Source organism: Magnolia sinica, chromosome 13 (genome assembly GCF_029962835.1).
Source record: "Magnolia sinica isolate HGM2019 chromosome 13, MsV1, whole genome shotgun sequence".
NCBI lineage: Eukaryota > Viridiplantae > Streptophyta > Magnoliopsida > Magnoliales > Magnoliaceae > Magnolia > Magnolia sinica.
The window spans coordinates 37,521,016-37,784,371 of record NC_080585.1 but is presented as its reverse complement, the minus strand read 5'-3'; the positions used below and the strand labels follow the sequence as shown (position 1 = coordinate 37,784,371).

The 263,356-nt window shown below is 40.3% G+C and overlaps 3 protein-coding genes and 1 long non-coding RNA gene across 11 annotated transcripts; all 4 read left to right on the top strand.

Moving 5' to 3' along the window:
* The first annotated feature begins 107,109 nt into the window (after window positions 1–107,109).
* On the top strand, window positions 107,110–108,889 carry LOC131223606 (protein RNA-directed DNA methylation 3-like). The gene is made up of 5 exons (XM_058219049.1): window positions 107,110–107,650; window positions 107,738–107,893; window positions 107,990–108,148; window positions 108,235–108,317; window positions 108,708–108,889. Exons 1-4 carry the CDS (start codon window positions 107,477–107,479, stop codon window positions 108,271–108,273), a joined length of 528 nt encoding a protein of 175 aa, XP_058075032.1. The 5' UTR covers window positions 107,110–107,476; the 3' UTR covers window positions 108,274–108,317; window positions 108,708–108,889.
* Window positions 108,890–129,800: 20,911 nt separating this feature from the next.
* On the top strand, window positions 129,801–223,470 carry LOC131223604 (phosphoinositide phosphatase SAC8). 6 transcript variants are annotated; one of them, XR_009160578.1, is made up of 20 exons: window positions 129,801–130,059; window positions 145,028–145,102; window positions 168,495–168,622; window positions 168,765–168,856; window positions 169,931–169,988; window positions 172,974–173,030; window positions 173,144–173,177; window positions 177,300–177,380; window positions 177,484–177,590; window positions 192,592–192,678; window positions 192,776–192,853; window positions 193,367–193,431; window positions 213,345–213,443; window positions 213,576–213,675; window positions 219,404–219,572; window positions 219,686–219,758; window positions 219,866–219,922; window positions 221,493–221,579; window positions 222,771–222,837; window positions 222,950–223,019. XR_009160578.1 is itself a non-coding variant. In XM_058219044.1 (20 exons), exons 1-20 carry the CDS (start codon window positions 129,876–129,878, stop codon window positions 223,075–223,077), a joined length of 1,863 nt encoding a protein of 620 aa, XP_058075027.1. In that variant the 5' UTR covers window positions 129,808–129,875; the 3' UTR covers window positions 223,078–223,470. The 6 variants fall into 6 exon arrangements, 5 of the variants coding, with proteins under 5 accessions (XP_058075030.1, XP_058075029.1, XP_058075027.1 ...); XM_058219044.1 differs by having other exon boundaries at window positions 129,808–130,059; window positions 219,866–219,959; window positions 222,950–223,470; XM_058219045.1 differs by having other exon boundaries at window positions 129,809–130,059; window positions 219,464–219,572; window positions 219,866–219,959; window positions 222,950–223,470.
* On the top strand, window positions 215,860–218,008 carry LOC131223607 (uncharacterized). Its single transcript, XR_009160580.1, has 2 exons — window positions 215,860–217,130; window positions 217,809–218,008. It is a non-coding gene; the product is annotated as an uncharacterized LOC131223607 (long non-coding RNA).
* A 9,534-nt stretch (window positions 223,471–233,004) lies between the features above and the next one.
* On the top strand, window positions 233,005–249,780 carry LOC131223603 (PHD finger-like domain-containing protein 5A). Of its 3 annotated transcripts, none has more exons than XM_058219042.1 (3): window positions 233,108–233,163; window positions 244,590–244,652; window positions 249,208–249,780. In XM_058219042.1, the coding sequence occupies exon 3, from the start codon at window positions 249,237–249,239 to the stop codon at window positions 249,567–249,569; it is 333 nt and encodes a 110-aa protein (XP_058075025.1). In that variant the 5' UTR covers window positions 233,108–233,163; window positions 244,590–244,652; window positions 249,208–249,236; the 3' UTR covers window positions 249,570–249,780. The 3 variants fall into 3 exon arrangements, with proteins under 3 accessions (XP_058075024.1, XP_058075025.1, XP_058075026.1); XM_058219043.1 differs by lacking the exon at window positions 244,590–244,652 and adding an exon at window positions 233,242–233,322 and having other exon boundaries at window positions 233,126–233,163; XM_058219041.1 differs by lacking the exon at window positions 244,590–244,652 and having other exon boundaries at window positions 233,005–233,163.
* Window positions 249,781–263,356: the final 13,576 nt, after the last annotated feature.

The window sequence follows — 263,356 nt, the reverse complement described above, 5'->3', positions numbered from 1 at the left end:
CTGAAGGTCGGGCGGGTTCAACCCGACCGACCCGTGACCGACTGGACATTGGGTTGGGCTTGGGCAGGATGTATCAGGTTCGGTCTCAGGCCTGGGCAATACAAACACCAACCCGATAAAACTTAGGTCAGGCTCGGGTTTCCTGACCTAACTCGAACCCAATCGATATATAAGTTCCTTATAAATTATAATTTAAGGGCGGATCGTCTGTGTTGAAGGCACGAGAAATTCCAATGCCACCAAGTTTCATTGGTCCATGTCATTTCCGATGACTCAAGCTAACAAGATACGTCAAAATTTTCTCTCCCAAATAGATTGGGTGCTACACAACACGACTTTTAAAAGAGTAGTTGCCCTATATCTTAGCTTATTTGTTTAGAAAAATGAACTTCTTTACGATAAATAACTACCTATATAATTAATAAAATCATAAATATAAAAACTAAGAAATATATTTAAAATATAATAAACTAATGTAATAACAAAATTATTAGAATATATTCACCCGATCAAGCCCCCTTGGGTTGGGCTTGAGTTGAGAATTCCCAAACCAAGGTTGGGTTAGGTTGGGTTAGGATTAAGGTATAGGAACCTTGGGTTGGACTAAGGTTGAGCACCAACCCAACCCAACCCAACCCAACCCAACCGACTTTCAGCCCTATATTGCAATGCCCATTTAGCTCCGTAGCTTCTCAGCGGAGCAACTTTCAATTGTAGGTGATAAGTTATCGAAATCGGATTTCGTACTGAGTTACTCAGTACGCTCTTATCGTACTGAGTAAACTCAATTGGGCCCACCTTGAATGTATGTGGTCTATCCACACCATCCATCCGTTTTCCCATCAAATTTAAGGGGTTGATCCCAAAATTGAAGCAGATCCAAAGATCAAGTGGATCATACCACAGGAAACAATGGGGATAATGATTTCCACCATTGAAACCTTTTAGGCCCCACAATGATGTTTATTTGTCATCCAACTTGTTAATAAGATTATACAAACATGGATGAAGGGAAAACACAAATATAAGATTGATCCAAAACTTCTGTGGCCTCCAAGAAATTTTCAACTGTAGACGTCCAATTCAGCTGTTTCCTATAGTGTGGTCCATTTGAAAATTGTATATGATTCATTTTTTGGCTGAAACCCTAAAATTATTTAAAATGAATGTTCGGAGCAGATAAGATACATGAATCATGGTGGTTTTCCAAATTACGGGTATTTGGTGGAAAAAAGTCACCATTACCGGTGGCCATGGGTTTAAAAAAGAGTGGATTCGGACGCAGTTCTAACAACGTCCAAATCGCCTGTAAATACACCTTTTTCACAGAGACGGGATTTTACTTCACCCTGCAGAAGCCAAAGACGGTAGGTCACTGTTTATGAAACTGACACCGTTAGTTCGGTGGTCCTCATGAGCACCGATCGTGCTTCACACCCTGATTTCAGGGTTTTAAAATTCGAAACAAGAGGCCTTTTCTTCCAAAGTCACCAACGCACTCGACCAGGAACACCAACCGACCTCAGGCCAAGTAAACGACGCAAAACCCTTCTACCAGAGATCCTTTCACCTATCATCTGTTCTTTCTTCCTTATGTTTACTGTCCAAACCTCTTGATGATTGTTCATTGCTTGAAGGTTATTTGGTGGTAAGGTTCTCATCTTGGCGGTCAGCGGTAGATTGCGCATCCACCACCATACTATCTCAGGTATTAAAACAGGGTAAAATCAGATTTAATCCGGTCGTATTGCTCCTGTTCATCTTCATCCCGATTGCATGCCTTGTTTGATGTCCGTCTGTTCGGTAGCTTGCATGTTACTGCATGTCTACTATCATCCAACATTTTACAATTTCCATTATCTAACTTGTGTTGCATATTGTTGGAATGTCATGTATTCCACTTGTCCTCTTCATCACCCCACTGTGATGTTCATTGCAATCTCCAGGGCTTTTTCGTTTGCTGCTTCTATTGACATCTTCTTCAATACCCCACTCAGGTATTATATGTGTTACGATTCTGTTGAAAACTCCTTTATTCCACCTTCTTTTTTGTTTACCATTTACGGTAATAAGTGTTACTCTATCGTACAGAAATTTCCTCTACCGTCTGTAAATGACATCCACCCCCCGCCATCAGCTACGACAATGTCAGAATAGGTAAGTCATTTGGCTCTGTTGAATGTCTGGATATAGTAACTAAGTTAGTAATTCGTTTATGAAAGAGAAGCCGATGTCCTGTTCTGGCTTGTTTTGGGCACTTGTGACCCACATGTTTAACATTGATCCCGCAAAACAAAAAATGGTGGCCCACCGTATAGGTGCTGATAGCCGAATAGGCCTTATGTTCTCCTTCTTCTACTTTCACAATAAATGTGCTCATTACATGTCTCTTTCCTTGCTACATTTCCAATCCAATAGGCCCATGGGACCCCTGTTTAGCTGTGTGTGTTGCTATCAGAAGTTATATCATCTCTGTCATAATTAACTGAACATGCTGAGACTGATTTCAGCTGTGTCTAGCTATCATTTGTTATTCCTACAATGTCATGGTTAACTGAACATGCTAAGACTGATTTTAGCTGTGTGTGTAGCTCTCATTTGTTATTCCAACAGAGCCATGGTGAGACTGAACATGCTCAGACTAATTTTTGTTGTGTGTGTAGCTATGATTTCTTACATCATCTCATGCTCAGGTTAACTGAACATGCTGAGACTGATTTCAGATGTCTCTGTAACTAATTAATCTTTTACATCATCTCATGCTCAGGTTAACTGAACATGGCTGAGACTGATTTCAGCTATGTGTGTAGCTATAATTTCTTACATCATCCTATGCTCAGGTTAACTGAACATGCTGAGACTGATTTCAGTTGTGTGTGTAGCTATGATTTGTTATATTATTTATATCATAGTTAACTGAACATTCTGAGACAACTATCAACCATGACAGATATTTGTTCTACTATCTGAACATGGTTACCTATCATTTGTTATATTATCTTTACCATGGTTAACTGAACATGCTGAGACAACTATCAACCATGACAGATATTTGTTCTACTATCTGAACGTGGTTACCTATCTTTTGTTATATTATCTTTTGCATGGTTAGTTAAACATACTAAGACAACTATTAACCATGACAGATATTTGTTCTATTATCTAAACATGGTTACCTATCATTTATTATATTATCTTTGTCATGGTTAACTGAACATGTTGAGACAACTATCAACCATGACTAATATTTATTCTACTATCTGAACATGGTTACCTATTATTAGTTATATTATCTTTTCCATGGTTAACTGAACATGTTGAGATAGCTATTGTAACGCCCTGAAATTCGGGGGTCAAGCATAACTCAGCTCCCGAGTTCCAAAACATCACTTATGCAACATATTTAATGATGGATGTATGTTGTCTGTATTAGTGCATAAAACATGGAATAAATTAAGCCAAATTGCAGATATAATTCAGGGATAAGAAAAGAAAGCAAGCGGAAGACTTAAAGAAATATATGTGTGTACATGTGCGAATCCCTGAAATACATACACATACCAGGTCATAATGTAAGTGTTGCTATCAAAATTATAAGTATCAAATTACATCATTTAATTCCCAAAAGAAATCCCAGAATCCCGCGCATCAGAACAAGGTTCACTAGAACCCGTCTGAAAACTACATAAAAGAGAAAGCAGCCTCATCATCCTCAATCTCCGGCTCTTCCTCAGAGGTCTCATCAACATCTGCAGGTAAGACAGAGTCTGGTAGGTGTTTAACACCGCCCCAGAACGTGGGAGTGAGTGATCAACTCAATGGAACAATAAAGCAAAGGTTAACATGTTATCAGTTCAATCAAGCAGTAATGATAAAGCAGAACAGTCGAATATGTCCTAAGTACTCTTGTTAATGCAAGGATGTATGCAGAATGATGCGTGCCCTCGCGCGTATACCCTCAGCATCTTCGTCTTACGTTACGCATGACATCGCCTCAAAGTGCGCCACATCTACAAAGCACATGCAAATGCGGTGCATGAACATTATTACCAAGTTGTTATTAGTCCTTTTCATATAGCAGGGTTGGGAAGTTAAAGTACCTTCCTCATATCACCATCCAAATAGTGATCCATACTAGGGTCGTCAGTCCTAGGCATCTCATACGATCATATGGTTTCAGGTCGTTGCAAAGGGCTCGTCACCAATCAATGCACGCCTATCATACCATCGTTACTACACTAAGGCTCGTCACCTCAATGCGGTATCCAGGTATGCTCGAGGTTACTACAAGGGGCTCGTCACCAATCAATGTAGGCCGACAACACGAATATAGTGTCCCATACCACCATAATTGGCTCATGAGTTTGGTTGCTCACTGGTCATTACAGGGAGGCTCGTCACCCCAGCATAGGCCGACAGCTTGACCACGGTGTCCCATACCACCATGCCCGGCTCATGAGTCTTAGCGGATCAAGGTACCATGGTTAACAGGATTTTCTCGGTAAGTTTGGTACCCTAGATTCAAACAGTAGCGTCCATACATGGTGAACATACATCGGACAATCGGGTTACTTGACGAACTCGACTAGCACGAGTGCACGTTGAGTTGATCGACATAGAGTGCGCAAACACTCCGCGTGGCCAAACCACTGCCGACAACTCTAATACGACTCGAGTTCGTCTAATCACGTCCTACGTGGCGAAAGCAACCTCAGCCACGAACTTAAGGCCGATTACCGATTTCCTGAACTATTCATAGTCCCAAATACGTTCCACTATAATAGATATTGATATCAACAATTTGGAATAGTAATGGAACAACAACTCAAATCATATGGTATGTAAGCATTTGAAGAATATCAACTTAACATGGATGTAAGCATAAGTAATGCTTAAACTTAAACAACAAGGAATATAACTAGCATGTAGTAAATCATACATATCGCTAGGAGTGTTGAGAATCGCTTCTCAACGCCCTCTATTAGTATAAGATTTTACACTTTAAACCATTCAGACATTTCTACAAATAGTTAGAATACATAATACAACATACATGACGTATGTTTAAATACACGCATTTGGACAATTTCTTTTGTCAAGGAGTTGACACACATACATCTAGCATACATACACGACAATTAATCATGGCAATCACATGTTCATATTTTATACGCATATGGTACTTTATACATATACATAGAATACACAAATCTTAAAGTAACACATGCATATTAGGAACGCAAAATAAACGTAACATTTGGCATGTGAAATTTCATCCATAGCAAGAATAAACCATTCACTGGCATTGAAAGCCTTGAAAACCATAACTTATACGATTAAAGTCCGCACCTTAAACCAGAAAAGAACACCGAACTGATTTTAGACGATTTGTCTTCGTCAACGACGACAAGATAACCTAAAGCAAGAATAGAAATGAGCTACAACAACACAAAGACTAATCTAAGCTCTAACACAGATTAGGGTTAGGTTAACTTACCCAAGGATGAACTCAAAATCGTCGGAATAACGATTCAAAAGTGAAGGTTTAAGGATGAAGAAGAACAAGAAAGAATCTAAGATGATTCACCAACTTCTCTCTCACTTTCTCTCTCTTTTCCTCTCTCTTTCTTAGCTAGGGTTAAGAAATTCGTATAGAAAAGAGAGCTAGGGTTTTAAGGTCTATAAATAGGCCTAACATTGATGAAAATAACCCTAGGGCCAAGGTATACTTAGGGTATAACCAAAACAGGCCTTTCTCGATCTAACAGAGCACTTCCGGTGGACCTATTACCACGAAAGGTCGGACTTAAGCTCACTGACCATGGATCTAAGTCAAGCTGAGTTTTCGTACCGACCGGATCTTCAGATCAGCCGTGGCGGACCACACTCAATTCAACGGTCACCGAATCTCGATCAGGTCCATAAGCACAAGAACATGCCTGGGCCACCTTTCCTGATCAAAAGGTGAAATTGGGTCAGAATCTAACAGTCAGATTGCTTAAAATCGTCGCGCAAACGACACGACTCAGATTTCATGAAATCTTATTTAATTTCCAACCGTTCCCACACTCTTCACTCCGGACTCAATCAAATTGACCCAGAACATTATCTGGACTTGATTTTTGAGGTGATAGCCAAGTCCAACCTGGTGACCAACACAGCCTAAGATCATCGCTATCGGACTTACGACGCGCGGTCCAGGTCCGATCCAGAACTTCCAAAAATTCTCAAGAACAACTGGATTTAGCGATGGATCCCAGATTTCAGAGTAACATAGCGCTAACCATTTTACAGATTTCGAGTCATACAGATCAAATTTAAAGTGATTGATGCAAATTTCACAAGCAATCGAGTATAGCGCTAATTACCCCAATAAGCTACTAAAGAAAGAATAAAGGTAGTACCCGGGTCTTGGCACAAAATTTCCTGGGTCATTATAGCTATCAACCATGACAGATGTTTGTTCTACTATCCGAACATGGTTACCTATCATTTATTATATTATCTCATGCTCAAGTTAATTGAACATGCTAAGACTGATTTCACACAATTCAAATGCACTTTATGTGTCTCCTAGCAACCCCAACATTTTCGTCTGAATGGCTAATTGTCTCTCTAAGCCAGTCAATGAGCCTATATAGAAGAAAACTAGGAATCATTTCCTAGTGCGGAGTTGACAACAACTTCAACCTCACCCTGAATGGTTGGTGGGTAGTCTCTCGATTAACAGCTTAGAAATACGCATGATTTTCGTTAAAACTGAAGCACCAATATAATAATATACATAACAGAAGATATAGGATACCAAATATGGAGTGAACATTTTGAAATTTCCTAGACTAGATATATGGAACTGGTGCTGAATATTGATGTGTTTGATGCTGCTAAATCAGCCGAACAGTCGGTGTGTTATGCAAGAAAACAACAAAACATGGATGCACATGGATGGACGGAGAAGGAAATAACTGCCTTTGCAACTACACTTGCTGTAGCAATTATGGCAATTGCACTCGGTGAATATTGCAATAATATTTTATTTAAATCACCCTACAGATTCGGAGACTTTGAAAGAAGGAAGCTAATAAATGGGATTATTAGAGCGGGTGACAATGAGTGTGTAGCACAACTCAGAATGAACAAGGCCATATTCTTCAACCTATACTCGTTTCTGAGGGATAGGAATCTACTTCCAGATGAGAAACATGTATCTATGGAGGAACAACTTGTCATGTTCCTTCACACGGTAGGCCATAATGTTAGAAACCGTGTCATCGGGCATCGGTTTATAAGATCTGGAGAAATGGTGAGCCGCTATTTTAGTAAAGCAGTGGATGCTATTGTCGGATTGTATTCGGAGTTCGTAAAATTCTTAGGTGCGGATACACCAGTCGAGATCCTAGCCAATCCTAAGTGGAGTGATTACTTTCAGGTATGTTAAAATCAGATTATGCAATATTGTGCAATGGAATATACTATATCTGTTTTCCTGATTATTCATGGTGAAAATAGGATTGTATTAGTGCAATTGATGGGACTCATTTACCTGCCTATGTACCGGCATTGGAAAGTGCAACTTACCGTAACAGGAAAGGGGTACTTTCTCAGAATATGCTGGGTGCATGTACATTTGACATGAATTTCATTTATGTGTTCGCCAGATGAGAGGGATCAGCTTCTGACACACGCGTCTTACAAAGTGCTTTGACACATTCCATCGATCGGTTTACTATCCCTGCGGGTACTGAGTCTATAACTGTCTGACAACTAATTGATAATATGATTTGTCACAAAATTAGATTGATAATTCATCATAATTAATTGTAGGTAAGTATTACGTAGTTGATGCTGGTTATGCTCATTCTCCAGAATTTATGACTCCTTAGTGCGGTGTACGGTACCACCTCAATGAGTACCGCACGGGCCACAACCCTTCCAACAAGAAAGAACTATTTAACTATCGGTATGCTCAACTAAGAAACATTATAGAGAGAATTTTTGAATTATTCAAATCCCGCTTTCCAATCCTCAAATCAGCTCCACCATACAACATTTTAACAAAGGTGAAGATAGTCATCGCATGTTGTGTTTCACATAACTTTATCCGTATATCTGGAGGAGATGGTTTGGTAGAAGATGAACTCGCATCTACAAATGTATTGGAGAGTATATATTTATCTTCATGTGATATTAATGTGACACAACGTGAGAAGGACGAATGGGCGACATATCGAGACAATATTACAACTAGGATGTGGAACGAATCTCATCCTCTGAGTCATATGGTTTGAAATTTGAATTGTAATTTGATTTTTGCAGTAGGTAATATCATCACATGATTGTACTGCCTTGCCTAGAGGGACTGTGTTAGAAGATCCCCATTTACTTTTGGATGATTATAATGATGAAAATCCTCATTTCTATATATTATCTTAAATTTTTGTATATTATATTTCAGCTATTGTAAATTATTGCATCCTCATGACCTAGATGCTTTGGTTGTACATGTTAGACTAAATATGCTTGTTATACTATTTGTAAATTATCGAAGTATATAGTGACGACGATATAGATCCAAATAGGTAGGACAACCAGACTACACCAACGAAACAATCTGGGCAAGGTCGGTGTGACACACTCCGAAGGACACCACGCAAATACAAATCAAAATCACTTTATGAGAACGTTATGTCCGGTAGTGTTATGCGTTGGATCGACTAAATGGATGACTGTCTCATCGATACGTTGATGGATGTGGTTGCCAACGGCCGCAAGAGTGCGAACGGATTTAAAAAGGAGACCTATAAAACGGTTGTGGAAAGTGTCAAAAGTGCACTAGGGATATCAGTTCTGGAGAAGTATGTTCATAATCGCCTGCGAACACTAAAGATGTTGTATTTTGAGGTTCGGGATACCCTGAACGCGAGTGGGTTTGGTTGGGATGACGACAAGAAGTTAGTAACTTTGCCAAATGACGTCTGGGATGATTACATATGGGTGAGATTGGTAATTTTATTTATTATTTATATTGTCCAAAACTACTCGATTGAGGTTTACTAATTAATATATTTCTATGTTTTTTTCAATAGTCACATCCCTATGCCCAACATGTTCGGGGGAAACCGGTGAGAAGGTATGATGACCTCACGTTCTTATTTGGAAGTGACCGAGCTACTGGACTTCATACTTCGATTGGAAATATGCATACACAGAGGGGTACGAGAAAGTCCCGCAATGACGATGTTACATCAACAGCGTCTGTTGATCTTAATGACGATACACTTGTTCTGTCAAGTGACGATGTGGAAGATAGCGGACATAACATCCAATGGTCATTTCAAAGTCATGACGGTGTGCATGTTGTAAACCGTAGTCTGAATCTCAATGGCAAGAACTCCGTCAACACGGGCAGCACAACCAGTTCTAAGAAAAGAGCCAGATTGGAATGCCCTTGCGACATAATTGGTAAAAGGATGAGTGAGGTGGCAGAAGCTGTTAAGTTCCTGGTAATAAAAATACACAAAGGGAAAGACGTCATATGTATGGAGCAGATTGTACCTACACTCGAGCAGATTGATGGCCTCACAAGTAACGAGGTCGTACACGTAACTAGGATCCTGTTCAAAGATGAACAACAATTTGCGTTGTTCATTTTGCTTCCTGAGTCCATGAGGCTCGACTTTGTGCTGATGATGCTTGCACCAGATCAGTCTTTTGACTGATCTCTTCTAACTGATCTTTTATCCACTAATCTTTTCTTTTGGGATATTATCTTGATATGACTGGTCAGCCATTTGATTTTTTGGACAAACTTTTTAGTTTTCTGAATGACCTAGTGAAGTATACTAGCTATTGAAATGTTAGACAAACTTTTTTTTTTCTGCTATACTGTTTTACTGCTAGTTGTGTTGAGACGCAGCTAGATGACTGTATATTTTTTGGATGATAACTGTTTCTTTTTTGGATTCAGGCTTGTAGTTAATTCTTATTCCTCGCTGCCTTTCAACCCGTATTACCTGCTCTTACTTTAGACGTAACTTTCATATTATGTCGAACTATGCTCCTTATATCTGCATAAGGTACGTACTAACTATGCAGGTCTATTTACTCACAAGATCAGGTATGATGTAATCTTCATGGTTATCTTAGGTATTATCTACTCTAAATGCAAACAAGCTGTCCTACAATATTTAAGACACATTCCACTGATATTTCCCAATATGTGTAGATGCCCAAAAAGGTTTACGTTGTCTTCAATGGAAGTTATCCTGGGATTTACTATACCTGGGAGGAATGCCGTGAACAGGTGGAGGGAAACTCGATGGCCCGCTTCCGTGGATACAAATCCATATCAGACGCATTTTTTCAATGGACAAAATTTTGCGACGGTATGGATATGACAAATGCATCCATACGGGAAATGCAGGAGGATTGTGACAATCGCGGGTCCACGTTTGGACGGCGTTCTGTGACCGCTCCCATGAATCCTCTACTAACTTCCCATGGACCATCCTTCTACTGTCCATCTACTAGTGGGAATTGCATGCGGGAGGAAGTTGATGAAGAATCAGTGAATGCACTTTCGACACTGATCAGGATTATCTTCACTTGCCTGGTTCTAATCCTCACCATTCACCTCATGTCTTGGCGCTACTGATGGCTGGACACAGTGGTCGTTTAAGTAGGTTGATGTATCGGTTTTTTTTTTTTTTTAGAGAACTGTTTTGGACAATATTTTGGACTTTGGATTGTCTGGTTGACACTCCTTTTCTTTTGGACTTTAATATTTTGGAATTTAACATTCTTGGAATACATAATGTATGAATCTTTCAGGTAAATCAAGATACCAAATATTACAGTATCTACTATCAGGGGTATATGATCTATCAATACCCTTCTACTTGATAGTGTGCAGATCTCCATGTTCATCTATGTTCATCACAGGTCAACTCTATATAGATAAAATGCACAGGTATGGAGAATAGGTAGATTCTACGCTGCTGCATTGTCCACTGTTAGCAGATGGACGTGAGGATGGTCGATTTAGGTCCTGGTCGTAAAAGACCCTGAGTGGTCCAATGTGCATGTTTGTAACCTCCCAAACATATTCAACAATTTTGAAAAGAACAAACAAGCATTTTGAGTTGTTGTATAACTGGAATGGTGGACACCATAAGCCCAATAACAGACTGACGTGACTACTACAATGTATTTCCAAACAACCGGTCACAAAGTTACTGTCTATTACACTCCAAAAAATTAAAAAAACAAGCGTGGGAAAGCAAAATTCCAGTAATGCTCCAATGATTAGTAATACATGTAAAAAAGTTATTATGATGTCTTTACAACCAATTACAGTGTAATTTGGAAAACCAAACAGGCCCCAAGAGTAGTGAGTTACTCACTACGCAATCCGCTTCCTAAGTTATACCTTAACTTGGAGACAGATGCTTTACATAGCGATGCTGAGGAGGCAATTCTATACAAACCTGCACCTTGAGTAAGAGATCCTGACCGTTCATCATGTGAGGCCGTTTGTGTAAATTCTCACTGGTCAAGAATGTTCGGAGATACTTATCAGACAGGAAAAACATGTAAATTGAGTATACATTGTTTTTAAAGTGTTCGTTTTACAAAACGTCACTGGCCTGAGTGAAGTGAACTGGACGAATTTTGTTTCACGCCACGTTTGCAGAGGACCCCACCTGACAAACGGCCGAATTCGTCACTGTCTTACTAGACTGGCACGTATGCACTGCGGATAACGTTTTGATATCGTTGTCCTCGAATGACCAAATTAGCATTTTCTCCTATATAGTGGAATCATATGATGCTCTGGCTGCCCATGACGCTTGATACACAGGCACTTCAGAAATAGTACACTTGGCAAATATTGGAAAGCAGGGTTGGTAAGGAGGCGTTTAGATCTTAAGTTACTTATGCCTCAAGCAATTTATCTTAGTTTGTACTTATTAAGAAAATAAGTATATTTGATAGAAAACTTACTTATCAGCTTCTCGTCTGCCTCAGTGACTTATCAAAAGTAAAAGAGTTAAAAATTTTAATTGAAGTGATCAAATAATTTTAATTAAAATAATTAATTATAATTAATCATAAATCAAATGTGCTTGTTTGAAATAAGTTACTTATCTACTGCTGTAAGTAGAAAAAGTATCTTATTAGGTGGTATCCAACCGACCCTAAGTTACATTCCAAAAGATAGATTGGTTGAATATTCCAGACCATTGATTCATAGAATTGTTTTAGGAAATTAGACCATTGGATATCTTTCATCTCTAACCGTCCAATAAATATCAACAAACCTGATGGTCAAATAATCAAGTAAGCCTGATTTAAGTTTATGATCCATCTAAAATTTATACATAGTTTAGAAGTATTAATTTGAAATACTTGAATGTCACATGTGCGTTTTCTAAGTAATTTCCAAGTGCCTGCGTATCATTAGTGACACTATTCCAGAGTATCAAAGTCTATTTTAAATATATAGTTTTTCATTTTCAGGCAACTGCCGACATGGCAAGTGGTGCAAGATACAAAAAGGAAGTTTCTCCTGATTGGCGAATAATCTCAGCTGCTGACAGTATTTTCGGTAATGCTAACTGCACACGCGCTAGTGGACCGTCCTCACACGTGGAAGCAAGGGAAATGCGTGCACGATCAGAACCGTTCGTCAGGTGATATGTAGTGGGTGGATGCAGTTTCTCAAAAATCAAGCTCATATGGTTAGCAGGTGGGCCACTCTTGTGTAAAATAATCTGATGATCAAGAGAAATTGACCAGCGGTTAGAATTTTGTTCATGGCCCACCTGATGATTAGGTGAGGCCAGCTTTTCTAGTCATGTCACCTTAACACTGTGGATTGCCTGATGAGCGGTTACGATCTTGGGACACCTCTCTCTCACGAACTGCCACTTGAAGGTGGATTGTGTAGTGGGCAGCTCACCAAGCTATAGTGCGGTGTGGATTCTCTGTGGGCCCACCGGTTATTATATGAGCCCGAAATTGGATCATATCCACCGATTAAGTCGATAACATCATCCAAAACAGTCCTGGGGCCCACAGTTAGGGCTGAAAGTCAGGCGGGGCGGGGCGGGGCGGGTTGGTGCTCAACCTTAACCCACCCCGAGGTTCCTATACTTCAACCCCAACCCAAACCAGCCCAACCCAACTCAACCTCAGGTTGGGGATTCTCAACCTATGCCCAGCTCAAGCGGGCTCGGTCTGGTTAATCGGGTTGGTCTGGTGTATACGTGCTAATATTTTCATTATTATATTAGTTTATTATATTTCAACATAGGACTTATTTTTTATATCTAAAATTTTATTAATTATATATGTGATTATTCATTATAAAGAGCTTTATTTTTTTCTTAAAAAAAACAAACTAAAAAACAGGACACTGCTCATTTAAAAGTCATGTAGTATAGCACGCAATCTATTTGGGAGAGAGAGATCCAGCATATCTTGTTAGCTTGAGTTATTAAAAATGACGTGGACAAATGAGACCCAACATCACTGGTGTGCCTTCGACTCAAACGATCCACATACAATTATAATTTATAAGTAACTTATGTATTAATCGGGTTTAGGTTGGGTCGGGCAACCCGAGACCTCGACCCGAGCCCAACCCAAGTATTATTGTGTTGGTGTTTGTATAGCCCAAACTTGAGATTGGAGCTGATACATCTTGCCCGAGCCCATCCCAATGTCGTCAGGGGCCGTAGGGGTTGAACCCGCTCAACTTTCAGCCTTGCCCACAGTGATGTTTATTAGTAAAATATCAGTTTGCTCCAGAACTTGTTAGGTGTACGGGATGATGATATCCACCGTTCAAAACCTTCTTAAGGCCGACAGTGATGTTTGTTTGTCATCCAAACTGTTCATATGTTCACATAGGCGTGGATTAAGGGAAAGAGAAATATCAGCTCCATACAATACTACTGTGGTCCCGGAAGTTTTCAATGGTAAGCATTCAATTTCCACTGATTCGTGTGGTGTGATCCTCTTGAGCTTCGAATATGCTTTAATTTTAGGAAAAGGCAATAAAATGAGCTAGAAAAATGAATGGACGGCGTGGATAAAACATATACATTACGGTTGGGCCTATGGTGATTCTACACCACTATCGCGTGGTGAGCTACTCAGTATCCGGTCCGCGTACCTCCCGCAAATGAACGGGGATTGCATCCTGCCCTCGCCTGCACAGATTACCGTCCAGGCAAATCTGGAGGGGGCCACCGCGATGTATCTATTTATCCACGCCGTCTATCATTTTTCTCGAGTGATTTTAAAGTATGAATAAAAGAATAAGTTATATCCAACTCTTAATTGTGGGGGCGCGGATTGGATACTGACAAGGTCAGTAGCCAAATTGCTACTGAAGTGTCGTCACCAAGCTCTGTAGACCCCACCGTGATGCATCTGTTGTATCCATACCGTCCAACCATTTGTAGATATCGTTTTATAGCATTACAAAGAGAATAAGATAGATCTAAATTTCAAGTGGACCTACCACAGAAAACTGTGGGAGCTGTCATCACACCCACCGTTGAAACATTTATAGGGCCCACAGTGATGTATTTTTGAGATCCATCCTATTCATAAGTTAACATAGAGATAGATGAAGTGAAAACAAAAATATCAGCTTCATTGGAAACTACTGTGGCCCTTAAGAAGTTTTGAACGGTGGATGTCACTGTCCCCACTATTTTCTATGGTGGGGTCCACTTGAACTTTAGATCTATCTCATTCTCTTTGTAATGCCATAAAACGATCTCTTAAAATGGTTGGACGGTATGGATAAAACACATGCATTATGGTGGGGTCCACAGAGCTTGGTGACGTCACTTCCGTAGCAATTTGGCTACTGACCTTGTCAGTATCCAATCTGCGCCCTAATTGTGGACCGAGAAATTTATGACTGTGGACCCCACCTTTTATCCATTGGATATTCCTGAAGCAATACAAACTTAACATACGCACTTAGACCTCCTTGTACGGACGACAAATTCCAGGACAAAAATACCCCTCCTTTTCACAGAAACGGACTGGGTACTCCGCCAGCCACCAGCCAATGGCAGATCGTTGGTGGTCTGTGGGCCCCACCATGATTTATGCTTTTCATCCATGCCGTGCATATGTTTTTCCGGATCATTTTATGGTATGAGACAAAAAATGAGGTATATCCAAATCTTAAGTGCACCACATTATAGGAAACAGTGTTCAATGAGCATCAACCATTAGAAATCCTCCCCCGTCTAAGTTGGGGCCCACTGTGATGTTTGTGAGAAATCCTCCCTGTATAAGTCCATTCATAAGGTCACAAAGACCTAGATGAAGAGGAAAAACAAATTTCATAATGATCTAAAACTTCTGTAACCCCTAAAAGGGTTTCAATGGTAAACATTCAATTCCCCACTGCCTTTTACAGTGTGGTCCACTTGATAGCTAGATTTGTCTTATTTTTCACCTCAAGCCTTAATACGAGTTCGCCAAATAGATGGACGGTTTGGATATAACACATACCTCATAATGGGACCCACAAAAATCGATGGGGATTACAATAGAAAAAAAAAAAAAAAAAACGAAAATGAAGCCAATGAGTTGGGGTTGACTTAGAGAACAAAAAAAAAAAAAAAAAAAAAAAAACGCAGCCAACGAGTTGGGGTCGACCGGGCTGGGACCCGGTCGACCGGGTCAAAGCTTGGCCTATCGCTACGGATTATAACCGTAGTCATAACTGTAGTGTTATGCACTTTTTTCTCTTTTTTTTTTTATTTTTTTATTTTTATTTTTAACATGGAGAACATTTTCCCCCTTACATTTTTCTATAATACATAATTATGTAAATATGTATATATAAGTATATAAAAATATTTTTTATCTTTTAATTCATTTCTTTGTCTATTTAGTTAACAAGCATATCTCCTAAACTAGAATGATTTACTTAACTTACCACATATGATTTTGGGGTAGGAGAAGCTAATTTACCCAACCAACCTATTTATTTTCCAAGATTCCATCGGGTCGATGGTCGAAAATCTATTTCATTCAGTTTGTAGTCAATTTCAATCACTTCGCGGTTGGGTTGGTTCGGGTTGAAAGTTGGGTGGGTTGGTTCGGGTTGGTGCTCAACCCTAACCCAACCCGAGGTTCCTATACCTAAACCTTGACCCAACCCAACCCAATCTTTGGTTGGGAATTCTCAACCCAAGCCCAACCCAAGAGGGCTCGACAGGTTGATTGGGTTGGTCGGGTGTATACATGCTAATATTTTTGTTATTACATTAGTTTATTATATTTCAATATAGGACTTATTTTTTGTACCTATGATTTTATTAATTATATATGTGATTATTTATCATAAAGAACTTCATTTTTTTCTTTTAAAAACCAAGCTAAAATATAGGACTACTCCTTTAAAAAGTCATATAGCATAGCACGCAATCTATTTGGGAGAGAGAAATCCGGCATATCTTGTTAGCGTGAGTCCTTGGAAATGACGTGGACAAATGAGACCTGACATCACTAGTGTACCTTCTACACAAACAATCCACACTCAATTATAATTTATAAGTAACTAATATATTGATAGGGTTCGAGTTGGGTCGGGCAACCTGAGACCTCAACCCAAGCCCAACCTAAGTTATATTGGGTTGGTATTTGTATAGCCTAAGCTTGAGATCGGACCCGATATATCCTGCCCGAGCCCAACCCAATGTCGGGTCGGTCACAGGTCGGTCGGGTTGAACCCGCCCAACTTTCAGCCGTACATGAAATTGAGTGGAGGAAATTAGAAAATTAGCGGGGCAAACTAGAAAATTAGCGGGGCAAATTAGGAAATCAGCGGGGTAAACTAAAAAATCAGCGGGGTAAACTAGAAAATCAGTGGGGCAAACTAGAAAATCAGTGAGGCAAACTAAGAAATTAGTGGGGAAAACTAGAAAATCAGCCGGGCAAACTAGGAAATCAGCGAGGGAAACTAGAAAATCAGCGGGGAAAACATGAAATTGAGCGGGGGAAACTAGAAAATCAGCGGGGCAAACTAGAAAATCAGCGGGGCAAACTAGAAAATCGACAGGGTGAACATGAAATTGAGCAGGGCAAACATGACATTCAACGGGGCAAACTAGATAATCAGTGGGGCAAACTTAACAGAAATTTCATGGCTTGAGCTGATAAATCTAAACGTATCCAATGTTCAAATGGACCACACTCAATTTCATGCTTGCCCCGCTCATTTTCATGTTTGTCCTGCTCATTTCATATTTGCCCCGCTCATTTTTATGTTTGCCCCACTCTTTTTCATGCTTGCCCCGCTCTTTTTCATGTTTGCCCCGCTTATTTTCATGTTGTGGGCAATTTGCATCCCTTTGAATTATAGGGAATTCATATAATCCTAGGTTACAGGCAAGTTGCATAACTTTTAGACAATTTAGTTTGCATATGGCTCAATTGAGTTTCAAAACTCCCTATTTGAGTAACTTAGTTAGAGTCAAACAACTTCTAAAAGAGGTTTTTGGCAAGTTGTGCTTAAGCCCCACCAATTCATGTAGATACCCTTGTTGAACAATTAACAAAGCTCATGAGGAAAAAAAATGCTAACGAGTTCGGTGACCTTTTCTTCATGACAAACGTTAAATCAAAATAAATAAGGTTTATTTTTCATAAATGGAAATGCAAAATGTCCGGAGATACGGGCCCTATCCAACAGTGTAGGCTATTCTCATTGTCAAGAAACTTTTAGATGCCACACCCCTCGCACATGTAGGTAGCCCTTCACGTGTCATTAAGGGCCCTTTTTACAATGTAGAGCATCCGAATTGCGGGCCCTTTAATATGTATATATAAGTATATAAAAATATTTTTCTATCTTTTAATTCATTTCTTTGTCTATTTATTTAACAAGCATATCTCCTAAACTATAATGATTTACTTAACTTACCACATATGATTTTGAGGGAGGAGAAGCTAATTTAGCCAACCAACCTAGTTATTTTTCAATATTCCATCAGATTGGAAAACCTCTTTTGACTCTTCTTTTCAACTATAAACAATGGAATTCTCCATTGCGATATATAAAAAACGATCGCTTTGAGAAAACATTGAGTGGGGCAAATTAGAAAATTGATCAAGGGAAACATGAAATTTAGCAGGGGAAACATGAACACACACCCCCACACACTCACACTAGTGGAATTTCACCACCTACGGATACTCGAATGCTTGACCGGGTGTTGAAACTCCTAAGAGTCTACCACGCGAGCGGGGCAAACTGAAATATGAGCGAGGCAAACTGAATTATGAGTGGGGCAAACTAGAAAAACAGCAGGGCAAACTAAAATATGAGCGGGGCAAACTAAAAAAATAGTGGGGCAAACTAAAATATGAGCGGGGTAAACTAGAAAAACAGCGGGGCAAACTTAAGTATGAGTGGGGCAAACAAAAAAACAGTGGGGCAAACTGAATTATGAGCGGGGCAAACTAGAAAAACAGCATGACAAACTGAAATATGAGCGGGACAAACTAAAAAACAGTGGGGCAAACTGAAATATGAGCGGTGCAAACTTAAGTATGAGCGAGGCAAACTAGAAAAACAGCGGGGCAAACTGAATTATGAGCGGGGCAAACTAGAAAAATAGCGGGGCAAACTGAAATTTTTAAATACCCAGACCCACTGTTTTGACTCGGAGAGCACGCATAACGTCCCCAAATTTTCAAATACCTAGACCGCCTTCATGAAATGGTACACAGATTTTTTTCCAACTGATCCAGTGTCTCTTGTTTCCTTGCTCAAAAGCACCCAAAAAAATTATAAACGCACTGTTTATAGATTTGACAACTGCTTTCGAAATGTTCATTGCTGATAGGATGTGAATAGGAATACTTGAAAGAATGTGTCTAATTAATACCAATCTGGCAGCTAGATTGAGGAGTTTAGCTTTCCATCCATCAATCTTGGTAGTAATCTTCTGAACCAGTTGCTGCAGCATCGGCCTCTTGATTTTACCCTTAGGGAGGGGACTACTCAGATATGACGTGGGGAAGAAGCCTTGGGAGAAGCCTGATATATAGGCAAGACGCTGAGCTTTTCTTCTAGATATTTTCTTTGGAGCAATGAAGGTAGTTTTGGCTGCGTTGACCCTCTGGCCTGAAGAGCTTTCATAGTCGCGAATGAAGCTATGAAGGATTTTCACGTTAGCTATCTTGCCATTAAGGAAAATATTGCATCATCAGCGAAAAAAAGATGCGTAATGATGGGGCAATGATTGGGGAGGTGGAAAGGTTGACAGCTCCCTGATGCAAACAGAGATGCGACGCCTCTACTGAAAGCCTCAGCTGCAAGAATGAAAATGGACGGAGAGAGAGGGTCTCCCTGACGGAGACCTCTTGTGCTTTGGAAGAAATCGATACTCCTTCCGTTGATGCAGTTTGCCCTGTTGTTTTTCTAGTTTGCCCCGCTCATAATGCAGTTTGCCCCGCTGTTTTTCTAGTTTGTCCCGCTGTTTTTCTAGTTTGCCTTGCTCATATGCAGTTTGCCCCGCTCATAATTCAGTTTGCCCCGATATTTTTCTAGTTTGCCCCGCTCATATTTCAGTTTGCCCCGCTGTTTTTCTAGTTTGCCCCGCTCATACTTAAGTTTGCCCCGCTGTTTTTCTAGTTTACCCCGCTCATAATTTAGTTTACCCCACTTTTTTTCTAGTTTGCCCCGCTCATATTTCAGTTTGCCCCATTATTTTTCTAGTTTACCCCGCTCATAATTCAGTTTGCCCCACTATTTTTCTAGTTTGCCCCGCTGTTTTTCCAGTTTGCCCCACTCATACTTAAGTTTACTCCGCTGTTTTTCTAGTTTGCCCCGCTCATATTTCAGTTTGCCCCGCTATTTTTTTAGTTTGCCCCGCTCATATTTCAATTTGCCCCACTGTTTTTTTAGTTTGCCCCGCTCATAATTCAGTTTGCCCCGCTGTTTTTCTAGTTTGCCCTGCTCATATTTCAGTTTGCCCAGCTGTTTTTCTAGTTTGCCCCGCTCATATTTTAGTTTGCCCCGCTCGGGTGGTAGACTCTTAAGAGTTTTAACACCCGGTCAAGCATTCGAGTATCCGTAGGTGGTGAAATTCCACTAGTGTGAGTGTGTGTTCATGTTTTCCCTGCTAAATTTCATGTTTTCTCGATCAATTTTCTAATTTGCCCCACTCAATGTTTTCTCAAAGCGATCGTTTTTTATATATCGTAATGGAGAATTCCATCGTTTATAGTTGAAAAGGAGAGTCAAAAGAGATTTTTCAATCCGATGGAATATTGGAAAATAACTAGGTTGGTTGGCTAAATTAGCTTCTCCTACCCCAAAATCATATGTAGTAAGTTAAGTAAATTATTCTAGTTTAGGAGATATGCTTGTTAAATAAATAGACAAAGAAATGAATTAAAAGATAGAAAAATATTTTTATATACTTATATATACATATTTATATAATTATGTATTAGAGAAAAATGTAAGGAGGAAAAAGTTATCCATGTAAAAAATAAAAAATAAATAAAAAAAGAAAAAAAAAAAAAGAGAAAAAAGTGCATAGCATTACAGCTATGGCTACGGTTATAATCCGTAGCCATAGGCCCAGCTATGACCCGGTCAACCGGCTCCCAAGCCGGTCGACCCCAACTCACTGCATCCTTCTTTCCTTTTTTTTTTTTCCCTTCCCTGTTGTGTTCCCCACCGATTTTTGTAGGTCGCATTATGAGGTATGTGTTATATCCAAACCGTTTATCTATTTGGTGAACTCATATTAAGACTTGAGATGAAAAATAAGACAGATCTAACTATCAAGTGGACCACACTGTAAATGGCGGAAGGTAATTGAATGTCTACCATTGAAACCCTTTCAGGGGTTACAGAAGTTTTGAATCATTATGAAATTTATTTTTCCTCTTCATCCAGGTCTTTGTGACCCTATGAATGAACTTAGATGGGGAGGATTTCTCACAAACATCACAATAGGCCCCACCTGAGTTCCCCATCGCCGGACCATCCGTCAGCGCTCGTCTCTGCACACCAGCCAGAGGAAGGCAGGGATATTTTCGTCCTCAAATTCGGTGGCCGTGCGTATGTTAAGTTTGTATTGTTTCGTAAAAACCATTGGATAAAAGGTGGGGTCCACAGTCGTAAATTTCTCTTGTGGACCACACCAAATCGGGCAATTGGTTCCATTAAATGCGAAAAACATTAAATACAAGAGTAAACTGTAGTGTGGTCCAATGGAGCGTTGGATCTACCGCATTATTTAGATAATTTGTTAAAATGATAAGAGAAAATGGATGGACGGGATGGATATACAGATAAATCACTTTAGGCCCCTTCACAGATCTGCTGGACTGTAATTCTTCATGGGGGGGGGGGGGGGGGGGGGACCCAAACCACGTTCGCCTGCCACTTAGCTTTTCGCTGTTGTCGGTGGATGAAAATTTTCACGTCAAAAGGCTTTCGCAGTAAGTGCTGGAACCTAGGTGGGCCCCATATTTATTTTTGTGATAAATCCACCCCGTTCATCCATTTTGAAAGATGATTTAAGGACATGTGATTAAAATTGAGCTGGATCCGAGAGTCAAGTGGACCACACAAGAGGAAAAACTGGGAAAAGAAATTCCTACCGTTGAAACATTCTTGGGCTCCACCTTGATGTTTATATGACATCCAAACCGTTTATAAGTTCATCCCCACCAGATGAACTGAAAAAACAAAAAACTTAGCCCGGTACAAAAATTTTGTGGCCATAGTAATGTTTCAACGGTGGTTGCTCATTCCCCACGATGCAGATTATTTTTGTCCCATTGGGTGACAAGATTCTGTTGAGTAGCCTGTACAATGCAAGCTAAAATCCAAGTGGGATCCTCTATTATGTTTTTAATTATTGGGAATGATCCCATGTGAAAGATGCTTATTATTGGTCAACACATCGTCACCGTCCCTTTAAGATCGGACAGTGATTGAGTAAACCCAAAAAAAAAAAAAAAGAGGGATCCGATGGTCCAGAACATTGATATGATTCCACCCATGGTGGATGGCGCATGTGCCAAAACCACTCTCCTTAAAAAACAGATGTGAAATATGCCTCGAGAAAATAGACGGCTAAGAAAAACAAAGATGAAAAAGGTTCAACGCCTAGAATCTTCCACAATGAGATATTTTGGACCCGTGGACCATCCTGGGACCAATCACTTGAATGGCCCAAATTCAGACTCGACTCGGTCATAAGCAGACTGGTACTACCCCCACTAGGAACTAGCTAGAGATGGACGGTACTGTTGGGTGATTTGTGGAGCCCACCATGGTGTATATGTTTGATCGATGCCATTCAACTATTTTGAAGATTATTTTAGTCCATGATACTATAAAAGGTATTTAAATGTGGATCACACCACATGAAGCAGTGGGGATTGAAGTCCTACGGTTGAAAACTTTATATGGCCCACCATGATGTTGAGTTTGTAAGAATTTTATAAGGTGAGTCTTATTAATCAACGGTTTAGATTGTCCTAAGGATTGGATGATGCGATCGGGTGCACGAGTAGATCCTGTTAAGTTATAATACATCCAAATATTTATGCAATGGGTGGTGTGATATATGTGTTGTGTTTTAAGAATAAAAAATAAATTTCAAAAACAAAAGTTATTTTTAGAAAGTAAATAAATATATTAATTATTTAAACTTTCCATAAATAGTGTGTATAGCCGGTCGGTAAGAGAAAGGGTTTTTGCTTATGCAACCAGGGTTCAAATCTCCGCGCGCGTGGCGTGGGCTGTAGGGCTGCTTAGGCCCTTTATTAGGGACACTTAGCACTTAGCACGTTCGCATCGTCGTAAGGAGCAATAAGAGCCTTAGTCTTTTTGGCACACGGTTCAATTTTTTTGGGCCATAGTACCCTGATGTTTTATTGCCTTTTTTGGCTAATTGAGAGTAAGTGTGACTTGATTGTACATGTGGCACCTATGCCATGTGTCGCTTATGTGGATACAGTTTTTCCTGTTGAATAACTGCTCTTGTCTGAATGGGTATAGAAATAACTGCCATATGACATAGAGTCATGTCTTTTCATGGAAAGGCAATTATTTGCAGTAAATGGGTATGGATTTCTTGAAGAGGCACTTTAGCACCTCTTCAGGAAGAAATCCATGACCCTTCAGTTGATATAAATCCTGGATACTATAATCCAGAAGGAGAGACTCTTAATCCTTGAGTTTATATCATCTCCTGTGCAATTACTCTCGATCTAATCTCTTGCTGAGTATTTCTGAACGTTTTAAGACATATCGGTGTCAAAACTAGAGATCTGTTCAACACTTAAATGTGCAAATTTTCGTGTTGAAAATCGGATTGATAGTTTATTGTATCCTGAAGACAATTTGCAGATTTCCTTCATTTGCTCTTGTTGGAACTTCCAGAAAAAGGGCAGCAAATCTATCTTGAGAAATTGACTATTCAAGTCGAGCCTTGAACTTGATAGATCTGATCATTTTGTTATCATTTTCTTCTATCCTCCGTTGTGTACGAGAAACTCTTATAATTCTAACATTCAAGACAGATTTATTTATCTTTTCACAATGGAGGCAATTCATTTCATTCAAGTTATGAACCAAGACTTTGTATGACTGGATCGTTTCGACGGTCAATTCTTCTCAAGATGGCAGCAGAAGATGCTTTTCTTTCTGACAACTCTGAAGTTATCTTACATCCTAGATGATGATCTGCCTTCTCTGACCGAGCCAAAAGACGATGACTCAGAACAAGTGAAGGCAGAACGGAAGAAAAGGAATGATGACGATTTTCAATGCAAAGGTCATATCTTAAACGCCCTCTCTAATTCTATCTATAACTCATACCGTAAAATATCCTCTGCTAAAGAACTGTGGACAAAATTAGATGAAAAATATAAAACTGAAGAGATCAGTACTCAGAAATTTTTGATCAACAATTATGTCCACTTAAAGTTTAAAAATGATTAGCCAATTCTCTCCCAAGTAATCGAACTACAGAACTTGGTTGATGAATTGAAGATTGGTGGAATAGATCTTCCTGAAGAATTCTTAGTCAGTGTAGAAATTGCAAAATTACCCTCATCATGGTTTGATTATAAAAAGAAACCGAAACCTGATGAAAGGAAGTACACTCTTGAAGGGCTTCAACGACATCTTCGTATAGAAGAAGAGTCCAGAAACTGAGACAAGAAAGAAAGTGCTTCGAAAAATCATTCCAAAGCAAATATAGTAGAAGATGACAAGCCAAAATCTCAAAACTCTAAATCTATTCCCCCAAAGAAAGATACAGAGTTTAAGAAAAAAGGAAAGAAAAATGGCAAGTGTCACTTCTGCAATAAGCCTGGACACTACATAAAGGAATGTCGACACAGGAAGAAACAACTGAAAGTTCAGGCTAACATGGCAGAAGTCCAACTTGTAGCAATGGTCACTGAAGCTAATACAGTAATATCCGATGGTGGATGGTGGCTAGATACTGGTGCAACCATTCATATATCGAAGGACCGAAACATCTTCAAGACCTATGAAGGTATAACAACTGGACAAGAAGTGAAGATGGGTAATAACGTTCGTGAGAACGTTGTTGGAAAAGGAACAGTAGAGCTTCAGTTTACATCAGGCAAAAGACTGACACTAACAAATGTATTGCATGTACCTGACATGTCTAAAAATCTAGTGTCAGGCGATCTTCTCAATAAGAGAGGATTCAAAATAATGATTGAGTCTGATAAGTTGGTTATCACCAAGAATGGTATGTTTGTTGGCAAAGGATATTCGTGCAATGGTATGATTAAACTAAATATTAATAATAATAATGATGTTTCCGTTTATATAGTGGATTCAGTATCTTTATGGCATGCTAGACTAGGTCATGTTAATTATCATTCAATGAAAAGAATGATAATTCTGGGACTTATACCAAAATATGAAATACAACAAGAAGGAAAATGTGATGTGTGTGCCCATTCTAAAATAACCAGAAAACCATTTGGGATTGGCATGAGAAAATCACAACCCTTGGAGTTAATTCATTCCGATATCTGTGATTTAAATAATACCTTAACTCGTGGAGGAAAAAGGTATTTTATCACATTTATCGATAACTATACTAGATTTTCCTATGTATACTTGATAAAACCTAAAGATGAAGCCTTTGAAAAGTTTAAGCTTTATAAGGCCGAAGTGGAAAATCAGTTGAATGTAAAGATTAAAGTCCTCAGAAGTGATAGAGGGGGTGAGTACTCTTCTAATGAATTCAATGAATTTTATGAATCAAATGGTATAATCCATGAATTTACGGCACCTTATACACCTCAGCAAAATGGCCTAGCGGAACGCAAAAATAGGACATTAGTTGAGATGATCAACTGTATGATATTAAATTCTGGATTACCACTGAATTTGTAGGGGGAAGCATTGTTGACAGCAAACCGTATTCTAAATGCTATCCCACACAAGAAATTAGATATCTCCCCATATGAATTATGGAAAAAGAAGAAACCATATCTTCATTACTTCAAAGTGTGGGGAAGTATAGCAGAAGTCAGGATTATTGATTCTAAGAGAGTAAAGTTAGGTCCTAGAGGAACCAGGTGTGCTTTTGTGGGCTATGGGATTCATAGTCCTGTATATAGATTCCTGGTTCTAGAACAAACTTCTTTTGCTGACAAAAACATGATTATAGAGTCTAGGGATGCTATATTTTTTGAAAATACAGTATACAAAAACTATATGAATAATCATACAAAAAGACATGTTGATGAAAATATAATAGAACCAATAAACGAAGAGCCTAACAACTTTCATGATAAATCTAATGCTCATCCAGAAGGAAATGAACCAAGGAGATCGAAACGGGCAAGAAAAGAAACATCTTTTGGCCTAGATTTCTATATGTTCCTTATAGAAGGCAATAGAAATGAAATACGCAAGGAGATTACTCTACCACTAAGTATTGAAAGTGATCCATCAACGCTTAGTGAAGCTCTCTCATCTCCTGATGCACAGTTTTGGAGGGAAGCCATAGACGATGAAATGGATTCCATAGTCTCAAATAACACTTGGTGTTTGGCCGATCTTCCTCCAGGTTCAAAGCCTATAGGATGTAAGTGGATTTTTAAAAGAAAGTTTAATCCTGATGGAACAATAAATAAGTTTAAAGCTCGATTGGTAGACAAAGGATTTAGACAAAAGGAAGGTATCGATTTTTTCGATACATATGCTCCTGTTGCTCGAATATCTACCATTAGGACTTTAATTGCTCTTGCAGCAATTCACCACCTAGTAATTGTTCACTCCCCAAGTATAGGGTTGTGATGTAGTAATAAACTCGGTAAGACCGAGGTCGAATCCACAGGAACTGAAACTTGTACGTGATCTGGAACTAACTAGATCTAAAACTAGCAAAAGATGTAATCTCAATCAAATAGAATTTAGGAAATAATTGTGGAATAATTATCTAAAACTTAAGTAATTCAGAGGAAGGAAACTAGGGATTCAGAGGATCCACTTGTAGAGATCAGAGAGATCTTATGCCATCATCATGTAAACTAGACTGAACTTCTGTTAATATAGTTTTTAAAGAGATGAAAGGTATATGAATTAGAATGGATTCCATCATCAATTCATGCCCAGGAGGCAAAGCAAACAACAGAATTAAACTAATTACCAACCAATCAACAATGCATGAAAGTTAGGAAGGGTATTATTATCCGACCATGCCCAGGAGGCGATGGTGAACAACAGGGCTTCCTGACATCATATACATTAAAAGGGAAAAAGAGATATTCAAGGCCATTGCAGATCCATTGTAATTTCAGTCACAACAAACCATTAAAGACAAGAAACATTCCTTTAATTAAACTAAAAGCAACATCAGTTCAGTTTAAACAAAAAAAAGGGCATACGAAAAAACTCCCATCAGGCTACAAGCTTCACCTCTTAGCCCCAGCTAAGAGGTTTAGCCCCACATGATTAGGCTAATAAACTTCTGCATCATAAGAGAAAGAAGAGAAGGAAAAAAAAAAACAACAGCCAGCAAGAAAATATCAGAAAAAGAACATTCCTTTTTCTTCTCCGTTTCCCTTTCTCTCCCTTTCCAAAGACGAGCCTAACAGACTCCCACGGCTGCCTCTGCCCCCGTCTAGCAGCCAACTTCCTTCTTCCCTTTCCTTCACGTTTCGGCCTCCAGCCGTCTCCTCTTGGTATTCCCGTTCCCCTCTTGCTTCAGTCACGTCCAGCAGAAAAAAAAACCACCTTTGTCTTCCCGTTTTTCTCCTAAAACTTCACGTCTCGGCCCAAAAAAACTCCCTATCCATGCTTTCTCTTCCCTGTTTTATAGAAGACCCTCCTGCAAACTTCGGTCGAAGTTTCCCTTCCGCATCAGGAGAGCTTTCGCACTTTGTTTCCGCAACTGAGTTCGTCTGCGCAGTAAAAACGCAAAACGACTTGCGTTTGGAGTGTTTTTGCGGCGTGATATCGACCTACCTGACAATTCTGAAATCTTGGCTAGGGTATTGGACTCCCTGTGGACACATTGGACGGTCTGGATCACTCAAAGTATTGATGACCGTGGCCCACTATCTCCCGCAAATTCCGGTTTTCCCGAACGCGCGTAAGGCGTACGCAGAGGCGCTGACGTGTTTGGTGGGCCCCACAGAGGTATTTTCAGAGAAATCCACCCCGTCCATTAGATTCAGGACGAAATTTCAGTCAAGAATGGGTGGTTTTGAACGTCCATTGACGTGACCCAGAGAAGAAATCACCTCAAAAATTATTTTGAACGTCGCAGGACTGCCTGTTTGTGGCCTCTGTATCGCGCACGTGTGCTTGCATGGGTCCAAAAGTTTAGCAAGGTTTTGTAGTAGTCGAGGCCCTCTACACGATGGACGGATTGGATCATCCGTACAGGCCATGGGTGGGGCCCACTAGCGTCCGTAAAAACGGACAGCGTCCGTCCGTGTTGCCGCGTGAAACGGCAGTTGCCGTGTTTGGGAAGGAGACGCGGGTCAGCGCTGCTGACCCGCGTTTGTTGGCTCGGTGCGGCTCGGGTCTACTTGTGTTGTGCACACACACATCACATACGGGCCCCACTGTGATGTGTTTCAACAATCTGATCCATCCATTCATTTTCCCATCTTATTTAAACCGTCGAGACCAGAGTTGGATAGTTCTAGATATCAGGTGGGCCCAGAATCAACGGTTTATGGGCTGATCTGTCAGTTGGGGCACTTCCATAGTGATCCGAGGGCTGAAATTTGATATGTACGGTTAATTTATGGCCCTCAGGCCATGTATGAAGTTTTGAGCCAATCAGATGGCAACAACTATGTGATCTTGCATTTTTCACAAATTTCGGGCCTCTTTAACGTGAATGGCCTGATTTTCTCAGATCCTTGATGCATAATTCCATCGATCTTCGTCCCCTGGAGTCCGTCCCTTGCCTTGGGTGTCATCAGAGCGTTAAATCTATGGTTTAAGCACCCTTTTTCAGTTCATACTTGTAAATACACTCTGCATCACAAATACAATTAAATCAGGCTATTAAACGGTATCATGCTTGTAAATCCATGCAATAAATGGGTCTGATATGCAATATTTGACTCTCAACACAACCCCTAATCAGCATTTTGCTAGTCCCGAGCAAAATATGCGAAAAGTAAGTTGAGAATTACAGAACAATTTCTATAAACTCGCGTGATTTTTTGTAGAATAATCCAGATGTGAGAATTCCTAGATTCATGAATGTTGGATATTACTTCCTCCTAGACTCAAGCGCACGGTAAACTTCATAGTCAAGTTTAAAGTATTATTCCATTAATTAGAAAAATTCTAATCATTGAGATCTATGAGCGTACAGTGTAATCTCAGCTTATCATCATTAAAATTCACTTCTCTATTTCAGGATATCACTGGTAACCAATAAGAATATTCATGATAACCAAAACTTGCCTCACAGATCATCTTTTCATTCCTTCAGCTTTTGATTTTTTCATTAAAAGTAACGCCAAGAAGGGGAATCAAATCCTCACCTACAGGGAGCAAACCTATGATGAAGACTGTACACCTAAAATTTTCACATATCATTCATAGGGAATTAAATCTACACCTATAGGGAGCAAACCTATGGTGTAGACCATTCGCCCAATCCTTTCAATTTCTCAGGTTTGTTCCCTTCAAGCTTAGTGAGTACCAAGTAAATCCTTCAATATCAAACTGAAACCTTAATGTGAAAGCGAGATGTGACATGTGAGATCATAACTCAATCAATGTTTACAACTTCTAATCAGAGATTAACACTTCAAACTTAACTGTGAAATCTAATATAATAAATAACTGAGTCTAAGAGTCATAAATTACCAACACCACTCATCTTGTAATTCCAAGTCCAAGATGGCCGTCAAAATCGCTTCGAATTCATACGAAATTCTAGAAAAATTTAAAAATTTTCACAATTTCTGCTCAAGACTAAGAAAACACTGATTAGGAAACCTAATCTCCCACCCCCAACCAAAAATCTACATTGTCCTCAATGTAAAAGAAATAAGCATGCAATGCACATGGGACAAAATAAGTAAATGAGAAGTGATGGGAAGATAATACCTGAAAAATCAAGAGGCTTTCCATAGCTATTTACGTAAAAGGGGGTCAGTACAAGAGAGAAACCAACAAAAGTAAAGACAAAATCCTACCTATACCACTTTCGCAGGTGCTCTCGATTGCATTTAGCATATGCAACAAGCCTTTAAACCCCTAGGTTGCCCCTAGTGGACGAGTTGTAGTCTCGTGAGGGTTTACAGTAATGTTACCCACAAACATTGAACTAACTAACGAAATGAAATAAAGAGCTGGGTTGCCTCCCAGGAGCGCTAAGTTTACAGTCTATCCTAAAACAGCATAAAGGAAACTACCCTAGTCCAAAGAAAGCAAGGAAAAACTACTGAGTCAAGCCGCAAGATTCCTCTTTCGGCCAGTATCTTGATAAGTTTCTCAGTAAGTTCCTCAACAGGATCATCCAAAAGCCCTTTTTGCAATAGGCTTGGACGCCTTGGAGCATGACCTTCCATAGAAACTTATGTACCTCATAAGAAATTTTTCGTTGAAGTGCTTGAGGTATCCATAGTATATACGATTCACCTGTGACAGAAGAAGTTTCATCGTTAGTATCCCATAGTGAATCAGAAACTACAGGTAGATAAAGTTTAGAAAACTTCACAAGAAGTAATGTAGTCTCAACACATTCCGAAGTGTCAGACTTCGGTTCAATTTTCAGCTTCTCTTCCCTTAATGGTAAACATTCAGGATCTGTGGAAGAAGGGGCTTCAAAGTAAGGGTTCTCTCGGTCAGTGATGACTACCGAGATGTTGTCTTGTAAGGCATCCACTATGTCTCTTATCATGGGATCATTTGAATCTGCAAAGTGTGCCAAACAATCATCAAAAGAGTTGGGACGTTCAGCTGAGGGTGACTCATTTTCCACATTAAAGCTTGTGATGATCTGCCCAAGGAATCCATTGTCTTTAAAGGTAAACGGAGGTGTGCTCTCTTGCTTCAGCCCTACACAGATAGATTGAAAATCAATAGGGGAAGCATCGATGTGATCACTTTGTTCATTGAAACTACTCAATCGAGGTGTTGAATTGTCAAATGTGTACAGCTCAGATGGCGGCCTCAACTTAGTGGTTTCAATTTCCAAGGTCGTAGCGAGCAACTCGTCCTTCTCCCGAATCACATCATCATTTAATTCAAAGGAGTGGTCCAAACATGTTTCACAAGAGTTAGAAGGGTCGATTGTAAGGAGCTCATCCTCTACCTTAAAATCAGACATGTCAGGTGAGGGGAGTGGCTCATTATGACCGACCACTTCATGTACATCTTGATCATTGACCTGGACCAAACTTGAGATTGATTCTAGGGGACTTTGGGCTGTATATTCATGATCATCATCCCAATAAGCATCATCGTCTAATTCCGTACAGTACACACTTGGGATGGGGTCGCTCTCCTCACATTCTACACCTAAGTTCGGTTGAGGTTTGAAAAAACTAACCTCTACATCATCATTGAGATCCTGTGTGTCATGTGAGAAAAGTGTGTCATCATCACTGTATTTGAAAGATACCCACGCATCTTGACCATTCCTTTGAACAGTCATTGAGATCAACTCATCGGGAAATTGAACCATATGCTCATTGATAGAATCCAACTCCTCATTTGTAATTCCAGAGTTCTTCCAAAGCGAGTTAGGATCACTTTTCTCGCATTGTATTTCTGGAATGAATTGTGGTTGAGATAACCGAGCCCCCTCTATCTTATCAAGGCGCGAATTAAGCGCTTCCAACGATTTTCTCATTTCCGTGAGATAGGCCAGGCTACGCTAGGCTAAATCCTCTTGGATTGTTTCTGGTTGGATATCAATGGTAGGGTATCCAAGAGGGTAATCATTATAACATATAGTTGGTTCATCTTCCAAATTTTGATGTTTTCCCTGGTAATAGTTATACTGATCATACATGGGAGAATATGATGGTTGATAATAATCCTCGTTTCCATAATTACGATCATATACGGCCCTATTAACAGATGGAACATAACGTTTTAGTCGGTTCTCAATGTCTGTTCTTGATGGAGAAAAATCTTGAGGTATACGTTGAATTCCATAACCCTCAGGCATTCCCCAATATCTCTTATCCATCTCGGCATATGCACGTACCCACGCTTCCATGGTAGAACCCTAACTCTGAGTCTAATCCTAGAAAAAAGAAGAATCCTACAGCAATACATAAAGTAAGAGGAGAAGTTAGAAAGATGTTACCAGACTAGAGATTCTTATATTAAGATCCTGCAAAAGAAAACAACAGAAATTAGTTTCTAAATCTAAAAATTCTAAAATAATGTTAGTTTTTAAACAAAAAGTTTACAAGTAAAAATTTCTAAAAATAAATTAGGAAACAAAGTTAGATTCTAAAAGAGTTAGAATTAGAAAGTTAATTTCTAAGAAGGAAAGTTCCAGAATTAGAAAATTTCTAAAAATAGAAAATCTAACCCTAAAATTAAAAAGTTTCTAAAAATAAACTAGTTCCTACAAATAGAAAAATACTAGAATTAAAAAATTTCCAAAACTCAACCCTAATTCTAAAAATAGAAAAAGTAGAGGAATTAGAAAGGGATTACCAATTTAGAAGTCATTTCAGGATCCTACAAAACAGGAAAACAGGTTAGTTCTAAAAATCAAATAGAAATAAAAATCTAAAACTAAAGTTAATAAAATCCTAATCTCAAACTAATTCTAAAACTAATTAATTTCAAAGAATCGTAACCGTCAGTCCCCGGCAACGGCGCCAAAAACTTGTTCACTCCCCAAGTATAGGGTTGTGATGTAGTAATAAACTCGGTAAGACCGAGGTCGAATCCACAGGGACTGAAACTTGTACGTGATCTGGAACTAACTAGATCTAGAACTAGCAAAAGATGTAATCTCAATCAAATAGAATTTAGGGAATAATTGTGAAATAATTATCTAAAACTTAAGTAATTCAGAGGAAGGAAACTAGGAATTCAGAGGATCCACTTGTAGAGATCAGGGAGATCTTATGCCATCATCATGTAAACTAGACTGAACTTCTGTTAATATAGTTTTTAAAGAGATGAAAGGTATATGAATTAGAATGGATTCCATCATCAATCCATGCCCAGGAGGCAAAGCAAACAACAGAATTAAACTAATTACCAACCAATCAACAATGCATGAAAGTTAGGAAGGGTATCATCATCCGACCATGCCCAGGAGGCGATGGTGAACAACAGGGCTTCCTGACGTCATATACATCAAAAGGGAAAAAGAGATATTCAAGGCCATTGCAGATCCATTGTAATTTCAGTCACAACAAACCATTAAAGATAAGAAACATTCCTTTAATTAAACTAAAAGCAACATCAGTTCAGTTTAAACAAAAAAAAAAAGGCATACGAAAAAACTCCCATCAGGCTACAAGCTTCACCTCTTAGCCCCAGCTAAGAGGTTTAACCCCACATGATTAGGCTAATAAACTTCGGCATCGTAAGAGAAAGAAGAGAAGGAAAAAAAACAACAGCCAGCTAGAAAATATCAGAAAAAGAACATTCCTTTTTCTTCTCCGTTTCCCTTTCTCTCCCTTTCCAAAGACGAGCCTAACAGACTCCCACGGCTGCCTCTGCCCCCGTCCAGCAGCCAACTTCCTTCTTCCCTTTCCTTCACGTTTCGGCCTCCAGCCGTCTCCTCTTGGTATTCCCATTCCCTTCTTGCTTCAGTCACGTCCAGCAGAAAAACAACCACCCTTGTCTTCCCGTTTTTCTCCTAAAACTTCACATCTCGGCCCAAAAAAACTCCCTATCCATGCTTTCTCTTCCCTGTTTTATAGAAGACCCTCCTGCAAACTTCGGTCGAAGTTTTCCTTCCGCATCAGGAGAGCTTTCGCACTTTGTTTCCGCAACTGAGTTCGTCTGCGCAGTAAAAACGCAAAACGACTTGCGTTTGGAGTGTCTTTGCGGCATGATATCGACCTACCTGACAATTCTGAAATCTTGGCTAGGGTATTGGACTCCCTGTGGACACATTGGACGGTCTGAATCACTCAAAGTATTGATGACCGTGGCCCACTATCTCCCGCAAATTCTGGTTTTCCCGAACGCGCGTAAGGCGTACGCAGAGGCGCTGACGTGTTCGGTGGGCCCCACAGAGGTATTTTCGGAGAAATTCACCCCGCCCATTAGATTCAGGACGAAATTTCAGTCAAGAATGGGTGGTTTTGAACGTCCATTGACGTGACCCAGAGAAGAAATCACCTCAAAAATTATTTTGAACGTCGCAGGACCGCCTGTTTGTGGCATCTGTATCGCGCACGTGTGCTTGCATGGGTCCAAAAGTTTAGTAAGTTTTTGTAGTAGTCGAGGCCCTCTACACGATGGACGGATTGGATCATCCGTACAGGCCATGGGTGGGGCCCACTAGCGTCCGTAAAAACGGACAGCGTCCGTCCGTGTTGCCGCGTGAAACGGCAGTTGCCGTGTTTGGGAAGGAGATGCGGGTCAGCGCTGCTGACCCGCATTTGTTGGCTCGATGCGGCTCGGGTCTACGTGTGCTGTGCACACACACATCACATACGGGCCCCACTGTGATGTGTTTCAACAATCTGATCCATCCATTCATTTTCCCATCTTATTTAAACCGTCGAGACCAGAGTTGGATAGTTCTAGATATCAGGTGGGCCCAGAATCAACGGTTTATGGGCTGATCTGTCAGTTGGGGCACTTCCATAGTGATCCGAGGGCTGAAATTTGATATGTACGGTTAATTTATGGCCCTCAGGCCATGTATGAAGTTTTGAGCCAATCAGATGGCAACAACTATGTGATCTTGCATTTTTCACAAATTCCGGGCCTCTTTAACGTGAATGGCCTGATTTCCTCAGATCCTTGATACATAATTCCATCGATCTTCGTCCCCTGGAGTCCGTCCCTTGCCTTGGGTGTCATCAGAGCGTTAAATCTATGGTTTAAACACCCTTTTTCAGTTCATGCTTGTAAATACACTCTGCATCACAAATACAATTAAATCAGGCTATTAAACGGTATCATGCTTGTAAATCCATGCAATAAATGGGTCTGATATGCAATATTTGACCCTCAACAATAATCCATCAAATGGATGTCAAAACGGCATTCTTAAATGGTGATCTAGATGAGGAAGTCTACATGCAACAACCTGAAGGGTTTGTTCAACCCGGGCAAGAGAAGAAAGTGTGTAAACTTGTCAAATCTCTTTATGGGCTCAAGCAAGCTCCTAAACAATGGCATGAGAAGTTTGATCAGGTAGTACAATCTAATGGTTTTAGAGTAAACCAAGCAAATAAGTGCATATATATGAAAGGTCAAATCATTATCTGCCTATACGTAGATGATATGCTAATATTTGGACCAAATGAGGACTGTGTAAAAGAAACTAAAAAGTTTCTAAGTACCAACTTTGACATGAAGGATATGGGCAAAGTCGATGTAATATTAGGTATTAAGATTTATAATCTTAATGATGAAATAGCCTTAACACAATCTCATTACCTAGAGAAAGTGTTAAAGAAGTTTAATCATTATGATAATAATCTGATTTCAACCCCATTTGATCCAAGTATTAAATTGGTTAAAAATACTGGTAGATGTAAAGTACAATAAGAATATGCGAGTGCTATTGGGAGTTTAATATATGTAATGAATTGCACTAGACCCGATATAGCATTCACAGTAGGAATGCTAAGCAGGTATACTAGTAATCCAGGACAAGTACACTGGAATGCGATTTCGAGAGTTTTAAAGTATCTAAAAGGAACCATAAACTATGGACTGCATTATAAATCATATCCCGCTGTACTTGAAGGCTACAGCGATGTAAGCTGCAATGCAGATAGCATAGAATCTAAATCTACAAGTGGCTGGATATTCACTCTTGGAGGAGGAGCAATATCATGGGCATCTAAGAAACAAACGTGCATATCTCACTCTACAATAGAAAGTGAGTTTATTGCACTTGGTGCTGCTTGTAAAGAAGGTGAATGGCTAAGATACCTACTGTTGGAAATCCCGTATTGGCCAAAACCTACTCCTGCCATTTCTATCTTTTGTGATAGTCAGGCTACTCTTTACCGTGCAATGAGTAAGACTTATAATGGTAAGTCTAGAAATGTAGGTCTAAGGCATAACTTTGTTAAAGGATTGCTCAGAGATGGAGTAATCACAGTGGAATATGTTAAATCCATCCTGAACTTAGCAAATCCCTTAACAAAAGGTTTATCAAGAGATCAAATAAGAAGAACCACTAAAGGAATGGGACTAAGATCCATAAAGATGTAACTTTCACTCTTGATGGCAACCCTACGTATGTTTTGAAATACAGGCTAGGTTCAAAGGGACAAACAAGTCAAGTAAGTGACTGATATATACACTAGAAAAAGAAAATTTGAGCCTCATTCCTAAAAGTCTAGTGTTTGGTTTCTGCATTTCATTAGAGGTTGAGTATTAACTGTTAATAGATCTATAAGCAGACTTTGCTGAGATGAAGCAGAATCATCTTTGATAGATCTACATATATAAGTAGAGAAGTGAGGCCGCTTTTGAAGAGATTGGGATCGTCTCTAGAATACTCATGAAATAAGGATACGCACAAGGTCAGAAATATGCGAACTTTTAGATCTCCAGTTATATATGAATAGATGTGTGTTATGTATCCGGTGAGTCATATAAGGTCCTTAGTTCAAGACTAATGGGTCACTAAGTACCTGACATAACTTTGATACATATACACTAAATTAAAGGTTCAAATCCAAAAGATACCTTTACTTATGCACCTATTTATACTGATATGCCATTCGTTATAGAATCTGATTTTAATTTTGAAATTATGGGGGATTGTTGTGTTTTTAGAATAAAAAATAAATTTCAAAAATAAAAGTTATTTTTAGAAAGTTAATAAATATATTAATTATTTAAACTTTTCATAAATAGTGTGTATAGCCAGTCGGTAAGAGAAGGGATTTTTGCTTATGCAACCAGGGTTCAAATCTCCTCGAGGACGGTGCACACGCGCGCGTGGCGTGGGCTGTAGGGTTGCTTGGGCGCTTTATTAGGCGCACTTAGCACTTCGCACGTTCGCATCATCGCAAGGAGCAATAAGAGCCTTAGTCTTTTTGGCACACGGTTCAATTTTTTTGGGCCATAGTACCCTGATGTTTTATTACTTTTTTTGGCTAATTGAGAGTAAGTGTGACATGATTGTACATCTGGCACCTATGCCATGTGTCACTTATGTGGATACAGTTTTTCCTATTAAATAACTGTTCCTGTCTGAATGGGTACAGAAATAACTGCCATATGACATTGAGTCATGTCCTTTCATGGAAAGGCAATTATTTGCAGTAAATGGGTATGGATTTCTTGAAGAGGCACTTTAGCACCTCTTCAAGAAGAAATCCATGACCCTTCAGTTGATATAAATCCTGGATACTATAATCCAGAAGGAGAGACTCTTAATCCTTGAGTTTATATCATCTCCTGTGCAATTACTCTCGATCTAATCTCTTGCTGAGTATTTCTGAATGTTTTAAGGCATATCGGTGTCAAAACTAGAGATCTGTTCAACACTTAAATGTGCAAATTTTCGTGTTGAAAATCGAATTGAGAGTTCATTGTATCCTGAAGACAATTTGCAGATTTCCTTCGTTTGCACTTGCTGGAACTTCCAGAAAAAGGGCAGCAAATCTGTCTTAAGAAATTGACTATTCAAGTCGAGCCTTGAACTTGATAAATCCGAACATTTTGTTATCGTTTTCTTCTATCCTCCGTTGTGTACGAGAAACTCTTATAATTCTAACATTCAAGACAGATTTATTTATCTTTTCACAATGGAGGCAATTCATTCCATTCAAGTTATGAACCAAGACTTTGTACGACTGGATCGTTTCGACGGTCAATTCTTCTCAAGATGGTAGCAGAAGATGCTTTTCTTTCTGACAACTCTGAAGTTATCTTACATCCTAGATGATGATCTGCCTTCTCTGACCGAGCCAAAAGACGATGACTCAGAACAAGTGAAGGCAGAACGAAAGAAAAGGAAGGAGGACGATTTTCAATGCAAAGGTCATATCTTAAACGCCCTCTCTAATTCTATCTATAACGCATACCGTAAAATATCCTCTGCTAAAGAACTGTGGACAAAATTAGATGAAAAATATAAAACTGAAGAGATCAGTACTCAAAAATTTTTGATCGACAATTATGTCCACTTCAAGTTTAAAAATGATCAGCCAATTCTCTCCCAAGTAACCGAACTACAGAACTTGATTGATGAATTTAAGATTGGTGGAATAGATCTTCCTGAAGAATTCCTAGTCGGTGTAGTAATTACAAAATTACCCTCATCATGGTTTGATTATAAAAAGAAACTGAAACATGATGAAAGGAAGTACACTCTTGAAGGGCTTCAACGACATCTTCGTATAGAAGAAGAGTCCAGAAACCGAGACAAGAAAGAAAGTGTTTTGGAAAATCATTCCAAAGCAAATATAGTAGAAGATGATAAGCCAAAATCTCAAAACTCTAAATCTATTCCTCCAAAGAAAGATACAGAGTTTAAGAAAAAGGGAAAGAAAAAGGACAAGCGTCACATCTGCAATAAGCCTGGACACTACATAAAGGAATGTCGACACAGGAAGAAACAACTGAAAGCTCAGGCTAACATGGTAGAAGACCAACTTGTAGCAATGGTCACTGAAGCTAATACAGTAATATCCGATGGTGGATGGTGGCTAGATACTGGTGTAACCATTCATATATCGAAGGACCGAAACATCTTCAAGACCTATGAAGGTATAACAACTGGACAAGAAGTGAAGATGGGTAATAACATTCGTGCGAACGTTGTTGGAAAAGGAACAGTAGAGCTTCAGTTTACATCAGGCAAAAGACTGACACTAACAAATGTATTGCATGTACCTGACATGTCTAAAAATCTAATGTCAGGCGATCTTCTCAATAAGAGAGGATTCAAAATAATGATTGAGTCTGATAAGTTGGTTATCACCAAGAATGGTATGTTTGTTGGCAAAAGATATTCGTGTAATGGTATGATTAAACTAAATATTAATAATAATAATGATGTTTTCATTTATATAGTGGATTCAGTATCTTTATGGCATACTAGACTAGGTCATGTTAATTATCATTCAATGAAAAGAATGATGATCCTGGGACCTTATACCAAAATATGAAATACAACAAGAAGGGAAATGTGATGTGTGTGCCCATTCTAAAATAACCAGAAAACTATTTGGAATTGGCATGAGAAAATCACAACCCTTGGAGTTAATTCATTCCGATATCTGTGATTTAAATAATACCTTAACTCGTGGAGAAAAAAGGTATTTTATCACATTTATCGATGACTATACTAGATTTTCCTATGTATACTTGATAAAATCTAAAGATGAAGCCTTTGAAAAGTTTAAGCTTTATAAGGCCGAAGTGAAAAATCAGTTGAATATAAAGATTAAAGTCCTCAGAAGTGATAGAGGGGGTGAGTACTCTTCTAATGAATTCAATGAATTCTGTGAATCAAATGGTATAATCCATAAATTTACGGCACCTTATACACCTCAGCAAAATGGCTTAGCGGAACGCAAAAATAGGACATTAGTTGAGATGATCAACTGTATAATATTAAATTCTGGATTACCACTGAATTTGTGGGGGGAAGCATTGTTGACAGCAAACCGTATTCTAAATGCTATCTCACACAAGAAATTAGATATCTCCCCATATGAATTATGGAAAAAGAAGAAACCATATCTTCATTACTTCAAAATGTGGGGAAGTATAGCAGAAGTCAGGATTATTGATTCTAAGTTAGTAAAGTTAGGTCCTAGAGGAATCAGGTGTGCTTTTATGGGTTATGGGATTCATAGTCCTGTATATAGATTCCTGGTTCTAGAACAAACTTCTTTTGCTGACAAAAACATGATTATAGAGTCTAGGGATGCTATATTTTTTGAAAATACAGTATACAAAAACTATATGAATAATCATACAAAAAGACATGTTGATGAAAATATAATAGAACCAATAAACGAAGAGCCTAACAACTTTCATGATAAATCTAATGCTCATCCAGAAGGAAATGAACCAAGGAGATCGAAACGGGCAAGAAAAGAAACATCTTTTGGCCTAGATTTCTATATGTTCCTTATAGAAGGCAATAGAAATGAAATACGCAAGGAGATTACTCTACCACTAAGTATTGAAAGTGATCCATCAACGCTTAGTGAAGCTCTCTCATCTCCTGATGCACAGTTTTGGAGGGAAGCCATAGACGATGAAATGGATTCCATAGTCTCAAATAACACTTGGTGTTTGGCCGATCTTCCTCCAGGTTCAAAGCCTATAGGATGTAAGTGGATTTTTAAAAGAAAGTTCAATCCTGATGGAACAATAAATAAGTTTAAAGCTCGATTGGTAAATAAAGGATTTAGACAAAAGGAATGTATCGATTTTTTCGATACATATGCTCCTGTTGCTCAAATATCTACCATTAGGACTTTAATTGCTCTTACAGCAATTCACCACCTAGTAATCCATCAAATGGATGTCAAAACGGCATTCTTAAATGGTGATCTAGATGAGGAAGTCTATATGCAACAACCTAAAGGGTTTGTTCAACCCGGGCAAGAGAAGAAATGTGTAAACTGGTCAAATCTCTTTATGGGCTCAAGCAAGCTCCTAAACAATGGCATGAGAAGTTTGATCAAGTAGTACAATCTAATGGTTTTAGAGTAAACCAAGCAGATAAGTGCATATATATGAAAGGTCAAATCATTATCTGCCTATACGTAGATGATATGCTAATATTTGGACCAAATGAGGACTGTGTGAAAGAAACTAAAAAGTTTCTAAGTACCAACTTTGACATGAAGAATATGGGCAAAGTCGATGTAATATTAGGTATTAAGATTTATAATCTTAATGATGAAATAGCCTTAACACAATCTCATTACCTAGAGAAAGTGTTAAAGAAGTTTAATCATTATGATAATAATCCGATTTCAACCCCATTTGATCCAAGTATTAAATTGGTTAAAAATACTGGTAGATGTAAAGTACAACAAGAATATGCAAGTGCTATTGGGAGTTTAATGTATGCAATGAATTGCACTAGACCCGATATAGCATTCACAGTAGGAATGCTAAGCAGGTATACCAGTAATCCAGGACAAGTACACTGGAATGCGATTTCGAGAGTTTTAAAGTATCTAAAAGGAACCATAGACTATGGACTGCATTATAAATCATATCCCGCTGTACTTGAAGGCTACAGCGATGCAAGCTGGAATGCAAATAACATAGAATCTAAATCTACAAGTGGCTGGATATTCACTCTTGGAGGAGGAGCAATATCATGGGCATCTAAGAAACAAACGTGCATATCTCACTCTATAATAGAAAGTGAGTTTATTGCACTTGGTGCTGCTTGTAAAGAAGGTGAATGGATAAGATACATACTGTTGAAAATCCCGTATTGGCCAAAACCTACTCCTGCCATTTCTATCTTTTGTGATAGTCAGGCTACTCTTTGCCGTGCAATGAGTAAGACTTATAATGGTAAGTCTAGAAATGTAGGTCTAAGGCATAACTTTGTTAAATGATTGCTCAGAGATGGAGTAATCACAGTGGAATATGTTAAATCCATCCTGAACTTAGCAAATCCCTTAACAAAAGGTTTATCAAGAGATCAAATAAGAAGAACCACTAAAGGAATGGGACTAAGATCCATAAAGATGTAACTTTCACTCTTGATGGCAACCCTACCTATGTTTTGAAATACAGACTAGGTTCAAAGGGACAAACAAGTCAAGTAAGTGACTGATATATACACTAGAAAAAGAAAATTTGAGCCTCATTCCTAAAAGTCTAGTGTTTGGTTTCTGCATTTCATTAGAGGCTGAGTATTAACTGTTAATAGATCTATAAGCAGACTTTGCTGAGATGAAGAAGAATCATCTTTGATAGATCTACATATATAAGTAGAGAAGTGAGGCCGCTTTTGAAGAGATTGGGATCGTCTTTAGAATACTCATGAAATAAGGATACGCACAAGGTCAGAAATGTGCGAACTTTTAGATCTCCAGTTATATATGAATAGATGTGTGTTATGTATCCGGTGAGTCATATAAGGTCCTTAGTTCAAGACTAATGGGTCACTAAGTACCTGACATAACTTTGATACATATACACTAAAGTAAAGGTTCAAATCCAAAAAATACCTTTACTTATGCACCTGTTTATACTGATATGCTATTCGTTATAGAATCTGATTTTAATTTTGAAATTATGGGGCATTGTTGTGTTTTTAGAATAAAAAATAAATTTCAAAAATAAAAGTTATTTTTAGAAAGTTAATAAATATATTAATTATTTAAACTTTCCATAAATAGTGTGTATAGCCAGTCGGTAAGAGAAGGGGTTTTTGCTTATGCAACCAGGGTTCAAATCTCCTCGAGGACGGTGCACGCGCGCGCGTGGCATGGGCTGTAGGGCTGCTTGGGCGCTTTATTAGGCGCACTTAGCACTTCGCACGTTCGCATCGTCGCAAGGAGCAATAAGAGCCTTAGTCTTTTTGGCACACGGTTCAATTTTTTTGGGCCATAGTACCCTGATGTTTTATTACCTTTTTTGGCTAATTGAGAGTAAGTGTGACATGATTGTACATGTGGCACCTATGCCATGTGTCGCTTATGTGGATACAGTTTTTCCTGTTGAATAACTGCTCCTGTCTGAATGGGTACAGAAATAACTGCAATATGACATTGAGTCATGTCCTTTCATGGAAAGGCAATTATTTGCAGTAAATGGGTATGGATTTCTTAAAGAGGCACTTTAGCACCTCTTCAGGAAGAAATCCATGATCCTTCAGTTGATATAAATCCTGGATACTATAATCCAGAAGGAGAAACTCTTAATCCTTGAGTTTATATCATCTCCTGTGCAATTACTCTCGATCTAATCTCTTGCTGAGTATTTCTGAACGTTTTAAGGCATATCGGTGTCAAAACTAGAGATTTGTTTAACACTTAAATGTGCAAATTTTCGTGTTGAAAATCGGATTGAGAGTTCATTGTATCCTGAAGACAATTTGCAGATTTCCTTTGTTTGCACTTGCTGAAACTTCCAGAAAAAGGGTAGCAAATCTGTCTTGCGAAATTGACTATTCAAGTCGAGCCTTGAACTTGATAGATCTGATCATTTTGTTATCGTTTTCTTCTATCTTCCGTTGTGTACGAGAAACTCTTATAATTCTAACAATATGCACAAAATATCATACTAGCAACAGAAGTTGTGGCCTTATCACAACTTCTCTAAAGGATACAAGGAGGGGAAGATCTAGCAATTCCATTTAATCGGCTCAACAAAGTGAGTTTCTTTGTTCATCTGATTCTCATACTCACGGTTCCATCTTTCGGTAACTCCGCATAAAACTAACATAGTTTCCATCCAACCTCTAAGCAATTCCACATAAAACTAACAGTTTCCATCCAACCTCTTATGACATAGACGTGGATGAAGTAAAAAAAACATAAATATCAGCTTGAGCCTTCTGTTACCCTCATGAAGTTTTCAATTTAGACCATTCATCCCTACTGTTGTTTCTTGAGGTATTACTTAATCCATTATCTGCCTCTGTTTTTAGTTCTTGTCTTGAAATGATTTTTCAAAATGCATGGATCATATGGATAAAACTCATACATTATGGTTAACTTACAGAGCTCCTAATAAGATTGTTTGTCTCTAAGTGACTTGACTACTTGGACTTGAGAGTGCAGCTGATTTGAGTCGGCTCGAACCAACTATGTGGATGCGAACTGACCATAGGGCCCACCTCAATATAAGAATTTTATATCCACATCATTCAGCTGTTTTTACATCTTATTTTAAGACGTTGTCCAAATCATGAAGCAATAAGAATTTGCGGTAAACTACACCACAGGAAACAGTTGTTATTGACCATTAGAACTCTTTTCATTGGTCACAAAAGTTTGGATCAAGCTGATATTTGGCTTGCCTTTATCAACATTTGGATGATTTGAATGTCGTTCACAACTACTTCCTATGGTGTGGTCCACTTAAAATTTATATCTTTTTATTTTTAGAGCCGCTCCATAAAATGACAAGGGCTTTTACGCAAAGAGCCGTGAAAACACAACTTGTGCCAAAAATGATAAATAATAAGAAGAGTAATATAAGATAGAATCTTACAAATCTCAAAAATTTGATTCCACCAAAAGACATTGTAAAAACATATGCAAGGCATGAATATTCGATGAATGCATCGAGGTGAATCCTACTGTGAGGATCGCACCCACGTAGCTGGTCTGGTCAAAAAAGTTTTGTATAAATCTGGTATTTGTTTTTCCCTTTCATACTGGGTGGTTTAACCTGATGGTCCCCAAACATTATGATGGTTACTATGGACCGTAGGAAGTTTTTAATGGTGTGCATTCAACTACCACTGTTTACTATAGTGTGGTCCACCTGAAATTTGTATCTTCTTTATTTTTGGGACAACTTACAATGAATGCATTGAGGTGGGCCCTACGGTTAGGGTCGCGCTGGTTTCGGGGTCGCAGCCAAGTCGCGCTCAGTACTAGATTCCTCTTGATATTTGATTATTAAATTAATAATATTTATTGTTAAAAAATTATATATTTAAATATGAGTATTTAATTATTAAATTAATAATATTTATTGTTAAAAAATTATATATTTAAATATGAGTTTTACTGACGTCCCCATTAGCAACGGATGCGGATTGGTACTAACCTCGTCTGTCCCGAGCTCCGCCCAGGCTGGGGCTCTGAGGAGTCCACCATAATTTATGGGTTTATCAACACCGTCCATTCATTCTTTCCATATCATTTTAGGATATAAGTTCAAAACATGAGGTAGATCCAAGGCTCAGGTGGACCACACAGTGGGTATTGAACGGTCACCATTAAAACTTCTTGGAACCGCAAAAGTTTTGGATAAGCCGGTATTTTTGTTTTCCCTTCATCCAGGTGTACGTGACTTTATTAACAGGTTGGATGGTAAGGAAACATTACGATGGGCCCTAGGAAGGTTTCAACGGTTATCACCACTGCTTCCTGTGGTGTTTTGTACTTGAGCTGTGGATTAGCCTCATTTTTGGACTTCTACCCTAATATGATATGAAAAAATGGATGGATGGTGTGGATAAATCCATACATCATGGTGGGCCCCTCAGAGCCCGAGCCCGATCTTGGAACATTTAAGGTAGTACCCAATCCGTGTCCATTAGCAACGCTTCCAAAGCGATTAATTGACACATGAATCAAATGGTTGGAGTCATTAAACTAAAGTTCTAATCTGGAATCGTAAACAATACAAAGTGCGATCTATCAGATAAATGGTTTAAGATGATGATTTAATCTATTTAATTTCTTTGTTCAATCTTAACTATTCATTTTATAAGCCATTAATCCGGCACCGTGATTTTTGCATCATAGCTTTGTTATTAGTTTTATGAATGAACGTAAAGTCCAAATTAATGATCGAGAATCCTAAGTGTGTGTGTGTGTGTATATATATATATATATATACATATACATATACATATACATATACATATACATATACATACAGCTTCTGTGAGTTCAGACTTCCCTGTTAGCCACCCCCACTAGGGAATCGATGCTAAGACCTCAACGTTGAAAGGAGGTATCTTTCACCTAGTCTACCACTTGAGCAATGGATCTACGTGTGTTTATATTTTATACACACATATATATGGTCTCTACTTTTGAAAACGGATAAGTGATCTGGATCACTGGAGCATTGGGTCCACTTTTACAAGCCATACCTGTGGGTGGAGACGGATTGGCTACTCCCCTAACACCAGCCTGGTGGCAGTGGTTGGTGCTCTGTGGATCCCATAATGATGTATGTGTTTAATCCATTCCTTTCATCCATTTTAAAAGATCATTTTAGGGCTTCATACAAAAAATTAGAGGGATATAAATCTCAGGTGAACTACACCACTGGAAAACAATAATGATTGGATATCCACCATTAAAATCCTCCTAAGGTCCATTGTACTGTTTATTTGACATCCAATATGTTGATTAGGTCATGAAGAACCAGATGAAGGGAAATATAAATATCAGCTTGATCCAAAACTTGTATGGCCCCCAAACGTGTTTAATGGTCGACGTTCATTCAACACTATTTCTGGTATTGTGGTCCACTTGAGATTTTGATACATCTAATTTTTTTCTCTAATACCATTAAATGACATATAAAAATAGATGGACGGAATGGATGAAACACATACATCATGGTGGGGCCCACAGAGCACCGACCACCAGTCATTGGCTGGTGGTAGGGGGAGTAGCCAATCCGTTTCACCTGTGGGTGCCCTGTGGGCCCCACCATAATGCATGTGTGTTTTATCCACGTCATCTGTCTATTTTGCTAATTATTTTAGGGCATGAGATAAATAAAATAAAATAAAAATTGAGACAAATTCAAATATCAGGTGGGCTATACCCTACAAGAAATAGTGATGATTGAATGCCCACCGTTAAAAACATTTGAGGGGCCACAAAAGTTTTGGATTAAGATGATATTTGTTTTTTCCTTGGTCCAAAGTATGCATAACGTAATCGACAGGTTGGATGGCAAATAAACAATACAGTGTGCTGTGAAGTTTTTAATGGTGCAAGTTCAATCACTACTATTTCTTGTGGTGTGGTCCACTTGGGACTTGGATGTACTTTTTAATGGTGCACGTTCAATCGCTCGCCTTTCCTGTGGTGTGGCCTACCGTGTTGTGTATCTGAAATCCACTCCGTCTATCAAGTGCGTTCCTTGGTTCTAGATATAAATCCAGAAAAATCAGCCTGATCCACAACTCAGGTGGACCACACCATAAAGAACAATAAACATAGGATGCCAACCCTAGGTTTGTGCACGGACCACCAAGAATTAGCTTAATCCAGAAATCAGGCCAGCCATACTACATAAACTTAAAAATTTTAGGCACCATCTTACGTTATTCCATTTTTGTTACCCATCCAATGTTTTTTTTTTATATGGCCGATCTTTTGTATTTGAGGTTTATCACCAGATGGACGGAGTGGATTAGAAATCACAGATAATTATGGTCCATGAACAGAGAAGATTTTTGCACTGCTTCTCTCTTCTAAGATTCATAAACCATATCTACCGAGATGATTTGGATTTCTTCACCCGCTCTCAAGCACGCATGGAAGTGGGCTAGTTTTGGACCTGATCTAACCCAACCCTATAAAATCCAACCCACAATCTTAGCATAACAGGCTCAGTCCTGAGCTTGAAAGCCTATGTTGGGCCAGATCTGACCCGACCAAGCATCCCTTCCTATTTCTCATTTGGAGCTTTCCACCCACACCATTTTTTTAAAATAGACATTCCTTTTCTTTGGAGGCTTGTATTTGCACTCATCTTTAAATATAAAACCTTTTTTCCCCAAGTCTCAAGCCAAAGAGAGAGATGGCACTCAGAAAAGCAGTAAGGAAAGCGCCGAGAAAGGAAAGCACTTAGCTAAAAGCATAACACCTACTTCACAATAGCGGGAAAAGCAGTCTAAGCACTAGCGCAAAAAGCAGTACTTCCACCCCAAATTAGGCCTGAAACCTCCAAAAGAGAAAAGGAAAGTGCTATTGGCAACAAGAAAAGCAGTCCGTACTGCTTGGATTACCACAATCCATATGTTTAGAGATTATTATATGCAAAAGGATGATGATGCAAGAACTAGTTTGAATAATGAGGAATGAATATAGTCCTTAAAGATAAGAAAATGTCTCTAAAGATTACTTTCTTTATAAAAGATTTTGCTAGCACAATATTGTATTGGCCAAAGGGCATCCACGCCTTTGTGATTGAGAGGAATAAACCCATCACATCACTCATCAGCTTTTATAAAAACCTCTCACATTTATAAGGGTCCAAGCTCGCCAAGATGAGAAAAGAAAATACAGAAACAAAGAGTAGCTTTCAAGCTTTCTTCCATTTAAGAACGAGATGAGTTTGATTTCATCCAAGTGAACTGAAATGGGTTAGGAAAACCTTTATCTAACCAAATTTCCCGGTCAGGAGTTTGCACCTTCTTCAATAAAGAATTCTATACATAGTTTTTGTCTTGAATTTTTTTTCCATAGTCAAAACCCGTGTCCCCCACTCTCTTAGGGACTTATCAACTATAGATGGAGAGAGGCATCACATATAGTCTATCCCTCTTTTCCAAAAGTGTGGATGGAATGGATAATCAAAGCTTCATTACTCGTTATATATATCTCCCCCTCTTAGGGACTTATCACCTATAGATTCAGAGAGGCATCACATATAGTCTATCCCTCTTTTCCAAAAGTATGGATGGAATGGATAATTAAAGCTTCATTACTCATTATATATAGAGCAATTATCAGGAGCCGAGCAAATGGGAAAGGAATGAGAGTCCTTTCCTTCTAATCTTTTCCTTCACCATGAATCCGGTTAGAAATTGAGTCAATTTCCCAAGAATACTCTTGGGATCATATTTATATCTTTTGAGCCCTTCTAAAAAGAAATAGTAGTCGATTGTAGCCAAAAAGAGATATGGAATGAAATATATTTGATCCATATGAATCCATATACCTTTTGAATTTAATTAGGAATGCTTGTAGAATGAAGCCTTAGTCCATGAAAATTGGTCTCCACTTGCCATCTCAAAAATAATCTCTACTCTACTTGCGGACTCCCGATATAGAACCTTTGACTCTTTCTAGCACCGCTTATATGAGGATAGACCTGGTCCATGAAGTTAATTGCAGTGTAGTAATTAATTGGGTCCTTATAAGGTTGCAAAGCGCAAGATAACTAACCATTTAGATGACTAAATCTATTGGCAATCTAAGGGAGACCACATAGTAAAGGTTATCACTTTTCGCAATCTATGTGCAATAATCGGATCCCTGTAAGGCCGCACAATGCAATGGAAATTATTTCACTGAAATCCAAACTCGCAAAATATTCCAAATCAAATATTGGTCACAGTTGGGAAGCCATGGTCGAATCCCCTTGTAAGGCCATAAAGCAAAAAGGCAATCACTACCCTTCAGTCACCTTCAGCTACAACCAAGTTCTCTTTCATCGAATGATCTACTGACACCGACACTTGGGTCAAAATAGACCTGACCACTTCTATGCCGACTATAATAGCAGTTATTTATCGCTTTCAAATTTGGTTGTCCGCAACCTTACTAAAGAGGGGAATCTGTAAACACCCCACCAGAAATGAGGTGATCAACCACATAAGATTCAAATCGCTAACCAAAACCGTAGCCTAAAACCTAGAACTGTGGAACTTGGAAAGTCAGAACCTGAGAACCTAGAAACCCTAACCCTGAAATCCAGATTCGAGAACCAAGACCCTAACCTAGAACTAGAAAACCCCTTCAACCCAATCCAAACTGGCCCTTGACCTTGACCCCGATTGCATATGAAGCGCCAAATCGACTTCCTTGCATTGGTGGTAATCAAATTACTGTTGGAATCTTATCTACAAATCAGAACCCCTTGCATCAAAATGTCAACAAAACCTCAAAATTCAAGTATGATTTAATTACTGCCTATCCTACGCGAATCCTGAGACACTTGACTCCTACAACACCAAGGGGAGCTTTGGGGTTCATGTTCAACTAACTGAGCAGCTTGTGATCATCCAATTGTCATCAGCACCTTTATAAAAGAAACCCGCTCATATTCAAAGGGAGAGGAGGAATGAGGCTATCCGGTGAAAATTTTTGGAGTATATATGTCCAACCCCGGTCCTTAATTAGTATCACCTCACCGTCACACACGTGTGCCAACTGTCCTAACCCATAGACAATAGAACCCAAGCGTACACATAGGTATCCCGACGATTAACGCACGTTGCACCCGAGACCTATGCCATATTGACATTACCACTGCCATGAGTGCGAAGGTCTCACTCGTGTATCAATCCCACACTCCATTAATGAGATACAACTTGTTGAATCCATGCCCAAATCACGTGCCTTATTAAACAAGTAACCCTAGTATGTCTGGGCCAAAAAAGACCAAAGCCCAAGCCCATGATTTGAGGCCAGTTAAGCCCATAAACCAAGAACAGTAGCTACAAGACTAAATAAGGCTCTAATTAATACACACTAAAAGACAAGGGAAGCTCTCTTCTCTAACCATCATCATTACCCATCATGAGAGGAGGCCTATGCTTGTTGCCACATCATCTCACATGCAACAATGCACGCCCTTTGGAATGGCCATGTCACCATTTTCCACCAATCATAACCCATTTGCATTCACATGCCATCTCACCATCCGCCCCTTTAATGACTAATGCATGTCATGGCAACATCCTACTTAGCCAATTCATGTTCTAGGCCCTTTCACATTATCAATCCACCTCAAAACCCCAAATACCAATAGAAATTTGTAGAATTGCCACCTAGACTTTCCACTATCCAAGTCACCCCATCAATCCACTTCATTTTAATTTGCACCAATGGCATTTGCACAAAATGCCACATCATATGTCACATTATACCCTTTTTCTCTATATAAGAAAGGGTTATCTATAACATTTCTCCCCTCACAACGTTTATCAAATTTCAGAAATTTTGAGAGAAAAGAGTAGGTTGTGGGACCAAGGAGGTGGGCCAATCATCAAGCTTAGTAAGGATCCAAGCCATCTAACTAAAGTGGGTCTCTGTGGGGCCCAACGAGGATAGACACAATGTCCACTGGATGCATGTGGGGCCCACTAATCATGGGACCCCACCCTTCCTTTCATAAGTTCAAATTTTTATACTCGGTTAAATTTTTAGCAACCTGTATTTTTTAGAATTTCAAATTTGCGACCTTGTGGTGAGCCCCATTGACTTCAAAATTGGGCGGTGCTACTTGGGTCTTATACATCTCACACCAGGATCCAAGATTGGCTTCTTGAATGGCCCATGACGGTCTCCATATTAACCGGGTGCAATGTACAAAAGTGAACAAAAACCAATTATGCAGATTTCTCTGAACAGTGTTTGCAATTACTCTACTTTGGGCCATTACCATTAATTACACACACATGATCACTAGGCTCTGCCATAGGACTTATGAAGACTATATATAGGAATCCCAGGGTACTTGACGGTACACCGAAAAGTGACCCTACATGGTCGTGGAAAACGCCCAAAAATGGGTCAAACCCATTTCTGCACTGTGCATTCTGCATAGTTTTTCCAGGATCCCATGTTTGGGCCCTTTCCATAATTTGTGTAGACACTTTCAACAGGCTTCACCTTGTGGGTTTTGTAGCCCATACATAGAGCTACCAGAGGGCCATACCCCTTCGCCAAATGCGGGCCTCACATTATCACAACTCGGACAAAAAAAATGGCCCAAACCCAATTCTGCAACAAAAATCTGTTTGAATTAAAATTTGTGGGGTCCATCACCTATGCAAGTCTTTTATTGTTCCATATAAGCCATGTACATGATCCACTGATCATGGTGGACCCAAAAAAATAAGTGGCTCACCTTTGGAGAGGAGATCCACGCCATCAAAAGTTGTTAGATCTATCCCCATATTTTCTTCCTTCTTTTCTTTTTGTATGTTAAAGCGGGCCCCACCATGAGATTATGGTAGTGTTTGGGTGGCCCCAAATCACATATAAGTGGGCCACCCCTTCGAGGATTTATGGGGGTGAAATCCCTTTGAGGAAGCATGGAAATACAATCCACCATTGAATCATATGATGTCCACTTTTATGTATGTGGTTCTATATTATTCTTTGTTAATTAGATTATGTTTGTATGGCCCAAATTTTGTATGATGATATTATACTTGATGAAGAACGTATGTACTAAATTTGGGATCAGCCCAATCTATCTAACCTATTCATTTGATTTATGCAATTTGGGCAATGTTTGTTATCTAGTGCAGTTGTCGACACTGACACCCTTCAAAACATACCAGATTTTGAGGCCCTCAAATATCTGATAGATCCCAAATTTTGTGGGATGATAGTAGGCTTGATATAAAATGTGTACCAAATTTGGGGTCAATCCAATATGTTTAACCTCCTTAAATTTGAGATCTCAAATTGGGCCACACCATGGAACCTATTTAATATGTATACATTGTATTATTACAATAGTTAGTCTCACTGCGGGCCCACCTTGATTATTATGCTTAGGCAGTGAGGCTACATTCATGTATGTGATTATACTTGCACGGCCATAACCGCGGGCCCCTTCTTAGGGATTGTTGGGCGTTTGAACATTCTAGCCTTTTAATGGAACTATCAATGTGGACCATACCATGGGATGTGAGTCAACAGCTGAATTGGCCCATTCAAATAGGCATGTAAATGCCAATTTTTGGACCATACTTAACATTTGGACTGGCTGTGTAGTTAGCTACTCGATGAGATAATAATGATGTGTGGTTATGATGATGATGATGGTTGTGATTTTATTTATTCGGCCCATTGGCAATAATGTAATAAGTCCGTAAGGGCGTGTAATGTATATGTGATGTAGATAGCATGTGATGCGTATATGATCGATGTAGATAGCATTAGATGTATGTGATGTAGATGGCATGGGATATGCACATGATAGAGGTGGCATAAGATATATTTATGATGTAGGGACCGAGGTTATCAGACCTTGGTTAGGCCCATGTTGAGACCCATTGTTTATTGGTATTAATGCCAAGATCTAGCCCATGTTTGGGTGAGATAAAGGGTCCAGAGGGACTTCCTGATGAGACCCAAATATTGTATATTTATGCTCTCAATTGCACTAGTTTTTTGTGTATTCAAAGGCTTAATTAATCTAATTATACACAATTTCTGCATGCGAGGTACTTGGGGGAAATGATGAATATGTGCTTAAAGAGGAAGAATTAAATCTCAAAAGAGTTGATGATGAAGGATTGAAGATTTTGAGCTTAACAATGAAGATTCAAAGTATTAAGGATCAAAGGAAAAGAAGTGAAGAGTGACCAGAAATGAAGCTACAAAGGAATCAAAGAAATCTGTAAAGATTTGACCGATCAACAACAGGGTTTGACCGATCAAATATGTGTCGACCTGTCGAGGAGAGTGATGTAGCAGTGTCGAAATACAATAGCAACTCTCTGAATTTTTTTTGAAACTTTCAACCGATCGACGAAAATTCAAATTTATGTGAAAACTTGCTGGACACTTTTTGCTAGTTTTGATCAGTCGACAAATGGGGTTGACAGGTTGATACGAGGAGGAAATTCAAAAGTTAGTTATTGGACAGTTTTGTGAACTTTTGATTGATGTCTTCGACCGGTCGACACGACAGGTCAACGACATGAGCAATTGCCTAATTTAAGTCAGTTTGCGAAATTTCTATATGGGTGCAAAAGTTGAAATTCCAAATCTATTTAAAGGGGTCTTTTATATGTTCCTAAATATATTCTAGGGTTTCGGAGAAAGACCAAGGAGTAGTGAAGCTTCTTCATAATCATCCTTCCTTTTCAATCCTTTGATTTTAGTTTGTTTCTATTTTATTTTTTTTTATTTAAGATGTTAGTTATGTTTGGTTAATCTCTTAGCTAAGGATAAGGGATGAACCTTTTGATGGATATTTGATATTTAATTCATTTTCAATGAAAACTTTAGATTATTTATGTTGAATTGTGATTGGATGTGATTGAATTCTAAGATTGAAGAAGGAATCGGTTGTAAATGTGATTGATCTATTGTTGCATTCGGGTACATTGGATGATTTCAAATCCCTGCGATGTGATTACATAGATCTTCATGAGAGATCGATCCTATCGTGATTCTAATATTTGTTGGATGTTTATAATTGATATGTCCGCGTTATCTTCCGATCAGAATGGATTGAAATCCAATTCTAGTTGAGTTATCAACTCAAGAAGACGAATTAAGTTCAAATTATATTGATTAGAGATTCTTGGATTCTTAGTTGTTTTTATTAATTATTTAAAAAATCCTTTTACTTCGCTGGATTAAAAACTCAGACAATTCGATTAGTTCTAAGTGTATTCTCATTAAAATCCATATGGATCGACCTCAGTCTTACCGAATTTTTACTGCATCGTAGCCTTACACTTGGGGTTATCAACCCTTAGGTTCGATCACTTCCTGTGAACAATGGGCTATGAGGTGAGGGTCTAAGGACCTTGGTACACTTGGTATGAGTTGCATAGTGTCATAACATATATGGTTTATATGATGACTTGCTTAATAGATTTGATTTCGTGAGCATCCATGGCCTGGATACATGAGCATATCATGATGGTTGGGCCCTCGTGTTGGTCCATATGCCTGGACAAGTTCCCGATGAGTTGGAGTATTGCCATGGATATTGTTTATGGGTCATGAGACCACGTCTGGCAGGCCATGGTCTGTGAGATTGCGAAAGCGTGCCCTGAACCCAATATGTTCTATTAGGGATTTTAAACCCATTAAGTCAATACCGACAGGTCCCTTCTGACAGGTCGAGTAGTAAGAGCAACACAATTACGGGGTGCCAAGACTCTCTACTTCTGAGACTGGGAAGGAAAAGGTATAATGAGCCTACCTACTGTTTGGACTAGGTGAGGGTATTAGTTAGAGACGGTGGCCTCACTGTTGATGGTCAAGTATGAAAAACAAATGTGATCCTTATTAACAAACCGGGTGGTCGAGTACACTTTCGTGTGTCGGATGGAAAGGGGTGTGATGAGCCCAACGTTTGCCTCATTGGAAAAATAGTGTTACCCACGCTATCGCACGGGGGTTTAGTCTCGATACTAGGTGTGGCAAACATGTATACATATGGGCCATTATGAGAGAATAGCGTCGAAGTTATGATTTTGATTACAAGTATGGTTTTCACTATGATGGTTTAGATGCGACATTCAAACAGGTACAATATTCATGTATTTATGCATTCAGAATTGTAGATGTGTAAATATAGTTTATGTGCACATATTCGTGGGCCACGATATCCAATAGGTAGAGGTGTACACGAACCCAACTAGCTCGGTTAGCTCGCTTGACTCGAATTGAAAAAGCTCTATTCAACTCGGTTCGAAGCTGAGTTCAAGCTGAGTCGAGCTGATTTTTTTAGCTCGAAAATGAGTTCGAGTTGAGTTCGAGCTGACCCCTGCTCGACTCGACTCGGATCGAACCCAGCTCAAATCGAACTTGGATCGAACCAGTTCGGTGACTCGATTACTTTGATATTGATGTTGCTCACCAAGTGTTTGATGAAATGACTTAACAAAGTGTTGCTGGTGGCAAGGAAGGTATGTATATGAAAGCAATACCCTTTTTTTTAAATTTTTATGTTACTTAGAAGGTGTTTGATAAAATACCTATAAAATCATTGCTGTTGTCTCAGATACAGTGAAACTTTGAAGGTGCAGTCCAGGTGTTTGTGAAAATGCTGTACAGGCGAACTCGGCTCGATCTTGGCTCGAACTCGATCCGAACTGGCTCGAACTGCTCACCGAACCGAGCCAAGCTGGCCAGTTAGGCTCGAGGACCGAGTGAAGCTGAGGTCAGCTAATGGCCAAGCCGAGTCGAGCTGAGGCCAGCTCAACTCGGTTCGACTGGATGTACACCCCCACCAATAGGTATGGACTATTCGAGATCAGGAGTCTATCATCTTAGAATCACTTCGCACATTAGGTATGTGACTAATCTGCATTGTGGCCCTTGGTGCAAGACCCCTACCGGCCCACGATACTACGCATTATGACTCAACCATTTATTAAGTAATCCTTTTTAACATGCCTAAGTAATCCTTTTTAACATGCCTACTTATAATATCTTGCCTGTGATAACCTGCTTAACATGCTTAGTGGTAGTTTATTATGCCTATGTTCGTGATATCTCTCACGATTGAGGAAGGTCCATGATAAGTCGTGCTCACCTTTCGGCACGCAATATGATCCACAAGTGCTCATACCCATGTTTCCTTATATGCTTTTAGGACATTACCAGGCTCGATGTGTCTATAGGCGTTGATGGACGTCTTTATCATAGCCTCCTTCTATTTAAGAATTTTGATATTTTAAACATGATGTATTTTGTACTTGTTTGGTGATGTAGTCATTATGGAATACTGGTGTTTTATATTTCCATTATAGATATAACTCGCTTAACACGCGCGCGCGCACACACACACTCCTCTGCCACAAGCCAAATTTGGAGCTTGGGAATCTGGTGAGACAGTTCACCAAGTTTGGTACATGGCGAGCTAGTTGGAGCAACCTGGGAACGACACTTAGGAAATCGGGGAGCTTGACCATCGATTTCGGGACACGACAATATACCCTAGAAATCAACGTGAACTCTAATCCACTAGCCATGTAGATGTAACAGATTTGATCTTAGTCATAAATCATGATGACTATGGGTTTTTGTGGACATACTATTATACCTTAGTGTGTGGTGTTATGGGTAGATCCGAACCGAGTCGCATCGAGGTTAACTTTGGCACCAATGAGCAAGGCCTCGAACCGATACGCATCCAACCCGAGGTGAATGTCCGACCCGAGTACTCTAGTAGAACTACGACGCTGACCTGGGACATTGAAGAAGTCTTCACACCTTCTACGAGCAGAGCCTTGGAGTGGTGACAATACGTCCAAGCCGATTTGTCCTTTGCAAGAGCTCTCATAGCTCGGAAAGCAGTAGTCATCGCACACCCATTTACCCTACCTTCAACCCGAATGTCTCTACTTGGCGTGTCAATGATCCACTTATCCGTGAGCGCGGGTTGTCAAGCAAGATCCGAGCCATGAGGTCGGCTCGGACGGGAACCTAGTCAACAACAACATTAATAGAACCCAGTAATGCACGACAGGAGTAATGCTCTGTGCACGATCTCCGGATAACTGCCAACAACTGCGCATGCGTAGCTCTGCATAGTGGCAATAACCATACCGAGATTATCAAACACGTTCAAGATGACCCTCGGATATAAATACAGATCATTTCTACAAGAATAGGTACGCAACATCTTGCACCCTCACTCTACTCTACACTACTTAGACCCAGTTTTCCTAGCCTGACTTTGGCATCAGAGGGTCCCCTGCTTGAGCCAAGGTCTCCTTTATTTGCAGGACAAGGGTTAGCGTCGAGCATGCACAGTTCAGCAGAGGGTGATCCATATTTTTGCATCAACATTTTGGCACCGTCTGTGGGAAATTCGATACGAAAAAATTATAAAGCTTTACCAAAAATAGCAAGAGGAAAGAAGAAAACACTCCCGATAATGACCGCAGAGCCTGAGCTAAGTGGGCAACATCACTCGTCTTCACTACTACATACCGAGTCAGCTCTAACCAAGTCATCTCAACGGACTCAAAGTTGAGGAGGTAAATACCAAGTTTTGCAAAACAAAGTGTAAATGCTGAGGGACGAGATCAATCGGATGAAGGAACAAAGAGTGCCTCTTAATCCAGAAGAGATGGCTGTTCACTCCCCAAGTATAGGGTTGTGATGTAGTAATAAACTTGGTAAGACCGAGGTCGAATCCACAGGGACTGAAACTTGTACGTGATCTGGAACTAACTAGATCTAGAGCTAGCAAAAGATGTATTCTCAATCAAATAGAGTTTAATGAATAATTGTGGAATAATTATTGAAAACTTAAGGAATTCAGAGGAAGAAAACTAGGGATTCAGAGGAAGAAAACTAGGGATTCAGAGGATCCACTTGTAGAGATTAGGGAGATTTTATGCCTGCATCAATTATGGAATTTAAACTGAACTTAGTTGATCTAGTTTTCATGAGATCAGACGGGTGTAAATTAGAGTGGATTCCATCACAAAACCATGCCCATGAGACAAAGCAAACAACAAAATCAAACCAATTCACAACCAGTCTGAGTGATGTATGAATGTCAGGAAGGGTACCATCATCCTACCATGCCCAGGAGACGATGACGAACAACAGGACTTCCTGCCGTCACAATCACAATAAGGAAAAAGAAATATTCAAAGCCATTGCAGACCCATTGTAATTTCAGTCACAACAGATCATTTAAAAACTAAAAGTATTCCCTTAATTATCAAACTAAAATCAAAGTTAGTTTAGAAATTTAAATTAAATTACCAGCATACAATGGAGTCTCCCATCTCACTACAAGCTTCACCTCTTAGCCCTAGCTAAGAGGTTTAGCCCAACATGATTGGGCTTGATCTCTCAAATAAATAAATAAAAATAAATAAATAATTAAAACTTTCAATGGCTAACCCTCTATCTTCTCTCTTGCAATCGTCCAAGCCCGCAACCCTGCTCGTCCCAAGCCTTGAATGCTCCCTGTCCACGTTCTAGCCGACCTCTCTTTTTTTCCTCTTCTCTTTCCAAAACTCCTCCTTTTATCTTGCTTCTCACGTCCCTGCCCAAAGAAAACTCCTCACGAAACTGCTGTGGAGTCCTGAAAGGATTAGGCTGCGGAAGCTGGAGACTCCATGCACGCCCTCTGCTGCGAGATACCTCACGCAGTCAGGAGTTCGGCGTCTCCACTCTTCTTCTTCTTTGCTTTCTTTCCAAAAGGACAGCATCCTCTGGGGGTGTTTTGACAGAACTACATGATGAACGGCTCGGATCAGCCATCTGATCGCCCCCACGAGCGCACAACTCGCCGCGAAAACCGGACGGCGTCCGGTTGCGAAACAGAGTGCGTTACGCACTTACGCTGGCTGATGGTGGGGCCCACATAGCTTTCGTTTTGAGAAATCCACGCCGTCCACTGGTTTCCCCTCGAAATTTTAGTCAGGAAGGTATGGTTTTTGCCGTCCGTTGGTGCGGCCCACGTGATCAATCTCAAGCCGTTCAACCTGCGTTGAAATGGTTGAGACGCCATTGTCGCTGGTATTTTGAAACTCTTCCACCTAGGCCTTGGTAATATGGACCATGGGAATATGATGAATGGTCCAGATTTGCCATCTGGAGAGCTAGTGGGACCCACTGCTGAAAAATGGACGGACGCTGTCCGTCCGCTGTTGCTGCGAGAGAAGAAGACAGGTCAGCCCGTCTTTGACTGGGCTGACCATCCGGTGCACGGCTGATTGCCATTGATGTTGTGCACATTCATCGCAGGTGGGGCCCCACAGAGATGTTAATGAGAAATCCACTTCGTCCATCAGCTTTTTCACCTCATATAATGGGTTGAGAAAAACTTGAAGCATATCCAGATCTCAAGTGGGCCCAGAATTAACTGTTTATGGGCTGATCTGACAGTTGTGCCACTTCTAGAGGCACTGAACAGATGAAATTCGACGTGTACGGTTAATTTATGGTCCTCAGGCCACGTATGGAGTTTCGAACTGATCAGATGGTGGGAACCCTATGATTTTGCATTCTGGACACTTTTTGGGCCACTTGAGCTTCAATTTCTCGATTTTCTTAGATCTCTGGCGTGCAAATCTGTCGATCTTGGTCTCCTAGGGTCCGTCACTTGCCTTGGTGACTTCAGACCGTTGAATCCATGCTTTTAGTACCCTTTCCCAGTCCAGGCTCGTGAATACGCCCTGCATCACAAACACGATTAAATCAGGCCGTTAAACAGTTCTATGTTTGTAAATCCTGGCAACGACTGGGGTCTGATATGCAGTATTTGACCCTCAACAATGGCCTCGGTAGCCGAAGAGAAGCTGCTGTTCATAAGCTCCCGTCCCAGAGCATCCCAGAACTTGTCTGCTCGAGCTCCGGATCCTACGCGGCATGTAGAGCCAACCTACATATCTGCGACCTTGGCGCTAGCCCCAACTGACCTCCACCACGAGTTGGAGAGGAGAAGAAGAGGCAAAATGCCAGAGGTTGAAATTCCTCAAGAAATCATGGTAGAGAATCGAAACCCGTGGGAAGCTCAACTAGACGAGCTCCGGGATCAAATTAAAACTCTGCTACGAAACCAGCAGACTCCGGCTTTGACTGCAGTGCAAACAATAATAGAAAAGACCGAACCTCCGTTCACTATTGACATCATGAGCGAGATGATGCCTCCGAGGTTCAGGATGCCTCCCGTCATTCAGTACTCGAGGTCCGGAGACTCCACAGAGCACGTGGAGTCCTACCAATTTGGATGCAGATTCAATCCACCTCAGAAGCGATGATGTGTCGAGCCTTCTCAATAACTCTGACTGGGGCCGCAAGGAATTAGTATCGACAGTTCAAGCCAAGGTCGATCAGCACCTTTGCTGAGCTCAGCAGGTCATTCCTGACCCAATTTATCATTAGCAAGGAGTCGAAAGCCATCAACCCACTTGCTTACCCTCAAACAGAAGAGCGGAGAGTTGTTGAAAGACTACATCTCCCGCTTCAATGAGGAGGTCCTGCAGGTGGACGACTACTCCGACAAGATGGCACTGTCTGTAATGATCAGCGGACTGAAGGATGGGACATTCCTGTTCTCCATCGGAAAGAACCCACCGTCAACCCTTGGTGAGCTTATCAGTCGTGCACAGAAGTACATCAATGCTGAAGAATTCTTCAGCTCACGCAAGAGCAATCAGACCTCGAGTCCTCATCCAAAGGGAAGAGGCAGAGGGACGAAGCGCCGCAACACGTGGATAAAAGGAGGTCAGACGACAATGCCTCTCGGGACAAGAGACCGAGTAGGAGGCCCGAGAGCAAGTTCAGCTCATACACTCCTCTTAATATGTCTCCAGAGCAAATCCTTCTAGACATTCGGGATTAGAGGTTACTGCATTAGCTAAGTTGCATGAAGACCGAGGCAAACCAGCAGGACAAACGCAAGTACTGCTGCTTTCATTGTGATTACGGCCATAACACTAGTGACTACCTCAACTTAAAAGAGGAGATCGAGACCCTCATCTGCAAGGACCATCTGCACCAGTACGTGAAAGAAGAGAGGCAGACCCGAAAGGATAACCAGGCCCGCAAAGCTACAGATAAGGCCACGGAGATCTGAACGATTTATGGTGGCCCGTTCGGAGGCGGAGATTCGAATCGGGCTCGTAAGGCCCATTCCAGGAGCACCGACCCTGAGCACTATGTCTACTAGGTCGAAAGACTAAGGAAAGAGCTCAGATAAGCCCCTGCAGCCTTACATTTACAGAGGATGACATGCAGGGCATTCAGCATCCCCATGATGATGCCTTGGTGGTTACGATGACAATAGCCAATCACAAGGTCTACCGTATCCTAATCGACACTGGGAGCTCGGCTGATATACTTTATTCTAAGGCATTCGATAAGATGGGGATAGACAGGTCGTGCCTCCGACCCATGAAGACTCCTCTGCACAGATTTATCGGAGATAAGGTGATCTCCGAGGGCATTATTTCCCTCCCAGTCATAGCGGGAGAAGGGCAGAATCAGGTGACTCTGCTAGTGAACTTCCTGGTAGTGAATGTACTACAACCCACAACGCCATCTTAGGCTGGTCGTCCCTTAATGCCATGAGGGCGGTCGTATCTACTTATCATCTGATGATGAAATTTCCTTCCGAAAGAGGGGTCGGATATGTTCGAGGAGACCAACATGAGGCACGAAGGTGTTACTTGGTGGCAGTAAGAAATGGCTCTGTAAAGTAGGCCCTCATAATAAATACACTCAACCCCATAGAAAATGACCCTGCAGAGGACTCCTATGAGGAACTTGTGACTGTCCCGCTCGAGGAAGCCGATCCAAGCAGAATAGTTCAGCTCGAGTCGACACTGAATTCAGAGCAGCGAGCCCAGATGCTGACCTTCTTATGACAGCACAAGGACGTCTTCACTTGGACACACCAGGACATGCCAGGAATCCCTCCAGAGATCATGGTTCATAAGTTGAACGTGGATCTAGAGCACAAGCTGGTGAAACAGAAGAGGAGAACATTCGAGCCCGAGAGATACGAAGCTATAGCAGACGAGGTGTCGAAACTCCTCAATGTGGGCTTCATTGAGGAAGTTCATGTAGACTGGATCGCAAATGTAGTCCTCGTGAAGAAGACCAATGGGAAGTGGCGAGTTTGTGTGGATTACTCAGATCTGAACAAAGCCTGCCCCAAGGGCAGCTTTCCTCTACCTCGGATCGACCAGCGGTTAACAGCACGGCCGAGCACGAGTTGCTCACCTTCTTGGATGTATACTCTAGGTATAATCAAATCGTGATGCACCCCCCAGACAAGCAAAAGACAACCTTCGTCATGAACAAAGGTCTCTACTATTACCGGGTCATGCCCTTTGGCCTGAAGAACGCTGGGGTGACATACCAAAGGTTGGTGAATCAGATGTTTACCTGATTGATCGGTCGGACCATGAAAGTCTATGTCGATGACATGTTTGTCAAAAGTATCAGAGCATCCAACCACGTCACAGATCTTAGAAGACCTTTTCGATCCTCCGAGAATATCGCATGAAGCTGAACCCCGCTAAGTGTGCCTTCGGTGTGGGCTCATGCAAATTTCTTGGATTCCAAGTCAGCCAAAGGGGCGTTTAGGTGAACCCCAACAAGATTAAAGCCTTGCTCGACATGAGCTCACTTCGGACGATGAAGGAAATTCAGTGCCTCACAGGACGAGTCGCCGCGCTCAGGCGGTTCATATCCAGAGCCACTAACAGATGTCTCCCCTTCTTCCAGCAGTTGAAGGATCACAAGAAAGCAAAGTGGGCCTCGGACTGCGACCAAGATTTTCAACAGTTGAAGCAGTACCTGGGGTCACCGCCACTATTGTCCAAGCCCGAGGAGAGCGAACCTCTATTTCTACACTTAGCAGTCTCAGCCTCGGCTATCAGCTCGGTGCTTATTCGAGAAGTAGAAGGTAAACAGGGACCCGTCTACTACACCAGCAAGGGAATAGTCCCAGCCGAGACCAGCTACCCGAGCATGGAGAGGCTAGCTCTAAGTCTAGTCATCTCTGCTCGGAGGTTGCACCCATACTTCCAAGCACATTCCATCATCGTCCTCACAGATTCACCTCTCCGACAGGTCCTTCAGAAGTCAGAAGTATCCAGGCGTCTGACCAAGTGGGTGGTAGAGCTCGGAGAGTTCGATATTCAATATCGACCGAGGACCGCGATCAAGGGTCAGGCCGTCACTAACTTTATACCAGAGTTCACAACTCCGAGTTGCGAGATCGGAGATACTGGTTAGGAGATCATGATCAGTCCCGAGGTAGCCCCGAGCTGACCATGAGATGATCAACCCAGTACAAGCAACTCAGAGCTGGATGGATCCAATCATTAGGTACCTCACCAACGGTGAAGTCCCCCAAGACAAGTTGGCTCGGCGTTTGAAAATCAGAGCAGCACGGTACGTGATCCTGGACAATACTCTGTACAAAAAAGGGTACTCCTAGCCATACCTTAGGTGTCTCCAACCCAACGAGGCAGACTATGTGATCTAAGAAATCTACGAAGGAATCTGTGGAAATCATTCCGGAGCCGCGCCTTAGCTAAGAAGATACTTCGTTAAGGGTACTTCTGGCCGACAATCCAAGAAGATTCTAAGAACTTTGTCGAGTGGTGCGACAAGTGTTAAAGATTTGCTGTCGTGCCAAGGCAGCCCGCAGAAGAGCTGACCCCTATGCGCAGGCCATGGTCGTTCACCCAGTGGGGGATCGACATCATTGGGCCTCTGCCTCCTGGAAAGGAGCAGACCAAGTTTGCAATCGTGGCAGTCGATTACTTTACCAAGTGGGTCGAGGCTGAGCCAGTGGTGAAGGTTACCAAGCAAAAGGTGACAGATTTCGTGTGAAAGAACATCATCTGTCGGTTCGAAATCCTGTGCAATATTATGACTGATAATGAGAAACAATTTAACAATGACAAGTTCCGAGGTATGTGCCGGGGGCTCGACATTACCAACGCCTACTCTTCGCCTCGTCACCCACAGTCCAATGGATAGGTGGAAGTTATGAACAAGGTTATCAAGCATCATCTCAAGACGAAGTTGGAGAAAGCTAAGGGCAACTGGGCTGATGAGCTCCCATTTGTTCTCTAGGCCTATAGGTCCACAACTCAGTCATCCACGGGGGAAACCCCCTTTTCATTGTCTTACGGCTCGGAGGTCGTCATCCCAGTCGAGATAGGACTCCCTACTGTGTGAGTAAGGAGCTATCAAGAAGAGCAGAATGCCGATCAGATCGCGGCAAGCCTTGATCTACTTGAGGAGGTGCGAGACACCGTCAAACTCCGAGTTGCGGCTTGGCATTAACAGGTCGCTCGGTTCTACAACTCCAAAGTCAAGACGAGGCGGTTTCGACGAGGAGATCTAGTCCTTCACCGCGTCTTCCCAAACACTATAGAGCCCGGAGTAAGGTCCCTTGGGCCAAACTAGGAGGGACCTTGCCACGTGGTCAGCTCGGCGAAGCCCGGGTCCTACCGTTTGGAAGACCTCGAGGGACGTCCGTTGCCTCACCCATGAAATGTGGAGCACTTAAAAATCTATTATCCCTGAGGGGGAAAACTATGTATGGCTCGGATCTACTAGTTGATTCGGCTCTTAATAAAAGCATCACCTCTTCCTCTTCTACTTGGTCTATTATACGGTTACTTCGTTATCCAAGTATGCTACGAAGGGTTGTCTCTCATGCACAGAGATGAACTCCAACGAATCGATCCCTTAAAGAAGGGGTCAGCTCATCATTCGACAACGGTCTACTAAACGAGCAATCGCGCTACGAGGGGTCATTTCTCAAGTGCAGAAATGGAATCCTTCGATGAACCGACTCCTTAAAGAAGAGGTCAGCTCGTCATTCAACAAATTCTACTACCAACAACTTAAAGAGCAAACATTCACACACTGAGGCAAAAAATAGATTTCATTAACGCTTGAAACTTCTGATTACAAAATTTTCAGTACAAGAGATAAGAGAATAAGAGAGGTCAGCCCGAGGTTTGGTCCACTGGTGGCTCGGCTTCAGGGGCCTTCTCCGCTTCGGCTATTGCTGGGGGGTCTGGAGAGTCCTAAGCAACCTCCATCGCCAAGACATCAAAGTCCAGCTCGGGATAAGCACCTCGAACGTCGCTCAAGCATGCTTTATAAGTAGCATGGTAGGTAAAGTTATAAATCTTGTCCAGCTCGTCGGCCCGCTCCTTAGAAGATTTGAACTCCTCTACAACCGTGGTAGCCTGGAGGCAACCAGGGCCTCTAGTTCGAAGGGTTGCTTGGCGAGACTTTCAGCAGCCTCGTGCCTGACAACCTTAAGTTCGATAGCCAACCGAGCATTGTTCACCCTCGAGTTGTTCAGGTCAGACTCTGTCGAATCAGCGTGAGCCTGCAGCTCGTTGATCTCCCCTTGGAGCCCTAGCTCCCTCAGGTGGCCCTCTCCCAGTTGGACCTTCAGCTTCTCACCTCCTCGGCCGAGGCCTTCAGGCTCCCCTCCAGTTCGGCCCTCTCTCTTTCCAGCCGAGTTATCATCCTCAGCCTCTCTCGGATGTGGACGAGCATTGACAGCACCTGAAAGAATAAAAGTCTAGAAGGTTAGATCGACAATTGGAAATTGGCAAGTAAAAAATAAATGAATGAGGCTGAGAAGTTTACTGTGTAATAACACGACGCGAAGTCATTGATTGCCAACTTGAGGAGCCGAGTCATGGTGCGGGCAATGGACGCCTCTATTACATGCTTAGCCACCCAATCGTTTAACAACGACATATGGTAGCCGGGCAAGAGCAGCTCTTGTCCCTCGAAAGGGACCGGACCGGCAGCGTGCCCAACGCCGCTAACAGCCGAAGCCTAATCCTCGACCTCGGACGCAGTAGGATTGATCAATGCGTCGACCCCGTGGGCCAAAATTGTGTTTGCCTCCGCAGCGGTGAACACAAGGTTGGGGTTCTCGGCATCAGCGACCGAGTCGTGAGAGAAATCTGCTACGGCAGTCTCTCCCACGACCTCCCTCCGAATCCCGGGAGGCGGTGATAAGTTGGCCTGGGAGGCCAGGGTTGGTGTTGCTGCTGGCACTAGTGCTAGTGCTTGTGCTGCAACCACCTCGACCACAAACGGCTCAGTCATAGGGGTCTTCTTCTTCCGGGCTGTTATCTTGACCCAAGACTCTGGTGCCGACGTCATGATAATGTCGAGAGAAGGACGCACCACCACCCTCCTTTTCCTCTTCGAACCCTACGCCTCAGCCATTCCATATATATATACACACGTCTACTCAAGAAATTCAAGCGCAGAACGTGAAGTTGCAAGGCTTACCTAAGGCGATGGGGAGGGGTCTGAATCTACAGAAACCGGATGACATGAGGTAGTCCGGACTAATGAGGTAATTTCAGGTACGACCCTACTCGTTGAGCAGTCGAGCCCTGGCTATCTAAGCTCGGAGGGGGAGGATAGTTCTGGCGAGCCACTCAGATAATCTACAAGTAAGAACAGATGTTAGAATATAAAATGAGCAGAGAGCAAAGAAGGGTCAAATCTACACAAGTCTACCTGGGGTGGAAATTTTGGTGAGAACTCTGACCCGCAGGCGTTCAAGCTCGGATGCTAGAGCCTCCCACTATCCCGAAGCCCAGAACCGTTTCCCCTTCCAATCTTTGTTGGAAGAGGGGAGCTTGGCGATGAAGCCCGTGGTATACTAGGCCTTGGCCGAGAAGTAGTATGAGCATGGCTCGGCTCTGTCGTGCTTGGCCTAATACATGGCCGGGAACTCGTCCGGCGACAACTCCTAGCTCTTAAGTTTTTACCAAATAGTGAAGGATGACACCAGAATGCGCCATCCGTTCGGGATGAGCTGACCAGGAGCTAACCTCAGCCACACTATCAACGTACGCACAAAGGGATGGATCGAGAACTGAAGTCCGCATTGGAGGGCACAGACAAAGACTGCTACTTCCCCGTCAGAAGGGTTTCCAGGTGCATCAAGGGCAGAGGGGGCCCTGATGTGCACAGAGTCCGGGATCTTGAACTCTGTGTGGAGACTGGTCATCTGGGATTCAACTAGAACCAGCCCCCCAACACTTCAGCTTCAGATCGGCCTCTCGAAGGCTTGGCCAACACCCTCTCAGCAGATCTCGGGATACCCTCCTCAACCCCTTGGCTTAACCCTTGGACTTTGCGCCAGTGCTCTTCTTAGGCGGAGGGTAAAGCGGGATGGCTTCAAGAGGACCCTTCAAGCTCTTAAGCTCAGAGTTTGTACTCTCAGGTTTGGACCCGTTTACGACCTTGCGAACCTTATCTAAGTTATTTGACATAATGAAAGGAAATGTAGTGAAATGGTGGAGGACTCATAGAGCTCTAGGCGATTTCCTCCAGTGAAGATCTTCCTTTTCCAGCAAATTTCTCCAAGCAGAATTCCCTTCCTGGCTAATGGAATCCCTTTTCCGACAAAAAAAAAAACCCTTTTCCATTAGCAAGACGTCTCAGGCAGGAAAGCAAAGATCAGGAAAAATCAGGGAGAATGGAATGCAAGAGAGGCCGAATGGAAGAACCCCTGGATTTTTATAGCTTGAACCCGCCGTTTGCAATCATGGCAGACAACTCTTCGAAGCTGAAATGACTCGGACCCGAGCCTATCTATATACATGGCAACTCACAATACTCTAAATCAAACGTCACTCCGACTCGTGCGCAGTCAACATTCAATGCGCTGATGTCTCTTCACCTTTCAAAATCCACGTGGCATCACCCGATTCATTCATCCGAAACTTCTCGACATCTCTGGCCACGTGTACGATGCCCAGTGGCCAGAGCAGAGGAAACGGCTACCTCCGTGCAGGGCACGAGTCTCAAAGGTCATCATGGCGCTGCTTCATCCAAGCCCATCAATACAGAGAGAGCGGCGATTCGCTTCCCCCAAGCCTCAGTTCGCTTCCCCAAGTCTATTACTCTTTGACTTCGAGCTCGGACTTAGAGAGTAGGGGACTTCTGTTATGGGTAAATCCAAACCGAGCCGCATCGAGGTTAACTTTGGCACCAATGAGCAAGGCCGCGAACTGATACACATCCGACCTGAGGTGAATGTCTGACCCGAGTACTCTAGTAGAACTACGATGCCGACCTGGGACTGGGAGGAAGTCTTCACACCTTCTACGAGCAGAGCCTCGGAGCGGTGACAATACGTTCGAGCTGATCTGTCCTTTGCAAGAGCTCTCATAGCTTGGAAAGCAGTAGCCATCACGCACCCGTTTACCCTACCTTCGACCCGAACGTCTCTACTTGGCATGTCAACGATCCGCTTATCCATGAGCTCGGGTCGTCGAGCAAGATCCGAGCCATGAGGTCGGCTCGGATGGAAACTTGGTCAACGATAGCATTAATAGAACCTAGTAATGCACGACAAGACTAATGCTCTGTGCACGATCTCCGAATAACTGCCAACGACCATGCACGCGTAGCTCTCGCGTAGTGGCGATAACCGTGCCGAGATTATCAAACACATTCAAGATAACCCTCAGTTATAAATACAGACATTTCTACAGGAATAGGTACGCAACATCTTACACCCTCACTCTACTCTACACTACTTAGACCCAGTTTTCCTAGCCTGACTTTGGCGTCGGAGGGTGCCCTGCTTGAGCCAGGGTCTCCTTTATTTACTATTCTGTGCAGGACCAGGGTTAGCGCCGAGCACGCATGGCTCAGCAGAGGGTGATCCAGATTTTTGCATCAACATGTAGTATCACCATGAACTACATACATATATAGGTTAGTTGAGGAGTGAGTCCTGTGGTGGTTATTGGGAATTAGATATTAAACACTAAGGTCATTGATTGAGGAGAGTCGTAATCCATGGATCTTAATACCTTGCATAGACCATGAAATGTACGACATCTTGTGTGGGGGAACTGACTTGGGTCCGGATGGATAGTCCTTGGTGTTGGTATGCCTTCGCCCTTTAAGCCACATAGGAGTGTAGGTGTGCCATAAATGCAGGATCCAGGTCATGGCCTTTGTTCTCTTAGATTGTTTAGATTGAGTTCAAGTTACTAGTCTAAAGACATGTTAGCCTAGACTAGATTATCAATATAATCACGGAGACTTAAGTATGGAATTAATTAATTCTTAGACTTGAAGACATATAAGGATCATGACCTTGATTGGTAGGCTTTTGGCTATTCTTATAAGGTTAACTAGAGATCATTAAAAGTGGATGTGCAAGGATCACATTTCCCTCTTCCTTAGAAGTTTGCGGCTTCTTTAAAAGTAGTCGTGGCCTTTGATTCTGAGATCACCTTTCCCCCTTCCTTTTTGTTATAGATATGAAAATATTTTTCACTCTTTTAACTACTTGTTGTATTAATGGTTTAATTGTTTTCCACTTTTGGCGGGTCCATTTACCATTTTTCACCTCCTTTATGGATGATCTTACGGTCTTTACTGGTGTTGACCACAAATGGCAATGAACATTAAATCCTTGTTCTCCAATTTTAACACTCATTAAGACCTTCGAATCATCTTCAGAAGAGTGCCATCATTTTTTCTAGCCCTTGCTAGTCAAAAGCAATTCTCAAATCCATCCTCAAGATAGAAGAAAGACATTTTCCATTTAGGTATTTTGGCTTCAGCTAGGCTACATATTCACGATTTCCAACCCCCGTTGGACAAAATTAATGCGAAGTTATGAGGGTGAAAAGCTAATCTCTTCTTTTTTTCGACAGACTGGAATAAATTGAATCAACTCTATCTACTCTTCACGTCTTCTGATATCATGCTTTTCTCCTTTTTAAGGGATATTTTGAGCTTATAAAAAGAAGAATGAGAAATTTTATTTTTAAAAAGTTTTATGGCCCATTCAGTCTGCTAGGATCAAATTTGTAAGCCAAAAAATGATTGGAGTCTTAAGATTTACCCTCATAAAATCACTACCAAAGCATACCTTATAAAACAATTGTGAAAAATTATTTGTAAGGAAGATAGCATTTACATCAAATGAGTTCGTGAAAAATATATTTAAAGTGATTCTGTATGGTACGTTAGGCCCTCTTCTAGTGCATCTTAGGCCTAGCATAGCGTCCTTAGTATTCGTAGTGTAGTTAAATGTCATGTTAGATTCCTCTTTGGTATGGAAAATTGCACTTAATTTTGGAATGAATATTGGCTTGGAGAGGGTAACCTTGTGGGCCAATATGATGAGTGTAGTATAGCTAAGTTGGGGATGGGGCAGCACATAAAAGTGAGCATGTTTATTGAGAATAATGAGTGGCAATCTCCTTATCTGCTAAACCCTGAGTTTAGTGGCATTGTTGCCCATATGAGGCAAATTTCCCTTATGCCTACTGATGATGAAATCACATGCATGGACCCTTTTTTTCCCTTTTCTAAATGGCTTTATTTCCTTCAACTTGGCAGTGAAGTTTGTCTAACCAGGGGAGATTTTCTCTCATGGACTGAGTTAGTCTGGTCAAGGGAACGTCCCCAAGTACTCCATTATGACTTTGATATATATATATATATATATATATATATCAAAAGTCGTAAGACCAAGGATATGCTGATAAGATTGAATATCATTTCTGATAGTCATTGTCATTTTTGTCCTTCTTAAAAACCATTGATCGTGTCTTCTTTGAATACCCATATGTATCATAGGTTAGTGAGAAGATCCACCAAAAGTTCTCCATCCCTATGATCTCCTCTTCCACTATTATTGAGGATGTTACCCATCTTGTTGTAAACTCTATAGATCTTGTTTCCAATCTTTTGAGCAAGCTCTTCCTCCCAAACCTTGCCTGGCACATTTGGAGGGGAAAAAATAACCACATTTTCAATAAAGGTTCTCTCCCAAAGGAGATCATCTTAAGATATATTTGGATGAGGTGAGATCATGTGCACTGTTTATTTTTTGGGCCTTCTATTGTTGATAATACTCCCACGCATTTTTTGGCTGGCTGGAATCTTTCAACATCATTTTGTCACATTCCTAGACGATATTCGTTCCCCCAACTGAGGGCTCTACGTAATTGCCATGGGCGTTCTTGAACACTCTCATACATTGAGATTAGCTCCTCAAATATCGGTCTCCTGTACTTTTCTCCTTCCTCCAAGGTTGTCTGGGGTGCTATCACTGATTTTAACAATCAAGGGTCGAGGGATCGGAGCCTGCCTATTATTTTTTCTGCCCGAGTAAATTGATTTATGTTATTCAGGTATTCTTATTAAAGTGCATAATGAAGTCTACTTTCACATGATTTTAAAGTCTTACTCTTCCTTCTAAAGCATTAGACTTTTCGCTTGTTTTTTAAGATCCCTGATTATTGGGCATCAGGGCGAGGTGATGGTTATTAGTAAGCAAAAGAAAGCACTTACCTCTAAGCTTGTTAGTGTCCAGTCCAATTCCTCCGTATACATTATCTTTGAGATTGAGTTAGCCTTGCTTCTTTAAGCTTGGTTCTCTTACTTCGCTATCTAGTCTAGGGTATTGGTTTTTTCCTAGCTCGGGGCGTGGGCTTCTTCCCTTACACGGGGTGTGGGTGTCTCCTTTTTTTTTTTTACACACACACACACCCCCACACACTCACCCGTAGTGGGATTTCACCACCTATGGATACTCAAACCCTCGGGCCGGTGTTGAAACTCCTGAGAGTCTACCACTGGAGCAAGAGGTGTGGGTCTCTTCTTCTTCATTTTTTTTTTTTTACTTTGTTTCTTTGTTCTCTTCTTGTCTCTTCCCCTTCTTTGGCTAGGGTGTGAGGCTCCTTTTATATTTTTTGGGTTGTGTGCCCTTTTAGAGGAAATAAAGAGTTCTTATCTTCTAAAAAAAAGTGAATGTGGTTGGGTACTTCCATTAGAAATCCCTGATTCATAAGTCAATAAAGAATCCACTGGGTTTTTCGTAGAAACTATTATGTTGCTAGATTGTTAGATGAGGGACTCATCAAATGGTCTTTTTACTAGGTCCAATACTTGAAATGTTTTAATTGACCATTCAAATATTTTCAATCGTTGAAGTTTTATTTTAACCATTAAAACTGTTTAGATTACACTTGATGGCAATTTGATGATCCAAATTGGATGATACATTATTTGATCAACATGGGATATAAATTTTTAGTGGATAGCTATAACGGTGAAAGGATTAGATCATAGTTACGTACATGGATGAGACGAATTGGAGGACTTTCTTCATAATAAGTTACACTAAAGTCTATAGGGTGATGGAACACCATACTGGATGCACCCCTAAACCCTAGCCCCTCCTTATTAATAAGATCTTATCCTAGAGGAGAGACTTCAGAGAAGCTTGAACATCTACTCTCCCTTGGATGTGTGAAGTTGTGTCAGAGAGAGAGAGAGAGAGAGAGAGAGAGAGAGAGAGAGTTCAAAGAAAGAAAAAGATATCTTCTCCATCTCCTTGCACTTCTTCTTCTTCTTCTTCACGAATGGTTTGCCTTGTTGATGGAGTACATTTCTCTTGGCACCTACCAAAGAGAAAAATGTCTGATGATAACTGGATTGCGTGATGAATGGGTGTATTTTGTAAGTAGATGGGCAGCTATGATTTAGATGGTTTGGACTTACAAAATACCATATAGATGGGCCATGATGATGTATAGCTTAATACGTGGGGATTAGTGAATGGATAGTCTAGATTGATGTTCTATAAGCTCTAATGCTCCTCACATGTTGTGCATGTGTGTGGGTATAAACCCCCTCATTTATAAACTCATGCATAGACTTCACTATAGAAATGTCCCTACAGTCCCCTCTTTGCCCACATTTCTTTCTCACTTCTTTCTTTATTATTCTTATATATATATATATATATATATATATATATATATATATAATATATATATATATAATAGTTTAATCCATACAAACATGTCGAAACAGTCTTCCTTCCAGTTCTTTCTCTCACGCACACACATGCGGGACTTAAAACGAGAGTATCTCTAATTCAGTCCATTCGATTGAAATGAAACCTGACACCTAACCTCAGTTTGACGTGTTGCACTGCACGCCAACAACGCTAGTGAACCAAGATCCAATCTCTAGTCTCACTCACAAACAATAAAAAGAAAGAAATATAGTCTAGAGATAGAATCAAAGCATACTAAATAAACCACAAGATAGAATATACGTGGAAAAACCCCAACAAGGGTAAAAAACCACGGGTGCAAACTTCCACTATGAAGAAAATGAGATCACAAGCAATATACTAACCTCTTGATGCTCCCATGCATAGAGATAACCCTTAACCTATCTTATAAAATCCTTTTCCATGCCTTAGAATAACCCTAGGACCCCTATTTATAGTTTAGACAATTTCCCTTCTGCACTCTTGCGAAACCGCTTCAAATTTATGCAGTCCGCATCAAATCCGCAAACGAATCTACATAACCTCGACTGGTTGAGTAGGCTCCTCGACTAGTCGAGCAAACCCTCGACCAGTCGAGCATGGGCCTCGACTAGTCGAGCACCTCGAATACCAAAAAATTGTAGCTCGCTGGACTTTGAGTCAAGCAAACCCTCGACTAGTCAAGCAGCCCTGTCCAGATGTGGCTCCACATCTCAACAATCTCTCACTTGGAGACACATTGCTATAATACTTCGTCTTCTACATCTGAAGTGCACCACATCCCCATCTTCAAGCCTGAAGACGAATCAAAACTGAATAGAATTTCAACTTCTCCCGTGTGACCACCTTGGTCAGCATATCCACAGGATTCTCACTTGTATGGATCTTCTCCAGAGAAATCGATCCATCTTCCAGTAACAAATGTATGAAGTGATATCTGATGTCAATATGCTTGGTCCTTGAATGAAAGGCTAAATTCTTAGCCAAGTGTATTGCACTGATTGTCACTGTACAGCTTGCAATCTGCTTGCTTCTTTTCCAAATCTTCCATGAAACCTTGCATCCACACCATCTCCTTGTACGCTTCTGTATCGGCAACATATTCTGATTCCATTGTACTGATAGATACTATCTTCTGTAACTGAGAGACCCAACTGACTGCAGCACTACCCAGAGTAAAGACATAACCTGTAGTGTTTCTTCTATTGTCGATATCTCCTGCCAAATCTGAATCTACGTAGCCTTGTAGCTTGATTTTCGATCCTCCATAATACAGTCCTACATCCGTAGTACCTACCAGGTATCTAAGGATTCACTTCACAGCTTCCCAATGTTCCTTCCCGGGGTTGTTTATGGACCTGCTAACAACTCTCACTCCTTGAGCAATATCTGGCCTCGTGCTCACCATAGCATACATGAGACTCTCAATGGCTGACACATATGGGACTTTGGCCATATAGTCCCGTTCCTCCTGCGTTTTTGCACCTTGCTCTTTAGAAAGCTTGAAGTGGTTGGCTAATGGAGTACTAACCGGCTTAGCACCTCCCATACTTAATCGATCAAGTACCTTGGCTATGTACTCTGCTTATGACAAAATCAGTTTCTTATTTATTTTTCCTGTCACACTTTATCCTCATGCTTAGGATTTGTTTTGCAGCTCCTAAATCCTTCATGGTAAATTCTCTCGACAGTTGTCTTTTAAGAAATGAGATGTCCTTCATACTTGATCTGACCACAAGTATATCATTAACGTACAGAAGAAGGATGATGTACGACGTATCAAACTTCTTCAAATAGCAACAGTGGTCTACATGACATCTCCTAAAACTGTTTCCCGACATGAAACTGTCGAACTTCTTGTACCACTACCTCGAGGCCTGCTTCAGGCCATATAGACTCTTCTTCAATCTACACACCTTGTTCTCCTTTCCTGGTGCCACGTATCCTATCAGCTGATACATATATATCTCTTCTTTAAGGTCTCCATGAAGAAAGGCTGTCTTAACATCTAGCTACTCTAGATATAAGTCCTCTGTAGCCACTATACTTAAAACTATGCGAATCGTAGACATTTTCACCACTGGTGAAAATATTTCAGTGAAGTCGATACCTGCCTTTTGTTGGAACCCTTTCACAACCAATCTAGCCTTGTACTATTTCGAACCATCATACTCCTCCTTTAGTCTGTAAACTCACTTGTTATGAAGAGTTTTTTTACCCTTAGGTAGAGTGACTAGCTCCCACGTACGATTTGACTCAAAAGAGTCCATCTCATCATCCATGGCCTGCTCCCACTTAAACCGTGTATCTGACTGTAATGCCTCTTCAAAACACTCTAGTTCACCATTATCTATCAGCAGTAGATAATGTAAGGAGGGTGAGTATCGGACTTTGGGTCTCCTCTCCCGATTAGTGTTCACTCCCCAAGTATAGGGTTGTTATGTAGTAATAAACTCGGTGAGACCGAGGTCGAATCCCAAGGGACTGAAACCTGTATGTAATCTGAAACTCACTAGAACTAGAACTAGATTAAGATGAGATCTAAATCGAATGATTTTGAGGAATAATAGTGAAATACTAATCTAAAACTTAAGGAATTCAGAGGAAGGAAACTAGGGATTCAGAGGATCCACTTGTAGAGATCAGGGAGATCTTATGCCTGCGTCAAGAACTCAACTGGACTTAGAGTTCCATCTTCATCCAATTGAAGAATGTAACCATGAAAATCAAAACTGAACTTCCTTTGATATAGTTTTCAAGAGATGCAAGGTATATGAATTAGAATGGATTCCATCACCAAACCATGCCCAGGAGACACAGTAAACAACAAAATTAAACAATTACCAACCAATCAACAATATATGCAGGTTAGGAAGGGTACCGTCATCCGACCATGCCCAGGAGATGATGGTGAACAACAGGGCTTCCTAATATCATAAACATAAAAAGGAAAGGAACATGCTCAAGCTATCGCAGACCCATTGTAATTTTAGTTACAATAGACCATTAAAAACTAAAAATATTCCCTTAATAATCAAACTAATATCAAATTCAGTTCATAAATTAAATTAAAGGCATAAAATAGAGTCTCCCATCTCCTACAAGCTTCACCTCTTAGCCCTAGCTAAGAGGTCTAGCCTAACATGATTGGACCAGATCTCTGGAAAACCATGATAAAAAGAACTACAAATAAAACAAATAAACAAAACTACTCCCTGTCTCTCTTGACGTTCTCAGCCGACTGATCCCCTTGGAATTGAATGTCTCCCACGTTCTCTCCTTTTCTCTCTTATAAGCAACAGGCATGGTCGAGTGCCAGAGGCGGTGGCTGGAATTTCCGCACTCCATGCGGAAGTTTTATGCAGCAGAACCTTCTTACGCAAGTCGTTCTTGCCCTGAACCTTGGTGGGGCCAATTCTTGAGCTCAGACAGGAGATCCACTCCATTCACCTGCTTCCCCTTGAAATTTCGACCGGAGATGGTTGGTTTTGTAATGTTATTGACGCAGGGAAAGGTAGTAATCATGCTACAATTGGTGCAGGGCTGTCCGTTTGTGACCGTTGAAACTAGCACGTGTGCATGCATGAATGCACAAGATCAACATACATTTGACTGAGATCGAGACCCTATGCAGGATGGACGGCTCTGATTAACTAAACGGATGATGAGCGGGGCCCACAGCGCTCACCTGCAGCCTCTGCCATGAAAACAGAGGTTCCACGTCCGCCCTGTAATATTTGGTGGACCCCAGGAAAACATTTCATGGAAAATCCATGCTGTCCATTATCTTTAGGACAAAAAACCCTCTAGACAGGCCAAGACCTAAAAGATTTCAGTGTGGCCCATGAGGTTTTCTACGTTGTCGTCCGTCTTACGTTTGGACAGTTGAAATTCGATCCACGCTATTTTCTAAAATTCTGTCACTTAGGATTGAATCATATGGATTTTATAAATCTAATGGACGTTTCAGATCTTCACTTTACATGATGAGTGGGGCCCACTGGGCAGACCTGACGTCGGACAACGTAAACGCTGTTGCATTTTCTAATTTGGAAGAAGGAGTCGGTCAGCGTGCGCTGACCGACTATGGCTGTAATGGTGCACGGCTAGTGCACGTGTACACCTTGCACACGCACTGTACATGTGGATCCCATGAAGATGTTTGTGAGACATCTGCTCTGTCCATCCGCTTTCCCATTGAATATAAGGGGTTGAGACCAACTTTGTGGCATATCCAGATATCAGGTGGGCCCCAATTCAGGATTTTAGGGGCTGATCTGTCCGTTGGGCCATTTATGCAAGGATCCAATGGCTGAAATTTGACATTTACAGTTAATTTATGGTCCTCAGGCCATATATGAAGTCTTGAGTCGAACGGATGGTGAGAACCCTATGATCTTACATTCAGGACACTTTTCAGGCCTCTTTAACGTGAACAGCTTGACTTTCTTGGATTCCTGGCGTGTAAACTCTTCAATCTTGGTCCCTGGAGTCCGGTCCATTGCCTTAGTGATGCTTGAGCATTAAGTCCATGCTTTTTGCATCCCTTTTCGGTCCAAGCTTGCAAATGTACCTTGCATCACAAACACGATTAAATCGGACCGTTAAACAGTACCATGTTCATAAAATCCAACAATAACTGGGGTCTGATATGCAATATTTGACCCTCAACAATTAGACCTCCTCACAACCAGTGTCTGCGGCTCTGCCTCATAATGCTCTTGTGCATGATCATCCTGTGGCACTATAACACCCATATCCGGTAACTCTTCTAAATCTACGAATTTTTTCTCATTGGCTTTATTTTAATGCTCATTGTCCTTATGCATCACCTTTTCATTGAAGACTACGTCTTTGCTTCTGATGATTTTCTATTTTTTTGTATCCCAAAACCTATAGCCAAAATCATGTTGCCTGTAGCCTATAAACGTACACTTCCTGGACTTCGCATCAAGCTTGTTTCTATGCTCTACATCAATGTGAACATATGAAGTGCAACCAAAGACTTTGAGATGTGCAAGGTTCACTTCTTTCCCAGTTTACGTTTCTTCTGATAGCCCACTATCCAATGGTGCTGAGGGACTTCTATTGATGAGATATGCGGCAGTATTCACAACATCTGCCCAAAACGTCTTGGGCAACCCTTCATGTAACCTCATACTCTTGGCGCGCTCAAGGATGGTCCTGTTAATGCGCTTAACCACACCGTTCTACTGCGGTGTCCCTGGAATCGTTTTCTGATATTTGATTCCATTTACTGCACAATACTCCTCAAACCTCTTATCATAGTACTCTCCCCCATTATCTAATATGAGACATTTTACTGTTTTACCTATCTCATTTTCTACCATTACTTTCTATTTCTTAAATACATCAAATACATCAGTTTTATATTTTAAGAAATAAACCCGCGGTTTTTTACTAACATCATCAATAAAAGAAACAATATAATGTGAGCCACCAAGAGATGATACCTATGTCAGTCCCCACACATCAGTGTGTATAAGCTCCAACAGATGCGTCTTTGGAAAGTGTCTGTTTTCTTAAAATTTACCCTCTTCTGCTTGTCATACACGCAGTCCTCGTAGAATTCCAAGTCAATAGACTTTAGCCCTGGTAGCTTCCCTTTTGACAATAGCACTTTCATCCCCTTCTCACTCATGTCCCAACCTCTAATGTCATAACTATCCATTCACTCCAATTGATGCGATTACGAATGAACTATACGATCTTGAAGTCACGTACAAAGTACCTTCATTCTTGCCTCGAGATATCACCAAGGCACCTTTTGTGATCTTCCATGAATCACTTGTGAATGTCGTCACGTACCCGGTATTGGCCAACTGCCTTACTGAGATCAAGTTCCGTTTCAAACTCAATACATGTCTGACATCCTTCAATTTCAAAGTCGTTACGTCTTTCTAATTTATATGAACATCTCCCTTTCTAACAATACTGCATGGCTCATCATCACCTAAGTAGACTCTTCCGAAGTCACCTGACACATAATCACGCAGAACTTCCTTACACGAAGTGGCATGAAACGAAGTACCCGAGTATATGACCCAAGACTCATTCCTCGTATTAAGAGACAAGATCAACGCCTCTATGTCACTCTCCCCAAATAGATTCATTAAATATTTCCTGACTTGAGAGCTTCCTTCTTGTTTCTTAATCGCCCTGCAATCACATTTCACATGCCCATTCTTCCTGCAATGCCAACACCCGCCTTTGTCTTTCGATCCCTTGGACTTATTCCTCAAATTAAAACGTTTGTGTTTATTGTCTCCTTTGTTCAGCAATTTTCCTCTTCCTTCAACGTTTAGAGAACTCCCTGAATCTCCTGAAACTCCCGATGTCTTTCTTCTAGATTCTTCGCTGAGAATTAGACCGGCCACATCATCGAATTTCAGTTTTATTGACCCTAAAGAATTGCTCAAAGCAATTACCAAACCATCCCAACTGTCTGACAAACTGGACAAGATTAATAACGCCTTGACCTTGTCCTCAAAAATAATGTTAACGGATTCCAACTGGCACGTGACTATATTGAACTCGTTTAGATGTTTAGCCACGCTCCCACCATCTGACATCTTCATGTTGAATAGCCATTTCATAAAATGAACCTTCTTGGATAATGAGGGTTTCTCATACATCGTAGTTAGGGCATGCATTAATTCTTTTATGGTTTTTACCTTGGATATATTGAAGGCGACACTCTTAGATAAAGAGAGTTGGATCATTCCTAAAGCCTTCTGACCCAATAAAAACCATTCATCATCTGTCATCTTCTCTAGTTTCTTCTCTTTTCCTTCTAGAGGAGTATAGAGGTTCTTCTGATACAGATAATCCTCCATCTGCATCTTCCAAAAGGTAAAGTTTGAACCATCAAACTTCTCAATTCTAGTCTTCCCTTCTTCCGTCATCACTCCCACTTAAATTAAACCTGACTCTGATACTAGTTGTTGCGCAGCACACCAACAATGCTAGTGAACTGAGATCTAATCTCCGATCTTACCCACAAACGATAAATAGAAAGAAATAGAATCAAAGCATACCAAACAAACTACAAGACAGAATATACGTGGAAAAACCCTAATAAGGGTAAAAAAACCACGGGTGCAAACTTCCACTATGAAGAAAATGACATTATAAACAATATACTAACCTCTTGATGCTCCCATGCACAGAGATAACCCTTAGCCTAGCTTAGAAAACCCTTTTCCATGCCCTAAAATAACCCTAGGACCCCTATTTATAGTTTAGGCAACTTTCCTTTCGCACTCTTGGGAAACTGCCTTAAATTTACACAATCCGCATCAAATCCACAAACGAATCTGCGTAACCTCGACTGGTCGAGCAGGCTCCTCGACTGGTCTAGTGGACCCTCGACCGGTCGAGCACCTCGGACACCAAAAAATTACAGCTTGCTAAACTTTGAGTCAAGCGAACCCTCAACTAGTCGAATGGGCCACTCGATCGGTCGAGCAGCCCACTCGACTAGTCGAGCGGCCCTGTCCAGATGTGGCTCCACATCTCAACATGATGTGCTCTATCCAATGAGCCCAATGTTGACCTATGATCTTCTATTGTGACCAAAGTGAAATTTTAATAGTTTTCCTCATTCGTAAACCCTTTTAACCTGTGCAAGTGTTGTATAAAAACTAAACTTATAGATTTCTATTATATCACAAGGGTTCGTAATGAACTTCTCACTTTGGTGATTGGGTGGGCCAGTTAGAGAATATAAGTACGATATACCATTGGATGATGGGATACATATAAAATAATAAAATGGTTAAGAGTCTAATATGATACATAATTTAACGCAAGATTACTTTTATGCCTAGATGTTCACACCCCAAGTATAGGGTTGTGATGTAGTAATAAACTCGGTAAGACGGAGGTTGAATCCACAGGGACTGAAACCTGTACATAATCTGAAAATAACTAGAACTATAACTAGAATAAGATGAAATCTAAATCAAGTGAATATGACGGAATAATGGTGAAATAGTAAATTAAAATTCGTAAAATTCAAAGGTGGGAAACTAGGGATTTAGAGGATCCACTTGTAGAGATCAGGGAGATCTACGCTTGATTCATGAACTCAACTAGACTTTGAGTCCCATCTTCATCCAGTTGGAAGATATAACCATGAAAATCAAATCTGAACTTCTTTTGATCTAGTTTTCAAGAGATAAGAAGGATGTAAATTAGAATGGGTTCCATCACAAAACCATGCCCATGGGACAAGGCAAACAACAGAATTAAACCAATCCACAACCATTCAAAGAAATATATGAATGTTAGGAAGGATTCCATCATCTAACCATGTCCAAGGGGCGATGGTGAACAACAGGGCTTCCTAATTCCATAATCACAATAATGAAAAGAACATGCTGAAAGATATCGCAAATCCATTGTAATTTAAGTGACAACAAGCTATTGAAAACTAAAGGCATTCCTTATAATCAAACTAGAATCAAAATAGTTCCTTAAACATGAATCAAAGCATGAAAAAACACCCTATCACGTTACAAGCTTCACCTCTTAGCCCTAGTTAAGAGGCTTAGCTCATCACATACATGATGACGCTTATCACGCCCCAAACCCGGAAATCGGGCTCACGAAATTTTCGATCGCCGAATCCGATGATGACAGCCTCCGTAGTACCCCATTGTCGGCTTCCAGCACGCACACGCCAGATTCCGATCCTGGGATCCTACAAGGAGGATTTTTCAACGTACATTTGTCTCATAAGAAGTATAACCACGAGTTTACCTAAATCACAAAGACAACATCATCATCACATATCCACTAATATAAACTTTGAATATAATGCTGAAAGGGAAATACATATGTTAAATAAAATCAAAGCTCCAGAAGACAGCTACACACTCCAAGCTCAACGCTGCTGTAACCTAATGCCACCTGTACGCATCTATCATGCATAAACTTATAGAAAGCTTAGTGGGTGATGAAATTGTGTGTACAAGGTAAGTGTCAAATAAGCAATATCAGAATAATTAGAGTAAGTGGAAATACTGACAAGCCTATAAATCATACAATATCAGAAATACTGGCAAGTTCATAAATCATATGATATCAGAGTAATGCGAAAACATGCTAATATGCCCATAAATACCATCAACCTTATCCAGGCTATGCGATGCAAAAATATAATAAACCAATATCATATACTGATGAAGTAATGTAGATCAGCTATGCAACGCGAAGACAGTAAGTCAAATACTATGTGTTGAGGATGCAATGCAATATGCGATGCGAATGAAATGATTAAGCTGGAGTGTGAAGTCGGGATGATAGTACGTATTATCGCAAGTTATGGGGTCTATCACAAAGGACTTCTATCGAAACAATCACATACCTAAATTTGGATAGTCAGACCCAATGTGATAAACTCCTGATCTCAGGTTAGTTGTACACCCTAACCGAAATCCTTGCCATTGCGAAGGTACACGTAACAAATAGTTGCGCACCACCAGCCCGAGTGGATAGTGAATGAATAAATAAATGAGTATACAACTGCTGCTCAATAAGGCCACATATCAGTATGGTTCCTCTCTAGAAAATCACCGGGGTCTATTACACTCCAAATCAGATTGTCACCCCATCGTGTGCGATAAGGTGAGTGGAAGAGACCTCACTATCCGCCTGCAAATATCGAGCCCGGCTCATCAATAGCGAACCCATTCCTTGAGCTGGTCAAACTCAGCTTAGCTTTTTCCCCTCCTCTCGGGCAGGTAAGGCCGCACCCCCTTCCAACCAACCACGACACAGTAGGAGATGCGGCCTAACGGTATACGGCCCTCACGCACTCATGCATCCACTCGGTCTAGACATTGTAGCAACCTCTGAAACCAAGAGGGTTTAGAAAATTTCACCCAGGGATATCTATAGCACCCCATGTAGAACAGATTTCTGGTGTCCCATCTGGTCATCCACAATATACATGTGGAGTTTAAGGCCTTGATGTCACTAGGGCGTTCGGTGGTCATATCACAAAAATGTAAGATACATGAGTCATACCATCCAGTCATGCATCAAACCTGTGTGTACTGCTTGCTCATATGGGGCAATCTCCGTCTATCAGGGAGTCTCATGAACAACCTGCCTCATGGCATATGCAATGGTCAACCACATCTCATAACAAATATGCAGATGATGCATATGGGCATGTATCATGATGATATACTGTTACATACTCATAATTGGTACCGACAACTGGCACCGATAATCGGCATCAATAATCAGCAAATACAATCAGCCTCGACAATCAAAATTGACCTCGCTAATTGGAATCGGCCTCAACAATCGGAATCAGCCTCGACAATCAGAATCGACCTTAATAATTGGAATCAGCCTCGACAATCAGAATTAGCCTCGACAATCGAAATCAGCCTAACAAAGGGCCTAAGGGAAGGTCACGATATGGACATTCAACCATCATTGCCCATCAATGTGGACATTTAACCAACATTGCTCCCAAGAAATGACCTTCATAGTGCCAAATATATATAATGGGCCCATGGTCTCACACAATGGCCAAATATACATCACTATGGGCCTCGACACATGGGCCATAAATACATCACATTGGGCCTCATATATGGGCCTCAAATATACATCAAGTGGGCCACATCAATGGGCTGCACCATGGGCCTCATATACAATAAGTGGGTCGCATCAATTGAGCCATAAATACATTACATTGGGTCATACCACCTGGGCCTCAAATATGGGCCACAATTATATCACAATGGGCCTCATACAAATGGACCACAAATACATCAATGTGGGCCATAAAAATATCATATTGGGCCTCGTCAAAGGCCACAAATACATAACAGGTGGGCCCTGCATATGGGCTCTCAAATACACCATATGGGCCTCATCCATGGACAGCTCGGATCAACACGTACGTCACGTGAGGGCCACATGGACGGTGTGAATAACATATATATTGCGGTGGGTCCCACTATAATGTGGATGAGGGCTTGGAATACATCTAAAATCATTTCAATAGTGGCAGGTGTAACATATGTATCACTGTACACTATCATTCTATTGGGCACATGGCTCACTAATGATAATCAGCACTGCCTAAACATGGTCCATGTAAATCAGCACTGTCCAAACATTGTCCAACACCGTCCAGCACAATCTGGACGGTGTGGATGAAATAAATATATCATGGCAGTCCCATGCTGGCAAAACAGATGGACGGCTTGTATAACAAATACATCATATGTGGGTCCCACCGTATGGACCGTCCATCAAAATGGACAAACGGCGTGGATTTGAAGCCCATATATCATGGTGGTGCCACGTCCAGTGGCTGGGATAAAACACATATCACATGGTGGGTACCCACCGTCCAGACCTGCTGGACAGTGCAAGTAAGACCCATACATCATGGCTAGCCTCACAACAGCACCAGAGATGGACGGCTGGTATAAAACACATACCTGATCAGACCCTCAGAATTTACTGATGTCAGCCAACAGCTTTGAGCTGCGTGGGACCCACCGTCTAGGGTCTGGATGGTGTGGATCCACCACATCATCAGGTGGACCCTACGTGTTAGAGGCAGCACAAATGGCGTGGTTACATATACATCAGGGCCCCACAGGACCTGTTGATGTCAATACTGCAGTTGAAATGCTACGTGGAAGGAACACCAGCCAATTTATCTCCATCCACTATCCACAGATGGACAATTAGGATTAAATACATATATAAAGGTGGGTCCACTGTCCAAATGGACGGACGGCTGGATGAAACACACACGAGTGGGCCCCACGCCCAAATAAATGTTTTGGATATAACACATCCAGTATGTGGCTCCACCGTCCACACATCTTCAAAGTGGGGTCCACGTCCCATGTGCTGGACCGGACGGTGTGGATACAAAAACACATACATCTGGTGGGTCCACATGTGTGGCCCACCAGCTGGCCGATCGAGCTGATGATTGTATTTCCCTTCATCCAGGTGGTCCGATCATGGATAGGCAGTAAGGGTTGCTACTGGACGGTCAGCAGGGTGGCCTTGCTGAATGGGCAGCGTGGATAAAATCATCACTGTGGGTCGCTGCCCTGGACGTCAATGAGGTGGGCCCCACAAATAGGACAGTGCGGATAAAATCATGGTGGGCCACACATCAAAAGAGAAAGAGAGAGAGAGAGATCAGAGTAGCGGAGGGACCCTGCCACTATGGGTCCTTCATACAACACATACATCAAGATGGGTCCCACCACAAGTGGGCCCTAAATAAAAACCGAGATGATGAACACCCACCGTTGGATCTCCTCTTCCTTCTTCCGCCAATGCATACTAGAGCTCCAATGGATGAATTTCAACGGTTGAGATGGACTTTGGATGGTGAGATTGGGTGGTAGGAAGGTAGGCCACACATGGCTTCTCTCTTGAGAAGCTTGGACATCCATGGCTAGTAATGGGAATGAACAAGAAGAAGAAGAAGAAGAAGAAGAAGAAGAGAGAGAGAGAGAGAGAGAGAGAGAGAGAGAGAGAGGTTGTAAGGGAGAGGGATGGGTGTGATGGGTGATGTGTACTTTGACATGTAAGGGATGGATTGTTTTGACTTTGGGGTTGCTTGGGGATGGGGTGTTGTACTTAACATGTGAGGTGATTGATGGGTATTTCTCTTAGGCTTTGCAACGCGCAGCGTTTTCTTCCAACTAAACGCGGGCCCACATCTCCTGGCCCAGGTATCGCCTCAACGCGCGAGACGTGGCGTCGAAACCGCAGCGACAGGGCAGTCACAAGCATACAAGTCTCAAGTCGAGCCAACTCAGAATCACTGGATGCGATATAGGATTGCGTGTAAATACTGATTTCAGGTCGAGGGTTGCCGGAATTCTATCGGGAGGACCACGGAAGCCTACAGAATGGTATGGGTCTACGAGGTGGAGCGAAAACACCCTGCTTTTGAACTCAATTTGCTCGACTGACTGTCCAATTATTTCAAAACTGACATCGTGAATAAAGTTAAGACCACCCTTTCAAGAGGTTGAATGGTCTAGATCATCGATCCGATCATCGTTGAGATCACATAACAGCCCATAAAAGTCGGGCTATGTCCGGATGCGAAAACAAGGGACTGCGTACATCGGCTTGCACTGATTGCTTGGTGGGGTCCATGATTAAGGTCGGTTGGGAAATCCACATCATCTATTGCACTCGTGGCGAGAATTCAGTGCAGGATGGTTGGTTTTACCTATCCTTTGATGCAGCCCACTGAAGTAAGCAGGCTGTAATTGCTTTGGATGTTGCAAAATGATCTTCTTGTGACCACTGTAGCAAGTATGTGCGCGTGCCTGGGTCTACGAGGTCCACATGGTTTTGACCTTCTCGAGTTCCTCGAAAAGACGGATGGCTCGGATTGCCCCCGTGAGCCATGATGGTGGCCCATCGTCCTCCACAAACGGATGCGGTTTGTCCATTATGCGGTAGCAACACGGCAGTTGCCGTTTTTAGAGAAGAGGTGGGTCCAAGACGGTTTGACCGTCTTGGACTTGACGTGCACTTCCAATGCACATGTGCACCATGCACATACGATCTCCAATGGGGTCCACCATGATGGTTTTAAGAAATCTACTCCGACCATCTATTTTCTCACCTCATAAAATGAGATGAAACCAAATTTGAAGCATATCCAGATCTCAGGTGGGCCCCAGATTGATAATTCATAGGATGATCTGACCGTTGGACCACTTCCTCAGGGATCCGAGGGCTGAAATTTGACATGTACGATTAATTTATGGTCCTTAGGCCATATCTAAAGTTTTGAGCCGAATGGATAGTGGAAACCTTGTGATCTTGCATTCTAGACGAATTTCGGGCCTCTTTAGCGTGAAATACTTGATTTTCTCAGATCTCTGGCGTGTAAATTCTTTGATCTTAGTCTCCTAGGGTCCATCCCTTGCTTTGATAATTTTAGAGTATTAAATCCATGCTTTTAATATCCTTTTTTAGTCCAGGCTCTTAAATTCACCTTGCAACACAAACACGATTAAAATAGGGCATTAAATAGTATCATGTTCGTAAATCTAGATAGTAACTGGGGTCTAATATGCAACATTTGACCTTCAACACTAAATAGGTGTAAGATGGGTTTTAATTGAATTGGATAGATGGATCGTAATAAATGACTTACATTAATAATATGATAAATTAAACTACAATCCCAAGGGTCCTTACTCTTGCTCCGATGGTAGACTCTCAAGAGTTTTAACACTTAGTCAAGGGTTCGACTCTAGAAATTGTCTCCTTAATTGTAAATCAATATGTATAGGAACACTTAAAATATATGAATTAAAATTTAATTCAATTGCAGACAATATAATGTATGCAATACTATATATTACCCCTGATATTTTCACCTTAGGAGGTGGAGTTGTATCTTAGTGTAATAAAAAGTAAAGTTATATACCTAAATACACAATAAAAGCATAATATACTACATGTAACATAACAACTACTAAAATTGTTTGAATTAAATGGTTCATAACTGAAATTCTCGAACAATTGATATATATTTATTATAATAATCATGCAGCAATAACTAATATAAAGAACAAAATAATAACCTAAAAAAGCATATGGAAATGTAATATTCTATATAGAGGAATGCTCACATGCACACCAGTTCTTATGAGAACTCGTGAGAACTTTTTTAGAACTCATCACATGTGATGTGTGCCCAAAATCTGAACCTTCCATGTGATGCAACACCCCATGAAACCCTCGGGGCCTGACTTTTACCCTTATCCAAAACTTTGGTGGGCCATGACAAAAAAGAGAGACAAATCAAGAGAGGAAACTATTTCCTTTTTTACATGGCCAACCAAAGTTTTCGATCAGAGTGAAAGTTGGGTCCTAGAGGTTTCATGGGGTGCTGCATCACATGGATGGTTCAGATTTTGGGCTCACATCACATGTGATGAGTTTTGAAAAAGCTCTCACGAGTTCTCTTGAGAACAGGTGTGCAAAGCACTCCTCATTATATATGTGTGTGTGTGTGTGTGTGTGTGTGTTGGGGAGGGTGGGGGGGAGGGGGGTTGGGGTTCATGAGGTGCTGCATCACATGGATGGTTCAGATTTTGGGCTCACATCACATGTGATGAGTTTTAAAAAAGCTCTCATGAGTTCTCTTGAGAACAGGCGTGCAGAGCATTCCTCATTATATGTGTGTGTATGTCGAACATCAACACCGTGCATTTGATGCAACATTCCATAGTGAGCCTAGGGCTTAAAAATCAAGTCAATCCGTGACTTGTGTGGGCCACACCACATACAAAAGTTGAGAGGGGTTACCCTCCATTAAAACATTCATAGTCATTTTTTGGGCTCATCGAGATGTGGTTCACAAATCCAGCCCATCCATTATGTGTGTCCCACTTGGATGAGGGGTTAGACCAAGTTTCAGATGCATCCAATTTTCACGTGGGCCCCACCAAGTGCTTTTATATATTTTAGGCATGTCTTCATATGATTTTATATGGTATGGCCTGCCGGAGTTCTGTGTATGGCTGATTTTTTGGATATCCCATAATTTATAGGGGACTCGTCAAATGCACGGTGTTGATGTTCGACATACATCATGGTGGGGCCCACACAGCTTGACCTCATGGGGAGTTCCCATGAGCTCGACCATATAGAACCTTATATATATATATATATTATGTTCTACAAAAGAATAAGATATTGGTAAAAAATTTTAACTATTCGAAGAAATGACAACATACCTATTAACAAAATTAGTGATCAATGGAGATAAAACAACGCCCATGCTCGATATATGGCCGAGAATTAAATGGTGATGAGCTAAATCAAATAGTCATTAAATACTTGAATAATGGAAAAATGGATTCCCATATCGTAGGATATGTCGAATATGGAAGCTATTATAACCGTGGATGATGGAAGAAGGGATCTTCATATTGTAGGATAAAACAAAAAAATATCAGTAATTGAGATAAGTTACCCTTATCTTAAGTACATTATAATCGTTATCAGAAAATGTTGTATTGTTACATCTGGATAAATGAATTGACGGGTTGAACTACGTATTAATTGAAGAAAAAACATTACAAAATTTTTATCGTCCATGATGGCCAAGTGAGAGATGTTGGCATGTTTGTGTACACATATAACCACTAGGCTTTTTCTCACATGCCTGTTGCAAAAGTATTCTTTCCCGGAACAAGAGGAAGAGGACTTGATCACACATAAGATCGATTAAAGAGGAAGAATTTTTCTCCGGATAAAGTTGTAAAACTCAAACCACTAAGGGCCTGATTGGCCGGCTGGATTAGATGGGCTTAGGTGGGATGGAATTGCATCTGGTCCTGTGCCAATTCCACTCCATGTTTGGGAAGAGTGGAAAAGCCTGAAAGTAGGTTAGATGGAATCGTGTTGGGTCCCGTGCCAATTTCACTCAATGTTAGCAAGTTGTGTAGGTCCCACCATGATGTGTGGGCTATATCCACACCGTCCACCCATTTTTCGAGATCATTTTAGAGAATGGGCCAAAAAATCAGGTAGATCTAAAGGTCAAGTGTACCCCACCATAGAAAGCAACAGGGATTGAATACTTACCGTCGAAAACTTCTTTGGGGCCACATAAGTTTTGGATCTCCCTCATTTTTAGGCCCATGATATAAAATGAGGTTACAAAACAAATGAACGGTTTAGATATAACATGTGTGTTATTCTCAGTAATTTCTAATGATGGTGAGTATATCCATTCAATGTACCACCGTATTATCGACAAAGCATGAAATTAATCTTGTCCCATTGCAACAGGGAACAATCCCCTGCCATGGGTAATAATTATATTTTTTGAATCCCATCCCACCTAATCCTTTCCAATGCAACTGGCCAAACAGGCCAGAAAATCGAAGGCTATATAAAGTAATAGACATAATTGGATCAAGTTATAATAACAAATAAATATTCATACAAGAACAAATATTGTTTAAAACCTAATGGCAACTACATCCTATTCAAGTTGCATTTTGTTGGAAGATAAAAAAGAGAGGGGTAGAAAGCATACAGAAAAGTCAAAAAAATGTATTAAGAGTGTGTTGTGCCTTGTGAATAGCTGAGGGTACAGGTTGTTGTATGCACCATGTAAATAGTTGAATGAATAGGCCGTTGTAACGGTAAAATAGTAGAAAGTGCAAGTGATTATTTTTAGACAGGAAGGTGTGGTCAGTGCGAGACAGTTGCCACCTAAGTGTTCCATCGCCCGTCGCCACTACCTATAAATACTCCATCAGGAGTTCATTTTCGGAATCCAAACCTTGATTTTCAAATTCCCTTTGAGAGTATCTTTTAAAAAATTTTAAAAGACTGAACCCTTGTAAGAAAAAAGTGTAATCATGCCTTCATGAAAATGAAAAGTTCTCATTGTGCCACTCACCCCATACCTATAGAAAATCGATTAGATGGTGCCTCCAGCACATTTAGCCTCTATTGTCGGCTAGTGGATTATCTCACTAGAAGCGAATGGTGCAGTTCAAATGTCAGTCATGCTTAGAGGGTAGTCCTCAAGGCACTAAATGACCATGTCTCAACAAACAAGGATATAAAGCAAACAATGTGAGAAGTGGGCTTCTTTGCCTTCAAGTCTGATCCTCACCCATTGTCTAATGAGCCTTGAAGTCCGGTCTGCTCCCAATGCTGCATGACCCTGTTAAGTTTGGTCTGTGCCCAGTGCCTTATGAGCCTCCAAGTATGGTCCGTGCACCGTGCTTTATAACTCTTTAACTCTGGTTTGCACCTAATGCTCTATGACCCTGCCAAGTCTTATCTATGCTCAGTACTCAATGTAAGTCTGGCTTATGCCTAGTGCTTCTTTTGGGAATCACTTGATCAACACGCTTTTCATATGGTGAGACATCTAAGCTCCATGTCTTCTATATAATCATATGCTTACAACATAGTATAGGCACTGTTTTTATCATATTCCACTTCCCTATTGTCATGAATTATGCCATCATATTGTACATCTTTTCAACACCGTCTTAAGTTGAGTTGATCAATTTCTCTACTGGATTGAGCAACTATTGTTAAACTAATCCAATCTACCATGCCTAACAATGAATAATGTGGCAACCCTAGCAAGTTATGAAGATCTCGGCAATATGCTTAGTGCTATCAAGACTATCTTGATTAAGTTTATAATATACATAAATAGCACTTACGATATAACTTAAGCTCATACTAGCTCACATGGGGATCAAGCCATTGTGACTTTCATGAGTGCAAAAAAACACAAAAACACAATTTGGTACTCTCTCTCTCTCTCTCTCTCTCTCTCTCTCTCTCTCTCTCTCTCTCTCTCTCTCTCTCATAGCATCTGTGATGCCTTGGGGTACATTATTGGTGTTGTTGATGCAAAAATCTGGTTCGTCCTCTTAGACCTTCGTATACCTGCACGGAAAGAGGACAAAGGAGACCCTGGCTTGAGCAGGGGATCCTCCGATGCCAAAGTCAGGCCTGGATTCTGGGTCTAAATGTATTGAGGGGTTTGAGAAAGAATTTTTTGCCTACCTCACAAGACGATGGAGGTTTTATAGCTGCTGGAGCATTTAATCGTACGAGGATTCTTCTCCTGATATCGTGTGCGGGATCCTCTCCTGGTATCACGGAGATAGGATCGTGCCCATCTTCATCCGATCCCGTTAGCTTCGGGGTCGGGGATCTTATCCCAAGATATTCGGGATGAGACTTTCTCTTGCGCTGGCCGATCTGATAAGAAGATCGGCCCGATGCATGCCCGGATTGCTGATGTGTCGTCCGAACCGACTTAACTTCTGTCTCGGTTTAGTGAACCATGCCTCGGATCTGACACATCCTTTGGGCATTAAGTCCGAGTCTCCGAACTCTGTATCTTTTGTCCCCAACAGTAAGCCCCCTTACTCCGTGTGTTTCATATGACACTTAGGAGTAGCGAGTTTTGAGTCGGTTCATAACTTAGTCCGAGACAATAAGTAGTCATTTAATGCATTCTGTGTCGCCTTTGATGGGAGACGGTTCAGTTTCTGACATCGCATGCGCCGACAGCCGTCAAATCGCTCGCCCCGCCAATGAGGGTTGGACACGTAGCAAGGGCATTATTGTCGTCAGTCGACGTGCGCCACGTGTCGAGTGGGGGAGTCGATGTAGGCGTCGAATCATTTCCCCATTAATTGCTTCCTCCACATGGCAATCTTATAAAATGGTGGGGGTCCCGCATTTCGAACTCTACTGCCATTCCCGCTTTGCATTTCCTTTAGAGCTTTTTCGGTCTTTCGTCTTCTTCCTTTCCTCTTTCTTAACTGTCAGCGGCTCCTTTCGCCATTTCCGTTTTCCTTCCTCCCTCCGGTGAGTCTCCCCTTCCTCTTTATATAGTGATAATAGCGGCTAGAGGTTCTCGAAGTCCCCAAGAGGGAGTTTCCGGAGATTAAGGCGAAGCGCAACATTTTTGGAATGTTGCGGAATCGCCTTCCTTACTGACAGAGATAGCAGTTGATGCGAACGCTGCTTTTCTTTCTGAGAGGGTCACTGAAGCTCCGGCGGAGCGCCCTGCTTCCGTTGATCCTTCTCGTGGTGGGTCGTCTTTAATAACCCGCCCGAGAAGGCCTAATCTTCCAAGGGGCATGGAGGAAGAAGAGGAGGAGGAAGAGGAAATATTGATTGCCGAGGGAACCTCTGGGCCGGTTCCTGTTGATAAGTCGGCACACGCCGAGTCTGAAGGAGAAGGATCGGGGGATGATCTAAGCGGCCCGGTTCCTTCAGTTTTAACTGAGGCGGATTTAGACAGAATCCGAATCGGGTATCACATCCCTGAATCGGTTATCACTTATCTCCCCGTCCGAATGACTTGCCGGATCATCCTCCTGCTGGGGCGGTCGCGATCTACCAAGTCTCGATGCAATGCGGCTTGCGTCTGCCCCTTCAGGCCATTGTCCGGTTTCTATCCCGGCTCAGAATTGCCCCGGGGCAAATAGTTCCGAATGGGTGGAGGAACTTATTTGGGTGTGCGGTGTTGTGGGCTGAGATGGAACAGCCACCGCTAACAGTCGACTGAATTTCTCCACTTATACCAAGTGCGCGTGAACCCAAACTACCCCGGCTTTTATGTCTTCGCTGCTTGGCGGGGCGGAGGCGGCTCCCTAATAACTGACCTCCCACTTCCAACAAACATTGGAGAGAACGTTGGTTTTGGGCCTGCGGTCACTGGGAGACGGCTGAGTCCGGGTCCTACGAGGCTCGTGTTCCTCGGGCGTTCCAGAGAGCAGGTGACATGGGTCTTCTCTCTTGCCCTTCTTTATTTTTGTAATATTCTGAGTCTGACGGGCTTGTGTCTGGCAGATATTCCGAAGAAGCGGCAAAAGCTCGGCTCCAGTGCTTCAGCTCCGATCAAAGAGTTGAGGACGTTGGATCCGGCAGATAGGTCCTGGAAGGTGCTCTTACAGCCGGAACGTCTTCATCTCGCAGGTCTAGACTCGGCCGTCATAGGTAATTGAAAATGTATCTTCATATATCTTCTGAATTTTTCCTGACTTACTTCGTTTTTTTTTTTATTATTTTTAGATTTGCCCGAAGCTCGACCCCATCTCAGGATTGTTCCCGAATCGGCCCCCTCAGAAATGACTGGAGCTCGTCCTCCTCTTAGGGCGGTTTCGAAGTTAAAGGCTCCTCCGCGATCAGTTCTTCTGTCGGAGCCTCGGCCGCCGAAGAGACAAAGAGTGGTGCGGAAGGAGAAGGAGCCTGCGAGTTCTTCTGCCCCTACTGTCGTCGTAATTTCTGACCCGGAAGAAATGGTGGAAGTCACGGTGGCCGCAGCCTTGGAACCTCAGGCGGCACCCGACTCGGGACAAGTTGCGACGGATGTTCCGAGACAAGAGGAAGAGACTAGGGCTGCGTCTTCCAGAGGGGAAGAAGAGACGAGGACTGCATCCTCCAAAGGGGAGGAAACGAACCAAGAAGGGCCGTTCGCCCTGCAGAAGGTGGTGTCGGGGATGGTTCCCTGGGCCTTAGCCCATGGGGGCGAAAAAGAGTTCATCAGTCTCTACAACGCTCCTTCATCGCAAACCATCGGCCATGCAGCAAGGGTGCTTTTTGAACTCGCTCCCTGCTTGGTTAAGGCCAGCAAAGAGTTATCTTTGACTCATCGGCTGCAGACTCTTCTGTCGGAAGCCGAAGGGCGACGCGAGGATGCCGAAACTCGTGTCGGCGTTCTGATAGGCGAGGCGGCCCTTGCCCGGAAAGCTGCCGAAGATGCAAAAGCAGAGGCGGCTTTCTCCAGGAGAGCCCTTAATGAAGCGCAAGCCGAGGTTACTCGGGTATTGGCTCTCCTTTCCAGAGCTGAAGAAGAGAACCGACGAGTTCTCGCAATCCATGCTTCTTGTGCAGATGACTTAGCTCGGGCTAAGCTTGAGGCGGCGGGGCATATTCAGTAGGCCAACGAGAAGACTCGGGAGGCTGAGAAGGCTAGGGACCAAGCTGTCCAAGCTTTCCTTGAGTCAGCGGAGTTCGAGGATGAGAGGGATCGCTTGTTCCAAAGGGGATTTCTGGAATGTGTCAAAGACATAAAGAAATATTTTCCTGACCTTGATCTCTCAAAAATCGAGGATGGAGGAGCCTCGGAATCCGAGAATCCGGACGCCGCTGCTGAAGTCACTGCTGGGGATGAGGCCGGTACATGCGAGAATGCTTCGGGTACCGTTCCTACCGGAGGACAGTAACCAGGGCCCCTTGTGTTTTTTTTTTTAAATCGATGTATTCACATGTTGTACTCGCATGTGGTTGATGAATGAAAGAAAACGCTTAGTTTTATTCATTTGACTTGGCTTTAATCTTTCTTAGTTCAGAGTCTTTAAACATTGAGTACCGAGCTAAGGATAGTAAATCTTGAGGTGCTCAGCGTTCTAAGGATGAGGCAATGATTGTCCGTTTAGATCTTCTAGCCGATACGTTCCTGGTCGGATGGTGCCCGAGACGATATAGGGTCCTTCCTAATTGGGTCCCAACGTACCCGATCCAAATTCCTTGATATTGGAAAATACTTTTCGGAGAACCATATCTCCCATTCGAAACCTCCTGATCTTAACTCGGGTATTGTAGAACCGAGCCACTTGTAGTTGCCGTGCCTCCGTGCGCAGCCGCGCCACTTCCCTTTGTTCGTCCAGAAGGTCGAGCCCGAGTGTAAGGAGCTCTTCATTTTCTTCCGCATTGAACGAAGTGATTCGAGCCGAAGGTAATCTGATTTCAACGGGAGTGACGGCCTCCGAGCCATACGCGAGTGAAAAGGGAGTTTCTCCTGTGGCGGTTCGAGCTGTAGTTCGGTAAGCCCAAAGAATTTTCGGGAGCTCTTCGGCCCATGCTCCTTTGGTCCGGTCAAGCTTGGTCCGAAGATGTTGCTTGATAATCTTGTTAACCGCCTCAACTTGTCCGTTAGTTTGAGGATGATGAGGTGAAGAATAGACGTTTCTGATTCCGAGGTTGTCGCACATCTCGCGAAAGCTCCTATTATCAAATTGCCTTCCATTGTCTGTAATAATGGTACGGGGTACTCCAAATCGGCAGATAATATTTTTCCATACAAACTCGGTGATCTTCTGCTCGGTTATTTTAGCTAATGGCTCTGCCTCGGCCCACTTCGTGAAATAATCCACTGCTACCACAGCAAACTTGGTCTGACCTTTTCCCATAAGGAGTTGACCTATGATGTCGACACCCCACTATGCGAAGGGCCAGGGACCAGTCATCGGCGTCAGTGCCTCGGGGGCTTGCCTCGGAATTGCCGCGAACCGTTGACATTTGTCACATTTTTGGACGAGCTTGCGAGCGTCGTGTTGGATAGTGGGTCAGTAATATCCCTGTCGTAGGACCTTGTGGGCGAGAGATCGCCCTCCAGAGTGGTTTCCGCAGATTCCTTCATGGATTTCACGTAATACATAGTTCGCCTCACTGGGTTTGAGGCACCGCAGCAACGGAGCGTAGTAACCTTTCTTATAGAGGGTTCCGTTGAGTATGGTGTAACGGGAGGCTCGGATCTTAACTCGTCGAGCCTCGGCACGATCTTCAGGCAGCTTTCCCTTGTCAAGGTATTGGCGGATTGGATCGATCCAGGATGGTTCCGAGTCGATTGTATTGACGGCCTCGCTAATTGGTTCATTTATACTAGGCTTATCGACGTATTCGACAGGGACGGACCTGGGTATATCGTCTTCATCAGCGGAGGCGAGCTTTGCTAATAAATCGGCTTTGCCGTTTTCTGTACGAGGGATCCGAGTGACACGACAGAGTTGAAATCCATTGATAAGTTCTTTCGCTTTCTCCATGTATGCTCTTAATTGGTCTTTCCGTGTCTGGTATACACCGGTAACTTGATTAACAACTAACTGAGAATCGCTGAAAACACTTGGGTGCGTGACTCCCATGCTAGCGGCGAGTCGGAGGCCGAGTAACAATGCTTCATATTCTGCTGTATTGTTCGACGCTTGGAATCCAAGTCGTAAGGCATACTGTATATAGGTATGATCGGGGGTTTCCAGCACAACCCCAGCCCCACTTGCCTTCGAGTTGGAAGAACCGTCGACAAACAGTTTCCAGGGAATAGGGCAGGGTAGGGTCGGGGGAGCGGTTGTTGTTGGAACTGCAACATCCTTTGGCAAATCGTTGACCGGGAGTTCGGTTGGTGGTGTTCCCTCGGCAATAAAATCAGCTACGGCTTGCCCTTTGATTGCTACCTTCGGTCTGTATTGAATGTCAAACTCACTCAGTTCGATAGCCCACTTCGTGAGTCGGCCGGAAGCTTCTGGTTTCTGCAATACCTGGCGAAGCGGAAGATCGGTCATCACGATGATGGTATGGGCATGGAAATACGGCCTGAGTCGGCGAGAGGAAGTTATTAAAGCCAAGGCCACTTTTTCCAAGCTTGGGTATCTCGTTTCTCCTGGCAATAACGCTTTGCTGACGTAATAAACCGGCAGTTGCTTTCCTTCGGATTCTCGTATCAAAGCCGAGCTAACCGCTACCTCGGATACTGCTAGGTAAAGGAGCAGTGACTCCCCTGATTCGGGTTTTGATAAGAGAGGTGGAGAACCGAGATATGATTTTAATTGTTGGAATGCCGCTTCACATTCTTCCGTCCAACCCATTGTTTGTCTTCCTTTCAACTGTTTGAAGAAAGGGAGACATTTATCCGTGGCTCTGGACAGGAACCGGTTAAGTGCTGCGACTCGTCCAGTCAACCTTTGGATGTCCTTAATGGTTTTAGGGGATTCCATATCAATCAAAGCCTTTATCTTCTCAGGGTTTGCCTCTATTCCTCGCTGACTAACCAAGAAACCGAGGAACTTTCCAGAGCCCACCCCAAAAGCACATTTACTCGGATTCAGCTTCATCCGAAACTTTCGTAGGATGAGAAACATTTCTTCCAAATCATTCACATGATCTGCCGCGTGTATACTTTTGACGAGCATGTCGTCAATGTATACTTCCATGGTTCGGCTTATAAGCCGAGCAAAGATTTTGTTAACTAATCTTTGATAAGTTGCGCCGGCATTCTTCAGACCAAATGGCATCACTCGGTAACAATAAAGGCCTTTGTCGGTGACAAAGGTAGTTTTTGATTTATCTGTTTGATGCATTGCAATTTGATTATACCCTGAATATGCATCCATGAAGCTAAGGAGCTCATGTCCGGCGGTACTATCTACTAGCTGGTCTATCCTAGGAAGCGGAAAGCTATCCTTCGGGCTGGCTTTATTTAAGTCAGTATAGTCAATACAGACTTGCCACTTCCCGTTGGATTTCTTTACAAGCACAACATTCGCGACCCATTCTGGATAGTGTATTTCTTCTATGAAATTAGTCTGGAGGAGTTTGTTGACTTCTTCTTCAATGATGGCGTATCGTTCAGGGCCGAGCGGTCGTCGCTTCTGTCGGATCGGTCGATATGACGGATCGATGTTGAGTCGGTGAGTCATCACAGAGGGGTCGATCTTGGGTATATCTTCATGACGCCAGGCAAATACGTCGGTGTACCTACGGAGCAGGGCTATCAGCTTTTCTTTCAAGGGGGACTGTAAAGACGAGCCAATTCGTACCGTCTTGGATCCATCTGTTTTGACCAAGGAGACTGAGATAAGATCTTCGACCAGCTGCCCTCGTTCATGACTCTCGCCCCGAGGGTCCAATGATTCGATCGTTGATATGTTGATCGGACTTTTGTCGGCGGTTCCCTTTACAGCTATCATATAACAACGCCTCGCATCTTGCTGGTCTCCTTTGACAATTCCTACTCCCGACTCAGTCGGGAATTTCAGTGAGAGATGGTATGTGGATACCACGGCTTGGAGGAGACTCAATGAAGGTCGGCCGAGTATTGCGTTGTATAATGAGGGTTGATCGACGACCAAGAATTCGACCATCATCGTCGTTTGATGTGGGGCACTACCAGCAGTGAGTGGTAACGAGACAATCCCTTCGGGCAGTACTTGTCCTCCGGAAAAACCGATTAACGGGGTCCGAACTGGGCGTAGCATGGATCGTTCGATCCCCATTTTGTCGAACGCCTGGGTAAACAACACGTCTGCAGATGACCCCGTATCGACGAGTATCCGGAACACTTTTCGGTTAGCGATAGTCAGTGTGACAATCAATGCGTCATCGTGGGGGTGATAGATACCTCGGGCATCTTCCTCTGTGAACGAAATGCAATATCTTTCCCTTTTCTTCTCTTTTGGTGGCCGATCTATAATCATAAGCTCGGACTTAGGCTGACTAAGTTTTCTCGCATGATTCCTTCGAGCATTGTTTGAGTCGCCCCCACCTCGCGGACCGCCGATAATTGTCCGGATTTCTTCCATAGACTGACTCTCGGTCGGACGTCCCTCAGCTACCCCAGCTTTAACAACATGTTCTTTGAGTCAGCCGTCCTTTATGAGTCGTTCGATCTCTTCCTTTAGGTGACGGCAATCACTTGTGTTATGCCCGTGATCACGGTAATAATGGCAGTATTTATCCTTGTCCCGCCGATTAGGATTACTCCTGAGCTTACTGGGCCAGTTGACAAAGCCTTCGCTTTTGATTTCCATCAATACCTGTTCTTTCAGGGGGGTATATGTGGAATATCTTCGATCTGGTCGTTTGCCTGACCTTCGCTCATCATGCGCTTGATCATCCTTGCGTTTCCTTCCTCCTGCCGAGTCGGCTTCCTTTTTGGCCAACTCTTTGACCAAAGTTTTAGTTTCACGCAGAATTCGCGTTTCTTCGGCGTTTGCATACTTATCCGACCGTGCCATAAATTCTGCCAGAGTATCGGGCGGAGTTTTGTCTAGAGATGCCAGGAATGGCTTATCTCTAACTCCTTGCATGAGCGCATTGAGAGCCGTTTCTTCTGAATGTTTTCGAACCTGAAGGGATTCGAAATTGAAACGCTTGATATAATCTTTCAATAGCTCTCCCTGCTTTTGAACTATGTTGTTCAGATGTGCAGGGGGCTTCAATTTCTTTTTTCTACCGATGAAGTTGGTGAGGAAGGCGTCGCTCAGCTCAACGAATGAGCTGATGGACTTTGGTTTCAACTGTTTGAATCACAGTCGAGCTACATCGGTCAATGTAAGAGAAAAGGCCCGACACATTACCACATCCTAGGCATCGTGGAGCTCCATATAGGTTCTGAAGCATTCGATATGCTCCGTCGGGTCGGTCTTGCCGGTGAAAGGAGTGATTTGAGGTAATCGAAACCTCTCGGGCAACCGAGCCTTCATTACCGAGTCCACAAAGGGGGACGCCTTTGCTTCGGATCTGGTCGAATACATATTCCGGCCATGCTTCATGTCCGCCATCTCTTTCGCCATTTCTTCCCGCACTTCTCTTTTAAAATTTTGAATATCGGCTTTCCAAGGTTTACTGCTCTCTGTCGTGCCTTCCATGGAAGGGCGGTTGCGCCTTCTTACTCTATCTCGTGTCGAAGATCGGTCGGGGGCAGGAAAGCGTTGGCCGACTGCGCCGGAGATGGTTCTGATTCGCCTTGGGGTTGACTCGGCCGGAAAGACTGCGGCGCGGAAGGTTGAGGATCAACCGCCGCAGTCGGTACATGCGCTGTCTCCCCTTGAGGATGCGGGAGTGGCTGCATTTGCTGCTGATACATTCGTTCCAGCATCTGCTTCATCATATTCATATCAGACCGGATTTCTTGAACCTCCTGGTCCAACCGCCCATTGTTGCGACCCCGCTGATTGTTGCTTGTTCTGGTCGCTCCTCGTTGGCGGTTGTTAGGTGGGTTCTGGGCTGCGGGGACCGCGACTGGACCCGCTGGCCCTGTAATCGCAATCTCATTCAAATCTTCTTCTGAGACCGTCCTTCTAGTCATCACCATGGAATTCAATATAGAAATATGAGATGGCTTTTTTGTACGGTTCCCACAGACGGCGCCAAACTGTTGATGCAAAAATCTGGTTCGTCCTCTTAGACCTTCGTATACCTGCACGGAAAGAGGACAAAGGAGACCCTGGCTTGAGCAGGGGACCCTCCGATGCCAAAGTCAGGCCTGGATTCTGGGTCTAAATGTATTGAGGGGTTTTGAGAAAGAATTTTTTGCCTACCTCACAAGACGATGGAGGTTCCTCTTTTATAGCTGCTGGAGCATTTAATCGTACGAGGATTCTTCTCCTGATATCGTGTGCGGGATCCTCTCCTGGTATCACGGAGATAGGATCGTGCCTATCTTCATCCGATCCCGTGAGCTTCGGGGTCGGGGATCTTATCCCAAGATATTCGGGATGAGACTTTCTCTTGCGCTGGCCGATCTGATAAGAAGATCGGCCCGATGCATGCCCGGATTGCTGATGTGTCGTCCGAACCGACTTAACTTCTGTTTCGGTTTAGTGAACCATGCCTCGGATCTGACACATCCTTTGGCGACCCGAGGCATTAAGTCTGAGTCTCCGAACTCTGTATCTTTTGTCCCCAACAGGTGTTATGCACTAATATTACATTTTCTTATGCACAATATGTATTATGCTATAGACACGGCTCAATATTTCTTGTCTCAAAGATATATGTGTAAGACCATGCACAGTTTTATAACCATTTTCTTAGTCTGTCTTGTATTTATGATATCACAAATTCTATGTTTGAGAGAGAACATTATCAATATAGTGTTCTTGTACTAATCACCTCACTGTGTAAGAGGGCACGAAGCCCATATCTATTGGTTATAGCTGTCCTATGAACCATTCGAACTACGCCTTAGGCATGAGGGTCATGCACACATTTACATTCACTACAAGAAACTGCTGCATTACCGACACTTTTTTACTGGTGGCCAACATGCACCACCGGCGAGCATCCCGAAAATCTATTCTATCGGGTTGGAGTAACCTTTGAAGACAGTAACCGAAACCCGCTACTGAAGAAGGTCCATTAAAAAAGAAAACCCTACCTCCCCCTTTCTCATTCTCTCTCTCCGTCCCTCCCTCCCTCACTTCCAAAACCAACGGCCTCTCTCTCTCTCTCTCTCTCTCTCTCTCTCTCCCCGCCCCTGATTCCATCCTCCCAAAACCGACAACCTATCTCTCTCACTTTAAATGCTAGAGGAGAGAGCTCCCCTTTGGATTTGCAGATCTCAACAAGCTCATGTAATTTCAATGGCAGACCTGTTCGATTCTCGCGGTCGCATCGGATTTAAGGTTTCTTCTAATTTCTTGTTCCCCGTTTTATCGATTTAGGGTAAGAGAGAATGTGATCCTTTCAATCTCCTCCTCCTGCATTGTAACGTTAGGCTTTCATCGAAGTCTATTCTGTTTTCTAGGGTTTCTTAAGTCGCATGTGTTATCCAACGAATTTTGGGGGTTTCTAGAGTTGCATTTTGATGTCAAGATTGTTTCATGGGATTTTTATTTTTTTATCAATTTTTTGGTTGTTTGATGATTTAGATCTTTTGCATATTAATTTTTTTTTAATTATAAAGATCTTTTTTGGTGTAGTTCTTTGATTAGGAGGAAAAAACAGAGAACTATGTGGATTTGTAGGGAGTATCTGTTGAGCATCTGTTGCTTCGCTTTCTCTCATGCAGATGCTGTACGAAAGCATGAAAAAGAAGGTAGAGAGGGGCTGCTTGATAGACGGTGAGATCGATGATAGTGAGGCTTTCAAGAAATGGACAGATGGATTTACTCGTCATGATCATCCTGCAGTTGTTTAGGTTTTTTCTCTATCCCTCTACTGGCGTGCGGCTCGTAAACGGAACTTTATCGAAGTTTTCAATGGTGGGTGTCATTATCCCCGCTATTTCCCATGGTGTGGTCCACTTGAGCTTTGATCTGCTTCGTTTTTAGGCTTATGCCTTAAAAATGGATGGACACAGGAGACATGAAACACATACATGAGCTGAAAAAATGGATGGACAGCATTGATAGAAAACACATACATCACAGTGGATCCCTCCTAATGATGTATGATAATATCAGTTTGAAAATCATTTGGGCATTTCCTACTTACCCTTCCTAATGATGTATGATAATACATACAGGACTTGATCAAAACAGAGCAATTACAGGATCCGACCCAGCAGCATCCAAAACTGCCTGCAGGTTGGCTGGAACACAGCTTTGAGAAGATCCAAAGTCAGCCCTACTTTGACCTGGCCACTCTGAGCACAGCCTAAGTGTAATTCAGCAACTAAAAAACTTCATCATCCAGTCCCTTCGAAACATTGGCTTGCCATCTTCTGACCAAAATCCACTTGGAAATGTGGCTGCAGATGCAAATGACCAAAAAACTCTGGCCCACGACCAACAATCTTAGCATAGGCCTCCAAGAAGATCACTCAAAACCACTTCATCGCCTTGCCTAAGAAGATCCCCAAGCTGCAAACATGCAAACAAACAAAACAAACATAGACCACTCCTCAACCTGAAAAACCAAAAACTGTCCTAGGATACCAAACCAAGGACTTCCATCACTTGCTAGATCTAATACTCTCAATAATTTAAATTCTGAAACCATTCTACACAAAGAAGAAGAGGACAACTCCTTGTCTTATATGGTCTTTGGTCAACCTTTTTGCATGGCTCAAATATCCTGCATTGAAACTAATGACAACATCATGGTTTTTGGTCATTAGGCTCATTGACTGAATGCAAGTTGTTCTCTTGGTTTGTCACTTTTGTGCTTGTTTTGTGGCTATTCTCAATGTCCATGATCTCCCAAGTATAGTTGCTCATTGAGATCATGGATAAGGCTTAGATGATGGCATTGCTCAACAATTTGGCTTAGGTACATTTTTGGGTTTCAATTATCGTTCTTTTTTCACTTGATATGATAAATTCTCTTCCTTGTGGTTCTTTCGCTGGATTTAGATAATATTTATAAATTCTAATTTTTTTTAATGGGATTCTAATTCAGGGAAGCCTTTGCTCTTTATAATTTTGTTGAATGACAGTTTGCTCTTTATAATTCTAGTTCTGATGGTAAAATAAAATAATTTTATTATAGATTTAGTTCAGTTTTCCTTTTATAAACTGGAATTAGTTTGTGTTTCAAAATACTAAATCTCTAGCAAATTTGAAGTGGCACTGGCAAAATCATGTACAAATCCATGTGTTTTATTTATCTGTTACTTTTTCAGTAGAACAAGTAATTCTGGAAGAGAAACATATTCTACATGGTCAATGCATTTATTTTTCTTTTTATCATACATTTTAAAACTGTGCTGCTTGTGTTACCCAATCGTTTTGACTTAAATAACCTATACAATCTCCTAGTTGATGTATAGAAAGGCTGAAAATTGCATTGCACATGCATCATTGCGTAGGATAATCCTTGTACCAGTTCTTTTGCTTACATGCTTTGTTTTATGCTAAAGGAGTGTCTATTTGACGATAGCAACAGCACACCCAGAGACATTATTTGCTGATTCCGCTATCGCGGTGCATCCCGAGGTATTATTGTGCTGTTTGACTGGTCATTTTAGAACTGGACAGTCCTTTTAACTAGCAGGGGATTCCAATTGGATTTGTGCTTTAAAATTTTTATTATTATTTATCATTAGCATTTTTCTTCAATATTCTATTGTCTAGTTTAGCGTCTATGTTCTGTCTGCCTTCTTCTTTTCCTAAACTTATAACTGGATATTGTGATACATTGGCATTAAGGCTTTAGATGACGACGACAATGAAGGACTGGATTTTGTGACAACTTGAGAATCTACTTGTAGAGATTATTGAACGATGATGCTGTCACAAGATAGAATTAGGAGGGGCCTTAGATCTTGGAAAGTTGGAAAGGCATATGTATTATCATACATCATTAGGAAGGGTAAGTAGGAAATGCCCAAATGATTTTCAAACTGATATGTATGGCTTCTAATAGAGCTTTGAATCAGGTTTTGATCAGAATCTTCTTCTTCTTCTTTTTTGGTCTTTTTTTCCTTGTTTTTTACCCTTTGTTTCAGGTTGAGAAGTTTCTATCGATTTTAGAGGATAATGCTAGTTGATGCTTCAGTTGTTTTAGTATTTCCAAAACAACTAAAAGAGATAGGTAAAGTAATCATCAGTCTTAATTTCCAACTTGTATTGCTGTGTCTGCATAAGATTCGAGTATTTCCGTGTTTGCACCCAACATGAAGCTTGTAGTTGGCTGTAAAATATCGATTATGAATAGAGTAATAGATGCTTGTCCACCTCTATACATGAATCTGCTCCGCTTCCTGTCATATTTTGTGCAACCATATCTCAGATTTTTCGTCAGGTGGAAATTAATTTAGATGGTTCTCTTGAAAGCACCTTTATTTCTTTCTTTGTTTTAGAATGCATCCTAGAGACATTTGTATCAAACTGAATTGATGGAAGCATTGAATGTCATTAAAACATCTCAATAGGCCCTGCACGTCAATTTGTAGGTTCAGCTTATCCTAGAGACATTTGTATCAGACTATGAATTGAATTGGCTCTAATGATCCTAGCTTTCTTTCACTGTTTGGATTTTTAGAATTTAATGCTAGATGGCTTGTATTTTAGATTTGATGGGTTCCGTATTAATGAAGATTATAGATGCAAAAACTGGAAAGGAGAAACATGTTGCCAATAAAAACTTAATGATGCATGGAGAGTTTCAAATTGCTGGGCCTGAACAAGAGGTTTGCGTTCTGCCTCTCTCACATTGCTTGGACTTTTTCGTTGTCTGAATTTAGATTTCATTCATATCGCAGGCACACACAGTTAGGCTTGAGAGTGTTGTCAAGTAGGCAGGTTGGTTATATTTACTCTGGAGCTTTTCTATTCAGTCCATTTGACATGAGATCCTCATTTCTACAATCCAATGATCTTCTAATCATAGTATTGTTTGTCAGCTGAAGTTATGGATGAGGTGCCTACAGATGAAATTGATTTGTCATGGTTTTCTGGCAATTTATGACGGGATGACTATGATAATGGTCGTTACCGTTGGAGTATATCCGATGGCAACAACTTCAGAGACAGTAGCCAACATTATTTATCTGATAAAAGCAAGGTCGTTTGATGCTTTCTTTAATACTAGTGAATATTTTTTTTGTCCAGATTTCCATCATTATTTAACTGCACAAATGCGGTCAATGGGAAGCTTGTATGGGGCAATTCCTTGGCAAGAAGTGAGAGTCCCTGGATCCAATTCATCTTTATAGACAATCATCTCTTAGATGTAGATTTTTTTGGTGCATGGTTCAGTGTCATCATCTCGAACCTGAAATTGAGTTTTGGAACTTGTAACCAGGGTCTTTTAGCTCCTCTGCATTTTGTTTGCTGATTCTCACTATATTTTAGCTTCTCTTCTTCTTCTTCTTCTTTTTTTTCCACTTTCGTGAGGCAGATTTCCAGATCTTGCAGACCTTAAACATGTCAGCTTACTTGAATTTCACTGTTTTGTTCTTTACATAGTTTCCTGTGGCTTCACATATCCAGGTCTCATCTTTTTGTGTAGGGCAAGAATCTGATATTTTCTTTTCTTTTTGTGCAGGGTGAGAATCTGATATTTTCTGTTTTTACTCTGTATAGGGGAGTAATTGCTGATCTACTAATGGCTAGATAGATAAATGTTGGAGTATCTTGGATTCATCAGCTGAGTATTATTGCCTGGATGACTTATGGAAGCAACAGTTAAGAGTTAAGTGGTTCATGTTTACAGGTGGTTGATTTGTTACATGTCTTTCGTTTCATTCTTGTTTTGTTTGTTGAATAGACTTTTTATCGGTCTTGTTCATATGTATTAGAGATTAAGGAGTTTTATCTATTTTTCTCTTATGCATTCATGCAAATTTGATTAATTTACAGTTTATAGCTAATCCAACAGTTCCTTCCATGTCAAGTGAAAGGAAGTGACAAACCATAGCCTATGCAAATTTTCTTTTCTTCACTTTTGTATTCGTCCGAATTTGGTTTGACTTCTAAAGTTTATAGCTAATCTGCACCATTGGACGTTGAGTGCTTTATGCTAGTTCCCTATGAGTTATGCTCAATCGTTGTTATTAGGTTTCTTGATTAAAATCAAGGAGTTTTATTTCCCTATGAATGTAAGTACATGTGTAGCTATAATCTTGGGCCTTGGATTAAATGTTGTGTTTTACCTTTTGAACAGGTTTCATTTGATTTGATAGAGTATATGGAACAGCATCCAGAAGCATCTAACTGGGGGATTGGGATCTCTAGTTTTAGAAAAAATGCCTCGTTAGTCGTTTCAAAATTACCATGGACTCAAAACTTTCAGACAGGTGTTTTTTTTTTTTTTAATATGTTCCACACTTTGAATTTATTTCTATAAAAGCACCCATCTCTGATGTCCCTTTTTTCTTTTGATGTTCATTCTTTTTAAATAAGCCACAGTTGTTTGTACAATTCAGGACCTGACTCTCATATGAATGGTTCAGTGCATTCCCCACCAACATCAAGGAGCTCATCCTTCATTTTGTTTATAATATTTGATATTGCCTAAAAAGTCATATATTTAATCTAGAAGTATTTGCTCAGTGCATGCCCAACCAACATCAAGTATTTGCTCAAACCTCTTTTTCTTGATGGTATTAGACCTATCACCATGCACAGATGATAAACAATAAGTTGAGATTCACTAACATAGAATGCATTCATTTCTAATTGTATCTTTCCTTGCCTTGCCACTCATTCATTTCTAATTGTATCCTTCCTTGTCTTGCCACTCATCCATCTCAACATCCTCATTTCAACTACACTATCCTATGACTACTCATTCACTGAAACGTTTTTATTCCTTCCATTGAAAAGCAAAAAAAAAAATCATATTGTTTCCTTTCTTCTATGTTGCCTGCAGAAAACTGTTTTCGCTGGATAGCCTACTAAAGCTGACTACAATCATATACCTTGTGCTGTATTCTGGTAACAAAAATATTCCACCTAAATTTCAAAGTTATTTTACATGACACTGCTGTATTCTGTGTGAAGTAAATTACAAGAAAAAAGTACTGCTGCATAATTGATTATTTGGAATAAACTAATTCAAATATCGATTGATAAATGTGTCAATGTTGTGTATCCTCTGCTAAACCAGACACCAGCAACTCCCTGAAAATTCCAATAAATATCATCTGCATGCCTTTTTTCAAGATTTTTACTATGCGTTTTTTCCTTCCCCAAAGGTTTTTTTGTCAGTTTCTCTTTTAGAACCCCTTTCAATATATGATCTTGGTAGATGTATGTTATATATTCTAGTCCACTAAGGTGGAGCTCAGCCATATGCTTCGTGAAGCTAATGAATTATCTTGCAGTATCCTGAGAGGAAGGAATGTGCAAAATTCTTACAGAGGGAATCAAACAACAATCACATTTCTTTATTATTCCCGGAAAGTACCAAGGGAGCTAATGTGCTTCTTGCACTGAAAACAGGGGAACCTTGCTTCTTCTTTTTTTGGCATAAATATAACAAATGACTGAACAACTTCTTGTTAGTTTTTGGTTTAATAGGTAAATGTTCTCTGTTGAGTAGTTTTCTCTCTGCTGACAATGGCTTGGACTTTTAAGTAGGATTTGAATGCTTGATTTCCGAATGGATGCACCTTATCCACCCAAAAAAAAAAGAGAAAAGATAATTAGTTGTGCTTATTCCTGCATGATCTGTGGATATGTCATATGTATAGTCACTTTGTTCATGGGACCCCAGCAAGAGGCCAACGGCTGTAGAGGCCCTCCAACATTCAAATGCGCGGTATGCTATTAAGTCATCAGCTGTCAAATATTGGCAGAGTGGTTCTCTTTCTATTTGTATGTTTTCTTGAAAAAATCTTGGCTGCAGGTTGGACATGAGATGCAGGTAGCATTCTGCCTCATCCAGAAGTATGTTGATATGCATTCTATTGGAACTAAATTACAGATAATATCTGCATTTTCTGTTGAGCATGTGAAAGGTTATATTTATATTGAAGCTGATAGGGAACGTGATGTCGTTGAGGTATTTTCTTGCAGATGTAGAGCACTTTCATTTCTTCTTTTTCCCTTTTAACATGCTTTCCAAACTAATTAGGAATGGAACCAATTTTCAAAACAGGTATGTAAAGGGCTTTGTAGTATATATTCTAGTAGAGTGGTGTTGGTTCCCAAAAATGAAGTTCTCTATCTGCTTTCTCTTCAAATCAAATCAAGTGAAGTTTCTAAGGGCACATGGGTCAGCATGAAGTATGGGAAATACAAAGGGGACCTTGCACAGGTATGAGGTGTCTTTTCTTGAGATGAGAATTAGCTGGCTTTCTGCTGGTTTTAAAAGTTCTCTTTTATCTATACATCTTTCTGTAGGTTGTGGCTGTTCATGATGCACGGAAGAGGCCACCGTAAAGCTGATTCCAAGGATCGATCTCCAAGCCATGGCACAAAAATATGTATGTAATTTCTTTCTTCCAGAAAATTTATGTGGCAGTGATTTTGGAATTGTGAAGCAACTACTGTTGGTTGCATGCTATTATTTTCTAACCAACATTCTGTTTTGACTTTTGTTTAGCTCTGATCATTTTTTTTTCTGGTGTGAATAAATATTCATATTTCCAACTACCATTATCAGTGTGTATGCTTCCTTTAGCCATTTGATTTGTTTCTGCTTATGACATTATTGCTTGTTTTGTGGAATGATTTATATATTTCTAAAATGGAGAACTTGGTGTTTTCGCCATTCATTTGCACAAGCTTTATCACTATTTATGGTAGGCTTGATTCTCTGTTACAATTCTGTATTTCTGTATGTGAAATTTTATTTATTTGTCTTTGGTATTTAGGGAATTTGGAGTGGAATGATTACTGGGATTGCTTTACAGACCCTCATCCTTGTAGTAATCACATGGCGTACTGACCGGGAGAAAGAGGCAAGTGTATATTGCAACACATTTCTATATGCTTTGTTAGTCATCTTTCTTCTTAATGATTTAATTTTCCTTAAGCTTTACTTTATCAGCATAGCTAGACGACTTGAGGAAATGCATTCCCATGCGGCAGGGAGATTCAGTTTTTGAACCTTGTTTCTTTATCTATGCAGAGAAATAAGGCGTGGGTTTTCATTTACCCCAAAAATATATGAGGTAATGCTTTGATATTTTGGAATGGTTTTCTTTGATTTTTTCTTTTTTTAATATTAGAGTGTAATTAAATTGAGAGTTGTTGTAGATGCTAATAGATTCTCAATTTTCTAAATCTGTTCCTTTACTACTATTATTGTGATCATTATGTAGAAGATTCTTGCTTAGATTCTCAACACATCTTAGATACCATCCAGTTTCATCCATGTCACCTAAAGCAGATCATAGAAATGTAATTAATGAACCAGATTCACCACTGATATTGGTCACGTGTACACTTGAATGTCACGTGTGAAGGGTGCATATGGATGGACGGGCGTGGATAAAACACATGCATCAATGTAAGGCTAATAGATGTAATGGAATTCAAGTTACAACATTTTGTTGCCTTGATAGTTTTTTGACTTTTTAAGGATAGGATCAAATGATTAATTATTTTCCATGCATCAATTTGTTGAATGCTACTTTTTGACTCTCTTTTTTTTTTCTTGTGTGCAGGATCTTAATCAATTATGCCTGAATTTAGGCTTACAAGCACTTCTGCCTTTTGATGCCACTCGTGCTACGAATAGACCATATAGAGGATTTGTTTTTATTTATTCGAGGCCATTTTTAATTTATTGTAATAAATATTATATTTTTTTATTATGAAGTAATATAAATTTTATTTAATATTCAGTTTTAATTGTATTGCATCATTTTTTATGTTTCAAATATCAAAAAATGCAGGTTTTTCAATTGAATTATATATAATAAAAAATTATCATTGGCCTTTCAAATCTATACAAAGACATCTAGCGGCGCTTTTATGTGGAAAAAGTGTCCAGAAGCACTACCGGCGCTTGACGCGGCGCTCATGTCAGATACGGTAGCGGCCACCAAAAGCGTCGCTAAAGGAAAACGAGCGCCGGAAAAGATCCAACAATTACCGGCGCTCAGACAAGCGCCGCTGTTAGCGCCGCGAAATGTTTGCTGATTCCCCATTATTGGAAAAGAAAACATCGGGAAAGGTCTTTCATCTTGTAGTGATTGCACACATCATACATTACATTCGTTGCATATATCGCATTGCATTCTTTTCTTCTTCTTTTTTCTCTATTGTATTTTATTTATTACTAGTCTTAAAATAAATAGTTACTCTATGTAGTATAATTAAGGACCTATGTTATAATTAAAATATAATAAGAACCCAGCTTAATAAAAGATTTAACAAAAGCCTTCTAAATATACGTGCTCATGTCTCTCTTATGTAGATGTGGTAATATGTAGGAATGGATACATAATATCCAATCGAAATTGATTTTAACACATTTTCATTGTGTACTATCTGATTGTTGATCTTCATTAATCCACTATCCAATCGTGGATCTTCAATATTTTCATACTCGAGTAAAGTTTGGTGGATGATACATAGGCAGTTAGAAATATATTGAGAAATTACATGCATGATATACAATGATCTGCGAATAATTAGTTGGGCCTATTTAAACAATATGATTTTTAGAGTCTTAATGATAATGGATTCTATAATTTAGTCAATTTAATTTAAGTTAAGATAATCCACTGTACAATTTCAAATGCCAGTGTATCAAGCGTCATACACAACCCAAGTATCATATAACTCCACCTTTCTCTCCCTCAACTTGAAGATAGACCCTCCCTCTTACTAACTTTTTTCCTCTACCCCTTTTTCATGGTGCAACCCCTCTCCCTAACTTCTTTTCTCTACCCTATCTTCACGTGATAACACCTTTACAGTAAATGGTTCGCAAAAACCGTGATTTTCCAATAGGTATTGATGTTATTTTATAGCCACACTTTAATGTAGTGGTAGAGTGTGATGGAAGTGGATTAAGTCTCCTAGACGATAATTCGTCTAGTTAGGGCTTTGTTAGGCCCACCATGATGTATGGATTTTATCCATGCCATCCATCCATTTTGCCTGATCATTTTAGGGGATGGGCCCAAAAATGAGGTAAATATAGGCTCAAGTATACTACACAGTGGGGATTGAATGCCCACCATTAAAAACTTCTTGGGAGCCACAAAATTTTTGGATCAAGCTGATATTTGTGTTTTCCTCTCATCTAGGTCCATTTGACCTTATGAACAAGTTGGATGGCGAGTAAACATTTAGGTAGCCCCTAGGAAGTTTTCAACTGTAGGAGTTATTATCACCACTGCTTCTTATGGTGTGCTCCAATCATATTTAGGCTCTTAAAATGGTTTGGAAAAATGGATGGACAACATGGATAAAACTCAGACATCACGGTGGTCCCCACAGAGATAGGACACAATTCGCATCCAAGTGCGATGATATGTATGCATGTACTTAGAGATGGCGCATGTAAGCATGCAAAAGACTTTAATTACCCCATTCAAATTGTGGTGTCCACTTCAGTTGGGTCAATTCAATAATAGTTACATTATATAATATTGTGAATTGGCTATTGATAGACATAATGGATAGTCAAACCGGAAAATAATCATTTATTTTAACTTGAGAAAAAAGTTTTGGATGTTCAATCATCCAATTAGGATTATAATTTATGTAAAGTGGAGTCCATGATTTAAATTGTTAATCTTTGTTATATGTGCGCCACTTGTTGAGTCAATGCCATATAATTTTTGTAAATATTAAAAATGCTTTGTATTGGGATCTTAAATTGTTGAATCCCTTGATCTAGGTTGTTTGTTAGGTCCAAAGCACATTTCATGAGTTACTACCCAAACATAACACTGATGTAACAAATATCAACTATTTTATTAATAGTATTTAATATGGATGTTAGAGATCCTTCACACCAAAATAGGTCCAGTTAACAATTTGACCCATCTAATTGTTAGGGATCATCACGGACTGCTCATGATTCCACATAATCACTTTTGTTAGGCAATCAGAGCCATCCCATCCATGGTAGGAAAAAAGGATGGCTATAGAAAATATGGAAAAATCAAGGATGGACTAGATCATCCAATCAGGGTAATTTTACATAGTAGCTTGTGAAATTTATTCTGAACTTGTTGGATGGTTCAAATCAATTGATTGTATTGTATAAGTGAACCAATGGGTTTGGGAACCATATCACTTACAGTGAATACACCAGAGAATTGCACTATAGTCATGGAGGGCATTATGGTAAATTTGTTAATTTGGCATGGTCTCAAAACCCAAGAGAGGATTGTGTCCTGCCCCCCAGATGGAATCAGTCTAAGTAGGAGCTTTGCAGGGTCCATTGTGATGTATGGGTTTTATTCACGCCATCCATCCATTTCTCCATATCATCGTAGGATATGATCTTAAAAATGAGATGGATCCAAGGTTCAAGCAGACTACACCTAAGGAAGCACAAGTGATAATGATAGTCAATGTTGAAACATTCATATGCCCAACCGTGATGTTTATGTGCTATCCAACCTATTCATATGATAACATAGAACTGGATGAAGGGAAAACAAAATATCAACTTAATCAAAATTTATTCGTCTACCGAGGCATACTTAATAGTGAGCATTTAGTCCCCGGTGTGTGTTTAACTTGAGCCTTTTATCTGACTAATTTTTAGGTTTATAGTATAAAATGATCTTAAAAAGTATATGGAAGGAGTGGATAAAACATATACATCAAGGAAGATCCCACATAACCCCAGCCTGGACCGAATCAGTCCAAGTGAGAACAGGACACAATCCGCTTCCCACTTATGAGATTAATTCGAATAATCCCCAATTATGATGTCATAAAGGCGCTGATATTAGAATATAAAACTATTATTTTTTTTAGCCCCCAGCCACTCTTTACATTTTTTAAGGATGAAAATGCCCATTTGCTAGTCGTCGCCTCATACGACGTCAGTGTGTCGTGGAAGTCGAGAATGCCTTATAAGTATGGGGGTATGTGCCCAACTAAATCTATGATTGGGGCCACCCCTAGGTTGATCTAATCCGTTCACTTTAATTTGGTAGTCGTTAACCCACAGTAGGATCATTTCAATTTTATTTTATTTTTGGAGTTGTCCATGGCCACAACTGCATGAGTGATGTGCGATAATTTCGGACTATTTCCACCAATGTGGTCCACCCATCATGAATACTTCACTAAAACTTCGTCATATGGCATTAAATTAAAACCCCTTTTTTATGTGGACGGCTTGGATTTATTTCAAGACAAGCCAGTGGGCCCCACATAAGACATGCAATGGGTTCATTAGGTGGGGCCCTTGGGCAAGAAAAAGCCATTTTGGCCTTTTCTTCTCTCTCTCTCTCTCTCTCTCTCTCTCTCTCTCTCATTCTTCAGAGCAATTGACCACACAAAGAGGAGGGGCCCATCACGAAGAGTCGAATCACCATTGACAGTTGGTAGTTATGTTGACGGATAACCCACCCCTGGCAACAACAACAAACTCCAGCCAATCTCCACGAAACGACGTGGAAGTTCCGGGCAAAAAAGAAGGGTTTTTTTATTTTTCTTCTTTTGAAGTTATCCAGCCACATTCTCTTGAAGCTATGACGCCTAAAGGTTTTTTTGTTTATTGTTTTTGTTATTGTTGGTGGCTATCAATAATAGGAGTTTGTGAAAGGGAGGAGGGCGTGTTGATCCCATTGTAGTTGTTTTTTGTGTTTTTACTTGTTTGTTTGTTTTTTTTTTTTTTTACATGTTTGAATGGTTGGAGTTTGTGGGAGAGAGGAGAATATGGTGTCTATATGTATGGTGCATGTATAGTGGAGAGTTTGACAGTCACCAATAAGGATGTGGATTGCCAATATTATATGAGGTTCACCGATATGATTTGTGGATCGCCAATTTACAATGACTATTAGCGATCCACATTTAATATCAACAATCCAAACTTATTATTGGCGATCCATAGTCCTATCTTCAATACAGTGTACTATCAGCTATCGACATTGTACTATCGATGATACGGCGTACTATTGGCAATATTCACTGCGGTTTGCTAATACAATGTACTATCGATGATCCATAATGAGTATTGGCAATCCGCATTGTGTATCGGCAAACCATGGTGAGTAGCAGTGAGCCGCAAAGTGTATGGGTCATCCAATGTATCGCTCATACATAGTGAATATCGATGATTCACAATATGTAATGCAATACAAATAGTATCTTGAATCGACAATGTGAATTGGAATGATTACATATAAATCAAACACTTAGGCCCTGTTTGTTAACGCTGAATTTTTGCACTTAACGCGGAATGGGGAAAATATTCCATGTGTAGTGGTGTTTGTTAATGCATCATTAACGCCGAAGAAGGAAAGCGCTAAGAGGTTTTTCACTGAATTCTTTCCGTGATATTAGTCTGGCTTAATGGTGAATGCGGAATGGGTTGAGTGATTTTTTCATTAAACAAAAAAATTTGCTTCCAAAATTACCCCTTCCCAAGTTACTACGGCAATTTTTTCTCTTTAAATTGTCTGTGCAATACAAAATCAACTTTTAACCAATGAAACTTCACTATGCCCCCACCATTATGCATGTGTTTCATCCATTCCATTCATCTATTTTTAAAGATCATTTTAGAGATTGATACCAAAAATGAGAGGAATATAAATCTCCAGTGGACCATACCACGGGAAAATAATAGTGATTGGATATCCACCATTAAAATTCTCCTAAGGCCCAGTGTACTGTTTATTTGACATCCAATCTGTTGATTAGGTCATATAGACCTAGATGAATGGAAAAAACAAAGATCAGCTTAATCCAAAATTTTTATGGCTCCCAAAAAGTTTTTAATGGCCGACGTTCATTCAAGACTGTTTTCATGTAATGTGGTCCACTTGAGATTGGGATATACCTCATTTTTGGTCTCATACCATAAAATGATCTATAAATATAGATGGGCGGCATGGATGAAACACACATCATGGTGGGGCCCACATAGCACCGACCATCAGCCATTGGCTGATGGCAGGGGATTAGCCAATCTGTTTCCGCGGATGCGGATTGGATACTGACAGGTTGAGTAGCGACTTGCCACCGAAGTTACATCACCAAGTTATGTGGGGCCCATCATGATGTATGTTTTGTATCCATGTTATCCATCCATTTGGAAATATAATTTTGGGTAAAGATCCAAAGAATGAGTAAAATCCAAAGCTCCAGTGGACCTCACCACAGAAAACAGTGGGGAGAGTGTACCTCACACCAGCTATATAGTTGTTGTATTGACGTCAGCAAGTTCTATGGGTCCCATCATGAGGTATGTGTTATATTCAAACCATCCTCCATTTGGCAAGCTCATATTACAGCTTGAGAGCGACGGAAGATTGAATATCTACCATTAAAACCCTTTTTGGGGTCACAGAAGTTTTAGATCAATATGATTATTTTTTTCGGTTTGGATAGCATATAAATATAAGATGGCCTTATTTGAAGGTTTTGTTGTTACTGGTGTTCAATCCTATAAAATCTTCCCGCTAAGAGGAATTGAGGACCTTATGATGATTTTTAGTTTTTTATTAAGTATTTTAGTTTATTTCAATTAAATATAATGATTTTATTTTCATTTCATAAAAAATAATTTCTTTATAATGTAAAACATTTCCAAATGAGAGATAGGGACAAATGTGTCAAATTAACATATTTTAGACATTTAAAATGTTTGTTAACAAACAGTTTGTTTAAGATTCAGTACTTAATTTTTAGACTTCAGCCATAATTATCAAACAAGTTTTTTTTTTTTTTTTACTTCAGATTTCAGATTCAGGCTTCAGATTTCAGATTTGGTCTTTAGACTTCAGATTTAACAAACGGGGCTTTAGTCTTTCATAGAATCCTACTATGAGTCGAGAAAACATGGTCCCTGTTTAGAGAACGAATGTGCAAAGGTCTCTCCCAAGTTCTTAATAGGATTTTTACGGGTATTGAAGGAAAATTCAGCAATTGCCCTGTCAGGGTAAAGATGTTTAGGAATACCTAATTCGAATATTTGCATGATTTCGATGAAAGCGGATGGAGGGCAAATGAAACGGTGATACATTGCTTGATACAAAGGCACCTCAATGACCTTCAATATGACTTTCATGACATCATTCTCAGATTTAAGGACATGAACTTCACCTTAATTATGGACTCAAGTGGTAAAGAGAAAGAATTGAAGTAGATTGTATTGGGAGCATGAAGAAAGACTATTAGAAAACGACATTTTAAGGATAAGTTTATAATTTTGAAAAAGGATTTGGAAGATGCATTTAAACATATCCGAAGGACAAACCTTCACATGGATGCCATGAAGTTGCCTATGTTGATGTGTGTATAGAGAATTTAGTTGTTGGATCGCCTGAGAAGAATGTGTGTATTTATGAATATATAGATTTTGTAAATGATAAAGATGCATTCAATAAGTACCATTGGGAGGCTATGGGGTACATGATACTAAAGGAAGAAGCAAATATTATAATTAAGTCACGGTTTTCGAATATGTAAAACTTCTGTGGATGTGCATTTTTCCTACATGTAAATCATTTTTCCTATAAAGTTTCTATATTCTTTGCCACTATGCCCTATTTGAATTTTTGTAACTCATTCATTCAATAGATTTAACATATGAGGTTTTACTTGAATTGTCTGGCCTGAAGGGCTATGCTGCAGGATGTAGTTCTATTAGAATTCCACATCTTTTGAATTGGACTACGACCAATGTTGCAAAATACAAAGGTACATCAAAAGTATTTAAGAATGAGCGGGTAAATTATAATATTAGTAATTTATTTATTCATTTTGTAATACCATGATCAATGTTTCTAACATTACATGCATGTAATTACAGCTTAAGATTAGTGGCAAACTCATGCCCCAGCAGATGGGGAAAATATTGTCATCATTGTTCAAGTTTGTGAAATTTTAAAGGGGGTGAAATAGAGGAGAACTAAGAGGAAGATGGAGTTGGAGAGGGTTTGGAGGGGGAGGGGAGTAGTGCGAAGAAGAAGAAGAAGAAGATTGAGGAGACGGATAATGAATAAGAAAGTGGGAGGAGAGGGGCGGGGGAGGAGAGCACAGACCAATATAGTGATAGAAAAGAGACGGCGGAGGGTTCCAATGGAATAGAGGCTATGTGAGAAGATTGATCACAAACTAGAAGAGATTATCAGAAAGGTTAGCGCAATATACAGTAGAATTTGATAAAGTGAAAATGAAGAGTAAGATACTGCACATGGAAATGAACCATCTACGGGCCGTGACGGAGTCGAATGAGGTATTTAAATGTCCAACGACTGTTATCCTGTACAATTCTAGTTTATTGTGAAGTATCTTATGTATATGATGCTCTTGTAGGGTGCACATCCCACGTCACCAGTGGCCGAGGCGTAGGGGCAGCTTGCACAATTTGATGAGTCGAAGACTTGCTTCACATCATCAAATCAGGAAGGGGATGATGCTTATGACATGGATGATCTCAAGGACCTGCTTCGCATCATTAGATTAGGTGAGGAATGATATTCATGACATGGACAAGTTGGGGACCCGCTTCGCATCATCGAATCAAGCGGGGGACACATTGGCTATTGTGGATGAGGTGGGGGCCATTCCCGATGACATTCATGAGTTGGGAGGCCACGTCGAGGCGGTGTCATCATTTGCGATACCTCATTAAGTTGCATGTGGGGTGGTATATGAAAAGGATGAAAATGTCGTACGTGGCAGACATACTTCAATATGTGTAACCATTTTATATATCACACATCGCATCGAGGAAGAAGACATTTTTCCCGATAAGTCTATAATTATGAACCTGTTGTAAATGCTTAGCATAAAGGAATTCACTTGGGTTAAAGGCAGTCTACAATGAGGGTGTTCATTCTTGGCTGAAATGTCTATGGGATGATGCACGAGACAATAACCACGTAAGATTTATGCACAAAAGTATTTTTAAGTACTTTTTATACATGATTTTTGATAATTCGGGGATTGTACAAGGAATCAACCTGTACATATAATTTTTGACCAATTGTCATATAGAATATCCCGATGCGTGTCCTCGGGACTGCATATTGGTGTTGGCAGTTTTCTGGGTAATGTCTATTTACTAATGTGCACATTTAACTTATATTATAGTCATCTAACTTTCGATATTTTGATTCATTTATGACAAGAACTTTTCAAGAACTTTGTTGAGGTTCTATGGCATTCTGGTGTTGGTGACCATAAAAAAAGAAATGAAATTTTAAAAATTATTAGCAATTATATTCTACGTTTTGCTAAAGGACATCACTTACAAAAAGTAGATGTGGAGTTTTGAATGTGTAAGTTTGTCATTATACTTATACGTGATGTTATAAGTCGTGTTTGATGTAGATGTGAAACCTTGACTTGATGTTATAAATTGTGTTTGCTATAGATATACTCATACTACTTATGTATTTTGTAGATATATTTTCCTATAAATGTCAAAAGTTAACATTGGGCTTTGATCGTCATACATTCCTATGGAAGATAGGTTAGGTTGCTTGATAGCATCCAAATTGAATGGAATGATTGTTACAATAAGGAATATATTGGCTTTACAAAGGGTTTGAGATGGTTGTTCCATTAATGCGATGAGGGAAAGCTTACTGAGAAGTCGATTGGCAATTAGAAAGAATGAAAGAACAAAAGGTAAACTAGCTAATGCTGAAGAGGTGGAAGACAAGGTACAAGTTGCTCAAGAGGTGGGAGACGAGGTTCAGGTGCTAGATGCAGTACGACTGGTTAGGAAACCAACCTCAAAAAGATTCTACTTCCGAAAGAGGGTAGCAGAAATAAGACCCATAAAGCCAAAAATCCCATATGTGAATCCAAAATGTGAACCTGTCAAGAAAAAAACATAAATTTAACAAGTCAAAACACGACGATGTATAGTTATTTTACTATCTGTTTTATTATTTTTTGAATTTGAGTGACAAATATTTGCACGAGTGTTGTAATAATTGATTCATAAATATTTAATACTTCATTTTTTAATTTGAGTGACAAATGTATGTATGAATGTTGTGTAAATGACGAATGTTGGAATGAAGGAATATTTTGATTGCCGATATAGATTTCGGATCGTCATTAAATATTGTGGTTCGCCGATACATGCTAGGGATCACTGATAGTGACCGTGGTTCGTTAATACACACTGGAGATCGTCGATACTGACTGTGGATTGCCAATAGTGATTTTAGTTTGCCAATACACACTGTGGATCATCGATAGTATCCGCAATCGGTGATCGATAGTGACTATCGGTGATCCACTCCATATATTGGTGATCCATAGTGAATATCTCTGAACTTTATGGTTTGTATCTGCATTACATATTCACATTCATTCGATCAAATTTCAACATTCACATGCACGTTTTCAATCATTCAACTCATCTTTTACATTTTTTCAAAAACTAGAACATACATATATAAGAAATATATAGAAGTGATGAGCATTACTTTACAAAAATTATTAGAATAAACATATACATGAATATTAATTTTCACTGACGACGGGGAGGAAGGTGCATGTCGTCCAATTGTGACATGTTCGCTTGCACTCAAAGCATATAACATTTGACCTATCTTCTCATTGACTTCTAATTCTATTCTTTTTTCATCTTTTCCTTTTTCTCTTCTGACTTGAGAAACAAATTGTATCCCATTGACTAACATCATGGACTGGAGAAAGGGATTCCCGGTATATACATTGGTAAACTGATGTTAGGTAGAAGGGAGAACAATAATTGTAATGATCTTTTTCATACTTATCACAAGCTGCAATTGTATGCACGTAAGGCAACATCATCACATCGAACTCACCACATCCACATTTCGCTTTGCTCAATTTTACGACATTAGTATACTCCCTCGTTGTTACTTGATATTTGTCCGCAAATATTATTATACATGATGTCCTCCTCGCCTTGATTGATAGTTCCATCACATAGGCCTCCGCCCACGAAGTTGCTTTTCCAAAAAAGCATTGGCATCTTCTAACCATGAAGAACCCACTTATGTTGTATCTCACATCATCTAGAAGTTACACAATCGGGTGTTCTCTGGAGTGTTTCCACAACGTATTGCTACTCTTAACTATTTTGTTGTTATGATGTATCTTCTGGCCAGAAAGAATACAAATGCCCATCTTTTTCAGTCTATATTATTGAGTCAGTCATATACGGCAGGGTTGGGCAATGCTAGAAGTGCATGAGATTCTCAAATTTGCTTCTCCATCACGTCCTATCAACTGCCCAATAGTACTTCCATAGTGTTCGATCATTTCATACGTGCATCATATTTGTCCATATATAGTGTGCACAATATTCATGTATTGTCGAAGGGAATACAGATTTCACTCAGTTGATCAAACTTGCATGACGATCTGATATAATAATGAGATCGTTGACTGGTTCAACAGCTTGCCGTAAAGTTTCAAGGAACCAATTCCAACATTGTTATTTTTCGCATCACCAATCCTGTGAGCTACCGTTAGGATGTGATTATTCCCGTCTACTGCCTTAGTAGTGAACAATACACCTTTACACATCCCCTTTAGATGGGCCCCGTCCACACACAATACTTTTTAAATATAGAGCCAAAAGCTTCGAACGCATTGTTCGAGTGCGATGAAGCATCTCTCGAAGCAATTGGTTTTGTTGTTTATTTGTAATTCTGTTACCGTCCCTTGTTTTTCCTTCAATAACTCGTGCAGATAGGCCGATAATACGATGTACAAATATTCGAATGAACCCATAACCTTAGCAGTTACGATTCCCTTGCTAATATACACCTTCATATAATTGACATCAACCATCAACTCATTTCACATTTCGTTTGTTTATCGCTTAACTTGCATGCTAAGCTATTCCTTATTTGAGTAATGACAATCTCATTGCATATCTTACTGGTTGCCTATTGATGATGTATTCTTGTTCCTTTATAAGTTGTTTTATGTTTACCATTCTCATTCTCATTCTCATTATTTGCCAACTATGCCCGACGATAAGCTATTGTCTCGAAGACTGGCTATATATGTGTTTGGATCAGTACATCTTTATTTTGAATTCACCAGCATCATCCACCATTGATGCATGCAACCTCTAACTACAACTTTCAATTAGACATTTAATTGTGCATCGCCATTTTTAAAAAAAAATAATAATAATAAATTTCGATACCTTACATTAGAAGTTGTTTCACATTGCAAACTTGCAAAGTGCCAACTTTAGCAGACCCTCGTCCTTATACATTTGTCCAATGGGTATTTCATTAGCGTCGTTAACAAAAGCCGTATAACTAGGAAATTTCACGTTAACGAATGCAACGTCGACTTCATGTATGTTAAGCGACGACATTCTAGATGGCGCGAAGATGACATCCATTATAATATGACTCCATGGAGCTAATGGATGCTTTCAATTGTTGAACCACAGATCTTGAATATGTGAATTAGTTGATGGGTCAAGTATATCTGCATGATCCTGACAAGGAGAGTCTGTGTAGTCTTGACCATCAATCCATTGAAAAGTTGACGCATCAAAACCATGAAACCTTAGATCTAGAATACGAGAATTAGTTGATGGGCTAGAGATGTTTGCATGATTCTGTGATGTAGTCTCGGCTATCAATTCTTTGAAAAGTTGGCACATCAAAACTGTCAAATCTGGATCTGGAATATGTGGATCAGTTAATGGGCGAGAGATATCTGCACGATCTTGTGAAGGGAAGTCCAAACAATCTTGGCTATCAATCAATTGAAAATTTTGAGCATCAAAACTATCGAACTTTAAATCCTGAATAGGTGAATTGGTTGATGAGCCATAAATGTCTGCACAATCCTGAAAATAGAAGTCCATGATGTCTTCTCTATGTATAGAGGTATCCACAGTTGCTACCGATGCATTCAAATCTACCGCCACAAGCTCTTTTGTACGTATGACATTCTCTACAAAAACAATTGTCTGAATTTTAAGGTCCTGGTTGGAGATAATCATATACGCCGTGACATCGTCGTCGTCTATCATAATTTGTGGACCAACTGAGACGGTGCCATGCGTAGGGTAAATATCCTTCACTTTAACATCGTATATTTCGGGTGTTGTGTTCATAATCTTGCACACTATACATGTAGCTCCTCATATCTAATTTCATTGCTCACAAGGACCATCTTATTCTTGCTATTCTTTTAATCCCATTTTTGTTGTTCATATACTAGTGCCTCATCATAATGGCATCGTATGGGTCGGATAGGCATGATGTTCAAATTTTATTGTACTTGAAAGAAAATTGCTTTGCTTATTAACATTGGAATTACTATCCCCATATTCAGTGTGCATCTTCGTTTTGCATTTAAAATAGGATCATCATTGGTTAAGATCTATGTATATTAAAAAATATAAAATACATGTTATCTCAATCCCGCGAAAAAGTATTGAAATAGTCGCCGAAAACTCGTCGAAATGGAAGTAATGACGCCGAAATGGAAGTAATGATGTTGGATGCATGCCATCAGCTGGAGTGGATTACAAGGAGGTGGCACCAATGGTCCTAACTACCTTATAGGGTAGTGGTCTCAACTCTCTAAAATAACTTCTGCAATAATTGAAATTGGGCCTTCTTGTCTTACATGCACCTTTTGAGATCATTTTTGTGGGGTCCACTGTGCATCTCCATTTAAATCCACAAAAACCATTATCTCATCCAAAAAGTTTCAAGGCATGGCCTAAAGATTAAGGGAAGAAGACATAAGGGGTGTATTATATTAGATGAAACAACTTTGATCGAAAGTCCACTGATATCTCTATTACAATGTCAAAAATGGCTTGGATGAAGATGAAATTAACACCCATCGATGTCCCACAATTTCCCAAAACAAGTTCACATATCAGATCAAGTAAGGAGCAAGACCCACAACCACCTCTTTCATTCAATTTCTGAGGCAAGCCACTGCATTAGTGAAGAATGAGAGAGAGAGAGAGAGAGAGAGAGAGAGAGAGAGAGAGAGAGAGAGAGGAGCCCAAGGGCACCACCTAAAGAACCCATCCCACGTCTTATGTGGGGCCCACTCATGGCTTGTGTTGGAACACATCCAAGCCGTCCACATGAAATAAGTTTTAATTTTATAATAGGACAAAGTTTGAGTACAGAATTCATGACATGTGGAAACAATCCAAGATAAACGCACAACTCTTATGTAGTTGTGGGCCACAAACAACTTAATTTTTTTTTTTTTTTAAATAACCCTACTATGGGTTAACGGCTATTAGATTAAAGTGAAAGGAACAGATCGGCCAAGGGGTGGCCTCACTCATTGATTTAGTAGGACCCAAACCTCCATTTTCACGAGGCTCTCTCAACTTCTGTGACACGCTAGCGATATACGAGGGGATGATGAGCAGACGACAATTTTCATCCAGGAAAAAACTAAATAATGCCCTTAAAACGAAAATAATAATGACTTCAAGATGCTAAGATCATCACCTTTGTTACATAGTAATTGAGAATTATTTTAATCAATATACCCCTACTAATCCCTCTCCAGGTAAGAGATCCATGCAAATACAAATTGACATCACAAACGTTGAACGAATGTTCCCTACTGAAAACCATCCAAATTTGTTCAATTCCAAGTCTAAAGCCTGAATCTGAAATCTGAAGTCAAAAAACTTGTTTGGTAACTATGGCTGAAGTCTGAAAATTAAGTACTGAATTTGAAACAATCTGTTCGTTAACAAACATCTGAAATGTCTGAAATATGTTAATTTGACACATTTGCCCCTATCTATCTCCTGTTTGGAAATGCTTTACATTATAAAGATATTATTTTTTATTAAATGAAAATAAAATTATTCTATTTAATTCAAATAAACTATAAAGTACTTAATAGAAAATTAAAATATCATTATTCATAAAAACAGATAAAAAAATTAATGACTTGCATGTATAAATTTACTTGCAATTTTAATAAATTTACTTTATTAAAATAAATAGAAAAGACAAAAAATCAAGAAAATCAAGTCAATCTTCAAAGATAGAGAGACTGTAATACTGTTGAAGAGAAATATTTATAATCTTTTGTAACACCCTGACTCCTCCAATAGGATATTGTCTGCTTTGGCTGACACTTACTGTCCACCTCACGGTTTTGTTCTCGCAGGCTGAAGCGGTTAGCGAACTACCGGTAGGACGCGTCCTACCGGTAGTTCGCTAACCGCTTCAGCCTGCGAGAACAAAACCGTGAGGGTGGCATGCCTGGTGTGCCTGTCCCACATCGGAAAGGGAAAGCCTGAAGATCTGGGCTATATGTGGGGCTTCGACCTTAAGGGTACGATGCGTTTTGCGGGAGGTTCGCTAACCGCTTCCACCTGCGAGAACAAAGCCGTGAAGGTGGACATTGTGCCAGCTAAAGCGGACAATATCTTATCGGAGGGGTCGGGGTATTACAAATGGCATCAGAGCGAGGGCGCTCTGTCTCCCGAGGGGGGGTGGGTGCCTGGTGCGCTTTTTCCACATCGAAAAGGGAGAGCCCGAAGATCTGGGCTATATGTGGGGCTTCGACCTTAAGGGTATGATGCGTTTTGCAGGAGGTTCGCTAACCGCTTCCACCTGCGAGAACAAAGCCGTGAAGGTGGACATTGTGTCAGCCAAAGCGGACAATATCTTACCGGAGGGGTCGGGGTATTACATCTTTTATAAAGAAGATGAAAAAATAATTGATGATGATCCTCCTAAGGCCCACTGTACTGTTTATTTGACATCCAATCTTTTTATTAGGTCATACAAGCCCAGATGAAGGGAAAAAACAAAGATCGGCTTGATCCAAAACTTTTATTGTCACGCCCCAAAATTTGGGTACCCGAATAAGGTCTTCAGGACCTGAATCCCAAGGTTCGTGAGTTATAATAGAATTATATTTATTACAATCCACGTGATTCAATCAAATTCAATAAATATTCAACATCATCTAAAAGAAAATACAGTTGAAATATTTATTAAATTCAACTCTCTTGATAGTTTTCCCTTTCTACATCGAAATTTAAACATAAACTAAACCTAAATAACAAAAAAGCTGAATTGAATTAAAACTAAACCTAATTTTCTAGAAAATAAAACTAATAGTAGAGGCCCGCCTACTCGTAATATTCCATCTCTACACCTATGTATTTTTTTATAGTAGGATGAGCATAACAACCCAGTAGGGTCATTTCTTACTCAAAATTTAACATGTTCAGATAATATCAAATTTTTATAACAATGGAGGAAAATAGAATACAGAAAATGAATTTAAGTAACAGAATTGTGAAAATGCGATGCATGTGATATTTTCGATGAATTCTCATAACAATTATATCATTTCTTACAACACAGTACCCAAGTGGATGGTCACATTGCATTAACGCCTACACACTGGTACCTCATGGTGATGGACCCATTTATACGTTAGCTGGTCAGACTACTGCTCCAGTTGTACCTCTGACGTATGTCCGCGTACACAATTATACTCATACGCCATACACAAAGGAGACTCCAAAGGATTCAGTGGGTTCTAGGGTCTTTCACCCAAGAGACACGACTGCCTACTTGCTGGCTTTAGGATCTCTCACCCAAGGGACACAATCGCCCTACTTGCTTATACAACTATATATTTTTTTCTCACAATTAAATAATCAATAGAGAAGCATGAATAACATGAACAATTATAAAATCAACAAAAATAAATAAATAATAATTTAATAAATCAAATTTCTACACTATAATGCAGGTTCTATACGGTGTGCATAAATTTGATATTATTAAAATTTAGTTTCTGAAATTGTTAAAATATCAAGTTGATTTCTGTAATAGTGCTGGAAAATTTACAAGAACTCCTGAAAATGCTGAAATACCAATTTTGTCTCAAAATTTGAATTTTAAATTTATTTACTTATTTGCAATGTAAATAATTTAAATTCCTATTTATTAATTTATAAAAGTTTAGTTGTACCTTATATTTAAATTATTATTATTACTATTATTATTTTATTTTTATAACTTAAACTAGAGTTTAAATTAGAATAATAATTAGAAGTTTGAATTAATATCATATTAAATTTCGACTTAATTAATTTAAGAAATCATACAAGTCAGAGTTCATAATACTTACCAAATAACTAAAAATTTGAATTATAATTAATTATTTTTAAAGCCTTCAAAGTCACCTTAAATTTAAATTTACATTAATTTAATTCTTACAACAAAATAATAATAATAATAATAATAATAATTTTTAATTCCTAATTAGTATAATTAATATAATACTCAAACTCTAAAAATTAAAATTTTAATTTAACTGCTTGTTAATAATTTAATTGTAACCACTTTACTTAAATTAAATTAACAAATCATTTTAATATTTGAAATTTCACTCGATCTAGATTAATTTAATTAAATTAAATATTACTTATGAAATTAAATACATATATTAAACAATGCTTAAAATTTATAAATTAATTTAAGTTATTAATTCTATATTTTTACTTAGAATGGCGAGGATGCGGGATCCGTTGCCTCGGATGCTCGCATTGGGATCCTTTATACCAATATATATATATATATATATATATATATATATATATATATATATATATATATATATATATATATATATATATTACATCTTATTTTTTTTCTAGGTTTTTCTTTATAATAATTTACCTTTATATAAATGAATTTTAAAATTTAGGAATAACTCATTTTAATTTTAATATTAACAAATAATTTTATATATATATATAGAATTTCTAAATTAAAATATAAACTTAGATAAATTGTTTATTTTATTCCGTAAATTTATTTTATTTTATTTATATATAAATATATATATATATATATATATATATATATATATATATATATATAATTTCAACATTAAATATTAGAAATATATAAAATTGAAATTCATAAATGAGTAGGATTCCCTACATAATAATCAATCGACAATAATATTCCTATCAAAATTTTGGATTAAATAAGTATAATAATTAACTGAAAATGATAAACCTTAATATAAGATCACCTACCTTAAAAGTCTGATGATCCGGCCCCACTTTAATCTCTCTCTCTCTTGATATGCAGAGCTCTCTCTCTTAATCTACCGGGTTTTCTCTCTCCTTTTTCGATATGATTGAGTCTTTGTTTATATTTTTTCTTTCTTTTTAATGGATGTGAGGAACAAGGCGGAAAATGGGGAATGTGGGTAGTTTTGTTTCGTGGGAGGGTTTGGTGCTCATTACTGTACGAAAAGGTAGGAATAATGGAGATGATGAGTTAAGCGGCGGAGACGTGTGGAAGATAAAATTTTTATTTTTATTTTATTATTATTTTTTAAATATATGGTGGGTCCCACTAACGATGATATAAATCTACTCCGTCCATCATCTTGGCCTGGCCATGAGAGGATACAAGGCCAAAAATGAGGTTGATCCAAAACTCAGGTGGGCCACACACAAGTGGACAGTGGGGTTGGTTCCTAAAAAAAATAGGTTGTTACATTTATGGCCCCCAAAAGGTTTTTAATAGTCAATGCTCATTCAACACTGTTTCTTGTAATGTGGCCCACTTGAGATTTTGATATACCTAATTTTTTGTCCCATACCATGAAATGATCTGAAAAAATAGATGGATGGCATAGATGAAACAAATACATCATGGTAGGGCCCATAGAGCACCGACCACCAGTCATTGGCCAGTGGCAGGGGGAGTATCCAATCCGTTCCCATCCAAGACGAGCGCGGACGCTCCTCGAGGTCCGAGTTAAACGAACGGGTCAGAGAGATCAAAGTTACATGGGCCCTACAATAATGTATTTATTATATCCACACCGCTCATCAAATTTTCGAGATAATTTTAGAGCATTATCCAAAAAATGAATCATATCCAAAACTCAAATGGACCACACCAAAAATAGCAGTGGGATAATGATTTTCACCGTTAAAAAATTCACAGGTCCCACTGTAATGTTTATTTTCCATCTAATCTATTCATAAGGTCAAAAATATCTGGATGAAGAGAAAAAACAAATTTCATATTGATCCGAAACTTCTGCGACCCCAAAAGGGTTTCAATGGTAGACGTTCAATCCCCCACTGTTTTTTGCAGTGTGGTCCAGTTTTTCTTTAGATCTATCTTATTTTTCGGCTCAAGCCTTATGATGAGCTCGAAAAATGGATGGACGGTTTGGATATAACAAATATGTCATGATAGGACCCACAGAACTTGCTGACATCAATACACTAGCCAATCCGCTTCCCAATTCGTCCCATGCACCCAGAGCCTATCCGCTTCGAACGTGGATCGCATCCTACCCCCGCCCGGACGGTCCGGGCAGAGATCTATAGGGCTCATTGTGATGTAAGTGTTTTATCTAAGCCGTTCATTGTTTTTTTTATATTATTTTAATATATGATATGAAAGATGAAGCAGGTCCACAGCTTCAGTGAGCCACACCAAAGGATGCTGCAGTGATAATGGCATCCATCGTTGAAACCTTTCTAAGGGCCACTATGATGTTTTTTTACCATCCAACCTATTCATTAGGTCATGAAGATGTGGATGAAGTGAAAATACAAATATCAGCTTGATCTGAAACTTCTCCAACTCTCAAGAAGTTTTTAACGGTGGACGTTCAATCCCCACCTTGTGGTCCCATTAATCATTGGACCGGCTTCTTTTATTGGCTCACACCTTAAATTATCTGAAAAAGTTGATGGATGATTTGGATCAAACATATAAATCTTGGTGGGGCATAAAGAAGTTTCACAGGTTAAAGGTTGATTTTGTATTGCGCAAACAATTTAAAAGAAAAAATTGCCATAATAACTTGAAAAGGGGTACTTTTGAAAGCAAAAATTTTTGTTTAATGAAAAATCACAGAGCGCATTCCACGTTTACCATTAAGCCAGAGTCCTATCACGGAGAGAATTCAGTGAAAAACCACTTAGCACTTTCTGTCTTCCGCGTTAACAACGCATTAACAAACACCACTAAATATGGAAAATTTTCCCAATTCCGTGTTAAGTGCAAAAATTCAGCGTTAACAAACATGGCCTTAGACTATACATTAGATGAATCAGAACAACAAATTCCAATTTCGTTAGAGCCCATGAATACTTAAAAATTTCAATAGCCCAAATTCAACCAAAATATTTAGTAATTGAAATTGAAGATTGTTTAATCATTGTGAAATTCTTCCAGCATCCCTGCCATCTAAAATTCCACGATTTTCCCGGATAGGCTAGGATTAAGTTAGATATATGCCAATGTACATATGGATTACTCCAGCATCAAAGAGAGTTGCCCGCACATTTTCTCTAGAATCAAAATCGTAAGCCATGTAGGGATCAAATAGATGCCTGTGAAAAAATCCACTCCGTCCGTTAGTTTTTCAAGATTACAGTAGGAGCCCATAAAAAGTAGGAAGATAAAACCTCAGGTGGGCCATATCAAATGAAACAGTAGGAACGAAAAATAGCCATTAAACAAGCTGTCCCAACTACGGTCCCAATTCAAATATTTCGACGTAAATGATGATTGATGGACATTTACTGGACGGGCAAAGTAAAACGTAGTCAATGGTCCGAATTCAACAAAAAATAGCCATTAATCAGAAGCTAAGACGGAATAATCAAATCTAAACCATGAAGATAAAAATATCTACAGTTTTGGACGGTTCGATTTGAGTTGGTGCATGCCACTTGTATAATTTCAGAGTGATTGAGTATCAACGACCATAGTCTGCCAGAGTACCAAATAACTCCCTTGCCGCTGGCGAGTCGTCAACGCCAACCCAGCTGGTTTGCTTGTAACAAAATACTCTTCTTCTTCTCTCTCTTCATTTCATCATCGTCGTCGTCGTCGTCGATGTCGTCGTCGATGGAGGAAGGAAATCAGAGCAGTTCATCTCATTTATTCAATCTCCACAGGAAGATGGAGTTGCAGGAGTTTCCAGACAAGTTCGTGATCCGATCCGTTGATTCCGAATCCCAGCGGCTCCAGGCCCTCTCCATTGACCGCTCTGATGGGATTATAACTCCATACCAGTTCGGTCAGTTCCTCCAATTCAATCCTTTCTCCTTCTGAGCTTCCTTTGACTGCATCTGATAGTCGATTTTTCGGTGGATAGATTGACTTTTAAAAAAAATAAATAAATAAATAAATTAATTAATTTTAATTTTCTCTTTTCAATTTTGGTTGCGTTTGGTTGCACCAAAATGTCATGAATTTTATGACATTTTGGTGCAACCAAACGCACCCTAATTGCTTTTTTTAAAAAATAAAAATAAAATTTGGTCATATAGAATGTGTTGTTTTGTGTAGAATTAGAAATTTGTATGTATAGAGGAGGATTTATTGTACGGTGGCAAGTGGAGCCCACACGGGTTGGCTGATGGCCATCCTGACTGTTGAGCCAATGTGCCATAAAGTGGACAGACCATCCCCAAAATGCATCCGCCCAATACTTGTGTGTATGGTTTTTACCTGTGGAATGTGGACCGTTACTATGTTTTCTTAATGACTGTCGATTCGCGGATCACTGATGGATGGGTTGGGATTGTTTTTGGGGATTCCCCCCATCAACATTGGGCCCGTTAGGCCAACAGTCTGGATCATCGTTGACCCGCCCATGTTAATATTATTCCTCTGTACATGGTGAAGGTGAGGAGTTCATGCTTTGGCGGCTCTCTTTCTGAATGGGTGGATGGGGAATTTTAAGAAGATGACCTATACGATGGTGGAGGACATTTTTAGTATTGTAATCTTAGTCATCTAATTCTTGTTTAAGCTCAAGCAAACTTCCTAGACTTATAGTAAGAAGAAAACAATGAGGAAGGAGCACATTGGCTGCTAGAGTAATAGACCATCATGTGGGGCCCACTAACTGATTTCATGGACACAATCCACTGATTGGATATCTTGATTGTGGCCACTCTTGGGCTGCATCATTGCCTGTTAGGTTTTTTCAAAATAAAAAACGAAAAATGTTGGTTTTTTTTTTCATACTTGTAAAAGAAAATGAAGGAAAAGAGTTGTGACTTTCGGCGATTGTTGGTGACCATTCATTTGTGAATAGTGATGCCTCTTGGTAAATGGAGCATCCTTAGAATTCGAAATGGTGGTAAAAGGATGTCATTAATGGTGAAGGGATGCCATTGCTGAAAAGACACCATTGAAGAAGATGTCTTTCCATGAAAAGGATCTTAAAGCAACTCTTATAACTCTATATAAACCCATTTTTGGGTCAATCCAAAGAACAATTCCAACAATTTCCTCTCCTCCATTTTTATTTTTGGGTGTTTTTGAAAAGTTGCAGTTTTTCAAGCGCTTAAACTGCAAACAGTTTTTTCAGGCAGTAAATTGCAAACAATTTTTAGGGGGTAAGCTGTAACAACATAGAAGTCAGGGGTGTTTGCTGTAAGAGTGTGTTCGGGGTGTTGTTTTTCAGTCCCACATTTCTCTAGTTTTGGAGAAGATGCTTATTGCATCCCGGAGGCGGATTTGCTGTAACCCACTTGCAAACTGGCTTAATCACCAGTAGGGTGCGAATATCGCCTTAAAGATAGCGACACCGTAACGTGCCTTAAGCCTATCTTTAAGTGATTGTTTTTTCTATCTTTACACCTCAACCCTTACAATTTTAAGGTGATATTATGGTCTCTTCTATGGGTTATCCCGACTTTATGCAAATAACACCGTTCGACGGCTCAAATTTTCTTCGATGGCAATCGAGGGTACATCTCTTCTTTACATCACTAAAGTTGGATCACGTGCTCACTCAAGATCCTCATTCACCACCATCTAATAATAATACGACAGAACAAATTCAAAAGCGACAAGATTTGGAGCGTCACGACTACCTATGCAAATGTCATATTTTCAACGCACTTTCTAACTCGTTATACACTATTTACAGTAAAAAGAATACAGTAAAAAGAAGACCTCCAAGGATTTGTGGCATGTGCTGCTCTCCAAATACACATCAGAGGATGAAGGCAACAAAAAATTCATTGTAAGTCGGTTTTTAGAATTCAAAATGTTGGATGAAAAACTTGTCCTTGATCAAGTACATAAGTTACAGGTCATCATCCAACAAATTATTGCCAATGACATTAATCTTGACGAATCCTTCTAAGTATCCACCATTATAGCTAAACGTCCACCTAAATGAAAGGATACTAGAAAATCTTTGAAACATAAAAAAAAGAATGCCTTCAGAGGATTTCCTAATGTTTCTTTGAATAGAAGAAAAGTCTAGGCTCCGTGACAAAGAGGAATAACAACAAGAGGCCCTAGGTAACACTAATATAGTTGAGAATAGTGTGAGTCGGGAATCGGAGAAGTCACATTTTAAGAAAGATGATCAGCTCAAACCTAATAACCAAGGGTTAAAAAAGAACACATCCAAGAAGGGTCCATGCTTCTTTTGCAAAATCCCCGGTCACTTTAAGAAAGACTGTCGAAAATACAAAAAGAAAATGCAAGAAAAGAAACGGCAAGTCAATATGATAGAAGACGTGAATCTGGTAGTTGTCATCTCTGAAGTTAACATTGGTGAATGAGGATGTTGAATGGTGGGTAGATTCTAGTGATACTAAACATGTTTGCAGAAATCACAACATGTTTAATTCCTATGAAATAGTGGGGAATAAGTAAGAACTATATATGAGAAATGCCTCCACATCCAAGGTTGTAGGAAAAGGAAAGGTACAACTTAAGCTAACTTCCGGAAAAGTCCTTACTCTGAACAATGTGTTGCATGTACCGGATATTAGGTGGAATCTTATATCAACTAGTTTACTGACTAAGTTTGGCTTCAGATTCCTATTTCAATTCGATAAATTGATTATGTTTAAAAATGGGGCATATGTGGGGAAGATCCATGTATCCAATGAAATGTTTAAGTTGAACCTTATGAATGAAAATTCTTCTTCCGTTTATATGCTTGATTCATATGATGTTTGACATGCTAGATTAAGACATATTAGTTACCGTAGTATGGATAATATGTCTAATCTTAATCTAATTTATAAGTATACAAAATCTAATGACAAATGCAATATTTGTTTGCAATCCAAAATAACTAGAAAACCATTTCCTAGGGTGGAAAGAGAATCACAACTCCTAGACCTAGTTCATAGTGACATATGTGAAATGAGCGGTCTAATTACAAGAAGGGGAAATGGGTATTTCATAACTTTTATAGATTATTCTCCCGGTATAACCTAGTATACCTATTGAAGAATAAAGATGAGGCATTACAAAATTGAAGATATATAAGGCAGAAGTAGAGAATCAATTAGACCGAAAGATTAAAATCCTAAGGTCAGACAAGGGAGGAGAATATCTATCCTTAGAATTCTCAGAGTTTTGCAAAACTCATCGTGTAATTTACCAAATTATGGCTCCCTATTCACCCCAACAAAATGGGGTAGCAGAACGGAAAAACAGGTTTTTTATAGACATGGTAAACTCTATGCCTAATAATGCAGGTTTAAGTTCAGGGTTTTGGGGAGAAGCCTTATTGATTGTCTGTCATATCTTAAATAGGATACCTCACTCTAAGACTCATAAGAATCCATATGAACTCTGGAAGAATAAGATTCTAAACATCTCATACTTCAAGGTATGGGGTTGTAGAGCCTTATTTAGGCTTACCGAGCCTAAAAAATCCAAGATAGGGTTGGGATCTCTTGAGTGTATTTTCATAGGATATGCACAAAATAGTAAGGCCTATAGGTTTCTAGTTGTATAATTTAATCACGCGATCCAGGTAAACACCACAATAGAATCTAAAGATGCCGAGTTTTATGAAAACTTATTCTCTTCTATAGTTATAAAAGAGACAAGATCTCAAGATCCCAGTACAAGTAGTAGTTCTTAGATATCTCAAGATATCAGTAGTCTCGATAAAGAGGACATAGAATATATAAGGACCAAGAGGATTAGAACAGGTACATCTTTCGGACTCGGACTTCTACTTTATGCTAATAAAATGAGATAAAGAAAACATTATAGAGGAAACCATGATGGTATGTAACATAGAAAATTATCCGGTAACAATATATGATGCCCTTAGATATTAGGATGCTTCTTTTTGGAAGGAAGCTATAAACGATGAGATAGATTCTATATTGCAAAATGGAACATGGAAACTTGTGGATATGCTCCTATGATCAAAACCAATAACCTGTAAATGAATTTTCAAAAGAAAATTAAGACCGAATGTAACCACATAAAGGTTTAAGGCCAGATTAGTGGCTAGAGGATTTACACAAAAAGAATGTATTGACTTTTTCGATACCTATGCTCCAGTAGTAAGGATATCAACCATCTGAGTTTTAGTTTCTCTAGCATCCATTTATAAGTTAGAAATCCATCAGATGGATGTAAATATAGCTTTTCTAAATGGTGACCTCGATGAAGAGGTTTAGATGGAGCAACTAGAAGGTTTTATAGTTTCAAGACATGAAAATAAAGTGTGTAAATTGATCAAGTCACTATATGGACTTAAACAGGCACCTAAGCAATGACATGAAAAGTTCGATAAAGTAGTAACCTCATATGGCTTCAATAATGAATCTGATAAATGCATATATTCGAAATTCTCTGATCATAAAAGAGTAATCATATGTCTATATATAGATGATATGTTAATCTTTTGTACATGTTTAGAAGTTATAAATAACACTAAAAGATTCTTATCATCTAATTTTGACATAAATGATATGGGTGAAGCTAATGTGATTTTAGGTATCAAGCTATTGAGAAACAATGATGGTATAACTCTATCTTAATCACATTATATTGAAAAGATACTTAAAAAGTTTGATCATTATGATAAGAATCCAGTTTCTACTCCTTTTTTATTCTAATATCAGATAAATAAAAAATGAAGGCTGTAGTGTATCTCAGTTAGAGTATTCCAAGGTGATTGACGGTCTTATGTTTGTTATGATTTCTACCTGACCTAATATTGCTTTTGCAGTAGGTAAATTGAGTAGGTTTACAAGTAATCCAAATTTAGATCATTAGAATGTTGTTTCTAGAGTACTCAGATACTTGAGGAAAATAATTAACTATGGTCTACATTTTTTTGTTTACCTTAGTATGCTTAAAGGGCATAGTGATGCAAGTTGGGTTTCTGATTTTAATGAATCCAAATTTACCAGTGGATGATTTTTTACACTTGGAGGAGCTACCATTTCTTGGGAATCTAAGAAGCAAACTTGCATATCTTACTCTACCATGGAATCTGAATTCATAGCTTTGGTGGCTAGTAGTAAAGAGACGGAATGGTTGTGAAACATGTTTATTAGAAATACCATTATTGGTATGGCCTTTACCATTAGTCTCTATTTGCCATGATAGTGAAGCGACACTATCAAAGGCATATAACAAGACTTATAATGGAAAATCTAGATATATCGGTATAAGGCATAGTTTTGTGCGACAACTACTTGATGACGTTATAACAATATAGTATGTGCAATCCATCCAGAATCTAGTTGACTTGTTCACCAAGAGACTGACAAGGGATGTTGTCAGTAGAACATCAAGAGGAATGAGACTTAAGCCAATTTCACAGATACCAGATGAGGGAAACTCAACCTAAGTTAATAAGTTCAATGGGCAAAGTACCTCGTAGGAAATAGTTGAAGGCAATGTTTTAAATATCGACAATATCGGCCGATATATCCCACAATATATCTTGTATCCCACCAGTGCGATACGAAATGCACAAGTAGTGCGATATATCCCACATGTTCGATCTAGTAAGCATATTCGAATTTTGATGCTCTTATTTTCTGTAATTCATGTTAAATTAGTGTCAAACTATTACAAATTCATGATTTTTCATGTTTCGCATGACAAATCATGGATTGGGAGCTTCAATTTCGAGATTTGGAGGAGATGGGCCGAGTTGCGAAAAATTGAAAAAAAATTAAAATTTTCCAATTTCTCGTAAATCGTTTGCATTCTTTATGTTCAAACATCACATAAAAAATGTTTGTAACCTAATCTAGTGTTTCTTCTTTTGCTTTTGAATGTATTATTTGTGTTTCTATACGTTTTCTTACATTTATAAATTATATGAATAGACATTGAATATACTTGCATCAATTCAGTTATACAATGCATAAATTAGGACCCCATACAAAGAAAACCTATTATGTGTACTTGTTTTTGTTATGTTTTGATTTATAAATGTGTATTGATGTCTTTTTTAACAATCACCGAAGTTTCATCGAAAAATCCAACCAATTTCCCAATGTTTCCCCATGTTTCCAACAACAGCGATACATTACACGATACAACCAATATATCCCATGCGATAACCGATACGTATCCGTATCCTAAGAATGCGATATGTGATGTGATACCGATATTTCGAACACTAGCTGAAGCAGCATAGTACGTTTTCTGTCTCATTTTTGGATGTATGTATAGTGCTGGGTACCTATAATGATTAAAAGTAGGATGAGCCTCTACTCTTAATGAGTCATTTCAAGGGTGCTATTGTTAAAGAGACATTCATAAGGACTCACCTACATGAGTATTGGAAGTGGGGCCGCTACCTGATATTTGAGAGTTTTGGCTACTCTCATGAACTCATGAATCCAGGACAGAGCACAAGGCTGTTAATGTGCTACAATTTTAGAACACATGACAATTGAAATGTGTGTATGTGACATGCCTGGTTGTGTCATGTAGAATACTTACTTCAAGACCATGGTTATTAAGGATTTTGATACAATTTTGATTTGTCTACACTAAGTGAAGGTTCAAGTTCATAAGACATCTCCTATGCATGTATCTTTCTTACATACCCTGACCTCTTTATTTTGGAAAATAGTGGGGGATTGTTGGGTTTTTTTCAAAATAAAAAAAGAAAATTGTTGGGTGTTTTTTTTTTTTTTTTTCCCTTTCAAACTTATAAAAGAAAATGTAGGAAATAGTTGTGACTTTTGGTGATTGTTGGTGACCATTCATTTGTGAATGGTGATGACTCTTGCTAAATGGAGCATCCTTTGAATTCAAAATGATGGTGAAAGGATTTCACTAATGGTGAAGGGATGCCATTGTTGAAAAGATAACCATGGAAGAAGATGCCTTCATGAAAAGGATCTTAAAACAACTCTTATGACTCTATATAAACCCATTTTTGGGTCAATCCGAAGAACAACAATTCCAACAATGTCCTCTCCTTCTTCTCCATTTTCATTTTTGGGTGCCTTCGAAAAGTTGTGGTTTTCCAGGCGCTAAACTGCAATCAGTTTTTTCAGGCATTAAACTGCAAACAATTTTTTCAGGCAATAAATTGCAAACAGTTTTCAGGGGGTAAGCTGTAACATCATAGAAGTCAGGGGCGTATGCAGTAAAAGTGTGTTCGAGGTGTGGTTTTTTGGTTTTGCAAGCTGAAGCCCACATTTCTCCAGTTTTGGAGAAGAGGCTTATTGTATCCTGGAGGCGGATTTGTTGTAACCCCCTTGCAAACTAATGTAATCACTAGTAGGGTACGAATATCACCTTAACGATAGCGACATCGTAACGTGCCTTAATCTTATCTTTAAGTGATTGTTTTTTCTATCTTTCCGCCTCAACCCTTACATTGCCTCTAGCCGGGGAAGAAGTCATTCTCAAGTTATTGTTGTACAAATCCATTGGTTTGGGTTGCCTAATCGTATCACCTTCGACTTCAGTGGCAATTGATGATAAAGTCTGCTTGTTTGATTGGCCTGAATGTCACCAAACTCCATGATAGGTTCCATCTAGCCGTGGACCATAGTTGTTGTCGTTGTTCCTGTCTCACCCTTAGACCTTAAACCCTGGCTAAGGTTATTGGGGCTTGATCAGTAGAACCATCGACAATTCATCCATTGATTCTTCCTTTGGGTCATTTGTCGATTTCTCTTATAGTTCTTCCTGAGGCTTCCTGGGACCAATGATCTTTTTGTGAATTTCCTTATGGAAAGGCAAACTCCTATCCATAGGGGGAATGATAACACTTATCAAATCAGTGCTATCCTCTTATCCGATGGGGTTACATCCCTTGCTAATGATCTGACCGATGGGGTTCATATTAGAGCCGCAGCTCTTCAGAGAATATGGGTTACTGACCGCACTCGACTTCTTCCTTTGCAAGATTATCAGCCTTGGAATTTGTTGACCAGGCACATACACACACACACACACTATGAGGTCAAGCTCATGGGAACTTCTCATGAGGTCGAGCTGTGTGGGCCCCACCATGATGTGTGTCGAACATCAACATCGTGCATTGGATGGGTCCCATTTAGGTAATGGGATTGGGATATTCCAAAAATCAACCATATATGGAACTCAGGAGGGCCATACCATCTAAAACCATGTGAAGACATTCCTAAAACTTATGAAAGTACTTGGTGGGGCCCACATGAGTTTTGGATGCAATTGAAACTTGGTCTGACCCCTCATCCAAGTGGGACACACACAATGAATGGTCTGGATTTGTGAACCACATCTCGATGGGCCCAGTAAATGATTATGAATGTTTTAATGGGAGGGTAACCCCTCTTAACTTTTGTATGTCGATATATATATATATATATATATATATATATATATATATATATATATATATATATATATATATATATATATATATATATATAAAGGAAATTGGGACCTCTTGTTAGCGTATTCCCATGAGATCGAGCTGTGTGGGCCCACTGTGATGCGTGTCGAACATCTAACCCATCAGTCAGATGCATCATTCCATGGTGGGCCTCGGGCTTAAAAATCAAGTCAATCCATGACTTATGTGGGCCACACCACATACAAAAGTTGAGAGGGGTTACCCTCTAATTAAAACATTCATAATCATTTGTTGGGCTCACTAAGATGTGGTTCACACATCCAGCCCATCCATCATGTGTCCCACTTGGATGAGGGGTCAAACAAAGTTTCAGATGCATCCAAGTTTCAAGTGGACTCCACCAAGTGCTTTTATATGTTTTAGGAATGTCTTTACATGATTTTAGATGGTATGGCCCACCTGAGTTCTGTATATGGCTGATTTTTGAGATATCCCATAATTTAAAGGGGACCCATCAAATGCATGGTGTTGATGTTCGACAAACATCATGGTGGGGTCCACACAGCTCCACTTCCCATGAGGTTGACCGCATGGAACCATTTCCCACACACACACACACACACACATATATATATGCCGCAAAAAGGTGAAAAACAACAGCCACAGCCTGCCATCACGGACCCCTCACTGTGATAAGAGACATTAATGCAAGTAACCTGAGATATGGCATCTTGCCCTCTCGAATACATCCACTTCCAACCCACTCTTATTTTGAAAAGAACAATTATTTCCTTTCCCCAACAAAGCCTAGATAACCGCCAACAAGACTAACCTCTATGTCACCCTTTAATACCAACTCCTCCATTCCGCGCGAGGAAGAGCCTATCAATGGACCTTGGCATCACCCAAGAGAACTTGAAAAGGGCGACGAACCTCTCGTACATGCCTACATTGGAGCAAACACAGTGGATGAACAAGTGGTTCAACTCCTCGTCTTTCATACACATGATACAAGAATTGGGAATTGCCAACGATCTCTTTTGCAAGTTGTCTATTGTGAGCACCTTGTTCCTTACCACTAACTGAGCAAATGTCACTACTTTGGGAGGGGCCCAATAGGACCAGACATGATTTGTATGATCACATGTCACATTCGAAGAGTATTCGATCAACCAGCTGTAGAAGGAATGAACTGAGAAGTGAGAACTGGCCAAACTTGACCTTGGACCACACCATCGAATCACGCATGCCCAAATACGGCTTGACATGATGGAACCACTCCAAGAGCCGAATGAACTCCTCTGCTTCCTCATTTGTCAAGTTCCTCCTTGCTGTTGGAGGCTGAGAAGCACCGCGCTACGGAAATGTCCTGATCTGGAGCAAGGTTAGCAATCATCGGAAACTCCTCCTGAAGTGGGCACAGATTCCACTCTTTGCTGATCCACATATTGCATTATTTGAGTCACCTTCTATGATGATGGGATCGAAGCTGTAGCTGATGGCAATTTTTATGCCTTGAAGTAATGCAGCAGCTTTAATGAAGCTCGAGTCTCTAATGCCCACTGACCTAGAGAATCCAGAAGCACTTTGCCATTTTTGTGGAAACCAATCCCGTGATGCTTATTGGACCTGGGTTCCCTGCCGAACTCCCATTGAAATAAGCTTATACCATCCAATACTTGTTTCTCTTGGAGTGGAATCGGAAGAATATTTCACCTTAGTTGTCTTTGGATTGTCACAAGTTAGTAAACACAGTCGGATTCAGAGATTCAAAGTCTCAGGGAATACAAAGGATTGAGGAAGGTGGTCTATTAGAATGTCTTGATGGGACATGTTCATTTTATGTAATGAAAGGTTTAGAGTGCAATGAGATTAAGTGGCCACAATTGGACTTTTGTCTTTGGTGACCACATCTGGATGAAATTGTCCTCTCAATGGGATAGGATGTAATGTAAATGTTGTGTTTAGGATACAATCATCCTTTATGATCAGACTCTTGCTTTTTAATGATCACGGTTGGAAAACTATAATCTTTTCTGGAATCACGACAGGATTGTTGTCGTCTTTTGTGATAATTGCAAAGACTGATAATTGTTATGTGGCCCAAGATACTCATATAGTATTTTGATCACAAAAACGAACACCTCGATGTTAATTAATTGAAGGGCTTAAGAATGCACAAGGCTCTAGGGATCACATTAGATAGATGGACTTGATGCTCTATGTACAAGATAGGGCTTGATGAGGCATGTGAATGAACTATCTCGATATGATGCTGCTATGCTGGGACAATGGTTTGGGATATCGATGGCTATGTCTCGGGTTATTAGTGGTGGGTAATTTGATTCTTCAAAATCATAAAATGGTAGGACTATTATCCTTTCCTGGATCACTTATTATGATTTTTGTGGGTAGTGAGTGTTTTTTAATCACTGTGGGAGTTGGACTATATGGTCTTTTGCAGGCCATATAGTGAATGGGTCATGTAATGAATGCTTGTGTGCATTCATCAGTGCATCATATTATTGTACTCCCTCCGGGAGCCATGACTTTGTTTATGGTTAAGTTACTATAAATAATAAGTTTATAATGGTGAGACAAATCTCAGAGAACTCTTTCTTCTCTACACTTATTTTTTTCTTCTCTTTTCTCTCTTTAGAATGCTATAGATTTGAACATGGTATTAGAGTCAGGCATAACCTAGATCCAAGGCTTTCCCCTCTCCTTATTTACATCTGAATTCCTTTTCTCCCTTTCCTTTTCCTTTTCCCTTTCTCGGGCAAGCCGACAACCCATCCAGGGCCCACTATTCACGCTGGCAACCATTTTGGGCAACCAGTAACAATTCGGGGCAACTTGTAGCGACTGACAGCCCCTCCAGGCCTACCAGCAGGTTCTGACAGACCCTCTAGGCCATCAACAACCTCCGGCAGCCTCTCTAGGGCCCCAACGGCTACTAACAAGTCTTCTCTGGGTTAATATGACGTCCCACTCACCCATCTGAGACCTAATGGCCTAGATATGGATTTTTGTGTCTTGGCATATATAAAGGTAGTGTTTGAAATATTAGTATCACGTTACGTATTGCATCCTTGGGATATAGATACGTATCGGTTATCACACAGGATATATCATTTGAATTGGGTAATTTATTGCACTTTTTTGGAAACATGGAGAAATATTGAGAAAATGGTTGGATTTTTCAATGAAACTTTAGGGATTGCTAAAAATGACCTTAATACACACTTTTAAATCATAACATCTCGAAAAGAAATGCACATAATATGTTTCCTTTGTATAGGGTCCTAAGTTATGCGTTGTCTAACTGAACTAATGCAACTAAATTCAAATTAAATGCATAACATTGAAAGTGCATCTAATGATCATTTCATCAAGCACTCCTAACTACTTTGAAATTAGTCTCAATTGACAGCTGGTTGAAGGGAAATTTTGAAAAATATAAATGATATTTTAATAATATTTAATTAAAAATGATTTTTATTTTTCAAAAATTGACAAAGACTTAATGATCAGCCCTCATACATGCTTGATTTCATTTTTGGAGTGCAACATTGCAAGTAATTTGGGAAAAATTGGGAAACTTTTGAATTTTCCTCAAATGGGACCACCTACACTCAAATTTCGAAATTAGAGTACATGTGATGATCATTTCATCACATACTACTAAATACTTAGAAATTAGTCTCAATCGATAGCTAGTTGACGGAAAATTTCGAAAAAAAACATGGAGAACATGAATAACCAATGGATATCGAAAACAAAGCTCCAACTCTATGATTTTTCATGCAAAACATGAAGAACTAATGAATTTGTAACCATTTAATACTGATTTAGCATAATTTCAACAAAAAAAGGAGATCGGAAATTGAAAATGCTCACCAGATCGAACATCTGGGATATATCGGCACTACCTGTGTGTTTTGCATTGCACATGTGGGATACAAGATATATCGGCTGATATCGTCGATATTTAAAACATAGTATAAGGGTACATATTTATAGTTAAAATATGTTGATACTTATATGTTATAACCACTCAAGAATAAATGTTTATTAGCTTTACAAGTGGTGATAAAAATGTCCAGGGATCGTTTTGAACTAGTCAACATTATTATACTGGATATCATTGTGTCTCATGAGGGAAGTACTTTCCATAGCAGTATGTTTCTATTGATTCAAATGTTCTTTTGAAACTTTGGTATGTGGTTAAACATCTGTAGGAAGTAAATTAAAGCCAAGGTAGTTGAATAGGTTGATAAATTCCATACACAATTAGATAGTTCGGATCTAGAGCATCTCTGAGGTATCATAATCGGTGGGGCTTGTACAACTTAACACTGTATCTTACCGAATCTTTTGTCTACAAGGACATTGCTCGTTGACGCTTCGGGAGGTCTATGATGTCTTGGGACTTGGATCTTTCAAAACGAAAGAAAATAAAGTTTTTCTTTCTCTGAGAAATTACTAGAAATCAATTAAGAAAGAAAAAAAAAAAAAGGAGACCAGGGGAGTGGAGATAGTTACATGAAGGTTGGTAGCCTTGTTGTTGGTCTCACTGTGGGAGTAGGGTACCCTTGGTGCTTGTCTTCTGCTTCTTGATGGGACAGTCTTTTGGCTCCAAGCGAATAATCCAATCGCTCTGTTTCTTCTTCTTCTTCTTTTTGTTTATTTATTATTATTTTTTTCCATGTTCTGGTTTTCATTTTTTGAGGAGAATCTAAGCAATTATTTGTGAATCTTTGGTCCAGTTCGGGTTTCTTTTACTTTGCATATTTGAGGAAGTCTGAAGATGAGCCATTTTAGATAGTGATGATACTTTAAAATTGGGTTTACCTTGCCCGAGGTGATCTACCTCTTTTTGAAAACTGTTTAATCCAGATTGTTAGACACTTCTTACATAGCAATCTAGTCTTAGGACTTTCGGAGAGACACACTGAGTCTTAGGACTTTCGGAGAGACACACTGATCTTGTTGAAGAATTCATGCCTTAGATTGCATATATAGATTTTCTGCTCCTCTACCTTCTTTCTTAAGATCAAACTGCTTAGCATAACTTAATCATAGGGTTATAATAGTATTGACTTGCTGACCAATTTACTGAATGCTAACCATTAACCAAAATAGGATACTACTACTCGTCTGGCTATTAAGTTGCTCAAAGAACTGCCAAATATTGAAAACTTGCAAGCTGTCTATTCAATGTGCTATTTTTTGGCCAACTTTCTTGTCTATTCTAGGCGTTATTTTTTTAGAAACAGCCAATCGTATGACCATTTGGGCCACGAATTGACCAAACAGTTCAAGAGTACGATCATATGGGGTCCACAGGCTGATTGGTCTCACATATGGGCATAACAACTAACAAGAGACTCATTGCAGGACCCAATTCATATGTCAGGTGGGCCAATGGGGCCAGTGGGGCCAATGTTGTGTCTATGATGGTAGGTTATGAGATAGAGGGGCCTGACTGCATCGATTCCCCTGGGCTTGAAAGAAGTTGATGTCTCTGTCTTTTTTCTCGCGTTCACTTTGGCTTCAGCAGGGGTTGATGATGTAAGGCCCATCCATAGTATGATCATTGCTAGGCTTCACTGAGGTTCATGCTGTTTCTTCTTGTTTTGCTGAATCTTCTGCAGAATCTTTAATTTCCTCCTGTATTTTTGGAACATTCACTCTTATCTGTGTCATGATTGATATATCTGCATTTACCTTGATGCAATCTTGTCATCAATCTGTCTGTCAATTTTTTGCAGATCTGGTTTTGGATTTATCTGTTGCTTCTCCATCAACTCATCAGTGGACCACTCAGTCAATCCATTGATGGATCTAAGAGCCAATCCTTCAATTGTATATATGAATTGCCAGACACTAACAAAACTTGCCCCCTCCAGTTAATTAAATTAGATTCAAACTAGGACTGTTACTTTCTCTTTTCTTTTTGATTGGTGAACTAGGACTGTTACTTCCTAAACTGGAACCCTCTTACGCGAGGAAACTTAAACAAGTATCTCATTTATACTAAACTATGACTGCTATCATTTGGTATTCTCCAAAATTAACTATGCTACTTCTAAAACTACTGACTAACTGCTTACAACGGAAAAATAGTCCAATCATATGGACATATGGCCAACATACCAATCGGGCCACACGTGGTGCCTATTAATTGGCCAGATAGATCGTGGGGGCTGATTTCTAAGATCGGTGGGGTCCACTGGATGTAAATAACATTCCATTGTTTGTCTGTGGCCCACTTTTGGGTTGCGTTGAAACACATTTCAAGCCTTGCGATATATGGGTAAAAGATAGAATCCCATCTTTCAAAATGGAGATCTTGACTACACTGATTTGGAGAAATTTTTTAATGCTAAACTATGATGGGAACTGTGCTGATTGTTACTTTTTCCATTTTATGCAGGTAATTCTTGTTTTGGAACTCCTAACAAGGTTTCTACAATTTTTGGGGTGGTTGGAACTATTAGATTATTGGCTGGTAATTGTTTGGATTTGTCTGAAATCAATTAAAGTGCATTGTGGTTTCCATATTTGTGAAAAGATTGATGCCAACATTTTATTTACTAAGGCATAAAAGAACCATTATGGGTCTTAAGGAAAATATATGCTTTGCAAATTTGAATGGTATTAGGATTGCTGCAACTTGCAAAACGCATAAATGTGTAGACTGAGGCTGTTTTTGGAGCTTGAAAGATCAATCCACCTTTCGTTATCAAGTATTAGTGTTTAAGATCATATCATTCACCTGCGATAATCGAGCGCGACACTTTTTGTTTGGTCAGGGTTATTATTTTTTTATTTTTATTTTTTAAAATAATTATTTTACTATTCCCTCTGACTCATTGCATAGTTCCATATTGCATGTAATGTTTCTTGTTTCCCAACTCAATGCATTATTGTTTTTTTTTTTTTTTTTTTGAACAATGATGTTATATTAAAAAAGGCTGAAGCCAAAGCAACCAAATATGCAAAAATACAAATACAAATACACCCCACGAAAGTCCCCCAAAGGACAGAAGAAAGATTGAAAAACAAAACTTCCACCCACTCCTTCATATTAAGAATTGCCCTATTGAATACTTGCACCGGCTCACTCATTTTGTCATTGAAGCACCACTAGTTTCTTTCCCACCATAAAGCCCAAAGACTCACCAATAAACTTAAACGCCACAATCTCTTCCCTTCTTTACCTATCCCCACGCCGTGCCAAGCAATGAGGAATTCCTCTATGGTCTTCGGAAACACCCAAAGCACCCCGAAAAATTGGAGAAGAAAATCTCAAACCTCCCTAGAAAATACACAATGAATGAACAAGTGATCCGTAGATTCCGCATCTTTGAAGCACATCAAGCAAACGTTTGGGAGGTACATGCTTCACTTACAAAGATTGTCTATTGTAAGCACTTTGTACCTGTCCACTAGCTAACCAAAAGCCTCCACCTTCAATGGAACACCATAATGCCAGAGGAAAGTCGTTGCCACCATCTAAGAATTTTCCTGACTCCTGCTCAAGAGCCGATAAAATGATGTTACTGAGAAAGATCCTGACTTGGACATGAACCATCTCAGGGAATCCGCTTTTAATAATATTGGGGAAATCTTTGGTAACAATTGAACCAACTCTTCAAACTCCTTGTCTGATAGATTCCTTCTAAAATTAGGGGTTCATGTAATCTCCTCCCCTCTTTTCGAATAACAATTTCTCACCAACTCTCCCTCTTCCCTAGCTTGCCTTGCTAATGATGGAAACTTCTCACCCAACCTGCCCTGTCCCACCCACCCATCCTCCCAACATCTAATTCTCTCACCATCCCCCAAATGAAACCAATTCCCTCCCACACTCTCTTTTAAGGACACAATCGATTTCCACAAGTAAAAACATCGATACAAGGATGAGGCCTTAGTCCACTACCCCCCTTCCTCTACCCTATCATTTTTTGATATTACCACCCTCCATCTAGCCCCTCCCTCCGACCCAAACCACCAAACCCATTTCTCCAATAGCGCTAGATTGATCTCTTCTAACTTTAAGATACCCGCTCCTCCCTGAGGCATTGATTTACACACTTCATCCCATTTCATAAGATGAAACTTGTGTTTCTCCCCCGACCCTTCCCATAAAAAATCCCTTCTTTGTCTCTCTAGTGCATTTAGAATGGACTTTGGGCATTTAAAAAAACATAAAATAGATAGGAAGATTCGACATTGAAGATTTAATCATAACCATTCTCCCACCCAAAGATAAGTACCTTGACTGCCATTTTGATATATTTCTTTCACACCTCCCAATAACTCTATCCCACATGCTTCGCCAGTCTCCCTATACATAATAGTAGCCCGAAGTACATTGTAGGGTAAAAAGCTTCCCTGCACCCAAATACTTCCGCAAAAGCCCATACTTTATCTTTGGAAATGCATACCCCTAATATCTCATTTTTGCACATATTGACTTTCAAACCAAAAACCACCTCAAAACTTACTATAATATAGCGAAGGTTTTCCACAAAGAAATCATCCGCCTTACCAAATAGGCTTGTATAATCTGCATACTGAATGTGAGAAATCTGAAAATTTGTATTATCCACCCCAAATCCTTTAACCAGACCCACTTGAACCCTTCTGTCTAACATTTTACTAAGGGCTTCCATAATTGTGACGAAAAGGAAATGGGATAAAGTATCAACCTTGACGAAGCCCACAAATAGCTGGAAAAAAAACCTTTTGGTGAACCATTCACCAATATAGAAAATTCTGCCAATTTGATACAAGCTCGAATCCAGAATCACCATTTTGGTCCAAATCCCAATATGCCCAATCTATAATCTAGGAATGCCCAATCCACATGGTCATATGCTTTATCCACATCAAGCTTGCAAACCATACCTTCCTCTCCTCTTCTATGACAAGAATCAATGCATTCATTGGCCAGGAGCGAGCAATTGATGATTTGTCTTCCATCCACAAAGGCCTCTTGAGATTTTGAGATAACATTGCCCAACACTTTCTTGAATCTTAAAGCCAACACCTTTGTTGGGATCTTTTATGGACCCCCAACAGGCTGATAGGATGAAAGTCTTTCAAACATTCTGCTCCTTCCTTTTTGGGGATTAGAGTTATAAAAGTAGCACCTAATTGCATTGCGATTAAGCCATTCTTGAAGAACTCTTGCATGATGCCGATCTCATCACCTTTCACACTCCTAGAATTTCTGATAAAATGCTATCGAAAAATCATCTGGCCGAGGAGTCTTATCACTGCCCAAATTTGCCACTGTTTGCTTGATTTCATCTTTTGGAAACACTTGTTCCAACAAGTTCACCTCTTTGGATGAAATTGCTTCAAAATGCAAATTGTTGAGCAATGGCCTAACTCCCCTGTCCTTAGACAATTAGTCTTTATAAAATTGAACTATGGCTTCATAAATTTTTGACTTCCCTTCAATCGTTTGGCCATCCACCACTAACGAAGAGATCTTATTTACATGCGCACTCCCACTAGCTGTCACATGAAAAAACTTAGTATTCTTATCTCTTGCTTTCAACCATGTTCCCTAGACCTTTGACGTCATTTGATCTCCTCCTTTCTCAACCTAGCATTGTATTTCGCTCTGAAGACTTCCCTCCACACCTTTTCCTCCTCCGATAGATCCTCTCTCTCTCTGCTTTGGAGTTTACCCTTTGAATTTGTAGAAAGATATCCTTTTCCTCCTCGCGGCCAAAAAGAACCTCTTTTTTCCAATCCCCTATCTTCTGTTTTAATTGCTTTAATTTTTGGAAGAGAGACACTGACGCCCCCTACCATTGAGAAATATGACCACAACTTCACAATCTTAGACCCAAAGCCTTCAATTTCTAACCATACTAGCTCAAAACGGAAGGGCCTTGGCCCCCAATCTTCCTCATCCACTTCTAGGAGAACCGGATAGTGATCCGATAAAGGTTTAGGTAAACTCCTTTGATTAATTAGTGGAAATTTCTTTGCCCACTCTGGGGAGATAAGGAACCTATCTAACCTACTCATTATTGGAGACACTTGTCCATTTGACCAATTGTACTTAACACCTCCTAATGGGAGGTCTATCATCTCATTCTTGAATATCCATTTAGAAAGGTTCTTCATACTTCTAGAGATCCGAACGCTATTTGACTTTTCATGAAGCTCTCTAATAACATTGAAGTCTCCTCCCAAGCACCATGGTAGATCCCATCTATTACGACAAGCATCCAGCTCAACCCACAATTCGTTGCGAAGTTTTGATTTACATGGCCCGTAAACCGAAGAGAAACACCATATGAAAGCAGACCCCTTTTCCTTCAACATCACGGATATCGAGTATTTACCTAACCAACTATCCTCTTTGCTCCATATCACCGAATTCCATATCACCGGAATACCACCAGGCGCTCCAACCGCATCCGCCACCAACCATTGACATTCCTTGTCCCACCAAATTGAGTTAATCAATCTTTGATATGTTTCCGGCCACTTTGTTTCCTGTAATGCTACCAACTGAATTTTATATCTTTTGCATGTATCTTTCATTTGCCTTCTTTTTTGCGCGCACCCCAACCCCCAAACATTCCAAATCATGATCTTCATTTACCTAATTTTGTCCCCAGTCGACTCTTGATTGCTGCAACATCTAAATCACTTCCTTCCATGCACATTATTTGTCTATCGTAATCTTGGACCTGTTTTGGAATGAGCAGTCTACCCCTTTCCTCTACCCATTTGAAACACGATATGTAATCCTCTGGTCTATCCCCAAAAGTCACTCCCACTAGCTGCACAACCTCCATCGTAACCAGCTTAATCTTCATACCTTGGGCCATAGTAATTCTTGCTTGATTCTATAATGAAATCGACATGCCTCCCTGTCAACTGAAAGCTGCCTGACTGCCAAAGGGGTTACCGTTGGTAGATTATCACAGTCACCAACCCATATACGTCTCTACTAAGCTGACTTTGAACAACTTCTTTGTTGCATTGGGAAGACCTTCCTTGGTTTGGATTGCAAATGCTGCTGCTGCAAATAAGCATTTGCCTGGAGGATGCCTCTTTTTCTTTTTAATTGGGGTATCTCTTTGCCATGTGTCCAGCAAGAAATGGCTCTCAAATGAAGGACCCACATCGTGACAACTTTGAGCCGCGCCATTCAAAAGATAGACGATCATGGTGTTGACTTGATGCGGACATCAGTGGTGCACCCTTTAGAGTGTACCAGAGGAGGAGGCGTTGCTGACAGAGTATCGGAGTGGAGGAGTTGATGTGGATAGACGCCGGGTCTATTAGACCTATTTTCTGATGCACTATGAGTGCAGGAGTGGCATAACCGCATGTCCATGGGGCGGATTTCATACTCTGTCATGTGGATGTTTTACTTTTAGGCGTCTTTTTGTTCTTTTCCTTGTTTTCAGGGGCTTTAGTACACTTTTTGTTTTTCCCGTGGCTTATATATACACTCTAAGAGATCCTATTTTATTATTGAATGAATGAGAATTTGTATGCTTTCTTTCTCTTTTACCAGTGAGATTAGGGTTTCAGGATTGGCCCTTGGGTGTTGAGGATTCCACTCCGGTTTTATATTTTTATTCTTTCTAGATCTTAGAAGTGTAGGAAAAGGTAAGAATCAACCGTCTTCTTTTCTTTAATGCCCTACAATCTGTACTCTCTTTCATCTCGAACCCATCTCTTCTTCATCTCTTTCGTTCCTCTTTGGATATTCCTTTTTGGTTTGAACAGAAAACAGGGATGACTAGTCATGAGAATCAGGTCTAAACTTGACTTTGGACTGGCTTATGCTAGATATGGGATATCCTCATATCCCTAGGTTCTCCCCTTTTTCCTTTTAAAATTTTTTTTTTTAAAATTTTTATTTATATAAATACTGTTTACGTGATTTTATGGTAAGGGGCATGATCTTGACGGAATGATTTCATTTCTGTGTTGAGATTTGCTTAATCCCCTTAATTGAAAACAGTTAGTTGATTAATTTTATTATCTTAATCTCTTCAACATGATTATACATGCCTCTAGGGTTAGGCCATCACATGTTTCTGCATCATGACCGCTCCCAGTGTGCTATCGCTACCCTCATCAGACCTGCCCGTAGAAGATCTTCACAATTCTGCATTGAAACTTGGCTCGTTTCTAGAAGAAACTGTCTGACGAAGGGGACTCCGCTGTTCTGTTAAAGACGGGCGGACGTTCGGGTCCGAACTTCTCTTGGCGGAAGTGGCTTGCAGTGTTCGCTTTCGGAAATCGGACTAGAAAGGTCGGCACACATGCCATGACTAAAAAACTCTCCCACCTATGTGACATCTAGCTGGATACCGTCACATGCTTTATCTCCTTCACACATGCCAGAAATTTCTACAATTCTCTGATTTAAAGAAATCAGTGAGCTATCAATGCAAGTTATGTGTCTCCATGTCTCTTAACACCAAATTAGAGGGAGAGGAGACTTTTGTTCCCCCTCCATAAATGTTGCCACCACGCGTCTGCGAGTCAGCGTTAATATCGCCACACATCCGCCTCTCTGACGGCGCTCTAGCCCCCTCTTTTCTGAGATGAATAGCATCGCTCCACCGATTCTCCATTGGGAAACGTAGTCCGCTGGAATATAGAAGTGGTACTCCTTGATCTTTCTGTCAAACAATCTCCAGCAGTGAACTGGGCCCTTCTTCTCCGACCTCTTTCTGAGATTCATTCTGCTCTTGGACCACCGCAATTTTTAACTTTGTAGCGCTGACCTTCAAACCTATACAAATCGGGTACTACGACCATTTTTTCTTTCTAACTCTGATTCTCACAAATCTTAGTTCTTCACTATTATTTGTGCAACTATCCATGACCACCACCGACCCGATGCAAGATCTGATCTCTCTGATGATATCGTCTATCCGGAATTCGAGGGGGATGTATAAGATTTGGTATCAATGTGTTCCTAACATCCGAGAGAAATCAACATAGTGTTGTCCCGAAGCAATTTATTCAGTACATCTTCATCAATACCTTCACAGTTGTCAAAAAGCCATTGTAGCAGATCTGTGTCTCTAGATCCTGGTCTTACAACTGCTACGAGGTAGAACTCAAAGGATTTCATCGACTCATTTGGGATTTTTTTATGGATTCTCACTTCAGGGCCCTCATCTGTATCTACCTTCCAAACCAGCCTCTTCTCTATGTCCTCTTGAGATTCAGATAGAAGTGTTCAAAACTGCATCTTTAAAAGATCTTCTTGATATCATACCCCCATCTTCCTTTGAAGAATCCAAACTACCCGATGCACTCTGCCTCTGTCTCCTTCATTTTTCCTTTTGAAAAATCCAGTCCACGTTTCTTTCCTTTACCCTCAGGTCTGTTTTACCTCTCTGGTCCAAAACTTGCCTTCCGTACTCTCAATTTGTTTCCCCCGAAATTCTCACCATTCAGTTTGTAGATTGCTTTTGCTAGTTCCTCTTCCGAACTCATCTGTGAAGAATGAAAGAACTAAAGAGGAGAGAGATTTTGTGGGGGGGGGGGGTGGATGTGGGAGAGGTTTGGAGAGAGAGAGAGAGAGAGAGTGTGGGATCTCTCTATTATCTTATTCAATATATACGTAGGGTTTTTTTTTTTTTTTTTTCCTTTATTACATCATAACAACCCACTTTATACAATTTTGAAATATGCCCACTAATATCATATTTACAAAAATGACCCTACTAACTTGATATTCCAACATTCCCCCTCAAGTTGGTGTATGAATATCCATCATACCCAACTTGCTAGAGATTTCTTGTAACATGGGAGAGCTGAGAGCCTTTGTAAACATGTCTGTCAATTGCTCTTTAAATTTGACAAATGGAGTAGCCAGTAATCTAGAGGATATCTTCTCTCGAATGAAATGTATATCAACCTCAATGTGTTTAGTCCGCTCATGAAAGACTAAGTTAGACGCAATTTGGATGGAAGCCTGATTGTCACAATAGAGAGGAATAGTTGAGGTGATAGGGAAACCCAATTCCATCATAATGGATCTCAACCACAAGAGTTCACAAGCCCCATGAGCCATAGCTCTATACTCTGCTTCTGCACTTGACCGAGATACAACTACTTATTTTTTACTTCTCTTTGTAACCAAGTTGCCACCAACGAATGTGCAATAGTCAGAAGTATACTTTTTGTCAATTGAGCATCCTGCCCAGTCAGCATTAGAATAGCTAGCAACATTAACATGCCCATGATTCATATAAAGAATACCACATCCTGGACATGACTTCAGGTATCTCAATATGCGATGTACAACATCCTGATGAGGCACATTTGGGTAGTGCACGAATCGACTGATAGTACTTACGGCTTGAGCAATACCCGGTCTTGCGATCGTCAAGTAGATAAGTTTTCCATCTAATCTTTGATACATACTTAGATCTATCAAATTCTCACCTTTAGATGCATGTAACGAGTGCTTCTAGTCCATAGGAGATAAAGGTAGACGAGCACCTAATTTTCTAGCCTCACTCAACAGATCAAGAGTATACTTTCTTTGGGATATGAAGATGGCTTTAGATGAACGGGCAACTTCAATCCTAGAAAGTACCGCAATGGACTCAGATCTCTGATCTCAAATTCTTTTCTCAACTTTATCAATAAACTCCAAGTCATCCCATGTCACAAGAATGTCATCCACATAGACAAGTATAATAGTTCTTCCTTCTTGTCGGGTATGAATGAAGAATGTATGATCTGCTTGACATCTTCTGAAGCCGAAGGAGAGAATAGCGGCACTAAATCTAGCAAACCAAGCTTTGCAAGATTGCTTAAGGCCATAAAGAGCATTTTTCAACTTACACACCTTCCCAGACTCCCCTTTAAGCTAAAAACCAAGGGCGATCCATATACACTTTTTCTGCCAAATCGCCATGAAGGAAGGCATTTTTAACATCTACTTGGAAGAGAGGCCAATCAAGATTGGCAGCCAAGTAAATAATCAAGCGGACCGAATTCAACTTTGGCACATGTGAGAAGGTTTCATTATAATCAACCCCAAAATGCCGTGTGTAGCCTTTAGTCACCAAATGAGCTTTGTAGCGCTCAATAGATCCATAAGCTCAATATTTTATGTAGAACACCCACTTCCACCCAACTATACTTGGAGGAGGCATGAAGTACAGTACTTGTCATAGCAATAAAGGAAGAGGCAGATGACTATGATGGGACAAATGTAGGTGTGGCTGACTGAGGCTAAAGGGATCTAAGATGCTGAATCTCCATCACATCTGCCCTAATCATGGTAACAGACTCCATATGAGAGGAGCCGGTAGGGGGAGTGTTATAAATATTAGAAGTATGTCCAATATCATCAGAAGTTGTGACGTGGGCAGTAGGGCGGCCATGTAATTTGAAACACTGTTCATGGGAATGTCCTGAACGATTGCGATACATACAGAAAAATCTCCCCCCTACCTCTACCACGCCTCTAGATAAGAATCCACCTCGAGTATCTGAACCACCACTCCTATCGCCAGGTGGAACAGTAGTAGATGTAACGACAATCCTCTCCTCTGTCAAGACAGGAGCTAACATAACTCGTCGGTGGACTTCCTCTTAATGGACTACAGAATATGTTGTTTGGAGCATAGGAAAAGGAGTTGTGGTGACAAGCTGAGTCCTTAATGCCTCATACCCATTATTTAATCCCGCTAAGAATTTGTATGTCTTGGCTTCATCCTCCCGATTCTTCACAATTTCAGCACTGTGAGTATTGGGGAGTTTAATGAGGAGCTGCAAATGATTCAGTTCTTCCCAACGACTCTTCGAGGCCCCAAAATACTTAGTAACAGAAATGTTATCCCGTGTGAGAGAATACAACTCTGTATTTAGTTGGAAGATGTGAAGCTTATTGGAGACCGTTCCATAAGTGTCATTGAGTGATTTCCATAAATCAATGGTAGTCTCATAAAAGAAATATCCAGAAGCAATACTGGGTTCTATTGAATTGAGTAACCAACCCATAACAATGGCATTGGAGGAATTCCATGTGTCCATTGAGGATGAGGGCTGCTTTGTCGTGCTAGTAAGATACCCAAGCTTCTCCTTGCCAACAATATACATCCGAACAGTCTGAGACCAAAGAAGAAAGTTACTTCCGTTAAGTTTCGTAGAAGTAATTGAAGTGGTCCATTGAGGCCATGTCCGAGAGACTCGGAATCCATAAATATGAACAAAAAAGAAGAAACAAGGAGAAGGAATACAAAGAATAGCAGTAGATGGAGATCAATCAACACATAGCGGAGGAATATACACCGTGCAGTTGGTGTATGCGCTGGACCTCAAAAACTCCAAGAATGGTGCACCCGGTGATGCAGGGACATGTGATGACCTAATCTTAGATGCATATATAATCAGGTTAAAGAATGTTCAAATAAATACACGAATCATCTAACCCTTTCCAATCAAAGGGATTAGGTAAATTTCAACACAAAGATGAGGTCATTTCGTCAGGATTATGCCTCTTAGCATAAAATCGCGTAAACAGTAAAAAAGGACCTAGGGATATTAGGATATCTCAGATCTAGCATAAGTCAGTCCACGGTCAAATTTAGATCTGATTCTATTGACTAACCATCCATCTTTTCCGTTCAAACTAGGAAGGGGATATTCAGAGAGGAACAAAAGGGGTGAAGAATGAAGGGTTCAAGATGAAGAAAGTACAGGTTCTTTTGTCATCAAAAGAAAAGGAGGATGATTCTTACCTTTTCCTGCACCTCGAAGATCTAGAAAGAAGGAAACCTGAGATTGGGGTGGAATCCTCAACATCCTAGGGCCAATCCTGAAATCCTAATCTCTTGAATAAAGAGGAAGAAAAGATACGAATTTCTATTCATTCAATAATAATGAAAATGGGGTTTCTCACAACGTATATATAAGTTATGGAAAAAGTAAAGGTGCACTAAAGCCCCTGAAAATAAGAAAAATAACAAAAAGATGAAAAAAAAGAAAAAAAAGTGCAATAAAGCCCCTAAAACAAGAAAAAAGAACAAAAACGCATAAAATTAAAACACCTGTGTGGTAGGGTGTGAAATCTGACCCATAGATCTATGATCAGGGTGCGGTCATGCCGCTCTTTCACTCGTAGCGCGTCAGAAAATAGATCTAATGGACCCAACGTCCATCCACATCAACTCCTTCACTCCAGTACTCTGTCAGTGACGCCTCCTGCTCTGGTACAATTTAAAGGGTGCGCCACTGATGTCCGCATCACCCGGTCACCCATTTTGGCCCAAAAATGCATCCATGTTGTTCAGATCTCCAAGAAACTGGTCCCTCTATGTAGGGTAGAAAAAAAGGCTCATACGCAGTTGGTTTGGTGGATCAAAAACCACAGATTCGAGAGAGATTTGAAATATGGTCCGATTTTTTCATTTTTCTAGAAAATACTATAAAATTAATAAAAATATATTAATCTTCTTTAAAAAATTCCAGAAAAATAGTCATAAATCCTCTTACATGATTCCGCACTAGGCGGTAGAGATTTTGGAAAAAACTGATCCTTACAAATGGTGAATTGCTAACGTGAGCCGTACGGACATTGACATAAGCACGTGGCTCCCTTGATTTTTGTGTAGAATTTCCCCCTTTTACCTAGATTTGGTGTCTTGATGAGGAGGATCCGATGTATGTTGGTCTTGCACAGGTTGGATCGATCAAGTCTTTGATACCATGAAGAATGAAAGAACCAAAGTGGAGGAATGTGAGAGAGATGGGAGAAAAATGTGAGAGAGAAGGTTTGGAGTAAGAGAGAGAATGTGGGATCTCTCTATTATCTTATTCAATATATATGTAGGGTTTTTTCCTTTATTACATCATAGCAGCCCATTTATACAATATTTTTAAATAAGCCCACTAATATCATATTTACAGAAATGACCCTACTAACTTAATATTCCAACAATCCAGACGAAGGCAAAACCTCTACTCTCATTAGAGTTTCTATGTCGAGGCAGCACTACCTCCATCACTAACCCTGCAACCGAGAAAACCCTCTTGAAATTAACTGGTTTCCACGAATCTGGAAACCCTTCGACAAACAATGTTGGATATGCCGAAAGAACATGTTTCTTGTTTCCGATTTTCTCTTTTCCTTTCTGAGAGACTGTTTCCCACTTTTCCACATTGTGTGGTTTCTGCTGGTGTATGTCGTCTTCCCCCATGTTCATCTAATTTAATTCCTTTGTAATCACCCAATGGTTTGGAAAAGGAGTTTGACTAGTTTTGATTGTCACAAAGTAAACAATCCTACCTTTTGCTCCTCTCATCACCAGCTTTAGAAAGATTGCCCTTCGCATCAGGTGTTATTTCGCCCTTTGCCCAATTTATTGTCTAGTTACCAACTGTGATGCATAAATTTATGTTTGAGTATGAAATGGAAAATGAAACAGTATTCATTTTTAATCATTCTTCGTGCAGAAATGAATTTTATATTCTTGAAGTTTTCAATTATTAGAGCCATGGTTTGTTTATTTTCATTCAGAATCACATTCCAGAACTTGATAATACCGAAACATGTTTCCTCAATAATGAGATATCTTCTTAGTATGATCTTGTGGATTGGGATATCATGGAGGATGTCATGAATTTCTTCTCTAGGTTTGGTGAAAGAGCTAAAATGAGTATAAGGCCTGAACGCAACATTCACTATTCTGATCCTGGAAACAGGCGAGGCGAAGGTTCTTTTGGTCAGATTTTGTTATTGGGTTCTGTTATTTTCCCATTTCCAGGAACATTTAGGGCTTGTTTGATTTTTCAATTCATTGGTAAATACCCTGTAAATGGGTAATAATTATTTCCTTAGGCATTTACAACAGTTTCCCCCCTGCTTGATTTGACTACCTACTTTTTGGACACAAAAACTGAGAACATTGCAAAATATTTGTGGGTCCCACCGTGATGCATTTCGCTTATCCACACCGTTCATCCATTATGTCAGCTGAATTTATGGCATGAGCCAAAAAATGAGGCATATCCAAAACTCAAGTGGACCATGCCATACAAAAAAGGGAATCGAACACTTACTGTTAAAAACTTCTTGGGGCCACTGTTTCTTTTGGTGTGGGCCACTTGAGTGTTGGATCTGCTTCATTTTTCATCTCATGCCCAATAATATTGTGGTAAAACGGATGGATGGAATGGATATATCATATACCTCACCCTTGGGTTAAAAAATATAAATTAAACTAGCTCTTTTGAACCATTTCCAAGGCAGAAATTGGGATGAATTTTCAAACGGAGCGAAAGGGTAATAATTATCAATTTACAGGGTATTTACACCTGCTTTGAAAAATCAAACAGGCCCTTATGAAAGAATGACAGATTTTGCATGGCATCTTCATGCCTAATGAGTTAATTGATTGTGGATCAAAAGTGGGAGAGGCGGGAATTATTTGCAAGATTGATTTTTAGAAAGCATTTGATCATGGATTGGTATTTCCTTACATATTCCCTTAGAAGAATGGTTTGGTGGATAACAGAATATTATCTCTACAGCGTCTTTCTCAATACTGGTGAATGAATCTCTGGAAGGCAGTTTCGCAGTTCTATAGGGCCCCACCAGGGAGACCAACCCCCCTACTTTTCTCTGTTGTGGCAGAGAGAATGATAGATTAAGCATGCTTATGGAAAGAGCTTCATCCATTGGTCTCTATACTGGCTCTCAGATTGGAAGTCTGGATGTGACAATCACTCATCTTCATTTGCGGATGATACACTTCCATTAGTGAGGCAACATTAAAGCAGGTTGTTGACTCGAATTGCATTCCCAACATCTTGAAGCTATCTTGGGTCTTCATGTAAACTTATATGTAAGAGGACCACGGCAGGATTTGCAACTTATGAGGAATCGATTTTACTTCGGCTATAAGCTTCTGGGGTGCAAAAAGGTCAAAATTTCCTTGCATTTATTTGGGCTTTCCTCTAGTCATCAAAGCCAAGTGTTGCTTCTTTTTGGGATCCAGTTATTGAACTGATTGATAAGAAATTATCTAGATGGAAAGGGTGTTATCAATCTGTGAGGGGTATAATCACTCTTGTGAAAGTGGCCCTCTGATCATCTGATCTACTTCCTCTCATTATTTAATATTCCAGCAACGGTGTCATTGAAAATTGAGTGCATTCAAGAAAGATTCTGTGAGAAGTAAAAGATTCAGGGCATAAATTCCATCATATAAATTTGAAGTGCAAATTTCGGTCACACACACACACACACACTCCCCTGAGTCCCCTCCGTAAATGGTGGTGGGAGTTTGCACAGGAACCTATTTCATTGGGAGGAATTTGATTGCTAGGAAATATAGCGAATCTGAGGATGGGTGTTTCCCAGCTATATTTGGAGATGGGGACTGTGGAAAGCACTTATTAGCCAGTTGGGGAGGCAATTCGAAGGGGTTAATAACAATTTATTCAGTAATGGTAGCGGTGACCATAATGGCCACCAGTTGGGGAGGCAATTTGAAGGGGGTTAATAACAAGGTATTTAGTAATGGTATTGGTGACCGTAATGTCCACCGTAATTACCGTTACGATATGGGTCATTTTTTTAAAATAAAGATTGTATCGGCCCTGAAAAAGACTGTTATGGGCCTGTAATGGTCATTATAGGCCATTTTTTCCATAATGGCCTTTACGGCCCCATAACCATTACTGTTATGTAATGGCTTTACATAACTGTTTTTGAATACCTCAGTTAATAGAGACATCCCATGTAGAGGTGGTTTATTTTTCAAGAAGGGCATTTGCCTGTTAGTAGGGAAGTGTGGCAAAATTTGCTTCTTGTCCTACTGCCTAAGAAGGTCTACACCATGACCATACTATTTCATATACATTTTGAGACTATTTACCTTTTCTCATTCCACCCATGATTACCTTAAATGTTGAGACAATGAGGTATTGAGCAGATCACCATTGCCATACCTGATGCCCGCCTCTAAAATACAACACTCCCGAGCAAGCTTTATTGGGAGCAAGGTGTTCCGTATCTGTTATGATACGCTCGTAAAGGCCGATACGTATAGGTAACAGCCATGACCGTTACGCGATACGGGGGTGAAAAGGAGCAGTTAGTTTTTTGAGACTGTATCAGCCGTTACGGTGGCCATAAAGGCCGTTACGGGGCATAACGACCGTTACTCCCGTAACGGTCGAAAAACGATCACTTTTTTTTTTCTATTTAAATTCATTTTTCTCCTCTTCTTCACTTTCCTCATTCCAAAAACTCTCTTATATCATTTTACAACATATTTCGACCACTCTTACTATAGCTTTTAAGATTGAAATTGTGGATTGAAGTGATTTGAGCGAATAGAATCTTCGAGGGCCTTTTTTTTCAAAAAATTAAAAAAGCAGTATTTATGCCTTTTTCTGATTTCTAGTTCTAATGATTGATTGTGATGTGTAAACATTAGAGACATAATCATATTAAACAATTCACTAGACAGCTCGATACAACACTCTCACCAAAGAGTGGACCGTTACACTACCATAGAGGAGATGGTGGTGGTCAGGGTCCTCGTCCGCAGGAAGAAGGGAGATCTAATTCCTCCCTACATTCGGATTCTTGTGGAAGACAGGGAGATTGATCTCCCAATCCAGAAGGAAATGAAGCACTTTCCCATCCCCAGATGGGGCGACATCTGGCGTTTGAACGAAGTTCCCTCTTCTTCAAGCAGACTTGCCGAAGGAGTGCATGAAGGAGCACAGTTTCAGTACTCTCAAGGAGCTCCAGACGTTGATGTGGACTCCTCTCCTATTGTAGTTAACGATGGTGGCAAGGCAGCGTCTTCTCTCTTTTCCAATCCTACCGACGATACAACACGTGGCAATGAATGTCTTATTTGAATAGTCGATCGCTCTTTTCGAAACAGTCTCGAGCCACTCGCTTGCAGGAGGTTTTGATGGCAAAGGGGACCTGCTTCAGACGCGCGGTGGACCCGATGAAGCTATAACGAGACCTAATTTCGAGCCATTTATCTCGGATACCCTGGTTAAGGTTGGACCCGAATCTCGGGTAGACTTATATTTTTCAGGTCCTGCCCCTTTTCATCTTACTCCAACGTTGGAGTTAAGAGTCTATCGCTGACCATAGACTCGGTTCTCATCTCATCGGCTCGCCGGTTCCTCACGAAGGCGATTCCGCCTCCCTAGTGAGATCCCCTCCGATAGATTCACACTCTATGCTGCCGTATAACACCTTTCCGGCGCGTATTCTCTCCTGGGCGACTCAAGCGTCGACGCATATCTGCTCCAACCTCGGGCTTACCTCGGTCTCAACCTCACGGCCAGGTTCAGATATCGAAAGCAAAGAATTTGACCAAAGCTATTGCCAGTTGGATAATCAGCCTTCTCCATTGTCATTACTGTCTTCCCCTCCTCCCTCTGATAGGTCAGATCTTAACCTCCTTGCGCTCTTTCAGGAGGATCTGATAACTGATGTTATTGAAGCAGAACCTTTGCAGATTCGTGTTGGTTTTGATGCGACTCATGCAAAATATGGGAGCAAACAGGACACCGAAGACATCTCTAGGGCGAACCTGTTACAAACTATTTAGAGGAAGAAGTGGAGAAGGGATGCTAAGGGTCACGTTGGCAGAACGTTAGGTCTATCCTTCGGAGATTCCCCAGAGGACTTCAATGCCCTATTCCACTGTGTCGAGTCTCGAGGCAGACCCATCTCAACATCGAAATCTCCTAGAAGTCGCCGATCCAGATCCTGTAGCAGTTCAGAAGTGCATCGTCTTGTGGTTTGCCCGGGTATTTCAGATGAGTCGAATGGAAGGTTGAAGAGTCGGGGACATCGGGGAAGCTCAGTTCCCCAATGAAGATTATTTCATTGGGGAAGGCTTTGATGAGTCTCCTTTTCTGCTTTGACCACACTCCCCTGGGTCAAAGCAGAAAAGGAGACTCATCAAAGCCACCTGTGACCGGAAAAATCCAGACGTCATTTGGTTGTAGGAAACTAAAGCTAACAGGTTCGATGATAGGCTGATGGGCACCCTCTGGAAGGCCAGAGATGCAAAATGGGTTGTTCTCAACGCGGTCGGCAGTGCTGGGGGCATCTTGGTTGCTTGGAACTCCTCTCAATGGACGCTTCAAAACAACTGGGTTGGATCCTATTCGGTTCGGTTGTCTTACAGCAGAATTCTTCAGGGTTCACATGTCTCATCTCTTTGGTCTACGGTCCTACCCAAGATGCTAACAGAAACCAATTCTGGAATGAAATCTCAGATTCAAAGCATCTGTTCACCGGGCCTTGCTGCATTGTGGGGGACTTCAATATGATTAGGTATGCAGAGGAAAAATCTCATAGTACGTCATTGTCTCCAGTGATGGCCTCCTTCTCTCATTGGATCGATGAACTGGAGCTGGTGGATCTTCCCCTTCTTGGTTCTAGGTTTACGTGGTCTAATGGGAGATTAAACCCCACCTTATGCAGATTTTAGACAAATTCCTCCTATCCCCTGATTGGTTGGAATCTTTCCCTCTTACCTATCAATCAGTTCTCCCCAGAACTACGTCTGATCATGGCCCCCTCATTCTCGATGTAGAGGAGCAGAACCGGGGCCCTAAACCTTTCAGATTTGACCTTGCTTGGCTGAAAATTGACGGCTTTAGACAGATGGTCTCGAATTGGTGGGCTGGTTTTCAGGTGGATGGCTATGTGGGATTCAGGCTGAGTTCAAAACTGAAACAGCTGAAAGATAAGCTGAAGCAATGGCACCGGATAGAATTCCAAATCAGGGAGCAGGAAATGGATTCCATGTTAGCCGAGCTACTCAAAATCGACGCCCCAGCCGAAGAGTCGCTGATGACTTTGGATACTCAGGTCAGAGGAATTCAGTTAATCCAATCCATTTCAGTCAGGATTCTTGAAAAAGAAATCTCCTGGAAGCAAAAATCTCGGGAGAAGTGGATTAAAGAAGGGGACAGGAATACGAGCTACTTTCATAGCAATGCCAGTATGCACGCCAGGCACAATAAAATCAGCAGCACTGTTGTAAATGGAGTCCGAATAGAAGACAAAGACAAAATATCTGAAGAGGTGGTGTCTTACTTCAGGTCCTTGCTTATGAGAGATGACTGGCGCAGACCTACGCTGGATTCGCTTCAAGTCGATAGCATCTCCTCAGCCGAGGCAGACTCGCTGGAGTCCCCTTTCTCAGTGGAAGAAACTAAGAAGGTGATTGACTCCCTTGGTGGTGACAAGGCTCCAGGTCCAGATGGCTACCCCATCATATTCTTTCAGTTCTTTTGGGATTTAATCCAAATAGACGTGATGGATTTTATCCATGAATTCCACGGTCGAGGCAGGTTGTTGAAAAGTCTTGGGGCTTCATTTATAGCCCTTATTCCTAAAATCCAGGGGGCAGCCACTCTTAAGGATTTCAGGCCTATCAGTTTGTTGGTAGCCCCCCACAAAATCCTTGCTAAAATTCTGACTGCTCGTTTATCCAAGATTATGGGGAAGATTATATCAGGGAATCAAAGTGCATTCATCTCAGGCAGGTAGATCGTGGACGCAGCCCTTTTTGCAAATGAATGTTTGGATTCCAGTTTCAGATCTGGATGTTGGATGTTGAAAAGGCCTACGACCACTTCGATTGGGGATTCCTGCAATACATGCTGAATCGGATGGGATTTGGGGAAAGATGGAGACGCTAGATGCGTGAATGTATCCGGTCCACACATTTCTCCATCCTTCTCAATGGCTCCCCAAAAGGCTTTTTTCAAGAGCTCGGGGGGCCTCAGACAAGGTGATCCTCTTTCTCCTTTCTTATTCCTCATCGTGGGGGAGGAGTTGTCAAAAATGTTGCACAAAGGTCAGTTGAAAGGTATCCTTCATGGAATCAAAATCAAAGGCATGCCCAGCCCAATTTCTCACATCCAGTACGTCGACGACTCGCTGATTTTCTCCGAAGCTAGTACTGAAAAGGTGAATAATCTTCGCATTGCTATTCTCTATTTTGAGGTTGTCTCAGGTCTGAAAATTAATATGGCGAAATCGAAGCTGATTGGGATTAACATGGAAAGCGAGGAGACCCAAGCCCTTGCGGCAGTTTTTGGGTGTGTAGTGGCTGCCCTTCCGTCTTCGTTCGTGGGGCTTCCGTTGTGCGCTGGCTCTCCCCCCAAGCAGCTTTGGGTGAAAGTTATCTCCAGGTTTGAGCAATACCTCACTAAATGGAAATGTCGCTACCTCTCTCTAGGCGGTTGTCTCACTCTAATCAAGGCTGCCCTCTCCAATCTCCCGACATATTTCATGTCCCTGTTCAAGTGCCCAAGCTCGGTGTTGGCAACCCTCGAGAAATTAAGGCATGACTTCTTGTGGCATGGCAAGGAGGAGAAGAAATTCCATCTCCTTAACTGGAAGGAGGTATGCATTAACATACTAACGGGTGGAGCTGGGGTAAAAGATCTTAAGACTATGAATAAAGCCCTTCTTGGTAAGTGGATTTGGAGACTGGGGGCTGAAGAAGGCAGTATGTGGAACACAATTATAAAGCAAAAATATGGGAGGTCAGCCGGCGGGTGGTGGACCAATGACGCTTCCCTATACAAGGCATTGACGATATGGAGGGATATTTCAAAGTTGAAAAAGGAGGTGCTCGATAGTATTGGTTTTGTCCTTGGCAATGGGGCAAACATTCGCTTTTGGGAAGACATTTGGGTTGGGGATAGGCCTCTTAGAGTCAAATTCCTGAACATATTCCTTCTCACGCTTAACAAAGACATTTCGGTGGCTGATTGTTATGATGCAACTGATGGCAAGATTGTGTGAAACATAACTTGTAGGAGAAACCTGCAAGACTGGGAGATTCCTGAATTCGTAGATCTGTTGAAGTGCATCTATGTGACGTATCCTTCTCAAGCATCCTTAGACACTATTATATGGAAGCTGGAAAAATCTAGCAGGTTTTTTGTTAAGTCTCTCTACAATTGTTTCCACAACAATCTCACTGGGTCAGACCCTCTTCAGTTCTCCAAATTCTGGAAATATTCTATCCCTCCAAAGATTCTGGTGTTTGGCTGGTTAGCGGGCAAAAGGAAAATCCCGACTGTGGATAACTTTCGGAAAAAAGGGATGATTCTTCCGAATATTTGCCTATGTTGTATGCGGGAGGAAGAAACTGTCGACCACCTATTGTTGCCTTGCTCTTTCATTTATTCGATTTGGGCGGATCTCTTTGGTCGTTTCAATATCAATTGGTGCGTCCTGGCTACAGCAAACGCTTTTATGCAAGCGTGGCACGGTGTCCATACCAGTAAAGAAAGAACGAAGATATGGAGAATGACGATTTTCGCCATCTGGTGGTCAGTTTGGGAAGAAAGGAACAACAGGTGTTTCAAGGACATTTCTAATTCAATAGGGGTAGTCTTGCCCAGGGCTAAGTGGCGTTTGATTGAGTGGGCTACTCATGTAGACTCCCTGAAGGATTGTGATTTGCTGTTTTAGGGCTGTGGCTTTCTTGTCTGCTACCTCAGCAGACCTTTCCCTTTGTACCCTTTTTTTTTCTAATATAATCGCTGCCTTTCCAAAAAAAAAAAAAAAAAACATGTTCAAAACAAAAATGAATACATATTTGAAATATTTACATTAATCTTGATTTTCTAGATATTTTTTTCAAAATTTTTGGGGCAAAAGAAAATTTTCAACCGTTTCGGGGGTCGTAACGGTCGTTACGCCCCCGTATCGGCCGTTATGGCTGATACCCGTATCGGTAATGGTGGTGACCGTTACAGCCACCGTTACTGATACAGAATACCTTGATTGGGAGCACACAATGAACTGTTATTGAGAGGATATTCCAATATCCACCACATCATCATCCCCACAATCACCTTTGCTGCCTTGGTGTATCTTCTTGTCCTGTTTTTATACAACAACCATAACCCCTTGCTTTTTCCTCAGAGAAGCCAATCTATGCCCTTAAGTTCCATTTCAAGTTAACTTTGTACAAGCTTTGGAAAACAGTTTCCTTCCAAGTAATGTTACACTTGTGCCTCTTGTAGTGTAGTCATGAAGAGTAAGCTTCAGAAGACAACTCATTTGGAAGTAACTTTACATTTGTGCTCCTGGTAGGCCTGAAACATTCTTCAAGTACGAGAGAATATCTTATATGACCTTGTAACTCGGAGCATAGACATATTTACTGGCATGTTGTCACAAACATAATTATAATGATCAATGTAATATGTAAATGAGCAAGTATCTATAGTTTCTGGGTAGAAGTAATTTCAACTCAGGTTTATTGATCTCTCTCAGTGATCGCGAGTGGATATGTTTTTGGGGATTTTTTGGTGTGGCGGTAGATCTCTATTGGTGGAATTCCCATCTTTGGCACGTCTATCTCCTTTGGAGAATATGACAATGGCTAGCTGTTTTTCATCCATTGGTGGGAGAGGCGTGTGGTGAACTCCGTATCACTGGGACTTAATCAATGAGGAGTTGGGGGACTATGCCAAGTTATTGGTCCATCTTCAATATTTCCATCCTTCTCCGGCTTCTAAAGATTCATTGGTTTGGAGAACCTCCCCATCTGGTATTTACTCGGTCAAGTCTTTCTACTTGATGCTTCAGAAATTGGAGAGTTTGAGCTTGCTAGAGTTTTTCCATTCTTTTTCGTCCTATGGTGCTCCTCCCAAGGTGGCATCTTTCTTATGGTTGGTTGGAAGGAAGAACAGTTTAACCACGGATAATCTTCAGAAGAGTGCCATGGTTCTTCCCAACATGTTTCCTTTGTATGAGCTATGTAGAGTCGATCGATCACTTATTCATTCATTGCTCCTATGTGCTAAGTGTGGTTGTCCTTTCTAAGGATCTTCGGGGTTGATTGAGTGATGCCTCATTCAGTTGTCAATATGCTGTGGTTGTGGCACAGAGGTCATGCGTGCTAAGGGAAGGTTAGCTTCCTAGCGTTTGATCATGCTTGCATTGGAATATCACCGGGGGGGGGGGGGGGGGGTGTGGGGAGTGTTTCGTTTGGATATCAAAGAGTAATGTGGTAGAGTGGGCATCTAGGAACAAACATGTCAATGTTAGTGATGCCTCACTCTTGTTTGGGATGTACTGATGTATCTCTTTTTTGTTGTATTCTTTGTTGTCAAGCAACTTTTCAATAAGGTAAAGCAATTATCCTTTTTTAAAAAACTTTATGCCGGTCTTCAAATGCCCAGCTAGTGTTGTTGGAAAAACTTCATAGAGATCTTAGGCAAGGCAGGGAAGAAAAATGTAAATACCCTCTGATTGATTGGGTACAAATTTGTAAACCTAAAGAAAATGGCAGGCTGGGTATAAGCAGTGTTCGAAATATCGATATCAATATCGCACCTTTGAGATACAAATACGTATCGGTTATCGCACATGAAATATCGTTTTTATCGGGTAATTTATCGCACTTTTTGACTCAGGGAAACATTGGGAAAATGGTTTTAGGGATTGTTAAAAAAAGACCTCAATACACACTTTTAAATCATAACATCTCAAAAAAGAAGTGCACATGATAGCTTTCCTTTGTATAGGGTCCTAAGCTATGCGCTATCAGACTGAACTAATGCAACTATATTCAAATTGAATGCATAACATTTTGGGTATATGTTATGATTATTTCATCAAACACTTTTAAATACTTCGAAATTAGTCTCAATTGACAACTGGTTGAAGGAAATTTTCGAAAAAATTAATATTTTAATTGAGGATAGATTCCTCTCCCTCTTATTCCTGTTCTTTAGAGCTTTCCTTTGGTTGGCTTGTGGAAGTTTAATGTTGATGCCAGCTCTAGGGACAATCCTATATCAGGGAACCCTAATGGATTGCTTTGGGTCACCTGGTAAAGTTGTTCCCAGGTCCTATTGGTGTTGCGGATTCCAGCCATCCTGGAAGGTAACTCTGCTAATGCCATCAGTTGAGTTGGTCTTCCTCTGCCGCTTGTCCTGTAGGATGGAGGAAATTAGGGAGTTTACGGGAACTATCTTGCTATTCTTTTCCCATGTCTTTAGAGATGCTAATGAACTTGCTGATGATCTGGCCAGGAATGGATGTGGTCTCCAAAGCCTTGTTGAGGAGACTCACTCCCTCTTTTGTAATGTGTGTTTTTTTTGTTTTTTTTTCAAAAAAAAAACTTTGATAAAAATCCTTTTGAATCTTTCAAAAAGAAAAAAGAAAAAAAAAAAAGAAAAAAAAAAAGAAAAAGAAAAAAAAAGAAGTAAAAATATCGTGGCATGGACTGAACCTTGTTTTCTCATTGATAGAACTTTCAATGTCATGTTGGTGCTATGTTAATGGAAGTGCAATTTTATGTTTTGATGATCTCTAGTAATGAGAGTTTAGGGTCTTAAAATCAAATCAAACTTGGCGAAACAAACCCAACTGATTGAAAAAAAAGAGTAAGTTGGAATATTCTTTACTCCAGCTTTATATTAGCAAATTTAGTAGTGAACTAGATGCCTGTAAATAAATTTACAAGCTTGTTTCTTTCTGACTTCCAGATCTTTTTGGCTTCTTTGGAGTTAACAACCATTTTCTTGCAAAAGATGCTCTGATTCTCCAAATATTTATGAAAATCTCAGTTCCTACACAAGTGGTTAGGTGCTGACAAAAAAAAAAAAGTTGGAAAAGAATAATTGAAATGACTAGATTTGTTCTATGGTTATGTAATGGCATGGTTACTTTTAAGATGGTGGCAGTTTATTTTATTTTTCTATTTTTATGCATCAGTAAGATGGTGACAGTTTCTAGTCCTTGGAATAATGTCATGGAAGTTGGCTTCTCATATAAACTGTTCTTCTCCTATTCAGTTTGTTATCTTAAGATTTTCAAACTCAGTCTTCTTATTGTGATCCAGGGACATATGTACTTGTAATAACTTCTCAGAAGGAAGTTGGCGCCTATCTTGGTTTCCCAGTTTTCCGTGTAATGTCTATGAAGTTCCTGTCATGCAATGAGGCTTTGAAGCTTTCAACACCTCAAGAAGTATGATTTTTTTTTTTTAATCCATTTCTTGGTCCTGAATATGTGTTTCTCCATATGCTCTTGAAACAATTGTGCTTTCAAATGTTGTCATGAATTTTGTTGAAGATTGTCAGAATTTTAACTGAGAAATGATTCTGTGCAGAAAAGAGACGAGGCTTACTTTTTGAGTCTGTTGAGAACTGTAGAATCAACTCCAGGGTTGTATTATTCATATGAAGTAGACCTTACACTGAAGTAAGTCTTACATTATCCAGCAAGCCTGAACAAAGGGTCAGCAGGAATTTGAGAAACAGTTTTCAATTAAATTGTGGCTTGTAACCATTGTTCAGAGTATCCCGGATATTATCGAAACATCCCCGATATTATCTATATCTCTAGCTTGGCGATACCGATAACATTGGCAGTCACAGAAATTCCAAGTACCTGCGACGTATCGCTAGGTATTGCCAATGTATCAATATCACCAATGTATCACCAATATTTTTGACTGTGTAAATTTCTGGTGTCGCGTGTATCACCATTATATCAATATCGCCAATATTTTTTACTGTGTAAATTCTAGATGTTGCTTGTATCACCAATGTATTGACGATATTTCGATAATATCGCTAATGTATTGATATTGCCAAAAATCTGTTTATTAAAAAAAAAAAAAAACTCATTTCAATTTTTTTGTAGGTGCATGGTTGTATGTAGTGCTCAAATCATCTATAAAATCGATCATATCGCAATATTATCATTATCACAAGATGGGGTATATCGAGACCACAATCTTTTGTTTTCTTTTCGGTTGTTGACGATTTCTCGATGAAATATCATGCGTTTTCATATTTCAATATGCTGAAAAATCAATGGATGTTTGGATGGAAGGTTGGATGGTTGGATGGGATGGTTGGATGGATAGTTGGGATGGATGGGATGGTTGGGCTGGTTTCTTCCGACAACACATGTTTTTAGGCCCTCATTAAATGGAAACTTATTATGTATGTATTCTTTGTGCAATTTTTTCTTTTGTTCTTAAATATGCAAATATGTGTATTTTAGCATCTCCTGAAGTTTCACTGAAAAATCCTACTGTTTTCCCTGTGTTTCCCCACATTTCTGGTTATAGGTGATATCAATATTGTTTCCATATCCCTGGCCAGCGAAACTTGTAGCGATACCACTACTTTGAACACTGCTTGTAACACTAACATAATATTTAATTTCACAACATCTTATTTTATACTTCTATTGTACCACTTGATAAACTGAGATTTATTTAGTTATAACTGAAATATGCTAGATGCATCTGATAATGTCTGCCAGCTTACAGAGAACATGCAAGTTAGCTGAAGGTCGGATGAGCAAACCGCTGTGGAAGCAGGTTTGTTGTAGGGTGGAATTTAATTACTCTTAATAAATGCATCTCCACAAATACTACGAAATTTGAATGTCAAGAATGAATTGCATTTCCTTGGATGAATTGTAACTTTTAGCATGAAGCCTTCCCACCTCGATTTATGAATGGATTTGTATTTTTGGCTACTTATGCTTGTTGGTTATATTGGGACACCAAATTTCATGCCTTAGCCCTTCTGTAGTGAAGCAATATCTACTTTGACATGCCTATATTTCTCATAACATGCTGGATTTACTGATGGACATTTCATATTCATTTATGGTTTTGCTAAGCCCACGCAACTGCGGAGCCCTACCCATCCACACACAAGCACACGTGCCAATACAGCACATGCGTGCAAGACCTGAGCTTTCCATTAGGTGGGCCACACTGTTTTGACATTTTGGACTAAAATCAGGCTGTTTCTCTCCTCAGGTGGGCGACAATGTACAACAAATGGATGGCTAAAAACTTGTTTTATCAGTCCATATATATTGTACACCGTGGCCCACTTGTTTTATCCGGCCATATATATAGCATGTGCTCCGGATGGAAAGCTTTGATCTCAGACTTGTGTGCCATAGTGGCACGTGTGCTTGATGTGTGGATGTCTTGAGCTTTACATGCATGTGGGCTTCACATATCTCTTGATTTATAATATTGTCTGAGTAGATAACATGAGGTAAAGGAAAGGAAAAGAAAGAAACCAAAAATCACTTTTTGGTCCGAGTACATAGTGTGAGGTAAAGGAAAAGGAAAAGGAAAAGAAAGAAACCCCTTGAAGATGGAATTTCATGACTTTTTCTTTCTTTTTGTTTGGAGAGCTTAGGGCGTGTTTGGATTCATGGTTTGGCTCGGCTTGTACTGCATTGCTTTGATTTAAACATCACATCACAGGTTTTGAAAGGTTTGGAGGGATTGATAGGAAGGTCCAAAGCGGTGTTTGGTTTCAATTGAAGTGGTGGCTAAACCCATTCAATGCACCTTCGTGTACATTTTTGGTTTTGAGCCTCCAATGAAAAGTTATGTGCATCGCCTGGTTCGGTGCTCATGCACCATATGTTGGGCCTCGGCTCCGGGGCTATGTGGAGCCCACATATATGGCTTGGATTAAATCCACTCTGTCCATCTGTTTTGGAAGACCACAGTAGGACTGGATTCTAAAACTCAGGCAGGTCCAAAAATCATGTGCGCCATACCACGCAAAACAGTAGAATACAAAGGCCTGGGTGACCGAAGTTTTGTATCAGAATGATATTTGTTCTTACAATTTACCTCAGTGGTAATAACCCAATGGATGGTCTGGATGGAATGTAAACATCATACTCAGCTCCAGAAAGGTTTCAATGGTGGATGTTTCTGATCCCACTGTTTCGTTGGTATGGCCCACATGAGTAGTGGATATGCCTGGTTTTTTGAATCTGCCCTATTGTGGTATCCAGAGAACAGATGCATGGAGTGGTTTTGTTCCAAGACATATCTGTGGGCCCCACATGGCCTTGGGCACAGGTATATCTCTGTGACCGGTGTCACAGCCAATCTGCTTCCATCATTTCCAAAGCAGCATATCTGCACAAATCGAGAGTGGATAAGGTGCGACTGAGGCTGAACCGAAGATGGTCCGACCCTTAATGTGGGGCCCACCTTAGTGTATGTATTCTCGATCTACGCAATCCATCCATTTGTTTGGATTTTTTTATAGATTGACCCCAGAAATAAAGCACATAAGGTGCTCAATTAGACCATACTGTAGGAAACAGTGGCGATTATCCATCTATGAGCCTTAAAAGATTATGATCAAGCCAAAATTTGTTTTCTCCCTCCATCTAAGCTAATGTAACCATATCAACAGTTTTGTTGGCATATAAACATTATGGAAGCATTAAGGTGGCACCTACTAGTTTTTATTTTTTTTGGAAGTGCGTTCAATCACCAGTGTCCCATGGTATGGTCCACTGGAGTCATGAATCTTCACCCATTTTTGTGTCCATGCCCTAAAATGGTATGGAAGGCTGGATGTACAGCAACGATGTATAATACATACATGCAGATAGGCCCCACAATCAGAGAACACTGTCCAACGGTTCATCTCGGGGACACACCTAAACCACAAACCAGCCGAATCCATCAGGTGATTTCCCTGCAGAACGGCGTAATTTGGTGAACAGAACTGGATCGTTTTTCAAGGGTGGGACTGGAAATCCAAACCCCGCTTAAACAAACAACTGATTTATCTCGCGACATTGAAATTCCATACAAACCCATGGTTTTGGTGAATCCAAATTCATAGAATTTATTCAAATCATTGTCAACATCATTACGTTATCCTAACTGTTTGGGGCTGGCTCTACAAATCCTTTTTTCACCAATCTTTCCTATCTATGCCTATAGTCAGTCAGTTTCCAATCCGTCCTACCACTTTCCAACACCTTGAGCAAGTTGATTTAGGTCTTCCTCTAATAAGCCTCATTTTAGAGCCTCAACACCTATCAAAGTTCCATCTTAGTTTGGCCGTATCCTGTTTTTAAAGCCCATGGAAGAACCATCTCAACACACACACACACACACATATGTACCACCGTGTGCGCGCATGCACACACACATCCCATGCACACGCACACAAGCGTCAAAGCTCGAACTATACCTAGGTTGGGACCAACTAGCGTGTCATTTCTGGGCAAATTATGTCAGAGGATATATAAATAGATGAGTAAATGGATTCAACATGATTTCAGTTGGAAACTTGCACATGAAACTGACAATGGCTAAAAAGGATACCTAGAAATTGATCACAGCCTTCCATCTACACTGTACATGAAATATGCCTATGCAAGTGGTAATTATGTGGCTAAGAGAAAACTATATAACATTAGCATGTTACTAGTTTGGATGAAGTATGCTTTGTACTTTTTAGGGTTATCCTATGTTGAAAACATTATGCTGAATTGTGTAGCTTTATTTTCATTTCAGGCCGATCCACGCTTTGTTTGGAATAGGAATTTGCTGGAAGAATTAATTGAGTGCAAGGTTAGATGTTGACCTTTTAATTCCTTAGTTATTCGTGTGGGAGGATTTGAATTTTAGACACGGTCAATCAACACAATCTATTATCTAATATGCCGTTCTTGTGGTCGTTGCAGCTTGATGCGTTCATCATTCCGTTGATACAAGGAAATATCCTAAAGGCTAAAGCTTATATAAATGGTCCTGTTTCTGGAACTTTTCTTTTACCCTGTGTGTGTGCACGCATGTACATGCCCATGCACACACCGATGCATGCACCCCTAACATACTTGCACAATAGTCATGCACGTACACATGCAGCCACAAACTCACGCACCCACACAAGTATAGGTTACCTGAGAGTTGGGATTGCACATGCACACACAGGGGAATATTGACCTCCCCACCTTCATGGGGACATTAGCAATGTGCTCCAAGCTTTTAACTAATGGTCAGAGGGCCACTCACCGATTCTGAATGTCCATCATGCATATCACTAGGGGCAAGCCATGTGTAAAAAATCACACTGATCGGGTGATGACCCATTGAACATGGACCATTTTTTACAAATGTCCATTTTTTATGAGCCATAGGTCAAATGATTAGCATCATCAAACCAAAGTGCTCCTTTGGAATCATAAGCAATCCTCGGTGGGACCTGTTGAACAGATGATTCATGCTGATGGTTAGACCTACTTTGTTTCTCTGCTTGATCTTGTCCATTTTCCATGATATTGATCGGATGGTGAGGATCATCTGATTGGTTTGATTTTTGCACCATGTCATTCCACATGTTATTTAAAGCTTTGGGGATGTTGATTACTTCTTCATAAAGGTGAGGACAGCATTCCTTGCACGCGTGCGTGCGTGAACATGCGAAATGGTCAGGTACTGTGTGCGTGCATGCATAAAACTTGAGAAATGATCAAGTACTGTTGTACCTTAAGCTTGTGGTACTGCATCCCATTTCCCTCCAGTTCTGTCACATTTGTTGACATTCGATCTGTGTAATAGGTCAGCCTCATCATGAAGATCACCTAGAGTGCAAGTTAGACCACTTCACTAATCAGTTGTATGTAACATAATTGTATGTTATGTACTTGGGTTGGATCTTTGACTCTCCATTGATTTGTGCCGTGGCCCATCTGATTTGGGAATCAGCCTTATTTCATGCCAGATAAAGGTTTATGATTGGTCAACCTTTTCCACAGCTGAGTCTCTTCTCTTGGCTTAGTGGTAGACACTGTGTCTCATATCTGAGGTCAAGGGTTCGAGAACCCATGCGTGCATGGGGTGGTTGCGTGTGTGTGTTTCTCAGCTTTCCAAAAAAAAAAAAAAAACTCTTCCACGGCTAGGATATAATATAAGTGACATTGGTGAGAGAAAACGGTGATCTTTGTGAAGTGTCATGATATCCGAGTTGAGCATGAGGTGGATTGCACCGTGAATATCACCTGGTGCAAGAATGAGGCCTGTCCATTCATTACGCCAATTCACATTTGTACATTAAATTAGACTGTTGGCAGGTCTAATGTAAGCCATCCATTGTTTTTGTGCATGTGTGGTCAGCTAGATGAGTGGAATCAGGTGATCTTTCTGCTGGGCGATTATCATGGTGAGGCCCAGCTCATGCATGGTTCAGATGTCCTATGTACATGACATGCTGGCACCTAAGCTTTGGTTCATGTTAAGATAACATGCAGCTGGTTGTAGGTAAACATTCCGCATGGTTCCGATGCCCCAGGTTGTAGGTGATCATCTACACACACTGACACGCATACCTTTGTAAAGGCAACCCCAAATAGCTTCAATGTTGTGTGTATGTGTGTATGTGTGTATTTATGTATGCGGGTGTCTGTATATATCATATGTGTATTTGTGGGGTGAGTGGGGTTGGGCGAAGGATATGATTACATAGGTTATGTATGTAAGTTTCCATACGTTCGAGCTTCTGTGAGGCCCATGGGGATAGGTGTGCAGAATCCAAACTGCGAATCACGTGCGCCACCTTATGTTCACCGTAAAACCCAAAAATTATGCTGATGTAAAAAATTTGGTAGGTTATTGCATTGGGAAAAACGTAAAATCAGGCCTAAAACCTCTAACTTCATGTGGTGTGGCCCACCTAATCCCCTTAATCCTTGTGGGTCGCTTTTGATGACTATATTGGATAGCATATATATGGCCTGTTGGGCCCCAAACACAGCTGGAAGTTTCTATAGTGGGTGTCCCCCTCCCCATGGCTCCATGTTGTTCCATGTGGTGTGGCCCACCTAAGTTTTGGATTAGGCTAATTTTTAGACTTTGAGCCTAAAATGGGGGTGCATCTAGTGGATCGATTGGATGGTGTAGGCACATCATGGTAGACCCCACACACCCGGTGCGATGGGAACTCACGTATGTTTGAACATATGTGATCATTTCCCCATGTATGGCATGATTGTCCTAGGCTAAAGTGCAGTGTGGCATGATCGTGCTAGGTTAAAGTGTAGTGCTGCAGTGTTGGGCATATGTGTCCAATAAACATGTATCAGTGGGCATTGTATGCAATATCAATGACATCGACTGATATATAGGTCAATATTATCAATTTCACAGGTCAGCGATATGAAACACAGGTGGAGAATCAAAATTCCATGGTATCGCATAATGTATCACAATATATCGTTAGATATCTCATGATATTGCTTGTATCGCGAGATATCACTTCCATTTCTTTTGAAATTTTCCTTGGTATCGACAATATCTGTCGACAGATATCGTTGATACCAACAGGAACCGTAGGCTTGTTTTTACAAAAGCTCCAAAATCTTCATTTTATTTTTTCTCATTTTCCATCATCCTTCTCTAATCTAAACACTATGTGGGTGGATTTCAATCCATCCTTCTCAATTTTTTGGGAGAAACAGAGATTTCAAACTGGAATTAAATTTTTTATGGATTTGGGGCCGATTTTCATTTGGTGAGTGCTTTTGCATTCCAATCCAATTAATTTTGTTTCTTGTTTAAATCATATGAAATCAGTGACAAAAGGTTAGAAATGTTTGATTCTTCATGTTTTGCATGGAAAATCAAGGATTTGAACCTTTAATTTTGAGATTTAAGGGTAGGTGGTCCGATTTGGGGGAAATTGGGGAAATTTTAAAAATTTCCCATTTTCTCTTAAATTGTTTGCAATCTTACTGTTCAAACATGAAATCAAACATATATGAGGCCTGATCTACTGATTCGTGTAGTTTTTGGTGATTTTTTGGAAATAAAAAATAAAAAATTAAGCCATTGCGCAGCTCTATGTGGGTCTATGCCACAACCACACACATGATTCATAGGCATATTTCTAGTTTTATACTTCTGTTTTTTTTTTTGAATGTATTGTTTCCATACATGTCTTCTTATATTTATAAATTATATGAATAAACATTGAATATACTTGCATCAGTTGAGTCAAACCGTGCATGGCTTAGGACCCTATATGAAGAAAACCTATTGTGCACTTGTTTTTTGTGATGTTATGATTTAAAAGTGTGTATTAATGTCCTTTTTAACAATCCCTGAAGTTTCATTGAAAAATTCGATCAATTTCCCAATGTTTTCCAAAAAGTGCGATAAATTCCCTGATATGAGTCTCCCAGTCGTTAGATGAGTTGGTGGAGACAGTGCAGTGTTTGTGATTGATCTAGGGTTCAATCCTTGGAAATGTTACCTTTCAAAAAATATTCCCCGATACGACCGATATATCACATGTGATAACCAATACATATCTGCATCCCAAAGGTGTGATACGTAATGCGATACTGATATGGGAACACTGTCAGTGGGCTCTCAGCTATTCTTTGCTGCCAACTACTTACGAATGTCCTTCCTACTTTTAGTCTGATTTTGGTACATGTGTGTATAACCTGATATGAGGTAACTCCATGTGTGTGCCTGTTGCCTCACGGTATCTCTTGCTACTGCCTCCATGACCCTCCTTTTTTGCTTGCCACTTGGGGCATGCACGTTTTAGTCGGGCTGGAGGTTATATTTGGACTGTGTTGATATCCAAGTGTTGTCAATGTAAAGCCTATACCATGGTTAGTTCTAGAGCTCAAGTGAAAGAGGAAGATTGATGTTCTGTAATTGTTAAAGTTTTGCCAATCTACCATTTAAAAGCTGACCCCAAATTGCTGGGAGAAAGGCTAAGATGACAATGACAAGGATGATGATGCATATATTCATTCTGGTACAACCAAAACTACTTATGTAATCGCCAAAAAAACAAGTTTTTATCAGTTTTACTTAACTGAAGCTTAGGCTTTCAGACTGTAGAGTTCATGCTTAAAGATTCACCTGCCAAGATTACTTTAATCTCAAGGAGGTGCATGCGGCGCCTAGGTATGTTGTTGTGGAGTGAACAGAGCATATAATAGTAGTTATGATGACGTTAGACAAATTTAATATGGTTGATCTAGGTGTTAATAACATGGTGAAATCTCAGGAACCAGAATGTGGAGAAGAGGGGCTAATCTTGAAGGAGACACTGCTAATTTTATCGAGACAGAACAGTTGCTGGAGTTTCAAGGCTATAGATCCTCATTTTTGCAGGTATTCCACAACATTTCATGGATGTTGAAATTATTCTAACATGCTTTAACTTGTAGATGAGAAGAAACAGTATTAAAGAGCAAAAAACATATTCCCAGAGAGAAACTTCTCATTTATTTATTTACTGATCAGTCAGAACTTATTATTCTATGCTGTGTAATTACATAAGGTCCTTACTTAAAACACTTAAGGGCACAATTATACTGTAGAATTTCATGGTGTAGTAAAAGGAAAAAAGAAGAAGAGATTGTACTGATCTCGGGAACCCTCATCCCCATTAAAATGGATGTAGTGAGAACTTATTATTCTATACCGTGTAATTACATAAATAGTCCCTACTTAAAACACTTGAGGGCAGAATTATACTGTAGAATTTCAAGGTGTAGTAAAAGGTAAAAAGAAGAAGACATTGTAGTGATCTCGGGAACCCTCTATAAAGAATGCTAGTGTATTGTGTATGTGGTTAGTGGCCCTTTTAGTCCCTTTTAGTGTAAGTGCATGTGCACACTTCCATCTTCTCTTGCGGTGTACTATATGCTTTATTATAATAAAACATTATGTGTTAGAGCAAGCAAGCCCAACACAACATCTCTCCCAAACTCTCCTCCTCCTCTCTCAATATTCTCCTCTTTTCTTCACATTATTATCATCAAATAATTCTCTACTTGGTATCAAAGCATAGATCCAGACATTCCGTATCCAACAAATTGAGAGACAACACGTCACCTTGCTGATGTCAGTAGCCGTACGGTTGACGTCAGCGTTATATGGACATATGGACTCCGTTTGAGCTAAAATTTTAGGGGTTTGATAGATCTTGATTTTAGAAGATTTGTCATGATATTTTTCAGAATTTTTTGGACTTCCTTGAAGGATTGAGTGAGATAGAGTTATTTGAATCAATCCTTCTTGGCGTAGGGCCTTTCTTGGCATAGGTTTATCTCTCTTGGACTCTCCTATGGCTGACAAAGGGCCCTCATCTCTTGGCATAAGGTCTCTTTAATCCAACCCTTGCAGATTACCTCCATTAAGTTGAATGGTGATAACTATCTTTAATGGGCACAATCTGTAAAAGTATTTTTAGGAGCCCGTGAGAAGTTGTCGTATATTTTGGATGATCCCCCAAGCTCTACAGATGTTACCTACAAGTCTTGGACAAAGGAGAATTATCAAGTTATTGCATGGTTGTTGAATAGTATGGATTCCTCGATTAGCCACTCAGTGATGTTTTTATCCTCGGCTAAAGGCATTTGGGATATGCTTCATAATATGTTATCGGAATCTCAGAATTTTTTACGGGTATTCCAGCTTATTCAAGAAATTGGTCGGTTCCAACAAAACTCCAGATCATTAAAAGATTACTATTTAACGCTTCGGGGTATGTGGGATGAGTTGGATATATAGCAGCCTCTTCCTTTCAAATGTAAAGAGGATCATGAACATGCTCATAAGCAGTGGGTTGATACTCGTATCATGCAGTTCCTACCTGGGTTGAATTCTTATTATTTTCATATTCGAGATCAGGTTGTTATGCAAGATCTTCTTTCCCCATTGACGATAGTATATGCCATGTGTCAGCGTGCTACTGTCTCTACTCTTCCTTCTCATTCATTTGTGCCACCCGAACGTTCGGCACATCTTGCTGGCGATCAGTCCTCTCTTGGTCTTCGGGTGCCATCCTTGAGTTCAAGGCGCATTTCTAGTTTTAGTGATCGTGGTAGAGGCTACGAGGGAGATCGCAGTCGTGGCGGCCGTAATCTTCGTGGTTGTGGTGGATGTGGACGAGGATGTGATGGTTCCCGCATTTGTTCACATTGCAGTGGAACTAATCACACCGTTAATTATTGCTTGCAGATACATGGTCGTCCTACGTATGCCGCTGCTTTTGTTGCATCCACAGTTGCTCCTGAGACAGTCTTCCACCCCGACAACTGTGCAGTCTACTTCAGGGGAGTTATCATTTCTCAGGCTGCATATGATGCCCTTATGCGGCTTCACATTCATGATATTCCTGAGCCATCTCACGCAGCTTCGGCCTAGTCAGGTATTGCCCTTCTTGCGTCATCCTCTCCTACCTCCTGGGTCATAGACTTTAGAGTTTCCTCCCATATGATTGGTAAGTTTAAATTCTTTTCTTCTTATTTTCCTTCTCCTCACACTTAGTATGTCACAGTGGCAGATGGAACCCAAACTCCCATCTCTGGGATTGGTTTCATCCCTCTTTCTTCTTCCTTGTCTTTGTCCTCAGTCTTGCATGTGCCTTGTTTTCCATTAAACTTATTGTCTGTTAGCCCTCTTACTAAATCATTAAATTGTTCCATTACCTTCTTCCCTTCTTATTGTTTGTTTCAGGACCTACAGACGAAGAGAGTGATTGGTGGGGGGCATCAGCGAGGAAGCGTTTATCTTCTCGATGATACACCCATTGCCGCTTCTAGTACCCTTTCTCTGGATCAAGAGTCCATGACTCGGTGGCATTGCTGCTTAGGCCACCCATCCATAGCTAGATCGAGAATTTTGTTTCTTTCCTTATCTGTCACTAAACCGCCATGCTGTGATATTTGTGAATTGTCTAAATATCATCGTGCTACGTTTCCTCCTAGCTCTTCTGGGAGAAAATCTCAACCTTTTCTTCTAGTTCACTCGGATGTTTGGGGACCAGCTCCATTTACCTCCACTTTTGGATTTAGATATTTTATTACCTTTATTGGTGATTATTCACACATGACTTGGATTTATCTTTTGAAATCTAAAAGTGAATTGTTTGATGCGTTTAAAGTGTTTTATCATGAAGTGTGCACTCAATTTCAATGTTCCATCAAAACCCTCCATTCTGATGATGGGAGGAATACATGTTTACTGCCTTTCTATCCTTCTTGCAGGAACGTGGTATTTTGTCTAGGACGTCGTGTGCTCGCACACCTCAACAAAATGGTATTGCAGAACGAAAGAATCTTCATCTTCTTGAAGTTGCTCGCACCCTTCTGCTTGGTATGCATCTACCTAAACATTTTTGGGGTGATGCTCTTCTAACTGTTACTTTTCTTATTAATCGTATACCCTCACGTATCCTGTCTTACAAATCTTCATTTAGTATATTGTATCCTCGTGATAATCCATTTCTCCTACCACCTAAAGTTTTTTGTTGTACATGCTTTGTTCAAATTTTGGATGGAAGTAATGTGTCTTTCTAGGGTATAATCGAAGTCAAAAAGGGTATAAATGTTTTACCCATTGACTCGCAAGAAATGTCTCTGCCGTTACCTTCTTTGAGGATATTTCTTTTTTCTCAGCTCCATGCCGATCCCTCTGTGATCCTCTTGCGAGTCAGGGGGAGTATGACTCTTATCCTCTTTCTACTAGTGATCATGGGAAAACTCCTCTCCCCTCCATTCAGCATGTTGTGGGTGATTTGGGTGACCCTAAGTCTCTGCGGGTGTATCATCGTCGAGATAAATCTTCACATGCTCAGCCATCCACCCTTCCACTCACTTTGGATGTTGGCTTAGTTGACTCTCCTACCTTGAGTTTAGATCTTCCCATTGCCTTGTGCAAAGGGTCACAATCTTGTACTCAACACCCCATTAGTAATTTCGTTTCATATGATCATCTTTCACCGTCTTTTCAGTCGTTTACAGCTTCCCTTTCATCACAGACTATTCCTCGATCCCTCTCACATGCTCTTCAAAGTCCTAACTGGACGAAGGCGAATGTCTGCTCTTGAAAAGAATCATACTTGGGACCTTGTGCCACTTCCTTTAAGCCATAAACCTGTTGGCTGTCGATGGGTTTATACGATTAAGTTTCTTCCAGACGGCTCCATTAATCGCTATAAAGCCCGTCTTGTTGCTAAGGGTTACACGCAGACTTATAGTGTGGATTACTTCGAGACATTCTCTCCGGTGGCTAGGCTTAATTCGATTCGCGTTGTGATCTCCTTGGCCGTTAATTTATTATGGCCCTTGTTTCAGCTTGATATTAAGAATGCATTTCTCCATGGGGACCTTGCAGAGGAAGTTTACATACATCAATCTCCTGGCTTTGTTGCTTCTTACAACCCTACACTTGTATGTCGGTTGAAGAAGGCTCTTTATGGACTCAAACAATCCCCATGTGCATGGTTCGAAAAATTTAGTCAGGCTCTCAAGGAGTCTGACTTTGTTCGTCGCCATGCCGATCATTCTCTCTTTATATGTCGTCGATCGACGGGCATCATGGTTCTCATTCTCTATATGGATGATATTGTTCTGTCCGGTAGTGATTTTGCTGGAATGAGGGAGGTCAAAGATTTTTGAAGACCAAGCTTGAGATCAAGGATCTTGGTCCTCTTCGCTACTTCCTCGGAATTGAAGTTGGTCGCTCATCATCCAGATTGGTCTTGTCACAACGAAAATATGCGCTCGATCTTCTCATGGAGACCAGCATGTTAGGGTGTAAACCTGCTACCACTCCCATGGATACTTCACAGAAGCTTCGACCAGATGATGGTGCTCTCCTTACTGATCCCGGGATGTATCGATGACTTGTAAGCCGGCTTATTTACCTGACTATTACTCGCCCAGATCTCTCATTTGTGGTGGGCGTTGTTAGCCAATTCATGCAAGCTCCCCGTACTTCCCATCTCACGGCTGTCTACCGCATACTTCGGTATCTAAAATCAGTCCCGGGTCTTGGCCTTCGCTTTCAGTTGCGTGGTCATCTTCATCTTTCTGGCTATTCCGATGCTAATTGTGCAGGTAGTACTTTTGATCGTCGCTCTACATCCTGCTTTTGTACCTTCCTAGGTAGCAATCTTATAACATGGAAGAGCAAAAAGCAGCCAGTTGTTGCCCGATCCTCGGCTGAAGTAGAATATCGTGCTATGGCTCACGCGACGTGTGAACTCGTGTGGCTTCGCAACCTTCTTGAAGAACTTGGCTATCCTCCTTCGGATCCTATTCCTCTTCACTGTGACAACCAAGCGGTCATCCATATTGCTCGTAACCCAGTTTTCCATGAGCAAACTAAGCATATTGAGGTTGACTGTCACTTTATTCGGGAGAAAGTAACTTCTAAGGAAATCGTCACTCCTTTTGTTCGATCTGGGGATCAACTTGCTGATGTTCTTTCAAAGTCCTTGAGTCGAGATGCTCTTCATCATATTCATGACAAGTTGGGCATGATCAACATTTATGCTCCAACTCGAGGGGGAGTACAGAGAATGCTAGTGTATTATGTATGTGATTAGTGGCCCTTTTAGTCCCTTTTAGTATAAGTGCATGTGCACACTTCCCTCTTCTCCTACAGTGTACTATATGCTTTATTATAATAAAACATTATGTGTTAGGGCAAGCAAGCCCAACACAACATCTCTCCCAAACTCTCCTCCTCCTTCTCTCTCAATATTCTCTTCTTTTCTTCACATTATTATCATCAAATCATTCTCTACTCCCTCATCCCCATTAAAATAGATTTAGTTACCTTAACAAGATGATGATTTTTCCTCTCGGCATTACCATTCTGTTGAGGAGCGTACAGACAAGAGGATTGGAATTCTATGTCTTGATCACAAAGATAACTTTGTAACTTATGGCATATGTATTCCTTAGCATTGTACAGTGAAGAAACCCTAATTAACATGTTCATTGGCTTTTTTCATAATCTAACTTATTCCTAGCCTACCTACTCTGTGTCTCGAGTAAATGCATTCACGAGCTATAAGAGCTCCATCTAGAATTTGCCTTCCACAGACGAATGCACCTCGTGACTCCGAAATGACTCCACCTAGAACTTTACGAAGCCTAGATGCAAGACTTTTGCTAGAATCTTGTACGGGCTGCTTGTGAGAGTAATTGCAGAAAAATCCTTCAAATTTTCAGCTTGTTCCTTCTTTGGAATCAAGGCGATAAATGAAGCCCCTAGATCTTTAGATAGCCAGCTTTTTTTGAAAAATTCTGACAGGAACGACATCACATCCCTTAGATTTCTCCCCAAAAGATTTGAAAGAATGCTATTGGAAAGTTGTTTAGACCCAGAGCTTTATCTCTGCCTAGGTTCTGCATTGCTTCCGAAACTTCTTCCTCTTCAAAATTCCTTTCCAACCATGCTGCTTCTGGATCACCGATTTGGTTGAAATGGAGGGAATCTGTGGACAAACCCATCCATCATCCAAGAGGAAGCTAGAGAAAAACTACACAGAAGCTTCACAAATATTTTTCTTATCCTCTATGTTGACATTATCAATCAAGAGATTTCATATTCGATCGGTCCCCTTTCTAGCATTTTCAATACAATGAAAATACTTAGTATTCTTATCTCCTTCTTTGAGCCGAACTACTCTCAATCTTTGTCTACACCTTAACTCCTCTTGAAGAAGATGTTTGTCCAGCTCCATCTTTAGAATGTATCTCTCTTCTTAGGCCCGCAACTTGGGTTTGTCAACCCTAACCTGATTGACCCAACTCGAGTTCAGGTTGGGTTGTCAATGCCCTCGGATTGGGTTTCGGTTGGAAGATGCCAAGTTGATCTGAATTCAGGTTGGGTTCGGGTTTTGCAAATTTATGTCGGTAGGTTGGGTTAGGAATAATCACATGTATTTGGGTTGGGTTGGGTTGGGTTGGGTCAAGCATAGACTTTGGGTTGGGCACCTCGGGTCGGGTTAGGTTCCCTAGAGGTTTGGTTGGGCTTTGGTTGACCCTCAATCCAAAACCTACACAAGTTGCACCCCTATCTCCACTAAGTCGTGCTCCTCTAGCGAGCCTACCTCCTTACTATCCATTCTTCTAATCTCCTCCAACAGTCTGCCCTTCTTCTCTGGTAGAACATTTTTCTCCTTACCCACCCCTTTTAGCTTACCTTCAAGGAACTTTAACTTCAACATATGTCTTTGACCGGCCCATCTAGGATGTTAGAATACAACCCACCAATCCTTTTGTTTTTTTTTTGGATGGAGCCCTCCTCTTTAAGCCATGATAATTCAAACCTAAAAGGTTTTGGGCCCCATGATTCTATGTTTGTCTCCAATATTACTAGATTGTAATTAGAGATTACCCTAGATAGCCCTCTTTGAATGACTTGCGGGAAGCATTCCTCTCAATCATGAGAAGCCAGGAACCGATCCATTATGGACGTAAAAGGTCTTTCTTGAAAGTTAGACACTTGAATTTGTATCCAATCAACAGAGAATCTATGAGTTGGTTATCCTCAACCCCTAAGGAAAATCCCTGCATGCTTCTAATAGAAAGGCCTATTCGACTTCTTGCTTGGAGACCTAACTGTATTAAAGCCTCGACTAGTGCACCAAGGGAGATTCCGTCTGTTCCTAACATTATTTAAATCCTCCAATAACTGATGTTCGCTGCTTGGATCACATAGACCATACACCATTGTGAAGACCCACCAGATCCCTTTCTCTATACTCTTGAATGCTACTGAAGTTGAGAATTCCTCAACCCACCCATCTTCTTTGATAAGCACTGTCACATTACAGATCACAACAATGCCCCCATCGATGCCATTTGTCTCTTTAGTGATCCCCTCCACCCGGCCCGCACTTCATACTGACCTAGTAAGAGCATCGTTCTGACTAGATCTTTTGGTCGCTCTTGAACTGCTTCTAGCTGAATCGTCTGCCTTTTACAAACCTCCTTGATCTTACCCCTAATTTGGGAATGACCTGGTCCCCAAACATTCCATGATAACATCTTTATGATAGAACTGATGCATTTGCACCTTCCTTGGTGCGATCCTCGTAATCTCAACTTGGAGAGCTCAACAAAAAGACTTTGTGCCTCCCCCTCACCTCTTGACGAGGTGTTCCTCTATGAAAATCATAATTATAGAAGATGCAAGCTCAAGCAATTCCCTTTGCCTCTTTTTCCTTGATTTTCTTGATGCTTGAGTCTGGATCCCTTTGTGAGCCCTATCCCTTTCTTCCATAAAATGAAATAGAGCTTCTGGGTCCTTACTTCCACTGAACCATGCCAACAATGCTTTGCATCACGTTTCTAATCCAATCTTTTCCCTATCCTTCGACTAGGAGCCATCTGAGTGTGTTTCACACAAGATGTACCAAATCGGTTACGTATCGGCCAGAATGATCGATACGTAATGGAAACAGCTGAGTCTGTTACGTGATACAGGGGTCGAAACGGTGACCCCCAGTTTTTTGCTTGGATCGGCCCTTATGGGGGCCGTAATGGCTGTTACGCCCCATAACGGTTGTAAACGGTTTTTTTTTTCTTTTTTTTTTTTTTTTTTACTTTTTGACTTTTTGACTTTTTGAGTTGTGATTTTTCTCATTTTTTGGCACTTTTCTCTTTCAAATTCTTTCTTAAACTATTCTATTTTAAATTTCGACCACTCTGAGCTTAAATTTGAGGATCAAAACAAGTTATTTCAATTATTTTGTTGAATCGAAGCTTCGTGGACAATTTTTCGAAAAATCTTCAAAAATAGGTATATATACATTTTTAAAAAAAAAAATCTCTGTTGTTATGGTTGAATATAATGCATTATTCAAATTAGAATATATGAATGTGCATTTTACAGATTATGCAACTGATTTTCTATTTTTTATTTTTGGACTATTTTCAATCAATTTTTTAAAATTAGCAAACACCTACACATGTAAGATATTTTGATATTAAATTCATTCTAATATATCTATGAGTTTGCAATCAATTGTAGGTTGTCAGGTTCATAAATTCATCAAACCACCTAATACAACTTTCTCACCAAAGTGTGGACCGTTACACCACCATAAACACGTTCAAAATTATAAATGAATGCATATTTAAAATATTTAGAAATTTCTAGATTTAATGGATTTTTTTTTTTTTTGGATTTTTTTTAGAACAAAATTTTTTTTGAACGATATGGCTAGTAACTGTATTGGTAACGGTGGGCACTGTTACGCCCATCGTTACTGCAACTGTACACCCATTGTTTTAAATATTGACAATATCAGCCGAAATATCCCACGATATATCTTGTATCCCACCTATGTGATACGAAACACACAAGTAACGGGATATATCCCACATGTTTGATCCGGTGAGCATTTTTTATTTTTGATAATTTTTTTTTCTATAAATCATGTTAAATCAATGTCAAATTGAGAACTTCGATTTCGAGATTTGGAGAAGGACCGAGTTGCGGAAAATTGAAAAAAATCAAAAATTTCCCAATTTCTCACAAATCAGTTGCAATCTATGTCCAAACATAAAATCAAACATGTATGTTACCTAATCTAGTGATTCTTCTTTTGCTTTTGAATGTATTGCGTATGTTTCCACACGTCTTCTTACATTTATTATATGAATATACTTGCACCAATTCAGTTAGACAACGCATAGATTAGGACCTGATATAAAGAAAACCTATTATGTGCACTTGTTTTTTGTAATGTTTTGATGTGTGTTTATTGATGTCTTTTTTAACAATCATTGAAATTTCATTGAAAAATTCAACCAATTTCCAATGTTTCCCCATGTTTCCAACAACAGCAATACATTACGTGATACGACCGATATATCCCATGCGATAACTGATACGCATCCATATCCCAAGGGTGAGATATGTAACACGATACCGATTTTTTGAACACTGTACACCTTGTTTTCACATAACCTCTCTGTATAAATCCATTCCAATTGGTGAATATTGCTCTTTGTTACAATTGGTGTTACCTTGACAAGATCATCCATGGCGTAGAGAATAGGACTTGAATGTCCTACCATTTATACAGCTGACTCCACTCTACCACTCTAGGAGTATTGTCGTTGGCCAAAAACAGAAGCTCTAATCCTTCCCCCGTGTTTTGGTCTTCTTTGCTTCAGGTAGTAATAAATATCGCAACTTGCCTATTATTTAGAGCCATCAAGGTTTGCGACGGTTGGAAGGTGCCATAATCCTTATAGCTAGAGGTGGGCTTATTGAGCTTTGGGGCCCATCTTTAGGATCGGAACTAGGCATGGCCTAAAGATCCAAGACCTATGATCTTGTTTCGCACATGAATCCTTTGTCCGGATTCTCATTAGAGTCAACATACGTACCTAACCTCTCACAAGACCTTTCGGACATGCCTTCCCTCTCAACGTGCAACTTGTTGAAGTCGAGCAACAAAGAGCTTTGACCACTTGCCTCCCGACATGTTTCCGCCTTATTAGCGCTTGCCATCTTAATGGTAGGGTCTAGAGGATTTTGTATCTATATCTCTTCACCTCCACCCACCACCTCAGTCAGATTTGCCCCTTTTATTAATTTGAATTCATTCCAACTGCCATCATCCTTTTCATCTATCGGATTCAGCCACCCATCTCCTTGCATTTCTGGTGTTGCGGAGCACCCAAATTGGTACGCCATCTTCCTTGCCTGCCTGCTCCCATGAAGCTTTCTGCTCCATCCTGCTCTCCATTTCCAGTTGTTGCGATGGCTGATCCCTTCCTTTCTGAAGCATAAGCCCAATATTGCCCCCAATCGAGGTCCACCATCTTACTTTGTAGTAGATTGCCTCCATCCTTGCAGCCGGTCTGATCTTGCTCCATTTCCACCACCATCATATGGGTAATTTCCCTGCAGAACTTGAATTGTTTTGTCCACTTCCAAGTTCTAGATCTTTTATTTTGATTCTAGCGAATTCACGCACTCCATCGAAAGGGACCATGGATCTACTTCCTCCACTGCCCCAAAGCACTCCCCCACAGCCACTAGGGACTCTTTTGCCCATGCTATCAACTGAATATCATGGATTCTGGCCCATTTTCCTTGACTTAAGCTCTATTCCGATGATTCTAGCTGCCTTACAAAGCAACACACTGGAGTGTCGGATGACAGATCCTCCATGTCTCCCAGAATTATAGACACATCTTCGCAACTCACTAGGTAGACCCAAACTTTCCTGCTTCCCATCTTCCTCACCCTAGCTCCCTTGATCCTTCTTTGCTTCCGAATCCAATCAACCACACTTGATACTTCCTCCTCGTTCCAACCAGGTAATTGATTAGGCTTGTCACCATGTGCTTCCTTTTGTGAGAATCGGAATCTCCCTCAATGCTATGGAGCCCCATCCATGACCCACATCCCTTCTTTCCCATTTTCTCCGTTAGCCACAACCTCCGCAAATGATCTACTCACAAATACACTGCTCCCAGCCGATGAGTTTTATGCCATCAATTTGCCCCTAGTCCCACCACCTCGCGCTTTCGAATCCAATCAACCACACTTGATGCTTCCTCCTCGTTCCAACCAGGTAATTGATTAGGCTTGTCACCATGTGCTTCCTTTCGTGAGAATCGGAATCTCCCTCAATGCTATGGAGCCCCATCCATGACCCACATCCCTTCTTTCCCATTTTCTCCGTTAGCCACAACCTCCGCAAATGATCTACTCACAAATACACTACTCCCAGCCGATGAGTTTTATGCCATCAATTTGCCCCTAGTCCCTACCACCTCGCTACACACCCACCCCCCCGCTTCTTGTACCTTACTTTAGGACTATACTTAGCCTTCTGAACTCTTAACGAGAATCCTCCCCAAACACACTCACATACACCAGATGGGCACTTGAACCCATGACCTCATTGTGGAAGCGCACTCTGTCTACCACTGAGCCATAGGTTGGAACCCCAGACTGCGCTACACACTATGTAGCTCACATTATAAATTATTTTTCACTACAACATTAAAATCAATTAATGTTTTCAACGATTTGTTACAATTTTCTATTTTCAATAAAAATTAGTTTATCTTTTCAATCCTTTTAGAAAATAATATAAGTAACAATATTAATTCAGTCTTGTTGCACTTTTGTTTATTTTATACTTAATCATTGCCCTTTCCTATTACTTTAGGTTGCACCAAATATCATGAAATTTTGTTAAATTTTATTATTAATCAATCTAATTTGGTGCAACCAAACACAACCTTGATTACAAATCTAGAAGTAGCATGTAGCTTACGCGACGCCTAAAGCTTCAGAGGGGTGAACGCTATACTACACGCTATTTGCTATTTAAAACACTGGTTATGAGTTACGCCCGCTAATTATACATCTTATTTTACCTAGAACAAAGTGCTAGACTATCTAGCAGACAATGGATCTGAAATGGTCCAAATCTGAAAAGACTAGGTTGCAATGTTCTGAAACAGGAGAAGCACCTTTAAAGCTTTCTGCATGGCACACCTGTTGTCCCATACAAAGGATTGTCCCAACTGTTTTTAATAAATTCCAGGAACCTGTCATGCAATGTCCACATTCTATGAAATTTTATTGGTTTCGGAAAATTTTGAGACATCTTGCAAGGTGAATCAAATAGGAGAATGATCTGAAAAAAATTCTTGTAATATGCACTACCTTGAAACGAGGAAAATGATTCAACCAATCCATGTTTGTTAAAGCTCAACTGTCTGTGCCAAATTTCTCCTTAGCCTTACACAACATGTATTTGCTACCTTCAAACCCCACATCAATTAACCCAGCTTTTGCAATAGCATTCTGGAATTCGCTCATAGCATAATGGTCCAGATTCAAGACTCTGATTGGACTAACATTTTTTTCTCAGCATCTACAAACACATTCAAATATCTACATACTAACTAAGCCCCATTCACAGAACCTGCAATATGATCCATTTCATCCCTTAAGGACCAACCTCTACCCAATTACACTTTGCGTAGGCATTACACTTAATGTATTGTGCCTTCTCTTTGGATATTTTGATGGAGATTCTTCAACCTCTTTGAGATGGATTGGATGATGCCAGGAAGCATTCACAACTTTTTCAAAGTGTGACAGGGGTTTGTACTTGGCAGGAAAAAAAAAAAAGGACTCCTATGGCCCCTGAGTCTTGTGGAGGGATTATGATTGTGTGGAGAGAATTGACCAATAGAATATCCTGCAACAAGCTTGATTCACTCCTAAGCATTTAGCAACACTAGCAATTTTAGAAAACAAACCATGTTTTTTTTAATCAAGGATTTTATATGTTGAAAGTTGGAGCATTCGCAACTCTCCTTGCATTCCACTCAAAATCATTGGGAACATATCCAGTCCTATCGGGATTGAAGTCTTCTGTCACTGTGAGGAAGAAACATCAGATAATTCCTTCTTTATCTTGACTTCTTTTGTACACTAGACTAGCCGCAAGAGCACACGACTCTTCAAGTCTTCATCCACCCCTAACATCTGGGCTGAAATCACATTATCTCCTCTTTTTCTTTTTCTTTTTTTTTTTTTTTCTTTTTTAATTGCTTTAACAGCAACTAGAGCCATTTTAACATTTAAATCTTTAATAGGAGCTGGAAAACTTCCTTTCATGGTTCTTGTACTGGCTCATAATCTTGATGAGCAGAATGGGATTGATTCATTTTGCATCTTCATTTTCATTTGGAAAAAACTGCAACTTCTAGAAGCTCTAGTGTATAGCCTTGTAGCTTAAATGTGCACCTAAATTTACTTTTGAAAGCTGCAGATGTTCTGTCCCATTTATAGGAGCTTCTATTGTATGTTACTTGCTGCTTTCTACATTCACTACTTTGTCATTGTTCTGCAGTGCATGATGCTTATTAATGTTTTGTGATATGCGGGTATTTAGCTGCATTGATTTATTCATTGATATTTGAAAAATGATCTGGTCAATGAACTTCATCTACATTTTCAGTTCAACTAAAGATATAAGGGCCTGTTTGGATTGTGGGAAAAGAAAAGAAAAGGGTCTTCCACTGTTTGGACCTTTTGCATGGTTTGGATAGCAAAATAGCGAGATTGGAAATAGTAGTCATTAGGGGTTATTTGGCACCATGGATTTGGGGGGGTTTGAGGGGATTTTAAATCCCCTGGTATGTTTGGCACCATAAAGTAACTAGGGGTTTCAAATCCCCTCAAAGAGGGGGTTTGAAATCCATGGTGGAAGCTTGGATTATAATGCGGGGGCATTTTCACACCAGGCTCGAGTGGGGTGGCCTGTGGGATGCAGGGGCACACTCGGGGTTGGTGGCCCGCAGAACCCATGAATTTGGGGCCCGTGTGAGGCAGGTGGCTCGTGTGAGGTGGAACCCATGGATTTGGGGCTCATGAGGAGGGTTCAGCTGAGGACCTAACCCATGGATTTGGGGCCTGGGCTATGAGATAAAGGGATTAATTTGCCATGCTCTATCAGTTTGTGCTTTTAGAGCAAGTGGTTAATTGTCCTGCATCAGATTACATTTAAAATCTTTCCAAGAGTTGCATGTGTAACACGTGTGTCACTAGACTATTAATCTATTGGGCACATGGTCGACTGATGATATCCCAAAACAATTAGACTATCAATTGCATCACCATAATTACTTTCATCAAACATTATCCATGTAAATCAACTGTTAAAAATCGTTGCTTAGTCACTCGGATATGATCTTGTGCTTGTGGCCCATCCGAGACTTGGAATTTCATCATTTTCAAGCAAGGTATATATTTCAATGGGCTTGTTACAACCATTGTGTCAAACATTACATACATACACTAATTAGAGATATTAAAGTTGATTTAGTAATTAAATTCAAACCCCTGTAAATATACTATGTATTGCTATTTTTGGATTAGAGGGGATTCTAAATTCCGGGTGCCAAACACAATGGGAGGATTCCAAATCCAGGGGGTTCCGAATCCAATGGGTTCCAAATCCACACTCCCAAACAGGCCCTTAGGCCTTTCCATAGACAAATTCACACACAAGATTCGAGGTGATCATTGTGAGAGGAATATGAGATTTATACTTGCTATCCAAACAAGACTCCCAGAAATAAAATCCATGGGAATCCATGTTGCAATAGTGCTCGTGGAATCCATGGGAATCCATGTTGCAATAGTGCTCGTGGAATCCATAGGAATCCATCATTGGATAATCATTGGACTTCTCTATTCCTTCAATCTAAACAGGCTTATGAACTTTTTATTGAGTTTTTTTTTTTTTCTTAATACCTGAAATGATTTTGTTGTTTTAACATTAATATAAAAGAAGCTTGATTGAATCTTCTTGCAGATTCGAGGTTCAATTCCAATTCTCTGGGAGCAAATTGTGGATTTGAGCTATAAACCCCAACTTAAAATAATTAATCATGAAGAAACGGTACCTGAGTTACGTGGAGATGTAACAGATTCTTTAAATTACTTGGGTTCTGGTAGCAGACATTCAGTCATGTTGTATATTTGATCTTTTCTTGTAGCCAAAAGTCGTGGAACGCCATTTCCATGATCTTACACAAAGATATGGAGAGATCATGGCAGTTGATCTAACTGATAAAGTAAGATTTTTATCTTTTCATTTTCCTTCATCTTTTGTTCTAAACTGATTCACTCTTAAGGGATTAAATCTGTCATTTCATTTCATGTGTGCTGTCAATGTGCATATGTAATCATTACCTTGTCTTTCCAAGAGTATTTGCTGGGATTTCGGGTTTTGGCAAACAGATTAAATTAGTTGATCTGAATGGGAATCTTTGTTCTTTAAGTAAGATATGTTTCTTCCTGTTGTTGTGTTTTAACTCAATCCACTCCATTCTTTTTTCTTTCTTTTTCTTTTTTCTTTTTTTAAACTCATCTCTGAACTGAAGATTTTTTCCTTTTTATGTGGCCCACGGATGTCATGCATGTTCTCTTTCTGGTGGAGCTATATATTTTTATTTTATTTTATTGTTCTAAAGTGTTACCTGTTGATTTATTAAAAAGGGAGCTTAAGAATGATATGCCATTGTACATCCCCATTGTTGATTTTTGTTTTTAGTATTTCACCATTCACGTTATTTGTACTGTTGCAGCATGGTGATGAAGGTCAGTTAAGTAGCGCATATGCTGCAGAAATGCAAAATCTACCACATGTGAGGTGATTTTCATATTTACGGAGTATCTGTATTTATTTGTCCAAAATATATTTATATTTAACAGGTTCCCATCTCTCCTAACCTGGACCTATTTCTTCTGCCACAATCAATAACATGGTAGTTGCATCCAAATTTTTATAACCTGATTATAACTCCTTACATCATTGTGCATTTCTCATAAATATTGAATAGCTTCAATTAAGAACTTGAGCATAAGCTGTGGTCATCCGGTGACCTGTTCAATCTATCTAAGATCATGTTAAGTCTAAAAAGCCTCACAATGCTTCCTTAAAAGGAAACCTATCTGACCTTGGTTTCACAAGGGTGGAGCAGATTCAGGCACACGAACAGAAGTGGCAGTTTGTAAAGTTTCCAAAAGCGACATGCCTAGGCAGCATCTGCATACAATTTGTTAGATAATTTGTACTATGTATTTTATTTCTTAGAATAGCTGCCCCAACTAGTTGATACATAGCATTGATGATGGTGATGATGGTGAATTTTATTAATTAGAATAAAATTAGTTATTTGGCATATGTGTTTATAGAAAACTTTGAAACTTTAGATTTGCAGTTGAAAAAAATGAAAAATAGTACACAGTCGATTGGGCTAAAGGGATACTGGCAGGATCATCTTAGCAGCAGTTCGTGGTAGGAGCAATATGAGGCACAAATGTAGCAACAACGCCTTGGGTATAGGTTTCCTACAACTAAGATCTTAACTTTGAATATTGATACTTTTGTTGTAAAAACATCAAACCCAACTAATGCAGGACCGATGCATGAACCAAATAGCATGTGAGATCAAGTAACAGAATTAAGAGAATTAACAAAAAAACACAAACATTGCCATAATCATCACGAATCCCATGAAAACCAAAAGAACATCATGCATAATCCTAGCCTAAGTTACCAACATCGTCACACCAGATCATTAAATAAAAGGAAACTAGAATCTAATGGATGTAGAGACATCCAATTAGCATAGGGTATAGTTTATTTTAAAGTAAAAGACCTAATATAACCTAGTGTAAAAATTAGGGTTTGGGTAATTTGTGAGAGTAGGAAGGTTAAGGATTTTAGATTTAGGGTTAGGGTTTTGGGAATGTAAGAAAGGGTTTTGGTATAAGGTTGACGGAAAACGAAAAGGGGCAAGGCATGGCTGTACAGCCAACCTGAAGGATTCACACATGTAGCCGTACGGTCACATGTGTGGCGTGGGATGGATGGGTTTAGGTCAGTTAGGGTTTGGATGGTAGATAGATAAGGGAAAGATAGGTTTAGGAGAAGATGGAGGCTTAGAATAGGAGAATCGAAGAGCTTCAAGAAAATACCTTGATGGAGAGGAAAAGAGATGATGATGTGGGGATAGATGGATACCTCACACCTTGTTGATGAAGATTAGCCTCACACCAATCTCCCTTCCAAATAGCATAGAAGTATCTTCAAATCTCATGAAGATAGAAGAAGAAAAAAGCAAGAGTTTTTATTATTATTATTATTATTTTTTATATTACAAAATCCAATGAAGGAGAGGGTCACACGCCCACCCTCTTTTATAGCTCTAAGAAAGTTCAAAAATTACAATAAACACCCTGTTTTGTGAATTTTGATGAAAATAGCCCCAGTTTAACTAAAATCAACTAGAAACACTCATAATAGTGTCCAAACATAATATAAACAAAACTAAATCCTATAATCTGGTAAAATCTAAGAAAAACTAGTGTGGACGATCCACGATCAATGGCTCAATCATGTGATCCAACCGCCCGATTATCACGTCCCTCCAATCCAAAGGTCTGGATCCCTCAAAGCATGTCATACGCATCTTCCCAGTGTGGGGTCTTCCAGATGCCCACACATGCACATGGGGTCTTCAGCATGATCATGGGTACTCACCTAGCCATAGGGAAATCTGTGTGGCCCGCCTCCTCCTCTGATACATATGCAAAGGTGTTCGTGAAGTGAGGTCCTCATCACCAACTCTTTCACTGGATAAGGACATGGACTTGGCACATGAGAATCATCAATGCCATTGACCACTATGAAAGTTTATATGAACTTACAACATCTATAATCTATAACTGTCTCATTGTTAACTGTTGGGATCTGCTTCAGTGGGTTTTGATTCAAGAACATTGTTTTGAAAATGTTGGGTCCAAACTGTGGGGTTTGAGTATAGGTACGGTATATGAGGTACCAGACATGAACCTAATCAGAATCAAGTACCCATCGAACAGATTAGGTCCTTGGTGAAGAAGAAGATGAACAGGGGAACCTCTTTGATTCACCAATGGAGATAAGAATATGGCCGAGAAGCAGACCTTTGTTCATTGATGTAGATGGGAACACTGAGAAGCAAACCTCTTTGATTCATTGATGTAGGGTATGGGGAAGACTTGAACCACTTCAATTCACTAGTGAGGATGGGAGATGGATTGGAGATGAATGAGAGATGAGTGAAAGTGAAGTTGGGGTTTAGGTCAATTAATAAGACCTCTTTGATTCGTGCAAGAGATAAGTGAAGTGAGTTTTATGTAACATTAATAAGGCTTCCTTGATTCACGGAGATGAGATGGGAGAGGAGATTTCGCTAGGAAGAATGCGAGAAGTAGATCCCCAAACTCTCACAACTTGATACGCAAGGGTCGATCAACAGCAAGAAGCGAGAAGGGGGGTGACCAAAGGAGCTCTGACACCAGCAGATCTCCGACTACGAGTAAAGAAGGCATGAATAGAGGGGCTGAGGAGGAAGGTGACAGTTCGTCGCGACTATCGGAAAAAGGTAAGGCAATAGTAGAAGATGAATCTTGTGCTTCTAAAGCGAAGAGGATTGGTTTCCATCACAAGAGGGTTGGATTAGGGTCTGTGACAAACGATGAGCTTGAGTAGATAAGCAGGGGAAAGGACCTCTAGAAGAATACCCAACCTTGTTTTATCAAAGGCTTCCCCAATGGCTGGCTCCCAGTAAATTTCGAAAGGATCTTTGGAAGGGCAGGCGTGGTGCTTCAAATAGTGATATTCCGAGATTTCGTGACTCAGGCGAACCCAGGGGTTACGCCTTTATACACATGAGAACGGACGAGGAGCTCAAAAAAGCTATTGGTCTCCTGAATAACGAAATCTTCGTTGGGAAGAAGATGATGGTACAACAGGCCAGATTCGATCCTGAGGTAGTAAACAAGGAGAAGGGAGGTAGGCATGGTGATGGAATCAGGAATAGAGAAGCAAGGGATGGGAAAATGAAGGAACCCGAGAGAGGGGATGCGGTAAGAGGACCTGCTTCGGACTCGAACCTCTCCCCGAAGCGAGGATCTTGTGACACATTGCCCATCGTGACTTGAGGATCCCGTTACACGTGGCTCCATCCAAAATTCTATCCCTGGCATTACCAGTGGACTTGATGAAGATTAATTACAACTATCTTTAGCAACATGTCGGGATCATATTGCGGTAGATGGTGCATCTCGAGGCCCCACACGTGCCCTTACTCCCACTTGTTTGACGTCTCTCGTAGTAGTCTTGATAGGGGATTTAATCTCCACACGAACAACAAGAGTCGCACGTGAGAAGAGTCTCGATAATAACTTTCTTACCCTAGGAAGAAAGTCTTTCTCCCTTACAGTAGAGGAGGTTTACGAGCAGTGCTTTTCAAGCAAAATCTTCCCCCTCCTTTTTTGATGGGATCAGCAGAGACAATGAACCACTCATTGTTGGAGGAAGTCTTGCTGATCTCTCGAGGCGATCAAAACACCCATGATCCAGAGAAGAGCATTAATGATGATCGGTTGGCGTTGGTTTTACAGCAAGATCAATCTCCTTTTCTTGGTGGCAGGGACTCCGATGGGGCTAAGGTCATGGAGACACTAGATATTACCCCGCTTCAGGCCATAATTGCTAGGGGGGAAAGATGAAGTCTTTAATGAAGGACCACAACTACACGAGACTTTGGTGGCTAAATGGACAACGATTGACGGAGGATTATCGAATGAAGATTTCGAATGGACGAAAGATGTCATAGACAATGTGTGGAAGAAATTGGGAATGTCATTCCAGGCGAATGACGATGATGCGCCTGCACTAATCCAATTTATAGAACAACGAGGTGTGTCAAACATCAACCATCCCCCAAGGCGTAAGCCACAAAATCAAAGGGAGTTAACTAGGTTGGCCTCTACGATCAATTGTGAGATAGGGAATAGGTATGCAGCTCATGTCAGGGGTAGAAGGGCGAGGTCAGTTTCCCAATGACTATTCTCAGCTGGAACGTGAGGGGATTCGTAGGGAGAAGCATCTTCAGTTTAAGTCCATATGCAAGAAATCAAAAGCCCATATCATTACAATGCAAGAAACCAAAATCGCGACCTTTGGTAGATCCAATCTCAATTATATTTGGGATCAAAAATCAAAAGATTTCGTTTTGTTGGATGCTCGAGGTGCATCAAGAGGCATCATAGTCGCTTGGAATTCAGATATCTAGAGAAAGGAGGAGCATTGGTGTGGTCAATTTTCCGTCTTTGTAGTCTGCGTATTTCTTTAGGGTTCAGATGGCTTTTTTCGGGGGTTTATGGCCGTGTAAATACGACTAGAGGGCAGATTTCTTTATAGAGTTGAGGCTAATTCCTATAAAATGGGACCTCCCTTGGTGCTTAGGTGGGGATTTCAACGTTTCTCGGTTCACCTACAAAAAGTCTTCGCCTTTACCAAAAGTATGGAAGACTTTGCTAAGTGGATTCGCAATTTTGAATTGGTGGACATTCCTATGTCTAGGGCTAAATTTACTTGGTCCAATGGGGGAGACCCTCCTCTGTTATCAAGACTGGACAAATTCCTCCTCTCCCCGACTTGGATGGATAGATTTCCGCTAGTTCAGCTTGATAGGCTACCTAGATTGTGCTCAAACCACAGACCCATTCTCCTACAAGTGAAATCAGAAAGTTGGGGTCCCAAACCATTTAGATTTGAATTGGCATGGCTGGAGGTTGACAGGTTTGCTAACTAGTCAAGAATTGCTAGAGTTCCTTGAAGTTGCAAGGGTCATGATGCAGGACATGAAATTCAAATATGATGTGTGAGATTTCAAGCTTAAAATCACGTTAGTTCGGAAACAATTACACAAATTCCATATCCCACACAAAAGTCCAAGCATTCAATCAAGGGGAATCTTATGCAGATCCAGGCCTACACATGCTAAGGCCGGATCAATCAAAATTATAGACTAAACAAGAATCAAATGAGGGTAAATTCATCCACACATGCACAGAAATAATTTCCCCAATCCAAGGGATTCACATGTTTCAATTCGGGAAAACCTAGGGTTTTAAAAAAAATGGCATAGAAATTGGGATTTAGGACAATCTAGGGTTAGGGTTAGGGAAATCAGGTGAGAGAGGAGTGAAGGAGATTAGAGAGAGCACCTGTGATCGGCCAGCACGAGTAAACAACAAATCGGCTTGACGCACGTGCGTGGATGGTGGCCCGCATGTGTGTGGGGCCCATGAATCTGGGATTGGCCAGCTAGGGTCTGGTCGGTCAGGGATGGGCCACCTTCCCTCCAAATTTCAGGCCAAACAGATGATCGGTTTGAACACAGTGCTCCGTCGAAGTTTCAGCCCTCTTGCAAGGCCAGATTCTGAAAATCTGCTGTAGGGAGAAGAATTGTAGAAGATGGGTAATAGAGATGGCGATGGATGAGGGCGAATCGGGATAGATGTGGCTTCGCACCACGGTAATTAGCCCTTCGATGAAGGGAGGGCTTCGCACCCAATTAGGCTTCACAACTCAGAGAGTAGGAAAATGCAGAATTTTTATTAATCTTCAATGAATGTAAAAAGCTACAAGGGGTGCCTATTTATAAGAAAAACCTATACCCAAAACTCGCGCCATGTGCACAACCTATTACTTGGCGATGAAATAAACCAAATAAAAACTAATTAAAGAAATCTAAAGCGTCCATGATGTTTTGATAAACATTAATAAGCAAAATCTAAAATATGAAATCAATCCGACTAGTGCGCCCCGATCATGAGATCCCATGATGGGCTTTACTTGATTATCGGGCCCACTCTAATGAACCAAAACTCTGTCTTCTAACTAGAAGGCCCTCTCTAGATGTCGTCATCGATCCAGATCGACGGTGGGGCCCTCCTCTTACGTACGTGCGTAGGGGGGGCGGTGTGCGTGTGCGTGCATGTGTGATGTCCCCATCAGGTCAGCTAATTCCAAACTGCATAAAACAATGAAGATCTTGAAGGACAAGATGAAGACCTGGAACAAGGATATCTTTGGGGCCAAAGTGGCTGAGATGGTTGTAATCCTGGACGAGTTGCAGAGTTAGATTCGAATGAAGAAGAAGGGGAGCTAACGCTTGCTGAGATTCAGAACCGATCTCCTTGTTCTATCAATTATGAGAACCTCTTAAACATGGAGGAAATAAAATAGAGGCAAAGGTCACAGGCTCTTTGGCTTAAGGAGGGCGACAAGAATACCGGGTTCTTTCACGATATGGCTTCAACTAGAGCTCAAACTAATAGAATCTCAAGTTTCGTTGTGGAAGGAGTTCGTCTCGGAAAAAAAGGACCAAGTGTGCAAGGCTTATAGCGGACTACTATCAAAAGCTCTTATCCAAATAGGATTAGGAGTGACCAAGGCTTGACTCCTTTCATTTTGATCACATTTTTGAGGATATGGCTGACTGGTTGGAGAGACCAATATCCGAATCCGAGGTTAAGGAGGCAATTAATAGTCTGGGTAGGGACAAAGCCCCTGGGCCTGATGGTTATCCTATGGCCTTTTAAAGGTATTTTGGGATGTCGTCAAGAAGGAGATTATGGACTTTATTTCGGAAATTTTCAACCAAGGGAGAATTTCTCCTCAGATGGGAGCTTCTTTCATTGCCCTAATTCCTAAGAGGGAAGTTAATGCGGGGGCATTTTCATACCAAGCTCGAGTGGGGTAGCTTGTGGGATGCAGGGACACACTCGAGGTGGACAGCCTGTGTGAGGCAGTACCTATGTGAAGTGGGGCCTACGATGGGGTTTCGGCCGAGGTCTAACCCATGAGATGTGGAGCTCGGGCTATGAGATAAAGAGATTAATTCACCTTGTTGTATCAGTTCGAGCTTTTAGAGCAAGTGGTTAATTGTCTTGCATCAAAGTGGTATCAGAGCGGGAGGTCTTGTATTCGAGGCTCTTCACCAAGGGTGATTAATGCGGAGGCATCTTCACACTGGGCTCGAGTGGGGTTCCATTTGAGGCGGGTGGCTCGTGTGAGGCAGTACCCATGTGCTTTAGGGCCCACAAGGGGGGTTCGGCCGAGGTCCTAACCCGTGAGATGTGGGACCTGGGCTATGAGATAAAGGGATTGATTCGCTAAATCACATGGGTACCGCCTCACACAAGTGGGGCCTGAATCTCACAAGCCACCCGCCTTACACGGATGGGGCCCACGAGGGAGGTTTGGCCGAGGTCCTAAGGATGTGGGGCCCGGGCTATGAGATAAAGAGATTAATTTGCCATGCTCTTCGAGCTTTTAGAGCAAGTGGTTAACTGTCCTCCATCAGAAGTAGTGGAAGACCTCAAAGATTTTAAACCGATCACCCTCATTGGGAGCCCTTACAAGATTTTGGCCAAGGTGCTAGCTTTGAGATTTCAAGAAGTCTTGGGAAGCGTAATTTCCCCAAACCAAGGGGCTTTTGTGAGAGGAAGACAGATTCTTGATACCGATATGATAGCTCACGAATGTATTAACTCTCGGTTCAAGGAGAAGAAGCCAGACATTATTTGCAAGTTGGATGTTGAGAAGGCGTATGATCAGGTCGATTGGGCTTTCTTGGACTATATGCTGAGCAGAGCAGGCTGCAAAGAAACATGGAGGAAATGGATGCTGGCCTTCGTTTCTTCTCTACACTTTTCGGTTTTGTTGAATGGCTCCCCTAAAGGCTTCTTTAAGTCTTCTAGGGGGCTGAGGTAGGGAGACCCTCTTTCCCCCAATTTATTTCTCCTCATTGGGGAAGCGTTTAGCCGAATGTTAACTAAGGCCCAAAAGGAAGAGCTTTTTAGGGTTTTCTAGATACCCAATTTATGAAGTAGAATTTCGCATTTGCAGTTTGCAGATGACACAATCATTTTTTGTGAAGTTGAGGGTCCAATGATTAACGACCTGCAGAAAGTGGTGATGTGCTTTGAAGCGGTCTCAGGGTTGAAGATAAATAAAGCAAAGAGCGAAATGCTGGGTATTCTTCTCTCGAAATATGAGGGGATGCATTTTACGTCTCTTTTCAAATGTCAAGCAAGATCCTTTCCATCCACGTATCTCGGGCTTCCATTATGCATTGGTAAGCCCGCTTTACACCTTTGGGACAAGGTGATTGGAAGGACTGAAAGAAAGATTTTGAAATGAAGAGCCACTATATTTCCTTAGGAGGAAGACTCACCCTTATCAAGACGACCTTTTCTAATATGTTGGTGTACTTTATGTCTGTTGGAATATTAAGTTAGTAGGGTCATTTATTTAAATATGATATTAGTGGGCTTATTTGTAAATATTATATAAAGTGGGTTGTTATGATGTTATAAAGGAAAAAACCCTACATATATGTTGAATAAGATAATAGTGAGATCTCTCTCTCTCTCTCTCTCTCTCTCTCTCTCTCTCTCTCTAAACCCTCTCACTCACATTTTTTCTCCCATCTCTCTCACATTCCTCTCTGGTTCTTTCATTCTACATGGTATCAAAGCCTTAATCAATCCAACCTGTGCAAACCAACATACATCGGATCCTCCTCATTAAGACATCAAATCTAGGTGAAAAAGGAAAGTTCTACACAAAAATCAAGGGGGCCATGTGCTGATGTCAGCGTCTGTACGGCTGACGTCAGCAATCCACCATTTGTACAAATCGGTTTTCTCCAAAATCTCTACCACTTGGTGCAGAATCATAGAAGAGGATTTATGACTATTTTTCCGGATTTTTTTGAAGAAGATTAATATTTTTTATGGATTTTATAGTATTTTCCAGAAAAATGCCCAAATCGGACCATTTTTCGTGTCTTCCTCAAATCTGTGGTTTTTTATCCACCAAACCAATTGCGTATGGACCGTTTTTTACTACCTTACATAGATGAGTCAGTTTCGTGGAGATCCAAACAACGTGAATGCATTTTTGGGCCAAAATGGGTGACCGGGTGCACCATTTTTGAGGTTTTTGAGGTCCAATGCATACACCAATTGCACGGTGTATTCCTATGTTCTTTGTGTTGATTGATCTCCATCCACTGTTGTTCTTTGTATTCTTTCTCCTTGTTTCTCCTTTTTTGTTCTTATTTATGGATTCCAAGTCTCTTAGACATGGCCTCGATAGACCACTTTCAATTACTTCCGTGAAATTTAACGGAAGTAACTTTCTTCTTTGGTCTCGGGCTATTCAAATGTATATTGTTGGCAAGGAGAAGCATGGGTATTTTACTGGCACGACAAAACGGCCTTTGTCACGCCCCAAACTCGGTGAACTGGCTCACATAATTCCTGAGCTTTGAATCCGGCGGTGACAGCCTTCATAGTACCCCATCCTTGGCTCCTAACCCCCACATGCTAGGTTCAAATCCTGGGATCACACAAGGAGGATTTTCATGGTGAAATTCTTTTTGTACATGAGCATAACCACAAATGTCCCCCCCCCCCCCCAAAAAAAAAAAAAAAAAAAACATCATCACATTTCCACTATAATATTTGTTCGAGTATAGTGCCGAAAGAGAAATACATGATATAACAAAAGTCTAAAAGATTAGGCATATGCTCCTGCCTTAATGTCGTTGCGGTTTAGCATAACCTGCACGTAAACAACGTGTGTAAGCTTACTATGAAGCTTAGAGAGTGCGCGCGTGTGTGCTATACATGTGACAAGCATACAAATATCAGAGTAAGTGGAAATGATGGAGGGCTAACTAGCAAGTCCATAAATGCTATCAACCATACCCAGGCTATGTGATGCAAGGGCCTACATGGCCAAGTGTCATATGTTGAGGATACAATGCAACATATTAATTCTTCACTAGTCCACATATCATAATAGTTCACAACTAGATCATCACTGGCGTCCAACACACTTCTGTCACTAGTTGTTGCCCATTGCGCACAAGACCAAGCGAGTGCAAAAGACCTCACTATTCACCTTGTCAATGGTACATAGAAACCCACCTGGCTCGTCGATAGCGAACCCATTGACTCAACCTAGCATATAGCCCTCTGCACCCAGGCGTGTAATGTCAAACTCCCTTCCAACTGACCTTGACGCAGTGGGTGATGCGGCCTACCGCTATCCAACTATCATGCGCTCATGAATCCACTCGATCTAGACGTTGGAGCATGCTACTGATACCACAAGATTTAGGGACTTCCACCCAAGGACCCCTATGACGCCCTATAACCTCAATAGTTTCCGGTGTCCATAAAATCATCCGCCAACTACAACAAAACTGCATGACTACATTCTTGGTATCGCTAGGGAGTACATATAACGTGTCACATATAATGCATAATGCATGAATCACACTATCCAAGTCATGCATCTATCATACGCATAACACACGATCATGCAGGGGGACCCTATCTCGTACGAGTCCCCCAAGTAACTCAAGCCGAAAAGGTGTATGTTATGATTAATCATCATTCATAGCAGGCATATAAATGATGCGCATGGGCATATGAATGGGCTTGATGTCCATTATACTAAGCATATTATCGGTGTCGACCTATCAAGCTAGGTACCCTAGCATGTTATCAAACATATCATATGATAATCAACCTTAAATGGCCTGACATATAGAGAGTGGGACCCGATTTGTGGGCCCCTCTAGCAATGTAAAGGTCTACGTGGCATGGCCCACTTGAGACTAGAATTGGCCACACACTTGGGCCGTTACATGTAACATGATCTAGTAAAATGGATGATCAGTGAGGATTTAACATATACATTAAGGTGGAACCTACTTGGGATGGCTTAAACAAACACATGCACCATGGTGGTGTCCACAGCAGGCCCCACTGATAAGTTGGGTGGCAAGTGGCAACAAACATTACAATGGGCTCGTGGAAGTTTTCAATGTGGCATCTCTGGCCTACCTGATGAATGGACCAGATCTCTCTTTCTTTTTTTTTTTTTTTTTACACGCACACACACCCCAGTCCCCACGCATTCACGCTAGTGGAATTTCACCACCTATGTGATGCAGGACATGGAAAATTAAATATGATATGCAAATTTCAAGCTTAGATCCTACCAATTCAGAAACAATCACACAAATTCCACGTCCCACATGAAAATCTAAACATTCAATTAAAAAGGAGAATCTATGCCGGTCCAAGCTGACACAGGCTAGGACTGGACCAATAAAAACTATAAACCAAACGATGTCAAAGGGAAATAAAATCAACTACTCATGCATAAAAATCAGTCCCTAATCCAAGGGATTCCCTAATTTCAATTCAAGGAACCCTAAGGTGAAAAAATGGGCAAATCAATTAGGAATCATGTAATCTAGGGTTAGGATTCATGAAAAAACGGCTATGAGAGGATAAAAGAGGATAAAAACCTAAGCCAAAAGATGATCCTGCGTGTGGACAGTAACAATGGCCCAGACGGACGTGCGTGTGATCTCGGCCGCACGTGTGTGGGGCCCACTATTCAGAAAAAGGCTACCTTGGCCCTGGTCGGCCAGAGATGGACTTCAAAACCCCCAAATCTCAGCTCGATCCGATGTACGGTTTGTGCGTGGTGCTCCACCGAAGTTTCAGCTCACCTGCGGGCCGAAATCTGGAAACCTGCTGTAATGAAGAAACCTAATGCAACAAAAGGACAAATTCGAAATACGGATGGTGGGGGAAGATGGAAAAAAAGATGATGGAAGATGGGGGTGAATTGGGATCGATGTGGCTTCGCACCATGGTAGTTAGCCCTTCGAAAAGGGAGGGCTTCGCACCCACTTTTGAATTCTTCCACAACTCATGAAGAGAGCAGAAAAATAAAGCAGGAATTTTTTATTAACTTCAATGGATCAAAAGAACTACAGGGGGTGCCTATTTATAAAGAAAATCCTATACCCCAAAACTCGTACCATGTGCGCAACCTATTACTTGGCGATGAAGTAAACTAAAATAAAAACCAATCAGAGAAATCTAAAGCATTCACAATGTTCTAAATAATAACAATAAGCAAAACCTAAAATATGAAATCAATCCGACGAGTGGGCCACAATCATGAGATCCCATGATGGGCTTTTCTTAACTATCGGGCCCACTTTTCTGAACCAAAACTTGTCTTCTAGCTAGGAGGCCCTCCCTGGACGTCGTCATCAAGCTAAATCGATGGTGGGGTCCTCCTTCTGTGTACGTACGTGCATAGGGGTGGTGGTGTGCGGGCGTGCGTGTGCACGATGTCCTCATCAACTCTCTCCGGTTGCAAAGATTTCGCCACTGGAGTAATAAAACTCCTCAACCGCTCTAGGATGTCGGGATTAAGTCTCTGAAGCTCCTCCTCAGTGAGCCACGCACTGTCCGAAGCTAGGCGTGACTTCCATTTAACTAGGTATTTCTGAAATCCGCCATCCGACGTGGAAATTATCTCATGGTCCAGGATATCCTCTATTTCCTCTTTGGGTGTGTAAAGGCTAGGTATGGGAGGCAAAGGCTGGGATGAAAGGTCGGGAAGAGGCTATGCATCTAAGGGTAAGGTTGGGACATCAGGATGGGTGGGCGAAGGGCCGGACAAAGTATCAGTGGGTCCCTGAAAAGCAACTAGATCCTCCACATTGAATGTGGAACTAATTCCCATGGAAGGTGGAAGATCTACCTCATACGCATTGAGATCGTTTCGCTTTATAATTTTGAAGAGCTCAGCGTTACGTGCGTGTAACTTACGAACGGCCCCTGGAGGGTATCGCTCGGGCCTGATACAGACCATCACAGAGTCCCCCATATTAAACTCTTTGAAACGTCTATGTAGGTCTGCAGAAAATTTGTAATGCTCATTACTAGTAGTGATCTTTCGCCTGATTTCTCGATGCAATGAATGTATGTTATGCGCAAAAGACTCTGCAGACTCTGATGGCCTATGGGACAATGACATGGGGATAAGATCAATAGGTTTCCTAGGCTTATAACCAGTAACGACTTCAAAAAGACTTAAGACCTGTGGACCTATTGACAGAACTATTGTATACAAACTCGACTATGGGTAGTACGGCGTCCCATGTCCTGGTATGCTCCCCCACTAAACATCGAAGTAAACTCCCTAGGCTCCTATTAACCACCTCAGTCTGAGAGTGGTAGGCAGAAGAAAACTGGAGCCTAGTATTCATCATGTGCCATAGTGTCTTCCAAAAGTAACTCATGAATCTCACGTCACGGTCAGACACGATGGTTTTTGGTAACCCATGCAGTTTGACAACCTTACTAAAGAACAGCTTGGCAACATGAGAGGCGTCGAAGGTCTTAGAACAAGGAATGAAGTGGGCCATTTTAGAGAAACGGTCCACGACAACGAATATGGAGTCATGCTTTCGAATAGTCTTGGGAAGTCCAAGCATGAAGTCCATACTGATATCCTGCTAAGGGCTGAATGGGACTGGCAAAGGTGTATATAATCGTGTATTCTGTTTCCTCTGTTTTGTCAGTTGACAAGTATGGCATTGTCCTATAATTTTGGCCACGTCCCGCTTAAGGCTTGGCCAATGAAATCTATCCTCCACTAGGGCAATGGTCTTGTCACGACCGAAATGACCTGCAACCCCCCCAGAATGTAACTCCCAAACAAGAAAATCACGAAAGGAGGTGCGTGGTATGCACAAGCGGTCACTCCTAAACAAATATCTATCCAAAATCAAATACTCACTGTTAGCTCCTGACGAACTCTCTAATAAAGACATACACAACCCCAAAATCTGGACACTCAGAATACTCTTCTTTGATACGCTCAAGGCCCGTAACTTCAACGTTCATGGAGTTGAGTAATGCGACTCGACGACTTAACGCGTCGGCAGACTTATTCTCTACACCGGCCTTGTGCTTAAGCACAAAAGTGTACTCTTGAAGGAATTGAACCCACTTAGCGTGCCTGAGGCTTAATTTCTTTTGAGAGTTCAAGTATCTTAAGGCCTCATGATCTGAGAACAAGACGAATTCTTGCGGTAACAGGTAATGTCGCCAATGGCGTAGTGATTGCACTACCGCGTAGAATTCCCTGTCATAGGTGGAATATCTTTGCTTCGCCTCATTCAGTTTCTCACTAAAAAAGGCGACAGGGTGCCCTTCCTGGCTAAGTACTCCTCCTATGCCGACTCCGGACGCGTCACATGCGACTTCAAAAGTTTTTGAAAAATCTGGAAGTCGTGTGACTGGAGCTTCGGTCATCTTGACCTTTATCTCCTTGAAGGCCTTCGAGGCGGCCTTTGTCCATTGAAACTCTCCCTTTTTTATGCAATCCGTGATGGGGGCCACAATGGAACTGAAGCCTCGAATGAACCGCCTATAAAAAGTGGCTAAGTCATGAAAGCTGCGCACCTCATGAATATTGCAGGGTTCAGGCCAATTAACGATGGCCTTGACCTTCTCAGGATACGCCGATACGCCCTCAGCTGACACAATAAAACCTAAGAAGATCACACTACTAGACAAGAAGGCGCACTTCTTTAGGTTGGCGTACAACTTCTCGGCCCTAAGGATCCCACAAACCTGCCTCAAATGGTTGAGGTGTTGCTCCTTAGTCATGCTATAAATCAAGATATCATCAAAGTATACGACCAGGAACTTCTCCATGAAGGGTCTCAACACTTGGGTCATCACACGCATGAAAGTGCTTGGGACATTAGTTAACCCAAAAGGCATAACTAGCCACTCATATAGCTCATCCTTCGTCTTGAAGGCCGTCTTCCACTCATTACCAGGGTGTATATGGATTTAGTGATACCCACTTTTGAGGTCGATTTTTGAGAAGATAGTAACATTAGCTATCATATCTAGCATGTCATCAAGACGCGGTATGGGAAATCGATACTTGATTGTGATTTTGTTGATGGCCCTACTATCAACACACATCCTCCATGTGTCATCCTTCTTAGGTGTAAGAAGGGCGGGCACAGCACACGGACTCATGCTATCTCGAATGAAATCCTTCTCTAGGAGTTCATCAATCTGCCTCTTCAACTTAGCGTGCTCCTTCGGGTTCATTTTGTAATGTGGGAGGTTTGGTAGAGTTGCCCCAGGGATTAAATCAATGGAATGTTGTATATCCCTCATAGGGAGAAGCTCATTCGGTAAATCATCAGGAAAAATATCACGAAACTCATGTACTACCTGAATGGCCTCAGTGGGTAACTCTACGCTAGTCTCTGGTACACTCTCCCTAGCCACAAGGGCGTATATCATCGAGTCCGCCTCCGTCTCTCGCTTAAAGTCTTTGGCATTCAAAATATGGAGCGGTTTGGACTTGGACTTCGACTCCTTCACTTCTTTTGGGCCGCTCACACCACTCTGTGTGGTGAACTCTTTTCCAATTGTATTCTTGGGTGGCAGAGAATTTAGCTTGACCTTCTTGCCCTCAAACCAAAATGTATACACATTTGAACGATCAAATATGGTAACATCCCTGTCATAGAGCCACGGCCTACCCAGAATGACATGGCCCACATCCATAGGAACAACATCACACCAAATTGTGTCTTTATAAAATCCGAACTGAATAGGGACTAGACAGCGGTACGAGACTGGAATGGATGTTTCATCAACCCAGGAGACTCTATTGGGTTGAGGATGGGCTTCCAGCTTCAAGCCCAGACGACTCACAGTGCTAGTCTTTGCCACGTTGGCACAACTACCACTATCCACGATCATCTTACAGCTCTTTTCCCCACATTTTACATAAGTGTAGAAGATCGTGTTGCGGCGCCAGTCATCAGTGTTCTTGGCTTGAGCCAGGGCGCAACGCACAATTGCGAGGGTCACAGACTCTTGTGCTCCCTCTTCCTCATCACTAGGGGTTCCGACTGGCTCATATTCCTCTTCACTATCACTCTTTGGGGGCACTACTTCTGCTTGCCCGTCAATAAGGAACACTTTGGTGCCCTCTCTCGTGCCGCACTGGTAAGCAAAGTGACCAAACCCCTGACACCTAAAACACCTAGTGGCCCCACTTCCACGTGAACTAGACCCGACAATCTCTTTACCCTTATCATCCTTAGGTCTGGACTGAACATTAGGGGAAGGTTTGTTTTGGAATCCTGTATTAGGTCTAGCCCTAGAGGGGTTGGCCTTAGTACCGGATTCGCGAAAGTCAAACCGCCTTCCCACAGATGCTTTAAGGTATTGCTCGACATCTAACACTACTTGGTACAACTGTTCGATAGTGTCTATGCCTTTGGCGAGCAATTCTCTCCTAATGTCAGGACGGAGGCCCGTTTTAAAACGAGCAAGGGTGAGTACGAGGTCCTCATCAACCTCACAGCGGGTCGAGTACTCTTCGAATTTCTCAATATAGTCAGCAACACTCATGGAACCCTGTCGAAGAGACTGTCACTCCTCAATCAACCACATGCGATAAGAGAAAGGGAGGTACTTCTCTTTCAGCGTTTCTTTCATTTCTCCCCAATGGACTATTGGGAGTTCCCTCGCTCTTTCTTTTTTTTGCTCAACTGTCACCCAAAACCTCTTTGCTTGACCCACAAGCTTCATCTGGGCGAATCGGACTCGTCGAGCATCCGACAAATCATACCACTCAAAATAGTGGTCCATATCTGCCAACCAATCTAAAAAAGCTTTAGGGTCTAAGTGGCATCAAAAGTAGGGGCATCTACCCTAACTCCCTTGAGGAGTTGTGCATCTGGGTCGTATTGATCATGATGTCCCTCACGGGGTGGGTGCACAAGTACGCGCCCATGACCAGCTCCTTGGCCGCCTCCATTCCTTGGTCTAACCTCCTGACCAACTGCCTGAGATTGGGCATCCTCCCCAGTGGTGGGGTTTGCCCTAAAGGAGGCCTCTATTTCTTCAAGGTGTTTATCTATGTGTTGTTCCAAATGCTTATTCAATGACTCAACTTGCTGGGCTAACTTGGCCACTGTTTCTTGTAGTTGCTCCATGTTTAGTGTGGGGTGCAAACCGAAACCGCGACCCGTACGTGTGGGCATTCACTGACTTGCTCAACCTAAGGACCTGCTATGACAACTATATGCATCTAAAAACAAAATGACCCTACGAGACTCTATATGAAGGAGACTACACGGTGTTACTAAAATTCAGCTATATATGATGGACTAAATGCATGAAGGACTCAAACAAACTAAACCCTAAATATGTGGTGAATTCCCCTACAAAAACCCTAGGCTTTGATACCAAATTTGATGCAGGACATGGAAAATTAAATATGATATGCAAGATTTCAAGCTTAGATTACAATTCAGAAACAATCACACAAATTCCACGTCCCACATGAAAATCTAAACATTCAATTAAAAAGGGGAATCTATGTGGGTCCAAGCCGACATAGGCTAGGACTGGACCAATAAAAATTATAAACCAAACGATGTCAAAGGGAAATAAAATCAACTACTCATGCATTAAAATCAATCCCTAATCCAAGGAATTCCCTAATTTCAATTCAAGGAACCCTAAGGTGAAAAAAGGGGCAAATCAATTAGGGATCATGTAATCTAGGGTTAGGATTCATGAAAAAATGGCTATGAGAGGATAAAAGAGGATAAAAACCTGAGCCAAAAGATGATCCTGCGTGTGGACAACAACAATGGCCCAGACGGACGTGCGTGTGATTCTGGCCGCACATGTGTGGGGCCCACTATTCAGAAAAAGGCCACCTTGGCCCTGGTCGGCCAGGGATGGACTCCAAAACTCCCAAATCTCAGCTCGATCCGATGTACGGTTTGTGCGTGGTGCTCCGCCGAAGTTTCAGCTCGCCTGCGGGCCGAAATCTGGAAACCTGCTGTAATGAAGAAATCTGATGCAACAAAATGACAAATTCGAAGTACGGATGGTGGAGGAAGATGGAAAAAAAGATGATGGAAGATGGGGGTGAATTGGGATCAATGTGGCTTCGCACCACGGTAGTTAGCCCTTCGAAAAGGGAGGGCTTCACACCCACTTTTGAATTCTTCCACAAGAGAGTAGAAAAATAAAGCATGAATTTTTTATTAACTTCAATGAATCAAAAGAACTACAGGGGGTGCCTATTTATAGGGAAAATCCTATACCCCAAAACTCGCACCATGTGCACAACCTATTACTTGGCGATGAAGTAAACTAAAATAAAAACCAATCAGAGAAATCTAAAGTGTTCACAATGTTCTAAATAATAACAATAAGCAAAACCTAAAATATGAAATCAATCCGACGAGTGGGCCACAATCATGAGATCCCATGATGGGCTTTTCTTGACTATCGGGCCCACTTTTCTGAACCAAAACTTGTCTTCTAGCTAGGAGGCCCTCCCTGGACGTTGTCATCGAGCCAGATCGATGGTGGGGTCCTCCTTCTGCGTACGTACGTGCGTAGGGGTGGTGGTGTGCGGGCGTGCGTGTGCACGATGTCCTCATCACTATGGGTACTCGAACCCTTGACCAGGAGTTGAAACTCCTAAGAGTCTACCACCCGAGCAAGAGTAAGGACCCAAATGTGTGTGGACCAGATCTCGAGACAAGTTACCAGATGGATAGTATTAAAGTTTGAACCCCATGCATTGGACTGCATTAATCAACAATTTTGTGTTAGTATCTCTTTGGGAAAACTATTGCTATACAACAGAAATGGATTGGAGAAGTATTTCCATGGATTTGCAGTTTGATACCAAAGAACAGATTTCAGGATTTATAAAGTCCAAATTCCACGCAAATCCATGAAAATGTCGGAGTTCATAGATTTGCCAAATTCATATTTCCATTTCCCTGATCCGAAACAGGCCCTAAGAGAAGTTTTCCTTTTTTCCTCATGTGTTTTAGTCCAAGGAGACTCCAAACATGTGGTTATTTTGGATCTAGACCTGCCAGTTCTCTCCAACTTCTCTTTGTTTATCAATTTATGCATTCTTCTTGGCCAGTCATCGAATACTTCTTTACACAGCGTCAACCAATAGTATACAATAGTGCAAAAGGTTTTAACATCTCCAAAATGTCCTCCATGTCCCCCACCATGCACTGCAATAAACATTTTCTGCATAGAACCCTTGGGAATACATAAATGAGACTGTGGTCGTTACTTGCAAACAACGTTCAAGAATAGGCCAAAATTTATGGGTCTTTACGTGATTGGTTCTTGATCCCTTTGAACCAATGATCTGGCAATATCCTTAGCAATATACTTCGATGGCTAAGAGCACCTGCCATCAGATTTGAATTCAGTATTCGATATTTGAGAGAAACTTTGATACTCTAGCAGAGTGTGATGGATGATACACAGGCACTTAGAAAATACATAGAAATTACGCGTGGCATACAAGTAGTCAAATTAAACTGTCCAAATTATTCTACCCAATATAGATGTACCATGAACCAAAAATTAATCTTATTTGATTATCTGACTATCAGACTGGTGACTTTAATTGGACGTTTAAAAACAAAAAATATCCGACCGTCCTATTTCCACAAACAAGTTACCACCAATCAGAGGGTAGGATCATTGAACCAATCTGATGTTCAGATTGTCACTTGGCATCAGTGGGCTCTCTAGTGAGTTTAATTTGAGTTAATACATGTCATGTTTACAATTTCTGAGTGCCTGCATATCAAGCATCACACACAGCCTGAGTATTATAACTCTTGATATTTTCATTTCATTCAGTTGTCTCATGGATGTGATTAATTATTTTATATTTTTAGGAACTTTTGTTTGCTTTGACATTGATGTATAACTGCTTTGCAGATATGTGTCTTTCGACTTCCATCACTGTTGTAGAAATGCAAATTTTGACAACTTGAATCTTCTCTATGATCAAATTTCTGATGACATCAAGAAGCAAGGGTAATCGAATTGAATGAAGAATAATTTCCACATAAGCTGCTGTATAGTAATGCTTAAGTTGCTTTAAGATTTACCAGTGTACTGGTAACAGGTAATACTGTTTTTTAATTCATTTTTGTTTCAGTGGAGCAGATATTTTCTTATAAACTCAGAAAGAGAAATACTACTGGAGCAGAAGGGAGTTGTTAGAGTTAACTGCATTGACTGCCTGGACCGGACAAATGTTACCCAGGTTTTCTAAAATTCCATTTAGTGATTTACTATTAGTTATCCACAGTACCTTTTACTTTTTCATTTTAATTTCTGAGGGCCTATTTGGAAGTTCCCTGATTTGTGGTTGACTGGATTTGTTGCTTCTGAGAAAACCACTTGGAAAAAATGTGTTCTGAGCCATTTGCATCACACTACCACCACACCACCCAAAATGCAAGGCTGTTTGATTCTGCTTGGGAGGTGCTTCCAAAATAGACCTAATAAAATTTTTTTTTTTTTTTTTTTTTTCTTTTGTTTTTTTTTTCTGTGGTTAGGCCTAACTAGAGATTTTGAATCTTGTTCATTCCTGATGCATGTAAAAAAGACAGATCCTATTGCCAAAGTGGTTTGTATGGCCTGTTTATTGAATCCTAGAGTTTGATTTCAGGTCAAATCATTTAGGGCATGTTTGGATGGTGGTGGCTCCATATAGGAAAGCCCCTATCCATTTTGTTCTGGGTGGGAGAAGGAGCATATGGATTCTTCTTCTTCTTCTTCTTAGCCTTCCCAAGCCCACTTGATCACGTTTGCAGAATCTCCCTCAATAATTAGAGGATAGAGACCATGCTCAGTAGCAATTCTCGCTAGCAACATTGCAGCCACCTCGGCTAAATTAGAGTTCACGTGGCCTTCCCAAGTTCACTTGATCACTTTTGCTGAATCTCCCTCAATAATTAGAGGATAGAGACCATGCTCAGTAGCAATTCTCACTTGCAACATTGCAGCTGCCTCGGCTAAATTGGAGCTCACCACCCCCAAGGGGGCAGAGAATCAAAGATGGGAGAACCCTAGCAATCTGTAAAAATCCTCCCAATTCCTGCCAAATCCAGATTACCGAGATAGCTACCATCAATGTTTAGCTTGATGGTAGCAACATTGCAGCCACCTTGGCTAAATTGGAGCTCACCACACCCAAAGGGCCAGATAATCAAAGATGGGAGAACCCTTGCGATCTGTAAAAATCCCCCCAATTCCTGCCAAATCCGGATTACCGAGAGAGCTACCATCAATGTCTATCTTGAACCAGCCAACCAGAGGGGACCATCTTTCTTTTATTTTCCTGACACTCATACCTCATTTGCAGATCTCTATCCAGTTTGCGCTGATTAGTTGCTTTGAGATTCCACGGAATTTGTTGTCCATCTTGCACCATTCCAAAGTTATCCCCTGCACTTCTTCAAACACTTCCATCCAACTGCATGACTTACCCTGATTCTCTTGTCAGAGGATAGCTTGAGGAGCTAATTTCCATGGGATTACGCGCACCCAAGCAGCAAACAGATTTTTGATGCAGGACGTCAAAATTAAATATAATATGCAAGATTTCAAGCTTTAGATCACACTAATTTTAAAACAATCACAAAAAATTCCACATCCCACATAAAAGTCAAGCATTCAACAAGGGAAATTTATGCGGGTCCAACCCTACACATGTTAGGGCTAGATCAATTAAAAATTATAAACTAAACAATGCTCAAAGGAGAGTAAATTCATCCACACATGCAAAGAATTACTTCCCAATCCCTTGGATTCACATGTTTCAAATCGGGAAAACCTAGGGTTTGCAAAAGTGGAGTAGGACTTGGGATTTAGGATTATCTAGGGTTAGGGTTAGGGAAATAAGCCAAGAGAGGAGTGAAATAGAAGAGAGAAACAAGCCCAAGATGATCCACCCGTGTGGACAGCGGCACGGGCCTGACGCACGTGCATGAGATCTTGCCCGCACGTGTGTGGGGCCTACAAATCTGAAATCAATCAGCTAGGTGCTGGTCGGGCAAGGGAGGTCCACCTTCATGCCAAGTTTCACACCAATCGGATGTCTAGTTTGTGCACGGTACTCCGCCGAAGTTTTGGCCCTCCTGCAGGGCCAGATTCTGGAAATCTGTTGTAGGGGAAAGATTAGCTGCAAACATGGGTAGATTTGACGTGCGGATGGCTATAGGAGATGAGGAATATGGATGGTAGGAGATAATGGCAATTTGGGATGGATGTGGCTTCGCACCACAGTAGTTAGCCCTTCGAAAAATGGAGGGTTTCACACCCGACTAGGCTTCACAACTCAGAGAGGAGCAGGAAAACGCAGAAATTTTATTCAATCTTCAAATGAAAAAAAAAAAAAAAGACTACAAGGGATACTTATATAATAAAATCCTATGCGCCAAAACTTGCGCCATGTGCGCACCCTATTACTTGGAGACGAAGTAATAAAAAATAACAATTAATCAAAACAATCTAAACCGTCCATGATATTCCTAATAATAATAATAAGCAAAACTCAAAGTACTAGATCGTTTGGAATAGTGGGCCACGATCATGAGAACCCATGGTGGGACTCACATGACGATCGGGTCCACTCCAAGAAATCAAAACGTAGTCCACTAACTAGGGGTTCCTCCTTGGACGTCGTCATCAATCCAGATCGATGGTGGGGCCCTCCTTGTGTACGTGCGTACGCGGTGGGGGGGGCGTGCATGTACACGAGATGTCCCCATCAAGTTTCCACTGAGATCAGGAAAGCCCACTGAATACCAAACTGCTCAAGCAAGGCCACCCTGATTTTCCAAGCAAAGTTGTGTTAGAGTAGAAGGTGGACAGAATCTTCCTAATTGTAACACAACAGACATCGATTGGGGAAAGTAAAACCCCTTAGTTTTTAGAGGATCCAACATCAGGATTTTATTGCAGACAGCTGTACATATCAATACATTCATCTTTGAAGGGATGGCTGCTCTCCAAAATTGAAAGAACGACTGGAAGTGACTTGTTTCTTGACACCAGGATATCATAACAAGAGTGAACTGAAGAATCCCCTTCTGGTTCTCTCCCAGATCATGCCATCTTCTGTGACACTTGGACATACACCTTTTCCGGCTCCCACTAATTCAGTCAGCGAATGCAGCTCATCGTCCTGCAAGTTTCTATTGAATATGGTGACCATATAACTTTACCTGCTTCTCAATTGAAGAATGATGCACTCTTCCCCTTTTGAGTTGCAAGCCAGCAGAACAAAGGGGCAAACTTGCTAGCAAAAGGAATATTGCGATGCCATTTATCCTCCCAGAAATTGAGTCCATCTCCTTTCGTAACTCATTATCGAATACCATTGGAGGATAAAACTGCATACAAACAGGCTGTAAGATTTTATTTTATTTTCTTTTCAAACCAAATTAAGCCAAAAGCATGATTGCAAAGGCAAATGCAAAGCAAGCCAATTCAATTCAAATACAGTTTGTAATCAGACTTCTTCCAGTAAGAATTCCTCCATAATGTTAGTATTTCCCAAGTGATTAAATTACATTATCCATAATTTGGATAAGACAATCAAAGCATGAGGAGCTAGATGTAACCATTAGTGTATTCTCCTTGCTCAAATCTAGGACTCTTGTAAATATCCGCTCAGTTTCATCACAACTAGGTGGAGTTTCTTTAGGGGCCGTTTGGATGGAAGTAAATGGAGGGAATTGGGAGTAAATGGAGGTAAATGCATTTGAGGTGTGTTTGGATGGGAGTAAATGCATGTAAATGAATTGAAATGGAAGTAAATGAGCCTGTAAATGAAATCTTCTTTTTGAGAGAGGATTTGGACGTAAATGGAGTAAAATGGCCCTTTTGAGTTCCCTTAGAGAGTCGCTGGGGTAAACAAAGATGCCGCCACGCACATGTCCGCCGTATATGTGGCACGCTGATGATACTCCCAAAACAATTCAATTCTACATCACTAAAATCACACCAATAGAATGATCTAAACTGTCCAAAGGTTGACCATCTTAATGGATGGTTAAAAAACGTTGGCAAGTTGCTTGTTTGTGATCCTTACATTTGTGGCTTACCTGAGGTTCAAATTTCCTCTCATATGTACACCAATTTGGGTATTAAAGCTGATTTGGGATATCACATATGTACCTATGAATATATTGAAAAATTCCAATGCATTCCAATTCCTCCCATTTACTTCCATCCAAACAGGATTTTAAAAAAATAAATTTCAAATGCATTTCATTTACTCCCATCCAAACACAATTGAGAAGAAGCCATTTACTCTCAATTTATTAACCTCCAATTCCATTTCCCATTTACCTCCAATTACAAGCTACCAATCGAGCCCTTACACAGACAATAAATTGGAATCTTCTAAACAATTCTTACTTTAACACCATGGGTACCAGTTATTTTGATGCCAAGAAATCATTTCTTGGTAATGGTAACTACAGATTAGAGGATCTTGTACTAATGTGGGTCATGATTGTACTTAATGCAAGGGCACTTCTAATCACTGTCTCCTATCATCATATTTAAAAGAAAAAATAAATAAATAAATAACATGGCATTAGTAGAGTTAATTGACGTTCTTTTTCCTCGTATGCTTTCTAGTTTTCCTTTTCATGCGGTGAAAAAATAAAAATAAAAAATCCTTTGATATGACATTTTCTTGGTTTAAGAAAAGGAAATCAATCTCCTTTCCTTAGCAAGGGAGTAGAAACCTTCTTTCTTCTTTTTTTTTTCAAAAAGTCGATTGGTGATAGAGGAGGTTTTTCTCTAATTTGACATTTTAAGTGACAAAATTGGAGGTAAGAGAGGTTTTTCTTTGAAAATTGCAACCCAAACACTGGAAAAGGGAGAAGGGAAAGCACTTGCCTTCATCGTTTCTCTAGCAAACAAACAGGTGCAATTTATTTCCTTTCTTCCATGCTTATGTCTACTTTATGCTCGCTTACATCATCAACTATGTTTTACTTTTACTTTTCCATGTTTATGTCATCAACTAGATTGCTCTCGCAGTGGAAATCTAGTGGAAATCTAGAGAACTGATGGAAAAGTATTATCAGAGAATCATGAGAAGAAATGAAAAAGGGATGGAGAAGAAAGAGAAGGGACGAAGCTGTTGCCTAATTAGAGATTTACCTTAAAAAAATTAATACAAGATGTTCATGCCACACATTTTCCCTTGTTTATCAATGCTTTCAATTCCCCAAATACCCCTCACGATATCTACTCCCTCTCTAATATTACATCAAATTCCACTGATGCCCGTACTATATCCTAAAATGACAGTTCCTACTCTTAAGTTACTATCATGCTATTGCAACCTTGTTAAACGGCTACATGGTGCTAACTTGAGGGCCTATGAAACTGCAATGAGAAGAAGAAGACAGAAGGAAAAGAAAGATGAAAGAGAGAAACAAAGAGAGAGAGAGAGAGAGAGAGAGAGAGAGAGAGAGAGAGATGCTTAGGGTGTATTGAAACCCTAGCCCTCTATTCTTATTTATAATAGTAAAAACATGAATAGGCCTTCTTCCAATATTGACCTTTCAACGCCGCCCGCGCCCCCCCCCCCCCAATGAGGCCCAAGTGGCCCAACTTGGAACAAGGGCTAACATAATCAAACCTAAGAAATAAATAAATTCTTCTCTAACAAATCTCAATTAAGATCTATGTGTACTTTAAAAATTTATAATAGTAAAAACATGAATAGGCCTTATTCAAATATTGACCTTTCAACACCCCCCCTCAAGTTGGAGCATCCAAATGAGGCCCAAGTGGCCCAACTTGGAATGAGGGCTAACATAATCAAACCTAAGAAATAAATAAATTCTTCTCTAACAAATCTCAATTAAGATTTATGGCCCCCCCCCCCGCAAAAAAATAAATAAATAAAAATCATGTATGTTATATAAGCCATTCAAGGAGTGATATTTTTTACTCTTAAGGTGCATATGGATTATTGCATTCTGGACCTTAGGGTGAAGCATGTTACCCTGCTTTCGCAGAGTGATCTGGGTCGGAAATCACTAAACACACAACTGCAAAGGATGGAAGCATTTTCTCCAAGCGAGAGCATATCTTCACATCCTGATATTGACGAAAAGTTCAAGATATGTAAGTAATTTATCATAACTATATTGAATATGCAACCTGCATTGAGCTGATTTTAGACACCTTTAGTTACATCATATCCGTCAGTGAACTGAATCTAATTGTTGCTGTGGTAGTATGGGTTGAGCAAGGTGACGAGATAAGCCTAGAATATTCTGGTACGCATGCCCTGAAAGGAGACCTCGTCAGGTGACTTTCCACTTGTTTCTTGGTGCTTACATATAAATACATACTTTTCAGTGATACTACTGGTACATCTCCTTCTCTAAATATTTCCGGTTCTTCAATAACTGCAGATATGGAAGACAGACTGTATCGGGGCTGATTAAAGATGGGATGAGTGCTCTTTCACGGTATTATTTGAATAATTTTCACGATGGCATTCGACAGGTTTGCTTCAGATATGACTATTTTGTTGAGAAATCCTCCAGTGCTCCTAGTTGCATTGGTCCACTTCAACAGTCCAATACATCGATCTGAACACATTTCACGGGCTACCGAAAAAAAAAAAAAAAGTTTCACTGATGGGATGGTTCAGTAATCCCTGATTTGGCATTATTTTCTATGCCCATCCCTTTTCCATGGCATGGATGGAATGGCTATGATCACCTAACAGAAGTGATACTTTGGAATCATAAGCAGTCCATGATGAGGCCTAACAAATGGATGTATCGAATTCTTGATTGGACCTATCTTTGTGTAAACAATCTTGACCATCCATATTGAAGGGCATATGCATGGTAGCCCATGAAACATGTGTTGGACCTAGTAAACTGTCTCAATCAGTTTATATTTTCCTTCACATAATTATACTTACATCAATGCCTCCTTATTTTGAAGTGGGATTTATGCATTCTTGTACCTTTTGCTTTCCTTCAGGAGGAATTATTACATGATCCTCAGCCTGAGGATGTGCATCCTATCCTTGGGACTTGATTTTGTACAAATCAGCCCATGGTTGTGTGTTCCAAACTAATGATATGGACACCACTGTGGATGAGCGCTCCAAAGACCTCCCATATGGGACAAATCTAGCCCTTCCATTGGTGGGATGCAATTAGATGGTTAAGAAAAGAATACAGCAATGGTGGGGTTATACACACACACACACACACATCAGTCAGATGCACCATTCCATGGTGGTCCATGGGCTTAAAATTCAAGTCAATCCATGACTTGTGTGGGCCACACCACATACAACAGTTGAGAGGGATTACCCTACCATTAAAACATTCATAATTATTTATTGGGCCCACCGAGATGTGGTTCACAAATCCAGCCCATCCATTGTGTGTTTCCCACTTGGCTGAGGAGTCAGACCAAGTTTCAGCCACATCCAAAGCTCAGGTGGGCCCCACCAAGTGCTTTTATATGTTTTAGGCATGTCTTCACATGGGTTTAGATGGTATGGCCCACTTGAGTTCCATATACGGCTGAGTTTTGGGATATTTCATAACCTAAATGGGACCCATCAAATACACGGTGTTGATGTTCGGCAAACATCACAGTGAGGCCCACACAGCTCGACCTCATGGGAAGTTCCCATGAGGTCGACCTCATAGTACCATTTCCTATATATATATATATATATATATATATATATATATATATATATATATATATATATATATATATATATATATATGTTGAATTTGTCATCTTTTCAAAAGAAAAAGAAAAAAAGAATACATCAAGACATTCAGTGGAAAATAGGCTGAAGATTGATCGGCTAGGATCTTCCAACCTGGAGGACTCTTGGGGCATGACGCATCTGGTTGGTCCCAACATATCAATGGTCTGGACCGCCATACCATGGGCCCCATTATACAAACTCAGGGGCATGAGAATGCTGTATGATCATGTAAGGATTAAATCTGCCAAAACTACTCGGTCCTTGTTCACCCGCAAATTGTCTGATTCCAGGATGCAATGGATCTCATCAGTGGTCGCTATACTGCCAATAGAAATAGTCCTTCCCCATTCCAGCTGAATGGATTTGAATCATTTTCTGTGAGTAATACCATGATCTACTGTTGAAGAGCATTTAGTGGAGATTAAGTGTGGGCAATGGGCCTGGCACAGCCCCATAAGGCTAGAGCTTGGGCCATTCAACTTGGCCCAAGGGCTTGGCCTGGGCCAATGATGAATAGCCTAGCCTGGTCCAATTGTCAAGTGGGCTGCCGTTATATTGAAAGAATGGACGGTTAGAAACATTTGTGAGTGATTCCCATTCGACATAAATGTTTAATTTAAAAGCAATCTTGCCTGAAAAATTCCTTAGGGCCTGTTTGGATTATCAATTACAGCAATAATGTGTGGTAAATGAGTACTGATTATCATTACTACAGTAGTTGGAAGTAAAACAGGGTAATGGTAGTATGCAATATGCCTCTCACAGCTCCACCTCCAACATGTGAAGTACTTTCCCTGGTGAGATACACTTGGATGTAATTTCGTTAATGTGTTAAATTCACACCATCCATCCATTTTGCAGTGTCATTTCAGGGCATGTCCCCAAAAAATGAGGAAGATCCAAAGCTTAAGTGAACCACTCCACAAAACGCAATGGGGACAATGATGCCCACCATTAAAACCTTCTCAGGGCCCAGCAGGATATTTATTTGCCATCCAACTTGTTCATTAGGTCAAACAAACTTGGATGATGGGAAAACACAAATATCAGCTTGATCCAACACTGTTGTGGACCCCAAGAAGTTTTCAATGGCAGGCATTCAATCCCCACTGCTAGCTGTGGCCTGGTCCATTTCTGGCTTCGATCTGCTTCATCTTGTCTCATTCCATAAAATGATCATGCAAGATGGATGGCTGGTGTGGATATAACACATACATCATGGTGAGGCCCATAAAACTATGTCACGTCAACACACCTCTGCCCATCCATGTCCTGCGGTAATTCGGAAGGATTACCATGACTTGGCAGTTGGCAATATCAAATGTAAGATGTAATGATGTGAGTTTTACACCACATTACTATGGTACTCTGATCCAAACAGGCTCTTAGATTGGACCATTTTATGCCATTGATCATTTCACTCTTTCCCCAGGGCCAACCCTATCCTGGCCCTAACCGGGTCCATTGCTATCCCTACATAAGATCCTCTTTCTATTTCATTTAACTCTTATCACTTTCCATGGATTCCATTAATCTGGTCTTATATGTGCTGATTTTACCAACTGCAGTATCTCCCGGTCGCGTCAACTTTAATAATTGGGGGTCTTACACTAACAACATTCACATTTAACCAAGGTCTCAACGTCCTGGCACTGCATCTTCAAAATCTTTCAGCATTGCTTTTGTTTGTACTGTTTTCTAAGTAATTATGGAGAACTTAAATTTCTAGTTTGTATTTTGACAACAGCCGGGCGGCATGCACATCATTTCGTTTCTTCTGTGTTCTGGGCGGGTTTGACAGCTGGCGTAATGGCCTTGGTGAAAGCCAATGGGAGGCAGTTCTGTTCCAGGCCGCGGTTGTGTAGCCTTCTTTGAATTGCATTTTTTACTTGGAAATCTGTAAATTGGTTTTTGGAAGTGGCGAATGTTGTTACTGTGACATTGATTTGTATAAATGTTTGGAAAAAAAAATGTAAATTATTTGAATCCATTGGTGGGGCTCGAGGGTTAGAATAATAGGTGAGATGTCACACTACTGGTGGGGCAGCAACCAGACCAAGGAGCATCTATGGTGCACGCACTACAGCTGGCCCATGCTAAAGGAAAATCTTCAACCAAAATACTGACATGTCGCCTCTTGAAATGCAGCATTAGAAAGATGATCTTGTCTGTTGATTCTTATGCCATCAGATGCATGGTAAAGCAGGAATGGTTGAGATTTTATTTTTTATTTTTAATTAATTTGAGGGCTTGTTTGGGAGATTGGAACATATAAGGAGGGAGTACCATTTTCTTTGAAAGTTATTTTCCAAGAAAGCATTTGGAGAGGTAAAAAAGGGGTAGGGTTGGGGAACTTTCTTTAGGACTTTTTCTATGAAAACAGATTTTTGGAAAATGTGCTTCCATGGGCAATAAAATGGGTGGTCTAGATATCTAATCAAGGATATGGACCGTCCACCATGTGGTGCCACCTCTAGTTTCCCTTCCCTCTCAATAATCACTTTGATATGATGCTCCTTACTGTTCATTTAGTAGTCATATATATATATATATATATATATATATATATAGCGGAACGCTCACCTGCGAACTAGTTCGCACGGATTACCTATGAACTTTTTTGAGAACTCATCATATCTGATGAATCTCGAAAATCTGATCAGTCCACATGAAGCAGAACCTCATGAAACCTCTTGGTCCCAATTTTTACTTTGAACCAAAACTTCAGTGAGCCATAAAAATGCAAACAGTTTCTTCCCTTGATTTGAATTTCTCTTTGCTATGGCCCACCAGAATCTTAGATCAAGGTGAAAATTCACCCCCTAAGGTTTCATGGGATTCTGCATCCTATGGACCGTTCAGATTCGACACCCATGACACGTGTGCAAAGGTGCGCACGTGCGTATGTGCGTGAGCATGCCTATATATATATATATATATATATATATACACACACACACACACACACACACGGAAACGCTCACCTGCGAACCCGTTCGTACCTGGTACATACGAACTTTTTTGAGAACCCATCATACGTGATGTGGATCCAAAATCTGAACCGTTCATGTGAAGCAGCACCTCGTGAAACCCTCTAGGACCAAGTTTTACTTTGATCTAGAACTTTGATGGGCTATGAAAAATTAAAACAGTTTCCTCCCTTGATTTACATTTCTCTTTGCTATGGCCCACTAGAATTTTAGATTATGGTGAAAATTTCTCACGTGAGGTTTCATGGGATTCCGAATCAGATGGACCGTCCAGATTAGACACCCATGACACGTGTGCAAAGGTGCGCACGTGCGTAGGTGCGCAGGGGAGCATGACTCTATATATATATATATGAGGCATGCTCACCTTTGCACACGTGTCATGGGTGTCAAATCCGAACGGTCCATAAGATGCGGAATCCCATGAAACCTCAGGGGGTGAATTTTCACCCTGATCTAAGATTCTGGTGAGGCTGAAATTTAGGCTCATGAGGTTTCAAGATATGCCACATCACGTGGACCGTTTAGATTCACTGCCCATGACATGTGTGTAAAGTTGCACATGGTTGTTTACGTGAGAAAGTGCAGTGGAGCTTTGTGTAAAGTTACACATGCATTACGTGAGAAAGTTGCATATATATATATATATATATATATATATATATATATATATATATATATATATATATATATATATATATATATATATATAGGGAAAAGGTATTATCCGCTCGACCGTATTATACCTTCCATAAGGTTGAGTGTCTGCGGCACGTTATTGGTTGGATGGGAGATTATATAGGGAAACTAAAGAAGCAACCCTATTATTAAAATACCCTTCCACCTCTATCTCTCTCATGTTTATTTTCTGCAAAAAGCCTTGTGTTAGAAACTTAGGTGGGGCCTACAGTGATTTTTTTTTTTTTTGTGAAATCCACCCCGTCCATATATTTTTTTCATATCATTTTAGGACAAGAGGCCGAAAATGAGCCGGATCCAAGATTCAAATGAGCCGAAAATATGAGGATTGAACGTCCACAATTGAAATATTCATGGGGTAATATAAGTTTTAAATTAGGATAATATTTGTGTTTTAAGTTCATCTTCGTAGGAATATTGCTATGAACGGTATGGATGCAATTGAAACATCACTTTCGACCTAGAGAGGTTTCAACGGTAGGAATTTTCCTACCCACCTTTTCTTTTAGTGCGGCCCACTTGCGTCTTGGATCTAGCTCATTTTTAGCCCTATGTCCTAAAATGATCTCTAAAAAATGATGGACGGGGTAGATTTCTCACAAATACTAAAGTTGGCTCTTACGAAACACCATGCCACCTCGAGAATTTCTTAAGGATAGAAGTTCAATTCAGGTTGTTTCCATCCACTTTGTGCGCGGATTATACAACGACAGGTTGAGTAGCTAAACTGGCTACTGAAGTTACGTCGCCAAGTTCTGTAGCCCCACCATGATGTATGTTTTATATCTATACCTTCCATGCATTTGGAGATATCATTTTATGGCAACATGCAAAGAATGAGTTAAATCGAAAGATCCAGTAGGCCCAACACAGAAAACAGTGAGGATAGTGACACCTACCATTAAAAACTTCTAAAGGCCACAAAAGTTTTAGATCAAGCTGATATTTGTATTTTCTCTTATTTCATGTTTTTTTAAACTTTTGAACATGTTGGATTTCAAAAAAACATTATAGTGGGCGTTGGGATAGTTTCAACGGTGGGAATCACTCTCCCCACTGTTTTCTATAGTGGGGTCCATTACAGATTTTTATCTGCCTCATTCTTTGACTCATGCCCTGAAATAATATCTCAAAATGGATGGACGGTGTGGATACAACACATACATCATAGTGGGGCTCACAGAACTTGGTGACGTAACTTCAGTGGCAGACTCGCTACTCAACTTGTCAGTTTCTAATCCGCGTACAACCACTTAAACGCGGATTGTGTCCTACCCTGGGCATGTTCTGTGGGGCCAATGTGATGTAAGTGTTTTATCCACGCCGTTCAACGATTTTCTCAAAACAATTTAATATATGAACCAAAAAATGAGGCAGGTCCGAGGCTTAAGTGGACCATAAGGTAGGGATTGAACGTCTACCATTAAAAACTTCTTGCGAGCTAGAGAAGTTTCTGATCAAGTTTATATTTGTGTTTTCACTTCACTCACATCTACATGACCTTATGAATATGTTGAATGGTAAAGAAACATAACGCTGGCACTTAGAAAGGTTTCAACAGTGAGCGTCATTATCAGTGCAACCTCCTTCGTGGTGGTCCATTAGAGCTGTTGACTTTCCTCATTTTTAAGATAATAACTTAAAACGATCCTAGAAAATCTAAATCTTTTAACAGCGTGGATAAAACACTTACATTATGGCGGGTCCCACAAAGCCTTACTCAGATGGATTATTGTCTGTGCGGGGTAGGACACAATACGCATACTATTAAAAGTTGCATTGGACTGGCTGGACGCGGATTCTATGAACAGGTTATGTCACCAAGTTATCTGGGACCCACCATAAATGTATGTGTTATATCCATATTGTCCACTCAGGTGGAGATATCAATTTAAGGCATGAGACAAAGAATGAGCTAAATCCAAAGCTGGAATGTACCCACCATAGAAAACGGTGGATAGAGTGACGCCTACCATTAAAATTTTCTAAGGGCCACAAAAGTTTTCAATTAAGTTGAAATTTGTGTTTTCCCTTCTTTCATGAATGTATTAACTTATGAATAGGTTAGATCTCAGATAAACATCATAGTGGGCCTTAGTAAGGTTTCAACTACGGGTGCAAGACTTTTGCAGAAAATACGCGAGAGATAAAAATTTTACCATCCGGAAGAATAACATGCCGCCAGCACTCGACCTCATAACAGGTATAATACGGTCGAGCGTATAGTACCTTTTCCTATATATATATAAAGAGAGAGAGAGAGAGAGAGAGAGAGAGAGAGAGCCATGCTCCCCTGCGCACCTACGCACGTGCGCACCTTTGCACACGTGCCATGGTTGTCTAATCTGAACGGTCCATGTGATGCGGAATCTCATAAAACCTCATGTGACAAATTTTCACCCCAATCTAATATTCTGGTGGGCCATAGAAAAGAGAAATGCAAATCAAGGGAGGAAACTATTTTCATTTTTCATGGCCCATCAAAGTTTTAGATCAAAGTAAAACTTGGGCCCGGGGGGTTTCAGGAGGTGCTGCTTCACATGAACGGTTCAGATTTTAGATCCACATCACGTATGATGGGTTCTCAAAAAAGTTCGTATGTAGTACGTACGAACTAGTTCGTAGGTGAGCGTTTCCGTGTATATATATATATATGAACTCATCTAACGTGATATGAGTTTAAAATCTGAATGGTGCACATGATGTAGCATCTCATGAAATCCTTGGGGCTCAACTTTCACCTTGATCCAAAACTCTGCTCGGCTTTAACAAAAAGAGGCAAATCAAGAGAGGAAACAGTTTCTGTTTGCCATGGCCCACTAGAGTTTTGGATCACGATAAAAGTTTAGCCCTAGGGGTTTCATGGGGCGCTGCATTACGTGGATCATTCAGATTTTTGGGCTCACATCACGTGAGATGAGTTCTCACCACATGAGAACTGCAACCCATGCAAAGCTTTGCACATGTCAATTTGAATGGTCCACGTGATGTAGCACCTCATGAAACTCTTAGGGGGCATTTGGGGCATGGGTTTAAGTAGGATTTGGTGGAAGTGGGTTTCAAGATTCCACGGATCATTGTAAGGTGTGTTTGGGAATCACACAAGGTATGGGTTGTGAAGCCCTTCTTGGAATCAACGCCGGAGCAAGAGTTTCTATCACTATACTTTGGATTTCGTGTAGCAAGTGGTCGGTGCTATGTGGACCCCACCATGATATATATGTTTTATCAATGCTGTCCATCTATTTTGAAATATAATTTTTGGGCTTCATCCCAAAAATGCGGTAGATATAGATCTAAGGTGGACCACATCATGAGAAAACAGTAGTAATTGAATTACACCATTTTTAACCTCATAGGGCTAACTGTGCAGTCCACTTGAGATTTGGATCAAACTTATTTTTGGGCTCGTACCATAAAATGACATGGAAGAATGGGTGGACGGCACAGATTAAACACATACATCATGATGGGGCCCATAGAGCACCGACCGGTATTAGCAAGATGAGATGCCAATCCGTTTCCCAAACATGGAGTGGGATGGCCTCAATCCATGGGATTAGGAGACAATCCCTGACATAATGTGATCATTATGTTTTGGTAATTCCATCCCACTTAAAACGATTTAATCCCATGCTCCAAACACCCCCCTATGACCTAACTTTTAGGCTAATCGCTAATCCAAAGCTCCAACATGTTATAGCTAAGGGCAACAGTTTCCTCCCTTAATTTGCCTCTCCCTTTGCCATATGGCCCACCAAAGTTTTGGATCAGACTAAATTTTGTGTTATGGGGGTTTCATGGGGTGTTGCATCATGTGGACCATTCGATTTTGTGACATGCAAGCAATGTTTTAAATATCATTATCACGTAATGTATCGCACCCTTGGGATACGGATACATATCCGTTATCGCATGGGATATATCGGTTGTATCGCGTAATATATCGTTATTGTTGGAAAACATGGGAATATTGGAAAATTTGTTGAATTTTTTAATTAAATATCGGGGATTGTCCAAAAAGACATCAAAACACACTTTGAAATCAAAACATTACGAAAAGGAAAAAGTAAAAAAACACATAATCGGCTTTATATGAGGTCCTAATATATATGCTTTCCAATTGAATTGCACAAGTATATTCAAAGTCTATTCATATAAATTATAAACATAAGAAATGTATGGAAACACAAACAATACATTCAAAAGCAAAAGAAGAATCATTAGATCGGCTTACAAATATATTTAATTTTGTGTTTGGATATAAAGATTATAACTGATTTGCGAGAATTTGAGAAATTTTGATTTTTCTCAATTTTCCACAAATTGACCCATCTCCCTTAAATCTCGAAATCGAAATTCAAAATCCATAATTTTTTATGAAAAATATGAAGAATAAAAACTATGTAACCATTTGACAATGGTTAAACGTGATTTACAACAAAAACATGGATCAAAAATCGAAAATGATCATTGGATCGAATGGGTGGGATATATCAACATTACCCATTCATTTCGTATCGCACAGGTGGAATAAAAGATATATCGTAGGATATATCAGCTAATTTCTTTGATATTTAAAAAACTACATGTCAGTTCTCATGAGAATGAGGACTAGTTAATAGGTGAGCATTTTAATATATATATATATATATATATATATATATATATATATATATATATATATATATATATATATATATATATATATATATATATAAGGCTCTATGCGGTCAAGCTCATGGGAACTTCCCTTGAGGTCGAGTTGTGTGGACTCCACTATGATGCCTGTCGAACATCTACCCCATCAATCAGATGCACCATTCCATAGTGAGCCTGGGCTTAAAAATCAAGTCAATCTGTGACTTGTGTGGGCCACACCACATGCAAAAGTTGAGAGGGGTTACCCTCTATAAAACATTCATAATCATTTGTTGGGCCCACCGAGATGTGGTTCACAAATCCAACCCCCATTATGTGTGTCCCACTTGGATGAGGGGTTAGATCAAGTTTCGGACGCATCTAAATTTCAAGTGGGCCCCACCAAGTGCTTTTATATGTTTTAAGCATGTCTTCGCATGATTTTAAATGGTATGGCCCACTTGAGTTCTATATACGGTTGGTTTTTGGGAAATCCCATAATGCATGGTGTTGATGGTCAACACGCATTACGGTGGGGCCCACACAACTCGACCTCATGGGAAGTTCCCATGAGCTCGACTATATATATATATATATATATGGGAAAAGGTACTATGCGCTCGACCTCACAAGACCGTCCCATGAGGTTGAGCTGCGTGGGCCTCACCGTGATGCGTTTTGAACATCTACCCCATCAGTCAAATGCACCATCCCTTGTGGGCCTAGGTCTCAAAAATCAAGTCAATCCGTGACTTGTGTGGGCCACACCACATATAGAAGTGGGGAGGGGCCGTGCACCATTAAAACATTCATAATCATTTTTTGGGCCCACCGAGATGTGGTTTGCAAATCCAGCCCATCCATTATGTGTGTCCCACTTGGATGAGGGTTCAAACCAAGTTTCAGCAGCATTCAAAACTCAGGTGGGCCCCACCAAGTGCTTTTATATGTGTTTGGTATGTCTTCGCATGATTTTAGATGGTATGGCCCACCTGAGTTCCGTATACGGCTGATTTTTGGGATATCCCATAATTTAGAGGGGACCTATCAAATGCACAGTGTTGATGGTCAACACGCATCACGGTGGGGCCCACACAGCTCGACCTCACGGGAGCTTATCGTGAGGTCGAGCGCATAGTACCTTTATATATATATATATATATATATATATATATATATATATATATATATATATCCAAATGCACTTTTTGAGAACTCATCATCCGTTATGTGAGTCCAAAATTTGAATGGTCCACTTGATGCAGCACCCCATGAAACTCTCAAGCCCAACTTTTACTTTGATCCAAAACTTTGGTGGGACATGAAAAAAGAAAACAGTTTCCTCCCTTGATTTGCATGTCTCTTTACTATAGCCCACTAGAGTTTTAGATCAGGGTGAAAATTGGTCCTTCAGGGTTTATGGGATGCCACATCACATGGAACGTTTAGATTAGACACCCATGACTCGTGTGCAAAGGTGCATAAGAGGACTTTATCATTCATAGGAAACAATGGTGATGACCATTAATGAGCGACAAAAGTTTTGGATCAAGGTGACAATTGTTTCTGTCCTTTCATCTATATTTGCGTGACCTTATCAATAGGTTGGATGACAAATAAATATTATATAAACATAAGGTGGAACCTAGGAAGTTTTTAGTGGTATAGCATTCAATCACCATTGTTGTATGGTCTACCTAAGATTTGGACCTTCTTCAATTTTGGGTTGCTGCCCTAAAATGTTTTGAAAAGTAAATGGACAAATACATCATGGTGGGCCGCACCATCTTGGGTGAGAATGGGACACACCTAATCCACTCTCCAAAATATCACAACTTTTTTTTTTTTTTTTTTAAGTTTTATTTTAACTATTAATTATATATATGAAATGGTGGTGAACCAATCTTATTATGTTGTGTGAAACTCATTTTATAAAAAAATTTTAAAAGTTACCTAATCTATTAATTTTGTTTTGAGGTAAAATGGTGGCGACTCATGCTTTTTACCTTAAAAGTTAAGGTAAAATGAAAGAGCTTGTAAAGAAGGTTTTGAAAATTTTCCTTGTTTTGAGGTAAGATGGTGGCGACTCATGCTTTTTACCTTAAAAGTTAAGGTAAAATGAAAGAGCTTGTAAAGAAGGTTTTGAAAATTTTCCTTTTGAAAACCCAAAAGTCGACACGTAAGTTCTTCTTCGTAGTAGGTATTATAACCCTAGAATCTCGAAAGCATCTTCAATCTCGCAATACAGATTCAATTAGCGACGGAAATCTCAACAAAATTAGAAAAAAAGTTTGTTGAAATCTCGACTTTTTTGAGTTATTTCATACTTTTGAAAGGCCAATACCGTCGATCCACAGTCCAATCACTTCTCGATCTTTCAGAAAGAGGTATTTCTAAATTATGATTTATTTTTTTCATTATTCATTGATCGATTTTGTCAATGAATTTTCGGAAAAAAAAAAGTTTACGAAATTTGAAAAAATCAGCGAAATGTTGTCGATATTAAAGAGAAACGAAATATGAGGTTTTTCAAAGGGCTAATGATATCGAAAATATCACTGATAATTTAAACACCGTCTATAACTACATGCTTAGCCTCACTAGGGAGTGTCAATGGAATCCAAATCATTTGCTTGCTACAAACAGAAAATTCATGTCGTGAATATTCCACATCATTATTGGCATTGTCAACACTACTTTATTAAATGCCGTATGTGATGATGTGACCCAATTAGATTGCAACAAACATGAATTTTCTATTTGTGGCAAGCAAATCATTCGGATTCATATCAATGACTTTAGACACATGATGCAGGGTTGACCACTGTAAAAGTTAGACATAACAAAAATTAGGCTGATTTAACCGCATGGCTTTGCATGTTTTCATATAATAGTCCGTTGGTTTCTCATGTGGGGCCTACTTTGTTGTGTGTATGCCATCTACCCCAGCATTAGGTGCTTTCTACTGTAATGGTCAGATATCTAAAAGTAAAACTTACGGAATCATTAGATAGACCACACTATAGAAAACAACTTTCCAAGAGCAACATATATTGGGTTCCCCAACGCACCATTCTTTTACCTGAACCCCTACCTGTCCAGTAATTTTAATGGATTCCAATTTTATCAAGTCAACTCAATCGCTTTAGCCATGACAATCCATTCCATCCCATTTGATTAGGTAGTCCTGACACCAACAAGACCCAAAGCCCCAGCCTGACTCAAATCCAGCCCAAACTGTTTCTTTGGCTCGGGACCGACCCCACCCATGGCCCACCCAACCTGAGCATTGATCAAATCTCTATCTCTCATGTGAATATTCTTAATCTCTGTTGATCAAGTGGGCCACACATGCAGAATGAATTACACATTTTAAGAGGAGTGAAACCAAGGACCATGGTGAAATGACTGTTCCAACCACGATATGAAAATTGATCGGCCCATAGAAGAGAGACCCGATCTCGGCCCAAAGCCGAGTCTAGCGGGCTACCCGGCCCATTGCCACTCTTACATATGATAGCCCATGCTTTTCTAGGTTCTTCTTTTCACAGCGCGCGCTCTCTTTCTCCTATCTTGCAATTCACCAAGCCATCGTTGTACGGTCGGCCTCCATTTCTTTTCTGTTACAAAGGTAATACATCAACATCCCTTAGGAAAGAAAAATTATTCATTTTTTCCTCTTTTTATTTTTTAATTTCTTGCTGTCTAGCGAATGCTGAGAAGAGGGCTTTAGATATGAATGATTTTGGAAATAGGATTCATGAAGTGACTCCCAAATAGCTGCAATGACGTATGATGATATCGAACGAATGAAAATGGAAATTGTATGATTTCTTCATACCGAAACCCTAAGCCCTAAACAAAATAAATTCTAGGCATGGGGTCTTGAAACTCCCCAGTGATCCATTTTGGGGGAGGCAGATAGCTTGTGCCCCAGCCACAGGAAGTTCCTGTGTTTGGAAGCTATGTGGGGCCTAGAGAGATTCCTGTGACATATTCACTCCGTCTATCAGTTTCTCAAGACCACAACAGGATAGGAGTCCAAAAAAAAAACAGGCAGATGCAAAACTCAGGTGGGCCACACCACATGAAACAGTAGAGATTGAGCGCTCACCATTGGAAACTCTGTGGGGGCCACACCAGTTTTGTATCCGGATGAGATTTCTGCCTAAAGTTTGTCTGAGTGGTAACAACCCTATGAACTGTTGGGACTCGTGGAAGCACACTGAGAGGATAATCACAATCGCACAAACAAATCCAACAAGAAGGCAATCTAAATTTACGTGGAAAAACCCTTTCGGGAAAAAACCATGGCACAAAGCGATGATGCACTATGAAAACGAAGTTACAAGAAAAGCCCAAGTCTTTTCCCTTCAAAATCCCTCTCAAACCCTTAAGCACGTTTAGAGGACCCTAATCCTTTTATCCTAATCCCGATTACACATGGTATATATACTACCGCAACCGAAATAGGAAACAAATCGCACACTTTCGCAATTTTGCTCGTGCTTTTGATGGTACTTTTGATGGCATCGACAAACATTGAAGACCAGTCGATGATGTCGAAGAACCCTCGATGCCATTGAGCAGTAACCTCCAAACTGTCCAACAATCAACAAGGATTTTTCGGATTTTCTCAATGGGATCGAGCATCTTCGATGTCATCGACATTGTTGAGAATTTGATATTCTCAAATTACAGATTTATAATTTCTGTAAAAAATAAGGAAAGAAACCAAAAATATTAAAAACTGGCGAAAGCATGTGTGATCACACTGTCCTTAAAGTGTTATTCGCCCCTTCTCAAATTAATTAAGACTGTTGACAGGTTGTAAGCAAATAGCTTCTAGGGTACGACGAGCTTGTGTGTGGTTCTGCGTTCAGCAAGCACGAAGAAACCACTATTGGAACTTTGTAAACACAGTTTGCTGGCAGACGAAAAACTTAAAGGAAAATTCTCAAGCCAAAGAGAGAAAAAACAAAATTGCTGGCTTAGACCATAACACTTGTTTGGTTCTTGTGTACTTGTTGGCTTAGGTTCGTCTTGAACCTTGCTGGCTTGATGAACTTTACCAGTTCATATTAGAGAGTGACTCGAGTGGTTTGTGATGTTGAAATGAATCAACCAAGCTCAGGTTATATATGCTAGGGTAGTTAGACAGTTTGGTCCAGGGTCATAACTCCAATTGACCATTTATGATTGTTGGTGGGAAACTAGCCGTTATTTGGCAGTTTCTAACTGTTTTGAATGTGGGAAAACCAGCTGCATGCTACCCATTTAGACTTAGTGGCTAGCCGTTTATAGAGCTGTACATGAGTTGAACCGAGTTAAGCTTGGCACAGCTCGACTCGACTCAGCTTGGCTTGATCCTCGAGCCTGACTAGCTAGCTCGACTCGGTTCGGTCAACAGCTTGGGCCAATTCGAGCCGAGATTGAGTTTGTGCGGCATTTTCTCAAACACATGGAGTGCACCTTCAATTTCTCATAGTATGCAAAACAACAACAAGAATTTATAGGTATTTCATCAAACACTCGATAGGCAACATCAAAATCAAAATTAAAGGGTAGTTTTATCATGTAAACTTTTTTTTTTTGTAGTGATTTGTTTCGTATCCATACCTTCCTCGCCAGTAGTCGATCCCGCGGAGAATGTATGCAGCCGAAACAACACTTCGTTGAGTCATTTCATCAAACACTTGGTGAGCAACGTTAATATTAAAATAACCGAGTCACTGAACTAATTCTTTCCGAGTTTAATTTGAGTTGAGGTTCAATCCGAGTTGATTCGAGCTTGGACAAGCTTGAACTTGGCTCGAAATTTTTCCAAGCTCCAAAAATCAGCTCGACTCGGCTCGAACTCAGTTTCGAACCGAGTCGAATCGAGCTTTTTCGAGTCAAGTCGAGCGAGTTGACTGAGCTAACTTGGTTCATGTACATCTCTAGCCGTTTATGACTGTTGGGCTAGCCATATATAGCAATTTCTGCATGGTCCAATTTATTACTGCATAAGTAGTAGATTTTTTTATTTTATTTTATTTTATTTTATTTTATTTGGAGAAGTAACGAGATTTCATTAAAAGAAAAAGGAGTAGAAACAGAGAAAAAGCCGATGATCCACCGAGGAGGCGGATCAACTAAGAGGCTAGAAGAGAAAGATTACAAGATTGAAGCTTCTCCACAGAAGCAGACCAACAAACTATAAAATAGACCACCCTTTGGACCACACTCTCAACCGATTTTGAGATACCGTTGAAACATCTTTCATTTCTTTCTTCCCACATAGACCACCAAACTACTAGAATAGAAAATCTCCATATTTTAGATCGACGCTTTCCACACCAAGAACTAGTCCAAGCTTGAAAAAGGTTGCAGGTATCAGCCGGGAACACCCAAGAGCAATGGAAGCGAGACCGAATGAAGGTCCAGATCTATAGACAAAGGGACAGTGGATGAAGAGATGATCCACTGTTTCAGTTGCCGCCAGACAACAGACGCAAATATTTGTAATACACATACTTCTTTTTCTTAAATTGTAGTTACAACGGGCCTCTTAAATGACTAGTTTTAGCCCCTATATAAGGTAGATACGTCTCTTCAGACCCCTTACCCACAACATTCCGAATCCAGCCACCTAACCCATCTCTCATAGCCATTGTCGCACTACAACTCGCACTTGTCTCGCGCCTGTTCATGTAAGGTTGCAAGGGAGCAACCCATTTGCAACATGATGCGCATGTGCGAAGTGAGCCACTGGCGCCTCTACAACCACACCGCCTCACATGCCCGAGCCCTCGTATCAAGACCGAGATCGTGATCGTGCCCATGCCCGAGCGCCTCGCACTGGAACACGCAAATCTCGGAACTCCTCTGATTCACCAAGCAAATAATAAGGTACTAAACACTTTACTCATTAAGAAAAAAAAAATTCTTCTCTCCTTTTCGACATGGGACTATTCCCAAAACACAAAAAACTAAGTTTTTCATAAACCTTTTTATATATTTATATATAATTTTTTTATTTAAAATATTTTTAATAAGAACATTTTCCATAACAATCCCCCACTCGATTGAAAATTATTTTCAAAGAAAAAACACATGCCAGACTAGATTTAACTTGTATGCATCTATTTGAATCTTTTCTTAGTGTAAGTATCTCAAAGTTCTATTGAAATTCCTGGTAGCCACAACTTTGAACCAATTATTCCTAGAAGACAGAGTCGGAGATACCACACACACTCACTTTGTCTTATTAGAGTTTTCACAAATCTTGCTTGGTACAATTAATGGCCATGTGCTTATCCTATTTCATGAACGATCCCAAGAAAAACTCAACTCTCATGAGAGACGGCACCACCTCTACGTTCATACAGGTGAAATCATTCCATTGTCTTCGTTACTATTAAGACACATGTCTTTTAAACTAGTTTTCATTAAGAGTTATAAGACTCAACCCTCTATCTGTAACGCCCATCACTATCTATTCTGGATGAGGTTCTATATTATTTTAGTGCTTAAACTTTCCACATATCGGTAACTTATTTTTTACCCATTGAACCCGAACTTAGAGATTTTTTAATTTTTTGTTGGGTTTCCATCACTAGTGGAACTTTGGTTGAAGAGTTTCAACCCCATCCCTCTAGATGTTGCCTTTACTACTTCTCTCATTAAAGGTATAGTAAAAGAATCAGCCAAGTTATTAATTAATTTCATATAGGAAATTGTAATGATTCTATCTTGAATCAATTGTCTTACATAGTCATGTCGTAAACTTATATCTCTGGACTTTCCACTACAAGTGCCGCTGTAGGCTCTAGCTAATGTGGCTTCACTATCACAATGTAGTGAAACAGCCAGTATAGGCTTCACATAGAAATGGATTTCTAATAAAACATCCATTAGCCACTCAACATCTTTGTTTGTTGCAGCCAAGGCTATGAACTTAGACTTCATTGTCGAGTGAGTTATGTAGGTTTGTTTCTTGAATCCCCAAGACACAACTGCACCTCCTAGGGTGAATACCCACCCCATAGTGGACTTGTTGTCTCCTGCACTCGATATTCAACTCGTATCGGTATATCCTTCCAATATGGTTAGAAACTTTGAGTAAAATAACCTTAAGTCTTTTATTGCTTTTAAGTAACTAAGAACTCTACTCATTGCATTCCGATGTTTCACACCGGGGTTGCTAGTAAACCTACTGAGTTTACTTTACTCACATTGTATGCAACATCTGGTCTAGTGCATTGCATAACATACATTAGACTGCTTATAACACTTGCATATTCAAGTTGTGCAACTGCTCTTTCGTTATTCTCATTCATCTTGATACTTAGATCAAGTGAGGTTTTTATTAACTTTGATACCTAGGATAGTATCCACTTGTCCAAGATCCTTCATTTTGAATATGGAAGACAAACTTCTTTGTTCCAGTTACACCTTCCATTTTATTAGTTATTATTAACATGTCATCAACATACAAACAAATAATAATTTTACAGTTATCACTAATTGATGCAGGACAATTAACCACTTGCTCTAAAAGCTCGAACTGTTAGTGTATCACGAATTAATCCCTTTATCTCATAGCCTAGGTCCCACATCGCCTGGGTTAGGACCTCGGCCGAACCCCCTTCGTGGGCCCCAAATCACATGGGCCGCCCACCCCGAGTGTGTCCCTGCATCCAACGGGTTACCCCACTCGAGCCTGGTGTGAAATGCGCATTAATTACCCTCGGTGAAGAGTCTCGAACACGAGACCTCCTCCATGGGCCGCACCTACCCTGAGTGTGCTCCTGTATCCCACAAGCGACCCCACTCGAGCATGGTGTGAAAATGCCCCTCCATTAATCACCCCCAGTGAGGAGTCTCGAACACAAGACATCCTGCTTTGATACAAATTTGATGCAAGACAATTAACCACTTGCTTTAAAAGCTCGAACTGTTAGAGTATAGCGAATTAATCCCTTTATCTCATAGCCTAGGCTCCACATCGCATGGGTTAGGACCTCTGCCGAACTCCCTTCGTGGGCCCCAAATCACATGGGCCGCCCACCCCGAGTGTGTCCCCGCATCCTATGTGCTACCCCACTCGAGCTTGGTGTGAAATGCGCATTAATCACCCCCGGTGAGGAGTCTTGAATACGAGACCTCCTCCGTGGGCCGCACCCACCTTGAGTGTGCCCCTGCATCCCACATGCAACCCCATTCGAGCCCGGTGTGAAAATGCCCCTGCATTACTAACTTTAGAATATATGGATTTGTCAGCTACATTATGCATAAAATCATTAGATAGTATTTTTTAATCAAACTTCTCATGCCACTGTTTAGGTGCTTGTTTTAGTCTATACAAAGATTTAATCAGCTTATGAACTTCTCATTTTCTAGTAGAACGAACCCTTCAAGTTGTTCCACATATACCTCCTCATTAAGGTCACTATTCAGGAAAGTTGTCTTTACATCCAATTGGTGTATGTGAAAATGATGTATGGATGTTAGTGCAAATAAAATCCTAATGGATGTTATTCTAACTACTGAAAAATATGTGTTAAAATAATTTATTCATTCTTTTTGTCTAAACCCTTTAGCTACTAATCTACCTTTAAAGGTTTGGATAGTCTCATCAGTGATATTTATTCCTAAATACTCACACCATATGGGTTTAGAACTTGGAGGTAAGTTAAGTAGTTTTCATGTTTGATTTGACATTATTGTTTCTATCTTATCGTTAATAGCTTCCTTCCAAAAAACTGAATCTCTAAAAGACATAGCCTCACTGAAGGTTTTAGGGTCATCTTCTATAGCCATTACTATATGTATCTTCATGATAACATTCTCTGTATCACCTTCTACGAGATGAAAAAAGATACGATGAGAGTTTATCTGTTCAGAGTCGAGACTCTTTTCTACTCTTACCCTCTGGCTCCGACGAGGTTCATTAGGAGCTTTAACCTCTTATGGAGCTTTACTCACCGGTTCTCTTCTGGGAGTTTGGACTTCATTATCCTTTGACTCCAAGGATAGTGTTAGACTTTGGATTTTATAATAGTGTTAGGCTTTAAGTTTAGTAGTCTATTGGCTCTGTTATTTTATGTATACCCTACAAAGGCGCACTTGATTGCTCTGGATCCTAACTTAGTTCTTTTGGGATCAAGTGTCCTGCAATACGCCAGACACCGCTACACTTTGATACCCTAGGTTAGGTTTCTTACCTTTCCATACTTCATTTGGAGAAGTTTTACTTTTTCTTAAAAGGAATCCTATTTAGGATGTGACATGGTGCAAGCAGTGCTTCACCCAATAGACTTAGTGGCAACTTTGCTTGTATTAGCATTGAGTTAATTATCTCTACTAAAGTCCCGTTCTTTCTTTCTGTTACACCGTTCTGTAGTGTTGTGTATGGTGCAGTGCACTGGTGTACCAAGCCGCGTTCTTCACAAAGATTGGAGAATTCACTCAAGAAGTATTCTCCCCCTTTGTCACTGCAGAGAATTTTTATTTTCTTATGTACTTGATTTTCTACTTTCGCTTATATACTTTGAACATATTTAGCGCTTCATTTTTGCTCTTTAGTAGGTATACATACACGTATCTAGAGCAATCGTTAATAAAGGTCATAAAGTACATTCTACCTCCACGAGTAAGTAAGAATGCTGTTCAACTCATGGATATAAGTATGCACAAGATCCAATACTTGAGATGATATCTCGACACTTGGAAATGGTTTCTCTGTCATTTTGGACTGCATGCACACTTCATATTTATGGTTCTCATTATCAGTATATGAGATTAGACCATTCTTAGCCATGAATTTTAATGTACTATATCCTATATGTGTTAATCTACCATGCCATACTGCTACAAATTCAACCATATACACAGAAGTGCTACTTTCATTTAATGAAAACTTTATCATTCTGTTACAAGCATATCCAATTTTGACAAAATTCTCATTCTTTGATAGAATCAACTTGCCTGACTCGTACACTACTTGTATTCCATGTTTTCCTAGAAGATTCCTAGAAACTAAGTTTCGCCTCATATCCGGGACGTGCAACACATTTGGCAAGACAACCTTCTTACCAGAGGTAAACACCAATTACATGGTTCCTTTGCCCACAACCTTCGATCAGACTTCATTATCTATTTGGACTTCTTGACCATTCGTCACATCCTCATAGGTTTTGAAGGTTGACCTGTCGTAGTAGACGTACTGTGGCAGCCGTATCGTACCACCAACTGGGGACTTCGCCTTGGATCATGTTAACCTCAGTGATCATGACAACTATTTCATCCTCCACTGGACTTGTTTCTTTCTTCGATTTGCGAAACTAGCAAACTCGAGCATAATGCCCGATTTTTTCACAGACATGGCAAGGGCCTTTGAACTTTCCGTTCTTTTGTGTTTTCTTGAATTTTCCTTTATTGGGTTTCAAGGAATCGTCCTTCTTAAGATTCTTTTTTTGGGTGTTTTCTACTACATGTATCTTGGACAAGGAATTCCCATTTTTAACTTTCTTATTGTGGTTACGGGATCCTTCCTCAATTCTCAAATGTTTCTGGATTTGTTCCAGCATGTAGTCCTTGGTTTTATGCAACAACTTCTTCCTGTAGTTTTTCCACATTGGGGAAAATTTTGCGATAATAGCCTCGACCTGAAATGATTGAAGAAGATTAATTTTAATTTCCTTAATTTTATTTACAATTAGATGCAATTCTTGGATTTGGGGTAGCAGTGGTTTATTATCTAAGATGTTAAAGTCGAAGTACCTGGCTATTAAGAACTTGTTGGTACCTTCTTCTTTGCCCTTGTATTTGAACTCTAGGGTGGTCCAAATTTCTTTTTGCAAACGAAGTTTGCGTGTACAGATCATACAGCCGGTCAAAATGTGCGTTCAGTATGTGTTCACGACATAACAGTTCATCTTTTGCTTGTTTGTTGCGTGCATCAATTTGTTCGGGTGTATCCTCGTTGGCTGCCTCAGGCAGCGGCTGAAGATTCAGATCCAAGATGTAGTAAATCTTCAATGCCATTAGGAGAAACTTTATCTTGTCTTGCCATCTTGTAAAGTTAGTTCCGTCGAACCGATCGAGACAAATCATATCTTGGTTCATCAGTTTGATGGAGGATACGCCTTCGGTTTCCATTACAATAATGCTTTAAGATTGTTGTAAATTTGATATTATCAAATTACAGATTTATAATTTTTATAAAAAATAAGGAAAGAAATTGAAAATATTAAGGACAAGCAGAAGCACGTGTGATAATGCTGTCCTTAAACGTTATTCGCCCCTTCTCAAATTAATTGAGACTGTTGACAGGTTGCAGGCAAATAGCTTCTAGGATATAACGAGCTTGTGTGTGGTTTTGCGTTCAACAAGCACGAAGAAACCACTATTGGAACTCTGTAAACATAGTTTGATGGAAGATGAAAAAGTTAAAGGAAAATTCCCAAGTCAGAGAGAGACAAAAAATGAAATTGTTGGCTTAGACCACTACATTGGTCTGGTTCTTGTGGACATGTTGGCTTGGTTTCGTATTGAACCTTGTTAGCTTGATCAAAGAACACTTAGAGCTTTACTGGTTCATATGAGAGAGTGAGTCGAGTGGTTTGTGATGTTGAAATGAATCAGTCACGCTCAATTTATGTAGGCTAGGGTAGCAGGACGTTTTAGTCCACGGTCATAACTCCAATTGACTGTTTCTTACAGTTGGTGAGAAACTAGCTGTTATTTAGTAGTTTCTAACTATTTTGTATGTGGGAAAACCAGCTGCATGCTAGCCGTTTAGACTCGGTGGCTAGCCATTTATGATTGTTGGGCTAGCCGCATGCACTAGTTTCTGCATGGTCCGATTTATTATTGCATGAGCAGTTACACCATGCCTCTTAAACGACTAGTTTTAGCCCCTATATAAGGTAGATAGGTCTCTCTCAGACCCCTTACCCACAACACTCTGAATCCACCCATCTAACCCATCTCTCTTAGCCATTGTCGCACTACGACTCACACCTGTCTCGCACTGGTTCACGTAAGGTCACAAGGGAGCGACCCATCTGCGACACGATGCGCATGTGCAAAGTGCGCCACTAGTGCATATATAGCCACACTGCCTCACATGCCCATGCCCTCGCACAGAGCCCGAGACCGAGACCGTGACTGTGCCCGAGCCCGTGCGAGTGCGCGCGTGTTCGAGTGTTCACTGGAATACGCAAGTCTCGGTACTCCTTTGATTCATCAAGAAAATAGTAACTTACTCAACACCCTACTTATTAAGAAAATAAAAAATTCTCTCCTTTTCGATATGGGACTATTCCCAAAACACAAAAAACCAAGTGTTTCATGGAACTTTTTATATATTTATATATAAATTTTTTTATTTAAAATATTTTTAATCAAAACATTTTCCATAACAATGAGATCTACTCGATCGAATCGAGTGGTCGTCGATGGCATCGACAGACCTTGTTCTAGACAGATTTAAGACATTAGACAACATGAATAATTTGGATGGCATATAAACATCATGGTTTTCTCCAGGAAGGTTTCAGTGGAGGTTTCCATTCTTGCTATTTCATGTGGTGTGGCCCTCCTGATTTTTGTATCTACCCCAGTTTTGGACTCCTATCCTATTGTAGTATTTAGAAACTGATGGACGGATGGAGTAGATTTGTCACAGGCATCTCCATAGGCCCCACATAGCATCTAAACAACTTTCAAACATGCTTTGCACGTGGGCTCAATCTTTTATAGTAGTGCATGGCCCAATCAAATCCTGCCACATCAGGTCACATATGATATCCTGTCACTAGGTAATCCGTGTCCCTCAGTTTGTAGATTAAGCTTTATCTACAATCATTTCTTTGTTGGGGCCCACCATAGTGTGTATGGCATCCGAACCATCCTGCAGCGTCGACCCCTGATGGAAATGGGGTGCCCCAAAAAATCAGGCCGATCAATCATCAATTGGTCCACAACTAGAATTTGGGGGTTTTTTGGGTGGTTATCCATTGCTTTCTATGGTCGGCGCACTCGATGATTAGATCAGCTTGATTTTTGGGTATCCTATTTTTGTGGTAGGGTCATCCTATTGGGAAAGTTACAACACGGTGGGCCCCACACAGCTAGTCGCCCAAAATTCCAATCTACAACAGTTTGAGGTCTCTCTCCCCTTCCCACATTCATTATCAATCATGTGGATAAGCGATTCAGATTTGTTATTAAACCTGACCCCTCATGCCACTATGACCTACCAGAACCCTGTCACTAGAAAACTAGGAGTAGACTCCTACGATAATTCACCACCATTCAAAAAATCATGGCAACTCTTCATACACACATATGAAGTTGCATGGAAATCCAAATCCCTGACCGAGTTGTTAATGGAGCATAACCCAAATATTACACTTAGAAGGTGATAGTAACCGTCTATTTTTGCCCACAGAATTTGAACCTCTCACCATTTTACACTTAACTATCCATTTCATAGCCACCATATAGATTGTTAGGATTGCTTGATTAGTATGATTTTAGATACCTGCTTTGTCCACAGTGTGCCCCAAATTGGGATATCTGTAGTGTCATCATATGTGAGGGTGGTGAACTATAACGGGAGTCTAGCCCACAACACTATCTTTCTTTGTTTGATTCTTTTCTTCATGACCATGTTACTATAAAACTACCTTTCTTTCTTCATTAACCTTTTTGTTTAATTGTCACCCATCTTTTGTTAATGAGGGAAGCTGTTGAATAATTTGAGAACTTCTGAAAGAATACCATTGATCAGCGGTACTTGTTGGGGTGGTGAAATAAAATGGAGAATTGAAGTTCGGACACACAGAACAGTGTTAGATAAACTTTATAATGTTACAAGCTCTATCTAGTAAAGGAGGTTGCCATGTAGGTTTGGTCATCTGTCATGTGGGTTGAGTTTGGAATGGCTAGAGTTCATATTCAGTGATTTTGGCTCATCAAATAGGTCTATGTAATGAGTTAGGGACCAGATAAATGCATAACAAGCTTGTTGTTCCTTTGGTTGACCTGAGCATATAAATTTTGTAGTACTTCAAAGAAGCTGAGGTCAACTGAGTGGAGCTCGCAGCAAGCAGGAACATTCTTGTCTGGGTGTTGCCAAAACTTCCTCTCTCTCTCTCTCTCTCTCTCTCTCTCTCTCTCTCTCTCTCTCTTCTTCTTCTTGTTCTTATCAATGAAAAAGTAATTTGATTTCGTTTTGGAGTGCCGTTGTGCACCTCTATGGCAGCCAAAAAGCACTTTCTGATGAGTTGCTGGCCAGTTGACATATAGGCATGCTTGTGAATTCCACATGGTTCCATGGAGGCATTAGCTAGTGATAGCCCAAGGTTGTTTGGGTGTAGCTTGTCCATCCATTAGGTTGGCTTGTAGCCCTATTTGGTGGATTGGGTCATGCCAAATAGGTAATAAGATGAGGGGAAGTAGACTTAGATGGTTTGGTCATGTGCGATGGAGACCAAGAATTGCACCAGTTAGAAGTGAGTTGGTGCAATTGAAGGCTCTAAAAGTGCAAGGGCACCGGTGGAGGAAGAAAGAAAAGACTCTATGACCTATGGTCTAATTGAAGTTATGACCCATGATAGAGTGGAGTGGCAGAATCGGATTCAAGTAGCTGACCCGATTAGTTGGGATCAGGGTATTCGAAATCGGTTACGTTTCGGCCGTAACGGCCAATATGTAAGGGTAACGGTTGATACGGTTACGTGTTACGGGGTCGTAACGACCGTTACGGGCCTAAAGAAAATAGGAAAAAAAAAAGAATTAAATTTTTTTTTTCTTTGTTTTATTCTTCTTCTTATTCTCGGACTGCTGCGGCTGCGGCCCTTCTTCTTCTTCTTCTTCTTCTTCTTCTCTCTCTCTCTCTCTCTCTCTCTCTCTCTCTCTCTCTCTCCCTCCTTTTCTTTTCGGTTTCCCTCTCTCTTCTTTTTCATTTTGGTATCGGAAAAAGAAATCGGACTGTGTACGAGTTACGCAACACGCTTTTATCGTACCAAGTAAACTCTGTTGGGCCCATCGTGAATGTATGTGGTTCATCCACACCATCCATCTGTTTTTCCAGCTCATTTAAGGGGTTGATACCAAAATTAAAACCTATACAGAGCTCAAGTGGACGATACCCTAGGAAACTATGGGAATAATGATTTCCACTGTTGAAACCTTGCTAGGCCCCACAGTGATATTTATTTGTCATCCAACTTGTTCATAAGATCACAAAAACATGGATGAAGGGCAAACACAAATATAAGCTTTATCCAAAACATCAGTGGCCCTCAATAAATTTTCAACGGTAGAAATTCAATTCACACTATTTCCCGTGGTGTGGCCCATTTGAGATTTGGATATGCTTCATTTTTGGGCTCAAGCACAAAAATTATCTGGTAAAATGGATGGTAGGAGTGGATAAAATATCTAAATCACGTGGACCCTACAGAGTTTACTCGGTACATAATCAGCTTCCATTCTAAAGAGGCTACGTGAGCCACCGAGTTTTCTTTTAAATAAAAGGTCCACATGCCGCGTGGGCCCCACCATGATGTATGTATTTTATCCATGCCGTCCATCCATTTTGCCACATCATTTTAGGTCATGATCCAAAAAATTAGTAAGATCCAAATCTCAGGTGGACCACACCATAGGAAACAGTGGTTATAGAATGCTCACCATTAAAAATTTCTTAGGGTCCGCTGTAATGTTTATTTTCCATCTAACCTATTAATTGGGTCACATTGACGTGGATGAAAGGAAAACAGACATGTCAACTTGATCTAAAACTTTTCTAGCCCCCAATAAATTTTTAACGGTGGACGTTTAATTATTGTTGTTTCTTATGGTGCGGTTCACCCGAGCTTTGGATCTGCCTCATTTTTGGGCTCATGTCCTAAAATTATTTGGCAAAATGGATGGACGGTGTGGATATAACACATTCATCACGGTGGGGCCCAAAAAACTTTGACACTTGTGTGCTACACTTCACAATTCGAGTCCCACCTAATTTGGGCCCTTAAAAAATTGTATACAAGACATATATTAAGTTAAAATTTACCAATTAAATTATGGACTGTAGTTGCTAACTCACAATGCCAAAATCAAATTGTTTGAATAGTTTTAATTGTTAATTTGTGGACACATATTTTTTAAAATAGGGCCTTTTGATTTTTTTTCATGATTCACTATCCAATAAATGTCCACCAATTCATAAGTGGGATAATGCCAATAAATTGCTTGAATTTGAGGCTAATTTGGGACATGGATTGGTCCTCCAAGTTAGCCCCAAATTGGCAACGCCATCTACCTGAATTTAATTTCATTTTTTAAAAGGACTATTGGGAGAAATGATATCAAATTGTTAAGTATATAAATTAGATATTTAGAAAATTAAATATATGAATTTTGTAGTCAAATTCAGGTTATCTGGTTCATAAATTCATCAGACAGTCCGATACAACTTCTCACCAAAGAGTGGACCGTTACACCACCATAAACATGTTCCAATTTATAAATGAATGCATATTTGGAATGCTTAGAATATTCCGGATGTAATTCATATTTTTTCATTTTTTTTGGCAAATAAAAAAAATAAAAAGTGCACCATTACGGGCCGTTATGCCTCCATATCGCCGTTACACCCCTGTATCCATATCCATATCGGAGGGCACCGTTACGCCAACGATTCCGATACGGGATACCTTGGTTGGGATTAGGTCTAGATGTTGCTGATGATAATGACCCATGCTCAAATTGTGACCTGTGAGGGACCTCTATGCTAACATTTTTGAGTAATGGAATGATTGCAACGCAAATGCAGTCTTTTGTATCCCGAAAGTGTCTAAGAGGACCCCAAGAATCGTGTGAGGGTTCAACAAGCAGTTTGATCCCTCAAACGAAAATAAAAAGGATTGGCAATTCGTGCATGGGCTTGAAGGCTCATGATAGCATGCAGGTATGCTCGTGTTCTAAGTATGGCCACTATAAGTGATGAATCCTGTGACAAGGTGCTATAGTGATTGCAAGGGTTTGGAAGTAGAACTTATGTCATATGCTAAGAAATTAAGAGTTAGCATCTCAATATCGATGAAGTTCATGTGTTGCTCACAGGCCTAGGAATAGTGAGCTCTCTGTGTTGTATGGCATCAATTGGCTTAGAAAATAGGGAATGCAAATTTATCCTTGAAATCATGGCTTTATATAGCAGGTTCAAAGTGAGATTTGCTTGGATACCGACGCCTATATGACTTCGCCCGATTGGTTCCACTTTGTTCTGTTTTGCCCCGGTCTGGTGATTTAACATTGTCCCAAGTCCAGACCAATACCGATTTAACTTGGGAAAGACCGAGTCATATTGGACAATCTTCTTAATTGAAGGACAACAAGAGGAAAAGACATTTTTTTTTTAATTTTTTTTTATTTTTCGAATTTTCAAATGGGCATTGTGGCATTTCTTAAACCCCATAAAAACTTATATTCTTTTATAACTTAGAGACTGTTTCTGATCTTTCTGAATTACGAATCATTTAGAAACTTTTTTATTGTGGTTCATGTTTATGTAGGACAATCTTTGTAAAGATACACAAGTCTTTAATTTGAATTAGGAAAGTCCATGTATGAGCTTTCTTATTGAACTATTATGCTGGTTTCCTTGAGGCCTGCTATTTTCTAATATTGCTGGGACTTTCTAGTACTTCAAAGGTTATTACATTAGGAAATTACTAAAGAATGAGCGCTAGGATCAATGTGGATCAAGGGCTGAGATTTTGTAGGAAATAAGGATGTCATTGTGATCAGGCATTTGATGCTATTATTTTTTAGAAAACAATTGGCATTGAACTCTTGATTGGGATGAGTGTTAGAAGATGCGCATCTGTTTGTATTGTGAGGTTTTATATTGCCCTGACCTAGAAATCAGGTTGTTACATTCATACAAGGGGCAACATATGCATGTAAAGAGTTTTTTGTTTTTTTGTTTTTAATTGGCTTAAGGTCCACATTCAGAGTTGTCTTTGGCTCACCTGATAAGCTTGCTGGCTTGAATTTTGGTTTAGAGCACCTATAGAATATGGCCCACCCAATGAACAGCCTGGATCTCACATGTATGGCCACAGTGCCATGTTTGGGGTGATTCATGATTCACTAGTCCCATTCACATATCTTTCTTACAAATTGGCTCCCTCTTTTCCTCCTGATGAACAGCCTGGATCTCACATGTATGGCGAGAGTGCCATGTATGGGGCGATTCCAGATTCACTGGCCCTGTTTGCGTATCTTTCTTACAAATTGTCTCCCTCCCTCTCCATCCCTTAATCATAATTGGATCATTTGCAGTTTACGGATCTCCCTCCCTCCCTCTATTATCACATTCATTCGAATCATCCTACTAATAGATTTGTGGTTGTTCTTATTTGATAAAATGAAACTGTTAAGAGCTGCACAGTTTCTTGTGTTTTGTTATTGCATGTGATGCAGCTCGTCTTGAATTAAACAGATCTGCTAATCTTTTATTTTGTTCTATATTTTGAATGGCATGTACTCATCTTTAATCATGGCCCCTTTCATGATTTTCTTTGTGATAAAACCAAAGACTTCTGGACTAACGTGCTCATGGATACAAGAGGGCCCTGAATAACCATACAAAATCATCTGTTTGGTGCAGGCATCTGAGGAACCAGGACCACTTACAGCATGGCCAAGCACCATCCTGATCTTATCATGTGCCGAAAGCAACCAGGAATTGCCATTGGGCGTTTGTGCGAGAAGTGTGATGGGAAATGTGTGGTCTGCGATTCATATGTGCGGCCTTGCACACTTGTGCGCGTCTGTGATGAATGCAATTATGGCTCCTTCCAGAGCAGGTGTGTCATCTGTGGAGGGTTGGGGATTTCTGATGCATACTACTGCAAGGAGTGCACACAGCAGGAGAAAGACAGGGATGGTTGTCCAAAGATTGTCAATCTTGGGAGCGCTAAGACTGATCTCTTCTACGAGCGTAAGAAGTATGGTTTCAAGAAAAGATGAAGTAAAAGAGATTCTGGCTACTTTTCCCTCATCTTTCTTTTTCTTCTTTTTACTTGTAGAGAGTCATGTTCATTGCACCTGAGGAAACCATAGAGTTACAATCCATGCCCCCTACAGTAATTAGTTATTTTGAATTACATTTTGAGCTGCGCAGAAACAAAACTTCCAGCTGGTTTGGGAACTAAATCTCATCATCCTCTATATTACTTAATGAGCACTACTTCAGCCCAATGTGCATACCGAGATATTCGTGCACTGTTATCTCCCAACATTTTTCAAAATCCGACTTTTTGAAAGCCCTTTTCGGAAGGAGAGAGACCCATGGGGCCACATAGGGCTGTCGGCTGGTCAGGTTTGTATCAGGTCCTATAGTACCCATACTGAGGCTAACCGGGTTGGGGTCTAGTTCTCGAAGACCCAGACCTGGATCCTATCGAGTTCAGGTTCCCGTTGGGTGCCTATTGGTCTTTGGTCTTGGTTTCAAGTTGGGTTCAGTATAAATAAGAGCATTTACACGGTTCAGCCCACCCAAATGGATGGATTCGATCATACACACCACTTTGACACGGACATGGGTGTGTAAATGGGCTCCCTTGCGCCACCCTTAGAAAACGTTATTTTATTGCTAGAATTATCAATATTTATGAATATACATAATTATAGGGTTAAAACTACCTGGACCAGACTAGACCTGGCCCAGTTTTAACCACGGACTATCACATGGACCCAATCCAAAACCAACCAGACCTTATTTTTAACCAGGTCCAGAAGGCGACACCCGAACCTGACTGGATTTCGTGACAAGTCTAAAAGATGGGACCTGGACCCTTTGAAATCAGGTCATGTCCATCAGGTACCCACATGCCTGGGTACCCAATGTTAGCCGCACCAGTGCACAATCATTTACCTAACGGCATGTGTAGATAGCTCAAAAATGTGGAAAAGGATATGATTTTCTAGATGGCCCAAAAATGTGGAAAAGGACATGGAAAAGGATATGATTTTCCAAATTTAATGATTATTTCCCTTGTCAATGTGCAGTCATGGATTTCATTTTTACGAGGGTTGTTTGTTTACACTAAGGGCCTGTTTGATTTTCCAGTGCACTGGTAAATACGAGGTAAAAGAGTAATAATTATTCCCCGTGTATTTACAACATACCTGATTTGACTACTTACTTTTTTGACATGGAAATGCAAAACATTACGAAATATATATGGGTCCTACTGTGATGCATTTCGCTTATCCACACCGTTCATCCATTATGCCATTTGAATTTATAGTATGAGCAAAAAAATGAGGTATATCCAAAACTCAAGTGGACCACACCATACAAAAAAGGGAATCAAATACTTACCGTTCAAAACTTTGTGGGGCCACTGTTTCTTTTGGTGTGGGCCACCTGCGTGTTGTATCTACTTCATTTTTTGTCTCATGCTTCAAAATATTGTAGTAAAATAGATGGATGGAACGGATATATCATATACATTACTGTACCATTCAAAAATTAAAAATATCTCCTTGGAACTAGTTTCAATGGCACAAATACTTAAGAATTTTCAAACACATAAACCGTAATAATTATCTATTTCCAGTGTATTTTACAGTTTCTTTGAAAAAACAAAGAGTCCCTAAAGAAAACTTAGATTCATTATAAATGGATATTAGAAATGCTTATCTTCTATTTAATGTATGAGAAATGTAATCATTGATAAGATTAATGATTACTTTATAAAATTTGAACTGCCTTATTAACAAAAAATATCCCATCAAAGAAAAATATTTTCCTTTTCTATATATTTATACCGTTCAAAAAAGCCCGCAAGTATACAAGAAAACAAATAGTAGGACGTTCAAGATTTCAAATAATCAACTTGTAGCATTTCCTTTTCCTTTTGCTACTTTAAGGTGGATGATTATGGCCACTGAGTGATTTTTTAGATATTCGTAGTTCTGTGAAAAAGTGATGAAATTTTAAAGGATGCAAGTGCCAGCACTTGCACACCCATTGCACGTGAAGGGAGGCATTTTGACATTAGTTCTTTCTCTAATTAACAAACTTTACAAGGCTAGAACCGTGGACATCTGATAGCATTTTGGAAAGGGTACTACCCATATGAATCACAGGACAGATTAGCCAACTTTCGGGCCGTCTTTCAACCAATTGCTGACCCTTTCATTGCAGCCCAGATCCATTACCATGTGCACTACTCAGGCTCTCTTTGTAACCGTCGTTTTTTACAAGTCTCAGTTTTCTTAAGAGAATTCTTGAATGGGCTATTCGTAGTGATTATTGGACCTTCTGTGGTTGAAACCATCCATTTTTATATGGCATTAATCGGATGGAAAAGTTCAGCAGATCAGGGATTTTTCATACTAGGGCCATGAAAAGTGAGATAAGCTAGCGGGACGGTACAAATTGATGATTTGACTGTCCACACACCTAAAAGTGCCCAGGTCCACTAAAGACCTGCCCTTAGGGCGTGTTTGGATTCATGTATAGTATTGTTCTGCATTGTAAATATGTATGGATATGGTATTCGTGACATTGTAGCTCGTATACGTTCATTTTGTCATTGACAATCGCACTGTTTGGTTTAGAGTAGAGTTGTATACGTATACATTGCAGATTTCATAGTCGATGTTTGGGAAGGGAGGCTGGAACATTCCCGCCCTCACCTAGAACATCCTCATGGCGAGTTCAGATTCTTCCTAAACTTGGGTTTCATAAAAAGTATGTAATCAAAGACATACTGGATGTAAGAAACGTGCTTATCTACCAAAATATCCACCTGACAAATCAATGGATACTCTCTTTCGGAATCCAACAATCACAATTTAAACACACAGCTATAAAGGAAACTATACTCAATACCTGACTTCTCGGAATCAATCTCAAGAAGTTCTAATGGCCGGGAGGATTGAAAAAGGGTAAGCTTCACGGAGTCACGATGATCTAGATCTGAAAAATGGACCACAGATCCATCGTTGAGGACAAACATGCAATACTGCTAGCGAACGTGCGATCTACTTGATGGTAGAAGAATGATTTCTCTATCAGTCGACTGTGAGGATGAAGAGATACCATGGATGAAAGAGTATATGGTATAAATGGTCGTCAGAACCATCAGCTCTAGAGAAGTTTTCTTTTTCTGCTGTGGCGGTGCAATGCAATGATAGAACTGCACTAATCAATGACCTGTAATCTGAACCGTTGACCCATGGCCACCAAAAGTGGTTCGGCAACGTACTCAAGTTGGACGTGGATGACAGGTTTGAATTTGAATTCAAACGCATGGTAATGTAAATTTTATTTTAAAAAAATACAATACTATACGATCGTGGTTGTTCATCCAAACAGGCCCTGTGCTTAATTGTATAATTGTAAGTTATGGAAAGTATAAAAAAAAATAAAAAAAAATAAAAACTAAAATTTTGGGGTGCCTAGCCTTTTCCCTTCCTTGCACATATACATTTGTCTTTGGTACCAGATTCTTTTATTTTTTATTTGAGTGGATGGTGTGTGTGTAGCCGAATGCTCAGCTACCCACCAGTTCGCACTACAAACGTTTTTGAGAACTTATCATAAGTGATGTAGCTCTAAAATCTGAATGGTCCATGTGAAGCAGCACCTCATGAAACTTGGGGCCAATTTTTTACTTTGATCCACAACTTTGGTGGCCATGAAAAATGAAAACACTTTCCTCCCTTGATTAGGATTTCTCTTTGCTATGGCCCACCAGAATTTTAGATCAGGGTGAAAATTTGTCCCCTTGGGTTTCATGGGATTTCACATCACATGGACCGTTTGGATTAGACACTCATGACACGTGCGCAAGAGGTACGCAGGTGCGTAGGTGTGCAGGTGAGCATGACTTATATGCTATATATATATATAGCGGAACGCTCACCTGCGAACCAGTTCGCACGTACTACCTACGAACTTTTATGAGACTCATCATATCTGATGAGTCTCGAAAATCTGAACGGTCCACATGAAGCAGAACCTCATAAAACCCCCTAATACCAATTTTTACTTTGAACCAAGACTTCGATGGGCCATAAAAATGCAAACAGTTTCTTCCCTTGATTTGAATTTCTCTTTGCTATGGCCCACCAGAATCTTAGATCAGGGTGAAAATTCACCCCCGAAGGTTTCATGGGATTCCGCATCTTATGGACCGTTCGGATTCGACACCCATGACACATGTGCAAAGGTGCGCATGTGCGTAGGTGAGCATGCCTCTCTCTCTCTCTCTCTCTCTCTCTCTCTCTCTCTCTCGCTTTATATATATATATATATATATATATATATATATATGAAAGAAAACAAAAAAAAAAAGAAAAAAAGAAAAAAAGAAGAAAAAGAAAAAGAAGACTAGGAATACACCTGGATGGGGAGACGTGAACCTTATCCATTGGCAAAGTCTGTACTTCAAATGCCAAACAGATATAACATCATTTGGCTCTGAAATTATTATAATTTCAATGCAATCAATGAAACATTTCCCACCGGTTGGATTCCATGGCTCAGTGGTAGATAGACACCGTTTCAACACTGAGACCAGGGATAGAGTGCCCACGTGGTGTGGGTGTGTGTGGGGTGTGGGTGTGTTGAAAAAAATGAAACATTTCCCACACTTATTTTGGAACATCTTCCGCCCTCAAAAAGAAACATTGGGAACTTTCTCTCTTTGCTAATCGAACGGCATCTTCATTACTTCCTCCATAAACATGTGCTTATCAGGATTCAAGACTCGCTTGAGCTTCGTTTCTTTCTAACAATACCACACTGACCAAGGCATAGGTTTCTCCAATTCACAACAAACTTCAAGTCACTTTCAATTTTAACAGATTCAATCCTCACTTTCTTCAAGGAATTTCAACCCATCTTGTGATGCTCTAACCTCCGCATTCATCACTGCTCCACAATAGTTTTGAAAAGTGAAAACTATGCAACTATTATGATCTCCGCAATGACGTGGTTATTATCCATACCTAGCGTCCTCAATGATCCATCCACATTAAATTTAACCCACCACAGATTGAGCATTAACCACTTTTGCTTGTATTGAGTTCATGGCTTTATTGTTGAAAATTGATGTCTTAAATCTAGGTGCTCGACCGGTTGAGTGGGCTGCTCGACTTGAAGTCCAGCGAGCTCGATTTTTTGGGTGTCAATGGTGCTCGACCAGTCGATGGTCAGGCTTGACCGGTCAAGGGGGCTGCTCGACCAGTCGAGGCCCTCCTGCGACTAGTCGAGGGTTACGCAGATCCTGCGCAGACTACGTAAATTTGAGCCGGTTTCTAGACTTTTTCAAAGGAGGTGCATAAGTGGAATTTCCTAAACTATAAATAGGGATCCTTAGGGCTATTGTAAAGTATTCTAAGGCTTTCTAAATATTTTTCAAGGGTTCCTAAAAGAGTTCTAGGGTTATCAAAGGGTGTAGCAAGGGTGAGATTCGAGATTGTTCGAATTGGGTAAGTCCTCTCTCTTTGTAATTTTTTTCGCAGTAGATTTCTGTTGCTTTGTGCCATGATTTTTTCCTGAAAGGGTTTTTCATGTTAAATCATTGTGTTCTCTTGTGTGTGCTTGGTGCCATTGGATGACTATCCTAGATCAAGATTTGTGTGATTCCGCAACACAAATCCCCAACGAGTGGTATCAGAGCAATCGTTGGGGCACAGATCTCAATCTGAAGGATTATTAACAATGGGAAGCACTAGGTATGAGATTGAGAAGTACTCAGGGAAAAATAATGTTGAGTTATGGAAGATCAAGATGATGAGTTCCTTAATTAAGCAAGGCGAAGATGGTGCTCTTGAGGAGCGAAAGTCTACTATGACTGATGATGATTGGAATACTCTTGATAAGAAGGCTTTATCATCGATCCGTTTATGTTTCACGGATGAGGTTCTCTACAATTGCATGAGGGAGAAAACTGTGGCTAAGTTATGGGTGAAGTTAGAGGATATCTATGCGAAAAAATCTTCTGAAAATCACCTACACTTGAAGCGGCAGTAGTATAACTTTAAGATAGCAGAGGGTGAAAATCTGGAGGCTCACATCAGCAACTTTAATAAATTGGTTTGCAAATTGCTGGATATGGAGGAAGTGATGAAAGATGAAGAACAAACATGTATGTTGCTAAATTTTCTTCTGGCGTCTTATGAGTTATTCAAGGATACAATGTGCTCCATGAATAAAACCCTGAGTATCGACACCGTTATCTCAGCCCTTTAAGAGAAGGCGCCATGGGAAAGCTTAACGTCGACATAGGGATATCTTTTGATGCACTGGTTACAAAGGGTAGGAATTATAAACAAGGTACAGGTTCTTCAAGTTCTAGATCCAAATGCAAGAGCAAGGGCAAGGGAAAGGTAAAGTGTTGGAACTGGGGAAAGGAAGGACATGTGAAGAAGGATTATGAAAATCCTAAATTGAAGAGAGAAGATTCTGAGGCTTCATACAGGAAAGCCAATGCTGCCACGTCAGATGGATCGAGTGGATATGATGATAATGTTTTATCTGTGTCTATGATCATACGGTCATGCGATGATCGTAAGGGTGAGTGGATCGTAGACACAGGGGCATCTTTTCATATGACTCCTCATCGGAGTTGGTTCACCAACTACAGGGAGTTCGATGGTGGACATGTACTTATGGGCAATGACAGTGCCTGTAATGTTGTGGTTGTTGGTACGATGCGTATGAAGATGTTTGATGGGGTGGAGCGTACCCTGACTGATGTGATATACATTCATGACATGAAGAAGAATCTAATTTCTCTTGGTGTACTTGAAGCAAATGACTGCAAGTTCACTGGTATTAATGGTGCTCTTAATGTATTTAAGAAGGCATGGATAATCATGAAAGCGCAACTACTCGGTAACATGTACATGTTGATCGGGAGTAATTCAAAAGGTGGAGCTACGGGGGCTATCGCAGATTCCACCTCTACACGTGTGTGGCATGCTGGGCATGGCTACATGAGCGGGCATGGCAGGAAGGCTGAGACGTATGGACAGAGATATAAAGCAGGTGGAGCAGCCACCTATGTGAAGAATCACACGACATAATCGCAGGATATCGGCGAGGTACATGGAAGACTCCAATATCGCAGGGGATTTATTTTCTATTCAGACGGCTCTAGGTGACCCTGGTGCTGAGAAGTGGAAGGAGACTATGGGATTATGATAGACTCGTTGTACCAGATTGACACATGAGAGCTGGTGGAGCTTCCAGTGGGTCGAGAAGTGGTTGGATGCAGGTGGATCTTCAGGAGAATACAGTATAGATGCATAGCGAGATTGATAGCGAAGGATTATGCTCAGAGAGAAGGGATCGGCTTCTTAGAGATATTCACGTCGACGGTATACCAAGTGTCTATTAGATCCGTGATTGGCCTTGGTTGGCCAATGTGATCTTGAGCTGGAAGGATGGATGTGGAGTTTGTACTTCTGCAAGAAAAATTGGAAGAGCATATCATCATCATCATTGTTCTCTTGTGCTTGGTGCCATTGGATTGCTATCCTAGATCTAGATCTGTGTGATTCCGCAACACAAATCCCCAACATTTATCTCAATTTAAGCAAAATTCCTAATGTGGTTAAAGCAAGCGACCACATAAGAACATTCCCTAGTTAGAGTAAGCTAGCTCCCACCTCTATTAACCAACATGTCATCATCATCATCATCATCATTGTATCTCAACTAATTGAGGTTAGTTACAAGAATCTTATTCCGTCGTCCCACTATCAAGGAACAACTTCGGTTTAGACCATAGGTTGTCAAATCTATTCTTACTTCAGTTAGCCCATAGGTCAACAAATCTATTCGATTTCCACTCACATTCATTAGGCTTTCCCCTTTCCCTTTTAGAGCATTGAACTTGCACCAACTCCTAATTGATGCAATTCTTAGTGGGTGCACTTTTGTGGCCCACCGGAAGTTCGAAATTACCTTATTATTTTCAAAAGTGTATATTTTGATGAGCTTATTGCAATGATCATTTATATTGTGACATATTTTAATCACTTTAAAGTATCGTAGATGATTTACTTTCTCCTTTAAATTTCTACAGATATAATACAAAATTCAAATGCATTCAAAATACAGGCAGCCAAAACTGAATTTTTGAATTCTAGGATATTTCAATTATAAGGTGCCAAACAAATGTATTTTTTTACTATTTTGAATCCAAGGTATTTGTGATTTTGATCCCAACATGGGGCAACTGAGAAGATTGTCGAGGCCGCAATTTTAGCAGAGTAGTTTAGGTGATTATTTGTAATTATTTGTACTTGGAAATATGATCACACGAGTGTGATCATATGTTTAGGTGACCCAAACTTTGCAAGGGCCAATTTGGATGGTTTTTCAGCAGAGTAGTTTTCTTGCAATTGTATTTTTTCACCTGATTGGTTTTCAATGACTGTACTTTTCAGTGCCTATTTGGACAAGCTAGGGATCTAACTATGGTTTATAGGCCCACCTGACTCATTTCGTAACTCACACAGAGATAAATCAAGTGAAGTAATCCAATCACACCAATCAAGCATAATGCAAATACACCGATTTTAATAAGGAAAAACCCTTTTGGGAAAAAAACTCACGGCACAAAGCAACAGATAATCACTATGAAAGCAGAAATTACAAGTGTTTAGAGAATACCCGATTCGAACAAGCCTCAAATCACCCCAAGCTACACCCTTTAAACCCTAGGAACAAATTGGAAAAGCTCTTTATGTCCCTATTTTCGATTTCCACCCATATTTATAGCCATGGGAAGAATCCCATACAAAATCAGAAACAAATTCTGCAGATACGCAGATCTGTATAAAATCCTTGATAGGTTAAATGACACCTTCGATGGGACTTCAATGTCATCGACAGACCGTTGATGGCATCGAACCCCACTTTGTTGGCATCGAAATAACACCAAAACAGTCCAGAGACAAAACATGAAAAATCGAATTTTCTCGATTGCACTTCGATGGGTCTCGATGGCATCGAACGGGTAGAAATTATGAATTTCTTGATGGGATTGAGCAGTTGTTCGATGGCATTGAATGGTTTGTCGATGACATCGACAAACCCTATTTCTGATTTGATTTAAGACATTTAAAAATAATAATAATAATTTTCATCATGTCTTTAATCTTCAATTATGTAGCTTCTTGTCCCATTCTCTCATCTCTGCCTTGCATCATAGTTCCATCGGCATGTTGTCCAACCTAGCAAAAAAAACAAAAAAAACAGAAGTTACTAAAACCAATAGTAGAATTGAGATCAATGATATCCAACCATCTTTTTTATAGAAAAATTGTGTCTGATCTCACATTTTTCCTCCTATATCACAATTCATGTTGCATTTCACTCCACATATTCTAAATACATATATTACACCCACTCACATTTTATTTTATTTTATTTTGTATACATTATTCTCTCAGATTTATTTTCTTTTATTTTATTTGCCTTCATAGAATCTTAAACCCTGTGAAGCAAGGTCGGGCGCTACTTATTTTCTTTTTTGCCTTCCTGGGCTTTAAACTCTGTAAAATAAGGCCAGGTGTTGGTTATTTTATTTTTGCCTACATGAAGCCTCTAACTTTATGAAGTAAGACTAGTTTACATTTCATTTTATTTACTGCATTTTCATATTATTTACTCATAAAGTGTCACTTGGTTTTGTGAAGTGAAACTAAATACTTATTCTTCTTCTTCTTTTTTTACCTACCTTGTTCTTATAAGTTATGTGAAACACGGTAAAACATAGAAATACCGAAATTCGACCTAAAAAAATTATAAATTTCTATAAAGTGGAGGCTACACATCATACGAGTAAAAAGATGTGCCTAACCCCTTCATTTTGCGTAATCACTAAGGCCCTTGCTGGGAATCTATAGTCGCAGACCAACCGCAAAGAGTCACTTGATTTAGAGAATCTCATGATTCCCAAATCCTAAAGTAATTGTATGGTTTTTAGATGCCGTAAATTAAATTTCATTTGGCTTCTAGCCGGCCGTAAATTCTAAGCTTCATTTGACAAGTGACAACTCCAAACTAAATATATTTTTACACCTAATCAATACTATAGTACAACTATACTAAAAAAATAAAAAGTCAATGAAGTAAAAGCACAACTCGGGCTGAAATTCACGACACCGAATGAGTCGATTCGAGTCACAAATTCTAAAAACCATGCTACAAACTAAACGACATAACTTGTAAATAGGCCAAGTCAGCTACAAATCAAAAGCCCAACACAAGTTAGCTGAGGCCCATATCACGCCCGTTGGGCCATGCTTGGGCATGATGATAAACTGGCGAGGCTCAATCGTAAGTTCCACAGCTTCCAATTGTTGTCCATTTATGTTCTCACGGGTTGGGCTTTGGGTTGAAATTCAGGCCTGATAAAAACTGGCCATTTGAGCCTTTACCTAAAATCCAGTGGTGGGTGTGGTCCATTGAGAACTTTGCGTCAGCGTCACATCCAATTCGCGGAAAAATCGTGGACAAGATCAGCATCGAAAAGCCTTTGAAATCATGTGATGTTGACAAGTAATGGCACTTGGAATTGAATTTGCAGCTCCACATCTTCAAACACAAGTACCCCCACACAGGACAATGTGCCACACCTGCAAGATCTCATGCACTCAGCGTGTGGGCCCCTGACTTTTAATATCAGACCCCCACTTGTCCCATAATGTTAAATGTGGACTATTTATGGAGGATGACTCACCAGGTGGGACCCCTGATGAATGTGGCAGTCTCTCTCTCTCTCTCTCGATTGAGACGCTTGGTTTATTCTCCTCCTCTCGTACGTCTTCGGTGGGTTAAACTCCCATGTTAGTTCTGCACCATTTAAAAAATGCTGGTGACTCTTCAAACGTACACAAGGCAAGGTTTGTAAGGCAATCAGACGGCTTGAATCCCTAATCCAACTGCCAATGGAGCATAACTGAAAATTTGCACTTACAAAGATGATATCAAACCATCTGACTTTTTTTTTCCCTTTAAACTTGGACCACTCACTGTTTTAGTTTTAACCATCCATTTGACAAATGTCAATTGGATGGTTAGGATTGCTCTTAAGTGCGCTTTTAGAGATACAATGTATCCACAATGTGATGCAGGGAAGGACATGATGAGGTCGATCATCATTTTCCTTAGGAAATAACTAGCTTCCTCACTGGGGATAAAATTAAAAATAATTTCTAATAAATTTACTGATGAAAAAAAAAAAAGGAGCTCAAATCTAAGATTAAGTTTTAGACTCAAACTCTAACTTAAACTTCCTAAAAACGTGACTTACTATTTATAGATGGTCTCCATTTTTATTAGACTTCATGTTTTTCTGCCAAAAATAGTAAGTGTCCATTTGGCCTAACCATGTTATTCTCTTAATTCTTATAAGTCATTTCCATGTTGGGCATGACCCCTATAATTCAAAGACCAAAAGTTGCAGTCGAACTAAAACTTACTATTTATAGTAAAAGCAAAAATAGAATGGACTTTTGACCATCAATATGATGGAAACTCACAAATCTAGCATGGGCAACCCGGCGTAGCGAGTTAGTTGGCTAAAATAGCTTCTCCTACCCAAAATCATATATGATACATCAAAAAACTCATCCCTATTTGCGAGACATGACCGTTTTAAGGTTCTAACGGCCTAGATCATCTCCGCTTTTGATTAGGCCTTCTCTTGTCCATCTTTGTCATGAAAGTGCGGCGACCTGCTCTACGTCACAATGTGACCCACAAAGGTATATGGTCTGGAGAGTACATCAGTGCCACAAATTAGGAGAATGAATCATCACCTTTTGTAAATGGTGCAAGACTAAGAGAGCCCATTTAAAAAAAAGAAAAAAAGAAAAAGATATAAGAAAAAAGGATCCAGCCCCATGCAAACGTTTGTTTAGGAAGGTGAGGAGGTATCTGTTCCACAATGAAAGTGACGTATGTGGTGCTCTTCCACTTTCGTCCTCCTTGTACGGGTACAAAATGGCACTATACAACCATCTAGTGCCACTACTGTTTTGGTGGTGGCACCAATGCTTCCTTTAGTACTTTGTGATCATTGATATTTGACTCAGTGACTCGTACTAACTCATTCACTCATGAGTTTCAGTCAAAATCAGCTGAGTTGGGCTGAGTCATCCTCTATTCTCAATCCTTGAGAACCGGATGACCTAGGCCGAGTCGACTCAGGTGAGCTTCATTGAACTCAGACCAGGCATTGATAGTTGCTTGTGATTGTATCACTTGGCAATTTGTAAGAAGAGAAATTATCCCCAATAATCCCTCATACTGAAGTTTAATAGTTTAGAAACACAAAAACTTCGCTGGGGCTGAGTAACCGGGTGAGTTGGATTGACTCGAAGACTCGGATGAGCCTTTACTTGACTCGATATGTAGCACAAAAGATTATTGATATTTAATATTTTTATTAAAGATTAATAAAATAAAGTAGCTAACAGCAATCAAAACAGATTGTGTCGCAGTTTCGCCCCTTCTTACCTTTATTAAGATTCCAGTTTGACCGGAATGACTCAGTCCTGAGTCATTGTGATGACTCGATGAGTCCATGGCATGTGTACAGGCTGCACATCGCACTAATTCTGGTGGTACCAAGCTCTTGTGGGGCCCATGTCAATTGGGCATCAGGTTCATCCCATCCATTAGATGTGCCCTTCATTGTAGGCCATGGTGTCAAAATATCCTCAGGTGGGCCACACAACAAGGAACAACTAGGAGGGTATATATATATAGCATTAGCTAGGAAATCATTCCCACGTAAAGAAACCTATATTTACAGTTCTTTAATTCATTAATCAAATTCATTCATAGGGTGTGTTTTCTACGTCGTTTGTGAGGCTTATCATATTGCGTATATTCCATCTTATCCATTCATCATATATGCCCCACTATTACAAAAGGACCCACTAAAAATCACCATTGTTCCAAACCCAGGTGGGCCACACCACATGAATTTAAAGATCTTGTGCATGATTTTTTCATTGTTCCCTCCATTGCATCCCACCTAATTTTCGGATCAACCTGATTTTTATTTTTTTTAATTTATACTTTCTATAAGGATGCAGGAGAACACAATGGATGGGCCGGGGTTGGATCTGATGCATCGTTGACATGGACCATGGTACAAGTTTTGGTGCTATCAGTACCATATGAGTGCACCTCCACCCAAAAACAAATCCCTGTAAGGATGTCTCAGAATCATTCCCCAATGGACTACGAATATAATAATAGAAAAAAAAAACTAAGTTGACCATGATATGCAATCTCAGACAAGGAAAGGGATAACTCAATAACCACCTCCAAAGGGAGTGGTACGGTGAACCTAGTGATCCGCAGTCTATTTTACTATTTCATCTTCTTTAGAATGAAAGCAACCCAAAGTCTCTATTTTTAGTGGCCCACCTAAACTCTGCCGTAAATATTCTTTTGTTGGACGCGTTTCCTTGTGTTCTTTTTGCCTTTTTTGTTTTTTCCAGAGATGATATAGTAGAGCCGGAAGAACTGGAATATGGTAGAGCCATCTTGATACGATATGGACATATGGTATGGTTATGTTTCAATTGAGAAAGCCTATTTAGTTGAGTTGGATCTATGTACACATATACTTAGATGATCCCAGGTTGGATCTATGTACACAAATACTTAAATGATCCCAACCATCCGAATAGTGGCTTCGAAATAACAAAAGTTGAGAAATTTTGGTAATGATCGACAATGGAAGAAAAGTAATGGCCATAAG

What these genes read in the sequence shown, in the direction of transcription:
- LOC131223606 (XM_058219049.1), top strand. Translation starts at nt 107,477, where the DNA reads ATGCTTGATTTCCGAATGGATGCACCTTATCCACCCAAAAAAAAAAGA. An exon ending in GGGAACGTGATGTCGTTGAG is followed by an intron (nt 107,894 to 107,989) that starts GTATTTTCTTGC and finishes TTTTCAAAACAG; the next exon opens with GTATGTAAAGGGCTTTGTAG. An exon ending in ACAAAGGGGACCTTGCACAG is followed by an intron (nt 108,149 to 108,234) that starts GTATGAGGTGTC and finishes ATCTTTCTGTAG; the next exon opens with GTTGTGGCTGTTCATGATGC.
- LOC131223604 (XM_058219044.1), top strand. Translation starts at nt 129,876, where the DNA reads ATGTCGTCGTCGATGGAGGAAGGAAATCAGAGCAGTTCATCTCATTTA. An exon ending in GCAAACCGCTGTGGAAGCAG is followed by an intron (nt 169,989 to 172,973) that starts GTTTGTTGTAGG and finishes TTTTCATTTCAG; the next exon opens with GCCGATCCACGCTTTGTTTG. An exon ending in ACCGGACAAATGTTACCCAG is followed by an intron (nt 213,676 to 219,403) that starts GTTTTCTAAAAT and finishes TTTACTCTTAAG; the next exon opens with GTGCATATGGATTATTGCAT.
- LOC131223603 (XM_058219041.1), top strand. Translation starts at nt 249,237, where the DNA reads ATGGCCAAGCACCATCCTGATCTTATCATGTGCCGAAAGCAACCAGGA.